This window comes from Ranitomeya imitator, chromosome 5 (assembly GCF_032444005.1).
Source record: "Ranitomeya imitator isolate aRanImi1 chromosome 5, aRanImi1.pri, whole genome shotgun sequence".
Classification (NCBI taxonomy): domain Eukaryota; kingdom Metazoa; phylum Chordata; class Amphibia; order Anura; family Dendrobatidae; genus Ranitomeya; species Ranitomeya imitator.
Genome location: NC_091286.1, coordinates 18202424 through 18482259, shown reverse-complemented (window position 1 = coordinate 18482259; position 279836 = coordinate 18202424). Strand labels below are relative to the sequence as shown.

General features: G+C 45.0%; 7 protein-coding genes, 1 long non-coding RNA gene and 5 other non-coding genes across 18 annotated transcripts in view; 3 read left to right on the top strand and 10 right to left on the bottom strand.

Moving 5' to 3' along the window:
* The window catches only part of CLIP4 (CAP-Gly domain containing linker protein family member 4), a 61893-nt gene extending 11295 nt beyond the window's left edge, over positions 1 to 50598 (bottom strand). Inside the window, exons 1-14 of one of the 3 annotated variants that reach the window (XM_069768362.1) lie at positions 50489 to 50598; positions 41078 to 41231; positions 40343 to 40482; positions 39151 to 39244; positions 38243 to 38404; positions 37769 to 37887; positions 35883 to 36119; positions 11572 to 11707; positions 11341 to 11481; positions 6680 to 6757; positions 5510 to 5647; positions 3110 to 3233; positions 2882 to 2946; positions 984 to 1059 (exon numbers count right to left, since the gene is read on the bottom strand). In XM_069768362.1, the coding sequence (XP_069624463.1) occupies positions 984 to 1059; positions 2882 to 2946; positions 3110 to 3233; positions 5510 to 5647; positions 6680 to 6757; positions 11341 to 11481; positions 11572 to 11707; positions 35883 to 36119; positions 37769 to 37887; positions 38243 to 38404; positions 39151 to 39244; positions 40343 to 40482; positions 41078 to 41216 (1649 nt within the window). In that variant the 5' untranslated portion in view covers positions 41217 to 41231; positions 50489 to 50598. Of the gene's footprint in view, positions 1 to 983; positions 1060 to 2881; positions 2947 to 3109; positions 3234 to 5509; positions 5659 to 6678; positions 6758 to 11340; positions 11482 to 11571; positions 11708 to 35882; positions 36120 to 37768; positions 37888 to 38242; positions 38405 to 39038; positions 39245 to 40342; positions 40483 to 41077; positions 41232 to 50488 lie in introns of all 3 variants that reach the window. The other 2 variants (XM_069768361.1, XM_069768363.1) reach the window with 2 other exon arrangements.
* Positions 41465 to 42653, top strand: LOC138637645 (microtubule-actin cross-linking factor 1, isoforms 6/7-like). Its single transcript, XM_069726481.1, has 2 exons — positions 41465 to 41474; positions 41551 to 42653. The coding sequence occupies exons 1-2, from the start codon at positions 41465 to 41467 to the stop codon at positions 42651 to 42653; spliced, it is 1113 nt and encodes a 370-aa protein (XP_069582582.1).
* Positions 50599 to 56418: 5820 nt separating the features above from the next.
* LOC138681110 (uncharacterized) lies at positions 56419 to 63137 on the bottom strand. Its single transcript, XR_011321888.1, has 3 exons — positions 63072 to 63137; positions 58334 to 58465; positions 56419 to 57191 (listed from the first exon to the last, which is right to left on the bottom strand). It is a non-coding gene; the product is annotated as an uncharacterized lncRNA (long non-coding RNA).
* Positions 58718 to 62512, top strand: PCARE (photoreceptor cilium actin regulator). The gene has a single exon (XM_069768007.1). It carries the CDS (start codon positions 58718 to 58720, stop codon positions 62510 to 62512), a length of 3795 nt encoding a protein of 1264 aa, XP_069624108.1.
* Positions 63138 to 104837: 41700 nt separating the features above from the next.
* Positions 104838 to 195289, bottom strand: TOGARAM2 (TOG array regulator of axonemal microtubules 2). Of its 4 annotated transcripts, XM_069768360.1 has the most exons (21): positions 195049 to 195143; positions 153780 to 153935; positions 153058 to 153081; positions 148681 to 148815; positions 138017 to 138259; positions 135359 to 135567; positions 133798 to 133979; positions 133146 to 133183; positions 130587 to 130744; positions 126485 to 126617; positions 123010 to 123183; positions 112218 to 112356; positions 112004 to 112109; positions 111382 to 111617; positions 109506 to 109664; positions 109314 to 109431; positions 108951 to 109063; positions 107842 to 108052; positions 106951 to 107167; positions 106571 to 106657; positions 104838 to 106268 (listed from the first exon to the last, which is right to left on the bottom strand). In XM_069768360.1, the coding sequence occupies exons 4-21, from the start codon at positions 148751 to 148753 to the stop codon at positions 106018 to 106020; spliced, it is 2847 nt and encodes a 948-aa protein (XP_069624461.1). In that variant the 5' UTR covers positions 148754 to 148815; positions 153058 to 153081; positions 153780 to 153935; positions 195049 to 195143; the 3' UTR covers positions 104838 to 106017. The 4 variants fall into 4 exon arrangements, with proteins under 4 accessions (XP_069624461.1, XP_069624458.1, XP_069624457.1 ...); XM_069768357.1 differs by lacking the exon at positions 153058 to 153081 and having other exon boundaries at positions 153828 to 153935; positions 195049 to 195289; XM_069768356.1 differs by lacking the exon at positions 153058 to 153081 and having other exon boundaries at positions 195049 to 195194.
* Positions 195290 to 197815: 2526 nt separating this feature from the next.
* On the bottom strand, positions 197816 to 222576 carry WDR43 (WD repeat domain 43). Its single transcript, XM_069768355.1, has 18 exons — positions 222330 to 222576; positions 218016 to 218150; positions 212099 to 212220; positions 211543 to 211663; positions 211189 to 211328; positions 210827 to 210929; positions 209307 to 209371; positions 208792 to 208963; positions 208289 to 208375; positions 207665 to 207799; positions 207100 to 207237; positions 206935 to 207021; positions 204780 to 204811; positions 204058 to 204121; positions 203861 to 203974; positions 199792 to 199858; positions 199133 to 199182; positions 197816 to 198724 (listed from the first exon to the last, which is right to left on the bottom strand). Exons 1-18 carry the CDS (start codon positions 222537 to 222539, stop codon positions 198587 to 198589), a joined length of 1980 nt encoding a protein of 659 aa, XP_069624456.1. The 5' UTR covers positions 222540 to 222576; the 3' UTR covers positions 197816 to 198586.
* Positions 202558 to 202636, bottom strand: LOC138639852 (small nucleolar RNA SNORD53/SNORD92). The gene has a single exon (XR_011313380.1). It is a non-coding gene; the product is annotated as a small nucleolar RNA SNORD53/SNORD92 (small nucleolar RNA).
* On the bottom strand, positions 207337 to 207409 carry LOC138639848 (small nucleolar RNA SNORD53/SNORD92). Its single transcript, XR_011313376.1, has one exon. It is a non-coding gene; the product is annotated as a small nucleolar RNA SNORD53/SNORD92 (small nucleolar RNA).
* LOC138639849 (small nucleolar RNA SNORD53/SNORD92) lies at positions 207986 to 208065 on the bottom strand. Its single transcript, XR_011313377.1, has one exon. It is a non-coding gene; the product is annotated as a small nucleolar RNA SNORD53/SNORD92 (small nucleolar RNA).
* Positions 209054 to 209136, bottom strand: LOC138639850 (small nucleolar RNA SNORD53/SNORD92). Its single transcript, XR_011313378.1, has one exon. It is a non-coding gene; the product is annotated as a small nucleolar RNA SNORD53/SNORD92 (small nucleolar RNA).
* LOC138639851 (small nucleolar RNA SNORD53/SNORD92) lies at positions 211777 to 211854 on the bottom strand. The gene has a single exon (XR_011313379.1). It is a non-coding gene; the product is annotated as a small nucleolar RNA SNORD53/SNORD92 (small nucleolar RNA).
* Positions 222577 to 241595: 19019 nt separating the features above from the next.
* TRMT61B (tRNA methyltransferase 61B) lies at positions 241596 to 251296 on the top strand. The gene is made up of 7 exons (XM_069768353.1): positions 241596 to 242704; positions 244048 to 244150; positions 244430 to 244620; positions 244696 to 244787; positions 246712 to 246926; positions 249552 to 249635; positions 251099 to 251296. Exons 1-7 carry the CDS (start codon positions 241673 to 241675, stop codon positions 251164 to 251166), a joined length of 1785 nt encoding a protein of 594 aa, XP_069624454.1. The 5' UTR covers positions 241596 to 241672; the 3' UTR covers positions 251167 to 251296.
* Positions 251280 to 279472, bottom strand: SPDYA (speedy/RINGO cell cycle regulator family member A). The gene is made up of 6 exons (XM_069768354.1): positions 279265 to 279472; positions 274831 to 274889; positions 270956 to 271041; positions 259457 to 259628; positions 257315 to 257630; positions 251280 to 251411 (listed from the first exon to the last, which is right to left on the bottom strand). The coding sequence occupies exons 1-6, from the start codon at positions 279470 to 279472 to the stop codon at positions 251329 to 251331; spliced, it is 924 nt and encodes a 307-aa protein (XP_069624455.1). The 3' UTR covers positions 251280 to 251328.
* Between the last annotated feature and the right edge of the window lie 364 nt (positions 279473 to 279836).

The following is a 279836-nucleotide window of genomic DNA, read 5'->3' as shown; positions in this document are numbered from 1 at the left end:
AATATACTACGTGACTGGGCAATATACTACGTCACTGGGCAATATACTACGTCACTGGGCAATATACTACGTCACTGGGCAATATACTACGTCACTGGGCAATATACTACGTGGCTGGGCAATATACTACGTGACTGGGCAATATACTACGTGACTGGGCAATATACTACGTGACTGGGCAATATACTACGTCACTGGGCAATATACTACGTCACTGGGCAATATACTACGTCACTGGGCAATATACTACGTCACTGGGCAATATACTACGTCACTGGGCAATATACTACGTCACTGGGCAATATACTACATGACTGGGCAATATACTACGTGGCTGGGCAATATACTACGTTACTGGGCAATATACTACGTCACTGGGCTATATACTACGTAACTGGGCAATATACTACGTGGCTCTGTGCTGTATACTACGTCACTGTGCAATATACTACGTCACTGTGCAATATACTACGTGGCTGGGCAATATACTACGTGGCTGGGCAATATACTACGTGGCTGGGCAATATACTACGTGGCTGGGCAATATACTACGTGGCTGGGCAATATACTACGTGGCTGGGCAATATACTACGTGGCTCTGTGCTGTATACTACGTCACTCGGCTATATACTACGTTACTGGCCAATATACTACGTGGCTGGGCAATATACTACCTTGGCTGTGCAATATACCACGTGGACATGCATATTCTAGAATACCCGATGCGCTAGAATCGGGCCACCATCGTGTGTGTGTGTGTGTGTGTGTGTGTGTGTGTGTGTGTGTGTGTGTGTGTGTGTGTGTGTGTGTATGTATATATATATATATTCACTTCCATCCCCTCAACCTGCAAAAACTGACATTTTAAAGAATAAATGGAAAATCCAAGCTTTTAGTCCCCATTACACAACAAGACCGTCTAATGGTGTTTTCACACGTGGCATTTTTTTACAGCCTTCGGCACACATCGCTTCGTGTCTCACCGGCCGTACGAGTGCCTCCTGATGACGCCTTTCTGTGAAGCCGCTGTGGACGTAGAGCTGAGACTTCTTTTAAACCCTGGATATATAAAAGAAAGAAACGCTCTACTCAGATCGACTTTATAATTAATCTCTGGTATAATTCGTTCCTGGTCGTGATTGGTTCGATCCTCAATGTGCCATATTGTATATGCAATGATTAATAATGAAGCTCTGAAACGCGTTTCCGCATTTTATTGATGGAGCGGTGTTTTTTTCTGAGTGATTTTAAAAAATAAAAATCTTTAAAATGAATTTTAGGGGGATTTTTTGGAGGACGGTTGATCCAAGTACAGGATTCCTTCCGGGTGCGATCAGACATTCATTTTGGGGACTGGTCTAGAATTGGAATTAATTTATTTAACCCCTTAATGACCGCCAATACGTCTTTTAACTGACCTGAGATATAAGAGAATAGCCTCCCCATACAGATGACAATCCAGCATCTGTCGGTTGTACACTATAGCTGACAACTTGCTGTACCAGCCACGATCAGTATTTGCACCATCTAAATCTGTTTAACCCCTTAGATGCTGCTGTCAATAGTGACTACATCATTATAAATGGTTAACAGAGTGTGGGGGCTTCTTCTTTGTCACAATTGGTGCCCTCAGATCATGATTTTGTTGTCCTGATGTTTGCCATGGCAATTCATGGCCAAATAGTGGCCTTAGAGTCTGACGGCTGTAGTAATCTGTTTAGAAGTTAGCAACATTTAGGTGGTAAAAATACACATTTTCATTTCTGTCATACCACTTTGCATTAATTCCTGTAAAACACCTGAAGGGTTAATAAACTACCTGACAGCAGTTTTCAATATGTTTAGGGGTGCTGTTTTTAAAATGGTATCATGTTTGTGGGTTTCCCAATATATGGGACCCCTAAAGTCACTTCAAACATGGATAAGTCCCTAAAAAAAAAATTTTTGTAAATTTCTTTGAAAAAATGAAAAATTGCTGCTACATTTTTAAACCTCCTAAAATGCTAACAAAATAAAATAACATTTTACAAATGGTGCTGATGTAAAGCAGACATGTGGGAAATGTTATTTATTAATGGTTTGCTGTTGTATGACTATCTGGATTAAAGGGATAATCATTCAAATTTGGAAAATTGCTAATTTTTTAACATTTTTCTCAAATTTTTGATATTTTTTATAAATAAACACAAAAAATGTTGAACAAAATTTACCATTATCATAAAGTATAATGTGTCACGAAAAAACAATCTCAAAATCACTGGGATTTGTTGAAGCATCGCAGAGTTATTACCACATAAAGCGACACTGGTCAGATTTCAAAAATTTGGCTCGGTCACTAAGGGGTTAAATAAGTTTATTTTGAGGTCAGATATGTAGAATGGTCCCGGAGTACTTGGATCATGTATCGGGGCATGCAGGGAGTTATCACACAGTCACTACATGTCTGGATGAAGAAATACTTCTATTTTTATATGAATTAATACTTTACATGAGAATATACACAGATTAGATCTCTGCTTGCTATCAATGTATGGAAATATTCTGGTTTACATAAAAAATTAAAAGTCAACACTATCATGCACCGAACATCTTCAGGACTCATTATATAGGTGGGCCGATGTCACATGGCCAAAGACCAGGCACAGGGGTCATTAATACGGTGCGGTAGTGAACTGCAACAAGTCCTGCATCAGGTGTTGGATGGACGTAATCATAACTGCTTACAAAAAACAAAATAAAATTCCATTCACAAACCGCAAGCATGATATTAAGGAATTGAGACACAAAGTATAATCAAAAGTAACAGAATATTCTTTATTTACGTGAAATCTAAAAAAATAAATAACTTTCAAGGATTAGCGTGCGGGCAGATTTCTCGTACCTGGGAACGAATGGTTCAATTTACTTGCTGGAATCTCTGACAACGAATCAAAAGACCCAGAGACCCTGCGAGGAGAAAAAAACAAAAGAAAAATAAACGTTTAGATGGACTGCAGAAAAAATAAATAATACAAATGGTTGTTAAGGGTATAACTCTGAGATATGTCTGCCAGCTCTGCTCGCTTTTAATAAATGTCCCGTGCCTCCTGCTTCTGAGACCCCTGCTCACCTCTGAACTCTTGATGGAGGTGCAAACACGCCGTGTTTTGGGGGGCAAGTGAAATACTGAACTCCAGATATCGAGCCGTCATTTTTACCATGAGGTTTATCCAGCTCGATGCCGCACCAGTTTCCTGCAAAGAGAGACAAATGTATGGGGCACTGCTGGCTACCTCCGGTGGTCCCATAGATTATGAACGAAGACCACATGCAGTCTCCACCTCAACTCCATTCAGATGGGGTCTTCAGAGCGTCAGCATACATAGGGTGCAGGTGTATGGAGCCTGGACAGGGGCTGAGCCCTCGCCATAGTGGGCTGGTGCCAAATTGCCGCTAAACTTAAACTTTTACACCTTCTAATATGTCAGTTCTTTCAGCAGCATTTTTTTTTACCTATTTCATGGTAATGAGAAACTACTTTGGTGAATAAAATTAACTTTATTACCATATATGTACTGTAATACACACCAAAAAAAAATCCCACAGCATATAGCTGCGTTATCAACTCCACGTTTGAACATGGCTTTAATGTGAAACAAGAAGTCATCAGGGGTCGGTGACAGAAGCACTGCCTCAATGAGGATTTGGGTATTGTGATGGAAGCTGGGTGCGAGGCTGCTGTCACTCACCTTGCTTCTATCGCCGCCACCGCTTGGGGACGTCCCCGGGGCAGTGGAGAAACAAACAGAGTGCCAGTGCTTCCGTCACTTCTCCTACAGCTTCTATCAGTTCCATGCATTCAGAACATCTTCAGAGAGTGTCGATGAAAAAAATGCAGTAAGTGAATGCAGCACCGAACCTTGATGACATCCTGTTCAAAGAAGCTGCAGGGAAGAGACTGCAGCCCCAGCCTCCTGTGATCTCCCTCCTGTGACTCCCCTCAAACAAAACTGCTTAGGGTTAAAAATAGATATTTATAAAAGAACAATTTCGGCACCGGACCACGCCATTAATACCCCTGTCTTACATTTGGGTGTCATCGGACTGACCTGAAGATTCATGCTGCGGTACACTGGAAGCCATTAAAACAAAACTAGCGGTTGAATTGCGTTTTCACCTTTTCATCGCACTTGGAATTTTTTCCCTTTTTTTTTTTTTTTAAATCAGTACATGAAGGTGTCTGTATAACTCTGGGGTCTGTGACAGGTAATATTTGCCACAGACACGATTTCTCGTGTTTAGGACATCAAGACTTGACAGTAAGGACTATTTTGCCTGACGCGCTCTGTACGGCGAGGATGAATGAAGTAATGGTACTAAACATCCGTCTCGCTAGGAGCGCCGTATTTTTTATCCTTTGCACATCACGGCGATGGATGAGCACACCGTCCATTCAGCCAGTGACACGGATGATGGGAAGCATAGGCATTTAGCCTGACCACACATAAAACAGCAATACCCTGGGGTATGCAGGACCCTCGCGAGCGCTGATAGTTAATGGTCAAGTGCATGATCATACTGGTCGGCAGCGATGCAGCGTCACCCAGGTGGGTGAGAAAAATCAATATCTAATCCACTTACTCCGGCTTCCATGAAAAGACTGACACCGGCAGTTTTCTATGTGATGGTAAAGCGTTTATCGAGTGTTTGCTCGTATGTTATTAACCTCTTAGTGACCAGCCCACCTCAGCGTGCTATGGGCTGCCGTAGGAAATGTGGCACCGCACGGAACAGGGGTCCTGAGTTGGGAACCAAAGTCCAAATATTCTAACAAGGTTACCGTCTTCAGGATATATAATGGCTTTGATCCCATGTACTCTACTATTTAAGATAGATTGAAATGCTGACCATCCTGCCGGATTGCATTGTACCCATGTGTTTTCAATAACCCTCGTGGCCTAAAAACAACGCTGCTGCACAGAACAGGGACCAGTAATGATAAAGACTAATTACCATCACTTTTTTTTTGTCCGTTGACATCGCCGTATCAGGGTTTGGTTTTTTTTGCGACACAAGTTTTAGTTTTTGAATGGCACCATTCATTTTACCATTCGATTTTTGTTTTCTTTTGCAGGGGGGGGGGTGGAAACACCCTTTGGAGAGCATTTAAAAGCATATCTCCCCTGTAATGAGGCAACATATGAAATTCAGCCTCCTGGCTGCACTGGGGAGCTGGTCTTGGGCTGTTAGGACTCAGCAGCTCCTGCTCTCCCAGCACCTGATGATCACTGGAACAGGGAGGAAGAAGCGCTGTCAGCACCTCCTAACCTGTACACACCACAGTGCTGTGTATACATTGATCAGGAAGGCAGAGATAGTAATAAACCATCTCTGCCTGCTGTGTCTGACAATCTTTTTGCAGCTGCTTACTGTGCAATGACATTTTAGACTATGACGACCGTCTGCCCACATGTTTGAAATCGGGAAGGAATTTGTTAAAATCCAGGAGGAATGTGTCTGTGCCCCTTACCTGGTGCAAAGTTTGTTTTGCCGTAAAATCTGACCATGCCAAGTCTCTGCCCGACCACAAGAACCCGGTCACCAGGATGGAACTCCATCTGTTCTGAGGAAGGGCTTCCCACAGAGGGCGATACCGGGTTCTGATGACCTGCAAAGAGAGTCAATGTAAAAAACAGTGAGCAGGAGAGGGGAAAAGGAGAGAGGAAAATAAGAGAGGAAAAAAGAGAAGAGAGGAGTGCAAGAATGGACCCTGGAACACCGCACTGTGATGGCCATATTCTCTTATTACTGTGCAAGGTCATAAAAATGGATTTGGTGATAAATATCTTAAATTGCAATTCCACAAGAAAATATAATATGTGATCCAGGTGCCGTCTAAGGTGCAAGTAGGGTTTTTGTGCAGGAGGGTGTGATCGCAGGGAGAGACCGGACTCGTAGCATTACCAGTCCTATATGCCGAGGACCGGGGCCGGACCACAGCAGTCTGTGGCAGCCGGGGATGACTGGGGAGGGGCGGCTTGGACACAACAAAGGAGGAGGAGGTTGATGAAAATGAAGATGAAGAAAAGCTGCTGGATCCGTTGCAGGACGCTGAAATTTGGAATTAAACAAATTATGACAGCGAGAACAGAGACAAAGTACGATGCTATGGGGGAGAGAGTCAGCCAACTTCTTACATCCCCTCTAACCATGAAACATAGTAAGATGCTATGGGGGACAGAGCCAGCCCCCTTCTTACATCCCCTCTAACCATGGGACACTAAGTTGCTATGGGGGACAGAGCCAGCCCCCTTCTTACATTCTTTCTAACCATGGGACACAGTAATATGCTATGGGGGACAGGGCCAGCCCCCTTCTTACATCCCCTCTAACCATGAGACACAGTAAGATACTACGGGGGACAGAGCCAGCCCCCTTCTTACATTCTTTCTAACCATAAGACACTGTAAGATGTTATGGGGGACAGAGCCAGCCCCCTTCTTACATCACCTCCATCAATGGAGCAGGGCAGGTAAGTCTGAGTTGATGGAAAGCATCCTGCCCCAGGACGGGGTAGCAGAGGTAGTGCCCGGCTGACACAAGCTTCCCTCTGCTGCATGGATGTCAGACAGAACTACACCCCAACCTCTCCATTATAAGGTAATCTGTCATGCTCTGCGTGACGCCAACGTGCCATCACCTTTCTTAGAGGACGCAGAATTCGAGGTCTCATCATTGCTTTGAATAAACGTGGTGTTTTTCTTAAAAGGAGGCCGACCTATGAGATAAGAAGACGATAACATCAGGTTATACTGGGATTAGGAATGGTCAATAACTGCAATAAATTCTACCTGACAGATTTACTGAAGACGCAAAATTACACTGGCTATGGGAAACCGTCAGAAAGCATGTCATTACATACAATCTTAAGCCAAGATTAGCCAAGAGCTAATAACAGACTGTAAAGTACCTGGTGTAAAATCCCCAGACACTGAAAATGCAATTTCAGCAATGAAGCAGCAGAATAGTGAGTGCAGCTCTGGAGTATGAGGCTGGAGCCACACGAGCATATAACATTGGATGCGATATGCTAATGACACTCGGGCCGGCTCTGCTGTGAGCGTGATCCAAGTGTCAGTGCCCTGTGCTCCGAACCTCTCGCATGCAAGAATCGCAGCACATGTGCGGAGGAGACAGAGAAAGTAATTTCTGAATCTCCTCCACTGCCTGAGTCGGCGTATATCGGACTGCACTGGGGTGACATCTGAGTGCAGTCCGTGTTTCGAATGTATCCATAGCCTTGTAAGGCTGCGTGTGAGCCGAGTCTCGCTGACAATCGCAGAATGCTGCCGAACTGTCAAGAGAAAAATAATCGCTGGTGTGATCTATCCCAAAGAATAACACTAAGCCGGGCTATACAGCAGTGAGACCGAGCCCCAATACAGGAGCTAACTCAGGATCAGTAATGTAATGTATGTACACAGTGACTGCACCAGCAGAATAGTGAGTGCAGCTCTGGGGTATAATACAGGATGTAACTCAGGATCAGTAATGTAATGTATGTACACAGTGACTGCACCAGCAGAATAGTGAGTGCAGCTCTGGGGTATAATACAGGATGTAACTCAGGATCAGTAATGTAATGTATGTACACAGTGACTGCACCAGCAGAATAATGAGTGCAGCTCTGGAGTATAATACAGGATGTAACTCAGGATCAGTAATGTAATGTATGTACACAGTGACTGCACCAGCAGAATAGTGAGTGCAGCTCTGGGGTATAACACAGGATGTAACTCAGGATCAGTAATGTAATGTATGTACACAGTGACTGCACCAGCAGAATAGTAAGTGCAGCTCTGGAGTATAATACAGGATGTAACTCAGGATCAGTAATGTATGTACACAGTGACTGCACCAGCAGAATAGTGAGTGCTGCTCTGGAGTATAATACAGGATGTAACTCAGGATCGGTAATGTCATGTATGTACACAGTGACTGCACCAGCAGAATAGTGAGTGCTGCTCTGGAGTATAATACAGGATGTAACTCAGGATCAGTAATGTAATGTATGTACACAGTGACTGTTGTGAATTCTGTGGTCAAGCTCCCTCCTGTGGTCATGAGTGGTACTTCGGCTGGTTCTGTCTATGAGCTTCCTCTGGTAGATGTGAGTGGGGCTGCGGCTTCTGAGTTTCCTTCCTCAGGTGACGAGGTTAAGTCGTTAGGTGCTGCTCTATTTAACTCCACCTAGTTCTTTGTTCCTGGCCTCCAGTCAATGTTCCAGTATTGGTCTTGCTCTCTCCTGGATCGTTCTTGTGGCCTGTCTGCACTGCATAAGCTAAGTTCTGCTTGTGTTACTTTTGTTTGCTATTTTTTCTGTCCAGCTTGCTATATTGGTTTGTCTTGCTTGCTGGAAGCTCTGGGACGCAGAGGAAGCACCTCCGTACCGTTAGTCGGTGCGGAGGGTGTTTTTGCGCCCTCTGCGTGGTTGTTTGTAGGTTTTTGTGCTGACCGCAAAGCTATCTTTCCTATCCTCGGTCTATTCAGTAAGTCGGGCCTCACTTTGCTAAAATCTATTTCATCTCTGGGTTTGTGTTTTCATCTTTGCTCAGTCATTATATGTGGGGGGCTGCCTTTTCCTTTGGGGAAATTTCTCTGAGGCAAGGTAGGCTTATTTTTCTATCTTCAGGGCTAGCTAGTTTCTCAGGCTGTGCCCGAGGCGCCTAAGGTCTGGTCAGGAGCGCTCCACGGCTACCTCTAGTGTGGTGTGATAGGATTAGGGATTGTGGTCAGCAGAGTTCCCACGTCTCAGAGCTCGTCCTATGTGATTAGCAACTATCAGGTCATTTTCTGTGCTCGTAACCACCAGGTCCATTGTGGCTCTGAATCACCTGCTCATAACAGACTGCACCAGCAGAATAGTGAGTGCAGCTCTGGAGTATAATACAGGATGTAACTCAGGATCAGTAATGTAATATATGTACACAGTGACTGCACCAGCAGAATAATGAGTGCAGCTCTGGAGTATTGGTAACTCAGGATCAGTAATGTATGTACACAGTGACTGCACCAGCAGAATAGTGAGTGCAGCTCTGGGGTATAATACAGGAGGTAACTCAGGATCAGTAACGTAATGTATCTACACAGTGACTGCACCAGCAAAATAGTGAGTGCAGCTCTGGGGTATAATACAGGATGTAACTCAGGATAAGTAATGTAATGTATGTACACAGTGACTGCACCAGCAGAATAGTGAGTGCAGCTCTGGGGTATAATACAGGAGGTAACTCAGGATCAGTAATGTATGTACACAGTGACTGCACCAACAGAATAGTGAGTGCAGCTCTGGGGTATAATACAGGAGGTAACTCAGGATCAGTAATGTAATGTATCTACACAGTGACTGCACCAGCAGAATAGTGAGTGCAGCTCTGGGGTATAATACAGGATGCAACGCAGGATCAGTAATGTATTTACACAGTGACTGCACCAGCAGAATAGTGAGTGCAGCTCTGGAGTATAATACAGGATGTAACTCGGAATCAGTAATGTAACGTATTTGCACAGTGACTGCACCAGCAGAATAGTGAGTGCAGCTCTGGGGTATAATACAGGATGTAACTCAGGATCAGTAATGTAATGCATGTACACAGTGACTGCACCAGCAGAATAGTGAGTGCAGCTCTGGGGTATAATACAGGATGTAACTCAGGATCAGTAATGTAATATATGTACACAGTGACTGCACCAGCAGAATAGTGAGTGCAGCTCTGGGTTATAATACAGGATGTAACTCAGGATCAGTAATGTAATGTATGTACACAGTGACTGCACCAGCAGAATAGTGAGTGCAGCTCTGGGGTATAATACAGGATGTAACTCAGGATCAGTAATGTAATATATGTACACAGTAACTCCACCAGCAGAATAGTGAGCGCAGCTCTGGAGAATAATACAGGATGTAACTCAGGATCACATTCACCCAGGCATACAGACATTAGCCTTCGGTAAGTGTTCACATTTGGACAGGGAGGTCAGGGACCCATCAGTTTAATGAGACCACCTTGGCGATGGTTGATGGGCTCACACTATTTGGCCAAATCCTGCGCAAAGCGTCTCTCAAATATTTTTCCTGTCGGCAACTTCCGTCACGGAAATGCCGCTCACTGATTGGTCTCGCCAGCTGCCTGTCATGGCTGCCGTGACCAATCAGCGACGGGCAGTGTCCAATTAGTCCCTCCCTACTCCCCTGCAGTCAGTGCCCGGCGCCCGCATACTTCCCTCCACTCACACAGGGTTAATGCCAGCGGTAACGGGCCGTGGGTACCGCACTTCGTAACCGCTGCTATTAACCGTGTAACCAAGTTTTTAATATTGATGCTGCGTATGCAGCATCAATAGTAAAAAGATCTAAAATGTTACAAAAAAAACAAAAAACATTATTCTCACCCTCCGACGTGGCGCTGTCCTTGGCAGTGCAAGCGCCAGGTTCCGGTGCTAACGATGCTATGCGAGATGGACCTGCCATGACGTCATCACAGGTTCTGCGCTCATACCAACCCTGGGACCGGAAGCTGCACCGCACACAAGCGCCAGGACTACAAGGTGCCCCTCGGAAGGTGAGTATATGTTTATTTTTTATTTTAAGTCTTTTTTAACCTGTTACATACGTGGCTGGGCAATATACTACGTGACTGGGCAATATACTACACGGACATGCATATTCTAGAATACCCGATGTGTTAGAATCGGGCCACCATCTAGTGTATTTCATATTAGACAATGCTTTGGCACGATAGAGTGCAACCTTTTCTTGTATATTGTATATGGAGGTAGCTGCTCCTGGTATGCACCTATTCACACTAGTTTGGATGTGCCAGTCTTTTTTCTGTCATAACTCAGGATCAGTAATGTATGTACACAGTGACTGCACCAGCAGAATAGTGAGTGCAGCTCTGGGGTATAATACAAGATGTAACTCGGGATCAGTAATGTAATGTATGTACACAGTGACTGCACCAGCAGAATAGTGAGTGCAGCTCTGGAGTATAATGCAGGATGTAACTCAGGATCAGTAATGTAATGTATGCACACAGTGACTGCACCAGCAGAATAGTGAGTGCAGCTCTGGAGTATAATACAGGATGTAACTCAGGATCAGTAATGTAATGTATGTACACAGTGACTGCACCAGCAGAATAGTGAGTGCAGCTCTGGGGTATAATACAGGAGGTAACTCACAATCAGTACAGGATAAGATGATAAGTAATGTGATGATTTATGTAGATTATGTCTATATTTTCACAGTAAAATGCTGGTACTATATTCCATGCAGATCCCAATATTATCAGCGGTTACCCGTGTTGATTTTTGAAGTAACATGGCTCAGGTCGATCTTCGTAGATTTGATAGGACCCGTCGTCTTGTTAGAGGAGCTTTTGATAAAGGTCTTCATTGGCTCAATTGCTCGTCTTATCTTGGATAGAGGCGCAAATATTCCTGATTGGAGATTATATGTTAATATTCTTTCTTATCAGGGAATGTGATAAGTTAAAAATCGGTATAACATTATATAAAACACATTTGTACCGTGTTTGGGCAAACACTTAAAATACTGGACTCCGCTCACACTGCCATCGTTCTTCCCATCCGCGTCAGCCATCTCTATCCCGGCCCACTGGCCCGTAGCGAACTGAGTGGGTCCAAAATACCGCAGCGTGCCGACCTACAAAGAGAAAGAAGCCGATCGTGAGGATTTCAGCTTAGAAACACGATGTATCCAACCATAAAAACTAAGGTCTGCGCCAATGAATGGAGTACAGGATTCAGAAGTTACCGTAATTTAACTTCTCCTGAAAACAACGAGTCCATTTCAGCACCACAATTATTTATTTTTTTTACTTACTTAGCAGTATGAGGCTTTGTTTTATGCAGACGACATGGTTTTATTTATTAACTTCTTTTCTTTTTGGCGTATCGCATACATTACAGTAAAATTTATATTTATTCTCTTGTGATGTAAATATAGAAAATAAACTTCACATTTCACTGATTAATAAATTCTTAGCTTATTATGATCACATGGATGCACTATATATATATGGCTGTTTTTTTGTGATGTTGTGCTGCTCTCAGTTGTGGTGGGGGCGTGTTCTTCTTCCCCCTCTATGTTATTGCCTGCTTATGATTGGTCAACATCACACAAGGGAAGAAGTACACACCCCCCAGTGAAAACATCCATTTTGTCTTAATGAAAATTAACTTCTCACGTGTTAAATACTTTGATTGCTAATATCTCTGACGCAGAGAGGCAAAACAAGCAAAATACAAAAAAAAGGCTTTGTATTCTGCTCTGCAGCCATGATTACATCATGTGTCCAGTTCATCATGAAAATCTAGGAGACAGGTCCACTCTAAATTTTTTATTTTTTTAACCTTTTAATGACCAGGCTTATTTCAGTGCTGAGGCATAACGAGGCACTGATAATGTGCCTGCCTACCGTACACGAGTAGGGTGTATTGCTGATTTACCGGTCCTGTATGAAATACTATGCCATGCCAACTCATCAAGACCCTTCGAACACCTTAAGCAGGAATCTAAACCACTTAGATGCTGAGGTTGCTTTGACTGTAACTGGAGGTGGATCCAGTATCTGAATTTATAGTCAGGAACTATGGCAACACAAAAAAATTTTTTTAACAAACTTTAGATTTTTCTTTTAAGAAAAAAAAATAAAAAAACAAGATACTCATTTAGTATTGGCTTAATTGTAGTGACTAGAGTTGAGCGACCTTGACCTTTTTAGAGTCGAGCCGGGTTTCGCGAAACCCGACTATCTCAAAAGTCGGGTCGAGTGATATCGGCCGATTATGACGTAAAGTCGGGATCGACCGAAACACGAAACCCAATGCAAGTCAATGGGGCAGCATAGTCGGCAGTGAGTGGGGGCCAGGAAAACACCTAGAGTGCCCATTTTAATGTCAAAACCATCCATTCTTCTTAATGAAGCTTGTCAAGCGTAATTTACCTTATAATAATTGGAAGGCATTTGAAATTGGGGGTCATTTGGCTAAAGTTGTGTGGGGTAGGGCTGGTTCAAGTAATTAGTGGGCCCAGGAAATCTGGACCACGTCACGGCAGTGGAGCAGGGAGAGGTAATTATTTCAACTTTGCAAGTGCTGTGATCCTGAGCAAGCAGGGGGGGCCCACTTGTTGGCATTGGCACTGGCACAGGGCCCCTCAAAGTACAGCGGTGTGTTTGCACGGCGGGGGCGCCTCCCACCGGCAGCAACACTTTTGCGTACTATGAGAGGCCCTGTGCCAGTGACGTCGCCAACTAGTATTCCTCCCCCCACCTGATGAAGGAACCTGCACTTTCATCTGCACCTTCCTGTTTGTCCCCGTGTAAGGTGGTATGGTATGCGGGAAGAGGAACCTGACTTTCAGCAGGGTCACAATCTTGCTGTGTAGCGTGCACGGGGAATGTTGCATTATGGGTCAATGTACCAGCAGACTCATCTATCACTGGCTGGGCAATGGGCAGGATGAGGAGGAAACACAGATATAGGCCCAAAGAATAAAGTGGGCTAAATGCAGTTCAAAATTGGTAACACAGGAATAACCAGGGGGCATTGCAGTGGAGGACAACTGGAATGAGAGGCTGACACAGAGAGTAGGGCCAAATCAGTAAGTAGTCGAAATGCAGTTCAAAATTGGCAACCGTAGTAAACAGGCGGCACAGCTTTGTTCAGTGGAGGAGAACAGCAAGGAGTGGCAGACACCGATAGTAGGCCCCAACCCAACTAGTAGGCCAAATGCAGTCTAACATTAACAACTACTCAACGAGAGCCTGAAAATGGAATTTCAGGACAGGAAACCAGGAGAACAGCAAGGAGTGGCAGACACCGATAGTAGGCCCCAAACCAACTAGTACGCCAAATGCAGTTGTTCCATTTAACCACAATTTAATGAGAGCCTGAAGATAGAAGCTCAGGAAAGGCAACCTGGGGAACACCTTGGAGTGTAACACACCATCTCTCTCCACCCCATACCCATTTTGTAGGCCTAATGCAGTGTACTTTTCTACAACTACTAAACGAGAGTCGGAAGACCGAAGCAATGGCAAGGAAACCTGGGGAACACCTTGGAGTGTAACACACCATCTCTCTCCACCCCATACCCAATTTGTAGGCCTAATGCAGTGTAGTTTCCAAGAACTACTAAACGAGAGCCGGAAGATCGAAGCTCAGGAAAGGCAACCTGGGGAACACCTTGGAGTGTAACACACCCTCTCTCTACACCCCATACCCAATTTGTAGGCCTAATGCAGCGTAGTTTCCGACAACTACTAAACGAGAGCATGAAGATCGAAGCTCAGGAAAGGCAACCTGGGGAACACCTTGGAGTGTAACACACCCTCTCTCTACACCCCATACCCAATTTGAAGGCCTAATGCAGTGTAGTTTCCAAGAACTACTAAACGAGAGCCGGAAGATCGAAGCTCAGGAAAGGCAACCTGGGGAACACCTTGGAGTGTAACACACCATCTCTCTACACCCCATACCCAATTTGTAGGCCTAATGCAGCGTAGTTTCCAACAACTACTAAACGAGAGCCGGAAGATCGAAGCTCAGGAAAGGCAACCTGGGGAACACCTTGGAGTGTAACACAACGTCTCTCTACACCACGGAAGGGCTGATTCTTAGGAAGGAAGGCTGTTGGAAAGAAGCAGGGCGCGTCCGAGGGTGATTATATTCTTATTAGGTATATACTCACCCTCGGACGCGCCCTGCTTCTTTATTTGGAATGAATGTTTATTTGCAATGTGGTGTTGACTTTCTCTATTATTTTGGTAATTAATGATTTTATTATTTTCATTGTTTTGCATCTTCTCGGCAATAATATAAAGAAGACGCGACAGGACAACACTCGGTGGATGCCATATCTGTGTTTTCAATTTAAAAAACCTTTCAGTTAACTACTTGCAGGAGAAAGTAATTGTAGCTGGTGGCCATTTTTAGTACTGTACCAGATTTTAGTTGTGTGTTTGTTTTTAATGTTAAAATGTCTGCATTTGATATCTCTCCAGTATTTTCTTTTTTGTAAGCAAAATACTTATTTTTATATTTTCTGATGTTGGTTCCAGGGGTACACGGGCAGCAGTGCCCTGGTCAGTGTAGTAGTAGTTGAAAGAATGGACCGCAGACAGGCATCGAAGGCCTAAAATAATAACACATGGCTGTAGGCAATTTTAAATTGGTTCCAGGGGTACACGGGCAGCAGTGGTGTGGTCAGTGGAGGCCTAGTGGAAGGAGTGACCGCAGACAGGCATCGAAGGCCTAAAATAATAACACATGGCTGTAGGCAATTTTAAATTGGTTCCAGGGGTACACGGGCAGCAGTGGTGTGGTCAGTGGAGGCCTAGTGGAAGGAGTGACCGCAGACAGGCATCGAAGGCCTAACATAACAAAAATGTCAATACAATGGTATTGTCAGTGGCAGGCATTGAAGGATGTCAGCGCATAGACTAAACATTGGTGGAGCTGTGAGATAATTTTGCAAGTGGTAGAGCACTGTTTGAGCTGGGGTGGGGGGAAACTGTCTTGTGGCCGGCGGTACAGGCCCAGGGCCCCTCATATTACAACGGTGTGTCTGACGTTGGGTGCGCACCACCACCGCCAGAGACACTTTATTGTACTAGGAGGGACCCAGTGGCAGTGCCGTCGACCAAAAGCGGGCTCACCCACCTCTTCAGACAAACTGCACTCTCACGGGTGCTGTCGCCAAGTGTCGATACCACGGCCCCGTGTGGGGAGTTTGGCCATTTAGTGAGGTGTAAACATGTCGTATGCTGGACAATCAGGTGCAGAAAATTACGAGATTGGAAAAGGCATTCAGAATAGTCCACAGGCAAGACCTTTTCATAGGAAAGCTAGGTGTCGGCCGGGCAAGGTGGGGCAAAAGATTTCGAAATCCAGTTGTGGTTCATTTTAATGAAGGTTAGATCATCTACATTTTGGGTAGCCAGACGAGTCCTTTTTTCTGTTAGTATTGAACCTGCAGCACTGAATACTCTTTCTGATAGGACACTAGCTGCCGGGCAAGCAAGCTCCTGCAATGCATATTCTGCCAATTCTGGCCAGGTGTCTAATTTTGATGCCCAGTAATCAAATGGGAATGACGGTTGAGGGAGAACATCGATAAGGGATGAAAAATAGTTTGTAACCATACTGGACAAATGTTGTCTCCTGTCACTTTGAATTGATGCTGCAGTACCTGTCCTGTCTGCGGTCATAGCAAAATCACTCCACAACCTGGTCAGAAAACCCCTCTGGCCAACGCCACTTCTGATTTCTGCCCCTCTAACTCCTCTGGTCTGCTGGCCCCTGCAGCTCGTGTGAGAACGATCACGGGCGCTGTGTGCAGGGAATGCCAGAAGCAAACGGTCAACAAGAGTTGATTGTTTGGTTGCTAATATTAGTTCCAAGTTCTCATGTGGCATTATATTTTGCAATTTGCCTTTATAACGAGGATCAAGGAGGCAGGCCAACCAGTAATCGTCATCATTCATCATTTTAGTTATGCGTGTGTCCCTTTTGAGGATACGTAAGGCATAATCCGCCATGTGGGCCAAAGTTCCAGTTCTCAAATCTGCGGTTGTGCTTGGTTGAGGGGCAGTTTCAGGCAAATCCACGTCACTTGTGTCCCTCAAAAAACCAGAACCCGGCCTTGCCGCGCCACCAATTTCCAGTGGCCCCGGAAAAGCTTCCTCATTAAAAATATAATCATCCCCATCATCCTCCTCGTCCTCCTCCTCCTCTTCGCCCGCTACCTCGTCCTGTACACTGCCCTGGCCAGACAATGGCTGACTGTCATCAAGGCTTTCCTCTTCCTCAGCTGCAGACGCCTGATCCTTTATGTGCGTCAAACTTTGCATCAGCAGACGCATTAGGGGGATGCTCATGCTTATTATGGCGTTGTCTGCACTAACCAGCCGTGTGCATTCCTCAAAACACTGAAGGACTTGACACATGTCTTGAATCTTCGACCACTGCACACCTGACAACTCCATGTCTGCCATCCTACTGCCTGCCCGTGTATGTGTATCCTCCCACAAAAACATAACAGCCCGCCTCTGTTCACACAGTCTCTGAAGCATGTGCAGTGTTGAGTTCCACCTTGTTGCAACGTCTATGATTAGGCGATGCTGGGGAAGGTTCAAAGAACGCTGATAGGTCTGCATACGGCTGGAGTGTACGGGCGAACGGCGGATATGTGAGCAAAGTCCACGCACTTTGAGGAGCAGGTCGGATAACCCCGGATAACTTTTCAGGAAGCACTGCACCACCAGGTTTAAGGTGTGAGCCAGGCAAGGAATGTGTTTCAGTTGGTAAAGGGAGATGGCAGCCATGAAATTCCTTCCGTTATCACTCACTACCTTGCCTGCCTCAAGATCTACAGTGCCCAGCCACGACTGCGTTTCTTTCTGCAAGAACTCGGACAGAACTTCCGCGGTGTGTCTGTTGTCGCCCAAACACTTCATAGCCAATACAGCCTGCTGACGTTTGCCAGTAGCTGCCCCATAATGGGAGACCTGGTGTGCAACAGTGGCAGCTGCGGATGGAGTGGTTGTGCGACTGCGGTCTGTGGACGAGCTCTCGCTTCTGCAGGAGGACGAAGAGGAGGAGGAGGGGGTGCGAACGGCTACAGCCAACTGTTTCCTAGACCGTGGGCTAGGCAGAACTGTCCCAAACTTGCTGTCCCCTGTGGACCCTGCATCCACCACATTCACCCAGTGTGCCGTGATGGACACGTAACGTCCCTGGCCATGCCTACTGGTCCATGCATCTGTTGTCAGGTGCACCTTTGTGCTCACAGATTGCCTGAGTGCATGGACGATGCGCTCTTTAACATGCTGGTGGAGGGCTGGGATGGCTTTTCTGGAAAAAAAGTGTCGACTGGGTAGCTCGTAGCGTGGTACAGCGTAGTCCATCAGGGCTTTGAAAGCTTCGCTTTCAACTAACCGGTAGGGCATCATCTCTAACGAGATTAGTCTAGCTATGTGTGCGTTCAAACCCTGTGTACGCGGATGCGAGGCTAAGTACTTCCTTTTTCTAACCATAGTCTCATGTAGGGTGAGCTGGACTGGAGAGCTGGAGATCGTGGAACTAGCGGGGGTGCCGGTGGACATGGCAGACTGAGAGACGGTGGGAGATGGTATTGTTGCCACCGGTGCCCTAGATGCAGTGTTTCCTACTATGAAACTGGTGATTCCCTGACCCTGACGGCTTTGGCCTGGCAAAGAAACCTGCACAGATACTGCAGGTGGTGCGGAAAATGGTGGCCCTACACTGCCGGAAGGGATGTTGCGTTGCTGACTAGCTTCATTGGCCGAGGGTGCTACAACCTTAAGGGACGTTTGGTAGTTAGTCCAGGCTTGCAAATGCATGGTGGTTAAATGTCTATGCATGCAACTTGTATTGAGACTTTTCAGATTCTGTCCTCTGCTTAAGGTAGTTGAACATTTTTGACAGATGACTTTGCGCTGATCAATTGGATGTTGTTTAAAAAAATGCCAGACTGCACTCTTTCTAGCATCGGATACCTTTTCAGGCATTGCAGACTGAGCTTTAACCGGATGGCCACGCTGTCCTCCAACAGGTTTTAGCTTTGCCACGCATTTTGGGCAAGATACGGGCCCGGCAGATGGAACCTGTTGCGATGTTGATGCCTGCTGCGGCCCCTCCTCCTCCGCTTCAGAACTGCTGCCGCCTGCACCCTGTTCCCCCAATGGCTGCCAATCGGGGTCAAGAACTGGGTCATCTATTACCTCTTCTTGTAGCTCGTGTGCAACTTCGTCTGTGTCACCGTGTCGGTCGGTGGTATAGCGTTCTTGATGGGGCAACATAGTCTCATCAGGGTCTGATTCTTGATCAGCACCCTGCGATGGCAATGTTGTGGTCTGAGTCAAAGGACCAGGATAGTAGTCTGGCTGTGGCTGTGCATCAGTGCACTCCATGTCAGATTCAACTTGTAATGGGCATGGACTGTTAACTGCTTCACTTTCTAAGCCAGGGACGGTATGTGTAAAGAGCTCCATGGAGTAACCCGTTGTGTCGCCTGCTGCATTCTTCTCTGTTGTTGTTTTTGCTGAAGAGGACAAGGAAGCGACTTGTCCCTGACCGTGAACATCCACTAACGACGCGCTGCTTTGACATTTACCAGTTTCACGAGAGGAGGCAAAAGAGCTAGAGGCTGAGTCAGCAAGATAAGCCAAAACTTGCTCTTGCTGCTCCGGCTTTAAAAGCGGTTTTCCTACTCCCAGAAAAGGGAGCGTTCGAGGCCTTGTGTAGCCAGACGACGAACCTGGCTCCATAGCTCCAGACTTAGGTGCAATATTTTTTTTCCCACGACCAGCTGATGCTCCACCACTACCACTACCCTCATTACCAGCTGACAATGAACGCCCCCGGCCACGACCTCTTCCACCAGACTTCCTCATTGTTTTAAAAACGTTAACAAACGAACGGTATTTGTTGCTGTCACACAACTTACACGGTGAGCTATAACTTCAGTATGATTTAGCTACCCCTTTACAGGTGGGTGAGACCACAACGAAAATCAGCCACAATGTTACACACTCTGTTGTTGTTGGCAACAAATGAGATGGCACACACGCAGGACTGTCACTGAAGCGCAAATGTAAATATTTATCTCCCACTGATTTGTGTTTGTTTTTTTTAAAAGGGAGACTTCAGAAAAAAAAAAAATTAAAAAAAAATGATTTTTTTCAGGAATAATTTAGAAACCAAAGAAAATAAAATGATTGTTTCAGGGAGAATTTAGAAAACAAATAAAACAAAAAATAGGCTTTCTAGGGCCCACTGAGTGACGGATGACGCACACAGGAGTCAGGAGTGGCACACAAGCCCAGAGGCCAATATTAATCTCCCACTGATTGATTTAGTGATTTTTTTTTGGTAGATTTTGGAACCCAAATCAAGCAAAAAAATTAATAGGCTTTCTATGGCCCACTATTTGTGAGAGAGATGGCACGCTCAGGACTGGCACACAAGCCCAGAGGCCAATATTAATCTCCCATTTTTTTTTTTGTTCCAGGGAAAATTTATAAACCCAATAAAAAAAATAATAATAAATAGGCTTTCTATGGCCCACTATCTGAGAGAGAGAGATGGCACGCTTAGGACTGGCACACAAGCCCAAAGGCCAATATTAATCTCCCACTGATTGATTTATTGATTTTTTCAGGTAGAATTTAGAACCCAAATCAAGCAAAAAAATTAATAGGCTTTCTATGGCCCACTGAGTGAGAGATGGCACACACAGGAGTAAGGAGTGGCACACAAGCCCTGAGGCCAATATTTTTCTCCCACTGATTGATGTTGTGATTTTTTCTGGTAGATTTTGGAACCCAAATCAAGCAAAAAAATAAATAGGCTTTCTATGGCCCACTGAGTGAGAGATGACACAGACAGAGATGGCACTCTAGCAGAAATGTCAATCTTAATCTCCCACAAAAAAAAAAAAAAAAAGGAACGGTCCTTCAATTACTATCTCCCTGCAGTAATCTCAGCCAGGTATGGCAGGCAGCAATAAGGAGTGGACTGATGCACAAATTAAATAAAAAGTGTGTACAAACCAAAAAGATAGCTGTGCAGAAAGGAAGGAACAAGAGGATTTGTGCTTTGAAAAAAGCAGTTGGTTTGCACAGCGGCGTACACACAGCAATGCAGCTATCAGGGAGCCTTCTAGGGCAGCCCAATGAGCTACAGCGCTGAGGAAAAAAAAAAAAAATGTAGCTTCCACTGTCCCTGCACACCGAAGGTGGTGTTGGGCAGTGGAAATCGCTACAGCACAAGCGGTTTGGTGGTTAATGGACCCTGCCTAATGCTATCCCTGCTTCTGATGAAGCGGCAGCAACCTCTCCCTAAGCTCAGATCAGCAGCAGTAACATAGCGGTCGGCGGGAACGCCCCTTTATAGCCCCTGTGACGCCGCGGACAGCAAGCCAATCACTGCAATGCCCTTCTCTAAGATGGTGGGGACCAGGACCTATGTCATCACGCTGCCCACACTCTGCGTTTACCTTCATTGGCTGAGAAATGGCGCTTTTCGCGTAATTGAAACGCGACTTTGGCGCGAAAGTCGCGTACCGCATGGCCGACCACGCACAGGGGTCGGATCGGGTTTCATGAAACTCGACTTCGCCAAAAGTCGGCGACTTTTGAAAATGTTCGACCCGTTTCGCTCAACCCTAGTAGTGACCTCTAAAATCATGTCACCAGGTTATTTTTACAGTTTATTAAATGATGCAAAAACAATCATGGAATTTTTTTGCGTTTTCTTCGCCATTTCACCTCACTCATTTTGTTTTCCCCTGTTTTTCAGTACATAGTATGGTAAAAATGAATGGAGCCAATCAAAACGCCAACTCGTCCTGCAAGAGATAAGAAGCCCTCGTGTGGCGATGGGGACGGAAAAATGAAAAAATAAAAAAAAAGTTCTACCACTTTGAAAAAGGGAGGAAAAAAAATACAATGAAAAATAAATAAAAATTATGTTTATATCTTTGTCTTTTTAGCCTTTTAGGGACTTATGTAGCGTAAACCCGCCTTTTATCACCACCGAGAAGATTTCTGAAGATTAAGAAAACAATTAAAATCCAGTAGCAGATAAAGAAAACGGAAAAATTGACTTATTATAAGAAGTGAGCGGCGTTCGTTTCCCAGCGGGTAATTACACCCTGCTACCCCCATTGTCCCAGAAAACAAGGACAGCTGGCACCGGCTGCACAGCGCCAGCCGCTGATTGTTTGGTAGAAGGAGAAATCGGAGCCATATGGAAAGTACGGGCTGTGCCGCCATCGCACATATGGAGGGACCAGAGCTGTCAATTGGTCGTATTATCGAGGTCGGGGTTATTAAAGCTGAATAAACCCATGTAGCAAAATGAGACACAGATGCTTCGTTATATGTTAATGGGGTTGGCCGGAATCGTGAGGCGAGGGTCACTGGTGACATCGCGTCTACACATACCTGCCAGGATGCACACGCCCTACAGACCCGTGCGTGTACCGCCACCTCTATGTTCCTCCGGTCACAGCTGGAATTATGTAGACAAGTGTCGTAGACAGGACGCCCCTTTAAAGAAGCGTTTCTCCTCCTCCTATCCCGGTTTTTATCATCTTAATATACTGCAATCATATTACACAGCACTGTGCACTTACAATTGTACATTTTACCTTTCTTCTCCTTCTAATTCTTTTTTTCCATTAGGTCTATGATATCACGTCATTAAAAACTGACGAGCTGAATCCTTCTACGCTCTATGTAGAAACAGGAGGTCAATTTTCCCTGCACGAATCATAAGTCACTGCAAAAGTCCTTGGCAGCAGGGGGAGAAGGCAGCAGCTGGGTCAGGAGGTGAAGTGGGGAATGATTTCTACAAGGCACCAGAGACTTCCTGTTTCCACATAGAGCAGAGAAAAGAAGAATTATCTGGGTAGAAAGGAAAAATGAGCAATTGTAAGTCTACGATGCTGTATAATATAATGATTGCAATATATAAACGGGGATAAATGCTTTGGTGGGAGGAGGAGTAAAAGGGTTGTTTTAAACAGGACGTTTCTGCAGCATATTTTATTAGAACTAGGAGAGGAGGAGGGGTTTGTCTCTATGTAAAGTCTTGTCTAAAGTCCACTTTAAGGGAGGATATTAGCGAAGGGAATGAGGATGTCGAGTCCATATGGGTTGAAATTCATGGAGGGAAAAATGGTAACAAAATTCTCATTGGGGTCTGTTACAAACCCCCAAATATAACAGAAAGCATGGAAAGTCTACTTCTAAAGCAGATAGATGAAGCTGCAACCCATAATGAGGTCCTGGTTATGGGGGACTTTAACTACCCGGATATTAACTGGGAAACAGAAACCTGTGAAACCCATAAAGGCAACAGGTTTCTGCTAATAACCAAGAAAAATTATCTTTCACAATTGGTGCAGAATCCAACCAGAGGAGCAGCACTTTTAGACCTAATACTATCTAATAGACCTGACAGAATAACAAATCTGCAGGTGGTCGGGCATTTAGGAAATAGCGACCACAATATTGTGCAGTTTCACCTGTCTTTCACTAGGGGGACTTGTCAGGGAGTCACAAAAACATTGAACTTTAGGAAGGCAAAGTTTGAACAGCTTAGAGATGCCCTTAATCTGGTAGACTGGGACAATATCCTCAGAAATAAGAATACAGATAATAAATGGGAAATGTTTAAGAACATCCTAAATAGGCAGTGTAAGCGGTTTATACCTTGTGGGAATAAAAGGACTAGAAATAGGAAAAACCCAATGTGGCTAAACAAAGAAGTAAGACAGGCAATTAACAGTAAAAAGAAAGCATTTGCACTACTAAAGCAGGATGGCACCATTGAAGCTCTAAAAAACTATAGGGAGAAAAATACTTTATCTAAAAAACTAATTAAAGCTGCCAAAAAGGAAACAGAGAAGCACATTGCTAAGGAGAGTAAAACTAATCCCAAACTGTTCTTCAACTATATCAATAGTAAAAGAATAAAAACTGAAAATGTAGGCCCCTTAAAAAATAGTGAGGAAAGAATGGTTGTAGATGACGAGGAAAAAGCGAACATATTAAACACCTTCTTCTCCACGGTATTCACGGTGGAAAATGAAATGCTAGGTGAAATCCCAAGAAACAATGAAAACCCTATATTAAGGGTCACCAATCTAACCCAAGAAGAGGTGCGAAACCGGCTAAATAAGATTAAAATAGATAAATCTCCGGGTCCGGATGGCATACACCCACGAGTACTAAGAGAACTAAGTAATGTAATAGATAAACCATTATTTCTTATTTTTAGTGACTCTATAGCGACAGGGTCTGTTCCGCAGGACTGGCGCATAGCAAATGTGGTGCCAATATTCAAAAAGGGCTCTAAAAGTGAACCTGGAAATTATAGGCCAGTAAGTCTAACCTCTATTGTTGGTAAAATATTTGAAGGGTTTCTGAGGGATGTTATTCTGGATTATCTCAATGAGAATAACTGTTTAACTCCATATCAGCATGGGTTTATGAGAAATCGCTCCTGTCAAACCAATCTAATCAGTTTTTATGAAGAGGTAAGCTATAGACTGGACCACGGTGAGTCATTGGACGTGGTATATCTCGATTTTTCCAAAGCGTTTGATACCGTGCCGCACAAGAGGTTGGTACACAAAATGAGAATGCTTGGTCTGGGGGAAAATGTGTGTAAATGGGTTAGTAACTGGCTTAGTGATAGAAAGCAGAGGGTGGTTATAAATGGTATAGTCTCTAACTGGGTTACTGTGACCAGTGGGGTACCGCAGGGGTCAGTATTGGGACCTGTTCTCTTCAACATATTCATTAATGATCTGGTAGAAGGTTTACACAGTAAAATATCGATATTTGCAGATGATACAAAACTATGTAAAGCAGTTAATACAAGAGAAGATAGTATTCTGCTACAGATGGATCTGGATAAGTTGGAAACTTGGGCTGAAAGGTGGCAGATGAGGTTTAACAATGATAAATGTAAGGTTATACACATGGGAAGAGGGAATCAATATCACCATTACACACTGAACGGGAAACCACTGGGTAAGTCTGACAGGGAGAAGGACTTGGGGATCCTAGTTAATGATAAACTTACCTGGAGCAGCCAGTGCCAGGCAGCAGCTGCCAAGGCAAACAGGATCATGGGGTGCATTAAAAGAGGTCTGGATACACATGATGAGAGCATTATACTGCCTCTGTACAAATCCCTAGTTAGACCGCACATGGAGTACTGTGTCCAGTTTTGGGCACCGGTGCTCAGGAAGGATATAATGGAACTAGAGAGAGTACAAAGGAGGGCAACAAAATTAATAAAGGGGATGGGAGAACTACAATACCCAGATAGATTAGCGAAATTAGGATTATTTAGTCTAGAAAAAAGACGACTGAGGGGCGATCTAATAACCATGTATAAGTATATAAGGGGACAATACAAATATCTCGCTGAGGATCTGTTTATACCAAGGAAGGTGACGGGCACAAGGGGGCATTCTTTGTGTCTGGAGGAGAGAAGGTTTTTCCACCAACATAGAAGAGGATTCTTTACTGTTAGGGCAGTGAGAATCTGGAATTGCTTGCCTGAGGAGGTGGTGATGGCGAACTCAGTCGAGGGGTTCAAGAGAGGCCTGGATGTCTTCCTGGAGCAGAACAATATTGTATCATACAATTATTAGGTTCTGTAGAAGGACATAGATCTGGGTACTTATTATGATGGAATATAGGCTGAACTGGATGGACAAATGTCTTTTTTCGGCCTTACTAACTATGTTACTATGTTAGAACTGTGCCGTTCCTCTGTTATTCCTCCTGAAAATATAGGAATCAACTGTTTGTAGAGTCACATAAGCAACGGGAATACCCAGAAGTAATTTTTTCCATATATTTCCGGCACAAAATTTTACATTAGGAAGAAAAAAAAATTGACATGTGAAATGTCAGTAAAAATGAAGAAAACCTAAAAAACTAAATGCTGCAGAACTCCAGATCCACACTAGTAAACATGACGAGGGAGCCCCCTGGTGGCCACGTCACCCTGCAACACAAATTGTGTGTGGCGCTTACTGGACCAATTAATCTGGCTTCAATCATCCTCCGCTCTAATTGCACCTACAAATGCTGTGCGGCTACATATCATAAAGCCCCAAAATATCCGGCTGTAATCTCCTCGTCACATTCTGACATGTTAATTGCTCAGAGATTGGGAAAACACATCACTCACCAAGAAGTGAATCGTAAAGTGCAATGGATGCACGGGGAAATCAAAAGCAAAGCAGAGAGCCATAAATATGCCTCTTCTTCACACCCTCCTCTGCTGCCACTAACGAGCAAAAGGACAGAAGGGGAACTCGGCGTCTACGCTCCCGGGGATAATTATGGACATGAAGACAATCAGGTGGGCAGCAAGGCGCATCAGCAATACCCCAGTGATTCCCCCTCAGTCTCTGCATTTTTTCATCCCCATTTAGTTCCAAATTACAATAAAAACTGAGAAGGATATAAAGAAATCCCCTCAGTCTTCGCTCAGCAATGTCCCAACTGGCTGCAGCAGGATCCTCTCCCCTCTGCCCTGCCTACTCCATTGCTCAACCCCTTTCTAAAGGTACCGTCACATTTAGCGACGCTGCAGCGATATAGACAACGATGCCGATCGCTGCAGCGTCGCTGTTTAGGTCGTTGTGTGGTCGCTGGAGAGCTGTCACACAGACAGCTCTCCAGTGACCAACGATGCCGGTAACCAGGGTAAACATCGGGTTACTAAGCGCAGGGCCGCGCTTAGTAACCCGATGTTTACCCTGGTTACCATTGTAGAAGTAAAAAAAAAAAAAAAAAAAAAAACAGTACATACTTACATTCCGGTGTCTGTCTCCCGGCGTCAGCTTCCCTGCACTGGGTCAGCGTCGGCCGGCCGTAAAGCAGAGCACAGCGGTGACGTGATGGTTGGCCGGCGCTGACAGTACAGGGAAGCTGATGCCGGGGGACAGACACTGGAATGTAAGTATGTAGTGTTTTTTTTTTTTTTTTTACTTTTACAATGGTAACCAGGGTAAACATCGGGTTACTAAGCGCGGCCCTGCGCTTAGTAACCCGATGTTTACCTTGGTTACCAGTGAACACATCGCTGGATCGTTGGTGAGGCAGCAGCTCGGGCGGTTGGCGACGCGGCGGCAGCTCGGGCGGTTGTGAGGATTGAATATTACATGATAATGGGTATTAGACCTACTGGTAATTCGGTTTCCAGGAGTCCATCCTGACAACACCCTGGAGGACATCCTCATCCTCCTTGCAGGGACAGGAAACAACACACGAGAGATTAAAAGGTCCCACTCCGCCCCCTTTCCTTTAGTGTTTGGACAAGTACCACACCATGGATAGATGCAATTTGAATTCTTTTAATTAACCAAATCATATTACAGCATATGAAATAGTATACACGGGGGGGGGGAAGTAACGGTGCTGTCAGGATGGACTCCTGGAAACAGAATTACTGGTAGATCTAATACCCATTTTCCAGGACGTCCCCCTGACAGCACCCTGGAGAATACCAAAGAAAACTCCCTTAGGGTGGGATTACTGCTTGGAGAACCATTCTCAGAAATGACGTTTGCTGACCTGCTACCACATCAAGTTTATAATGTTTACAGAATGTATTCACAATGCCCCAGGTCACGGCTTTGCATATCTGTTCTAATGAGGCTCCTGCACGTTCAGCCCATGATGCTGACATGGCCCTAGTAGAATGCGCTTTTATCCCTACTGGGCAGTCTACCCCTTCAGATGAATAGGCTTTAGAAATTACTGTTGTGATCATCTAGCTATAGATGCTTTGGAAGCTTTTTTACCCCTATTTTTACCCGCAAAAAGGATAGATTAGGTTCCTTCCTCCAGGTACCAGTGGCCTCTAGATAATCTATTACAGCTCGTCTAACATCCAAGGAATGTAAAGACTGCTCCTTTGCATTTGAGGCGTTTTCGAAAAAAGGAGGGTAAAATTATTTCCTGGTTCCGATTTTGCACTGATGCTATCTTTGGGATAAAAGATGGGTCTAGCCTTAAAATTATGTGGTCATCGCGGATCTGTAGGTACGGGTCTCTAATAGATAGAGCCTGAATCTCCCCCACTCTTAGCTGTTGTAATGGCCACTAGGAAGGCTGTCTTCCAGGTGCGAAAAGAGATGGGCATATTTTCATCAAGGGTAAAAGGCTCTTTACAAAGAGCCCTAAAGACTACGTTTAAGTCCCTGAGGGGAGACAACTGCCTAATAGTGGGGCGCAATCTCTGGATGGCTTTAACAAACCTAATTACCCAAGGGTGAGAGGCCAAAGGGGAGTTCAAGTAAGTGCTGAGGGCCGAAATCTGTACCTTAAGGGTACTAGGCCCAAGACCCATGTTGAACCCTGCCTGAAGAAAATCCAGGACTCTAGGGACATCAGGGATCTCTGCTACAACGGTGGACCTGCCACCCTCCATGCAGTAGTTTTTCCAGATCTTGTAGATCGCTAAAGTCACTGGTTTCCTACTAGCTTGTATAGTGGAAATGACTGGATCCGATAAACCTTGGACTTTCAAGATGTCCCTTTCAGGATCCATGCTGAGAGGTGTAATCTTCCCGGGTTCTGATGTAAGACCGGACCCTGATGGATGATGTCCTTCCACAGAGGAAGCTTGATTGGGTTCTCTAAAGCCATGGATCCCAGCACCGGGAACCAGCTTCTTTTCGGCCAGAATGGAACAATTAACAAGACTCTTGCTTTGTCTTCCTGGCTTTTTCTGAGTAACACCGGAATAACAGCTATCGGGGGAAAGGCGTAGGAGAGAGGTTCGTCCCATGTCTGGCTTAGGGCGTCGACTGCTTCTGGCATGTCTGAAGGATTCAGAGAATAAAATCTGGGCACCTTTGAATTTTTCCTTGTGGCAAACAAATCTATTCTGGGAGTTCCCCAATGGTGGCACAATAGTTGGAAAACTTCCTGATTTAGTTCCCACTCTGTCGAACAGATTTCTCTTCTGCTTAGATAGTCGGCCAAGACGTTTTGTGATCCTTCCAGGTGCACCGCTGTTATGGAAAGAACCGTATTCTCTGCCCATAGAAATATTTTGTGTGCTAAATCTTGTAGCTCTCTGTGTCTGGGACCTCCCTGGTGTCTCCGAAATGATACTTCCGTCATGCTGTCCGTCAGAACTTTCACATGCTTGTTTTTTTTTTTTTTTAAATCGGGAACGATTTTGCAGCGCCCCAGAGTCCTGGTCGTTGCAGTAATGTCGCTCTGCCACTAAGGGGAGTGATGTTATGTCTGATTGCACTAAAGTAGTTCACCTGACCAGGTATCACAGTCACACACTACACTTCACACTCCGGCCACCAGGGGGAGCAAAAGGCCGGGATAGGAAGTTAGAGAGAACGCAGCCTGGGAGAGCTCCAGGGAGGTCCTGTCAGGGGTGGGTTCCTGGCAGGTACCTAGCAGAAATGACAGATCGTTACGGAGCCGCGCCTGCACTACCTTGCGGCGGCATCCTAAGGAAGGACACGAAGTGAAGGATATTGTGGAGAAGTGAGAAACGAAATCGCAGCACAAGGAGATAACCAGTAGGAGTCGTGTCCCGAGAACGGCAACATCCTACTGAGGCGCGTAGCCGGAACGCCGAGGAAGTAACAGACTTCAAGCATTACTTCAAACAGCGGCAGGACAGTTGATTATAGGTTGGCTGTCTACCTTACATCACCTAAGCAGACATAGGGGGCAAACGTGGAGAGGGGCGTCTTTAGGGTCCCAGAATAGCTCCGAGCCTTACCGTCAAACGGGTGCATCCTAGCCAGATAAACTTGGGGGACGGAGAGAAAGAGAAAGAACAGATACGAAAGTTGTGAGGACTATCCTGAATGCTCAGCAGGGTAGCACTACAACACACAGGTGCTAGTTGGTAGGCACTGATCTCCACCTGCAAAGGGAACTCTGGATGTGCCGGTCTCAGACAGCCCTGTTAACAGTGCTCTGGATTGCGGATCCCGAAGTCTTCAGTAAAAAGGTAAAGAGACTGCAACCCTGCGTCCTTGTTATTAACTGCGCCTCACATCATCGCCACCTACACTACTGGGAAGCCCTGGGGATATACTTCACCTGTGGGAAGGTATACCATCTAGCTGCCATTCCATCACCCCAGCGGACCCCTAAGCAGCGTCGGTCACCCTGACCGAACACCACAGGTGGCGTCACGAACCCTTGACAAACTTTCATCACCCCTTTTATTGGACGCCCCTTAGCAGGGTCACGGACCGGGTCCAGCCACCGTGACAACCCCAGCACCGAGACAGAGAGGACCGGTACAGAGTTCCCCGCGGCCCTGCGTCTGGGGGCGATCCAACTTCCCCTTAAGGTTTCCCAGACTGCATAAAGTTCCCTGAAGTTTGATGACTTGTAGCTGATGTCTTCGGGCCACCTGCCCTGAAAGAAGTTTCCCTCTATATGCGCTCCCCATCCCTACTGGCTGGCGTCTGTGGTGATTACCACACAAGGGGACGGAATCCACAAGACACCTGTTCTTAGGTTGCTGAATTGGGTCCACCATAGTAACGATCATCTCACTCCTGTTTAACGTCGCATTGATCTGTCTAAAGACATCCGCTGACGATCCCATACTGAGAGTACTTGTCTCTGTAATGGTCTTGAGAGGGCTTGGGCCCACCTGACACAGGTGATACATGCTGTCATTATTCCTAGAATTTTCATGGCTGATCTTATGGTAACCCGATGCTTCAGAAACTCTGTAACCATCTTCCTTACTGATTCCTGCTTTTCTCTTGGTAGAAAAGATTGTTTGCAAGGCGAGTCCAGAAGTACTTCCAGGAATACTTTTCGAAACTCGGGCTTCAGGTGTGACTTCTTCCGGTTGACCACGCAGCCAAGGTGTTCCATCACCGTAATGGTTCGATCTCTGTGTAGGATTAAAGTGTCTGCAGATCGGGCCACCAGAAGAAAATTGTCCAAATAAGGAATTATTGTAATGAAATTGGAGGTGGCAGGTGCGGTCTGGTAGGCTTATGCCGGGATCACACATGCGAGAAACACGTCCGTGTCTCGCATGTGATAATCCAAGCTCTGGCGCCGGCACTCCACAGCAGAGCGTGCGGCTCCATGTGTTGCTATGCGGCCGCACGTTCCACTCCACAGTGCCGGCGCCAGAGCTTGGATTTCACATGCGAGACACGGACGTGTTTCTCGCATGTGTGATCCCAGCCTTACAGAGAATCTCAGAAGTTCCTGAGAAGTTGGATGGATCGGAACCTGATAGTAAGCACTCTTCAGGTCGAGAGTGCACATTACTGAGTTTTTGTTTATGAGGTGGATGGTTGATCTTATGGATTCCATCCTAAACCTCTTGTATTTGACCCAAAAATTTAACGGTTTTAGATTTAGGATTGTGCGCGATTCCCCTGACAGTTTTGGGATTGAAAATAGGGATGAGTAGTGACCTCTGCCTCTTTCTGATGAGGGAACCCATACTATAACTTTGGAGCAGACTAGCTCCTGAAGGTCCGCCAACATTGAGGAGTCGGCCGTAACGATGGTAGGTGAGATATATCTTTGAGGCGGGGGAAAGACAAGTTCTATTTTGCAGCCTTCTGATATTATATTTAAGACATTCGTTTTCGGTGATATATCTCCAGTTGTTTACAAAACAACTGAGTCTGCCCCCTATACCTATGGCGTCATTGCCTTCTAGATCTGGAGCTAGATCCAAAAAGGAAATTTTTCCCCCTTCTGCTCTGAGTATAGGAACTCCTATAGGTATCTATTGGATTTCCATTGTTCTCTATAAGCAGGTTGTTTGCGAGGCGGCGGCCTCCTCCGAAAAAGTGTAAGAGGGTGGTGCTGTTATGGACAGTAAGGAACACGCTGTCACTTTAAGAGGCTACACCCCCTTGTCTGGCGTGATGGAATGTTCTGCTTCTCCCCTGCAATAATGGTTGTAATGAACTACTCTGCAGAGTGCAGGTGTGGAGCTGGAGCAGCGTGTGTGAGCTGAGGGTGCTGCAGAGAGGACTTCTTGTGCTGATAGCTGAAAGAGAAAAAGTGTGTCCTGATATAGCTGCAAGAGAGCCACGAAGATACAGAGAAAGGGATTTACAGTTTCAAGGAGCATCCCTAGGATCCAGAAGCAAGGAGAAGACCACGTTTCACAGAGCCGACAGAAAGCCGTGCACACCACCATATTAGACTGCTGGGGGCCCCCCTGGGACTGGACCTGATTCTCCAACATTACCGTGAGTCTGGTCCTGTTTGATGCACCTGTTAGGGCCTAGTGTAGGCTTCAGTCTGTTATACAGTAGCTGGAGCACCGTGCTATTTTACGGAAAAGAAAGTTTATTGCTCTTGTAAATTGTCTTTTGCCATTGTATACCCCTGCTTGCATCTTCCTCATTCCCTTCATTCCTTGCCTTCCAATAAATCTACCCTTTGTTGCTTGCACCTCATCTTGTGTACAGTAGTCTTCCTGCACCGTGGTGGTCCCCCGGCCATCGCTTCAAAGGCAGAAAAAAATTTCGGTTTCTCCTCAGGAAACCCTTTCTTACTATCAGACGCAAACTGTAGGAGGTCATCTAAAGCCTGGCCAAATACCCTGGACCCTGAGAAGGGTATGGCGCACAATTTATTTTTGGAGGCATTATCCCCCTACCAGGATTTAAGCCAAATAGCTCTACGAGTTGCATTAGACAAAGAGCTGTTCCTGGCAGCAAATCGCACAGATGCAGCCGAAGTATCAGCCAGGAAGGCGGTGGCAGATTTTATAATAGGAAGAGAAGAAATTATTTCAGCCCACGGGGCCTTATTCACTAAATGTTCTTCTAACTGCACCATCCACAGGAACATGGATCTGGCCACCAAAGTGGCCGCTATATTAGTCCGTATCAGGGCTGCTGATGCTTCCCAAGCTCGGCGCAGGAGAATATCCTCCTTCTGGTCCATAGCATCTCTTAGACTTGAGTCCTCGAAAGGAATGGATGTCTTTTTTGTAACCTTAGCTACAGATACATCAACCATAGGGATTTCATCCCATGTCTTGATATCGTCTGGGTCGAATAGTAGACGGCCTTTAAACTCCCGAGACATCACTAATCTCCGCTCTGCCTCCTTCCATTCTTGTAATATCATGAGACGGATATGTTCGCTTACAGGGAACACTATAATGACTGTCTGCCTCTGAGATGTAAGACCTCCGAACATTAAATCCTGCCTGGACTGTGGACGCGGAACCTCCATCATCTGCATACTGCCGGTACCAGGTCTTCCGTATCCTCCAGCGGAAAAAGATACTTTCTGCTCTGATCCTGATCCTCTAATGAAAGTTCACCTTCCTCTTGGTCAGAGTCCTTAAAATCTGACTCTCCTCCTCTGAAGATAGATCCAGATCTCTCTGCTCCGGGTCCCATCTAGGTCTTTTACGTCTCAGGCCTGGACTGGAAGGGCGCTGCTGTGATATAGATGCTAAGGAAGCTTGCACTTCCTCGTTGATTAAGCTCCTCATTTCAGACAGGAGGGATGGTTGTTCCTCTTGTACGACCTTGGAAATGCAGGAGCTGCAGAGGGCTTTTTTTGTAGGCATCTGGCAGTTTTACATGGCATATGGAGCAACGGTTAGACTTTGCCGAGGCCTTGCCTGGCTTTTTAGCTGTTCGAGAGGGTGCCTGTGAGATATCCTTATCCTAGACGACACAAGAATAGGGATAGTCAGGGCTATGCTGAGTGTCTAAGTGCGTGTCCCGGTGCATCTGCGCTATGTGCACTTACCCCTGTGTCCTCACTCCTGTTCTCCATATCTTCTTTTGTTTCAGGCATCCGGACCCTGCAGGGCGGACTGTGCTGCGTTGTCTGCAAGTCTGATGTCAGCGACGCTCACCCTCAGAGTGCTCTCTACCATGGGGAATCTGCGCCGGATCGATCGCTCACGATACCGACAGTAGCGCTGCAGATACTTCCGCGTTATCATATGAAGACGGCGACCGGATGTAGGTGCTGACGTCACCGGAAGTGACGCTTTACTGCTTCCGCCGGCCCCTCCGCGTCTCTGCAGGGAACGCAAGATTCCGGGCGCCTCTTCTCTCCGGACATGGCGCCTGAGCCGAGAGCCTCCCACCGGGAGGAGCGGCTCTTACCCAGGAGCCTGTCAGCTCACTGGTCTCTGGAGCAGAGGGACTCCCCACCGGGAAGTTTCGGCCAAAAGGCCACTTGGCAGAGGGAAGGGTATTGGACCAGCCGCACAATCCCCCTGAGCCCTCAGGTAAGCTGCTCGCTGCGCTCTCGTGTGTCCCTCCAAGCAGGGACAGGAAAAACATTAAGGAAAGGGGGCGGAGTGGGACCTTTTAATCTCTCGTGTGTTGTTTCCAGTCCCTTCAAGGAGGAGGAGGACATCCTCCAGGGTGCTGTCAGCGGGACGTCCTGGAAAGTGGGAGATTAGGTCAGAGATATAGGGAGGGGACAGGTTGTGGATGGCTTTGTAGTTCAGTGTTAGTAGTTTGAACTGGATTCGTTGGGGAATTGGGAGCCAGTGGAGGAATTTGCAGAGGGGAGAAGCAGGGGATGAGAGAGGTGGATTAGCCGGGCAGCAGAGTTGAGGACAGACTGGAGCGGTGCAAGAGAGTTAACGGGGAGGCCACAGAGGAGGGTGTTGCAGTAATCGAGGCGGGAGATGATGAGAGCATGCACAAGAGTTTTGGTAGATTGTGGGCTGAGGAAGGGACAGATTCTGGCAATATTTTTGAGTTGGAGGTGACAGGAGGTGGCAAGAGTTTGGACGTGAAGTTTGAAGGACAGGGCAGAGTCGAGAGTTACCCCGAGGCAGCGGATTTCAGGTGCGGGAGAGAGCATGATGCCATTTACCGTGATAGATCAGGTAGGCACTGATATTAGCGCATTTTACAGCACAATTGGTGGTCTTGTATTTATTTCTATGTAGCTACATAGTGGGCCCTAAGAATGATTTTCTCTGGTGGGCCCAAGGTGCTCCAGTCCGACACTGATGGGACGTCTCACTCAGCGGACACAAACAGTCTACTGGTCACCACTGACAGCCGGCGGCACCACTGGCAGCCATCAGATACCATGGACAGCAGGCGGTCACCCCAGACAGCAGGCAGTCATCACAGACAGCCGGTGGGCGCCACAGACAGCCATCAGATACCACAGACAGCAGGCGGTCACCACGGACAGCGGGCGGTCACCACGGACAGCCAGCAGACACCACGGACAGCGGGCAGGCATGGCTGGAGGGTATCCCCCCCCAAATGATGCATCTAGAATTTCAATGCCTGAGGTTTTGTTTTAAGACAGTGGCGACATTTTTCTCTTCTCTTTCCCAAATGTAAACATATGAACGCTCGGCTGAGTCGAGCATCACACAGCTGAGGGTTTGAGACAATTGTATCCTGTGTAGACAATACTCTGTCTATCCCGGATACATTTTCAGCCTATCCCGGATACATTTTCAGCCTACCCCGGATACATTTTCAGCCTACCCCGGATACATTTTCAGCCTACCCCGGATACATTTTCAGCCTACCCCGGATACATTTTCAGCCTACCCCGGATACATTTTCAGCCTACCCCGGATACATTTTCAGCCTACCCCGGATACATTTTCAGCCTACCCCGGATACATTTTCAGCCTACCCCGGATACATTTTCAGCCTACCCCGGATACATTTTCAGCCTACCCCGGATACATTTTCAGCCTACCCCGGATACATTTTCAGCCTACCCCGGATACATTTTCAGCCTACCCCGGATACATTTTCAGCCTACCCCGGATACATTTTCAGCCTACCCCGGATACATTTTCAGTCTTAGGTCTGCACAGGATAAACAACAATCTTCTCATTCACTGTCGGCAAGCAGAGATCTTAGCACACTTTTATATACATAAAAACAGCAGGTACTCACCCTCCCGGACTCCCTGCTGCTGCTCTGCTCTCAGTGTTTTGGTTGCAGCTGTAACATCACTTCACAGCTGCAGCCGATCAATGTGGAGGGCAGTAATTGGCTGCAGTCAAACATTTGGGGTCCACTTTTCTTAAAAAGTGTAAAACCCCTTTAAAAAAAAGGATAAGGAACTGAAACGATCTCTATTAGAAAGTTGCATTTTTCATTCTACAATGCTTTTCTAACTATCTGGGTTGAAGCTGGAATATGTTTAATATCCTGGCCATGAAGAGGTTAATGTTTCGGATCAGGGGCTGACAGCTGTGTGACTGTACGTGCTGGCATCCGTGGCCATCAATCACACAGGGAGGTAGTTACCTTCTGCCCGGCTATCAGCACCCGGTCTCCCAGCTTCAGACCGGACGACTGGAGCGACGTGTTTCCCGGCAGGTTGTCATATTTGGGGAGGGAGATTTCTGAGAGATCACACAGCAAGGGCATGGCATCCAGCAGGATCTGTTTGATCTCTTTTGCTACGGCAGCTGCGTCCGCCATCTCCAGTGGCATGTCCACGGGGTCAGGAACCACATCCGCTGGGACACGGCCTTGGTCGTCCTGTAGAGAAACAAAGAGCTGAGTGACTGGGAAGTCCTGGATAAAACATGCTCCAGGAGGAAGGAGTCTTCTCAATGCACAGTGTCCTCAGTATTCATGAGCGGTGAGCAAACCCGCCCACGCCGGCTGATTGATTCCTTCCCGTGCACAGGAATAAAGGGAAAGCTGTCAATCAGTGGCAGCAGGGTGGAGCCAAGCAGCTCATGAATACAAGACAGTGCTGCATCTGATAAAGTATCTCACTGAAATCTGACAGATTCTCTTTAAACGGCTTTATCAATGTCAATAAACTTTGATCACCACATAAAAAAAAAAAAAAGTTTTGAGACCTTGTTATATACTTTGACTTGTAAGATAATATCATTTGTAATGTCCCTGCTTGCTGTCCGAATAAAATATTAAAAATTCAGGGGCCAAAAATTTGTCCCGACTTAAAGGGGTTGTTCAATCAGAATATATTGAAGATGTATCCTTGGGATGGAGGATTCAATAACAGATCTGTGTGACACCCCCCCCCCCCCCCGATCAGCTGCACAACAGCTTTTGACTCCCACCGATCTGATACTGACTTCTTATCCTACGGATAAGCTTGCGTTTATTACTCGTATTCAGAGTCTGAGACCCCATGCTGGCGCAGATCTACTTTCATACAGCTGAGGGTCTGTCACCTTGTATCAGTCAGGCAGGTCCAAAACGCGCGTCGGGGTGGACACACATGCTGTTGTGCTGTTTGCTCTGTGGTGTCTCTATCAGGTATGCACTAATTAATCCAATGCCTGTATACTAATTGTGCCTTTCTGCACTCACATGGCCTAGCTATATTACTGGCTTGGACCACCCGCAATCAGACCCTATCACTTGGTACTGACTCTGGACTCCTAAAACAGAATGTTCCGACAATCGCCTCATTAGGAGGATGTGACTTAGCATGAGCAACAATCGGCATTTGGATCATTAGGAGGACAGAACTGAGTGTGACCACAGGCATTCGGCTCATTAGGAGGATGTGACTGAGCATGTGCTCCGCAGGCACTCGGCTCATTAGAAGGATGTGCACATTGCTATACTCTCAACACCAGGTGGCGCTATACTAATGTATGTCAACTTTTAAGTGAATGGCAATTATTATTCCTGTTTTATTATCTATTCAATAATTCTGATAATTATTGGTGGGACGACCCCATTCATAGAGGTTTTTTCATGCTTTTGTACACCAAAATGGAGGGGTTGGTGTTATATATTTTAAATTAGATAAAATAATCTTACAAATTAAAAGAAAAAAAAAAAAAAAAAAAAGAACAAACACAATAGTGACAAGTGTTAGAAGTCATAGGCACAGAAATAAAGTGTCATTTCCTGTGCAGAGCATTTCCATCCCACACATGAGAAGATCTGATGACTGCACAATAGGACAGAATAACTAGAATTAACCCTGCAGTGACTGGGGATATTCCCAGGGCATGAGAGTTGCGCTGATGCTGGACCCCACCGGTCTCCTATCTGTTGTTCTAAGGCATTAGCTCGGTTTCAGTATAGTATCGGATTAAAGGAACCTTTATTGTGCACTGCAGAGCATAGACTGTATAATGATGCACTAATATGTATTGGAGCGGAGGGGCTTGTGCTGGCCCACGCTCTCCTCCTCTTACCCGGAAGGCAGGATTGGCTCTGTATTCCAGCAGGGCTTTCACGGCTCCCAAGCACAGGTTTGAAGCGGCGATGTGCAGCGCCGTGCCGAAATCAAAGTCACTACAGGTGGCATCGACATCTGAAAGAAATAAAACGGTTACAGCGGGCGGCAGAGACACACGACTGGAGGAAATGTCACTTATCTCTGCAGACAGGAAAAAAAAACACAACATTAGATTCATGTAATAAATCACAGAGGGAGGCAGAAATGCTCCACAGCGGCCGTCCACATGGAGCTGTCCTCCATGAAAAGCCGTCATGCCGAGGCCAACGCCGAAAATAAACCACCTGTGGCGGTACTAAATCTGAAGGTGAGGTGGGGTACAGACAGTGTAAGCTGATGATGGTGGCCATGTCCCTGCAGCATTCCCACTGGTCCATGGATTTCAGGGCTCTTTTCGGACTTGGACCCCGGTATTTGCCAAACTTCCTACCTCTCGGCTTTGAAGCCTTCAGGATAAGATGAATCAACTCAGGAACATCGAAATAGGCGGCGTAATGTAGAGCGTTCATATTAGTCCAGCGGCTCCGTAAGCTCACGTCTGCCCCCACGTCAATAAGGTACGAGGCGAATTTTGCAGCGGTCTCTGCGTCTCCTGTGAGATAAATCGCACGTACCTTTAAGAAGTAACCATTGCTGGAGGTGACGAAGACAAAGCTCTCAATGTCAGATCTCTCATTGCCCTTCATTGTTTTGCTTTCAAAATTATTTTTTTTTGCACTTCGACTGACAGAATAGAGGGAAGATAAAGAGAGGGCTGTGCACACAACACAGAGTGGGACACTTTATTTCTCAATACAATCATACATGGAAACTGATCAACTGCAAAAAGTTTTAAAGGTGTATGAAAAAAAAAAAATATTATCAGAATCCTCCACATTTGAAGGTTGAGTGGCGTTATACAACGCGTGTCCCATTTAATAGAATAGACCTTGTGCAAGGAACCTGCTGGCTCCGGCCACATCCGCGCAGGCACCAGTCGAAGCAATGTCATCAAAGCAGATTACCTACCCATGCAGAAATGAGCGGCACCAGAGAAAACCCTTTAACAAGTCGAAGGCAGTATATAAAAATGTGGAGATACTGTCATGTGCCGCTGACTGCTGCATTGGAGGCGAGTGCGGATGACGTTACGACCCTCACAATTGGCGGGTGTCCAGCTCTACTGAATAGGCCACATCAGCATCTGGACAGGTACGTGGGGTCCTAACATCATTGGCATCGCTCACCTCCGATATGGAAGGGAGAGGAGTCAGGCAGCCCCATTTAAGACCAAATAGTATTTTTGTAGCCATCTGGGGCCTTGCATGTAGCAGAAGTCCACTTTTGCACAGCTCTCACCGATGCCCTGCGCTCCAGATTTACAAGTGTAATGCAGCAGTGTCATATCCGTCAGCCCATCCCGGTCGTTGACATTACATCCTCGCTTCAAAATCTGCACACAAAAAAAATAATTAAAAAAATGTTAGTTACATAAAAAATGACCTTGGGATAAAATCATACATTCTCTGGAATATCTGAGGCAGGTGATTTATTCATCCACACAGGATCCAACACATAGGATCTGCCATAAAGATTTGATCAGTGGAAGTCAAAGGGGCTGCTCACAGGGGTCTCATGTCCCCATCTGGGGACATTCCAGACAACCAACATTTAACTTCTTTGCACATCCTGATGTTCCCATTATAACCTTCCATCGCCTCCGCATAGTTTCAGTTTTTTTAGCGTGTGGATAAGTCTACCAAAAGCCCCCGTAGCTGCCATCTTGGTCCTCCCATTTAGCCCAGTCTGACAGACATAATACTTTTTTATATATAAACTGCAATATTGTATATATAAAAATGTTTGTTTTTTGTTTGTTTTTTTATTAAATCTTTTTTCCTATTTTAAAAGTAAAGAAAAAAACCCACATTAAAAAAAAAAAAAAAAAAAAAAAAAAAAAAAAAAAAAAATCGCCACATTCGTGGAAGTCTGATTTATCAAAATATACAAACAATTAATCAAAAAGATAAATAAACCGTGGCCCTGCAGTCACTTCCCGTCAGGAACAAGACTCCATCACGGGTCATCGCTGCAGTCACTTCCGGCACAGTTTCTTTTATTACCGCACTCAGCCAGGGCTGCGCTTCATAGGAGCACAAAGATGGCTGCGGCATCAGCCTTCAGCAGCCCCTGACTGCCAGAGTAACTCATTACCAACCCACAATTGTAGCATTTCAATAGTTTTAAATAGCGCAAATTGCGATTGATAGCGACATCTAAAATACCTAAACAGCAGCGATCGGAGTTTGCATTAGTGGCTGATGTTATAGGCAGGTGCTGACTGTATAACACAGCAGGCACCCATCTACGGAAGCGGTTAAAGACATCCAGTTGTGGGTCGGAGACATCCACATATGTAGCACTCAGATGTTGAATACGGGCCTTACGTAAAAGACATAATAAATGTGGCCAAGCCCGGTCATTTGTATTAACCAAAACTAGTGATCGACTGTCCTCCACCTCGTTTAGTCCACTCGTGTCGTGGACCCACCTCATTCCCGATGACGTCCATGTTCTGCTGGACTTGGGGGACCCATTGTCTTAGGATAGCAAACAGCTCAGAAACCGAGGTGTCTGGATCAAACAGAATATCCTGGCAGGAAGCATCATTAGGGTCAAAAAAGGAGAATTCTGCAAAAAAAAGTAAATAGTAATTACACAGGGAGCAGCCTATATCTGAGGGGTCCTGCGGCCCTAGACCCGTTAGACTGAGCTCAAACATGTTAGTTATAGGGGTTGTATGGCACAGCTCATTTCCTTTTGTCATATTTGCGATGCCTGCCGGGAATCTAATGGTTTGTGCCTCTAAATGTGAATATGACAGCTGCTGCACAACCCCTTTATAAGGAGAAGCAGTTTATTTGCCCACTCTGCAGGGCGTCATGCATAATGGAAACCTCAGAATCTGTGTGCCGGAAGATCCCTGCACAAACATCACTATATGGGTCTCATACAGAGGCCGACATAGATCTGCACACAATCTGTAACATGCCCAGCACGGACAGCCACACAGTAATATAATCAGGACATCGATCTTCTCATCCCTATTGAAATGAACAATCAGGGTCCAGAGCAGAGGAAAAAATTGCCATCAGTGTCTCCACACCAGAACTCGGGGGCACTGCCTGCATCCTGATGGATTTTGGGGGGGCTCCTGAGTGACACTCACCTGGGTAGTGATTCCTATATATAATGCTTGGGTCATTCTCACATGTCTCGTACTCACCACAGTCAGACGGCATCGGAGCTGCAGCCACGGAGAAGGTGACAGGTTGGCAGGAGTCAGGATAGTACGGCTGGAAGCGGTGGAAAATGGATAGAGCGTGTCCTTCGAGGTACCCGAGAGTCAGGTCCTCAATGGTCATTTTCTAGAAAACCACCTGGCGATTAGGAAAATAGAAAGGAGGGAGGACATTAGAGAAAAGCCACAAAATGAGTGGACAATCCAATAACAAGTGCCAGGAATAAACCTCTCACAACAAAGCCCCTCCCGGACCCCGCTCCGGCCGCAGCTGTGCCGCCCGCTTGTCATCAGATGCATTATATTTCAGAGGCTGCCTGACCCTGGGTCCCACTCTTCCTTTTCACCGTCCTACTTACATTTTTCACCTTTATGATCCTAAGTTCAGGATGGAACATTGCAAACAAAGAATTACAAGCACTCACCATGAGAACTAACAAGCCCCGCTGCGTTATCAGAGGCCCGTCAGGGACCGACGAGCCCCGCTGCGTTATCAGAGGCCCGTCAGGGACCGACGAGCCCCGCTGCGTTATCAGAGGCCCGTCAGGGACCGACGAGCCCCGCTGCGTTATCAGAGGCCCATCAGGGACCGACGAGACCTGCTGCGTTATCAGAGGCCAGTCAGGGAACGACGAGCCCCGCTGCGTTATCAGAGGCCCCTCAAGAACCGACGAGCCCCGCTGCGTTATCAGAGGCCCGTCAGGGACAGACGAGCCCCGCTGCGTTATCAGAGGCCCGTCAGGGACCGACGAGCCCCGCTGCGTTATCAGAGGCCCGTCAGGGACCGACGAGCCCCGCTGCGTTATCAGAGGCCCGTCAGGGACCGACGAGCCCCGCTGCGTTATCAGAGGCCCGTCAGGGACCGACGAGCCCCGCTGCGTTATCAGAGGCCCGTCAGGGACCGACGAGCCCCGCTGCGTTATCAGAGGCCCGTCAGGGACCGACGAGCCCCGCTGCGTTATCAGAGGCCCGTCAGGGACCGACGAGCCCCGCTGCGTTATCAGAGGCCCGTCAGGGACCGACGAGCCCCGCTGCGTTATCAGAGGCCCGTCAGGGACCGACGAGCCCCGCTGCGTTATCAGAGGCCCGTCAGGGACCGACGAGCCCCGCTGCGTTATCAGAGGCCCGTCAGGGACCGACGAGCCCCGCTGCGTTATCAGAGGCCCGTCAGGGACCGACGAGCCCCGCTGCGTTATCAGAGGCCCGTCAGGGACCGACGAGCCCCGCTGCGTTATCAGAGGCCCGTCAGGGACCGACGAGCCCCGCTGCGTTATCAGAGGCCCGTCAGGGACCGACGAGCCCCGCTGCGTTATCAGAGGCCCGTCAGGGACCGACGAGCCCCGCTGCGTTATCAGAGGCCCGTCAGGGACCGACGAGCCCCGCTGCGTTATCAGAGGCCCGTCAGGGACCGACGAGCCCCGCTGCGTTATCAGAGGCCCGTCAAGAACCGACGAGCGCCGCTGCGTTATCAGAGGCCCGTCCGGGACAGACGAGCCCCGCTGCGTTATCAGAGGCCCGTCAGGGACCGATGAGCCATGCAGTGTTATCAGGGTCTAACTAGCCCCGTAGCATTATCAGAGGCCCGCCAGGGACAGACAAGCCTGTTGCGTTATCAGAAATCTGCCAGGGACCAACGAGCTCCATAGCGTTATCAGAGGCCTGACAGGGACAGACATGCCCCGCTGCGTTATTAGGAACCCGCCAGGGACCGATGAACCCTTATTAGAATAAAAAGATAAAAAACAAGATGAAATGGATCTAACATGATCAGCAACATGCACCCCTATTATTCAAGACGTGAACAGTTTTGATAAACAGTGTAACCACAATATTCCTAAATTTCCTACATCCATAAACTGAACCCCGCTCCTGACCATTTCCGGGTGACACAGGGGCACTCGTTGGTACAACCTATCATGATGCTGTGTTGAATGTATGGACGGCAGCCGACTGACAGCACTGACTGGTAACCGCTGTACCCATGTGTCACTTAGCTTGAAACAGAGACTGTTGTGCACACCGCTGCAGCGCGAGGTGCTGGCGGAAGGGAGTGGCGAACTCCACGAATCACCATGTTTGAGAAATTTTCACAGCACACTCAAAGGTTAAAGTGCAAATGTTTTTAATTTTTAGTAATTGCTCAAAAATAAAGTTCAAGTGGCGGACAAGGCAAAGATATATACGGTAGAAGCAACTTAGCGCTTCGACCCCATCCCGGGCCGTGATGACATAGTCGCTCTGGAGGGGGAGGGGAACTAATATATACACAATAATATTACAATATTTACAGTATGCAAAAGAAAACAGATTCCAGGTGGGAAAATATGAAAACAATGTAGTCCATTTGTCACTTAGTTTGTTCACTATATTTTACGTATATTTTGTATGTAACCCCTTTTCCTATGTACAGCACCATAGAATCAATCCGGATTTAATAATAATAATAATAATAATAATAATAATAATAATAAGGTCCATCAGGTCCTAATGCGGTGGCCATACACAACATGCCCTTCTGTGAGCCCGGATCCATGAATTATAATATCTGCCATTATTATCGTGATTGTGTGTGAACTATATATTACATGTATCGCCTCCGATGGGTCTCCACCCAATGTCCCTGGCCGGGATCCACCACGAATTCCTAGAACCATCCGCAGCGTGATACAACATGTTTATGGGGTTTAGACAGTTTGTGTCAGAGCTTTTGATCCATGAAGAGCTCCTTATATTCACTCCCTTCTTAAAACATGTCACTCATACATGGCATCAATAATATTGTGAGGGAGAGGGGGTCTAACCTGTGGGATAGGCATCGATCCTGAAAACGAAGGGGGTTACAGATCTGATTTAGTGCCATGTCCCCTTCTAAGTTTTGCTTCAGGAAACAAAGTGCTAAAATCAGCTCTATAGCCCTGTTCTTCTCAGTAATAATGGGAGTCCCAGAAAGAAGTCAGACCTCTACCCATGTCAGCAATACGCTATCACAGTATGGCACCAGAAAGGCGTCCATAACAAAACATGTGCTATGCTCATTACTTCTTGGCACATATACCCTGCACTCTCTCCCTTATATCTGTGAGGCCCTATGAAGTTTTGGGTAATCCATGGCCAATGGGAATGTTGTAAATCTAGTGCAATCCCCCGTACCCACAAAGTGTTCACTACATTAATTGCAAATTCAAAATCTGATCAGAGGACGCAGAAGCCAATCTAGAGTTACAGTAAAGAAGTGTCAGCTCTGCAGACAAGCAGGTCCCGAACTGGGAGCTTATATAATGGGAGTAAGGGGATGTAAGGACCTTGATTATCTGCTTAAGACCTATTGTGATGTCAGTAAAAAAATAAATAAAATAGTCCCAACCTCCTGTGTTTGTTACAATTGTATCCAGTCTAGACAACATGGGAATCACAAATCTTTCTCCTGTTTGTTACAATGTCTTTGTTACTGCAAACAAAGGCAAAAATCATACGTGCAGACTGTGCAGGAATATATGGTCCACCACAAAGTAAAAGCACCTATGACTGCACTAATTATCAGATTTCTTTATTTTTATCAGTAGGGGGGAAGGGGATATATCATTTGGGTATGTAACCACCATGACTGGTAAAGGTCTGACCTCCCGGACCGCCAGCAATCCTGAGAATAGCAGGGCTGTAAAGATCACTATCCCCCCTCTGGCTCCACATTGTACTTGGAGCAGCCCAATGCTCGGCCAGACCTGCCTTATATTTCGCCGGACTATCAGGTCCCGGGAGGGAAGGCATCCGTTCCATCAGATCCGTAACTTTTCTGAGCACAGCCTGAAGGGCATTAATGTCTATACTGTGAAGCTACCGAGAACTAGAGATGAACCTGACAAGTATCCTGCAGCTGTAGTACAGGGCAGCCCCCGGTGCCCCCTGACCTCAGATATTGCACGATCGCCTCTGAATTAAAATTTAATAACGATTCCCCGGACTGCAGTGCAGCAAGTGAACAACAGATGGGTGATAATGGGATTCTGCCTGCGGTCGTGAGATCATCTGAGCGGAGGGCGGGAAGATTAATCATCACCATCCTGATATAGCTTATTACAGCATCAACCAGCAGAGCACTGCGGCTGCAGAGCATCGCGCCCAAACAATGCACACCTCACACTCACAAGCTGCGCCCGGCACAAACGACTCCGATTGTAACATAACCATTGCTGAAGATTTGTATTAACCACTACTGCGTCCTTTGGGTGAAAAGTTTTGCAGCCATTTCAGAAAATTGTGGCAAAAACGCAGAAATCAACCCTTAGGTCCCATTCAGACCTCAGTGATTTTCTTGTCTGAACGAGTTTCATAACTTTTTTTCATCAGCGTTTCACCAGTCTTTACCAACTGTCCGAGATTCATCAGTTTTGCTTGGATGAGAAATTAAAAAAAAAAAAAAAAAAAAAAAGGAGTAGTATTTCCTATCTTGCAGTCTGTGAAAACCAAATAGCACATGGATGGCATCTGGGATCTGTCTGATTTTTTTTTCACGGACCCGTTGACTTGCATTGCCAATTCTAATCAATATCAGACATGTATCCGTGAATTTTCAAGGACCACTCAAGTCTGCGAAAGATCAACGATGTGTGAACATAACTCATTCACGACAATAGCTACGAGTGCCATGTGTGCAAAACACGTACAGCACTCTTTAAAAAAAAATGGACACGTGAACGAGCTCTTAGGGTGTATTTTGACGACTATATAAATTGGACGGAGACTGGACTAAGAGTGCACAGAGTAACGGTATGGTTTGGGAGACCTGTCCACCACTCTGTGCATTCTGATTTATTCTGTCGTCTGACTGCGCCCTTAGAAAAAGCGCACATTGAATGGAACAATCCACTGCAAATCCTCAGGCAGATAGTGGTGCAAATCAGCGGCAAACTCTGCACGTGTAACACCTAGAACAGCCCTCTACATTTAGGCCATGTGCAAACGTTGCAGATTTCCTGCGGATCCGCAGCGTGTATTTCTGCGCAGAAACGCAAGTGATTTACAGTACAATGTAAATCAATGGAAAAAAAAATGGTGTGCTAATAGTGCGGAAAATTCCGCACGGAAAACGCAGCGGATTAAAAAAAAAGGAGCATGTAATTTCTTTGTGAGGATCTGCAGCGTTTCTGCACCCATTTCATAATGGAAATCGTCAGGGGTAAAAACGCATGAAATCTGCAACAAAAACACACAAAAAAACGCACAGATTTTGACCTGTGTTTTCTGCCAAAGATGCAGAATCCGCACAGAAAATCCACAACGTGTGCACATACCCTAAATAAAAATTCTTCTATACAGTGGGGGAAATAAGTATTTGATCCCTTGTTGATTTTGTGAGTTTGCCCACTGACAAAAGACATGAACAGTCTATAATATTAAGGGAAGGTTAATTTTCACATTGAGAGATATAATATCAAAAATAAAATCCAGTAGGGAAACTCACAAAATCAGCAAGGGATCAAATAATTATTTCCCCCACTGTAAATCCTCATGCAGATTTTGGTATAACACCCCCTCTACATTAAAAAAAAAAAGGGGGTGAAGGAGACAGTCAAAATGTGAAAGTGACAAATTGAGCATTTTAATACTTTAATCCACTTGGCTGGCACTATAATCCGTGGTGGAATTTTCTTTGTGAGAATCCGCAGCATGTCCATCCCATGTGGACAGACACACAAGTGCGAGTACACGCTGATTTTGGAGCATCTTTCATGCTGACAGTCAATCCACCAATAATCCGCACTCGGTGTGAATGGAGCTTCCTCGGCCCTGGTTACACGCAACGGAAAATTTGGTGCCGCTGCAGGAAGAGTAGCAGGTTACTTATCGTGGTCAAATTACAAAATTACAGATTGAAGCCGAGGATGACACCTGTGAACTAACAATAGGGCCGATCCCTGTACAGCTCTGCGCCTGATCAGACTACAAATCTGCAGAGAATCTGAGCTCAGCCTCTGCTGTTTGCTGCAGAAATATCGGCGGGTTAGCAATTTTTTTTCGTGTGCATTCGGTGATTTGGTTAAAAGAGGAAATCAGGTTCCCCGTGTTCAAGCTTCACAGAAGTAAATGGTGCGCAGGTCCTATCGATATACCCATACCACAAGCCCCATATAATGACTACTCTGGCAAACGACAAGAGGCTCCTGCTTACATGCAATTCCCCAGCATTCCCGTAAGAGGCGCTATCACGCTGCACTCACAGATCAGCATTGCAGCCAATGAGTATTTCTCCAGTGGAAGCCGGAGCCTAAAAATGGAATTATCTGCGTCCTGTGAATGACGCCAACGAGTAAGACATAGGGAGGAAAGTCTGATAATCTGGTATCTGGTGAACCAATGAGTCCGAACCATCAGACGTGTGTACTCCTCAATCAACCCTTACCATGAGTGACAGCAGCTCTCACCATCAGTGTCGCCCCTCACACCATCACTGGCAGCTCAACCCTCAGTGACAGCACCCACGCTCCCCCCTCAGTGACAGCACCCCCGTCTCTCCCCCTCAGTGACAGCACCCCCGTCTCTCCCCCTCAGTGACAGCACCCCCCCTCAGTGACAGCACCGTCTCTCCCCCTTCAGTGACAGCACCCCCCTCAGTGACAGCACCCCCCTCTCTCCCCCTTCAGTGACAGCACCCCCCTCAGTGACAGCACCCCTGTCTCTCCCCCTCAGTGACAGCACCCCCCTCTCTCCCTCTTCAGTGACAGCACCCCCCTCAGTGACAGCATCCCCGTCTCTCCCCCTCAGTGACAGCACCCACGCTCCCCCCTCAGTGACAGCACCCCCCTCAGTGACAGCACCCCTGTCTCTCCCCCTCAGTGACAGCACCCCCCCTCTCTCCCTCTTCAGTGACAGCACCCCCCTCAGTGACAGCATCCCCGTCTCTCCCCCTCAGTGACAGCACCCCCCTCTCTCCCCCTTCAGTGACAGCACCCCCCTCAGTGACAGCACCCCTGTCTCTCCCCCTCAGTGACAGCACCCCCCCTCTCTCCCTCTTCAGTGACAGCACCCCCCTCAGTGACAGCATCCCCGTCTCTCCCCCTCAGTGACAGCACCCACGCTCCCCCCTCAGTGACAGCACCCCCCTCTCTCCCCCTTCAGTGATAGCACCCCCCCTCTCTCCCCCTTCAGTGATAGCACCCCCCCTCTCTCCCCCTTCAGTGATAGCACCCCCCCTCTCTCCCCCTTCAGTGACAGCACCCCCCTCAGTGACAGCACCCCCGTCTCTCCCCCTCAGTGACAGCACACACGCTCCCCCCTCAGTGACAGCACCCCCCTCTCTCCCCCTTCAGTGACAGCACCCCCCTCAGTGACAGCACCCCCGTCTCTCCCCCTCAGTGACAGCACACACGCTCCCCCCTCAGTGACAGCACCCCCCTCTCTCCCCCTTCAGTGACAGCATCCCCGTCTCTCCCCCTCAGTGACAGCACACACGCTCCCCCCCTCAGTGACAGCTCCCCCCTCTCTCCCCCTTCAGTGACAGCACCCCCCTCAGTGACAGCACCCCCCCTCTCTCCCCCTTCAGTGACAGCACCCCCCCCTCTCTCCCCCTTCAGTGACAGCACCCCCCTCTCTCCCCCTTCAGTGACAGCACCCCCCTCTCTCCCCCTTCAGTGACAGCATCCCCCTCAGTGACAGCACCCCCCCTCTCTCCCCCTTCAGTGACAGCACCCCCTCTCTCCCCCTTCAGTGACAGCACCCCCCTCTCTCCCCCTTCAGTGACAGCACCCCCCTCAGTGACAGCACCCCCCCTCTCTCCCCCTTCAGTGACAGCACCCCCCTCTCTCCCCCTTCAGTGACAGCACCCCCCTCTCTCCCCCTTCAGTGACAGCATCCCCCTCAGTGACAGCTCCCCCCTCTCTCCCCCCTCAGTGACAGCACCCCCCCTCTCCCCCTTCAGTGACAGCACCCCCCTCTCTCCCCCTTCAGTGACAGCTCCCACCGCCTTCCCCCTCAGTGACAGCACCCCCCTCAGTGACAGCACCCCCCCTCTCTCCCCCTTCAGTGACAGCACCCCCCTCTCTCCCCCTTCAGTGACAGCACCCCCCTCTCTCCCCCTTCAGTGACAGCATCCCCCTCAGTGACAGCTCCCCCCTCTCTCCCCCCTCAGTGACAGCACCCCCCTCTCTCCCCCTTCAGTGACAGCACCCCCCTCTCTCCCCCTTCAGTGACAGCACCCCCCTCTCTCCCCCTTCAGTGACAGCATCCCCCTCAGTGACAGCTCCCCCCTCTCTCCCCCCTCAGTGACAGCACCCCCCCTCTCTCCCCCTTCAGTGACAGCACCCCCCTCTCTCCCCCTTCAGTGACAGCACCCCCCTCTCTCCCCCTTCAGTGACAGCATCCCCCTCAGTGACAGCTCCCCCCTCTCTCCCCCCTCTCCCCCCTCAGTGACAGCACCCCCCCTCTCTCCCCCTTCAGTGACAGCACCCCCCTCTCTCCCCCTTCAGTGACAGCTCCCACCGTCTTCCCCCTCAGTGACAGCACCCCCCCTCTCTCCCCCTTCAGTGACAGCACCCCCCTCTCTCCCCCTTCAGTGACAGCACCCCCCTCAGTGACAGCTCCCCCCTCTCTCCCCCCTCAGTGACAGCACCCCCCTCAGTGACAGCTCCCCCCTCTCTCCCCCCTCAGTGACAGCACCCCCCTCTCTCCCCCTTCAGTGACAGCACCCCCCTCAGTGACAGCACCCCCCTCTCTCCCCCTTCAGTGACAGCACCCCCCTCAGTGACAGCTCCCCCCTCTCTCCCCCCTCAGTGACAGCACCCCCCTCTCTCCCCCTTCAGTGACAGCACCCCCCTCTCTCCCCCTTCAGTGACAGCACCCCCCTCTCTCCCCCTTCAGTGACAGCATCCCCCTCAGTGACAGCTCCCCCCTCTCTCCCCCCTCTCTCCCCCCTCAGTGACAGCACCCCCCCTCTCTCCCCCTTCAGTGACAGCACCCCCCTCTCCCCCTTCAGTGACAGCTCCCCCCTCTCTCCCCCTTCAGTGACAGCACCCCCCTCTCTCCCCCTTCAGTGACAGCACCCCCCTCTCTCCCCCTTCAGTGACAGCATCCCCCTCAGTGACAGCTCCCCCCTCTCTCCACCCTCAGTGACAGCACCCCCCCTCTCTCCCCCTTCAGTGACAGCACCCCCGTCTCTCCCCCTCAGTGACAGCACCCTCGTCTCTCCCCATCAGTGACAGCTCCCACCGTCTTCCCCCTCAGTGACAGCACCCCCCTCTCTCCCCCTTCAGTGACAGCTCCCCCCTCTCTCCCCCCTCTCTCCCCCCTCAGTGACAGCACCCCCCTCTCTCCCCCTTCAGTGACAGCACCCCCCTCAGTGACAGCACCCTCGTCTCTCCCCATCAGTGACAGCTCCCCCGTCAGTGTCGCCCCCCTCATTACCGTCGCACGATGACCCTCATCAGCTTCTCCTCATCCATCCAGCGAGCAGCGCTCCGAACTGCGACTCCGCCCCCTGATCTACGTCACTTGGGAGGCGCCAACGTCGTGACGTCACCGAGCAGCTGCTTCTCTATTTTGAGAATGGGCGGGAAAGTTCTATGAGGCGACAATATATATAGTGTGTGACACTGCGCGTGCGTGCGGCGCTCTCCTCTATCAGTGCGGAAGGCTCCGGGAGTGCGGCGCTCTCCTCTATCAGTGCGGGGGCTCCGGGAGTGCGGCGCTCTCCTCTATCAGTGCGGGGGCTCCGGGAGTGCGGCGCTCTCCATCAGTATGGGGGCTCCGGGAGTGCGGCGCTCTCCTCTATCAGTGCGGGGTCTCCGGGAGTGCGGCGCTCTCTATCAGTATGGGGGGCTCCGGGAGTGCGGCGCTCTCCATCAGTATGGGGGCTCCGGGAGTGCGGCGCTCTCCTCTATCAGTGCGGGGTCTCCGGGAGTGCGGCGCTCTCTATCAGTATGGGGGGCTCCGGGAGTGCGGCGCTCTCCTCTATCAGTGCGGGGTCTCCGGGAGTGCGGCGCTCTCTATCAGTATGGGGGGCTCCGGGAGTGCGGCGCTCTCCTCTATCAGTGCGGGGTCTCCGGGAGTGCGGCGCTCTCTATCAGTATGGGGGGCTCCGGGAGTGCGGCGCTCTCCATCAGTATGGGGGGCTCCGGGAGTGCGGCGCTCTCCTCTATCAGTGCGGGGTCTCCGGGAGTGCGGCGCTCTCTATCAGTATGGGGGGCTCCGGGAGTGCGGCGCTCTCCTCTATCAGTGCGGGGTCTCCGGGAGTGCGGCGCTCTCTATCAGTATGGGGGGCTCCGGGAGTGCGGCGCTCTCCATCAGTATGGGGGCTCCGGGAGTGCGGCGCTCTCCTCTATCAGTGCGGGGTCTCCGGGAGTGCGGCGCTCTCTATCAGTATGGGGGGCTCCGGGAGTGCGGCGCTCTCCTCTATCAGTGCGGGGTCTCCGGGAGTGCGGCGCTCTCCTCTATCAGTGCGGGGGCTCCGGGAGTGCGGCGCTCTCTATCAGTATTGGGGGCTCCGGGAGTGCGGCGCTCTCTATCAGTATGGGGGGCTCCGGGGGTGCGGTGCTCTCTATCAGTATGGGGGGCTCCGGGAGTGCGGCGCTCTCCTCTATCAGTGCGGGGTCTCCGGGAGTGCGGCGCTCTCTATCAGTATGGGGGGCTCCGGGGGTGCGGTGCTCTCTATCAGTATGGGGGGCTCCGGGAGTGCGGCGCTCTCCTCTATCAGTGCGGGGCTCCGGGGGTGCGGCGCTCTCCTCTATCAGTATGGGGGGCTCCGGGAGTGCGGCGCTTTCTATCAGTATGGTGGGCTCCGGGGGTGCGGCACTCTCCTCTATCAGTATGGTGGGCTCCGGGGGTGCGGCGCTCTCCTCCAGTATGGGGGGCTCCGGGGGTGCGGCGCTCTCCTCCATCAGTGCGGGGGGCTCCGGGAGTGCGGCGCTCTCTATCAGTATGGGGGGGTGCGGTGCTCTCCTCTATCAGTATGGGGGGCTCCGGGGGTGCGGTGCTCTCCTTTATCAGTATGGGGGGTGCGGTGCTCCCCTCTATCAGTATGGGGGGCTCCGGGAGTGCGGCGCTCTCCTCTATCAGTATGGGGGTCTCCGGGGGTGCGGCGCTCTCCTCTATCAGTATGGGGGGCTCCGGGAGTGCGGCGCTCTCCTCCATCAATGCGGGGGGCTCCGGGAGTGCGGCGCTCTCCTCTATCAGTATGGGGGGGGGTGCGGTGCTCTCCTCTATCAGTATGGGGGGCTCCGGGGGTGCGGTGCTCTCCTCTATCAGTATGGGGGGCTCCGGGGGTGCGGTGCTCTCCTTTATCAGTATGGGGGGCTCCGGGGGTGCGGTGCTCTCCTCTCAGTATGGGGGGCTCCGGGAGTGCGGCGCTCTCCTCTATCAGTATGGGGGGCTCCGGGGGTGTGGCGCTCTCCTCTATCAGTATGGGGGGCTCCGGGAGTGCGGCGCTCTCTATCAGTATGGGGGGGTGCGGTGCTCTCCTCTATCAGTATGGGGGGCTCCGGGGGTGCGGTGCTCTCCTTTATCAGTATGGGGGGTGCGGTGCTCTCCTCTATCAGTATGGGGGGCTCCGGGAGTGCGGCGCTCTCCTCTATCAGTATGGGGGGCTCCGGGGGTGCGCCGCACCCCCGATCAGTATGGGGGGCTCCGGGAGTGCGGCGCTCTCCTCCATCAATGCGGGGGGCTCCGGGAGTGCGGCGCTCTCCTCTATCAGTATGGGGGGGGTGCGGTGCTCTCCTCTATCAGTATGGGGGGGGTGCGGTGCTCTCCTCTATCAGTATGGGGGGCTCCGGGGGTGCGGTGCTCTCCTTTATCAGTATGGGGGGCTCCGGGGGTGCGGTGCTCTCCTCTCAGTATGGGGGGCTCCGGGAGTGCGGCGCTCTCCTCTATCAGTATGGGGGGCTCCGGGGGTGTGGCGCTCTCCTCTATCAGTATGGGGGGCTCCGGGAGTGCGGCGCTCTCTTCTATCAGTGCGGGGGGCTCCGGGAGTGCGGCGCTCTCCTCTATCAGTGCGGGGGGCTCCGGGAGTGCGGCGCTCGGGGGCTCCGGGAGTGCGCCGCTCTCTATCAGTGCGGGGGGCTCCAGGAGTGTGGTGCTCTCCTCTATCAGTGCCTGCTCTAGGAGTGCGGCGCTCTCCTCTATCCGTGCGGGCTCCAGAGATCTCTGGTTACCATTGTCTGAAGTAGTGTTTTTTTTCTCTAGTCAAGTAAATGTCAGTCACGTTTTCAGTTTTAAAACCACGCGTTGTCCTTAGGGTCTGTGCACATGGCAGGAATTGGCTGCGCTTTGGACGCAGCACATGTCCGTTGCCGTCTATTGAATGCAGATGACTCCTCTGTGTTCACAGAACCGTGCGGATTCACAGCATCCTATACATTGTACTGGGACATTTATCTTGCAGAGGCTGAGCATCTCCACAATGTAGACATGCTGCAGTCTGGAGAGACGTGCCACATGTCAGTCTCGATAGGTGAGCGGCGGGCGTCTGTTTCTTGAAATCCCATCCACTGTGCTGTAACATCTGGATGCTGCACAAGTACGGAGCGTCCAATCGCAGCGATTACTGACCGTCGGCTTTCCCCCTCTGGCGCAGAAAATTGCACGGGAGCCCACGCCATTTTTTTTAGCTTTTTTGTTTTGTTTTTTATTAAACATTCATTAATAAACATTGGTTGCTATTATATATCTATGGATAATCTATCTATAGATACAGTATATCTATAGGGTATGTGTCCACGGGCCAGATTCCCGGCGCTTTGGACGGAGCGGAAAACTCGCTCTGCCCAAAGCGCCGCCCCCTTCTGAACACGCGGTGATTCTGGATGTATTCATTGCACACATCCGTAATCACTGCACCCCATACATAGGGCCCTGTGATTTACCTTGCGGCGACGGAGCGTCGCTGCAAGGTAAACAGACATGCTGTGTTCTAAAAAGACGCGCCGCATGTCCGTAAACGCAGGGTCGCCGGAGGCATGTTCGCACGCATAGTGGAGATGGGATTTCATAAAATCCCCTCCACTATGCTATAACATCTGGACGCAGCATCCAATCCGCAGCTAATCCGGATGTAATCCTGAACGTGGACATGCACCCTACGCAATCTATACATCTATCAATAGATATATCTATCCATCTCATTCCTTCTATGTATAGATCTATCTATCTGTGCGTGTAATGGAGTGTGGGTTGGACAATAATGACATCACAAATTTTTTTTTTGTGCAATAATACATCTTTATTTAATTTTCAAAAACGCATACAAAACCGCACAAAAACTGCATCAAAAAACCCGCAAAAAATGCATCAAAACGCATCAAAAACACAGCTGCGTTTTCTGCCAGGAGATGCAAATTTTGTGCAGAAAATTCTGCACCCAAATCTGCAACGTGTGCACATAGCCATAAGCCCATAAGGATGAATATGTAAGCAGAGCAGCACGTAAAGCCCCGAAGCACAAGAATCTCATTAACTGAAAACTACAAGTTAATAGTAAACAACAACCACATATTATATGTATATTATACGTACACAGCAATATAGACGCAAAGGAGCAAAATAAAAGTTTAACCCCTTAACGTCCAAAGACAGTTGATTTGATCAGCTGACATGTGCCCGAAACAGCTGCAGGTGGAATCATGATTCACTCATTCACCCTAGCAACCAGGCGACCCCCACATGTACTCAGGCTGTCTAGCAGCCGTAAATCATTCAGCTGCGTCAACAAAAACTAAATCCCCGAGCAGTCATAAATACTCAGAGATCACCCGAGCGTGCTCTGGAAAACCCGAGCAACGAGTACACTCGCTCATCACTAATCAATATATAAAAATAATCAAATCAGTAAAGCGGCATAGCGAGACAAAAAATTGTAACGCCTGAATTATATTTATTGGTCGCTGCAACATTGCAATAAAATGCAATAACGAGCGATCAAAAGATTACATCTGCACAAAAATGGTATCATTAAAAACATCAGATCGGCACGCAAAAAATAAGCCCAAACCCAACCCGAGATCCTGAAAAGTGGAGACTAGGCTAGAGCGAAACGGATCGTACAAATTCGAAAGTCGCTGACTTTTGGCAAAGTCGGGTTTCATGAAACCCGACCCGATCCTAGTGTGGGATCGGCCATTCGGTCGGCGATCTTCGCGCCAAAATCGCGTTTCGTATGACGCGTTTGGCGCCATTTTTTCAGCCAATGAAGGCAGAGTGATGACATAGGTCTTAGGGGCGTGGACGCCTATCGCCATCTTGTCGCTTGTGCGCTGTAACGATTTGCAATGTGTAACACCAGCTTTTCTGTTCAGGGACGGAGGGGAGAGAGAGAGGGAAAAAAAAGAAAGATTTCCCATTGACTTTGCATTGGGTTTCGTGTTTCGGTCGATCCCCGACTTTTCGCCATAATCGGCCGATTTCACTCGACTCGACTTTTGAGACCCTAAAAAACTAAAAGTCGCTCAACCCTAGTGGAGACGCTACAGGTCTCGGAAACTGGCAACTTCTTTTTTTTTTTTAACAAATTTTGGATTTTTTTTTCACCACTTAGATAAAAAAGAACCTAGACATGTTTGGTGTCTATGAACTCGTAGTGACCTGGAGAATCATAATGGTAGGTCGTTTTTAGCATTTAGTGAACCTAGTGAAAAAGCCAAATAAAAAAACAAGTGTGGGATTGCACTTTTTTTTGCAATTTCACCGCACTTGGAATTTTTTTCCCTTTTTCTAGTACATTACAAACCAATGTTGTCACTCAAAAGTACAACTCGTCCCTCAAAAAATAAGCCCTCACATGGCCATATTGATGGAAAAATAAAAAAGTTAAGGCTCTGGGAAGAAGGGGAGCAAAAAATGAAGATGCAAAGCCAAAAATACCCCTGGTCATTAAGTGGTTAAAGGGATGAAAGATATAGAGTGGAAATGGTCAATAATGAAAAGGGGGGTAGGAAAAACGGTTTATTAAAAAAAAAGAAGAAATTAAAGGGATAGAAGGAAATTATTGATCTTAGGCAAAGGAAAGGGGTTACAAGACACATATAAGATACCTTATATATAAAACATTTAAGAGGTAGGAGGAGAAGAAAAGGGAAAGCAAGAACACCTGTAAACAGGTGGAGAGATGAGAGCATAGATAAATATTTAACTTTTAACTAATGAAAAATACTGTTTGATGAATTCTAATAGCCGGCGCAGTTCAGTGGCATCTTTAGACCTCAGGGGGCGCAGTTTTCATGAAATTACACCCACTTTGCTTGGACAGTTAAACCCAGCAGAATTTTTATGCAAAAAAAATGCAGCAGAAAATATGCAGCATGAAATCTTTGCCCTCTGTGGTCTTGTGACGCTGCTGAGTTCTGCGGTTTTGGTGCATTTTTTCTCTATAGGCTTCTTCTGAAAAAAAAAAAACACATGAAGAAAAAAAACGCCAGCACATGGTCGGTTTACAGACACGGTAGGCCAATGTGACCTGCGTTTTGTACTACTACCGCCAGGAGGGGTTTTGCCTGAAGAGCTGGTGGTACTGCTGCTAGCGGCTTCTAATTGTTTTGCTGTGGTAACGGAACACAGTGACCAAGAAGCAACAGTCCGAACGGAACACGGTGGCACAACATGGTTCAAAGTAGAGCGAGGCGTCAGACGGCATCCTGTCACCATTTCTTATCAAATTATATGTATAAGCTATTTTCAGGAAGGCTGGACTTGCCGAAAAAGACGGAATCAAAATTGCTGGGCGAATCGTCAACAATCTTAAATATGAAAATGATACAACATTGATAGTAAAAAGCGTAGATGAAATGAAGGACTTATTATGGAATTTTAAGATGGAAAGCTTGAAGATAGGACTCCTATTCAATGCAAAGAAGACAAAGATAATGACTACTGCCAGGTACGACCTGGACACATTTGAGATGGACGGTGACAAACTGAAAGTTGTAAAGGACTTCAACCTACTCGAATCCATGACCACTCAAGACGCAGCGACGACACCGGAAGTCAATAGTAGAATCGTTATGGGCAAATCATGAATGAAGTCACTGGACAAGGTCTTCAAATCAAAGAACAGTTCACTGGCGATGAAAACACTACTCGCACATAGTCTGGTCTTTTCTGTAGCAACTTATGGATGCGAAACCTGGACGATACAAAAACAAGACAGAAGATGAATCAATGCTGGAGAAGGATGTTATCAATACAGTAGATGGCATGAAGAACAAACAAATCAATTATAGAAATATTAAAGCCAGACCTGTCACTGTCATCAGAGATCACCAAGCTACAACTTACCTACTTTCTACCGTACGAAGAGAGCAAGCAAGTTTATTAAAACTGCATAAACTGCTCTGGATAGAAAAACAAACGAACAGCCTTTTCCGGAACAAAGTGAAAACAAACAGGAAAAAATAGTCCATATGGCATTGTGCCCGCTCAGGTCATAGACTGAAGGTGAACACAAACTGCAAGTAAAGAGTCCATATAGCACTGCGGGTCCGCCCGCTCAGGTCAGTGTCTTTGACAACACTCTGGAGGTCTCCACACCTCCAGCCACCGCCACTGAATGAGAGACTCGGCCTCCATTTTATCTGCCAGACTATGCCCCTGGGGCTGGGAATATGTGAGTGGTCATTCCCACCCATCTCATGACCACTCGTAAAACCCGGCCCTGGAGCGGCCCAAACAATTCTCTCAGCACTATATGTGTGGGAGCATACTTCCGAGCTCACATCACCGCAGCTAGCAGCCACTGTTACACATATCTCCCCTCCAGCGGCCATCTTGCACTATATACAGTATATATATATATATAATTTTTTTTTTTTCGATTTCACTGCATGAGATGATATATTTTCTTTTCTACATATATTTGATTTATAAGTAAATTTTAGTATTGGACATCTCATCTCGCAAAAAAATAAACCCTCATGTTGAATGAAAAAGGAGTTTTTGCTCTTGAACGACAAGAAAGCGAAAGAAATGACTGCATCAGGAAGGGTAGGAGTACCATCTAGCTGCGGCATAAAAAGCTACAAAACACTGTGTGCATCAGCCCTGCAGTGAGTCCAAAGGTAGAGCTGGCAACCAAAAAGCTACCTTTAAAAAATGGTAAAGCTATCCTTAAAAAGCTACCTTGAGCTGTACAGTAAATACTTTGCATTTATAGGAATTTTGCATTAAATTGGATGCAGTCTCTCAGTTGCCCAAGAAGATGCTGAAAAGAATCTTTTATTCTTTGAGATTCGGAATTAGTCTGGTTTAATTTCTTATGGTAAAACTTACCTCTGCAGAAAATGTAGAAGACGACATTGAAATAATGTAATTGTTGTGTTGTTTCTTCCGAAGAAAGATAGTTGCTCGTCAGATAAAGTATGTTTAATCCAGTAAGCTCCAAATCCTATTTGCACTTGACATCTGTCAATGGAAAGAGTGGAGAAACACAGAGAGACGTCTATCTATAGCCACCGGAGCTGTTCTGCTGGTTTGCAGCTGCTGAGAAGCGTATTGCATTACTATTTATTTTCTATTTTGAAACCAATACAAAGGAGACTATTTTTTCATCTTTGAGAAAATGGAGCCTCATCTTGGAGCATCAGATTCTAGGACCAAGCCTAAATGTAAGGACTATTTATTTATTTGCTGAACTTATACATATAAAATTACAGAATGGGCTGTTCACCTTCTCATAATGGAATCATTTATAACCTTGCAAAAAGTGCCACCAAGCCAATCGATAAAAACAAGGCCCTTCTTCCTCCTGAATATGAAATCAATGGAATTACAGTCCCCAGTTTGGACATTAAAAATGAAGAAATCAAGCAGAAAGAGGGGTTGCAAAAAGAGACTCGTCAGCAGGAGAAAATTGTTTCCGATTGCTTATCTGAACTTTCTCATAATGGATCCTTTACTGATCATGAAAAACTTGGCACCGCTGATGAATCAATGGTTAATTTAAAATACCAGAAAAGGAAAACTCTCCGAAAACATAGTTCAACTGGTTCAGAGCAAGAAACCCCGGGAACAGTGCAACCAGGTGGAAATTCAAGAAGAAATAGGAAGTCAAGAAGCCAAAGGGTTGGTAAACATAGTCGACGTGCAAAAACAGACCAAGCAGTTTATGTTGACGTAGAAAAAAAGGTTGATTTCCCAGAAGAGCTCGTTAAGGCTCACCAGGATGCGTATGCATTCCTCAACCCTAATCTCTCAAAATATGAAGCTGTGATTTCTATGGCAAACCAAGTGACCCAGACTCAACTTATCATGCAGCAGATGATTAGCTTCATGGCCCTGAGATACGATGATATCAATCAATGCTTGCAAGAAATCGCAGAAGATGGAGAAAAACTTTTAAAAGCTGTAGGGGGCGACCTCACTTGGCCTGTAGGAAAAGGAGACCCTGCAGAAAAGCCAGATTTACTGCAACAATTGCTGCAATATACAATTAATAAAATGCAATCCCTAAATGGTACAGTATCTTCTCTGACAACCGTAGCCTTCCAGGATACCTGCAATTTATTTCAATCAGGTATGGACAAATTTCAGGAAAAGTTGAATCATAAGGAACACTGTGATGAGCGCCTCCTAAAGATGATCAAATCTCTGGAAGATTCAGCAACAGGACCTACACAGCGGCTTCCAAATGATTCAACTCTTTATTCTGAAGACAGTGGAATTGGTGGTGATTCGGAATCGATGAGAGGATATAGATCCCCTGATAAGATGGGAAGAAAGTCAAGCATTGATTCAAGTGAAATTCTAATACCACAAGTCTCAACCGATAAATACAAGATTTCTGACCTTGATCTTAATCTGAAGAGCACATCTGCCCAAAAAGAAAATACTTATCACTCAACTGGGACGCAAAAAAACAGTTATGGTATTTCAGTGCAAACTAGTATGTCAAGAAGCCCTTCATTGACCTCACTAGCAACCACTGCTACTTTAGGAGAAGATAGCACACTTGATCCCGAATCTGAGGAAGCAACTAGCAGTGATGATAGTTGTGATGAAAGTGAAGATAATATAAGTTTATCAAGCCAGGTCACCTTAACACCAAGACCCTTAACTTCTCCAGCAGGTATGGTTCTTTATAAATCACCATCCAAATGGTTAGAGAACCCAAAAAATGAAGAGATGACGTTGAAAATGAAAGAAGCCATTAGTGAAAAGATCAAGTTTGTTCCTGGTAATTCGGTATGCGATGTTTGGACCAGAGAAGAAGTGAATACTGACATTGTGAGGCCCCGTACTGCAGATGGAAGTAACAGAAGAACCTCTAATCACAGAAGGTCTCGATCGGCAGAATCACTTAGAAGTCAAGCTGAGGATCCCACACTATTAGAACTTCAAAGAACACAGAAGGAACTCAGCAAAAAGTTAGAACAACTATACTCAACTTCAAAAATCACACACAAAACCCAAAACTCAACTATTAAGTCTTTTTCACATGCTGGTTGCATAATCTCTAGCAATAATTTATCCACCAACAAACTAAAGGCCTGCCTTGCTAAAAGTTTTAATATCTTGCCAAGTCAAGAACAAGTTGCCATAAGAAAAATTGACATGAATACAGCAGGGGACTCAAATATTGAACCAATAACTCAGGTATTAGAAACTTCAAATACACAAGATGCCGAGGCAGAAGAAAAGTTTCCTTTGGCAGAGAGAAAGCTGGACATCGTAAATGCATCTCCACGGAAGTCTGTTCGAAAACTTATCCAAACATTTAGCCCAGTGGATGATGACACCATAAAAAACACAAATGTGAAAACTCTGGGACCTCTTAGATGTGTTAGAAAATTTGGAATTCCTGTCTTTCCTCCCACAATTTTGGCTTATAAAAGATTACAACCTTTGGATATCACAGCAAGAGAAATGAATCCAAATGAATGCGTTACAACTGATTCATTCTTATCTTCAAAACTTTATGATTCTGCCAGAGATGATACAAATGAATCTGGAACTGAAGACTTTGAGAATTTGCCACCTCCTCCCCTCGAAATACTTATGGATGATTCCTTCAACATGCTCTCGGCTAATGAGCTGGAGAAAAATGCATGTTTCCCTTGCCCAATGAAGCCATCCATGTCTCAAAAAATGAAGACCTCAGTGAATATAAAAAATGTGTTACCAAGCAAAAATATTACCAATATATACTTGTCAAAAGATGGGGCTGTTAATGGAATTAGAAAATACTCTTTACAATCTGATCAAATTTCTAACAATAAGAAAGTATGTATGGACCTTCAGAAAAAGCATGAAACAGAACAGACTGCTGACTTGTATAAACAATCGCATAAAATAATTCATTTGCAGAATCCTGGTGATGGTGAAGGTGTAAACCCTGACAAAGATAATAGTGAGACATGTACTGTTGCATCCATGGTTAAATCAAAACAATTTTCTACTACCTTACAGAGAAGTGAAGTCGTAAGAAAACGTTCTCCTACAAGACCTGCGGCTTCATCTCTACCAACTGATAGAAAACTAACAAGTCCACCAACTATCAGGAATGTTCTCCAGAAAACGTCCAACACAAATGTTCCAAAAGAATCAAGTCCTTCTAATGAGAAGTTGCTAGCTAACCCCCCATCCCAACGTAAGCTATCAAGTCAACCTCAAGTAAGAAGACAGCAGAGTCCACCAGGCCAACATACCCTACAAAGCCCCCCTCAAATACGAAAACCACAAAGTCCACCAGCCCAACGTTGTCTGCAAAGCCCTCAAATACAAAGAAAACAGAGTCCACCAAGCAAACGCTGCCTACCAAGTCCCCCTCAAATACAAAGAAAACAGAGTCCACCAAGCCAACGTAGACTACCAAGTCCCCCTCAATTACAAAGACAACAGAGTCCATCAATCCAACAAAGGCAATCAAGTCCTCCCCACATAGCAAGACAACAGAGTCCATCAAGCCAATTTATACAACCAAGCCCCCCTCAAATACGAAAGCTACAGAGTCCACCAAGTCAACGTAAGCTACCAACTCCCCCTCAAATACGAAGCCAACAAAGCCCTCCAAGTCATCGGAGGTTACCAAGCCCTCCACAAACTCATCAGCAGTCTAGCTCCCCTTCTCATTCTACACCCTCTCCTCCAGTTTCTCCATCCCCTACAGGATTAAGACGCAATTCTGAGGACACACAAGTTTCTTCAAAAATGGTTGGCAATGCACAGTCAATATTTTGCCCATCATCTTCTAACTTATTTGAAGCCAAGTCTTCATCTAATTCAGCCACTGTTTTGGATCAAGTTGAGAGTCCTGTTTTGAGGCACACTTTCTCTCTTCGACAGAACAATGACCCACAGAGAAGAGTGTCAATGAGTGCAGCAAACCCTCAACCTTTTGTTCGGAGGTCGTATTCTGACCGAAGACCAAGAGTTCAAAGAGTTCAGCTACGACTTCCAACATCCATCTCTGCTAATGCAGTTAGTGAACTCACTTTTCAGCAAAACAGGTAAGACATAAATTTAATATATTAGTGGTACAAACCTACAATAGGATGTCTCTGTAATGTCTTCCTTAAAGGGAACCTGTCAGCTGATTAATGCTACCCAAACCATGGATTAAGGCATGGCTGCATGATTGCAGCCAAGTATATCTGAAATATTTCAGAGAAAAAATATGCAGAAAATGCAGCTGAGAACCATAGAGAGAGATTAGATTTGGAATTTCCAGGTAATTAATAGGTCTCTCACTATGGGGAGAGATCTGTCAATCGCTTGGCGTGAAGCTGAAAGAAGCTGGTTAGTGACGGGCTCCCTTTAAACTGTCTATGACATGATACATAAGTATATATATATACAAAAAAGGTTGCACTCTATCGTGCAAAAGCATGTCTAATATGAAATATATGAAATATGAATAGCAAAATGGCTTTTGAACATTAGGAAAATATTTAAGAGACGCTTTGCACAGAATTTGATATAATCGAATAGTGTGAGCCCATCAACCAATCGTCAAGGTGGTCTCATAAAACTGATGGGTCCCTGATCTCCCTGTCCAAATGTGATCACTTACCGAAGGCCAATGTCTGTATGCCTGGGTAAATGTGGACACCTCTGTTCAGCAAAGCCTACATATGGGTTGACCGGGACCAAGTGTGATGAGATGCAATTAAAAACCACATGGTGATGGGAGGAGTGCGCAGTCATAGACAACTATGTGGTTGTCATAACACCTCATGCTCATGGCCATAATATGGCTCTACCTTGTGCAGAACCACAAAGTTGTGCAAATCCACAAAGTTGTATTTGGCAAGCCTCCATTTAGGGAAAAAAAATAGTTTTTACAGTTGGATTTATAAAGATGCAACATACAAATTCACGAAGGGTTTCTGAGGGATGTTATTCTGGATTATCTCAATGAGAATAACTGTTTAACTCCATATCAGCATGGGTTTATGAGAAATCGCTCCTGTCAAACCAATCTAATCAGTTTTTATGAAGAGGTAAGCTATAGACTGGACCACGGTGAGTCATTGGACGTGGTATATCTCGATTTTTCCAAAGCGTTGATACCGTGCCGCACAAGAGGTTGGTACACAAAATGAGAATGCTTGGTCTGGGGGAAAATGTGTGTAAATGGGTTAGTAACTGGCTTAGTGATAGAAAGCAGAGGGTGGTTATAAATGGTATAGTCTCTAACTGGGTCGCTGTGACCAGTGGGGTACCGCAGGGGTCAGTATTGGGACCTGTTCTCTTCAACATATTCATTAATGATCTGGTAGAAGGTTTACACAGTAAAATATCGATATTTGCAGATGATACAAAACTATGTAAAGCAGTTAATACAAGAGAAGATAGTATTCTGCTACAGATGGATCTGGATAAGTTGGAAACTTGGGCTGAAAGGTGGCAGATGAGGTTTAACAATGATAAATGTAAGGTTATACACATGGGAAGAGGGAATCAATATCACCATTACACACTGAACGGGAAACCACTGGGTAAATCTGACAGGGAGAAGGACTTGGGGATCCTAGTTAATGATAAACTTACCTGGAGCAGCCAGTGCCAGGCAGCAGCTGCCAAGGCAAACAGGATCATGGGGTGCATTAAAAGAGGTCTGGATACACATGATGAGAGCATTATACTGCCTCTGTACAAATCCCTAGTTAGACCGCACATGGAGTACTGTGTCCAGTTTTGGGCACCGGTGCTCAGGAAGGATATAATGGAACTAGAGAGAGTACAAAGGAGGGCAACAAAATTAATAAAGGGGATGGGAGAACTACAATACCCAGATAGATTAGCAAAATTAGGATTATTTAGTCTAGAAAAAAGACGACTGAGGGGCGATCTAATAACCATGTATAAGTATATAAGGGGACAATACAAATATCTCGCTGAGGATCTGTTTATACCAAGGAAGGTGACTGGCACAAGGGGGCATTCTTTGCGTCTGGAGGAGAGAAGGTTTTTCCACCAACATAGAAGAGGATTCTTTACTGTTAGGGCAGTGAGAATCTGGAATTGCTTGCCTGAGGAGGTGGTGATGGCGAACTCAGTCGAGGGGTTCAAGAGAGGCCTGGATGTCTTCCTGGAGCAGAACAATATTGTATCATACAATTATTAGGTTCTGTAGAAGGACGTAGATCTGGGTATTTATTATGATGGAATATAGGCTGAACTGGATGGACAAATGTCTTTTTTCGGCCTTACTAACTATGTTACTATGTTACTTCTTTATAGGGTTTCATATCTACTTTGTAGAGCACAATCTAGCCTAAATCACCTGACTGTAGGTCTCAGGCTTCCAGCATCCATTCTAAACATTACACCTCTCCAGGCTGTAGGTCTTAGGCTTCCAGCATCCATTCTCCTCATTACACCTCTCTTGACTGTAGGTCTCAGGCTTCCACCATCCATTCTCCACATTACACCACGCTTGGCTGTAGGTCTCAGGCTTCCACCATCCATTCTCCACATTACACCTCTCCTGACTGTAGGTCTCAGGCTTCCACCATCCATTCTCCTCATTACACCACTCCTGGCTGTAGGTCTCCGGCTTCCAGCATCCATTCTAAACATTACACCACTCCTGGCTGTAGGTCTCAGGCTTCCAGCATACATTCTAAACATTACACCTCTCCAGGCTGTAGGTCTTAGGCTTCCACCATCCATTCTCCACATTACACCTCTCCTGTCTGTAGGTCTCTGGCTTCCACCATCCATTCTCCACATTACACCACTCCAGGCTGTAGGTCTTAGGCTTCCAGCATCCATTCTCCTCATTACACCTCTCCTGACTGTAGGTCTCAGGCTTCCACCATCCATTCTCCACATTACACCACGCTTGGCTGTAGGTCTCAGGCTTCCACCATCCATTCTCCACATTACACCTCTCCTGACTGTAGGTCTCAGGCTTCCACCATCCATTCTCCTCATTACACCACTCCTGGCTGTAGGTCTCCGGCTTCCAGCATCCATTCTAAACATTACACCACTCCTGGCTGTAGGTCTCAGGCTTCCAGCATCCATTCTCCACATTACACCACTCCTGGCTGTAGGTCTCCGGCTTCCAGCCTCCATTCTCCACATTACACCTCTCCAGGCTGTAGGTCTCAGGCTTCCAGCATCCATTTTCCACATTACACCTCTCCAGGCTGTAGGTCTCAGGCTTCCAGCCTCCATTCTCCTCATTACACCACACCTGGCTGTAGGTCTCAGGCTTCCAGCAGCCATTCTCCACATTACACCACTCCTGGCTATAGGTCTCCGGCTTCCAGCCTCCATTCTCCACATTACACATCTCCAGGTTGTAGGTCTCAAGCTTCCAGCCTCCATTCTCCACATTACACCTCTCCTGACTGTAGGTCTCAGGATTCCAGCATCCATTCTCCACATTACACCACTCCTGGCTGTAGGTCTCAGGCTTCCAGCCTCCATTCTCCACATTACACCTCTCCTGGCTGTAGGTCTCAGGCTTCCAGCCTCCATTCTCCACATTACACCTCTCCTGGCTGTAGGTCTCAGGCTTCCAGCATCCATTCTCCACATTACACCACTCCTGGCTGTAGGTCTCAGGCTTCCACCATCCATTCTCCATATTACACCACTCCTGGCTGTAGGTCTCAGGCTTCCAGCCTCCATTCTCCACATTACACCTCTACTTGCTGTAGGTCTCATGCTTCCAGCATCCATTCTCCACATTACACCTCTCCTGGCTGTAGGTCTCAGGCTTCCAGCCTCCATTCTCCTCATTACACCTCTCCCGACTGTAAGTCTCAAGCTTCCAGCCTCAATTCTCCTCATTACACCTCTCCTGGCTGTAGGTCTCAGGCTTCCAGCCTCCATTCTCCACATTACACCTCTCCTGGCTGTAGGTCTCAGGCTTCCAGCATCCATTCTCCACATTACACCACTCCTGGCTGTAGGTCTCAGGCTTCCACCATCCATTCTCCATATTACACCACTCCTGGCTGTAGGTCTCAGGCTTCCAGCCTCCATTCTCCACATTACACCTCTACTTGCTGTAGGTCTCAGGCTTCCAGCCTCCATTCTCCTCATTACACCTCTCCCGACTGTAAGTCTCAAGCTTCCAGCCTCAATTCTCCTCATTACACCTCTCCTGGCTGTAGGTCTCAAGCTTCCAGCCTCCATTCTCCTCATTACACCTCTCCTGGCTGTAGGTCTCAGGCTTCCAGCCTCCATTCTCCTCATTACACCTCCCCTGACTGTAGGTCTCAGGCTTCCAGCCTCCATTCTCCTCATTACACCTCCCCTGACTGTAGGTCTCAAGCTTCCAGCCTCCATTCTCCTCATTACACCTCTTCTTGCTGTAGGTCTCAGGCTTCCACCATCCATTCTCCACATTACACCTCTCCAGGCTGTAGGTCTTAGGCTTCCAGCATCCATTCTCCTCATTACACCTCTCCTGACTGTAGGTCTCAGGCTTCCACCATCCATTCTCCACATTACACCTCTCCTGACTGTAGGTCTCAGGCTTCCACCATCCATTCTCCTCATTACACCACGCTTGGCTATAGGTCTCAGGCTTCCACCATTCAATCTCCACATTACACCACTCCTGGCTGTAGGTCTTAGGCTTCCAGCATCCATTCTCCACATTACACCTCTCCTGGCTGTAGGTCTCATGCTTCCAGCATCCATTCTCCACATTACACCTCTCCTGGCTGTAGGTCTCAGGCTTCCAGCATCCATTCTCCACATTACACCTCTCCTGGCTGTAGGTCTCAGGCTTCCAGCCTCCATTCTCCTCATTACACCTCTCCCGACTGTAGGTCTCAGGCTTCCAGCCTCCATTCTCCTCATTACACCTCTCCCGGCTGTAGGTCTCAAGCTTCCAGCCTCCATTCTCCTCATTACACCTCTCCTGGCTGTAGGTCTCAGGCTTCCAGCCTCCATTCTCCTCATTACACCTCTCCTGGCTGTAGGTCTCAGGCTTCCAGCCTCCATTCTCCTCATTACACCTCCCCTGACTGTAGGTCTCAGGCTTCCAGCCTCCATTCTCCTCATTACACCTCTCCTGGCTGTAGGTCTCAGGCTTCCAGCCTCCATTCTCCTCATTACACCTCCCCTGACTGTAGGTCTCAAGCTTCCAGCATCCATTCTCCACATTACACCACTCCAGGCTGTAGGTCTTAGGCTTCCAGCCTCCATTCTCCTCATTACACCACTCCAGGCTGTAGGTCTCAGGCTTCCAGCCTCCATTCTCCTCATTACACCTCTCCTGACTGTAGGTCTCAGGCTTCCAGCCTCCATTCTCCACATTACACCCCTCCTGGCTGTAGGTCTTATTCTTCCACCATCCATTCTCCACATTACACCTCTCCTGGCTGTAGGTCTTAGGCTTCCACCATCCATTCTCCACATTACACCTCTCCTGGCTGTAGGTCTCAGGCTTCCACCATCCATTCTCCACATTACACCTCTCCTGGCTGTAGGTCTCAGGCTTCCAGCCTCCATTCTCCACATTACACCTCTCCTGGCTGTAGGTCTCAGGCTTCCACCATCCATTCTCCACATTACACCTCTCCTGGCTGTAGGTCTCAGGCTTCCAGCATCCATTCTCCACTTTACACCTCTCCTGGCTGTAGGTCTCAGGCTTCCAGCCTCCATTCTCCACATTACACCTCTCCTGGCTGTAGGTCTCAGGCTTCCAGCCTCCATTCTCCACATTGCACCTCTCCTGGCTGTAGGTCTCAGGCTTCCACCATCCATTCTCCACATTACACCTCTCCTGGCTGTAGGTCTCAGGCTTCCACCATCCATTCTCCACATTACACCTCTCCTGGCTGTAGGTCTCAGGCTTCCACCATCCATTCTCCACATTACACCTCTCCTGGCTGTAGGTCTCAGGCTTCCAGCATCCATTCTCCACATTACACCTCTCCTGGCTGTAGGTTTCAGGCTTCCAGCATCCATTCTCCACTTTACACCACTCCTGGCTGTAGGTCTCAGGCTTCCAGCCTCCATTCTCCACATTACACCTCTCCTGGCTGTAGGTCTCAGGCTTCCAGCCTCCATTCTCCACATTACACCTCTCCTGGCTGTAGGTCTCAGGATTCCAGCCTCCATTCTCCACATTACACCTCTCCTGGCTGTAGGTCTCAGGCTTCCACCATCCATTCTCCACATTACACCTCTCCTGGCTGTAGGTCTCAGGCTTCCACCATCCATTCTCCACATTACACCTCTCCTGGCTGTAGGTCTCAGGCTTCCACCATCCATTCTCCACATTACACCTCTCCTGGCTGTAGGTCTCAGGCTTCCAGCATCCATTCTCCACATTACACCTCTCCTGGCTGTAGGTTTCAGGCTTCCAGCATCCATTCTCCACTTTACACCACTCCTGGCTGTAGGTCTCAGGCTTCCAGCCTCCATTCTCCACATTACACCTCTCCTGGCTGTAGGTCTCAGGCTTCCACCATCCATTCTGTAGTCTGCATTATGAATAGCTAATCAGAACACCACATGAAGACCCCCACAGCCCGGCCTGAAGCACGAGCATATCATTAACTCAAAACTGAAAATAAAGATTAAGCAACAATGGATTTCATCACCAGGTATCATTGTAATCAGTATAACGGCAGTGACCTGACACTGTGTGTAGCAGGGCTGTAGAGTCGGAGTCGGAACCCATTTTGGTGGAGTCTGAGTCGGTGTCACGGAAATTGAGGAGTTGGAGGTTTGGCTTACTGACTCCACAGCCCTGGTGTGTAGGTTACTGCTGACAGGTTCCCTTTAAAGGGGTTACCCCAACTTTGGACGTTATCACCTATCCACTATGAAAACGTCTTGCTCGCTGGGGGTTTACCCTCTGTTTTCCCCAACAATCAAGGGGAAAAAAGCTCTAAAATGTTTCATTCATTGTTTATGGGACTGTCAGGAGCAGAGGAGCACGTTTCAGAGGCCTGTTCTCTGGATTAGCAAAAGTGCCAGTGGTCGGACCTGCACCATCAGTAAATTATCACCTACCCTGTGTGTAAAAAGAAAAAAGTCCGCTCACCACCATGTTCTGTCTTCGGATCTCACTTGCATCCCGACACTTCGCAAGGACGAGGGCCACAGCAAATCCAAAAATATATTAGGTGTCCGGACTAAGACTTCATGTCGAAACGCGTCGATCTATCTAGGCTGAGCCAGTGTGTATGATGTGCAGGATATCAGTTGTATGGCTTTTTTAATACTTTGAATTAAAAGTAAATTTTTACCCTTCGCTGCCCGCTGGACACTTTCTATATTTTTGGATACCCTGTGTGTAGGTGAAAATCTGTTACTGTGACATTTTATTTAGGAATTGCTATTTTATAAGTTGCTGCATATATTCTTTATAGCAAGTCTGCTTTACAATATTATTTGTACAAAAAGAACCTTTCTGTCTATACACTGAGGGAGGTCATCTCCACGCCCGGCTCTCTCCAGCGCTGCCGCCATCGTTTGCCAAAATAAAAGATTTTGAGCATAGATCAATGATAGGTCAGGGGAAGGAAATGTGTAGACGTGACGCCTGCTAATCCTTTTACCAGGCTTACTTCATCCCATCTCCCAGAGTGCTATAATTAAAAGAATTGATGTCATGACAAGAAGTCGGGGTTATTAATGGTCGACCAAGGAGATGATTATTTTCAATCACATCGAAAAGAAAGCGAAAGGTCCTGAGAATAAGTGGGCTCCTCGGTTTGCTTAGGAGTCGGAATAGACATGACTGATTATTCACAATTATTTATATGTCATTATTTGTGACACTGCTCCATAGCGGGAGCCGGAGCTCATTTTTTAAGGGTCACCAATATTTGTGATATATCTTCCCCCTGTGTAGCTGTATTATGCAGATCCGCTCATTTGCATCCTCTTTTTGACAGTACAGTTTTAGTAGGTTTCTGAATCAAAGCATTGGGCAATGACAAACTTTATACCCCGGGGGGCGACTACATTGTAAAAGTGAGCGACAACTTTACGACTTTGCTAATTTTTCCTCAAAGTTAATCAGGAGAATGGAGGACGAGGGCGCAGGAGGGGGTTGGGCGATGGTCGACTGATTTAATGATGTCTCAACTTCAGTTGTTACACGGCCGCATTTATGATTAGCAAAATACTGTGTAATGATATGACGTAGATTACACCTGGAATCTGATGCTGGACACGGAGTCTGGAGGTTGTTTGGTGGGTCCAGCATTTCCACTACTATCATCAGGACTGACGTTCAGAATTTTTGCTCCTAACAGATTCTTAAAGTGTTTGTGCAAGGTTTGATACAGGAAAGATATATCTTGGCACCGTGTTAGCCAGTAGATAGAAAAATACTTAGATTTGAGAGTCCTCAGTGGTTGATACCTTTTACTGGCCAACTGAAAAGATGGTAACAAATTGCAAGCTTTCGAGACTACTGATGAAGAGACCTGTGTAGTCTCGAAAGCTTGCAATTTGTTACCATCTTTTCAGTTAGCCATTAAAAGGTATCAACCACTGACGACTCTCAATTCCCAATATTTTTCTGTGCAAGGTTTAGCAGTTATCTCATATCCATGTGATAGGGAATAACTTCCTAATTGCTAGAGATCCAATTGATGGGACCCCTACAGGACTCGAGAATGGGCGCTGCAGAACCTCTTCTGAATGGAGCAGAGTTTGAGAATGGGCATCTCCTCTCCGTGTATTGTGTATGGAACTGCAGGAGATTAGGATAGAGAACCATTGAGTGGACGTTCTCATGATCGACCTCCATTCAGATGAGGATCACTGCAGTCAGACCGACAGCGATTCAGAAGTTTGGGGTTAACGTCAACCCTTGCAAAACAACTAAAACCTTTTAAGTTAGTCTAAGAAGTGAAAGCATAACACCGATCAGCCGGCAAGTGAGCAAAACGCTCATTCACCGACAGCTTGGATGGTTTACGCACTCCCTGAATTCATCATTGTCACCAGCACATCACTCTGCACGCCGGGGATGTTCTGCGGGCAATACGCACGCTTTTAGAGGACTGAACTATTGCATCAACCTTCATAGTCCTTAAACAAAATTGCATGGATCTATGCGGGGCGCAGGTGCAACCAGCCACTCCGTTCAATCTGTGAGGATGGGGCATCTAATTTGGGCAATTGTTGGTAAACCCACACTGATGCAACAGTTATCACTTGTAAGGGGGATAGGTGATGATTGTTACAAGCTATTGAATTAGGGAATTACCATTTTAAGCATTTTGCTTATATTTACCCCAAACATGCGCACCGAAGCTCTAATCTAAAAATGTTCAGCGCATTGGTAGAAAGGGACGACTGCCGGTCCGGTGTGAATGTGACCACTAGATGTAGACGAGACACATGGCATCCTACTAACAATACACGATCTTAATCCCGGGACATGGAGCCTTCACTACAATAGAGGGTTAGCTGCAGACTGACGGGCGGAGGCTTCTCCCATGTTTATTTGTTATTCTCGATGAAAAGCTGAGACTAATCCTGGTGAGACTCCGGTTCTGGTTGTTGCAGCGTCTTTCATCTTGTGTTCTGTCTACCACTCCCCGTTTATATGGAAACTTGTTGAAACACGGGGAGGATAATTAATGCTGTCCATTGCCAAAGAAAAGAAGGCAACACCCATATTGGTATGAAATATGTATATATATATAATGTGTGTATATATGTATATATATATGCAGCGTCCAAATTAATTGTAGCAGATTTGTATACGATTTTTTTTTTTTCAAAATGTTAGTGAATGAATACAGATGTTCTTTAAAGGGTTAATCCTTGTCAAAAACTGATCACCTGTTTCACCGGATAGTAGTCCCCTATAATTTACGTAACAGTATTATCAATTATATGGTAGCAAAACTTTACCAATAAAGCTCCACTTTTAATGAGACAGTGAGAAAAAAAATTCTTCTTGAAAGCCCAGTAGTCGTCAACTCTATTTGCATTTGACAACTGGTTCTTAAAAAGACAAAATGTGAAAAAAAAAATTATAGAAAACAATAGTGAACGATAAAAGCAATATAGATGAGATCAATAACGTACCAACGCGTTTTATCAGGGAACCATGAACCACGTGTTAGACCCTCGGTGACAGCATTGTAGCCGGAGGAGATGACAAATATGACAAATGTGATAACTGTTGTGTAGATAGCCACTGATACAATATCTGGGTCTAGAAATAAATGATTTAGTTTGCGTCTCCCATCTGGTAACAGGTGTACACAGTTCCTGGATGTCACAATGGCAAAGGGACCAATTCAGATAAACATCTCCTCCTGGTTATTAGACAGGGGCCGCAGCCATGGTGTAATCTACATCACTTGCAGATTGCGGTATTTTGCACACAGGCGTTATAACTATCTAATGTGCTGAGAATGGACCTTAAATGCCTCCAACTCCTTGGATTATAGAAGAAAAATTGCAAGTTTGAGATGAGTGAATCAAAGCAAATCAAAATCACCTTGAATCCTACAAAAAATTTGAATTCGCCGAAGGGGTTTAAAAAATTATTCTCACCTTTCCTTGCTCCTGACCTACGATTGACTCTTCTGTCTACTGTTGTTTTCACACCTGTCCCAGGTCTCCCAGGCTCTATTTCCTTCCCCAGGTCTGTTGCCTTCTGTGCTCCACACACCTGTCCCGGGTATCTCAAACTCCATTTCCTTCCCTCAGGTCCTTGCCCTCTGCTGTGCTCCACACATCTGCCCTGGTTATCCCAGGCTCCATTTCCTTTCTCAAGGGCTGTTGCCCTCTGCTATGCTCTACACACCTGTCCTGGGTGTCCCAGGCTCCGTTTCCTTCTCCCAGGTCCATTGCCCTCTGCTGTGCTCCAAACACCTGTCCCAAGTATCCCAGGCTCTGTTTCCTTCCCTCAGGTCTGTTGCCCTCTGTTGCTCTCCACACACCTTTTCCGGGTCTCACAGACTCCATTTCCTTTCACCAAGTCCGTTGCCCTCTGCTGTGCTCCACACACCCCTCCTGGGTATCCCTGGTTCTGTTTCTTTCCCCCAGGTCTGTTGCCCTCTGCTGTGCTCTACCCACCTGTTCTGGGTATCCCGGGCTCCACTTCCTTACCCCAGGTCTGTTTTTCTCTGCAGTGCTACACACACCTGTCCCGGGTTTCCCAGGCTCCATTTCCTTCTCCCACGTCCGATGCCCTATGCTGGGCTCCACACACCTGTCCCAGGTATCTCTGGCTCCATTTCCTTCCCCCAGGTCCGATGCCCTCTGCTGTGCTGCACGTCGGGTTTTGCAGGTTACCCAGAGTGGCCCATTTAGACACACACCTGTTTCTTGGGATTGAGACTCTTGTCCTTTGTTTGTTGTGCGCCACCATCTGCGCATTGGAACCTTGTTAATGTCATCTATATTGCTCTCCCTCAATCAAAATGTTTTCTATAATTGTTTTTCTTAACCAGTTGAGAAATATTTCAGTATATTACCTGCTATTGTGTACTTTACAGTCACTAGTTTAAAGAAAGCACATTTTAGTCTTCTTGTATTTTTGTATATATTTTTTTTAGATAGTTTGGTTCTTGACCCCTTCACGTGATACTGTTCATTTTATCACATAATGTATCGGGAAAACGTGAATAAAATTCCAAGTGAGAAGAAATTGTGGAAAAAAAAAGCAAATCTGTCTTTGTTTCTTGGGAATTCTTTTTACGGCGTCAATTTTGTAGTAAAAATGACCTCAGAATTTGATTCTGCTCATCAGTACAATTACAGCAACAACAAATATGTCCAGGTTTTTTTGTTATTTTAGTGGTGAAAAAAAATGAGGATCTTCAAGAAAAAAAATGTTTTTTGGGTTGTGTTACCATTTTCCGAGAAACGTAACGTTTTGATTTTTCAGTTGAAGGAGCTGCGTGATGGATTATTTTTGCGGAACGAGACAATGTTTTTATTGATGCCAGTTTTGGATAGATGTAAGGTTTTGATCGCTTGTTACAGCAGCATATTTTGTGGTATTGCAGCCATAAAAAAAAACGTAATTTTGACATTCTTTAATTTTTTTCTGTTTAAGGTGTTTACTGATCGGGTTAATTTTTTTTTTTTTTCATTTTGATATTGATATTTTGTATATATTTTAATGGTGTAAAACGGAAGCAATTTTAATTTATTTTTTAAATATTTTTTTAAATGTTTTATTTACTTTTCACTGTATTTATTAGTCCCCTTAGGGGACTTGAAGCTGTGATTGTTTGATTTATTGTGTTATATGCAGCGCTGGGATGCTAAACCTGTCCGGATACACAGATCCGAGCTGCTTCAGAGCAGTGCTGGGAAGCTCTATAGAAATCAACTGAACTAGAATATAGCACTGGCGCTTACCACCGTAGGGTAGGGAAACTGGTTCAGAAGCCGCTGGTGATTAGGACAGGTTCTGTGTATATACCTGTTGGAAAGACGGGTATGCTGTAAAAATGGTGTATAATCGCCGCGCTAACTGAACTGTAGTGAGGATGCACCGAAAGTGAATTAAAATAAGGTTTGCTTAGTACTCACTTGTTTCTGCTGGCTGGTGCAACTGTTAAAAAGGTTATAGCAATTATACTGTTTCTGTGATTAACTTGAGGTGTTCGTTAGTTATATCAAGTATATACGGAATACTAGGATTGTAAATGTTGAAGTGTACTTACTAGTGATCTCGTGGGTGGTATAGCGTGCACTACAGGACCTGTGCAGGGCAGGACCTGTGCAGGGCAGGACCTGTGCAGGGGGTAGTGGATAGGCAGTATTAAGTTGCTGTGCCGGCTTTGGAAATACTGTCAATGAGGAGAAATATTACCGCGTTTTAGCAGTGAAAAGAGGAGCCTTTGCTGTGCACAGATCAGAGTGTCTTTATAGTGCAGTTTAATCTATATAAAGTAAGTCAGGTATATATGCAAACTAATGCGGTGCACTAAATACAGAGATCCACTTACTTGTGGTACAGTTAGCGGTACAGCGTGCACTGCAGAACTCGAGGGGTGGTAAGTAGGCACTAACAGACTAACAAACATCCAAATCCAGGTAGATTACCATTCCCCACCTATAGCCAAACAGTAGCCAATAACCACAAAAAGGCTCTATACAAAACTACAGGTGGAACAGGTACCACAGCCGAAAGCAACAATAAAAAAGTAATACTGTAGGTTCTAAAATCCATACATCCATCAACAAAAAAAAAATTTCGGGTACAAACCGCAAAACCAAAAGAGGTAAGAGGGGTGGGTCATTCACCAAAAAGAAAATAACATCTGAATCCGTAACCACTAAGAATCCACAAAAAAATCTTTAACCTCAGTTCCCACCAACTATCCCATAACGGGGAACTTTTGCTTCAAAAAGGTCTAAAATTTGCACCCACCACCATAGCCAAACCCTTCAATTTATACATTAGCATTAAAAAAATTTCTACGGAATTTATCTCTAAAAAAAAAAAATGCTTCCTAAAGAAAGGTGGACCCCATCAGTGTACCACTTATACGGCCCAAAATTTAGCACCACCTGAATATATTCATACAAACCTCTCTCAACCGTCCGCCTTTAACCCCCTGAATGAGTATTCCAACTCATTCAGAGCCTTTGACACTCTAGTAACCACAGACATCAAAAAAGCATAAAAGGTCAAGGTATACCCCACACAAGTTAAGTCATGGTGAAAAAAGTGCTATAATCCAACTCCAAGAAAATAATATTATCATCCGCCCAGCCGATAAGGGGGGTGGTATTGTGGTACTTGACCGTAGTACATACCACAACGAGTCCATGCGATTCTGATCTGTACACAGCAAAGGCTCCTCTTTTCACTGCTAAAACGCGGTAATATTTCTCCTCATTGACAGTATTTCCTAAGCCGGCACAGCAACATAAAACTGCCTATCCACTACCCCCTGCACAGGTCCTGCCCTGCACAGGTCCTGCCCTGCACAGGTCCTGCCCTGCACAGGTCCTGTAGTGCACGCTATACCACCAACGAGATCACTAGTAAGTACACTTCAACATTTACAATCCTAGTATTCCATATATAGTTGATATAACTAACGAATACCTCAAGTTAATCACAGAAACAGTATAATTGCTATAACCTTTTTAACAGTTGCACCAGCCAGCACAAATCCCTGATTGACCTACACATTTTCATGCCACTTATACAAGCGAGTACTAAGCAAACCTTATTTTAATTCAGTTTCGGTACTAATCACTTTCGGTGCATCCTCACTACTGTTCAGTTAGCGCGGTGATTATACACCATCTCTATAGAAATCAGCTTGTAAGCGCTGCCCTTCTTGCCTAGGAGACCAGCCACCTCTGAGAAACTGCGGAGGTGGTCAGTAACCTCGCCAAGAAGAAGTAAACCATAATATATAAAATCCTTCCGCCCTGGGGAACAGAGAAACGTTTTAATAAGAAGTAAATTACAAAGTTGCTTGTTTTTATAATGAGATGATGAGAGAACGCCTTTAACTGTCTCTTGATGATAAGAGAAGTTTTATTGATACTATTTTGCTATTATAGATCTGATTATTATGTAAATGATCGGGAACTCGTATGTGGAGCAGTAACATAGTAGCTCCTGTCTATATTGTACCAGACACATAATTCTGGAAGTCAGTGAAGTTTTCTATCCACAAGATATGTAGTAAATGTATAATCACTGTGGACCACAGCACTGGGACCCCAATGATCAGTAGAATGGAAGTCTTGCGCCCCCATTTCATGCGCCCTGCCACACTATGTATTATCCACAGGAGGCTCATAGACTCTAGGGAGCAGCGCGCCGGCATAAGCACTACGACATTCACTCCCCTCCGTAAAATAGACTTGGGCCGCTTAGAGATTCTCAACCTTGATTTTACATTTATCACCTATCCTGTGGGTAAAAGGGAAGAACATTGCATTTGAAACTGCCTCTTTAAATGGACTAGTGAGCTTGACCAGTCTCCGCCACATTATATCAGAACAGAGGTTTGTATGCTGCCCCGTGGCTCAGGAGGGACATCCATCATCAATATCTGGTGATCGCCCATCTCCTCCATCATCAGTATCTGGTGATCGCCCATCTCCTCCATCATCAATATCTGGTGACCGCCCATCACCTCCATCATCAGTATCTGGTGACTGCCCATCTCCTCCATCATCAGTATCTGGTGATCACCCGAGTCATCCATCATCAGTATCTGGTGACCGCCTATCGCCTCCTTCATCAGTATCTGGTGATTGCCCATCTCCTCCATCATCAATATCTGGTGATTGCCCATCTCCTCCATCATCAGTATCTGGTGATCGCCCATCTCCTCCATCATCAATATCTGGTGATTGCCCATCTCCTCCATCATCAGTATCTGGTGATCGCCCATATCCTCCATCATCAATATCTGGTGATTGCCCATCTCCTCCATCATCAGTATCTGGTGATCACCCGAGTCATCCATCATCAGTATCTGGTGACCGCCTATCGCCTCCTTCATCAGTATCTGGTGAATACCCATCTTCTTGATCATCAATATCTTTTGATTGCCCGTCGCCTCCATCATCAGTATCTGGTGATTGTCTTTCTCTTCCATCATCAGCATCTGGTGACCGCCCGTCACCTCCGTCATCAGTATCTGATGACCGCCCGTCACCTCCATCACTTCTTCTCGTCACTTGTGCACAGGTTATGGAGGATCTCGGCAGGAGTTGGTGCCAAACATCTTGGAGACCTGACCCCAGATCTTTTGTGTATGAGGCTTGTGCGGATCCTTCTTTGATCCCAGACAGACAGGATGATGTGAGATCAGGGATCTGTGGGGCCGGATCATCACCCCCAGGACTCCTTGTTCTTCATGACATTTGCTGGATGTTGGGGGTCGTTGTGCGGATGCAGAATACATTTGGAAACAATCAGACGCCTCCTGATGATATTACGTGATGGATAAGCGTCTGCTTGGATTTCTCACAGAAGATCTGGAGTCAGTCCCCCAAGATGTTTGGCACAACCTCCTGCTGAGCTTTTCCATAACCTGTGTATAAGTGACAAGAAGAAGGGATAAAGGAAAAGTGCAGTCACACCAAATATTGCTTCGATTCAGATTTCTCTTTTGTTCATTCACTTTTCATTATGTTAGCTAATAAAAATAAACTATTGACTCTTTTTTATTTTTGGAAGTTTCTTACTCTGCAGCATTTGTTCCACACCTGCCTGAAACGTGTGCAGAGCCCTGTGTGTCGTAAACCCTTCATTTTATAAGGCCGTGCTCGCATAACTCGTTCTTGTGTTTGTCACTGAGGAGCATTTTCCAGTAATCAGTAAAACATGTTGTGTAAATTTTGCAGCCGCGGGATTATGCTGGTCCCAGTATGAGTGTAATAATGCGATTACCGCCATGCGCTTAACATAATAACGTCATCTCTTGTTAATGTCTCAGCAATAAGCCTCTTTTCTCATTTCAGGGCTGAGGAATTCGTTCAGAAAGACAGCGAGCCTGCAACCAGCCAGGGCTTCACGGATCCCAGAGCCGCCGGCCAGATGTCAGCACAACCTGAGCTGTGCGTCGTGGGACAGGGACTTCAGAAGGAATGAATCGGCCATCTCGCCCCTCAATGACACCCTCATCTACAAGCTACAATGAGGGCTCTGAAGATGAGGGGTCATCCTTATGACGTGCTTTATTTAGTGTATATACTTATATGTACACTATGGTGATAGCCTGTGATTGGTGGAGCAGGCTGCCGTGATGACATCCGTCAGGGAATTCATGGAATACCAAACACATGCCTAGCAAATGAGGCATCCCAAAACGTGTTCTAGGCAAGACCTGCAACCCAAAATGTGTTCTGGGCAAGACCTGCAACCCAAAATGTGTTCTGGGCAAGACCTGCAACCCAAAACGTGTTCTGGGCAAGACCTGCAACCCAAAACATGTTCTAGGCAAGACCTGCAACCCAAAATGTGTGATTTAAGCAAAGACCTGCAACCCAAAATATGTGATCTAGGCAAGACCTACAACCCAAAATGTGTGATCTAGGCAAAGACCTACAACCCAAAATGTGTGATCTAAGCAAAGACCTGCAACCCAAAATGTGTTCTAGGCAAGACCTACAACCCACAATGTGTGATCTAGGCAAAGACCTACAACCCAAAATATGTGATCTAGGCAAGACCTACAACCCAAAATGTGTTCTGGGCAAGACCTACAACCCAAAATGTGTGTCCAAGGCAAGACCTACAACCCAAAATGTGTGATCTAAGCAAGACCTACAACCCAAAACGTGTGATCTAGGCAAAGACCTACAACCCACAATGCGTGATCTAGGCAAAGACCTACAACCCAAAATGTGTGATCTAAGCAAAGACCTGCAACCCAAAATGTGTGATCTAAGCAAAGACCTGCAACCCAAAATGTGTGATCTAAGCAAAGACCTACAACCCAAAATGTGTGTCCAAGGCAAGACCTACAACCTGCAATGTGTGATCTAGGCAAAGACCTACAACCCAAAATGTGTGATCTAAGCAAAGACCTACAACCCACAATATGTGATCTAGGCAAGACCTACAACCCAAAATGTGTGATCTAGGCAAAGACCTACAACCCAAAATGTGTGATCTAGGCAAAGACCTACAACCCACAATGTGTGATCTAGGCAAGACCTACAACCCAAAATGTGTGATCTAGGCAAAGACCTACAACCCACAATGTGTGATCTAGGCAAGACCTACAACCCACAATGTGTGATCTAGGCAAGACCTACAACCCAAAATGTGCTCTGGGCAAGACCTGCAACCCAAAATGTGTGATCTAGGCAAGACCTACAACCCAAAATGTGTGATCTAAACAAAGACCTACAACCCACAATGTGTGATCTAGGCAAGACCTACAACCCAAAATGTGCTCTGGGCAAGACCTGCAACCCAAAATGTGTGATCTAGGCAAGACCTACAACCCAAAATGTGTGATCTAAACAAAGACCTACAACCCAAAATGTGTGATCTAGGCAAGACCTACAACCCAAAATGTGTGATCTAAACAAAGACCTACAACCCAAAATGTGTGATCTAGGCAAGACCTACAACCCAAAATGTGTGATCTAAACAAAGACCTACAACCCACAATGTGTGATCTAGGCAAGACCTACAACCCAAAATGCATATGCCTTGCAACTCGGGTTACAAGATGAAGCCTGAAAAACACACATCAGGCAGATCCTGTGACCTAAAACACGTGTGCCAGGTAAAGTGTGCAAACTACAAGTTTCAGTTTGTCAATTTTTTTTCATTGCCTTCAAATCATTGGTTGCATCTTCCTTGGCACACACTTTATGGATTGCACGAGTTTCAAGACATAGCTAAGAGTTTGTTACAGTTAGGCCGGGGTCAAACTTGCGTGTGTAATGCAAGAAACTCACATGAGTCTCTCGCCTCAATACCCGGCTGCATAGAAATACATGTAGCTGACCGCTCCAGTCCCGAGTGCCGGCGGCAGTGCCGGGTATTGATGCGAGAGACTCGTGCGAGTTTCTTGCAATACACACGCAAGTGTGACCCCGGCCCTATAGCTAGTCTAGACTACAAAACATCTAAACTAGGTCCTATCAATATTCCTGATTCTGTCCAGTGACCCTGTGAAACTACTACGGATCCCCAATGTGCACATCCAGATGTCGGCTTTTCTATTTACCCTATGTCACATAGGATAGTCTAATTGTCATTAGGCCCCATTCACATGTCTGAGTTTCTTATGCTTTTCTTTTGCAGATAGAACATGTACCCAGTTTAGTCTCTGCACCCTTTAACGTGCTTCTTTTTTGGGGGGGGGACCAATGCTCTGATTCTGAGCCAATAAATTTGGTTGTGAATTTTAACAATGTATCCAATCCAAACAGCTTGAATTCCAAACTGATACATTTTACCTACAATAATGCTTTGTAGCAAACTATATGTATGTATATACATGTACAATATACTGTATATGCTGGAGATGTGTTTAGATTAGATATATTTGCAAGGATCAGATCTGTTCAGCTTTTCAGCTTGCGACTGTTACAATAATGTTCTAATTCATCGAAATCAAGCAGAGACTTTTTATCGCTGCATTCCAGGAGTCATATGTAGCCGACATAAACAAATTACAATTATACAAAATCTATATGGTTATTTTTATGTTTTACTACTTTTACAAAATGAAAAAAAATAAATACATTGAAATAAAAAATTTGGATGTTGCTGAATTCCAAGACCCAGAATATTATTATTAATTTATTAACATGGACTGTGCAGACATTTACTGTATGGTTTTTTTTACATGGACGAAAACAGGAGAACAACAGGGGTAACCTTCGACCACTATTCCACATACCGAATAAATATATATATATATATATATATAAAATCACATACACACGCTGAATATAAAAATATTAGCTTGCAATTTTCACACTTGGGCTTATTTAGGCACATTCTTCCCGTCCTTTCAGTCAGAACTTTCAGCAGACTCATTATCGTCGGAGGCAGGATTACTTTGACTGATAACCCCTCTATACACAACTGATGTCACAGGATCCACCAATCACAATAGTCGATGTCACAGCTCACCTTCTCCTCCCTTCATAATGATCTTTGCACATGCTCATTTGATGCTTCAATACAAACGCTGGGGGTCAGAATTTGATAATTGCTGGTAATATATGTGTGGATTTCCTGAAATAAAAGGAAGTTAGAGACAGACTAAAAAATCCCCAGTGGCCGGTGTGAGAATTTGCAAGATTTCTATTTATTATTTTTGTTACAAATCGTGATAAGAAAAAAAAAAAAGAAAACAGCAAAAAAAATAACCAGACACTTAAAAATAAAGTCCGTCAATATGGCCATGTGAGGGCTTATTTTTTGCGAAACAAGTGGTACTTGTTCAAAACAGCTGACATGTCCCGGCTTTGATGCGGGCTCACCGCCGGAGCCCAGATCAGAGCAGGGATCTGACCTCGGACGTACTATCCCGTCCGAGGTCAGAAAGAGGTTAAGTGTGTGACAGCAGCCAAACATAAAAACCCGATAAAAATCTGGCATCGCTGTAATCGCACCGACCATAAGAATAAAGTCATCTAATCACTTATACAGCACAGTACAACGTACTGGTCACTACAATGTACTGGTCACTACAATGTACTGGTCACTACAACGTACTGGTCACTACAACGTACTGGTCACTACAGCGTACTGGTCACTACAACATACTGGTCACTACAGCGTACTGGTCACTACAACGTACTGGTCACTACAATGTACTGGTCACTACAACATACTGGTCACTACAACGTACTGGTCACTACAGCGTACTGGTCACTACAACGTACTGGTCACTACAACGTACTGGTCACTACAATGTACTGGTCACTACAACGTACTGGTCACTACAACGTACTGGTCACTACAGCGTACTGGTCACTACAACGTACTGGTCACTACAATGTACTGGGCACTACAGCGTACTGGTCACTACAACGTACTGGTCACTACAATGTACTGGTCACTACAACGTACTGGTCACTACAATGTACTGGTCACTACAACATACTGGTCACTACAATGTACTGGTCACTACAATGGCAGTTTGCAATTTTCACTGCTGCAGAATCTAATATAAATGAGAAGATGTGTATTTCAGTCAGTGATTGACGTATCACACTCCCTCCTCTATGAGGTTTTGCAGCAGCTGGGGTTTTCTACAGGTAGTAACCTTCCCATTTGTACAGGAGTCACTGGGAGCTGCGGGTGCAGCACAGGTCTCGGACTTCTCTGTGACTTCCATCATTCCAGTATGGAGCGTATACTCCCCGTAACTTGTCACTGTACGCGGCCGCCTGTACTGGGGGGTACAGGAGCATTAGTAATCATCAGGGTGGGGTGTAATTACATGCTCAGCGCGGGGGCAGCTCTCTGCTCTATTAATAGTCAGCTGTGCTGTGTATACAGGACAAATGTATTATTCCCCATGAAGACCCTAGTGAGGACACAGTGGGTGTAAAACTCTGGGGTCTCAAAATAACAAATGTAACACTGACGAAATAATGTACCGAGCATAGTAGTATCTGCCCCGACTCCCCCCACGCTCCATCAGAGTAGAATCTCGCCCCCTGCAGGACGGTGCCTGGAAACACATCACTGATAACAGGAGCAGAACGTCTATCACCTACATACACTCTTATCCTATGGTTTATTTTAGGCGATCCAACACCACGACCTTCCTAGTGGAAACACCTTCCGGAAATGGTTCTTCTTTTGGGAAGTTTTTTTGAGGATTTTTTCATTTTCTAAAGCAGTGTTGAAGAGTTTTTCAAGTGTTATATGATATGAACACACAGAGTTTTCTAGGTTTTGAAGCAGAAACTGAAAGAAAGTCTCCAAATCCTCATAAACTTGGAGTTTCTGCTCAGTCTTTACTACAACAACCTAAGCAGAAAGACTCAGTACTGTATATACCCTTAGGCTAAGTTCCCATCATGAGCTTTCGGTGAGTTTTCGATGTTGCAGATTTTCTGCCCCCCATTAAGTAAAATAGGTTACTTGCATTTTTTTAAAAATGTGCAGCGTTAAAAAAAAATCACCAAAAACTCATAACGGGCATGTAGCCTTGTAGTAATCGCTTGCAGTCACCAAAAGCTGACTTCTGTCAAAACCAAGCGAGCGATCTGGGCCCTGTGCAATAATGGGCACCCAGAACAATAATGGGCACACAAAGACACAAAAGTGCATAGTAAAACCAAAACACTCAGTTTCAAAAAATCACAGTAATCCACAAGTGCTAGTAAAAAGATGTAAAAAACAGGGTATTTGGTTGATACGTTTTTTGCAAAAAATGTATACTAAGCTGCTCCACCAAATGTCAAGGTATACCCATATAGAACAGTCCTAACTGATGTATGCTATTTGGTTTTACTATGCTCTTTTGTGTCTTGAATGTAATGTATGTACACAGTGACTGCACCAGCAGAATAGTGAGTGCAGCTCTGGAGTATAATACAGGAGGTAACTCAGGATCAGTAATGTAATGTATGTACACAGTGACTGCACCAGCAGAATAGTGAGTGCAGCTCTGGGGTATAATACAGGAGGTAACTCAGGGTCAGTAATGTAATGTATGTACACAGTGACTGCACCAGCAGAATAGTGAGTGCAGCTCTGGAGTATAATACAGGAGGTAACTCAGGGTCAGTAATGCAATGTATGTACACAGTGACTGCACCAGCAGAATAGTGAGTGCAGCTCTGGAGTATAATACAGGAGGTAACTCAGGATCAGTAATGTAATGTATGTACACAGTGACTGCACCAGCAGAATAGTGAGTGCAGCTCTGGGGTATAATACAGGATGTAACTCAGGATCAGTAATGTAATGTATGTACACAGTGACTGCACCAGCAGAATAGTGAGTACAGCTCTGGAGTATAATACAGGAGGTAACTCAGGATCAGTAATGTAATGTATGTACACAGTGACTGCACCAGCAGAATAGTGAGTGCAGCTCTGGGGTATAATACAGGAGGTAACTCAGGGTCAGTAATGTAATGTATGTACACAGTGACTGCACCAGCAGAATAGTGAGTGCAGCTCTGGAGTATAATACAGGATGTAACTCAGGATCAGTAATGTAATGTATGTACACAGTGACTGCACCAGCAGAATAGTGAGTGCAGCTCTGGAGTATAATACAGGAGGTAACTCAGGATCAGTAATGTAATGTATGTACACAGTGACTGCACCAGCAGAATAGTGAGTGCAGCTCTGGGGTATAATACAGGATGTAACTCAGGATCAGTAATGTATGTACACAGTGACTGCACCAGCAGAATAGTGAGTGCAGCTCTGGAGCATAATACAGGATGTAACTCAGGATCAGTAATGTAATGTATGTACACAGTGACTGCACCAGCAGAATAGTGAGGGCAGCTCTGGAGTATAATACAGGATGTAACTCAGGATCAGTAATGTAATGTATGTACACAGTGACTGCACCAGCAGACTAGTGAGTGCAGCTCTGGAATATAATACAGGAGGTAACTCAGGATCAGTAATGTAAGGTATGTACACAGTGACTGCACCAGCAGAATAGTGAGTGCAGCTCTGGAGGTGACTGGAGGACAGGTGCCCACAATCAGCCACACCCTGCTAGGAGCAGCACCTGCCTTGTGAGCTCCAGCACTTCCAGCAGGAGGCCCAGAGTCGGCCTCTCTTCTCCCCAGGGAGAGGCAGGCTTCCTGGGAGGCCGGCATGGCTTCCCAGGCTTCTGTTCCCCGGTCTGTGCCGGCGGGGGACAGAGAGCAGCAGCAGCAACCGGCCCAAGAGGGACTGAGGAGGTCGGGACGGGTGAGAAGAACCATACCCACCTACACCAACCCTGAGACGGCTCATCGTCCGCCCAGAGAGGGAGACAGGGGCATCCCAGGCCCCAGGAAGGAGAGCCCAGGAACATCCTGGGGGGAGACGAGCTCCGGCGAGTCCTCGAGTACCTTCTCCTCCCGAGTGGTCGCCATGCTACGTGAGTACGAGGACGCCGGCAAAGCACTGACCGGGCTGAAGGAGAAGCTGCGGGTGGCTCGGGTCCTGAACACCCAAGCCTCTAGCAAAGAGAAACCCGTGACCTCCCAGAGGTTCAGAGCCCTCAAAGATGAGATGGTCCGGTCAGTGCTCCTCCGGGAGGGGATTGAGAAAAGCGCAGGTCCCTTCCTGGAGAGGTTTAAGAATCAGCGGCGGTTCTCAGAAATGAAGGGGTTAAATACCTCAGGAGAGCCGCCAGCCGGCGTCCTAAGCGACGAGGAGGAGGAGGAGGACGACGTGGCTGTGACTGGAGTCCTACAAGCTGAAACCAGCCGGGAGAGTGAGTCGCAGAGCCGACAACAGGGAAGCGGCCTCCCGGCACGGCAGAGGACTCCGACAGCACAGGCTGGAGTGTCAGCGGAGGAAGAGGAGGAGGGCGGTCTGCTAGAGGAGATCCGACAGCTGGAGTCTCCAGTGAACCTGGACCGCTTTTCCTTTGGTGAGGACGAACCAGCAGAGGAATCCAAGAAGAGGAAGAAGACAAGGAAGGAGACCGCACGGGAGGTGGTGGGTTACAGATATGTACTGATGGATGATGTTACACCTACCGCCTCCTGTGTAAACACCACCAGACCTAAAGGCATGGGCTCTGCAGTGGGTCCGGGGCATAGGCAAGGTGGGGAGAGGAGGAGGACGTCCGGCGGTGCTGCCGTCTGTGCGGGGAACAGTGCAGGGGGCGAGGCTGTGGTGGTACTCACGGCGCCGGACATAGGGGACCCCGAGGAGTTTTCCTCACTGCCCTCTGCGGCTAAGCCGGTTCTCACCGGGGCTGAGGGGGGGCGAGGGGGATGTCCATGCTGTTGCGAAAGGGGGACGGTGTGGGCAGACTCCATCCCTGCTCACTACGGCTGAGCCGGCCGACGCCGGGGCTGTGGGGGGCAGGTCCGAGAGACTTGGTGCGGCGAAAGGGGGGCGCACTGTTGTGACAGGGGCGCAGTGCGCCTCAGCAGAGGAGAGGCATGCGGCTGCGACAGGGGAGCAGCGAGTCCAAAAAGGAAAAAAAAAGCAGGAAAAATCATCTGCAGGGAACACTGGGCGCCCTGCAGTGACAGGAGGACAGAGTGCTCCAGCGCCCAAACGTGACACCAGGACCCCGAAGTCTGTGGCTGCGGGGCAGGCGGCGCCCCCCAACAAGCAGCAGGCCCAGGATAATAAAATACAAACTGCTGCAGTGGGGGGGCAAGGAGCTCCAGAGACACAACACAGCACCAATCAAGGGAAACCGGGTGTGGTGCTGCACCCCTCCCCCGGTCCAGCAGGTGTGAGTGCAGAGAAGCCAGACACAAGTGAGGAAGGAATGGATGTGACTGTGGAAGGTGCAGAGAACACTGGGAAAAATGGTGGTGACACTACTGGTAATAAAGTGACGGGAAGTGGTGGCAACAATGGTAAGGGGAATGATGGGAGTAGTAGTGGAGTGAATGGTGGGAGTAGTGGTGGAGTGAATGATGGGAGTAGTGGTGGAGTGAATGATGGGAGTAGTGGTGGAGTGAATGATGGGAGTAGTGGTGGAGTGAATGATGGGAGTAGTGGTGGAGTGAATGATGGGAGTAGTGGTGGAGTGAATGATGGGAGTAGTGGTGTTGCAAATGATGGGAGTAGTGGTGGAGTGAATGAGGAGAGCATTATTGGTGTTGGTGGAGGGGAAGCAGGTAGTGGTCCCGCTGCCCCCCCAGCGGTGGCGGGGGCTTCAGCCCTAAGCTATTCAGGAGCTGTCACTGCTGGGGGTAGTAGTGCGCCCTTGTCTGGTGACCCTGAGGATGGTGACTTGCAGCAGCGCTTCCTGGACGCCCTGAGGAGAGGGGAGAGTTCCATCAATGTAGAGGGGAGGGAGGTTGATCTGTCTTTCTGGATAGAGAGACACGGTCTTTCCGCCTTTCGAGATAGAGGGGCAGAGACTGTCTGGTCTCTGCCGACACCGGGGCAGAGGAGTAACCGTAGGAATGTGGCCCGTCTCCAGTGGGTAAGCAAGGATGCCTGTCCTGATTGGTCAAAGGTTGCTGAGCTCCTGCTGGGGATGGGCTTTGCGGCATATGACATCTTTGCCTTGATCCATCCCTATGGGACCTCCTACTTCGATGTCAGCTTCGTGAGACCGGAGGGCCTTGAGCTTTTCTGGTCTCGCCATGAGCTGGCTCGGTGTTTCCCCGAATGGCGGGGTTTCCTCGCTGTAGCAATATCCCGCCAGAACTCAGTCAGGAAGGTGACCGTTTTGACCAGTAATGAGTCACTTTCCTGTGTCGACATCTCTACCTGGGTTGGACGATACGGCGACATCGTCGGTATTCCCGAGAAGACCCTCGATGAGCATGGTATCTGGTCAGGAGCCTGGACCTTCATGATGAAATTGAAGGTTTCAGGAAACACTGTTACCCATATCCCTTCCTCAACATTTTTGGGGAGGGACAGGATCTTGATTTTCTACCGGGGGCAGCCTAAGGTCTGTCACAGGTGCGGCAGCCCCACACACTTCAGTGCGCAGTGTACCACCCAGAAATGCACACTGTGTGAGGACCTCGGCCATCTTGCTGCTACCTGTGGCAGGATTAGGTGTAACCTGTGTGGTGACCTCGGTCACCCGTTCAGTCGCTGTCCGCGTTCCTTTGCCAATGCGGTCCTAAAAGCGGCGAGTGCGGGACAGGCGAAAGCCGGGACTAATCTCGCCGGTGAAGGGACCAGTAGGGGCAGAGGAGGCAGGGAATCAATGAGGAGCAGTCTGCCGCCATCCAATATCAGGCGGCAGGAGCAGCGCCATGGGAACAGGGGGCAGGGAGTAATGACCCTAAACTCTGACACGGGTGCTTCACTTGCAGCTGAGGATCCTAAAGACAGCGAATTGAGCGAGGAAGTCAAGAGACTTGAAAGGGAGGAGCAAAAGGACGCCATGTCTGCCCAGGAACCTTCATCCGGTGACAGTCTGGATGAGGGAGAGGGCGAGTGGTCACAGCAAAAGAAAAAGGGTAACAGGAAAACAACTAAGGATAAGAGGGGGTCCGGGCCTCGAGCCTCCTCCTTAGAGTGCGACCCCTCTGACTCTGTAGCCCTGATCCAGGTGCCATTGGAAGGTCCAGCCGCCCCCCTCTGGTGGATCTCTCTAACCGGTTTCGGGCCCTCCAGGACTCCCCTCCAGAGGGGGGCGATGGGGACCCGGGGCCGGAGGTTGCGGACAAGGTTGTTGGGGCTCAGGAGGTCACTGGGTCTTCTTCTCAGGGGGCAAACACAAAGCCTTCTGAGGGGGGGACTACCTCGGGACCACCAGACAAGGGCCAGAGTTTATGTAAGGAGAGAATGGATGAGTCTGTTTGTCTTAAGCGCACTAAAAACTCATCAATGTCAGAGGAAGAGGGTGAAACTGTTGGGGGTGGGAAGAAAAAGGCTATCTAATTCAATCAATCATGATGGCGGCACCCACCCCGTTGACGCTGGCAACCATTAATGTTTCCAGCATAAAGTCAGAAGCGGCAAGGTACATGGCCTTTCATTTTCTCGGCCAACTTGATGCCGACATTTTGTTTTTGCAGGAGACCAGGTTGACCGACCTATCAACCATGCATAAGGCAAGGCGGGAGTGGAGGCACGGGCCCTCCTACTGGTCTCTTGCGGCCGAGCCGTATAGCGGGGTGGCGGTCCTTTTTAAGATCGCAGCGGTTGAATGCAGACGATTGATCGAGTTAGAAATGGGGAGATGCTTGATCCTAGATGTCTCCATGGGGGGACAGGAGCTTCGGCTCATTAACATCTACGGTCCCCAGTCCAAGTGGGACCGCAAGTGTCTCTTCATGAAGATCAAACCTTTCTTATTTTCGAGCCGGCAGGTGGTCTTTGGAGGGGATTTCAACAACGTCACGAGACCCTGTGATAGAGGAGGTTCCGGAGACCGGCTGGCTTACGATTGCGTCGCGCTAAATAGGATAGTAAGTGAGGCACGCCTGGTGGATGTCCACATCCGGCACAACACAGGCCACGCGGGGTTCACCTTTTTTAGAGGTAGTCAGTGCAGGTCTAGGATAGACAGGTTTTATTTGAAGGAGGAGGCCGTCTCCTCGCCGTTGTCGGTTGTGGAGGTGGAATTCTCCGATCACTGTTTGATTATGTTTTCTCTGAGCGTTACAGAGACTCCTCGGATGGGAAGAGGTTATTGGAAGCTGAATTCGTCACTCCTTGAGGAAGAAGCTGTAAGACGGTCCTTTGAGGAATTTCTTCAGAGCCAGGTACCGCTGCTGGGCCTAAGTAACACTAAGTCTGAGTGGTGGGAGATGTTCAAACATCGGGTGGCGAGATTCTTCCGGCAACTCTCGAACCTCAGAAGCCTGAACAGGGATCGCCTGTATCAGAGCCTGAGGAGGAAACTCGAGCATCTTGTCTCGACTGGGGGTAGCCGCGAGGCGATCTCCAGTGTGAAATCCTTGCTAAAGAGGTGTCAGTACGATAGGCACGCATCTTTGGTTTTTGAGAGGGACTATGGGAAGTACTACTCACCCGACCCTTGCAGAAGCTGCAAGATGTCAGTGAATAGTAAGATAGTGACAGGGCTGATGGACAGTACGGGATCCCTGAGAAGGTCCAGATCAGGAATCTTGGAGGTCGTCAGTTCATACTACTCGCACCTCTTGGGAAGGAAGGAACTGGATCGTGACAGGATGTCGGCTTTCCTGGCTGAAGCTGTTCCAGAGACAGGGGCTGACCTCTCGCTGGGCGGTTTGACAGAAGCGATCAAAGAAGAGGAAGTGAGACTGGCGATCGATGGGCTTCGGCCAAAAAAATCGCCAGGTCCGGATGGCTTAACATCCGAGTTCTTTAAGACCTTTAGGGACTCCTTGGTCCCCCTCTTGACTCAGGTGTTTAATGAGTGTCTCTCCTCGGGCACTCTGCCGAGATCATTAAGGAGGTCGGCTTTGATCATTTTGTCAAAGGGTAAGGATCCGTCACGCATTGAGAATTGGCGTCCCATATCACTTCTCAATGTGGACAGGAAGGTTTTGGCTAAGATACTCTTCAACAGGCTGGTGAAGTTTGCGCCACGGCTCCTTTCGGAGGCCCAGCACTGTTGCGTTCCTGGCCGTAGCACTTTCAGTGCTTTTCTGGGTGTCCGAGAGGCCATGGAGCGGGGCAGGGCAGGCCTTTGGAAGGGGTTCTTGCTGACCCTGGATCAGGCAAAAGCCTTTGATCGGGTCGACCACGAGTACCTCTGGTCCACTCTTTTGAGGTATGGTCTGCCTGGAGGGTTTGTGGACTGGCTTAAGACCTTATACGCAGGGGCTGAGACATTCCCTCTGGTAAACGGGTGGATTGGACAACCTTTCGGGGTGGGATCTGGTGTCCGCCAGGGCTGCCCTCTTAGCCCTTTGCTTTACGCGTTTGCGATCGATCCCTTTCTCAGAAGGGTTGATTGTGGACCGTTGGCGGGGGTGGGGATGGGCGGGTTGGCGCCAGAGGCTATCCTGAGGGTAGTGGCCTACGCCGACGACGTTACCGTCTTTGTTTCTTCGCAAGAGGAGGCGATGGTGGTGATGTCAGAAGTGGAGAGCTACTCGGAGGCATCCGGGTCCAAGGTCAACCAGGACAAGTGTGAGAGTCTCTGGCTGGGAGGCGGGGATCCCACGTTTGATCGTCCGGACACCCTCCCCGAACCCCAAGAACATGCCAAAGTCCTAGGCATCGAATTTGGCCAGGGTGATTACCCCACGAAAAACTGGGAAGGCAGAATCAAAGGTGTCGCCCAAAGAGTGGACCAATGGAAGGGTTGGTCTTTGACCCTGAGGGAAAGGGTTGACCTGTGCAAAGCTTTCCTGCTCCCCTTGCTAATCTACCTGGGCAGCGTCTGTGTCTTGCCGGAGCCTCTCTGGACACGGGTCTACAGTCTGTTTTTCCAGATGTTATGGGGGAATAGACTAAACCTAGTCAAACGGGAGGTCACTTATCGCACGAGGAGACTAGGGGGGTTGAATATGGTGAATCCCGTGGTGTTTCTAGTGAACACCTTTTTGAAAGTTAACGTGGCAAACCTCTGGAAAGAGAGGGCTCCTCCATGGGTATTCTCCTGCAAAGGATGGTTTCAGCCTTTCTTCCAGGAATGGGAGACAGGGGGAAGATTGAAGGATCTTCGCACACCCCACGGGCATCTCCCGGCTTATGTTACCCCGGGTTCTGAAAATGATGCGCCGGTGGGGTCTGGGAATGTGGGAGGTGAGGTCCCTCCCGAGGAAACTCCTCGATATGCGGGTCTTGCTTTCGCATTTTCAGAGACCATTGGTCCTCAAGGACTGCCCGAGTCGGGATCTAGAGGTTGGGTTGAGTTTGTTAAATTCTAGCAGGATCCTGTTGTGAATTCTGTGGCAGAGCTCCCTCCTGTGGTCACAAGTGGTACTTCGGCTGATTCTCTCTGTGAGCTTCCGTTGGTGGAGGAAAGTGGTACTGCGGCTTCTGAGTTTCCTTCCTCAGGTGTAGTGGTGAAGTCGTTAGGTGCTGCTCTATTTAACTCCACCTAGTGCTTTGATCCTGGCCTCCTGTCAATGTTCTAGTATTGGACCTGTTTCCTCCTGGATCGTTCCTGTGGCCTGCTGCTCTGCATAGCTAAGTTCCACTTGCTATTTTGTTTGCTGTTTTTTTCTGTCCAGCTTGTCTATTTGTTTTTTTCTGCTTGTTGGAAGCTCTGGGACGCAGAGGGTGTACCTCCGTGCCGTTAGTTCGGTACGGAGGGTCTTTTTGCCCCCTTTGCGTGGTTTTTGTAGGGTTTTGTGTTGACCGCAAAGTTACCTTTCCTATCCTCGCTCTGTTCAGAAAGTCGGGCCTCACTTTGCTAAATCTATTTCATCTCTACGTTTGTCTTTTCATCTTAACTCACAGTCATTATATGTGGGGGCTGCCTTTTCCTTTGGGGTATTTCTCTGAGGCAAGGTAGGCTTATTTTCTATCTTCAGGCAAGCTAGTTTCTCAGGCTGTGCCGAGTTGCATAGGGAGCGTTAGGCGCAATCCACGGCTCCCTCTAGTGTGGTTGGAGAGGATTAGGGATTGCGGTCAGCAGAGTTCCCACGTCTCAGAGCTCGTTCAATGTTTTTGGGTTATTGTCAGGTCACTGTATGTGCTCTGACCTCTATGTCCATTGTGGTACTGAATTACCTTATCATAACAGTACTGGAGGCCCAAAGTACTAATGATTCTCAATAGAGGGAAAAAAGAAGTTCTGAGACCATTTTTTTTCCTCTGCACTGTGTTTTGCCTTTTTTTCCCCTAGACATTTGGGTGGTTCAGGACACAGGTGTAGCGATGGACATTAAAGGTCTGTCTTCATGTGTGGATCAGCTCACGGCAAGAGTACAAAATATTCAAGACTTTGTGGTTCAGAATTCTATGTTTGAACCGAGAATTCCTATTCCTGATTTGTTTTTTGGAGATAGAACTAAATTTCTGAGTTTCAAAAATAATTGTAAACTATTTCTGGCTTTGAAACCTCGCTCCTCTGGTGACCCAGTTCAACAAGTTAGGATCATTATTTCTTTTTTACGTGGCGACCCTCAGGACTGGGCATTTTCTCTTGCGTCAGGAGATCCTGCATTAAGTAATATCGATGCGTTTTTCCTGGCGCTCGGATTGCTGTACGATGAACCTAATTCAGTGGATCAGGCAGAGAAGAATTTGCTGGCTCTGTGTCAGGGTCAGGATGAGATAGAGGTATATTGTCAGAAATTTAGAAAGTGGTCCGTACTCACTCAATGGAATGAAGGTGCGCTCGCAGCTATTTTCAGAAAGGGTCTCTCTGAAGCCCTTAAGGATGTCATGGTGGGATTTCCTATGCCTGCTGGTCTGAATGAGTCTATGTCTTTGGCCATTCAGATCGGTCGACGCTTGCGTGAGCGTAAATCTGTGCACCATTTGGCGGTATTACCTGAGCTTAAACCTGAGCCTATGCAGTGCGATAGGACTTTGACCAGAGTTGAACGGCAAGAACACAGACGTCTGAATGGGCTGTGTTTCTACTGTGGTGATTCCACTCATGCTATCTCTGATTGTCCTAAGCGCACTAAGCGGTTCGCTAGGTCTGCCACCATTGGTACGGTACAGTCAAAATTTCTTCTGTCCGTTACCTTGATCTGCTCTTTGTCATCGTATTCTGTCATGGCATTTGTGGATTCAGGCGCTGCCCTGAATTTGATGGACTTGGAGTATGCTAGGCGTTGTGGGTTTTTCTTGGAGCCCTTGCAGTGTCCTATTCCATTGAGAGGAATTGATGCTACGCCTTTGGCCAAGAATAAGCCTCAGTACTGGACCCAGCTGACCATGTGCATGGCTCCTGCACATCAGGAGGTTATTCGCTTTCTGGTGTTGCATAATCTGCATGATGTGGTCGTGTTGGGGTTGCCATGGGTACAAGTCCATAATCCAGTATTAGATTGGAAATCCATGTCTGTGTCCAGCTGGGGTTGTCAGGGGGTACATGGTGATGTCCCATTTTTTACTATTTCGTCATCCACCCCTTCTGAGGTTCCAGAGTTCTTGTCTGATTTCCGGGATGTATTTGATGAGCCCAAGTCCGATACCCTACCTCCGCATAGGGATTGTGATTGTGCTATCGATTTGATTCCTTGTAGTAAATTCCCAAAAGGTCGACTGTTTAATTTATCTGTGCCTGAGCACGCCGCTATGCGGAGTTATGTGAAGGAGTCCTTGGAGAAGGGGCATATTCGCCCGTCATCGTCGCCATTAGGAGCAGGGTTCTTTTTTGTAGCCAAGAAGGATGGTTTGCTGAGACCTTGTATAGATTACCGCCTTCTAAATAAGATCACGGTTAAATTTCAGTACCCCTTGCAGCTGCTGTCTGATTTGTTTGCTCAGATTAAGGGGGCTAGTTGGTTCACCAAGATAGATCTTCGTGGTGCGTATAATCTTGTGCGAATTAAGCGAGGCGATGAATGGAAAACTGCATTTAATACGCCCGAGGGCCATTTTGAGTATCTAGTAATGCCATTCGGACTTGCCAATGCTCCATCAGTGTTTCAGTCCTTTATGCATGACATCTTCCGAGAGTACCTGGATAAATTCCTGATTGTGTACTTGGATGACATTTTGATCTTCTCGGATGATTGGGAGTCTCATGTGAAGCAGGTCAGAACGGTGTTTCAGGTCCTGCGTGCTAATTCTTTGTTTGTGAAGGGATCAAAGTGTCTCTTTGGTGTTCAGAAGGTTTCATTTTTGGGGTTCATCTTTTCCCCTTCTACTATCGAGATGGACCCTGTTAAGGTCCAAGCCATTCAGGAAAACATACTCAGATGGGAGGTATGAACATTTCTAAAACAATCCACAGCGAGGAGATTGGAACAAAACAAAATCCTCTAAACTGCATGCTCGCAAACGCCAGAAGCCTGACAAACAAGATGGAAGAACTAGAAGCAGAAATATCTACAGGTAACTTTGACATAGTGGGAATAACCGAGACATGGTTAGATGAAAGCTATGACTGGGCAGTTAACTTACAGGGTTACAGTCTGTTTAGAAAGGATCGTAAAAATCGGAGAGGAGGAGGGGTTTGTCTCTATGTAAAGTCTTGTCTAAAGTCCACTTTAAGGGAGGAAATGAGGATGTCGAGTCCATATGGGTCGAAATTCATGGAGGGAAAAATGGTAACAAAATTCTTATTGGGGTCTGTTACAAACCCCCAAATATAACAGAAACCATGGAAAGTCTACTTCTAAAGCAGATAGATGAAGCTGCAACCCATAATGAGGTCCTGGTTATGGGGGACTTTAACTACCCGGATATTAACTGGGAAACAGAAACCTGTGAAACCCATAAAGGCAACAGGTTTCTGCTAATAACCAAGAAAAATTATCTTTCACAATTGGTGCAGAATCCAACCAGAGGAGCAGCACTTTTAGACCTAATACTATCTAATAGACCTGACAGAATAACAAATCTGCAGGTGGTTGGGCATCTAGGAAATAGCGACCACAATATTGTGCAGTTTCACCTGTCTTTCACTAGGGGGACTTGTCAGGGAGTCACAAAAACACTGAACTTTAGGAAGGCAAAGTTTGACCAGCTTAGAGATGCCCTTAATCTGGTAGACTGGGACAATATCCTCAGAAATAAGAATACAGATAATAAATGGGAAATGTTTAAGAACATCCTAAATAGGCAGTGTAAGCGGTTTATACCTTGTGGGAATAAAAGGACCAGAAATAGGAAAAACCCAATGTGGCTAAACAAAGAAGTAAGACAGGCAATTAACAGTAAAAAGAAAGCATTTGCACTACTAAAGCAGGATGGCACCATTGAAGCTCTAAAAAACTATAGGGAGAAAAATACTTTATCTAAAAAACTAATTAAAGCTGCCAAAAAGGAAACAGAGAAGCACATTGCTAAGGAGAGTAAAACTAATCCCAAACTGTTCTTCAACTATATCAATAGTAAAAGAATAAAAACTGAAAATGTAGGCCCCTTAAAAAATAGTGAGGAAAGAATGGTTGTAGATGACGAGGAAAAAGCTAACATATTAAACACCTTCTTCTCCACGGTATTCACGGTGGAAAATGAAATGCTAGGTGAAATCCAAAGAAACAATGAAAACCCTATATTAAGGGTCACCAATCTAACCCAAGAAGAGGTGCGAAACCGGCTAAATAAGATTAAAATAGATAAATCTCCGGGTCCGGATGGCATACACCCACGAGTACTAAGAGAACTAAGTAATGTAATAGATAAACCATTATTTCTTATTTTTAGGGACTCTATAGCGACAGGGTCTGTTCCGCAGGACTGGCGCATAGCAAATGTGGTGCCAATATTCAAAAAGGGCTCTAAAAGTGAACCTGGAAATTATAGGCCAGTAAGTCTAACCTCTATTGTTGGTAAAATATTTGAAGGGTTTCTGAGGGATGTTATTCTGGATTATCTCAATGAGAATAACTGTTTAACTCCATATCAGCATGGGTTTATGAGAAATCGCTCCTGTCAAACCAATCTAATCAGTTTTTATGAAGAGGTAAGCTATAGGCTGGACCACGGTGAGTCATTGGACGTGGTATATCTCGATTTTTCCAAAGCGTTTGATACCGTGCCGCACAAGAGGTTGGTACACAAAATGAGAATGCTTGGTCTGGGGGAAAATGTGTGTAAATGGGTTAGTAACTGGCTTAGTGATAGAAAGCAGAGGGTGGTTATAAATGGTATAGTCTCTAACTGGGTCGCTGTGACCAGTGGGGTACCGCAGGGGTCGGTATTGGGACCTGTTCTCTTCAACATATTCATTAATGATCTGGTAGAAGGTTTACACAGTAAAATATCGATATTTGCAGATGATACAAAACTATGTAAAGCAGTTAATACAAGAGAAGATAGTATTCTGCTACAGATGGATCTGGATAAGTTGGAAACTTAGGCTGAAAGGTGGCAGATGAGGTTTAACAATGATAAATGTAAGGTTATACACATGGGAAGAAGGAATCAATATCACCATTACACACTGAACGGGAAACCACTGGGTAAATCTGACAGGGAGAAGGACTTGGGGATCCTAGTTAATGATAAACTTACCTGGAGCAGCCAGTGCCAGGCAGCAGCTGCCAAGGCAAACAGGATCATGGGGTGCATTAAAAGAGGTCTGGATACACATGATGAGAGCATTATACTGCCTCTGTACAAATCCCTAGTTAGACCGCACATGGAGTACTGTGTCCAGTTTTGGGCACCGGTGCTCAGGAAGGATATAATGGAACTAGAGAGAGTACAAAGGAGGGCAACAAAATTAATAAAGGGGATGGGAGAACTACAATACCCAGATAGATTAGCGAAATTAGGATTATTTAGTCTAGAAAAAAGACGACTGAGGGGCGATCTAATAACCATGTATAAGTATATAAGGGGACAATACAAATATCTCGCTGAGGATCTGTTTATACCAAGGAAGGAGACGTGCACAAGGGGGCATTCTTTGCGTCTGGAGGAGAGAAGGTTTTTCCACCAACATAGAAGAGGATTCTTTACTGTTAGGGCAGTGAGAATCTGGAATTGCTTGCCTGAGGAGGTGGTGATGGCGAACTCAGTCGAGGGGTTCAAGAGAGGCCTGGATGTCTTCCTGGAGCAGAACAAAATTGTATCATACAATTATTAGGTTCTGTAGAAGGACGTAGATCTGGGGATTTATTATGATGGAATATAGGCTGAACTGGATGGACAAATGTCTTTTTTCGGCCTTACTAACTATGTTACTATGTTACTATGTTCATGATTGAACTCAGCCGACATCTCTGAAAAGTCTGCAAAAGTTCCTGGGCTTTGCTAATTTTTATCCTCGCTTCATCTGCAATTTTTCTAGTATTGCTAAACCATTGACCGATTTGACCAAGAAGGGTGCTGATGTGGTCAATTGGTCTTCTGCTGCTGTGGAAGCTTTTCAAGAGTTGAAGCGTCGTTTTTCTTCTGCCCCTGTGTTGTGTCAACCAGATGTTTCGCTTCCATTCCAGGTCGAGGTTGATGCTTCTGAGATTGGAGCAGGGGCTGTTTTGTCGCAGAGAAGTTCTGATTGCTCGGTGATGAAACCATGCGCCTTCTTTTCCAGGAAGTTTTCGCCTGCTGAGCGAAATTATGATGTGGGCAATCGAGAGTTGCTGGCCATGAAGTGGGCATTCGAGGAGTGGCGTCATTGGCTTGAAGGAGCTAAGCATCGCGTGGTAGTCTTGACTGATCATAAGAACTTGACTTATCTCGAGTCTGCCAAGCGGCTGAATCCTAGACAGGCTCGTTGGTCGCTGTTTTTTGCCCGTTTTGACTTTGTGATTTCGTACCTTCCGGGCTCTAAAAATGTAAAGGCGGATGCTCTGTCTAGGAGTTTTGTGCCCGACTCTCCGGGTTTATCTGAGCCGGCGGGTATCCTCAAAGAGGGAGTAATTGTGTCTGCCATCTCCCCTGATTTGCGGCGAGTGCTGCAAAAATTTCAGGCTAATAAACCTGATCGTTGCCCAGCGGAGAAACTGTTTGTCCCTGAGTGGTGGACGAATAAAGTTATCTCTGAGGTTCATTGTTCGGTCTTGGCTGGTCATCCTGGAATCTTTGGTACCAGAGAGTTAGTGGCTAGATCCTTTTGGTGGCCATCTCTGTCGCGGGATGTGCGTTCTTTTGTGCAGTCCTGTGGGATTTGTGCTCGGGCTAAGCCCTGCTGTTCTCGTGCCAGTGGGTTGCTTTTGCCCTTGCCGGTCCCGAAGAGGCCTTGGACACATATCTCTATGGATTTTATTTCAGATCTTCCCGTCTCTCAAAAGATGTCAGTCATTTGGGTGGTCTGTGATCGCTTCTCTAAGATGGTCCATTTGGTACCCTTGTCTAAATTACCTTCCTCCTCTGATTTGGTGCCATTGTTCTTCCAGCATGTGGTTCGTTTACATGGCATTCCAGAGAATATCGTTTCTGACAGAGGTTCCCAGTTTGTTTCGAGGTTTTGGCGAGCCTTTTGTGGTAGGATGGGCATTGACTTGTCTTTTTCCTCGGCTTTCCATCCTCAGACTAATGGCCAGACCGAACGAACCAATCAGACCTTGGAAACATATCTGAGATGCTTTGTTTCTTCTGATCAGGATGACTGGGTGTCCTTTTTGCCTTTGGCTGAGTTTGCCCTTAATAATCGGGCCAGCTCGGCTACCTTGGTTTTCGCCATTTTTCTGCAATTCTGGGTTCCATCCTCGTTTCTCTTCAGGGCAGGTTGAGTCTTCGGACTGTCCTGGTGTGGATACTGTGGTGGACAGGTTGCAGCAGATTTGGACTCATGTAGTGGACAATTTGACCTTGTCCCAGGAGAAGGCTCAACGTTTCGCTAATCGCAGACGTTGTGTGGGTCCCCGACTTCGTGTTGGGGATTTGGTTTGGTTATCTTCTCGTCATATTCCTATGAAGGTTTCCTCTCCTAAGTTTAAACCTCGTTTCATTGGTCCGTATAGGATTTCTGAGGTTCTTAATCCTGTGTCTTTTCGTCTGACCCTTCCAGATTCTTTTTCCATACATAACGTATTCCATAGGTCATTGTTGCGGAGATACGTGGCACCTATGGTTCCATCTGTTGATCCTCCTGCCCCGGTTTTGGTAGAGGGGGAGTTGGAGTATATTGTGGAGAAGATTTTGGATTCTCGTGTTTCAAGACGGAAACTCCAGTATCTGGTTAAGTGGAAGGGTTATGCTCAGGAAGATAATTCCTGGGTCTTTGCCTTTGATGTCCACGCTCCCGATCTTGTTCGTGCCTTTCATGTGGCTCATCCTGGTCGTCCTGGGGGCTCTGGTGAGGGTTCGGTGACCCCTCCTCAAGGGGGGGTACTGTTGTGAATTCTGTGGCAGAGCTCCCTCCTGTGGTCACAAGTGGTACTTCGGCTGATTCTCTCTGTGAGCTTCCGTTGGTGGAGGAAAGTGGTACTGCGGCTTCTGAGTTTCCTTCCTCAGGTGTAGTGGTGAAGTCGTTAGGTGCTGCTCTATTTAACTCCACCTAGTGCGTTGATCCTGGCCTCCAGTCAATGTTCTAGTATTGGACCTGTTTCCTCCTGGATCGTTCCTGTGGCCTGCTGCTCTGCATAGCTAAGTTCCACTTGCTATTTTGTTTGCTGTTTTTTTCTGTCCAGCTTGTCTATTTGTTTTTTCCTGCTTGCTGGAAGCTCTGGGACGCAGAGGGTGTACCTCCGTGCCGTTAGTTCGGTACGGAGGGTCTTTTTGCCCCCTTTGCGTGGTTTTTGTAGGGTTTTGTGTTGACCGCAAAGTTACCTTTCCTATCCTCGCTCTGTTCAGAAAGTCGGGCCTCACTTTGCTAAATCTATTTCATCTCTACGTTTGTCTTTTCATCTTAACTCACAGTCATTATATGTGGGGGGCTGCCTTTTCCTTTGGGGTATTTCTCTGAGGCAAGGTAGGCTTATTTTCTATCTTCAGGCTAGCTAGTTTCTCAGGCTGTGCCGAGTTGCATAGGGAGCGTTAAGCGCAATCCACGGCTGCCTCTAGTGTGGTTGGAGAGGATTAGGGATTGCGGTCAGCAGAGTTCCCACGTCTCAGAGCTCGTTCAATGTTTTTGGGTTATTGTCAGGTCACTGTATGTGCTCTGACCTCTATGTCCATTGTGGTACTGAATTACCTTATCATAACAGGATCCCTAAGAAGTATTGGGACTTGACTTGGCGCTGCTTCCAAGGTAAGTTGTATGTGAGGGACAATTTGAAGCACAGGAGCTCCGTGGACAGGAATTGTCCCCGTGAGGCTTGCGCTACCATGCTGGAAAGCATGGAGCACTTCCTGCTTCATTGTCCCTTTAATACAGAGGTGTACAACAGGGTGGGCGCTTCCATTGGTTGGCCGCGGCTGGCTACTCTGTCCTATGCCGAGTGGGCCTATGGAGCGTTCAGAGACCTCGGGAGAAGGGACCGAGCCACTTTATTCTTAGTCAGCGCAGTGGTCAGGTATTTCACGTGGAACGCACGAGTTTTTGTTTCGACGCAGAGTAAAATCCTCCATGTAGATGAAGTTTGTAGCAGCATCCTAGGTGCCCTGGTGAAGGTGCGTTCTCTGGAGTGCGAAAGACTGGGTGCCCGGAGGGCAGGCCATCCCTGGAGGGGTTTCTCCTTCAGGGTGCCTTAGTCCATTAGCGCTCCTATATCCTGGTGGTGGGCTGATGTCTTTACACCCTAGATTCTTGTTTTGTATTTCTATTCCTTGAATAGAAGGTTTGCAGGCATCGAACTTGAGCCTCGGGTGGTGAGAATGTAGGTTGTGTTCTGTGATGTTGGTTTATGTATATATTGTATATAGTGTATTGTATATATTGTATATAGTGTGTTTAATAGAGGGTCTTAGTTAGGTTGGGTGGGGGGATTGGGGGGTTCAACGGCGGTGATAAGAGACTGATCTGGCCTGGCCCAGGCCCCATCTGGGGAAAAACTTTGGGGCCTAATCCTAGCTCGGATGATTCCTGAACTTTGTGGCCAGAGCTGGACCAGGGGTGGCGGGATAGTTAGAGTAGGTGTGTGTATATATATTTAAAAAAAAAATAAATAAAAATAAATAAAAATAATAATAAAAAAAAAAAAATTAAAAATAATAATAATAAAAACAAACAAAAAAAAAATGTTAATGTTGTACACTGTATTGTATTTAGGTTTGTTGTAGGGTGAATGTGGTGGTGTAAGGGGGGCTGTAAGGTGAGGCAGTGGGACCATAGAGTTTTGTTGTGTTTGCGGTGTTGTATAGTGTTTGGTTTAGTATAATGTGTTTATAGTGTATATATTGTATATAATATTGTATATAGGACGGTGTGAATGTAGTTGGGGTTGTATATAGTAGTATGAATGAAGCTGGGCCGGGGGTCTTACATGATTTTATACTATTTATTATTTATAATTTTTTACAGGTATTCACGTAAGTTATGAGTATTTTGTTTGTTGTCTTTTAGTTTTGTTTTTTTTATGTTATTGGAATTTTTCTTTCTCGTCCCTGATTTGTAGGTCATGAACTTTCTCCATTTTTGTTCCATTTCCGGTTTATTACTTTGTGGCTTTTGTCGTTTGTTGTCGTCTGATGGGAGCTTTGTTCTTATGTTCTGTTCTGTTGTGTTTTATTTTGTAATGTATCACAGTTATTGTCATGTAAAGTATTTCATTTTATTTAATAAAAGACCTACAGGATGTAACTCAGGATCAGTAATGTAATATGTGTACACAGTGACTGCACCAGCAGAATAGTGAGTGCAGCTCTGGGGTATAATACAGGAGGTAACTCAGGATCAGTAATGTAATGTATGTACACAGTGACTGCACCAGCAGAATAGTGAGTGCAGCTCTGGAGTATAATACACGAGGTAACTCAGGATCAGTAATGTAATGTATGTCCACAGTGACTGCACCAGCAGAATAGTGAGTGCAGCTCTGGAGTATAATACAGGATGTAACTCAGGATCAGTAATGTATGTACACAGTGACTGCACCAGCAGAACAGTGAGTGCAGCTCTGGAATATAATACAGGATGTAACTCAGGATCAGTAATGTAATGTATGTACACAGTGACTGCACCAGCAGAATAGTGAGTGCAGCTCTGGAGTATAATACAGGAGGTAACTCAGGATCAGTAATGTAATGTATGTACACAGTGACTGCACCAGCAGAATAGTGAGTGCAGCTCTGGAGTATAATACAGGATGTAACTCAGGATCAGTAATATATGTACACAGTGACTGCACCAGCAGAATAGTGAGTGCAGCTCTGGAATATAATACAGGATGTAACTCAGGATCAGTAATGTAATGTATGTACACAGTGACTGCACCAGCAGAATAGTGAGTGCAGCTCTGAAGCATAATAATGGATGTAACTCAGGATCAGTAATGTAATGTATGTACACAGTAAATGCACCAGCAGAATAGTGAGTGCAGCTCTGGAGAATAATACAGGATGTAACTCAGGATCAGTAATGTAATGTATGTACACAGTGACTGCACCAGCAGAATAGTGAGTGCAGCTCTGGAGTATAATACAGGATGTAACTCAGGATCAGTAATGTAATGTATGTACACAGTGACTGCACCAGCAGAATAGTGAGTGCAGCTCTGGAGTATAATACAGGATGTAACTCAGGATCAGTAATGTAATGTATGTACACAGTGACTGCACCAGCAGAATAGTGAGTGCAGCTCTGGGGTATAATACAGGATGTAACTCAGGATCAGTAATGTAATGTATGTACACAGTGACTGCACCAGCAGAATAGTGAGTGCAGCTCTGGAATATAATACAGGATGTAACTCAGGATCAGTAATGTAATGTATGTACACAGTGACTGCACCAGCAGAATAGTGAGTGCAGCTCTGAAGCATAATAATGGATGTAACTCAGGATCAGTAATGTAATGTATGTACACAGTAAATGCACCAGCAGAATAGTGAGTGCAGCTCTGGAGAATAATACAGGATGTAACTCAGGATCAGTAATGTAATGTATGTACACAGTGACTGCACCAGCAGAATAGTGAGTGCAGCTCTGGAGTATAATACAGGATGTAACTCAGGATCAGTAATGTAATGTATGTACACAGTGACTGCACCAGCAGAATAGTGAGTGCAGCTCTGGAGTAGAATACAGGATGTAACTCAGGATCAGTAATGTAATGTATGTACAAAGTGACTGCACCAGCAGAATAGTGAGTGCAGCTCTAGAGTATAATACAGGATGTAACTCAGGATCAGTAATGTATGTACATACTGACTGCACCAGCAGAATAGTGAGTGCAGCTGTGGATAATAATACATTACTAGTCCTGAGTCCTTTGGTTCCAAAGTCAGTGAAGTTAGGTGCATTGTACAGGATAATGATACACATACACAGCACGCAGACATGGGAGAATCCTGTTCGCTTGTATCTATGTATCACATGTCCATAAGCAGCAGCATAGAGAATATCATACAGAAGTACTGAGCAGTGTAGCTGTGAATACAGCTCTAGGGTAAGATAAAACACTAGAAAGCAATGGTATTTAGGACAGCATAAAGCAATAGTGTGTAGATGTGAATTCCACACCTGGGTGAGATAGGACACTTACTATAAAGCTGCAGCATGGAGGACAGTATACAGAAGTCCTTAGTGACTTGGAAGTCTTTCTTCACTTGAGAATTATGTATTTTAGCAGTTTTTTTTAGAGGGAACGGTGATTTCAGGAGGCAGGGGAAGTAAGATATGTTACAAAGTTTCTTATATTTGTTTGTGCTATTGATTTTTGCAAAGTTGGTGGAAACAATGGAGACCATCTAGAACAATGGAAACACTCAGCACAGATCAAACCTAAGGTAGAAAAATATCCTTTAATGCTAAGGCACATGATACAGTATGTACATAGAGAGCGACGCACAGGGGTCTTCACAGGTTATAGCCCACGTCAGAGTGAGAAATCAGCTGCACAATGCAACGCGTGTAATGTGCACCGAGGAATAACAATGGCGTCTACAGATCTGCAGAATCAATGTCCAGAAGAGGGAAGGGGAACTAATCTGAGTTATCTCTGCTGGCGGAGGTCTCCACAGCATGGCTAGCCCACCAGGGGGCAGCAGAGAGGCATCAAGTCTGGAAACTCAAAGGAAGCAAGCAGAATTATGAATGCAGCTCTGGATGCAAATGTTATATAAGAAATTATGTCACCTAGGCTCAGTACAGGATACATGATGACAAATCTGTAAAGCTACTGAACATTAAATGCAATATTTACCAGCTTGCAAAGGTTTTGCTAAGATTACGGAAGTTGACTGACCGAAAACGGATCAAGCAGAAATAAATAAAAAAAATATGACTTCCCCCCCCTTCCCAGAGATACAATGCATTCTTCTGCTGTAGCAAATTATCAATCCTAAAAGTAAGGAATATTTTATGACCCGACCCTTCCGGCAGGTAACACCCTGAAGACAAACCTCCCCTTTAATGCAGATTAGCAGGCGTGCTGCGGTGCCGTTCGCAGAGTGTTCCCGCGGGTCTACAGGGAAAGGTTTACAGCCAAAGGCAGAGTATCATTCCACATAATAATTAGTTCATCAAAAAGTGGCAGCTGGCGGGAATCATGAAATAAAATCCTCCCCATAAAAAAAAATTTGGATTTGTTCATTTTTGAGGGTAAATTTGTAGCAAATCAAATTGTTAGATAATTTTGTAGCGAGGCTTTTATGTCAAACTCCTGTGCAAAAATAAAAGCTGCGCTGTTACAAGTTTCTAGGGGGCAAAGAGGCCCAAATGTTACATGACTTATGTAACTAACTTCTACCCAACCTACGATGGGGTGTCATTTATGCCCGTACGCCCCAATCTGGGCGTTTCAGCTTCTTGCGTGGATTGGAGGGGATGGTGCTTGAATCCGCAGCGCAGATGGGGATTCACGGTTCAGTCCTGACGGATGAGCCCCAATGGGTGCAGACCGCAGACCGTCTCCCGTCCGCCCTCTCGGGGGTCACATAGTTCCTGACAATGAATCTGTGTGTTCATTTGGTGCCCAGAATGTCGGCCAGCATCTTCACGGCGTACTGCGACTGCCCGCCGGCGTATTCCTCCAGGCTGGGACCCATCACTCGGCTCAGGCTTCTCGTCAGTCTGGTGACCACGTCCTTGAAGTTCCCGTTTCGTCCCGGCAGCACTCCGTTCCCGGTGATGTTGGACAGGAAATACCACAGCACTGGTAAGACGTGGCGCTCCACGGCCTGTGGCTTCCGGGGGTACACAGCGCCCACCAGGCCTGTAACGGTGACAGTAAGAAGTGATCAGTAGATTAAGGGTCGTGGCTAAGGGGAAGCAGCCACGGAATCGATAACAGAAGTGTGGAAGTGGCCATGGCACCGGAGCGAAACATTGTCAGAAACATTGTATCATTAGTGCCATCTGTATAGTTATGTCCACCACCAGTGTTGGACCGGCATGCCAGGACACCGGACAATCCCCCGGTGGGCCCCAGACACCCCAGCCCAACCCTCTGTACCATGGATGGAAACATGAAGCTCCCAATATGTCCGAAAATATACAGAAAATGTTTTGTCTCACCTGATAATCGATCCGTCACATCATTCAAAGCACGACCGCTAAGAAAACGCACCCGACCAGCCAATGGCTGAAGCAGCCACAAATTATCTGTCATAGGAAAGGTCAACATTAATATGGGGACACTGTGGATATCACTGTTATTATGGGGGCACTGTGGATATCGCTGCTATAATGGGGCACTGTGGATATCACTGTTATTATGGGGGCACTGTGGATATCAGTGTTATTATGGGGGCACTGTGGATAATACTGTTATTATGGGGCATTGTGGATATTATGGGGGCACTGTGGATATTATGGGGGCACTGTGGATATTATGGGGGCACTGTGGCATGCTGGATTACACTGATCACATAACTGTGCACATTCTCGCTCACTACCTATGCTGGAGATCAGCGTGTCGAGGACTCTGACCGCAGCCGTGTAGATACCGGCGTGCTTGGAGTTCAGATTGTCTGTAATGACGGTCACCATAGGGACTAAGACGTGGTGCAGACTGTCCTTTAGACTAGGGATCATGGTTGCGGCTGACTCCAGTGCGAACTGATTCACCTTCTTGTTGGCATCCTGCATCCTTGGGTTAAATGCATCAAAAATCTGCATAAATCGTAAAATTGTAGATTAATTAGGTGACATCTGCACAACACAGGAGAATATTACATGACGCATACAGTGCCTGCACAAGTATTCACCTCTGCAGGTTAGCAGAGCTCCTTTAATACTGGGGGAGGGGGACAATTAGTTTTCGGTACATCTTTGACGGGTACATAGATGACGTTTTATTTTTACTGTTCAAGGATACAGTACCCCAGATGCTGACACTCCGTATTGCACACAGAAAATATAACAATTTAATAAAAGAAAAAAAAGATTATCAATCAGCCTTTGCAAAGTTATGAATCTTTATAATCTATACCAAGCAGAAAGTGCTGGTTTACCTGCCTCTCTCATGCTCTTTTATAGCCGCTTTGAACTTCTGCTCTAGCAGGGATCCATACTCAGACACTATTCACACACAATCTCCACATGTGAGCTCCTCTCCTTCCCTCCCCCATGCTCAGTCTTTGTAAACTGCGTCTGAGCACGGATCCCTGCTAGAGCAGCAGTACAAAGCGGCTATAAAAGAGAATGAGCAAGTCAGTTAAATGAATGAAGCAAAATAAGGCAATAGAGAGAGTATATTACAAAAATGTATAACTTTGCAAAGGCTGATTGATAATTAAGAAAAAAAAGGAATTTTTGTTTCTTTTTAAAGATTTTCGGCAACTAACCTGGGTAATGTTCGAAGTGACAAATTTGATGTTATTCCTGCAGTGCTCCGTCAGAAGCTTCACCCCATCCATTTTGCTCTGATATTCCTTGGCTGTCAGTAGTTTTGTGAGCTCCTTTAATTGCTCTGTCACCTCCGCTGCACGGACAAGTTGCCGCCGTGGGGCCGGGGATTCTTGTGGTTCGGAGTCCACTACGGGGGGTTGGTTTAGGCTAAAGGAATATTCATACAATGGTTCATAGATACAATGTAGCATTAATATCAGCGTTCGCTCAGTGTTTCTGCGATTTACTTTGCATTTAAAGTAACATATTATTTTATTCTATGGGACATAGAAAATATTGGGACACTAAATATGTATAGCTTTTATTCTATGGGACAGTGGGAATTTCAGGAAACCAAGTGCACATAGATTTGTTTTGTTACATAAAAAAAAAAAATCATGCTTTTGAAAAAAAAAAATGTTTTGCTGCATCTCGAACACTTTTTTATTTTTTCCATCTCTGTAGCCGAGTGTTGGGTTTATATTTGCAGAACCAGTTAAAGATTTTATTGGTGCTATTTTGGTGTTTTGATTACTTTCTATTACAGTTAAAAATGAACATGAGTGTGATGATATTGTGGGAGGTCAATGACTATCACTTGCAAAGTTGAAAGGGCTAAGACACCCAGCAGCACAAAGTATTTCAGGAGGGGAGTGTGTTAATTTTTCCAGGAGGTTACATACTGGGAGAAGCTGAGTCACCAAGCAGCACAAAGTATTTCAAGACAGGAGTGTTCTGATTTTGTGGGAGGTTACATGGTGGGAGAAGTTGAGATGTCCAGCAGCACAGAGTATTTCAGGAGAGGGGTATGATGATCTTGTGGGCGATCATTGAGTATTTTACATAGTTGTGCAGGCTTAAACTAAGACACCAAGCAGCACAGAGTATTTCAGGAGAGGATATTCCGTGATATTATGGAAGATCACTGACTACTGGTTACATAGTGGAAGGAGCAGGATCTCCCAACAGCACAGAGTATTTCAGTACAGGAGTGTGCTGGAAGATTTGAACAGGTATAAATCTTAGACAAATCCTTTTAGTAAATAAAACAAAGCTTTTCTCCAACCTGGGGTCTGCATCCGGAGTGTCCTGGGGTCTCGCACTCACGACCGTGCTGCTCTTCTGGACCGGCCGCTGACTCTTGGCTGATGGAACGTCTGAGACAATGTCGTTCGCTTCCTATGAGAAGTAACATTTTCATTAAAGTGGATTCTCGTCCAAAATCGCTTGACAGACAGGATTCTGCCGCCGTAGTCGACCATTGTGGGGGCTATGGAGATCTGCCTTCGGTCACCCGTCCACAAACGCGTTATGTCATTCCTTCTCTCTCTTCTCTCTATGCTTCATACAATACACTGCCAGTGACCGGCCACATGACAGCCCACATCCACCCAGGGAGTACAATAAGAAAGGCAATATTCCTACATACTTTTTGTTTAACAGTAGCGATAAGTTCCCGCAGGTCGTGTGATGGAATCAAGCGCTCCATCTGCTGTTGAAATTTTGGGTGAGTCATGACCAAGCTGAACATCCGCCGTCCGTAGAACCTGGGACAGCAGAAGACGAGGATAAGCCCCCAGTATAACGATGCCATAGTATAATTATAGTCCGTGACGGGTACCTGGTGTCCTGCTGCCCGTCCTGCACCAACTTTACGAGAGTCCTGAGGAAGGTGTCTGTGCTCTCCCGAGGCCCTGACAGCAGTCTGTCCACCGCCAGCTGCTCCACCACAGCCAGGAGATACTTTGCCGCGCACTTTCTCACTGAGCTGTTCCTATGGCTGCAGAAGAGAACAAAGCAAAAGATAAGAAAGAAAATATTTTACAGCAAGTTCTAAATTATTATGCAGATTGGATTTAAGTGTCATAAAGTTGTATTTTTTTTTGTTTTTCCCAACACATGGGCTGTTTATGTCTTGACGTCTTTAGATGAGTAATCTAATCGGGCCTCATCTGGCAACTAGTTATCACGTGATCACAGTGATAACTAGTTGCCAGATGAGGCCCAATTAGAGGAAAACTCCTTATGAATGATGCTGCACATTATTGAGCAGCGACAGGTTTCAAGCAACATGGGAAAGAAAAAGGATCTCTCTGCTGCTGAAAAGCATCACATAGTGCAATGTCTCGGACAAAGTATTAAAACATTAGATAGATCACAAAGACTTAAGCGTGATCATTGTGCTGTGCAGAGATTTGTGGCTGATACAGAGCACAGTGGGGTTTGGGCAGAAAAAGGCATAATGAGGAAGGTTTCTGCAGATAAAGGAATAATAAGGAAGGTTTCTGCAGATAAAGGAATAATAAGGAAGGTTCCTGCAGATAAAGGCATAATAAGGAAGGTTTATGCAGAGAAAGGCATAATGAGGAAGGTTTCTGCAGAGAAAGGCATAACGAGGAAGGTTTCTGCCAGATAAATTCACTGGATTAATAAAGTATCTGCTAAAGTACCATTACAAAGCAGCAGAGAGGTATCTGAAGCTGCTGGTTCCTCTAGAGTCTGCAAACCTCAAGCTGTAGGATCTTCCAGAGGCTGCAAACCTATGATTTTTCTGGCACCAAACAGCGCTCAGAAGCGGTTGCAGTGGCTCAGACATACATGTAGACTAAATATAAAAAGTCTTCAGTACTGATGATGCTGTGCAACCCTGGATGGAGTAGTGGATGGTTGGTGGATGGCCATCATGTCCCAACAAGGCTGCGACATCAACAAGCAGGTGGAGGAATCACGTTTTGGGCTGGAATTTTGAGGAGAGAGCTGGTAGCCCCTTTAAGGTCCCTGAAAGTTTAAGGATATGTAGTTTCTAATTGATCACTTTATTCCATGGTACAAACAGAAGAACTGCGTCGTCCGTAACAAAATCATCTCATGCTGCAAAGAAAACCTTCGAGTTATTGGCTGCTATGTGCTTAAAAGGAGAAAAACACCACCCTCCCCTGACCTCAGACCTATTGAAAACCTTTGGGGCATCCTCCACCAGAAGATCTATGAGGGTGGGCGGCTGATCACATCAGAACAGCAGCTCTGGAAGCGATTCTGACATCTTGCAAAGAAATGCAAGCAGAAACTCTCCAAAAACTCCGAAGATCAATGGAGGCAGAATAATGGAAGGTGAAATCACAGCAGCTCCGATGTTTCATGGACTCGGCCGGGTAAGATGTCGTTGAATGAAAAAGCTTCTGATCTCAGTAAATGTGATGTTTTAAGGCTGCAAGTTCCACAAATGACCATTTTCACGTTTGAAATATTTGGACATTTGTTGTGCAGAATTTGCTGCATTTTGAGTTTTCTAGTTTTGTAAAAAAAAAAAAAATCCAGTTCTCATTGGGAAGTTTCCGATACAATGTGGTTGATGATTTGCGCATTATATGGACTCATCCACCATTTAGGAAAATCAGAGGAAAATAGAATTTGTGTAATAATTGGGAAAGCGGTGTAACCGAGAACTACAAACATTTTTGTCACATCCATCGGACCCCCATAGGCACTTCACCCACCTGATGCCCCCGGCAATCAGCGCCGCGAGGACTTTTGACGGGCTGACGTATTCCACCATGACCCCCAAAGACTTATCCGACTCGTCACGAATGAAGTCGTTGGAGTCCCCGATCTTGTGCAGCAGAACCCGGCTGATCTCCTCCACCTCTTGGTCCATATTTCTTCGGAGGGCTTTGCACAGGTCGGCCAAGGTCCTGATGGCGTGGCGGGAAACTTTAGACCGCAGATTGTTGACCTGACGGTGAACACAGCGCTTTCTTTATTATATATTTAGAGAAACACAATATTGGCTCAATTTGGTCATTTTATATCACATTTCTAGGAAAAAAAATGCTGCAGAAACCCATCTACAAATAACTTAAAAAAAAAAAAAGTTTTAAAGTTGTTCTTTTAAAGAGGACAAGTCATGTCCATCATTTCAATGAGTAATGTGTAATACCTACTTTCCACTCTTTATACCAGAATCCCTGAAATCTACATCTGATCACTGAGGATCACAGCAGTAAGAGACCTATGATCAGCTTATCACTGGGGAATCGATTGTCCAAAGCAGACCACCCACTACGTGAGATTTGTAGCATTTTCATTTACTCCATTAGTTATTGCCACCGTTCATCTTACCTCTCTGGTAACCGCTATACTGACATCATGAAGCCTGGAGAATAGGACCTCCGGATGCCAGGACGCCAGACATCTCACGCTGAGAAGACCCTTCTCCTTCTGCTCCCTGCAGGATAAAGACAATTGGAATATGAGGCTTTATATACATTATATATGGCATCGACAAGTGATGAGGAGCAAACAGGTAACTGGTAAAAGATGGGGAAAAGCTCACCAGTCCTTGTTATTGAGCCACTTCAGAGCCTCCAACAATCCCTGCTCTGGATGAGACATCGGACCCATCCCAAGACCCCCATTCTCAGAGTCGGAGTCCCAGTCAAAACAATCCAAAAAGTTGGCAGGTAAAGAATATGCTGCAATAGAAAAAATGACATTGCGACATAAATATATCTACCTGACTGATACTGAAATAATGATCCTATATACAGTGGGGCAAAAAAGTATTTAGTCAGTCAGCAATAGTGCAAGTTCCACCACTTAAAAAGATGAGAGGCGTCTGTAATTTACATCATAGGTAGACCTCAACTATGGGAGACAAACTGAGGAAAAAAAATCCAGAAAATCACATTGTCTGTTTTTTTTAACATTTTATTTGCATATTATGGTGGAAAATAAGTATTTGGTCAGAAACAAAATTTCATCTCAATACTTTGTAATATATCCTTTGTTGGCAATGACAGAAGTCAAACGTTTTCTGTAAGTCTTCACAAGGTTGCCACACACTGTTGTTGGTATGTTGGCCCATTCCTCCATGCAGATCTCCTCTAGAGCAGTGATGTTTTTGGCTTTTCGCTTGGCAACACGGACTTTCAACTCCCTCCAAAGGTTTTCTATAGGGTTGAGATCTGGAGACTGGCTAGGCCACTCCAGGACCTTGAAATGCTTCTTACGAAGCCACTCCTTCGTTGCCCTGGCGGTGTGCTTTGGATCATTGTCATGTTGAAAGACCCAGCCACGTTTCATCTTCAATGCCCTTGCTGATGGAAGGAGGTTTGCACTCAAAATCTCACGATACATGGCCCCATTCATTCTTTCATGTACCCGGATCAGTCGTCCTGGCCCCATTGCAGAGAAACAGCCCCAAAGCATGATGTTTCCACCACCATGCTTTACAGTAGGTATGGTGTTTGATGGATGCAACTCAGTATTCTTTTTCCTCCAAACACGACAAGTTGTGTTTCTACCAAACAGTTCCAGTTTGGTTTCATCAGACCATAGGACATTCTCCCAAAACTCCTCTGGATCATCCAAATGCTCTCTAGCAAACTTCAGACGGGCCCGGACATGTACTGGCTTAAGCAGTGGGACACGTCTGGCACTGCAGGATCTGAGTCCATGGTGGCGTAGTGTGTTACTTATGGTAGGCCTTGTTACATTGGTCCCAGCTCTCTGCAGTTCATTCACTAGGTCCCCCCGCGTGGTTCTGGGATTTTTGCTCACCGTTCTTGTGATAATTTTGACCCCACGGGGTGGGATTTTGCGTGGAGCCCCAGATCGAGGGAGATTATCAGTGGTCTTGTATGTCTTCCATTTTCTAATTATTGCTCCCACTGTTGATTTCTTCACTCCAAGCTGGTTGGCTATTGCAGATTCAGTCTTCCCAGCCTGGTGCAGGGCTACAATTTTGTTTCTGGTGTCCTTTGACAGCTCTTTGGTCTTCACCATAGTGGAGTTTGGAGTCAGACTGTTTGAGGGTGTGCACAGGTGTCTTTTTATACTGATAACAAGTTTAAACAGGTGCCATTACTACAGGTAATGAGTGGAGGAAAGAGGAGACTCTTAAAGAAGAAGTTACAGGTCTGTGAGAGCCAGAAATCTTGATTGTTTGTTTCTGACCAAATACTTATTTTCCACCATAATATGCAAATAAATTGTTAAAAAAACAGACAATGTGATTTTCTGGATTTTTTTTTCTCAGTTTGTCTCCCATAGTTGAGATCTACCTATGATGTAAATTACAGACGCCTCTCATCTTTTTAAGTGGTGGAACTTGCACTATTGCTGACTGACTAAATACTTTTTTGCCCCACTGTACTTCAATACTGCCCCTATGTGCAAGAAGATAACTACTATAATACTGTCCCCTATATACAAGAATATAACTATAATACATCTATAATACATAATATAATATATCTAGAATACTGCTCCTATGTACAAGAATATAACTACTATAATATTGCTCCTATGTACAAGAATATAACTAAAATAATACTGCTCCTATGTACAAGAATATAACTACTATAATACTGCTCCTATGTACAAGAATATAACTACTATAATACTACTCCTATGTACAAGAATATAACTACTATAATACTGTCCCTATGTACAAGAATATAACTACTATAATACTACTCCTATGTACAAGAATATAACTACTATAATACTACTATGTACAAGAATATAACTACTATAATACTGTCCCTATGTACAAGAATATAACTACTATAATACTGTCCCTATGTACAAGAATATAACTACTATAATACTGCCACTATGTACAAGAATATAACTGCTATAATACTGCCCTATGTACAAGGATATAACTACTATAATACTGCCCCTATGTACAAGAATATAACTACTATAATACTGCCCCTATGTACAAGAATATAACTACCATAATACTGCCCCTATGTACAAGAATATAACTACTATAATACTGCCCCTATGTACAAGAATATAACTACTATAATACTGCTCCTATGTACAAGAATATAACTACTATAATACTGCCCCTATGTACAAGAATATAACTACTATAATACTGCCCCTATGTACAAGAATATAACTACTATAATACTGCCCCTATGTACAAGAATATAACTACTATAATACTGCTCCTATGTACAAGAATATAACTACTATAATACTGCTCCTATGTACAAGAATATAACTACTATAATACTGCTCCTATGTACAAGAATATAACTACTATAATACTGCCCCTATGTACAAGAATATAACTACTATAATACTGCCCTGTGTACAAGAATATAACTACTGTAATACTGCCCCTATGTACAAGAATATAACTACTATAATACTGCCCCTATGTACAAGAATATAACTACTATAATACTGCCCTGTGTACAAGAATATAACTACTATAATACTGCTCCTATGTACAAGAATATAACTACTATAATACTGATCATATGTACAAGAATATAACTACTATAATACTGCCTCTATGTATATGACTATAACTATTATAATACTGCCCCTATGTACAAGAATATAACTACTATAATACTGCTCCTATGTACAAGAATATAACTACTATAATACTGCTCCTATGTACAAGATTGTAACTACTATAATACTGCTCCTATGTACAAGAATATAACTACTATAATACTATCCCTATATACAAGAATATAACTACTATAATACTGCTCCTATGTACAAGAATATAACTACTATAATACTGATCCTATGTACAAGAATATAACTACTATAATACTGCTCCTATGTATATGAATATAACTATTATAATACTGCCCCTATGTACAAGAATATAACTACTATAATACTGCTCCTATGTACAAGAATATAACTATTATAATACTGCCCCTATGTACAAGAATATAACTACTATAATACTGCTCCTATGTACAAGAATATAACTACTATAATACTGCCCCTATGTACAAGAATATACCTACTATAATACTGCCCCCTATGTACAAGAATATAACTACTATAATACTGCTCCTATGTACAAGAATATAACTACTATAATACTGCCCCTATGTACAAGAATATAACTACTATAATACTGCTCCTATGTACAAGAATATAACTATTATAATACTGCCCCTATGTACAAGAATATAACTACTATAATACTGCTCCTATGTACAAGAATATAACTACTATAATACTGCCCCTATGTACAAGAATATAACTACTATAATACTGCCCCTATGTACAAAGAATATAACTACTATAATACTGCCCCTATGTACAAGAATATAACTACTATAATACTGCTCCTATGTACAAGAATATAACTACTATAATACTGCTCCTATGTACAAGAATATAACTACTATAATACTGCCCCTATGTACAAGAATATAACTACTATAATACTGCCCCTATGTACAAGAATATAACTACTATAATACTGCCCCTATGTACAAGAATATAACTACTATAATACTGCTCCTATGTACAAGAATATAACTACTATAATACTGATCCTATGTACAAGAATATAACTACTATAATACTGCCCCTATGTATATGAATATAACTATTATAATACTGCCCCTATGTACAAGAATATAACTACTATAATACTGCTCCTATGTACAAGAATATAACTACTATAATACTGCTCCTATGTACAAGAATATAACTACTATAATACTGCTCCTATGTACAAGAATATAACTGCTATAATACTGCTCCTATGTACAAGAATATAACTACTATAATACTGCTCCCTATATACATGAATATAACTGCTATAATACTGCTCCTATGTACAAGAATATAACTACTATAATACTATCCCTATATACAAGAATATAACTACTATAATACTGCTCCTATGTACAAGAATGTAACTACTATAATACTGCTCCTATGTACAAGAATATAACTACTATAATACTGCTCCTATGTACAAGAATATAACTACTATAATACTGCTCCTATGTACAAGAATATAACTACTATAATACTGATCCTATGTACAAGAATATAACTACTATAATACTATCCCTATATACAAGAATATAACTACTATAATACTGCTCCTATGTACAAGACTATAACTACTATAATACTGCTCCTATGTACAAGAATATAACTACTATAATACTGATCCTATGTACAAGAATATAACTACTATAATACTGCTCCTATGTACAAGAATATAACTATTATAATACTGCCCCTATGTACAAGAATATAACTACTATAATACTGCTCCTATGTACAAGAATATAACTATTATAATACTGCCCCTATGTACAAGAATATAACTACTATAATACTGCTCCTATGTACAAGAATATAACTACTATAATACTGCCCCTATGTACAAGAATATAACTACTATAATACTGCCCCCTATGTACAAGAATATAACTACTATAATACTTCTCCTATGTACAAGAATATAACTACTATAATACTGCCCCTATGTACAAGAATATAACTACTATAATACTGCTCCTATGTACAAGAATATAACTACTATAGTACTGCCCCTATGTACAAGAATATAACTACTATAATACTGCCCCCTATGTACAAGAATATAACTACTATAATACTGCTCCTATGTATATGAATATAACTATTATAATACTGCCCCTATGTACAAGAATATAACTACTATAATACTGCTCCTATGTACAAGAATATAACTATTATAATACTGCCCCTATGTACAAGAATATAACTACTATAATACTATCCCTATATACAAGAATATAACTACTATAATACTGCTCCTATGTACAAGAATATAACTACTATAATACTGATCCTATGTACAAGAATATAACTACTATAATACTGCTCCTATTTATATGAATATAACTATTATAATACTGCCCCTATGTACAAGAATATAACTACTATAATACTGCTCCTATGTACAAGAATATAACTATTATAATACTGCCCCTATGTACAAGAATATAACTACTATAATACTGCTCCTATGTACAAGAATATAACTACTATAATACTGCCCCTATGTACAAGAATATAACTACTATAATACTGCCCCCTATGTACAAGAATATAACTACTATAATACTTCTCCTATGTACAAGAATATAACTACTATAATACTGCCCCTATGTACAAGAATATAACTACTATAATACTGCTCCTATGTACAAGAATATAACTACTATAGTACTGCCCCTATGTACAAGAATATAACTACTATAATACTGCTCCTATGTACAAGAATATAACTACTATAATACTGCTCCTATGTACAAGAATATAACTACTATAATACTACCCCAATGTACAAGAATATAACTACTATAATACTGCTCCTATGTACAAGAATATAATTACTATAATACTACCCCAATGTACAAGAATATAACTACTATAATACTGCTCTTATGTACAAGAATATAACTACTATAATACTGCCACTATGTACAAGAATATAACTACTATAATACTGCTCCTATGTACAAGAATATAACTACTATAATACTGCCCCTATGTACAAGAATATAACTACTATAATACTGCCTACTATGTACAAGAATATAACTACTATAATACTTCTCCTATGTACAAGAATATAACTACTATAATACTGCCCCTATGTACAAGAATATAACTACTATAATACTGCTCCTATGTACAAGAATATAACTACTATAGTACTGCCCCTATGTACAAGAATATAACTACTATAATACTGCTCCTATGTACAAGAATATAATTACTATAATACTACCCCAATGTACAAGAATATAACTACTATAATACTGCTCCTATGTACAAGAATATAACTACTATAATACTGCCACTATGTACAAGAATATAACTACTATAATACTGCTCCTATGTAGAAGAATATAACTACTATAATTCTGCCACTATGTACAAGAATATAACTACTATAATACTGCCCCTATGTACAAGAATATAACTACTATAATACTGCCACTATGTACAAGAATATAACTACTATAATACTGCCCCTATGTACAAGAATATAGCTACTATAATACTGCCCTATGTACAAGAATGTAACTACTATAATACTGCCCCTATGTAGAAGAATATAACTACTATAATACTGCCACTATGTACAAGAATATAACTACTATAATACTGCCCCTATGTACAAGAATATAACTACTATAATACTGCTCCTATGTACTAGAATATAACTACTATAATACTGCCCCTATGTACAAGAATATAACTACTATAATACTGCCTACTATGTACAAGAATATAACTACTATAATACTTCTCCTATGTACAAGAATATAACTACTATAATACTGCCCCTATGTACAAGAATATAATTACTATAATACTACCCCAATGTACAAGAATATAACTACTATAATACTGCTCCTATGTACAAGAATATAACTACTATAATACTGCCACTATGTACAAGAATATAACTACTATAATACTGCTCCTATGTAGAAGAATATAACTACTATAATTCTGCCACTATGTACAAGAATATAACTACTATAATACTGCCCCTATGTACAAGAATATAACTACTATAATACTGCCACTATGTACAAGAATATAACTACTATAATACTGCCCCTATGTACAAGAATATAGCTACTATAATACTGCCCTATGTACAAGAATATAACTACTATAATACTGCCCCTATGTAGAAGAATATAACTACTATAATACTGCCACTATGTACAAGAATATAACTACTATAATACTGCCCCTATGTACAAGAATATAACTACTATAATACTGCTCCTATGTACTAGAATATAGCTACTATAATACTGCCCCTATATACAAGAATATAACTACTATAATACTGCTCCTATGTACAAGAATATAACTACTATAATACTGCTCCTATGTACTAGAATATAACTACTATAATACTGCCCCTATGTACAAGAATATAAATACTATAATACTGCCTCTATGTACAAGAATATAACTACTATAATACTGCTCCTATGTACAAGAATATAACTACTATAATACTTCTCCTATGTACAAGAATATAACTACTATAATACTGCCCCTATGTACAAGAATATAACTACTATAATACTGCTCCTATGTACAAGAATATAACTACTATAGTACTGCCCCTATGTACAAGAATATAACTACTATAATACTGCTCCTATGTACAAGAATATAATTACTATAATACTACCCCAATGTACAAGAATATAACTACTATAATACTGCTCCTATGTACAAGAATATAACTACTATAATACTGCCACTATGTACAAGAATATAACTACTATAATACTGCTCCTATGTAGAAGAATATAACTACTATAATTCTGCCACTATGTACAAGAATTTAACTACTATAATACTGCCCCTATGTACAAGAATATAACTACTATAACACTGCCACTATGTACAAGAATATAACTACTATAATACTGCCCCTATGTACAAGAATATAGCTACTATAATACTGCCCTATGTACAAGAATATAACTACTATAATACTGCCCCTATGTAGAAGAATATAACTACTATAATACTGCCACTATGTACAAGAATATAATTACTATAATACTGCCCCTATGTACAAGAATATAACTACTATAATACTGCTCCTATGTACTAGAATATAGCTACTATAATACTGCCCCTATATACAAGAATATAACTACTATAATACTGCTCCTATGTACAAGAATATAACTACTATAATACTGCTCCTATGTACTAGAATATAACTACTATAATACTGCCCCTATGTACAAGAATATAAATACTATAATACTGCCTCTATGTACAAGAATATAACTACTATAATACTGCTCCTATGTACAAGAATATAACTACTATAATACTGCTCCTATGTATAAGAATATAACTACTATAATACTGCCCCTATGTACAAGAATATAACTACTATAATACTGCTCCTATGTATAAGAATATAACTACTATAATACTGCCCCTATGTACAAGAATATAGCTACTATAATACTGCCCCTATGTAGAAGAATATAACTACTATAATACTGCCACTATGTACAAGAATATAACTACTATAATACTGCCCCTATGTAGAAGAATATAACTACTATAATACTGCCACTATGTACAAGAATATACAGTGAGGCAAAAAAGTATTTAGTCAGTCAGCAATAGTGCAAGTTCCACCACTTAAAAAGATGAGAGGCGTCTGTAATTTACATCATAGGTAGACCTCAACTATGGGAGACAAACTGAGAAAAAAAAATCCAGAAAATCACATTGTCTGTTTTTTTAACAATTTATTTGCATATTATGGTGGAAAATAAGTATTTGGTCAGAAACAAACAATCAAGATTTCTGGCTCTCACAGACCTGTAACTTCTTCTTTAAGAGTCTCCTCTTTCCTCCACTCATTACCTGTAGTAATGGCACCTGTTTAAACTTGTTATCAGTATAAAAAGACACCTGTGCACACCCTCAAACAGTCTGACTCCAAACTCCACTATGGTGAAGACCAAAGAGCTGTCAAAGGACACCAGAAACAAAATTGTAGCCCTGCACCAGGCTGGGAAGACTGAATCTGCAATAGCCAACCAGCTTGGAGTGAAGAAATCATCAGTGGGAGCAATAATTAGAAAATGGAAGACATACAAGGCCACTGATAATCTCCCTCGATCTGGGGCTCCACGCAAAATCCCACCCCGTGTGGTCAGAATGATCACAAGAACGGTGAGCAAAAATCCCAGAACCACGCGGGGGGACCTAGTGAATGAACTGCAGAGAGCTGGGACCAATGTAACAAGGCCTACCATAAGTAACACACTACGCCACCATGGACTCAGATCCTGCAGTGCCAGACGTGTCCCACTGCTTAAGCCAGTACATGTCCGGGCCCGTCTGAAGTTTGCTAGAGAGCATTTGGATGATCCAGAGGAGTTTTGGGAGAATGTCCTATGGTCTGATGAAACCAAACTGGAACTGTTTGGTAGAAACACAACTTGTCGTGTTTGGAGGAAAAAGAATACTGAGTTGCATCCATCAAACACCATACCTACTGTAAAGCATGGTGGTGGAAACATCATGCTTTGGGGCTGTTTCTCTGCAAAGGGGCCAGGACGACTGATCCGGGTACATGAAAGAATGAATGGGGCCATGTATCGTGAGATTTTGAGTGCAAACCTCCTTCCATCAGCAAGGGCATTGAAGATGAAACGTGGCTGGGTCTTTCAACATGACAATGATCCAAAGCACACTGCCAGGGCAACGAAGGAGTGGCTTCGTAAGAAGCATTTCAAGGTCCTGGAGTGGCCTAGCCAGTCTCCAGATCTCAACCCTATAGAAAACCTTTGGAGGGAGTTGAAAGTCCATGTTGCCAAGCGAAAAGCCAAAAACATCACTGCTCTAGAGGAGATCTGCATGGAGGAATGGGCCAACATACCAACAACAGTGTGTGGCAACCTTGTGAAGACTTACAGAAAACGTTTGACCTCTGTCATTGCCAACAAAGGATATATTACAAAGTATTGAGATGAAATTTTGTTTCTGACCAAATACTTATTTTCCACCATAATATGCAAATAAATTGTTAAAAAAACAGACAATGTTTTTTTCTGGATTTTTTTTTTCTCAGTTTGTCTCCCATAGTTGAGGTCTACCTATGATGTAAATTACAGACGCCTCTCATCTTTTTAAGTGGTGGAACTTGCACTATTGCTGACTGACTAAATACTTTTTTGCCCCACTGTAACTAGTATAATACTGCCCCCTATGTACAAGAATATAACTACTATAATACTGCCCCCTATGTACAAGAATATAACTACTATAATACTGCCCCTATATACAAGAATATAACTACTATAATACTGCCCCTATATACAAGAATATAACTACTATAATACTGCTCCTATGTACAAGAATATAACTACTATAATACTCCCCTATGTACATGAATATAACTACTATAATACTGCCCCCTATGTACAAGAATATAACTACTATAATACTGCCCCCTATGTACAAGAATATAACTACTATAATACTGCCCCTATATACAAGAATATAACTACTATAATACTGCTCCTATGTACAAGAATATAACTACTATAATACTGCCCCCTATGTACAAGAATATAACTACTATAATACTGCCCCTATGTACAAGAATATAACTACTATAATACTGCCCCTATGTACAAGAATATAACTACTATAATACTGCTCCTATGTACAAGAATATAACTACTATAATACTGCTCCTATGTACTAGAATATAAATACTATAATACTGCCCCTATGTACATGAATATAACTACTATAATAGGTACCAGATGAGTGTCGTAAATCACTGTTGGCTTCGTCCTGCTTCACAGTGGGGATGCTGGGTAATGATGGGCGGCTCACCCATTTATTTAAACTTATATTCTGTGCTCGCCGTTGTTCTGAGCTGAGAGGAACTGCGCCAACTCCACTTAGACTGAATGAGGTAATGTTACCCAACTCTGTGAAACATTAAATACACATTTATCACAATATACAAGAAGATGCATAACCTGAAGCAGCTGTATATATAGAATGATTGTAGCAGTGCTGGGTAGGCTAGGGCCACATTCTAGCTCTGCAGGCTCGGATTAGGTGCACCTGGCTGGCTCTGCATATATACAGGCTAGGCGTTCATCTAAGTCACTGTGCTGGGGAAGCTGACCAGACTGGATGTGTCTTGGAGCCAAAGAGAGAGACCAGCTGGAATCTCTCTGAGAAGAGTCTGCACAGGCCGTAGGCACCAAACCGCAAGTATCAGTGGCTGCTGTGGGCGACAGGAGTTCTTTTTGCCTGAACTGAATCTAGCGCAGCCGTGTATGAAGTCGCCACTCGCCAGGGTCTGATCTGTTCAGTTATCACCTGGACAAAGCCGGGATTTACCGTATGTTTATCATTCCCTCTATAATTTGTAAAGCACTGCGGAATATGTTTGCACTATATAAATAAAATTATTATTATTATTACTATGGTGCTGTGCAACCTGTGGAAATTATTCTGTCCATGGCACCAAAACTCTGTGATTGTGTGAACGCCACCGACTACCAGAGAGAGTGAATCCTTACATTATATACAGGAGATGCCCAGGTTATACCGGCTGTACGTATATAATTATATACAGAAGATGCCCAGGTTATAACATCTGTACGTATATAATTGTATACAGGAGATGCCCAGGTTATACCAGCTGTACATATATAATTATATACAGGAGATACCCAGGTTATACCAGCTGTACATATATAATTATATACAGGAGATACCCAGGTTATACCGGCTGTACATATATAATTATATACAGGAGATACCCAGGTTATACCGGCTGTACATATATAATTATATACAGGAGATGCCCAGGTTATACCAGCTGTACATATATAATTATATACAGGAGATGCCCAGGTTATACCAGCTGTACATATATAATTATATACAGGAGATACCCAGGTTATACCGGCTGTACATATATAATTATATACAGGAGATACCCAGGTTATACCGGCTGTACATATATAATTATATACAGGAGATGCCCAGGTTATACCAGCTGTACATATAGAATTATATACAGGAGATGCCCAGGTTATACCAGCTGTACATTTATAATTATATACAGGAGATGCCCAGATTATACCACCTGTATATATATAATTATATACAGGCGATGCCCAGGTTATACCAGCTGTACATATATAATTATATACAGGAGATGCCCAGGTTATACCAGCTGTACATATATAATTATATACAGGAGATGCCCAGGTTATACCGGCTGTACATATATAATTATATACAGGAGATGCCCAGGTTATACCGGCTGTAAGTATATAATTATATATAGGAGATGCCCAGGTGATACCAGCTGTACATATATAATTATATACAGGAGATACCCAGGTTATACCAGCTGTACATATATAATTATATGCAGGAAATACCCAGGTTATACCAGCTGTACATATATAATTATATACAAGAGAGGCCCAGGTTATACCAGCTGTACATATATAATTATATACAGGAGATGCCCAGGTTATACCAGCTGTACATATATAATTATATACAGGAGATGCCCAGGTTATACCAGCTGTACATATATAATTACATACAGGAGATGCCCAGGTTATACCAGCTGTACATATATAATTATATACAGGAGATGCCCAGGTTATACCAGCTGTGCATATGTAATTATATACAGAAAATACCCAGGTTATACCAGCTGTACATATATAATTATATACAGGAGATGCCCAGGTTATACCAGCTGTACATATATAATTATATAGAGGAGATGCCCAGGTTATACCGGCTGTACATATATAATTATATACAGGAGATACCCAGGTTATACCAGCTGTACATATATAATTATATACAGGAGATCCCCAGGTTATACCGGCTGTACATATATAATTATATACAGGAGATGCCCAGGTTATACCGGCTGTACATATGTAATTATATACAGGAGATGCCCAGGTTATAGCAGCTGTACATATATAATTATATACAGGAGAGGCCCAGGTTATACCGGCTGTACATATATAATTATGTACAGGAGATCCCCAGGTTATACCAGCTGTACATATATAACTATATACAGGAGATCCCCAGGTTATACCGGCTGTACATATATAATTATATACAGGAGATGTCCAGGTTATACCAGCTGTACATATATAATTATATACAGGAGATGCCCAGGTTATACCAGCTGTACATATATAATTATATACAGGAGATGCCCAGGTTATACCGGCTGTACATATATAATTATATACAGGAGATGCCCAGGTTATACCGGCTGTACATATATAATTATATACAGGAGATGCCCAGGTTATACCGGCTGTACATATATAATTATATACAGGAGATGCCCAGGTTATACCGGCTGTACTTATATAATTATATACAGGAGATGCCCAGGTTATACCAGCTGTACATATATAATTATATACAGGAGATCCCCAGGTTATACCGGCTGTACATATATAATTATATACAGAAGATGCCCAGGTTATACCGGCTGTAGATATATAATTATATACAGGAGATGCCCAGGTTATGCCGGCTGTACATATATAATTATATACAGGAGATGCCCAGGTTATACCAGCTGTACATATATAATTATATACAGAAGATGTCCAGATTATACCGGCTGTACATATATAATTATATACAGGAGATCCCCAGGTTATACAGGCTGTACATATATAATTATATATAGGAGATGCCCAGGTTGTACCGGCTGTACATATATAATTATATACAGGAGATCCCCAGGTTATACCGGCTGTACATATATAATTATATATAGGAGATGCCCAGATTATACCGGCTGTACATATATAATTATATACAGGAGATCCCCAGGTTATACCGGCTGTACATATATAATTATATACAGGAGATCCCCAGGTTATAGCAGCTGTACATATATAATTATATACAGGAGATGCCCAGGTTATACCGGCTGTACATATATAATTATATATAGGAGATGCCCAGATTATACCGGCTGTACATATATAATTATATACAGGAGATCCCCAGGTTATACCGGCTGTACATATATAATTATATACAGGAGATCCCCAGGTTATACCAGCTGTACATATATAATTATATACAGGAGATCCCCAGGTTATAGCAGCTGTACATATATAATTATATACAGGAGATGCCCAGGTTATACCGGCATGCTCCTTATCACCGTGCACAGTAAGATGTATGATTTCTCCTCCTGGTTCTGACCTCCAAAATCGGCTCCTTGTACTTTGTCCCATAATTGCTGTTGGCTTCGCCTTTTTTCATTTCGGATGTTTTCTATCTCCTGCTGTTTTTGTCTCATCTTGTCTTGCGCAGACTTTGATATAGTGAAGATAATCTGTGGAGATAATTCTCTATGAATATAAAAATGTCTGAAAACATCGCATTTAAAAACAGAAATAAAAAAAAGTTAAAAAATTTAAATATTGTATTTTTAATAAATATATGTTCCAACTTTTTAAAATCCTGCTGTTTTCTTCCAGAAGCAGTGCCACCCCTGTGCACAGGTAGTCTGTGGTACTGCAGCTCAGCCCTATTCACTGCAATACAAGATGTAACCCATGGACACATATATCGGGCTAACCTGGAAAAAAAAAAGCTCCCTCTAGTGGTGGCTGCAGGAAGACTGATTTTTATATTTGCCACTACTTATGCAGGTTTTGCAACTTTGTATCAGGGAAACTGATCCCAGACCTCTGTAGAGATGTATTCTATACACAGGTTATACTGTCAATCTGATTATTAGGTTATACATAATGTATCAGTACAGAGGGCCATATAGAGTTAGCGCCTCTATTGGTCGTATGTGGTACTGCGGAATCACGAAAGTTCTATGCAATAGGTATACCTTGGGTGTGTATATGAGTAATTATATGAGTAATTCCAATACATTTTGTCACGGGGTCTTTCTCCGGTATCACACAATCAACAGAGCCAGCGAAGAGTGAACAATCCCAAGACCTTTATTTAGGCAAAAATACGAAAGGTCCATATACGATCCACCACACAAAGGATAAAAATAATGAAAATAAGTAAAATATAAATATACACAAAATGATACCTACATAGCATATCCCACCATCACAACCTCTCCCCCCTCATGATAAGTGAGCACGCTATGAGGTCTACACAGACCTCTGGCCTGCTCACTTTAGTCCACATTGCTCAATAGTTCCTTGTACAGTGTCAGGGGTTGCAATAATCATGAGCACTTGTCCATACATTCCCAGGTCCTGGCTTTATGGTCATACCAGGCTTTTTGACTGGACTGGACCATTCGCTCATGTTCATTAGCTAAGGTAGCTAGCTGGGCGAGACGGTCTCTGAACTCTAGAATGTAGGGAATGATGGGCGTTCCGGTATCTGTGATACCTCCCTCCAATTGTTCTTTCAGAAGAGCGAGAGGTCCACGGACCTTCTGCCCCCACAAAATGACTTTGTAACTCCCCAATGTCATTTCCAAGGAGGATATCTGCAGGAAGTCCTCCCATAACTCCGATCCAACACAGTTTTTCTCCAAAACCATAATCCAAACGTACCAAAGCTTGCTGTATATATTTGCGGACACCCCCCGCCAGGACAATGGGATATCCCGGGCCCTGGTGAATTGCCTTGGGTCGGACCACACGGGGGTCAGCGATAGTCAGGAATGCCCCCGTGTCTCTAAATCACGACACTTTGTATTCATCAATTAAGACATCCTGCAGGTGGCAATGCCGTTGCTCTGTATTTCTGATGGACAAATGCTGGAGTCCGTACACTCCAGGAGGGGTCCGTGGTCAGTCGTCCACTCTGGTGGCGGTGGTGGTACGTGGTAACTCTTCCTCAGGCGGGATGGAGTGCACAAGATGTACTGGATGAGGTGGGGCTGCGTGGGGCTACCTCCGAATCGAGGGACAGCCAGACTGCAAATGTTCAGGTCGCCCACACCCATAACATCTCCTCTCTGTGATACCCCCAGTTCGTGGTCGGAACTGTTGGGGCCCAGGATTGTGAGGCGTGATTGTCATCGGCTTGCGACTAGGTGGAAGAGCAGATATAATCGGAGCAGGACGGGGTGCGAGAGAAGGCCGTGGTTCATTGTCCAGAAACCTCCTCCATTGCGGTCGGATAGTAAGTGCTTCATCGGGCAGGGCTGCAGCTCTATCCATGGTGCACGGCGTGCGCTCCCAGACCCATTCCCGTACCTCTGCGGGGCACTTGGCAAGAAATTGTTCTATAAGGAACGCCTGTATAACATCTTCCACAGTAAAGGCGTTTTCTGCTTCCAGCCATCTCCGACATGCCTGGGACATCTTATATGTGCATACATCCTAAACGATCCCCCCGTAGTGTATGGGAGGTCTCGGAACTTGGCCGTATATGAGTCTGGGGTGATAGCATGGTACGCCAGAATAGTCTGCTTTACAATGTTATAATCCCGATTCCGCTGTGAGTCAATGGTTCGGTAACCTCCGCCAGGCTACCGTTCAGGAGTCCCACTAACAAACGCATCCAGCCAGAGTGGGGCACCTCCATCACAGCACACTGCTGCTCAAAGTCCTTGAAGAACCCCTCCACATCTCCGGAAGCCTCATCAAATGGCTTAAACTCTGTCCGGGTGATCCGTATCGGCTCCCGGATCGTTGGGTTTACACTCCACATTGCGTTACTCCCTCTTTCAAGCTCCATTGCTTCTTGTCTCCGCTGTGCCCGGCGGGCAGCCTCCTCCTCGTACTCCTGAGAGACGCCTGGGCCCAGAACCGCCATCTCTTCTTCGTACCACACCACCCACTGGCTTTTTGGGGTGGGGGTCCTCGTCTCCAGTGCTTGTCATTCAGACAACTGGGAGGAGGTGGCCGGGCTGGCACCCACCAGTAGGTCAATTAAGGCCTCTTTAGTCAGTCCCTGGTAGTTCAGGCCCAGGTCTCTGGCTCTCTCCTGTAAACTGGATACAGTCCAATTTCTGTACTCACACTGTGGGTGGTTCTCCATTAGGTTACGCTCTGTTGGTCCCACTGCTGCCACCAGTTGTCACGGGGTCCTTCTCGGGTATCACACAATCAACAGAGCAAGAGAAGAGTGAACAATCCCAAGACCTTTATTTAGGCAAAATTACGAAAGGTCCATATACGATCCACCACACAAAGGATAATATAGTCCAGAACACGAATGCAGTTCAGTAACAGGATAAATGTCCAACAATCCAGCAGACAGAGGATAGCACAGTCCATATACTCTTCTTTCTCTCTGAGGTGCTGTGAACACATCATCATTCCACACAGGATCTGATCTGTGTCTCACCACCCTGATATTTTAAGTCCCCCTCCTCATTCACAGGTCAGGAGGGGGAAGGTCTCAGGGGCTCATTGTTTCAACAAGCTAGGTCAATATGTCATTAGCATACTATCAAACAATACTGTGGGGCTGATATCAGATGCCAGCAACAGCCATTCATCAATTAGCAAATAACTCCTTCTACAAGAGAACACCATGAAAATAAGTAAAATAGAAATATGCACAAAAATGATACCCACATAGCATATCACACCATCACACTTTTATTAATTCTACCCTATAATTATACTGTATGTATTAATTCTGTATATATGAATAATACACTATAATAATTCTGTATATATAAATTATACCGTATTATAATTCTGTATATATTATTCTGCCCTATAAGAGTACAATATATATTCATACTACCCTATAATAATTCTGTACATATTCATCCAATCCTATAATAATTCTGTATTTATTTCTCCTACCCTATAATAATTTTGTATATATTATTCTACCCTATAATAGTACAGGATATATTCATACTACCATATAATAATTCTGTATATATTATTCTGCCCTATAATAGTACAGGATATATTAATAATACCCTACAATAATTCTTTATATATTATTCTGCCCTATAATGGTACAGGATTTATCCATCCTACCCTATAATATTTCTGTATATATTATTCTACCCTATAATAGTACAGGATATATTCATATTACCCTATAATAATTCTGTATATATTCATACTACCCTATAATAATTCTGTATATATTCATACTACCCTATAATAATTCTGTATATATTATTCTGCCCTATAATACTACAGGATATATTAATAATACCCTATAATAATTCTTTAGTACAGGGTATATTCATCCTACACTAAAATAATTTGCAAACTAAAAAAAAGCTAATTGACGGTGCGCCTCTTGTGGTCACGTTTTGTACTGCAGCCATCCTGCACTTTTTTTATCACATGATGAATGACTACTCCATTCTTGACTTTGCACTGTAGAATATCTCGCCTACCCGTGCATTGTTTTCCTTCCCTTCCTCTTCGTCTTTGAGTATCAGGGGTAGTGGTGGGTCGTCGGTATCTTTGGCTGCAGGTGGTAGGATCGTTTTTGAAGGGATCAGTTCCAATGGGTCCATAAGATTCGTGGCACAAGTGTCTGTGTGATCAGCGTCTGCCGGGAGATACAAAATGCCTTATTGTAAGCAGACGTCCCCGCCCCTGCGGACCCCTCTGTCCATCCATTTCTAGCAGATAATGAGTATAATACGGCCTATAAGAATGAGACTTGGGGACGATCAAACTTACAATCCATTCAGTTATGTGTTTTGCTCCAGATAAGCGGGGCGTGATGTGTTTTACAACCGCTTATCTCCCTCCATAGAGAAAAGAGGAGACGAGGAAATCCCAAATCAATCAGCCGACAACTACATTATGTCTATGGCCAAACTGACTCCCTTCCTGACCGGGATAATTTTAGTTTTCGCGCTTTCATTTTTTCTTCCCCTTCTTCCAAAAAGTCACAAGTTTTTTTTATTTTTCCATATAAAAGAAAGCAGATTGGCACATACCGTCCCGTGCAACAAAATCCTTTATTGTGGCATCGTCATACCAAAAAGCAAGCAGATAATACAGACGATGATCGTTTCACACTTATATTGCGCTTCAGCAGCAACTTATGACCTGTTGAAGCGCAATGTAAGCGTGAAACGATCGCTCCACTGTTTTATCTGCCTGGTGTTGGTATGATGATGCCACAATAAAGGATTTTGTTGCACGGGACGGTATGTGCCAATCCGCTTTCTTTTATATGGACGTACAGAATCTTTTTCTTTTGGAAGTGGCACCCGTAATCAATCCCTGGTGCGTGTGCAGCTTCATCAACCCGAGGTCATACAGCTGTGCCTTTGTCCTGCTTCTCTTCTATGGTATTTTTTATTTTTCCGTCGGCACGGCCCGTATGAGGGTCTGTTTTTTTTTTTTGTGGGACGAGTTGCAGTTTTGATTGACATCACTCATATTACAGTACAGTGTAAAAAAGTAATCCAAGGGGGGTAAAATGGTAAAAATAATAACACTATTGTTACATTGTTTATATGTTTTTCCTAAATATATATATATTTTTTTTAAATTCTTCAGGGACTTGCGATTTCCTGATTGTCTGTGTCACAATACACTGTAATACTGTGGTATTGCAGTGCGTCACGTAGCTAATCTCCTATTAAGTCCCTCCACATGGCAGACACGGGGGTCTTCAGACGCTCCCAGCAGCCATGACAGCCAATCAGCACCCTGCGACCATGTCGCGTGGGTACATTCAAGATCTTCACGTGTCCAGCAGCTATTACTGCCGATATGTTGTTACATTAGTGTCCAGCTAAAAGAACAATGATACGTTTTAGAACAGATCTGATGCACCGGTCATTAAAAAAATCTATTGAAGAAACCATATGCAAATTAGCCTGGAGGTGTGATGGGGGCGTGCCAGTGCACTATAAGTGCTCGGACACGCCCCCAGAGCACTTCCAGCCTGATGTGCACATATATTCTTGGCTAGATTTCTCAAGACTTGGACATTGCATCTCTAGAAAAACAAAAGATATATTTGTTATTTTGGAATAATGTGCTGTCATGCTTTTACTTTTATGTATAAAAATGTGTCGAGAGGATCACTGAAATCTTTTTTTTAGCAGGACGAGCTTGATGATGCCAGCCCCATGGATTGCTAAAGTAACAATGTGTTTCTTTTATGGCGGTAACTGAATCTCCTTTCTGGACACATGATCCCTGCGCCATTGTGCGCCCGGCGGCTCATCGGACAGGTTTCCCGCTTATTATCTCATTATGTTGGTTACGGAGGATGTCGCCACTTTGTGTCACTGTAATCAATGTCACACTTCTTCCCCAGCTCAGGCGTAACCTGTCATTACCCAGATACCGATCACATACACTTTCCAGGGTCAGGATGACAAAATACCATCCATTGCAGCCCGTCAGAGCCTGCTGGGAGTTGTAGTTTCATTACAGCTGGAGAGCCACAGGTTCAGTACCAGTGATTAGCCATTTCCAAGCAAGGTGATCTGGCCACATCTTCACATGTGGTGCCAGGGTATGGAATCATACAACATGGGGTTTTTTTTTTTTATATTTTTTTTCCAATTTGGGGATCATTACATGAGATAAATATTTATAGATTCTATTTATTTTATTATTTATTTTCATTACACACTTGATAATACCAAATCTGTTATTTTATTTTTTTTTTGTGCATTTTGCTATTTATATTATTGGGGGAAAAAGGAGATATATATTTTTTCTAAATATGCGTAATTTTTTTTTATATAGACCTCATTTGATTTCATGTCACTGTTGATAAATGATGCAGTGTAATTGCATTATCCCTTAACCTGCACAGACATTAAACAATCTCTATATAATAGATTCTATTACCAGATCGATTTTTCCTATAGATCGTTCGTTCGTCCATCAAGTCGCCGGGACTTGAGATTTAGCAGAAAGCCGTAAAATAAAATAAAATACAATAAATCTATATGTATATATAGTGACCCACTCACCTAAGGAGCTGGTGGACGTTCCATTGTTCTCCACAATACTGCGGTAAAGGAGATGAGATCGGTGTTAATCTGGGTCGCACAGTGAACCCCTCGGTACCCCAACGTTAATTTGTATGAACACACAATTTTATGCCCCTTATGGACATTTCATGGAAAGATTGAGGCCACTTACCCCCTTTATAAGAAGGACCCCGTGGCAGATATTAGGGCGTCTACATATAGGGGTCCTCAATAGGAAGGTCAATTATAATAAATCCCAATTTTAAAGGAGCCACAAAGGTGAGGGCCCCAAGCCTGATAATAGTGCGGGGGCCGCAGAGGTGAAATACCCCAACATTTTGCAAAACTGCCTTCGTTTCTGTGCTCAGCTGATGCCGCCATAGCTGCAATGTCGCGTAACTCACTGCCGAGCCAAGTCCCCCTCTCTACTACTATACGTCTTCCCAAGACTCGGACCACCCTTGTTTAGTGTTACAGGATGGTTTCTACACCTACAGGTGTCATCACTCTCATATATTCTTTTTATGACACAGCAGCTGTCTGGTAAAAGAAATGAAGTCCCAGCAGAGATCCATCCATTAAAGACTGTGACATTATGGGATGTTTGCGTGCGTTCCTGCACTACGCCCTCCTGTGCGCGGCAGATGGTCACCTTCTCGGCTGGGCTCCTGCTCTGGGGACCGGTGAGGATCTCCTCAGTTGACCATTAGCAGTGGTTTGAGAAACACCATTCCGTTCTGCTGGAACGCCAGATGATTTATTTATTGGAGGAATCACCACCCCGCCGAGAGGCTTACGATTCTTATCCTCGCCAGAGCGCATGTGTTGTTGAGACTGCAAGTATAAAGCAGTGGGAAGGAGAGATATTAAGAGATTGATTAGACAAGGAGGCAGTACTATCTGTGCCGACAACATTTACAGGAAGAGACAGGGAGGCAGTACTATCTGTGCCAATAGCATTTACAGGAAGAGACAGGGAGGCAGTACTATCTGTGCCTACATCATTAACAGGAAGAAACAGGGAGGCAGTACTATCTGTGCCTACATCATTAACAGGAAGAAACAGGGAGGCAGTACTATCTGTGCCTACATCATTAACAGGAAGAGACAGGGAGGCAGTACTATCTGTGCCGACATCATTTACAGGAAGAGACAGGGAGGCAGTACTATCTGTGCCAATAGCATTTACAGGAAGAGACAGGGAGGCAGTACTATCTGTGCCTGCATCATTTACAGGAAGAGACAAGGAGGCAGTACTATGTGTGCCTACATCATTAACAGGAAGAGACAGGGAGGCAGTACTATCTGTGCCTACATCATTAACAGGAAGAGGCAGGGAGACAGTACTATCTGTGCCTACATCGTTAACAGGAAGAGACAGGGAGGCAGTACTATCTGTGCCTACATCGTTAACAGGAAGAGACAGGGAGGCAGTACTATTGCTGCCAATTTACATACAGATACAGAGAGGCAGTACTATCTGTGCCTTTATTATTTACTCAGATTAACAGTGCGATAGTCGTATCTTTACATCTACATAGGTAGGCCAGAGGCAGTACATACTAAATATGCAGGAAATACCAGTACAGTAGTCAGGTAGGCAGTACTATCTGTACCTACATCATTTACAGGAAGAGACAGGGAGTAAGAGATAAACATTCGAGATTTAGATGGATAATAGATCGATTGATAATAGATAGTTAGATAATAGATAGATAATAGAGAGATAAATAGATACATAGATAAGATAGATAATAGAGATAGAGATAGATAGATAATAAATAGATGATTGATAGATAAATGATAGAAAATAGATAACAGATAGATAATAGATAAATGATAGATAGATAGATGATTGATAGATAGATGATAGATAATAGATAGATGATAGAGAATAGATAGATAATAAAATAGATGATAGATAATAGATAGATGATAGATAAATAATAGATATATAATATATAATAGATAGATAATAGATAGATGATAGATAATAGATAGATAATAGATAGATGATAGATAATAGATAGATAGATAATAGATGATAGATAATAGATAGATGATAGATAATATATAGATAGATAATAGATGATAGATAGATAATATATAGATAGATAATAGATGATAGATAGATAATATATAGATAGATAATAGATGATAGATAGCTATAGATATGATCTTCTGCCCTTCTTGTATCACTCTCCTCTTGGTACCTCTATACATGATGTGTTTTCTCCTCTTTTTCCATTCCCCTTCTCTGCTTCGTTCCTCTCTGTGCCGCACTCTTCTTCTGTGTTATTGGGGGTCGGACTCCTCTGTATAGGGGGTACAGGCCTCGTCATATTCAGTAACCTCTGGGAGGCGCTCCTGGGCACTGCAGGCTTCAGAGGTGCGTACTGTAAGCTTATAAGTTCAGATGGAGCTGTAATGGAGATTGTGGAAACATTCATGGGGTTATGCTGCTTTAACCCTTTTTTGTCTACTGGTGATATATACAATACTGTGCAAAAGTTTTAGTCAGGTTTGGAAAAAATGCTGCAATGTAAGAAGCTTCCAAAAATAGAAGAGTCAATAGTTTATTTTTATTAATTAACAGAATGCCATCTATTGCCTCCATCATCAGTATCTGGCGACCGCCTGTTGTCTCCATCATCAGTATCTGGCCACCGCCTGTTGTCTCCATCATCAGTATCTGGTGACCGCCTGTTGCCTCCATCATCAGTATCTGGTGACCACCTGTTGTCTCCATCATCAGTATCTGGCGACCGCCTGTTGTATCCATCATCAGTATCTGGCAACCGCCTGTTGTCTCCATCATCAGTATCTGGCCATCGCCTGTTGTCTCCATCAACAGTATCTGGCGACCGCCTGTTGCCTCCACCATCAGTATCTGGCAACCGCCTGTTGCCTCCACCATCAGTATCTGGCGACCGCCTGTTGTCTCCATCATCAGTATCTGGCGACCATCTGTTGCCTCCATCATCAGTATCTGGCGACCACCTGTTGCCTCCACCATCAGTATCTGGTGACCGCCTGTTGTCTCCATCATCAGTATCTGGCGACCAACTGTTGCCTCCATCATCATTATTTGGCGACCACCTGTTGTCTCCATCATCAGTATCTGGTGACCGCCCTTTGTCTCCATCATCAGTATCTGGCGACCATCTGTTGCCTCCACCATCAGTATCTGGTGACCACCTGTTGTCTCCATCATCAGTATCTGGTGACCACCTGTTGTCTCCATCATCAGTATCTGGCGACAGCCCATTGCCTCCATCATCATTATCTGGCGACCACCTGTTGCCTCCATCATCAGTATCTGGTGACTGCCTGTTGCCTCCATCATCATTATCTGGTGACCACCTGTCGCCTCCATCATCAGTATCTGGTGACCGCCTGTTGCCTCCATCATCATTATCTGGTGACCGCCCGTCGCCTCCATCATCAGAATCTAGTGACCGCCTGTCTCCTCCATCATCAGTATCTGGTGACCACCTCTTGTCTCCTTCATCAGTATCTGGTGACCACCCGTCACCTCCATCACTTCTTCTCATCACTTGTACACAGGTTATCTTGGCAGGAGGTTGTGCCAAACATCTTGGAGACCTGACCCCAGATCTTCTGTGTATGAGGCCTGTGCGGATCCTTCATGTGATCCCAGAGAGACGATATGATGTGAGATCAGGGATCTGTGGGGCCGGATCATCACCCCCAGGACTCCTCCTTATTAATGACATTAGCTGGATGTTGGGGGTCGTTGTCCGACTGTAGAATAAATCTGGAGCCGATCTATCTTCTCCCTGATGATATTACATGATGGAGAAGTATCTCCAGGGTTTCTCAGCATTGAGGACAACATTAATCCTGACCAAATCCTCAACTCCATTGGCTGAAATGCAGCCACAAACTTACAGGACCCTCCACGGTGCATCACTGCTCCTGCAGACCCCCATTATAGCGCCGCTCTCCTGCGTTTCAGAGGACAAACTGCTTCTCTTATAGCCAAATATTTCACATTGTGACTCCTCAGTCCAGAGACCTGCTGACATTTCTCTGCACCCCAGCTCCTATGTTTTCATACATAGGTATTTTGCCTTGTCTCCATGTTGAAGGTATGAGTTATGGCCACTTCTGGCCATACTTCTTCGAACAGTAGATGGGCCTGGCTGAGGTCCTCTGGTTGCTGTCAGTTCTGAGCTGATGGCACTGCTGGAAATCTTTCATTTTCGAAAGGTGGTAAATATGATGAGTCTTCAATCTGCAGCGCTAAGTTTCCTTGGAAGATCACTGTGTCTACAATCTTCAACGTTGCCCATTTTTGATACTTCTTTCGATCCTCAAATCTTAAGACCCCAGTTTGCTTTGACATCTTTCCCTGGTAGAGGCCTCGCTGATGCACTATAACTACCTGGTGTCTTGTTGCTGTTCTCAGTCTTGTCATGGTGTATGACCTGTGGCGTGAAACCATCTTCCACAACCTCACCTTTGTAGCAAAGTTTGGCTGTTCCTCACCTGGTTTTAAGCCTCCTTTAAAGCTGTTACTGTTTCAGTTAATGATTTTTAACCTATATATGAAAATGATGATGATGATCACCTGTTTGGTATAATTGGTTGTTCACACCTGACCATGTTTCCCAGAAATTCTGCAAGTGTATCTAGAAGAATTGATTCGGCCATCAAATATTGATCTGATTTACAATTATCTTTCATTCGTTCACATCTAAATTAATAAAAATAAACTATTGACACTTCCACTTTTTTCCAAGAAGCATTCTTACTCTTATTCTTACTTTTGCAGAGTCCTGTATATATTAAGGAGTTTCCTCCTTCCATCTTATTACCAATATACATCTTAAAAAGGCCTCGCTTACCCCCACGGGCAGTTGACCCTTCAGACATTTTCCTCTTGAGCTTGTCCTTCAGCCTGGCGGTCTCCAGAGCTGCACTGTCCACCTCCTCCTCCCTCGGGGTTGTGGGATTGGGCATTTTAATTTGAAAGGATTCATTTTTCCATTCATTATCCAGTCTCGATGGCAGAATCTCAGGCTGCAGATCGTCTGCCCCCCACATGTACGACCTCCTCACCTGCAGGCCTATTGTAGACTGGAGGGCAGCTGAGGGGAACAGAAAGCGTCAGAAACCTTCTTGTACATAGGGGCAGTATTATAGTAGTTATATTCTTATACATAGGAGCAGTATTATAGTAGTTATATTCTTGTACATAGGGGGCAGTATTATAGTAGTTATATTCTTGTACATAGGGGCAGTATTATAGTAGTTATATTCTTGTACATAGGAGCAGTATTATAGTAGTTATATTTTTGTACATAGGTGCAGTATTATAGTAGTTATATTCTTGTACATAGGAGCAGTATTATAGTTGTTATATTCTTGTACATAGGTGCAGTATTATAGTAGTTATATTTTTGTACATAGGAGCAGAATTATAGTAGTTATATTCTTGTACATAGGAGCAGTATTATAGTAGTTATATTCTTGTACATAGGAGCAGTATTATAGTAGTTATATTCTTGTACATAGTAGCAGTATTATAGTAGTTGTATTCTTGTACATAGGGGCAGTATTATAGTAGTTATATTCTTGTACATAGGAGCAGTATTATAGTAGTTATATTTTTGTACATAGGAGCAGTATTATAGTAGTTATATTCTTGTACATAGTAGCAGTATTATAGTAGTTGTATTCTTGTACATAGGGGCAGTATTATAGTAGTTATATTCTTGTACATAGGAGCAGTATTATAGTAGTTATATTCTTGTACATAGGAGCAGTATTATAGTAGTTATATTCTTGTACATAGGGGCAGTATTATAGTAGTTATATTCTTGTACATAGGAGCAGTATTATAGTAGTTATATTCTTGTACATAGGGGCAGTATTATAGTAGTTATATTCTTGCACATAGGAGCAGTATTATAGTAGTTATATTCTTGTACATAGGAGCAGTATTATAGTAGTTATATTCTTGCACATAGGAGCAGTATTATAGTAGTTATATTCTTGTACATAGGAGCAGTATTATAGTAGTTGTATTCTTGTACATAGGAGCAGTATTATAGTAGTTATATTCCTGTACATAGGAGCAGTATTATAGTAGTTATATTCTTGTACATAGGGGCAATATTATAGTAGTTATATTCTTCAACATAGGAGCAGTATTATAGTAGTTGTATTCTTGTACATAGGAGCAGTATTATAGTAGTTATATTCTTGTACATAGGAGCAGTATTATAGTAGTTATATTCTTGTACATAGGGGCAGTATTATAGTAGTTATATTTTTGTACATAGGAGCAGTATTATAGTAGTTATAGTCTTGTACATAGTAGCAGTATTATAGTAGTTGTATTCTTGTACATAGGGGCAGTATTATAGTAGTTATATTCTTGTACATAGGAGCAGTATAATAGTAGTTTGTTGTGAATTCTGTGGCAGAGCTCCCTCCTGTGGTCACAAGTGGTACTTCGGCTGATTCTCTCTGGGAGCTTCCGTTTGTGGAGGAAAGTGGTACTGCGGCTTCTGAGTTTCCTCCCTCAGGTGATCTGGTGAGGTCGTTAGGTGCTTCTCTACTTAACTCCACCTAATGCTTTGATCCATGCTTCCTGTCAATGTTCCAGTGTTGGACTTGTTTTTCCCTGGATCATTCCTGTGGCCTGCTGCTCTGCATAGCTAAGTTCTTCTTTGCTATTTGTTTGCTATTTTTTTCTGTCCAGCTTGTCTAATTGTTTTGCTGGAAGCTCTGGGACGCAAAGGGTGTACCTCCGTGCCGTTAGTTCGGTACGGAGGGTCTTTTTGCCCCCTTTGCGTGGTTTTCTTTAGGGTTTTGTGTTGACCGCAAAGTTATCTTTCCTATCCTCGCTCTGTTAAGAAAGTCGGGCCTCACTTTGCTGAATCTATTTCATCCCTACGTTTGTCTTTTCTTCTTAACTCACAGTCATTATATGTGGGGGGCTGCCTTTTCTTTTGGGGTATTTCTCTGAGGCAAGGTAGGCTTATTTTCTATCTTCAGGCTAGTTAGTTTCTCAGGCTGTGTCGAGTTGCATAGGCAGAGTTAGGCGCAATCCACGGCTGCCTCTAGTGTTGTTTGGAGAGGATTAGGGATTGCGGTCTGCAGAGTTCCCACGTCTCAGAGCTCGTTCTATGTTTTTGGGTTATTGCCAGGTCACTGTATGTGCTCTGACCGCTATGTCCATTGTGATACTGAATTGCCTATCATAACAGTACAGGAAGCCAAAAGTGCTAATGATTCTCAATAGAGGGAAAAAAGAAGTTCTGAGACCATTTTTTTTTCTTTGCACTGTGTTTTGCCTTTTTTTTCCCCTAGACATTTGGGTGCTTCAGGACACAGGTGTAGCAATGGACATTAAAGGTCTGTCTTCATGTGTGGATCAGCTCACGGCAAGAGTTCAAAATATTCAAGATTTTGTGGTTCAGAATTCTTTGTTAGAACCGAGAATTCCTATTCCTGATTTGTTTTTTGGAGATAGAACTAAATTTCTGAGTTTCAAAAATAACTGTAAACTATTTCTGGCTTTGAAACCTCGCTCCTCTGGTGACCCAGTTCAACAGGTTAGGATCGTCATTTCTTTTTTGCGTGGCGACCCTCAGGACTGGGCATTTTCTCTTGCGTCAGGAGATCCTGCATTAAGTAATATCGATGCGTTTTTCCTGGCGCTTGGATTGCTGTACGATGAGCCTAATTCAGTGGATCAGGCAGAGAAAAATTTGCTGGCTCTTTGTCAGGCTCAGGATGAGATAGAGGTATACTGTCAGAAATTTAGAAAGTGGTCCGTACTCACTCAATGGAATGAATCTGCGCTGGCAGCTATATTCAGAACGGGTCTCTCTGAAGCCCTTAAGGAAGTCATGGTGGGATTTCCTATGCCTGCTGGTTTGAATGAGTCTATGTCTTTGGCCATTCAGATCGGTCGACGCTTGCGTGAGCGTAAATCTGTGCACCATTTGGCGGTATTACCTGAGATTAAACCTGAGCCTATGCAGTGCGATAGGACTATGACCAGAGTTGAACGGCAAGAACACAGACGTCTGAATGGGCTGTGTTTCTACTGTGGTGATTCCACTCATGCTATCTCTGATTGTCCTAAGCACACTAAGCGGTTCGCTAGGTCTGCCACCATTGGTACGGTACAGTCAAAATTTCTTCTGTCCGTTACCTTGATCTGCTCTTTGTCATCGTATTCTGTCATGGCGTTTGTGGATTCAGGTGCTGCCCTGAATTTGATGGACTTGGAATATGCTAAGCGTTGTGGGTTTTTCTTGGAGCCCTTACAGTGTCCTATTCCATTGAGAGGAATTGATGCTACGCCTTTGGCCAAGAATAAGCCTCAATACTGGACCCAGCTGACCATGTGCATGGCTCCTGCACATCAGGAGGTTATTCGCTTTCTGGTGTTGCATAATCTGCATGATGTGGTCGTGTTGGGGTTGCCATGGCTACAAGCCCATAATCCAGTATTGGATTGGAAATCCATGTCGGTGTCCAGCTGGGGTTGTCAGGGGGTACATGGTGATGTTCCATTTCTGTCAATTTCGTCATCCACCCCTTCTGAGGTTCCAGAGTTCTTGTCTGATTACCGGGATGTATTTGATGAGCCCAAGTCCGATGCCCTACCTCCGCATAGGGATTGTGATTGTGCTATCAATTTGATTCCTGGTAGTAAATTCCAAAAAGGTCGACTGTTTAATTTATCCGTGCCTGAGCACGACGCTATGCGCAGTTATGTGAAGGAATCCCTGGAGAAGGGGCATATTCGCCCGTCATCGTCGCCATTAGGAGCAGGGTTCTTTTTTTGTAGCCAAGAAGGATGGTTCGCTGAGACCTTGTATAGATTACCGCCTTCTTAATAAGATCACTGTTAAATTTCAGTACCCCTTGCCATTGTTATCTGATTTGTTTGCTCGGATTAAGGGGGCTAGTTGGTTCACCAAGATAGATCTTCGTGGTGCGTATAATCTGGTGCGAATCAGGCGAGGCGATGAATGGAAAACTGCATTTAATACGCCCGAGGGTCATTTTGAGTATCTAGTGATGCCGTTCGGACTTGCTAATGCTCCATCAGTGTTTCAGTCCTTTATGCATGACATCTTCCGAGAGTACCTGGATAAATTCCTGATTGTGTACTTGGATGACATTTTGATCTTCTCGGATGATTGGGAGTCTCATGTGAAGCAGGTCAGAACGGTGTTTCAGGTCCTGCGTGCTAATTCTTTGTTTGTGAAGGGATCAAAGTGTCTCTTTGGTGTGCAGAAGGTTTCATTTTTGGGGTTCATCTTTTCCCCTTCTACTATCGAGATGGATCCTGTTAAGGTCCAAGCCATCCATAATTGGACTCAGCCGACATCTCTGAAAAGTCTGCAAAAGTTCCTGGGCTTTGCTAATTTTTATCCTCGCTTCATCTGCAATTTTTCTAGTATTGCCAAACCATTGACCGATTTGACCAAGAAGGGTGCTGATTTGGTCAATTGGTCTTCTGCTGCTGTGGAAGCTTTTCAAGAGTTGAAGCGTCGTTTTTCTTCTGCCCCTGTGTTGTGTCAACCAGATGTTTCTCTTCCGTTCCAGGTCGAGGTTGATGCTTCTGAGATTGGAGCAGGGGCTGTTTTGTCGCAGAGAGGTTCTGATTGCTCAGTGATGAAACCATGCGCTTTTTTTTCCAGGAAGTTTTCGCCTGCTGAGCGAAATTATGATGTGGGCAACCGAGAGTTGCTGGCCATGAAGTGGGCATTCGAGGAGTGGCGTCATTGGCTTGAAGGAGCTAAGCATCGCGTGGTGGTATTGACTGATCATAAGAACTTGACTTATCTCGAGTCTGCTAAGCGTTTGAATCCTAGACAGGCTCGTTGGTCGCTGTTTTTTGCCCGTTTTGACTTTGTGATTTCGTACCTTCCGGGCTCTAAAAATGTGAAGGCGGATGCTCTGTCTAGGAGTTTTGTGCCCGACTCTCCGGGTTTATCTGAGCCGGCGGGTATCCTCAAGGAAGGAGTAATTGTGTCTGCCATCTCCCCTGATTTGCGGCGGGTGCTGCAAAAATTTCAGGCTAATAAACCTGATCGTTGTCCAGCGGAGAAACTGTTTGTACCGGATAGGCGGACGAATAAAGTTATCTCTGAGGTTCATTGTTCGGTGTTGGCTGGTCATCCTGGAATCTTTGGTACCAGAGAGTTAGTGGCTAGATCCTTTTGGTGGCCATCTCTGTCGCGGGATGTGCGTACTTTTGTGTAGTCCTGTGGGATTTGTGCTCGGGCTAAGCCCTGCTGTTCTCGTGCCAGTGGGTTGCTTTTGCCCTTGCCGGTCCCGAAGAGGCCTTGGACACATATCTCTATGGATTTTATTTCAGATCTTCCCGTTTCTCAAAAGATGTCAGTCATTTGGGTGGTCTGTGATCGCTTTTCTAAGATGGTCCATCTGGTACCCTTGTCTAAATTGCCTTCCTCCTCTGATTTGGTGCCATTGTTCTTCCAGCATGTGGTTTGTTTGCATGGCATTCCAGAGAATATCGTTTCTGACAGAGGTTCCCAATTTGTTTCGAGGTTTTGGCGAGCCTTTTGTGGTAGGATGGGCATTGACTTGTCTTTTTCCTCGGCTTTCCATCCTCAGACTAATGGCCAGACCGAACGAACCAATCAGACTTTGGAAACCTATCTGAGATGCTTTGTTTCTGCCGATCAGGATGACTGGGTGTCCTTTTTGCCTTTGGCTGAGTTCGCCCTTAATAATCGGGCCAGCTCAGCTACCTTGGTTTCGCCATTTTTCTGCAATTCTGGGTTCCATCCTCGTTTCTCTTCAGGACAGGTTGAGTCTTCTGACTGTCCTGGTGTGGATACTGTGGTGGACAGGTTGCAGCAGATTTGGACTCATGTAGTGGACAATTTGACCTTGTCCCAGGAGAAGGCTCAACGTTTCGCTAATCGCAGACGCCGTGTGGGTCCCCGACTTCGTATTGGGGATCTGGTTTGGTTATCTTCTCGTCATATTCCTATGAAGGTTTCCTCTCCTAAGTTTAAACCTCGTTTTATTGGTCCGTATAGGATTTCTGAGGTTCTTAATCCTGTGTCTTTTCGTCTGACCCTCCCAGATTCTTTTTCCATACATAACGTATTCCATAGGTCATTGTTGCGGAGATACGTGGCACCTATGGTTCCTTCTGTTGACCCTCCTGCCCCGGTTTTGGTGGAGGGGGAATTGGAGTATATTGTGGAGAAGATTTTGGATTCTCGTGTTTCAAGACGGAAACTCCAGTATCTGGTTAAATGGAAGGGTTATGCTCAGGAAGATAATTCCTGGGTTTTTGCCTCTGATGTCCATGCTCCCGATCTTGTTCGTGCCTTTCATGTGGCTCATCCTGGTCGGCCTCGGGGCTCTGGTGAGGGTTCAGTGACCCCTCCTCAAGGGGGGGTGGGGTACTGTTGTGAATTCTGTGGCAGAGCTCCCTCCTGTGGTCACAAGTGGTACTTCGGCTGATTCTCTCTGGGAGCTTCCGTTTGTGGAGGAAAGTGGTACTGCGGCTTCTGAGTTTCCTCCCTCAGGTGATCTGGTGAGGTCGTTAGGTGCTTCTCTACTTAACTCCACCTAATGCTTTGATCCATGCTTCCTGTCAATGTTCCAGTGTTGGACTTGTTTTTCCCTGGATCATTCCTGTGGCCTGCTGCTCTGCATAGCTAAGTTCTTCTTTGCTATTTGTTTGCTATTTTTTCTGTCCAGCTTGTCTAATTGTTTTGCTGGAAGCTCTGGGACGCAAAGGGTGTACCTCCGTGCCGTTAGTTCGGTACGGAGGGTCTTTTTGCCCCCTTTGCGTGGTTTTATTTAGGGTTTTGTGTAGACCGCAAAGTTATCTTTCCTATCCTCGCTCTGTTAAGAAAGTCGGGCCTCACTTTGCTGAATCTATTTCATCCCTACGTTTGTCTTTTCTTCTTAACTCACAGTCATTATATGTGGGGGGCTGCCTTTTCCTTTGGGGTATTTCTCTGAGGCAAGGTAGGCTTATTTTCTATCTTCAGGCTAGTTAGTTTCTCAGGCTGTGTCGAGTTGCATAGGCAGAGTTAGGCGCAATCCACGGCTGCCTCTAGTGTAGTCTAGTAGTTATATTCTTGTACATAGGAGCAGTATTATAGTAGTTATATTCTTGTACATAGGAGCAGTATTATAGTAGTTATATTCTTGTACATAGGGGCAGTATTATAGTAGTTATATTCTTGTACATAGGAGCAGTATTATAGTAGTTATATTCTTGTACATAGGGGCAGTATTATAGTAGTTATATTCTTGTAGATAGGAGCAGTATTATAGTAGTTATATTCTTGTACATAGGAGCAGTATTATAGTAGTTATATTCTTGTACATAGGAGCAGTATTATAGTAGTTGTATTCTTGTACATAGGAGCAGTATTATAGTAGTTATATTCCTGTACATAGGAGCAGTATTATAGTAGTTATATTCTTGTACATAGGGGCAGTATTATAGTAGTTATATTCTTGTACATAGGGGCAATATTATAGTAGTTATATTCTTGTACATAGGGGCAGTATTATAGTAGTTATATTCTTGTACATAGGGGCAGTATTATATATAGTAGTTATATTCTTGCACATAGGGGCAGTATTATAGTAGTTATATTCTTGTACATAGGAGCAGTATTATAGTAGTTATATTCTTGTACATAGGAGCAGTATTATAGTAGTTATATTCTTGTACATAGGGGCAGTATTATAGTAGTTATATTCTTGTACATAGGGGCAGTAATATAGTAGTTATATTCTTGTACATAGGAGCAGTATTATAGTAGTTTTATTCTTGTACATAGGGGCAATATTATAGTAGTTATATTCTTGTACATAGGAGCAGTATTATAGTAGTTATATTCTTGTACATAGGAGCAGTATTATAGTAGTTATATTCTTGTACATAGGAGCAGTATTATAGTAGTTATATTCTTGTACATAGGAGCAGTATTATAGTAGTTGTATTCTTGTACATAGGGGCAATATTATAGTAGTTATATTCTTGTACATAGGGGCAGTATTATAGTAGTTATATTCTTGTACATAGGAGCAGTATTATAGTAGTTGTATTCTTGTACATAGGGGACAGTATTATAGTAGTTATATTCTTGTACATAGGAGCAGTATTATAGTAGTTATATTCTTGTACATAGGAGCAGTATTATAGTAGTTGTATTCTTGTACATAGGGGCAATATTATAGTAGTTATATTCTTGTACATAGGGGCAGTATTATAGTAGTTATATTCTTGTACATAGGGGCAGTATTATAGTAGTTATATTCTTGTACATAGGGGCAGTATTATAGTAGTTATATTCTTGTACATAGGAGCAGTATTATAGTAGTTATATTCTTGTACATAGGAGCAGTATTTGTTGTGAATTCTGTTGTCGAGCTCCCTCCTGTGGTCATGAGTGGTACTTCGGCTGGTTCTGTCCATGGGCTTCCTCTGGTGGTTGTGAGTGGGGCTGCGGCTTCTGAGTTTCCTTCCACAGGTGACGAGGTTAATTCGTTAGCTGGCTGCTCTATGTCACTCCACTTAGATCATTGCTCCATGCCACCTGTCAATGTTCCAGTATTGGTCTAGTTCACTCCTGGATCGTTCTTGTGACCTGTCTTCCCAGCAGAAGCTAAGTTCCTGCTTGTTTTTCTCTGTTTGCTATTTTTCTGTCCAGCTTGCTATTTTGATTTTTGTCTTGCTTGCTGGAAGCTCTGGGACGCAGAGGGAGCGCCTCCGCACCGTGAGTCGGTGCGGAGGGTCTTTTTGCGCCCTCTGCGTGGTCTTTTTGTAGTTTTTTGTGCTGACCGCAAAGTTACCTTTCCTATCCTCAGTCTGTTCAGTAAGTCGGGCCTCACTTTGCTAAATCTATTTCATCTCTGTGTTTGTAATTTTCATCTTTACTCACAGTCATTATATGTGGGGGGCTGCCTTTTCCTTTGGGGAATTTCTCTGAGGCAAGGTAGGCTTTATATTTCTATCTTTAGGGCTAGCTAGTTTCTTAGGCTGTGTCAAGTTGCATAGGGAGCGTTAGGAGCAATCCACGGCTATTTCTAGTGTGTGATAGGATTAGGGATTGCGGTCAGCAGAGTTCCCACGTCTCAGAGCTCGTCCTATATTATTAGTAACTATCAGGTCATTCCGTGTGCTCTTAACCACCAGGTCCATTATTGTCCTAACCACCAGGTCATAACAAGTATTATAGTAGTTATATTCTTGTACATAGGAGCAGTATTATAGTAGTTATATTCTTGTACATAGGGGCAGTATTATAGTAGTTATATTCTTGTACATAGGAGCAGTATTATAGTAGTTATATTCTTGTACATAGGGGCAGTATTATAGTAGTTATATTCTTGTACATAGGAGCAGTATTATAGTAGTTATATTCTTGTACATAGGGGCAGTATTATAGTAGTTATATTCTTCTGGCTAGAGGGGACCAGCGGTGACCTCATTGAGGTCACTACATTTCATCGTCCTGGCTCACAGTGAACTGCTCGTGAGAACGCAGCTTCAGTGACCAGCAGTAACCTATACGACGTCACCGCTCGTCACTTAACCTTCGCAGCACATTGTGAACAGTCGCATCATGGCGCCATTCATTTTGAAAATCAAATGCCAAAGGAATGGATTACACCATGGGACAGTATGAATTATCTTCATGTCGGACAGTTGTTTATTATTTTGTTTTTTTTTTACAGGGGACATGGGCTTCAATGGATTAGGCGTAAAGGTATTACTTTGCTTTCTTATTTTTATTTCAAATAACAGACTTCATTCTGGCTGTGTTTCTATTTCAAAACTTACTATGTGGTTAGTAATGGAGGTGTCTTATAGACGCCTCTCCATTACTAACCCGTAGGCGTGATATTACCTGACAATACAAAGGTGACATCAACTTCACAAATATCACGCCACCTGCCACCTGCACCAGGGCAAATAGGAAAAGTGAGGCCAAGAGCCTGATTTGGTGCGTCTTATGGATCCTCTCTTTCTGGGGCGGTTGAGGGTTGATGTTGCTATCTTGGGGGGTAATATCTTTGGCCCCTTCCCAGGCTATTAATATCAACCCACATCTGTCTGTTTAGCCTTTGCTGGTATGGTTTTTTGCTGGTTTGTGCACCACCATTTAATACAAAGGATGTGCGTGTGTCTGAACACAAAAACGGATGTGTGAATGGGGCCTTAACCATAGTCCACTATATCTGCGAGAGGTGGTGAGTTCTCCTTCAATGGAAGACTTCACACAGAGGCTGGACAGACATCTGTCTGAGATGGTTTAGTGACTCCCTCATTGAGCCGGGGGTTGGACACGATGACCCCGGAGGTCTCTTCCATCTCTGACATTCTAGGATTCTATGATGTCAGTTGTATTTTGCCTTTATGTTCAGCGTTACAGTAATTAGTGATTTTGCAGTGATGATTTTCAGTTTATTGATTTATTATAACATATTAATAACTGACTTGGTGAATACAGATAACGTTTCATGCACAGACCTGTGTCAGCCGGGCCCCATCGGTTTCCGCACAGCTGAAGGTTGGTGTCGATATTTCCATTGCGGAGTGACATGTACCCGGGCTTCGTTTTGGGAACGCTGCCACAATAAACAGCAACGGAGGCTCTGAAGTTGGCTGCAATTATAAAATGACCAAAGAGAGTATTTATTCAGGGCCGATCTTTCACCGTCTGGGGACATTCCTAATTATCGCCCCATTGTCTAATCCATTAGAACAGCTATTACACAAGACATCCCAGTGACGGAAGCACGCTTAGCTTTGTCCCCGTCATGTAGTATAGATCATGTTACAGTTTTTGGACCGCATTGTCTGAATGATGGGGGTCTAAGGCAGAATTGTGTACCTATTATTGAGTGATGTATGATATGAATAGGTTCAATATTCTTTCTATGGTTAAAAGCCCCATTTTTTGCTTCCTTTTACATGGTGATAAGTAACACGATAAAATTCTGTCTACCAGCAGCTGCCAGTAGGGGGAGCTCACAGCAGAGGAATGTATGCAGTTCCACATGCACTGCAATCCCCCTAGTGGCGGCTCTAAGAATTGTTACCTTTAACTTTTTATTAATCCAGATAGTTATATAATCTAACTAGTTCTCAACAAAGTGGTTCCACGCATAATGTATAGTGTTTCCTTTCAACAAGAAGCCAAACCTAACCAGGTGTCCTCCATTGGGGCAATATGAGTGCAGGAATAAGGTGGTCAGAAAAAAATATTAAAACTGTTTATAGTGACAGCCCAACAGCATCTGCTGGCAAAAATAGGGATCAGTGAGGTTGTATTTCAGCTCATCTAGTCCTATTGTTTTCCCTGAGGTAAGCGCTGCCTTACGTGTCAATATTAGACCTCTGACATCCTCATTCCCACACTCTTCATATAGGCAGTTTGGCCACTGATCAGGGCAGACAAGACCTTGCGTGCTAAAGCTGCTTACAGTCACGATTCCTTCTCTCAGTGTGTCTCGGACGCTGTGAGTGACAGCTCAGTCCTCCAATCTGGGGCAGGGGCGTGCTGAGCTGTCGGTATTTTGATTGACAGCTCGGCCCTCCAATCTGAGACAGGAAGGTGCTGATCTTCCTTCAGGTGTTCCCTGTTCTAAGTAATTACCCAGCTACTTAGCTAAGCTGTCAGTGCCAGATCTCTGCCAGTCGTAGCATTTGCTCGGTGCATGTTTGCCTTGTATTCCTGTGCTCTGTTGATCTATTGCTGCCTGACCTTGTTCTGACCACTTGTCTGCCTAGCCCCTTTGCTCTAATCCTCTATCTTCCTGGTATTCTGACCTTGGACCATGACCTGACTACCCCTTTGTCTTTCCCCCTTAGTTTACGATGTTCTCTCATTTCGTATCTGACTCCAGAATGTTTGACTATCCTGCCTCACGACTTGTCCATGAGTAGTGACTAGTATCACATATACTTTTTTTTTCTCCCACCAATGGATCCAGTTTGTACACTCTGTAATCAGGTGGCGAATCTGACACATATGGTCCGGGATCTGACCAGGAAGCCCCAGAAGCTAGAATCCTCACAGCCCCAGTTGCAGGGTCAGTTTTCTAGCACTATGGGTGCTTTCCAAAGCTCTCCGCTACCGTCTGTAGCTATTACTTTTGCAGTCGGTCTCTGCGGAACCAGTAGTGGCACTTCCTGAAAACTTTCGGAGGGGAGAAAGGCCAGTTTATTGTACTCATGGTGAGCTGTAGACTATTTTTTTTTCCTTCTGACCCCTGTCTTCAGGGGATGAGTCCCAGTGGGTGTGAAGAATCATGTCCCTACTCCAGGGGGTCCTCAGACTTGGGGATTTTCTTTGTCCCCGCTAGCCAGAGAATAGTCTTCTGTTGATGCCTTTCTTGACGACTCTGAGGTCCTGTGGAATGATGCAGCCCTCAGGTGCCAGCTCCATAGAGGCACTTCAGATACTTTTAAGGACACTTTGGCTCTACATACCACACCTTGTTCCCTCAGGACATTCAAATGGATTGAGAAATTCAGGAGAAACGTGATAAGCGACAGGGAGGTTTCGGTCATTCTTCCCGAGTCCGTCCACCTACCTGAGGAGGAACCAGTGGAGGTTGGAGCTGTCAGCTCTCGGGCTGTTGAGAGGAGACATTGGCACGATCTGAGACTCTGCGTCTCTTGTGGTTGCACTGGACATTTCCAAGAGGACGGCTCAGCACGTCCTCAAGCCAGGAAAGCAATGTGAAATGCCTAAGTCTGGGCGATTGTCGAGGAGGTCACCCAGACTCCCAGGTACTTTTACCAGGAAATTGTATTGGCTAAAGGGTTTAAGACGTATCCTGGGAAGGTGCAGGCCAAAATTGTTTGGGCTCAACCTCGTCACTTTGAAGCATTGCAACTTTCCCTAGGATTCACCAAGTACTTCAGAAAGTTTATTAGGGTTTTATTCACAGATTATTAAACCTCTCACTGATCTCACACGTAAGGCGGTGGAGGATCTTAAGTTTTGTTCGTCAGATGTTATTGGGACATTTAATAAATTAAAAGAGTGTTTCATGTCCGCTATAGTTTTAATCCAGCCTAATCACCAGAAACCATTAATTGTGTGTGGATACTTCAGAAGTTGGGGTAGCGGCTGTATTATCTCAAGGTCTCGAAACTCTGACCAACTTACGGCCATGTGCATTTTTCTCTAGGAAATTTTTTTAGCCACAGAGAAATAATGATTCGCTGGGAGAAATTTGGTTTTGTAAGGAACTGGGGATTGATTTGTCGCTCTCCTCTGCTTACCCCCCTGAAACCAACACTCAGACAGAAAGTTGTTCAGACAATTGTTGGAACAAATGTTAAGATGTTTCGCTGCGGCTCAGCCGGAGGACCGGTCCTCAATTTTTCCTCTTGTTGAGTTTACCAGTCAAGTCAACCACTCCACTTGAACCTCGCCTTTTTTTTTTGCAATTATGGATTTCATTCCCATTTTGGTGAATTCTCTAGGATGAGTCCTGGAGTAGAGGTTGCTATACAGAAACTTGGGGATGTCTGGAGGGAAGTTCAGAACTTCATCAAACTCCGAAGGCTGATAGAAAAAGTTTGGCGGCTCCAGTCTTCAAAGTAGGAGATAAGGTTTGGTTTTCTTCCCCAAAAATTAAACTGAAAGTACAACGGTCGAATTTAGGTCCTAAATCTATCTGCCAGTACAAGATTCTAGAGATTGTCAATCTGGTTGTTCCACAGATCCCTGTTAAAAGAGCTTGTCCCTTCGGTGTTGTCTGTGTCGCCCCCGCTTCCTCCCGTTTCCTTTGACGGAGGTTTAGAGTACGAGGCGCCTCCGCCCGCACGATCGTGGATTCTCGGAGGGTCCGAAATTCCCTCCAAAAGTTTGTTCATTGGAGGGGATATGGACTTGAGGAGAGATCCTGGGTTCTGGCTCATCATTGTGAAGGACGATCGTTTGGTCAGGGCCTTCCATCTTAGGTTTCATGGGATACCCAGTGGTCTGGTGGCCCCCCGTGGAAGAGGGAATACTGTCACGATTCCTCTGCTCAGTGTGTCTTGGACGCAGTGTGTGACAGCTCAGTCGTCCAATCTGGGGCAGGGGCGTGCTGAGCTGTCAGTATTTTGATTGACAGCTCGGCCGTCCAATCTGAGACTGGGAGGTGCTGAACTTCCTTCAGGTGTTCTAAGTGATTGCCCAGTTTCTTAGCTAAGGCTACGTTCACATTAGCGTCTTGCTGTGGTGCGTCGGGCGCCACCGCGGTGACGCATGCGTCATGCGTCCCTATATTTAACATGGGGGCGCATGGACATGCGTTTGCATGCGTTTTGTGATGCATGCGTCTTTTTTGCCGCAAGCATTAGGGCGCAAAGGACTCAGCAAGATGCATTTTTTTTGCGTCCAAAATCCGGCAAAAAAAGGATGCATGCGTCGCACAACTATGCGTTTTGCATGCGTTCTTGTTTGCGTTGTGCGTTGCGTCGCCGACGCAGCAGCGCACAACGCAAATGTGAACGTAGCCTAAGCTGTCAGTGCCAGATCTCTGCCAGGCATAACATTTGCTCGGTGGTGCACGTGGCCTTGTATTCCTCTGCTCTGTTTGTTGATTTATTGCTGCCTGACCTTGGACCTCGTTCTGACCATCCCTTTGCCTAGCCCTGATCTGCTATATTCCTGGTATTATGACCTCGGACCGTGACCTGAATCCACCATTGTCTTTGCCTTTGAGCTCATGATGTGCTCTCTTGGTATCTGTCCCTGGAACGTATGACTATCCTGCCTCAAGGCTTGTCCGTGAGTAGTGACCAGCGTCACACCTACTATCTCCTGTGAATATAACTCGGAACAATACTGAGAAAATAAGAGACGCTGAAGTGTAAAGTATTTCATTTTTTTTTTTAACTTACCAGTTGTCAGTTAAAAGATGACAACTTTAACCATTTGCAATCCAGCATAGAAAGATGAAAGCAGGAAGAAAGATAAATAACAAAAAATGAGAATTTACAGGGATGTACATATTGATGCATGTTATCGTAAAAGGAACATTAGAATAATGAATCAGTCTATTTAACAAATTATTAAGAAAACTGCAAATGCTCTGTAGGATAGAAGTATTCATCACGTTTTACTGTGTTCACACCCAAAGCTGCATTAAAAAGGATGCATCTCAGTGCTGCCCCCTGCTGGCTCAGCGAAGAGCATCGTTACATCAATTTGTATAACTTTTTTTTTTTTTAGCTTACAGCAGGCTCTGCTCACGCCAGGAACGTTTACTTTACGCTGGTGCCAAATATACCCCGTAACAATGTCCAGACACAATAGCAGTGCCAAACGCCACCATTGTGCACTCCATGAAGAATTACTCAGCTGGGCTAATAAAACACTCACTTAGTTGTGCCCACTTAAAAGTTATTGATATCACATTGCCAATGCAAAAATGCCTGGCGCTGCATCCCTACAATCAGGGCCATGTTCCTTCTCTCCACTAACAGGAAGATTCCAGCAGCAGAATTTTGAATGCAGCTCTGAATGTGGCGAGAGTATAGTTGTATATATATATATATATATATATATATATATATATATATATAATGTAGTTGTAGAACTATTTGAATACAATGTTTCTCACCTATTACTAGTCGTAGCGGACCGCCTGCCCAGCCCCCATGCTTCATACCTGCTGGAAAATCATTGTGGGTCATGGTGTCACCAGCGATTTTGTGGTTTTCCGCCAAAGAACGACTTGCGCAGGACGCCTCTTGTCATTGTGAACTTGCAGAAACACCTAAAAGAAATGAGGGGAAAATCTGTGAGAACGATCAGACCCCATAGACCTCACCGTAATCAGATCTGTGCTACTAAAGTGATTGACAGTCACCAAGGAGACGAGAAGATACAAATGTAGCAACGGACGGGAATGACATTTGCAATAGATGGAAAACAGAATGGACTCAAAACTGAAACATTTTACCTAAATTGATACTTTGTAACAAGCTTGAAAGCTATGGACATCTTTTTTTTTTTTACTTAATTGTTTGTATTTTAGGCTAAAAATCAGACTCTAGCTGGATCCAAATAACCTTCAGCAATGACAAATGTTGGGAGATAGGACGGGTTTCCAGTCTCTGGATGTAGTGAATGTTGTTCTCGGTGACAGCAAACCGATATTTTGAAAATTAGAGAAAATTAAAAACAGAAACTATTTAAAAAGTTGCAAAACTCTTATTTATTTGCAGGGGCTGTATTCCTGGAGATCACAGGAGATGCTTGGATATGGAGTGCTGTATGTTATGGCTTTGTCCGCCTGTAAACATTGACAGAGCGACGTGCACTAAGGAAACGGCGCAGCACTTTCTACACCGCACAATGAGCTTCCCGGCACTCGAAGGGTGTTGTTTTTTTCCATTGCAGAACTTAAAGACACAGTCATCTAATTTTTCAAAACTTTCCCATCAGAATCCTTTAGTCCAGATTTCTGGAGTATAAAACGCCATATAAATGGCTCTCTTCACATCTGTCTCTGCTCTGAAGGCAATCACTCAAAACTCTCCCTATTTCTATCTCTACTCGCTGTTTTCTTTCTGTGTCAGCCAATTAGACTCCTCTCATTAAAAAATCCAGAAAGTAGCTATGGTTTAATAGCAATGTGTCACAGCTATAGGAAATTATTTTGTCAGAGGCACATGAGCTTCATAGAAATGCATAATGCACAGTATCTGCATGAATATTTTCATTTTTTTTATTATATAGTACAAGTCCAACCTAAAGTTTTTTTTCTTGTAACTTTGTGTTGTTTCATCTACTTCTTCATCTCTGTTCATTGAGCTTCGCAGAGCGGAATAGGTGCTCCGATTCCTACCTGCTAAATCTGCATATCTCGCAGCACCCTGCTCCTCCTCGGTGCTGCAGCTCCCTCCTTCTCCTTTTCTGTGTTCTCCCTGGTAGACATAAATCTCTATATGAGAAATATTTATTTATATGGATTTATATGGCCATTGATAGTTTTGGATGTACTGAATGTGACTCCTTATTTGACCAGTGTTCATTACTATTCACAAATTTAATTGGTGGTTCATGGGGATCTTCAGAGCATGATCATGCTTTCTCCAGCATAGAACTGAGCATAGAACAGCTGAGCTGTGCTATAACAGGGCTGTCAGGGCAATGAGGGTGCTGTGATGGGGTCTGGTCTGGGAGATGTTTTATTAGATAGGGTGATAGGTGCATCTGCAGCTGGCATCTTCAGCATATCTGAGCTGTGCTTACAACCCGACAGATGTTCTTTTAGGCAGAGTCTTTAAGAACATCTGAGCATCGTCGACCGACAGCATTAAACAAATGGAGAATGGATCCAGTGGAAACGCAGGCTAAAGAGAGAATTTATGGGTCATTGTTGGGTGGGGGTTGATAAATGCAAATCAATACAGATTGCAAAAATAGTTGGTATTGGCGCAGTATGTACAGAAAGCTGAGACCACATCATGATTTTGGAAATAACCTTTTAAAGGGTCTCAAAAACTAGAAAGAAGAACATTAAACAGAAAGCAAAGAAGTACAAGTCTATAATTTTATATAAGAAACTAAGGCAGGCGGCGGTAATTGACCTGACGACGCGCACTAAAGACTATGTCCTCCACGTTCAGTCTGGGACCAACGAAGGTGGAAAACTGGACAAACACTGATTCTAAAATCCCTGGAATTCTAGGAGCAAATTAAAACCTCAGCATATTACGTAGCCGGTATGGTGGTATTATTTGAGAATTATATTGCAGTATTATATGGGAAATGAATAGCAGTATAATAATGGAAATGTAGCTCGATTTTATGCCAGCTGACAAGGGAGTGTTATTCGGATGCTACGTATTAGTTTGGGTACTGTGAAATGGTGTTATCTGGGCGGTATGTAGCAGCACAATGATCTTTTTTCTTCTGTGACCATATGGTCTTATAGTTTGTGACAACCACAGAGCCATAAATGAACTCAACGCAGTTGTCAGATCCTTTCTATGCTCCTCTTGACTGGTTTTACACAATATATTACACAACAGGGGGCGACAGTGAGATGTAGGCTCCTTTCTTAATCATGGTGGTGACATTCAACTGAAACTAGCGATTTAGGCTAGTTTCACATTTGCGTTTAAAAACGCAGCGTTTTAAACGCAAATGCAGGTGGTGAAAAAAACGCATGTAAACGCGTGCAAACGCTGCGGTTTTTAGACGCATGCGTTTTTGCATGTGGTAAAAAAACGCGGCATTTTGACACGTTTACATGCGTTTTTTCATGCGTTTGCATTTTTGAAACGCATGATGAGAAGTGTGTGACAGCTGCCAATCATCAAAATCAACTAGAAAACCCACTATAAACAGAAATAGCTAGTTTTAGGGTTAGGATCCCTAGGGTTAGGGTTAGGATCCCTAGGGTTAGGGTTAGGATCCCTAGGGTTAGGATCCCTAGGGTTAGGGTTAGGGTCCCTAGGGTTAGGGTTAAGATCCCTAGGGTTAGGGTTAGGATCCCTAGGGTTAGGGTTAGGGTTAAGATCCCTAGGGTTAGGATCCCTAGGGTTAGGATCCCTAGGGTTAGGGTTAGGGTTAAGATCCCTAGGGTTAGGGTTAGGATCCCTAGGGTTAGGGTTAGGGTCCTTAGGGTTAGGGTTAGGGTCCCTAGGGTTAGGGTTAAGATCCCTTGGGTTAGGGTTAGGATCCCTAGGGTTAGGGTTAGGATCCCTAGGGTTAGGATCCCTAGGGTTAGGGTTAGGATCCCTAGGGTTAGGATCCCTAGGGTTAGGGTTAGGATCCCTAGGGTTAGGATCCCTAGGGTTAGGGTTAGGGTTAAGATCCCTAGGGTTAGGGTTAGGATCCCTAGGGTTAGGGTTAGGATCCCTAGGGTTAGGGTTAGGATCCCTAGGGTTAGGGTTAGGGTTAAGATCCCTAGGGTTAGGGTTAGGATCCCTAGGGTTAGGGTCCCTAGGGTTAGGGTTAAGATCCCTAGGGTTAGGGTTAGGATCCCTAGGGTTAGGGTTAGGATCCCTAGGGTTAGGGTTAGGATCCCTAGGGTTAGGGTTAGGGTCCCTAGGGTTAGGGTTAGGGTTAAGATCCCTAGGGTTAGGGTTAGGATCCCTAGGGTTAGGGTTAGGATCCCTAGGGTTAGGGTTAGGATCCCTAGGGTTAGGATCCCTAGGGTTAGGATCCCTAGGGTTAGGGTTAGGGTTAAGATCCCTAGGGTTAGGGTTAGGATCCCTAGGGTTAGGGTCCCTAGGGTTAGGGTTAGGATCCCTAGGGTTAGGGTTAGGATCCCTAGGGTTAGGGTTAGGATCCCTAGGGTTAGGGTCCCTAGGGTTAGGGTTAGGGTTTGGATCCCTTTATCATCTTTATGGGTTAGGGTTGGCTTATCAGTGTGTATTCTTGTTTTTTTCTATTGAAACGCATGGGTTTAAAAACGCAAGCAAACGCTTGTGCTTAAAAACGCATGCGTTTACATAGACAGCAATACGATTTTTTCGGCAAAAAAAAACGCATGCGTTTTTTTTCGGCAAAAAAACCCACTAGAAATTACTACATGTTGCATTTCAGCAACAAAACGCAAGCATAGAAACAACGCATGCGTCGTCAAACACGACAAAATGCATGCAAAAAAAAAAACCGCATGCGTTTTTAATGTTAAGTATAGGAAAAAAAAGCATGCGTTTTTTTTCCGCTAAAATGCAGCGGCAAAAAACGCAAGTGTGAAACCAGCCTTAGCTAAACCCAATGTACAAAATATCTTGACCTTGAATAGTGGCTGGTGCGGCCCTTAAAGCCTTTATCTTTAATTTGACCCTTTAAACTTTAATGTTATAAATGCCTGACGTCAATCCTGACAGGGATGATCCTCACTGACCCGGATTCCTCCGTCATATTGTTCGGTCCCCGTCCTTCACTATGGCCGTCACTGTAAGGGAACATTCACTCTGTCATGTCGGGACAAATCCCCTCCAACACTAATCAATGTTATACAAGCGATTGCCTGGTGTCCCGGCCTCCGTGGCAGCGTTCCCCCTTGCACATGATGCCCGGTGTTTTGGCTAGCACTCGCCCTCCCGGGAGTTGGCATGAGATCTTCATTAGCAGAACAAACAGACGTATGGCGGCAGCACCTGCTCTGGGCTTATGCGTCACCCGGGTGTGCGATATTCATCCCTCCGGAACACAATAAACAATTATTCCAGCCGCAGTAAATAAAACCAACGTTACGGATAAATTTAGACCGGTTATTAGTCAAATGGGGAGGATTGTCCGAGACGGGCAACAAATAAACAGAAATAAGCCAGAGTCACTTACAGGAAAGTTCCCGACACTTTATAGCCCGACTCGAGGCGAAACCCTTACGTCATACAGCAAAAAAAAGTCATTTTATAACAATCCGTGCGGTCAATGGAAAAGCAGCAAAATGTGACTTATTTGTACTTTCTGTAATGAGTTTCAATTTCTCACCGTTTTCAAGATTGTTACTTGTTAGAAGTGAATGGAAACATATTATTTACACCCAGAGACTGAAAACCAAAACAATGTAACACAGGTCATCAGTAGATCCGTCCGGATTAGAATCATTGGGAAGTGTTGTAATAGAGGAGCGTCTCACAAAATCAGAATATCATCAAAAAGTGAATTTATTTCAGTTCTTCAATCCAAAAAGTGAATCTCATATATTATAGAGTCATTACAGAGTGATGTATTTCACGTGTTTATTTCTGTTAATGTTGATGATTATGGCTTACAACCAATGAGAACCCAAACGTCATTATCTCAGTAAATTAGAATACTTTATAACACCAGCTTGAAAAAATGATTATAACATCCGAAATGTCGTCCTACTGAAATGTATGATCAGTAAATGCACTCAATACTTGGCTGCGGCTCCTTTGCATCAATTACTGCATCAATGCGGCGTGGCATGGAGGCGATCAGCCTGTGGCGCTGCTGAGGGGTTATGGAAGCCCAGATTGCTTTGATAGCAGCCTTCAGCTCGTCTGGTGTCTCATCTTCCTCTTGACAACACTCTATAGATTCTCTATGTGGTTAGTTCAGGGGAGTTTGCAGCCAATCAGGCCCAGTGATACTGTTGTTTTTACACCAGGTTTTGGTACTTTTGGCCGTGTGGACAGGGGCCAAGTCCTGCTGGAGAATTACATTTCCATCTCCAAAAAGCTTGTTGGCAGAGGGAAGCATGAAGTGCTGTAAAATCTACTGGTAGACGGCTGCGCTGACTTTGGTCTTGATAAAACACAGTGGATCTACCCCAGCAGATGACATGGCTCCCCAAACCATCACTGATTGTGGAGACTTCACACTAGACCTCCAGCAGCTTGGATTGTGGCCTCCACTCTTCCTCCAGACTCTGGGACCTGGATTTTCAAATTAATTCCATAATTTACTTTCATCTGAATACAACCCCTTGGACCACTGACAACAGTCTGGTTCTTCTTCTCCTTGGCCCAGGTAAGACGCTTCTGGCGTTGTCTATTGGTCATGAGTGGCTGACACAAGGAATGTGACACTTGTAGCCCATGTCCTGGAGACGTCTGTGTGTGGTGAAGCAATGACTCCAGCAGCAGTCCGCTCCTTGTGAGTCTCCCCCACATTACTGAATGGCCTTTTCTTAACAATCCTTTCAAGGCTGCGGTTATCCCGGTTGCTTGTGCACCTTTTTCTACCACACTTTTTTCTTCCACTTTCCATTAATATGCTTGGATCCAGCACTCTGTGAACAGCCGGCTTCTTTAGTAATGACTTTTTGTGTCTTCCCCTCCTTGTGTCAGTGATGCCTTCTGGACATCTGTCAGGTCAGCAGTCTTCCCCATGATTGTGGAGCTACTGAAACAGACTAAGGACCTTTATAAACACTTAGGAGCCTTTGCAGGTGTTTCTGTTAATTATTTTAATTTACTGAGATAATGAGTTTTGGGTTTTCATTGGCTGGAAGCCATAATCATCAACATTAACAGAAATAAACACGTGAGATAGATCACTCTGTGTGTAATGACTATATACAATATATGATTGTCAATTTTTGTATTGAAGAACTGAAATAAATGAACTTTTGGATAATATTCTAATTTTGTAAGAAGCACCTGAATATAGAACAGGTGTTAAAATACGGGCAGCTGATCTGTGACACGGTACAAGCAAAAAATACTAAACAACATATCTGAAATTGAAAGATGTGTAACAATCAGATCATAAAAAGGTGTCTGGTGAAGTTATGGGGCACTGTGGATATCACTGTTATTATGGGGGCACTGTGGATATCACTGTTATTATGGGGCACTGTGGATATCACTGTTATTATGGGGGCACTGTGGATATCACTGTTATTATGGGGGCACTGTGGATATCACTGTTATTATGGGGCACTGTGGATATCACTGTTATTATGGGGCACTGTGGATATCACTGTTATTATGGGGGCACTGTGGATATCACTGTTATTATGGGGCACTGTGGATATCACTGTTATTATGGGGGCACTGTGGATATCACTGTTATTATGGGGCACTGTGGATATCACTGTTATTATGGGGGCACTGTGGATATCACTGTTATTATGGGGGCACTGTGGATATCACTGTTATTATGGGGCACTGTGGATATCACTGTTATTATGGGGCACTGTGGATATCACTGTTATTATGGGGCACTGTGGATATCACTGTTATTATGGGGGCACTGTGGATATCACTGTTATTATGGGGGCACTGTGGATATCACTGTTATTATGGGGGCACTGTGGATATCGCTGTTATTATGGGGGCACTGTGGATATCACTGTTATTATGGGGCACTGTGGATATCACTGTTATTATGGGGCACTGTGGATATATCACTGTTATCATGGGGCACTGTGGATATCACTGTTATTATGGGGCACTGTGGATATCACTGTTATTATGGGGCACTGTGGATATCACTGTTATTATGGGGCACTGTGGATATCACTGTTATTATGGGGGCACTGTGGATATCACTGTTATTATGGGGGCACTGTGGATATCGCTGTTATTATGGGGACACTGTGGATATCACTGTTATTATGGGGCACTGTGGATATCACTGTTATTATGGGGCACTGTGGATATATCACTGTTATCATGGGGCACTGTGGATATCACTGTTATTATGGGGCACTGTGGATATCACTGTTATTATGGGGCACTGTGGATATCACTGTTATTATGGGGCACTGTGGATATCACTGTTATTATGGGGGCACTGTGGATATCACTGTTATTATGGGGACACTGTGGATATCACTGTTATTATGGGGGCACTGTGGATATCACTGTTATTATGGGGGCACTGTGGATATCACTGTTATTATGGGGACACTGTGGATATCACTGTTATTATGGGGCACTGTGGATATCACTGTTATTATGGGGGCACTGTGGATATCACTGTTATTATGGGGACACTGTGGATATCACTGTTATTATGGGGCACTGTGGATATCACTGTTATTATGGGGGCACTGTGGATATCACTGTTATTATGGGGACACTGTGGATATCACTGTTATTATGGGGCACTGTGGATATCACTGTTATTATGGGGGCACTGTGGATATCACTGTTATTATGGGGACACTGTGGATATCACTGTTATTATGGGGACACTGTGGATATCACTGTTATTATGGGGACACTGTGGATATCACTGTTATTATGGGGCACTGTGGATATCGCTGTTATTATGGGGGCACTGTGGATATCACTGTTATTATGGGGACACTGTGGATATCACTGTTATTATGGGGCACTGTGGATATCGCTGTTATTATGGGGGCACTGTGGATATCACTGTTATTATGGGGCACTGTGGATATCACTGTTATTATGGGGACACTGTGGATATCACTGTTATTATGGGGACACTGTGGATATCACTGTTATTATGGGGGCACTGTGGATATCACTGTTATTATGGGGACACTGTGGATATCACTGTTATTATGGGGGCACTGTGGATATCACTGTTATTATGGGGACACTGTGGATATCACTGTTATTATGGGGACACTGTGGATATCACTGTTATTATGGGGACACTGTGGATATCACTGTTATTATGGGGCACTGTGGATATCACTGTTATTATGGGGCACTGTGGATATCACTGTTATTATGGGGCACTGTGGATATCACTGTTATTATGGGGCACTGTGGATATCACTGTTATTATGGGGCACTGTGGATATCACTGTTATTATGGGGACACTGTGGATATCACTGTTATTATGGGGACACTGTGGATATCACTGTTATTATGGGGGCACTGTGGATATCACTGTTATTATGGGGACACTGTGGATATCACTGTTATTATGGGGCACTGTGGATATCACTGTTATTATGGGGCACTGTGGATATCACTGTTATTATGGGGCACTGTGGATATCACTGTTATTATGGGGCACTGTGGATATCACTGTTATTATGGGGCACTGTGGATATATCACTGTTATCATGGGGCACTGTGGATATCACTGTTATTATGGGGCACTGTGGATATCACTGTTATTATGGGGACACTGTGGATATCACTGTTATTATGGGGACACTGTGGATATCACTGTTATTATGGGGGCACTGTGGATATCACTGTTATTATGGGGGCACTGTGGATATCACTGTTATTATGGGGGCACTGTGGATATCACTGTTATTATGGGGCACTGTGGATATCGCTGTTATTATGGGGACACTGTGGATATCACTGTTATTATGGGACACTGTGGATATCACTGTTATTATGGGGGCACTGTGGATATCGCTGTTATTATGGGGGCACTGTGGATATCGCTGTTATTATGGGGGCACTGTGGATATCACTGTTATTATGGGGCACTGTGGATATCGCTGTTATTATGGGGCACTGTGGATATCACTGTTATTATGGGGCACTGTGGATATCACTGTTATTATGGGGGCACTGTGGATATCACTGTTATTATGGGGCACTGTGGATATCACTGTTATTATGGGACACTGTGGATATCACTGTTATTATGGGGGCACTGTGGATATCACTGTTATTATGGGGACACTGTGGATATCGCTGTTATTATGGGACACTGTGGATATCACTGTTATTATGGGGCACTGTGGATATCACTGTTATTATGGGGGCACTGTGGATATCACTGTTATTATGGGGCACTGTGGATATCACTGTTATTATGGGGGCACTGTGGATATCACTGTTATTATGGGGCACTGTGGATATCACTGTTATTATGGGGCACTGTGGATATCACTGTTATTATGGGGGCACTGTGGATATCACTGTTATTATGGGACACTGTGGATATCACTGTTATTATGGGGGCACTGTGGATATCACTGTTATTATGGGGCACTGTGGATATCACTGTTATTATGGGGGCACTGTGGATATCACTGTTATTATGGGGCACTGTGGATATCACTGTTATTATGGGGACACTGTGGATATCACTGTTATTATGGGGACACTGTGGATATCACTGTTATTATGGGGGCACTGTGGATATCACTGTTATTATGGGGCACTGTGGATATCACTGTTATTATGGGGGCACTGTGGATATCACTGTTATTATGGGGGCACTGTGGATATCACTGTTATTATGGGACACTGTGGATATCACTGTTATTATGGGGCACTGTGGATATCACTGTTATTATGAGGACACTGTGGATATCACTGTTATTATGGGGCACTGTGGATATCACTGTTATTATGGGACACTGTGGATATCACTGTTATTATGGGGGCACTGTGGATATCACTGTTATTATGGGGCACTGTGGATATCACTGTTATTATGGGGGCACTGTGGATATCACTGTTATGGGGACACTGTGGATATCACTGTTATTATGGGACACTGTGGATATCACTGTTATTATGGGACACTGTGGATATCACTGTTATTATGGGGGCACTGTGGATATCACTGTTATTATGGGACACTGTGGATATCACTGTTATTATGGGGGCACTGTGGATATCGCTGTTATTATGGGGGCACTGTGGATATCACTGTTATTATGGGGACACTGTGGATATCACTGTTATTATGGGGGCACTGTGGATATCACTGTTATTATGGGGCACTGTGGATATCACTGTTATTATGGGGACACTGTGGATATCACTGTTATTATGGGGGCACTGTGGATATCACTGTTATTATGGGGGCACTGTGGATATCACTGTTATTATGGGGGCACTGTGGATATCGCTGTTATTATGGGGCACTGTGGATATCACTGTGATTATGGGGACACTGTGGATATCACTGTTATTATGGGGCACTGTGGGTATCACTGTTATTATGGGGCACTCTGGATATCGCTGTTATTATGGGGCACTGTGGATATCACTGTTATTATGGGGACACTGTGGATATCACTGTTATTATGGGGCACTGTGGATATCACTGTTATTATGGGGCACTGTGGATATCACTGTTATTATGGGGACACTGTGGATATCACTGTTATTATGGGGGCACTGTGGATATCACTGTTATTATGGGGGCACTGTGGATATCACTGTTATTATGGGGGCACTGTGGATATCGCTGTTATTATGGGGCACTGTGGATATCGCTGTTATTATGGGGCACTGTGGATATCACTGTTATTATGGGGGCACTGTGGATATCGCTGTTATTATGGGGGCACTGTGGATATCACTGTTATTATGGGGGCACTGTGGATATCACTGTTATTATGGGGGCACTGTGGATATCGCTGTTATTATGGGGCACTGTGGATATCACTGTTATTATGGGGGCACTGTGGATATCACTGTTATTATGGGGGCACTGTGGATATCGCTGTTATTATGGGGCACTGTGGATATCGCTGTTATTATGGAACACTGTGGATATCACTGTTATTATGGGGGCACTGTGGATATCACTGTTATTATGGGGGCACTGTGGATATCGCTGTTATTATGGGGCACTGTGGATATCACTGTTATTATGGGGGCACTGTGGATATCACTGTTATTATGGGGGCACTGTGGATATCGCTGTTATTATGGGGCACTGTGGATATCACTGTTATTATGGAACACTGTGGATATCACTGTTATTATGGGGACACTGTGGATATCGCTGTTATTATGGGGGCACTGTGGATATCGCTGTTATTATGGGGCACTGTGGATATCGCTGTTATTATGGGGGCACTGTGGATATCACTGTTATTATGGGGCACTGTGGATATCGCTGTTATTATGGGGGCACTGTGGATATCACTGTTATTATGGGGCACTGTGGATATCACTGTTATTATGGGGCACTGTGGATATCACTGTAATTATGGGGGCACTGTGGATATCACTGTAATTATGGGACACTGTGGATATCACTGTTATTATGGGGCACTGTGGATATCACTGTAATTATGGGGGCACTGTGGATATTGCTGTTATTATGGGGGCACTGTGGATATCACTGTTATTATGGGGCACTGTGGATATTGCTGTTATTATGGGGGCACTGTGGTTGTCGCTGTGGTTGTCGCTGTGGTTGTTACTATGAGGGCACTGTGACACTTGGGATTATGGGACACTGTGGTTGTCACTGTGCTGTGGTTACCGTGACTGCAGTAATGGGGGGACATGAGGTGCGTGTGGGCCTGTTATTTATTCCGCAGTTACCCTGGGTATGTTCTTTCTCCCCGGCCGTTTCTTAGAAGGACACAGTGGCTCCTCGTTAGCGCCATTGTGTTGTGGCGCGGCAGTAAACATGTCATTAAGTCATTACTGATAATTATACCAATGGCCTCGGCCATTACCTGTAACCTAGATCTCATTTCCCAAGTATGGAGAGGCTATGGAAATTCCCGGCTATAATAACCCGCGATTACAGTATGAGCGTGTGTTGTAATGCCGTCATACCACGAACTGCCCGAGGATTCCCTGTGGCGGGCACAAAACCCTTCATTATCGAGAAATAAGACACCGCGAGCTAAAGATCTATTTCTATGGAAGTATGTGGACGGTAAAGGCGTTTTCTATGAAGCCATTAGTTATTTCTGTGTCTGGAATATCCAAAATGGCCGCCATTGTAACGGCCAGAAGGCTGTGGGACACGTAGCAGCCTCATACCTTCCCTAATAAGCTATTATAGTATGTGGGGCAGCTTTTTTAAGTAAATGGACAGATTAAGCAAATATGTCTTTACATTAAACCTGCCTTTATTACCCATAGCAACAACAGCGCAGTGTTTATTTTACCAGGGCAACCAATCAGAGCTCAGTTTTCATGTTACCAGAGCAGTTTAAGAAATGAATACTGCTCTGTGATTGGTTGCCATTGGAGACAAAGACGGTCTTTCATTCAGACAGTTTTGAGGCCCAAGGATTCATCGATCGAGTGATTCCAAGATTCCTACTAGAATCACGTGATGCGTAATGCAGGTTTCTATGCAGTTTTCAGTCGTGACACTTTCTTTTTTTAATATATATCCTTATTAACAACCTCCCATTGATGATAACTCCATCCGACATCAGACATAACATTATGCCTTAGGGTGAGGGTGTATGGAGCGGGCTGAAGAGTTGGGTCCCAACTGGGTGTATATACAGTGGGTACGTAAAGTATTCAGACCCATTTACATTTTACACTTTTTGTTTCATTGCAGCCATTTGGTAAATTCAAAAAAGTTCATTTTTTTCTCATTAAGGTACACTCTGCACCCCATCTTGACTGAAAAACCCCCAGAAATGTAGAAATTTTTGCAAATTTATTTAAAAAGAAAAACTGACCTATCCCATGCTCATAAAGTCTTCAGCCCCTTTGCTCAGTATGGAGTAGAAGCCCCTTTTGAGCTAGTACAGCCATGAGTCTTCTTGGGAATGATGCCACAAGTTTTTCACCCCTGGATTTGGGGATCCTCCGCCATTCTTCCTTGCAGATCCTCTCCAGTTCCATCAGGTTGGATGGTGAACGTTGGTGGACGCCATTTTCAGGTCTCTCCAGAGATGCTCCATTGGGTTTAGGTCAGGGCTCTGGCTGGGCCGGTCAAGAATGGTCACGGAATTGTTCTGAAGCCGCTCCTTTGTTATTTTAGCTGTGTGCTTGGGGTCATTGTCTTGTTGGAAGGTGAACCTTCGTCCATGTCTGAGGTCCAGAGCACTCTGGAAGAGGTTTTCATCCAGGATGTCTCTGTACTTGGCCGCATTCATATTTCCTTCAATGGCAACCTGCTGTCTTGTCCCTGTAGCTGAAAAACACCTCCATAGCATGATGCTGCCTCCACCATGTTTCACTGTTGGGATTGTATTGGGCAGGTGATGAGCAGTACCTGGTTTTCTCCACACATACCACTTAGAATTATCACCAAAAAGGTCTATCTTCATCTCATCAGAACAGAGAATCTTATTTCTCATAGTCTGTGAGTCCTTCATGTGTTTTTTAGCAAACTCTATGCTGCTTTCATATGTCTTGCACTGAGGAGAGGCTTCCGTTGGGCCACTCTGCCATAAAGGCCTGACTGGTGGAGGCTGCAGTGATAGGTGACTTTGTGGAACTTTCTCCCATCTCCCTACTGCATCTCTGGAGCTCAGCCACAGTGATCTTGGGGTTCTTCTTTACCTCTCTCACCAAGGCTCTTCTCACATGATTGCTCAATTTGGCTGGACGGCCAGGTCTAGGAAGACTTCTGGTGGTCCCAAACTTCTTCCATTTTAAGGATTATGGAGGCCACTGTGCTCTTCGGAACCTTGAGTACTGCAGAAATTCTGCTGTAACCTTGGCCAGATCTGTGCCTTGCCACAATCCTGTCTCTGAGCTCCTTGGCCAGTTCCTTTGACCTCATGATTCTCATTTGGTCTGACATGCACTGTGAGCTGTGAGGTCTTATATAGAAGGTGTGCGCCTTCCCAAATCAACTCCTATCAGTTTAATTACACACAGCTGGACTCCAAGGAAGGAGTAGAACCATCTCAAGGAGGATCACAAGGAAATGGACAGCATGTGACTTACATATGAGTGTCTGAGCAAAGGGTCTGAATACTTATGAGTATTGCAAAACAATGGGGAGACAAAGAGCGCAATAGGGTCTTATCCACGTTACACAGAGGAGAATATACACCAAATTTGCTCACCTGGTTAAAATGAGATTAGAGCATATAGATAGCGGCTGCTGCAGATCCACAGGTCTTCACCGACCAGAAAATAATGTCTTCAAAGGGAGATTCGTAGTTAAAATTCTGCGCTGCCGCTGAGATGAATTTCAGGAGAGTATAGTTGATTCACAGTGGTTTTATTCAACGCGTTTCAGGGGTCTTATGCCCCCTTCATCAGGAAATACCAGCTGTGGTATTCATCTCAGCGGCAGCGCAGAATTTTAACTACGAATCTCCCTTTGAAGACATTACTTATGACTATGTGATATTTAAGTTTTTCTTTTTTTATTATATTTGCAAAAATTTCTACATTTCAGTTTTTTTTTCAGTCAAGATGGGGTGCAGAGTGAACATTAATGTGAAAAAATGAACTTTTTTGAATTTACCAAATGGCTGCAATGAAACAAAGACTGAAAGATGTAAAGGGGTCTGAATACTTTCCGTACCCACTGTATATATATATATATATATATACTGTATAACACCATAAATACCAGTGTCATAAAGTGCACAAATAAAATCATCAGAGTGCCTAATAGCAACATAAATACCAGTATCATAAGGTGCACAAATAATATCGCCACTGTGAGATAGCGCTCACAGCATGTGTTGGGGGACACTCGCTTGGCGACGGGATAAATGCACATGGGCACGGTTTTTAACACAAAACAGTCTATCCAGTTTATTCCTGTATCATAAACCGCAACCACAAACAGTTCATTACATCACTTCATATACGGCTTCATCTCACAGACACTAAACATGCTGGACCTTACTTTGTCCAGTTGCCATGGGTGACCACATGCCGCACAATTCATTAGTTCATGGAACACAATAAGCACCAACAGTCTGTGGAGGTACCTTACCGGAGCTCCTGCTCCACCCGCTGACTCCTTGTCAGTTCTATCTATCCTCTGGAAAGCTGCCTTAGAGGGATCACCAACTTGCCTGGCAGGCACACTCAAGTCAGTCCAGACCCACCGAGGGTCTGCACCGGCCCTGCAGATCAATGGCCACACCTTGTGCTCTTTAGGGATCCAGTCCACACTCTGGACCTCCCAACACCCAGGGCTTCAGCTCCACGGCCTCTCGGTGCGCTATTCAGGGATCCAAACCTACTCCCAGGATCTCCCAACACACAAGCCTTCAGTGCCAATGCCCCACCACGTGCTATTCAGGGTGATATCACTCCCAACACATAGGCTTCCAGGACCTTGCACATGGACCAAACAGATCCATACACTCAGAACCATGTGACCACACCATGGTCACATTATAAACCAGTAACCCCACCCCCTGAGTGGGAGGTGTGTGTAGTTATCCAGTCTCGCCCAGCTCTCAGACTAACCTGGCAAGCCTCCCTATTATAAACAAACACAAATACTTGTGGGACTACAGGTCCCAGAACAACCTTACTTCAGGCTTAGAGCACAGACTCCTTTTGCGACACATACCGGCCATTAACAATCCTGCCGGTCACTGTTTTACCATCATAATCACAGATACGCCTCAATGCATATCCCGAGGAGACCATGCAGCGCCCCCTACCTGTAACAGGGGTCACTGCATCACACCACACAGTGCCCAATAACAAAACCATAAATACTGGCGTCATAAGGAGCACAAATAATATCGCCACACAGTGCCCAATAACAACATAACTACCAGTCTCATAAAGTGCACAAATAATATCTACAAAGGTGATGTGAAGGGGGCACATACTTTTCTCCCTACCTGTAAGTGCAGAGGAGGCCATGTCTAATAAGAGGAGAAATATCTCCATAAGGCCGGTTTCACATTTGTGCTGGTGTCCGCAGCGTTTCGGCCGCATACATCCGCATGCGTCGTGTTTTCCTATCTTTAACGTTGTGGACGCAGGTACATGCGTTTGTATGCTTTCGGCCGCGTTTGACTACGCATGCGTCGTTTCGGCTTGTGCGGCTGGGCGCGGCTAACGCAACATGTTGCAAATTTGGAGGCAGCAAACTTCCGTCAAATATGCGCAGGCATGCGCATGCGGATGAGTGCGTTTAAAAAAAACGCATTACTGCCTATGGAAACGCATGCGTACGCATGTCTTTGCGTACGCATGCGTTCGATGCACTTGCGTACTTAGGACTGTGCATGTCCAGGAACTGATAAAGACACACCCTCCTGGAAATATCAAACGCATGCGCAGGAAAAGCGCACACGAATGTAAAAACGCATACAAACGTTGCATTTTTTTTGCCGTCATGCGTAAGCTGATGCGGATAAAAAGCATTGCGTTATCATGCGTTTTTCCATGTGTTTGTGGTTGCGGACGATAACCGCAAATGTGAAACCAGCCTTAGGACACCGATTAGACATGGCCTCGCTCCTGTGTTCTCTATGAGAGCCATTGGCAGGCGGCAGCTTATCTCTGGGGGAACAGTGGGAGCAGACCCAAATTTAAACATGTCAGATCCTTATCTCTCGACAATCAATTGTCCGGGGATCCCATACACATTAGACGTTGGGCTGAACACGTCATTATTGGCAATCATTATTCTATTGTGTAGGGGGGACATCACATTAGATCCCCCTCTGTGGTGACTTTGGTTATTGGATATTATTTTTGGATATTCCCCATTACCCTGTAGACTGTAAGCTCATGAGGGTCTTCTCCCCCTGTACCAGTCTGTCACTGATTGCTACTGAATTTTATATATATATTATATGTACCGGTACGTAACCCTCCTCACATCAGCCCCATGGAATTAACAGGGCTTTAATCATCATCATCATCATCATCATGTATCTTATTCTGGAGGCCAGAGATTTTGTAAAAACTCAATTATTGAATAATAAAAAGTTCTACAATTCTCGGATTTACTTCTTGCTTCTATTCTCTCTAATTTCTTGGTTTCCAGGGGTTAAATAAAGTATAATAATACTATGATAATAGTTGCAGCTGAGGGTTTGTTACAATTGTGTAGAGTCCAGACAATCTTCCATGAGATTATCATCAGGACTCCAGACTGATACATTTCACTTTCACTGATACATTGTAACAAACTATCAAATTATGCAAACTGTTAGAAGGTATAAGGATCCGGAGACATATAACACAGTAAGATGTTTAAAGGGATCCTATAAAGGGGTCCTGTGGATTTAGAACCCCAGTGCCCTGGTATCAAACTGGTCATGGGGGGGTGACCTTATTGCAGCAGAGACCCTCATTACTAGCCTGACAAACCTGCCGTCCACTATTGTTAGACAAGGCTCTTACTTCCAGATATGAGGGGGCTCATAAGTGACCCCCAGACACAAGGCAGCCTAACATTGGGGGTCGTACCTGTCGGAGGTCACGCTCAGGGCTGGACACTGGCTCAGGATCCCGGGATCAGTGTCAGGCTCACACGCTCAGGTGTGTTCTGCATGCCACAGGTGAAGCTGCACATACCGCAGGTAAACAGGGCTGCTAGGTAACCGAAGTGTCACTCCTGGGGCCACGCACCATTGTTATGTTAATACCACTTGGGTGTCCTTGACAGCATGGGACACAGCCGGGGAGCCAAGATTAACCCTCCCCGCACCACGTCTACCTGAGTGCACGTGCTGCAGGTGTATCAGAGCACGCCATGTGCAATACTATCTGCTGAGCTGCTGTATCTAAGCTCATAAAGTACCATACTGTGGGCTAAGCTATCGTGTGATACCATCTTATGAGCTGAAATATTTAAGCCCCTCCTACGTGACACTGTTGGATAACCTTTGTATCTACTGTTTAATAAGAAGGTGCATGTACAGGGGCTTCTCACAAAATTGGAATATCGTCAAAAAGTGAATTTATTTCAGTTCTTCAATACAAAAAATGAATCTCATATATTCTATAGAGTCATTACACAGAGTGATCTATTTCACATGTTTATTTCTGTTAATGTTGATTATTATGGCTCACAGCCAATGAAAACCCAAAAGTCATTATCTCAGTGAATTAGAATACTTTATAACACCAGCTTGAAAAATGATTTTTAACATCCGGAATGTTGTGCTACTGAAATGTATGTTCAGTAAATGCTCTCAGTACTTGGTCAGGCTCCTTTGGCATCAATTACTGCATCAATGCGGCGTGGCATGGAGGCGATCAGCCTGTGGTGCTGCTGAGGGGTTATGGAAGCCCAGGTTGCTTTGATAGCAGCCTTCAGCTCGTCTGCATTGTTGGGTCTGGTGTCTCATCTTCCTCTTGACAATACTCCATAGATTCTCTATGGGGTTAAGGTCAGGCGAGTTTGCTGTTGTTTTTACACCAGGTATTGGTACTTTTGGCAGTGTGGACAGGGGCCAATTCCTGCTGGAGAATGACATTTCCACCTCCATAAAGCTTGATGGCAGTGGGAAGCATGAAGTGCTCTACAATGTCCTGGTAGACGGCTGCGCTGACTTTGGTCTTGATAAAGCACAGTGGACCTACACCAGCAGATGACATGGCTCCCCCAAACCATCACTGATTGTGGACACTTCACACCAGACCTCCAGCAGCTTGGATTGTGGCCTCCACTCTTCCTCCAGACTCTGGGACCTCGATTTCCAAATGAAAAGCAAAATTTTTTTTCATCTGAACACAACACCTTGGACCACTGACAACAGTCCGGTTCTTCTTCTTCTTGGTCCAGGTAAGACGCATCTGGCGTTGTCTATCGGTCATGAGTGGCTGACACAAGGAATGTGACACTTTTAGCCCATGTCCTGGAGACATCTGTGTGTGGTGAAGCAATGACTCCGGCAGCAGTCCGCTCCTTGTGAGTCTCCCCCACATTACTGAATGGCCTTTTCTTAACAATCCTTTCCAGGCTGCGGTTATCCCGGTTGCTTGTGCACCTTTTTCTACCACACTTTTTCCTCCCACTCCACCTTCCATTAATCTGCTTGGATACAGTGCTCTGTGAGCAGCCGGCTTCTTTAGCAATGACCTTTTGTGGCTTCCCCTCCTTGTGGAGCGTGTCAGTAACTGCCTTCTGGACATCTGTCAGGTCAGCAGTCTTCCCCATGATTGTGGAGCTACTAAAACAGAAGGGGTTTTCTTTGGCCGTAAGTCAAAATCCTCAACATTAACAGAAATAAACACATGAAATAGATCACTCTGTGTGTAATAATCTATATTATATATGAGTTTCACTTTTTGTATTGAGGAACTGAAATAAATTAACTTTTTGAAGCACTTGTAGTACTTATACCTGTCTCTCACTGCAATACTGAAGGCACAGGTAGTGCTGCCTCTTTATGTTAGTAATGTAGGGACAGATAGTGCTACCTCCTTTTCTCTTTCTCCAAAAGATGGGAAGATAGGAGATCATACACAACTGCCTCCTTGCCTCTTCCTGTAAGTGATGTAGGCACAGAGAGTACTGCCTCCTGTTTCTTCTTCTAAGCTATATACACACAGACAGTACTGTTTCCTTGCCCTGCCTTGTAAATGTTTACAACATAGATAGAATTTAATGAAAATAACGTGTCGAGAGTCTCTGAGGGCCTTTCTGTGCGATACTATGTATTTTTGCCCATATTGCCTTTTCTTCTATTTATCTATTTTTGTATAATTTTGAGATATTATCATGGATTGTGATGAATACAATTATACTCTTTAGGATATTTGTATCGTTCTTGGTGTTTTCCTCTTTCAGTAGGTTTTTCAACAGATTTTTTTGCTTTGTTGAATGCAGTGGAATTCCTTTTTTATTTTACAGTGTGTATTGGTTGTCCTCTTACAGACTCCATGCCTCCTAAGTCCCTGATTGGGCAGGAAAACTACTTTTCGTGTATTTTGAGATTTGAGTCTCTTCTTGATATATGGCACAAAGTATCAAAATGTTTATCCCCTACAGTAGCTGGCAAAAAAATAAAAAGGGCCTCATAGCAAAGATCAAAATGGACCATTATGATAATGAGCTTTATCGTTCACCATTTCCATGACCCCTGGGCCAAGTCCTTGCCCCTTGTTAACAATTCAGTTTCTCTGGAAAAAAGAGTCATGTACAGGAGTTATCAGCTGAAAGAAAAAGGGTTGGGACCAAACAGGATTAGCCACCAGTGGTGTAACTAGGGTCTGATGAGCCCCCATTCAAGATTTGGACTGTGCCCCCTAAATCCTGAATACAATATATAATATATGCGCCCTCTATTCTGGTATACATGTCCCTCATCCTGGCCCAATCCTGGCATATATATCCCCCATCTTGGTACAAGTCCCCCATTCTGCCAGTGTTCTTTAATGTATAGAAAAAATATATACTCATCAGGAGCGAACATGGAAGTCATGGGGCCCCATAGTAGAAGTATAATGCACCCCCCATAGTTCTCCATATAGTATAATTCACCCCCATAGCCATCTATAAGGTATAATGCACCCCATAGTTCTCCATATAGTATAATGCACCACCCATAGCCATCTATAAAGTATAATGTACCCCCCATAGCCATCTATACAGTTTAATGCACCCCATAGTTCTCCATATAGTATAATGCACCACCCATAGCCATCTATACAGTTTAATGCACCCCATAGTTCTCCATATAGTATAATGCACCCCCCATAGCCATCTATACAGTTTAATGCACCCCATAGTTCTCCATATAGTATAATGCACCACCCATAGCCATCTATAAAGTATAATGCACCCCATAGTTCTCCATATAGTATAATGCACCCCCCATAGCCATCTATAAAGTATAATGCACCCCATAGTTCTCCATATAGTATAATGCACCCCCATAGCCATCTATACAGTTTAATGCACCCCATAGTTCTCCATATAGTATAATGCACCCCCAATAGCCATCTATACAGTTTAATGCACCCCATAGTTCTCCATATAGTATAACGCACCACCCATAGCCATCTATAAAGTATAATGCACCCCATAGTTCTCCATATAGTATAATGCACCCCCCATAGCCATCTATAAAGTATAATGCACCCCATAGTTCTCCATATAGTATAATGCACCCCCATAGCCATCTATACAGTTTAATGCACCCCATAGTTCTCCATATAGTATAATGCACCCCCCATAGCCATCTATACAGTTTAATGCACCCCATAGTTCTCCATATAGTATAATGCACCACCCATAGCCATCTATAAAGTATAATGCACCCCATAGTTCTCCATATAGTATAATGCACCCCCCATAGCCATCTATAAAGTATAATGCACCCCATAGTTCTCCATATAGTATAATGCACCCCCATAGCCATCTATACAGTTTAATGCACCCCATAGTTCTCCATATAGTATAATGCACCCCCCATAGCCATCTATAAAGTATAATGCACCCCATAGTTCTCCATATAGTATAATGCACCCCCATAGCCATCTATACAGTTTAATGCACCCCATAGTTCTCCATATAGTATAATGCACCCCCCATAGCCATCTATACAGTTTAATGCACCCCATAGTTCTCCATATTGTATAATGCACCACCCATAGCCATCTATAAAGTATAATGCACCCCATAGTTCTCCATATAGTGTAATGCACCCCCCATAGCCATCTATAAAGTATAATGCACCCCATAGTTCTTCATATAGTATAATGCACCCCCCATAGCCATCTATACAGTTTAATGCACCCCATAGTTCTCCATATAGTATAATGCACCACCCATAGCCATCTATAAAGTATAATGCACCCCATAGTTCTCCATATAGTATAATTCACCCCCATAGTCATCCATAAAGAATAATGCACCACCCATAGTAATCCATAAAGAATAATGCACCACCCATAGTCATCCATAAAGAATAATGCACCCCATAGTCACTACACTAGTACAGCCACTGATTTTTTTTTAACTAATAAATACTCACCTTCCCTTTGATCCCCGCCGCTCGTGGCCTCTAGTGAAGCCGACAGCTGACGTCACTGCCATGCAGTCCGTCACGTGCACGCCGACATCAACTGCAGACCTCTGATTGCCAGCAGCGTGTAATGTGGCGCAGAGACACGATGTGTCTGTGCGATGCAATACACTTTAACTGGATGTGGGTCCGAGTACGCACATTCAGTTGAAGTTTCAGCTGGCGTAGCCGAGCCCTTGACCCGCTATGCCCAGTCACTGTGGCCACCTCTCTCTAAGGGCCTTATAACTGAAAGGCAAAAACCTCCCTGAGACTAATGACTGAGTGCCTCATAATAGGGAAATTTTTATTTTCTGACTCCCGATATGGCACTTAGAATAAATCATTGGATCAATGTCCCATCACAGAGTCCGTAACCTATCATATTATATTTTTTAGAACAGAGTCCAGGTCCTTCTAGAACTTGTGCAATGAATCAATGATCACATCATGTGACAGAGAGTCCCATAGTCTCACTGCTCTTACAGTAAGGAATCTATAATGTCACTGCTCCGAAACTAAGGAATCCATAGTGTCATTGCTCATACAGTAAATAATCCATAGTGTCACTGCTCGTACAGTAATTAATTGTCTCACAGCTCTTACAGTAAAGAATCCATAGTCTCATTTCTTTTACATTAAGAAATCTATAGTATCGTGTCACAGCTTTTGCAGTAAAGAATCCATAGTGTCACTGCTCGTACAGTAATTAATTAATTGTCTCACAGCTCTTACAGTAAGGAATCCATAGCCTCAATGCTCTTACAGGAAAGAATCCATAGTTTCACTGCTCATACAGTAAATAATCCATAGTCTCTCTGCTCTTACAGTAAAGAATACATAGCATCACTGCTCTTACAGCAAAGAATCCATAGCCTCACTGCTCTTACAGTAAGGAATCCATAGCCTCACTGCTCTTACAGTAAAGAATACATAGCCTCACTGCTCTTTCAGTAAATAATTCATAGTCTCACTGCTCTTACAGTAAAGAATCCATAGCCTCACTGCTCTTAGGGTACCGTCACACTATACGATTTACCTATGATCACGACCAGCGATATGACCTGGCCGTGATCGTAGGTAAATCGTAGTGTGGTCGCTGGAGAGCTGTCACACAGACAGCTCTCCAGCGACCAACGATGCCGAGGTCCCCGGGTAACCAGGGTAAACATCGGGTTACTAAGCGCAGGACCGCGCTTAGTAACCCGATGTTTACCCTGGTTACCAGCGTGAAAAAACAAACAGCACATACTTACATTCTGGTGTCCGTCAGGTCCCTTGCCGTCTGCTTCCCGCACTCAGTGACTGCCGGCCGTAAAGTGAAAGTGAAAGCACAGCACAGCGGTGACGTCACCGCTGTGCTCTGCTTTCACTTTACGGCCGGCAGTCACAGTGCGGGAAGCAGACGGCAAGGGACCTGACGGACACCAGAATGTAAGTATGTGCTGTTTGTTTTTTTTTAGTTTTACGCTTGTAACCAGGGTAAACATCGGGTTACTAAGCGCAGCCCTGCGCTTAGTAACCCGATGTTTACCCTGGTTAGAAGCGAACGCATCGCTAGATCGCATCGCTAGATCGGTGTCACACACACCGATCTAGCGATGACAGCGGGAGATCCAGCGACGAAAGAAAGTTCTAAACGATCTGCTACGACGTACAATTCTCAGCAGGATCCCTGATCGCTGCTGCGTGTCAGACACAGCGATATCGTAACGATATCGCTGGAACGTCACGAATCGTACTATCGTAGCGATTGAAATGGCAGTGTGTGACGGTACCCTTACAGTAAAGAATCCATAGTCTCACTGCTCTTACAGTAAAGAATCCATAGTTTCACTGCTCATACAGTAAAGAATCCATAGTCTCTCTGCTCTTACAGTAAAGAATCCATAGCATCACTGCTCTTACAGTAAAGAATTCATAGTATCACTGCTCTTACAGTAAAGAATACATAGCATCACTGCTCTTACAGTAAAGAATTCATAGTATCACTGCTCTTACAGTAAAGAATACATAGCATCACTGCTCTTACAGTAAAGAATCCATAGTTTCACTGCTCATACAGTAAAGAATCCATAGTCTCTCTGCTCTTACAGTAAAGAATCCATAGCATCACTGCTCTTACAGTAAAGAATTCATAGTATCACTGCTCTTACAGTAAAGAATTCATAGTATCACTGCTCTTACAGTAAAGAATACATAGCATCACTGCTCTTACAGTAAGCAATGCATTCTCTAACTGCTCTCACATTAGAATCACCATCTGTGATGATGAAGTAACCTTTTTAATCTCTAGATCTCTTATTTAAGTGTGGCCGCGCTAGTGACTTTTATAGAGCCATAACTATGTTCTTGTCATGTCGATGCACCCCATGATTTTATTTGCCTTTGCAGCAGCTGCCTGGCACTGATCGCCAGTTCACTTCACCACTGCCCCTCAGTCGTTCCCAGCGGCAGCTTCACCCAGCACATTACTATTTCGTACATATCTGGACATTTTGGAAACCTCGATGGTCACTTCTCTGCCTCCAGTTTCTCCAAATCTCCGAGCAGTAACTTGGGGGTAACAGAACTCGCGGATTCACCGTCATCTGGTTCACACTAGGACCTTTCTCCTGATGTGGATTTTCACTGTAGATTGTCCTCAATCGCATTCACAAAACAAGTCACGCCGCAAGAAAGAAAACCCTAATCCGTCTGACCACGGACCCCGCCATGACAATGCTGCCAGGATCCCCGCTATGGCCCGGACCTATAGATCCTATAGGTGTGATCTCCGCCGTGCCGCACTCACCTGACATCTCGGTCAGGGCTCGCTCCACGCACTTAGTGTTGGCTCAGAGCCAGCAAGGAACACAAGCCGCATTCATCCGCGGCCTCATAATCCGAGGACTGCTCCCTACAACATTCCGAAAATTCAGGACATTTACTGCATGACACCAAAACACAACCTGACACACCGGACAAGTGCCCCACTCTGCTCCCCGGCATCTGATCTGCAAGATACGGTCCATGGCTACCACATTCTTACAGGACGTCATCCTGTGCAATTAGCATGCCACAGAGACACCGCCACGGGCCGGGAAGAGTCGGCAGAGGCCCCAAAGGCCCGACTCTGTTCCACAGGACAATGAGAAGCTACAGGATGTGCTACATAGTAACAAAGGAAAGACGACATAGGAACATCCACTGACAACCAGACGCACCACAAAGTCATTGGATTAGGATATTGTACAGTTTCACCTGTCTTTCACTAGGGGGACTTGTCAGGGAGTCACAAAAACACTGAACTTTAGGAAGGCAAAGTTTGACCAGCTTAGAGATGCCCTTAATCTGGTAGACTGGGACAATATCCTCAGAAATAAGAATACAGATAATAAATGGGAAATGTTTAAGAACATCCTAAATAGGCAGTGTAAGCGGTTTATACCTTGTGGGAATAAAAGGACTAGAAATAGGAAAAACCCAATGTGGCTAAACAAAGAAGTAAGACAGGCAATTAACAGTAAAAAGAAAGCATTTGCACTACTAAAGCAGGATGGCACCATTGAAGCTCTAAAAAACTATAGGGAGAAAAATACTTTATCTAAAAAACTAATTACAGCTGCCAAAAAGGAAACAGAGAAGCACATTGCTAAGGAGAGTAAAACTAATCCCAAACTGTTCTTCAACTATATCAATAGTAAAAGAATAAAAACTGAAAATGTAGGCCCCTTAAAAAATAGTGAGGAAAGAATGGTTGTAGATGACGAGGAAAAAGCTAATATATTAAACACCTTCTTCTCCACGGTATTCACGGTGGAAAATGAAATGCTAGGTGAAATCCCAAGAAACAATGAAAACCCTATATTAAGGGTCACCAATCTAACCCAAGAAGAGGTGCGAAACCGGCTAAATAAGATTAAAATAGATAAATCTCCGGGTCCGGATGGCATACACCCACGAGTACTAAGAGAACTAAGTAATGTAATAGATAAACCATTATTTCTTATTTTTAGGGACTCTATAGCGACAGGATCTGTTCCGCAGGACTGGCGCATAGCAAATGTGGTGCCAATATTCAAAAAGGGCTCTAAAAGTGAACCTGGAAATTATAGGCCAGTAAGTCTAACCTCTATTGTTGGTAAAATATTTGAAGGGTTTCTGAGGGATGTTATTCTGGATTATCTCAATGAGAATAACTGTTTAACTCCATATCAGCATGGGTTTATGAGAAATCGCTCCTGTCAAACCAATCTAATCAGTTTTTATGAAGAGGTAAGCTATAGGCTGGACCACGGTGAGTCATTGGACGTGGTATATCTCGATTTTTCCAAAGCGTTTGATACCGTGCCGCACAAGAGGTTGGTACACAAAATGAGAATGCTTGGTCTGGGGGAAAATGTGTGTAAATGGGTTAGTAACTGGCTTAGTGATAGAAAGCAGAGGGTGGTTATAAATGGTATAGTCTCTAACTGGGTCGCTGTGACCAGTGGGGTACCGCAGGGGTCAGTATTGGGACCTGTTCTCTTCAACATATTCATTAATGATCTGGTAGAAGGTTTACACAGTAAAATATCGATATTTGCAGATGATACAAAACTATGTAAAGCCGTTAATACAAGAGAAGATAGTATTCTGCTACAGATGGATCTGGATAGGTTGGAAACTTGGGCTGAAAGGTGGCAGATGAGGTTTAACAATGATAAATGTAAGGTTATACACATGGGAAGAAGGAATCAATATCACCATTACACACTGAACGGGAAACCACTGGGTAAATCTGACAGGGAGAAGGACTTGGGGATCCTAGTTAATGATAAACTTACCTGGAGCAGCCAGTGCCAGGCAGCAGCTGCCAAGGCAAACAGGATCATGGGGTGCATTAAAAGAGGTCTGGATACACATGATGAGAGCATTATACTGCCTCTGTACAAATCCCTAGTTAGACCGCACATGGAGTACTGTGTCCAGTTTTGGGCACCGGTGCTCAGGAAGGATATAATGGAACTAGAGAGAGTACAAGGGAGGGCAACAAAATTAATAAAGGGGATGGGAGAACTACAATACCTAGATAGATTAGCGAAATTAGGATTATTTAGTCTAGAAAAAAACGACTGAGGGTCGATCTAATAACCATGTATAAGTATATAAGGGGACAATACAAATATCTCGCTGAGGATCTGTTTATACCAAGGAAGGTGACGGGCACAAGGGGGCATTCTTTGCGTCTGGAGGAGAAAAGGTTTTTCCACCAACATAGAAGAGGATTCTTTACTGTTAGGGCAGTGAGAATCTGGAATTGCTTGCCTGAGGAGGTGGTGATGGCGAACTCAGTCGAGGGGTTCAAGAGAGGCCTGGATGTCTTCCTGGAGCAGAACAATATTGTATCATACAATTATTAGGTTCTGTAGAAGGACGTAGATCTGGGGATTTATTATGATGGAATATAGGCTGAACTGGATGGACAAATGTCTTTTTTTCGGCCTTACTAACTATGTTACTATGTTACTATGATTTATATACGACGGCAGTATTATAGCAGCTATATTGTTATACATTGGGGCAGTACTATAGCAGTTATATTCTTGTACATAGGGACAGTATTATAGTAGTTATATTCTTGTACATAGGGGCAGTATTATAGTAGTTATATTCTTGTACATAGGGGCAGTATTATAGTAGTTATATTCTTGTACATAGGAGCAGTATTATAGTAGTTATATTCTTATACATTGGGGCAGTATTATAGTAGTTATATTCTTATACATTGGGGCAGTATTATAGTAGTTATATTCTTGCACATAGGGGTAGTATTATAGTAGTTATGTTCTTGTACATAGGGGCAGTATTATAGTAGTTATATTCTTATACATTGGGGCAGTACTATAGCAGTTATATTCTTGTACATAGGGGCAGTATTATAGCAGTTATATTCTTGTACATAGGACCAGTATTATAGTAGTTATATTCTTGTACATAGGGGCAGTATTATAGTAGTTATATTCTTGTACATAGGAGCAGTATTATAGCAGTTATATTCTTGTACATAGGGGCAGTATTATAGTAGTTATATTCTTATACATTGGGGCAGTATTATAGTAGTTATATTCTTATACATAGGATCAGTATTATAGTAGTTATATTCTTATACATTGGGGCAGTATTATAGTAGTTATATTCTTGTACATAGGAGCAGTATTATAGTAGTTATATTCTTGTACATAGGAGCAGTATTATAGCAGTTATATTCTTGTACATAGGAGCAGTATTATAGCAGTTATATTCTTGTACATAGGGGCAGTATTATAGTAGTTATATTCTTGTACATAGGGGCAGTATTATAGTAGTTATATTCTTGTACATAGGAGCAGTATTATAGCAGTTATATTCTTGTACATAGGGGCAGTATTATAGTAGTTATATTCTTATACATTGGGGCAGTATTATAGTAGTTATGTTCTTGTACATAGGGGCAGTATTATAGTAGTTATATTCTTATACATTGGGGCAGTACTATAGCAGTTATATTCTTGTACATAGGGGCAGTATTATAGAAGTTATATTCTTGTACATAGGACCAGTATTATAGTAGTTATATTCTTGTACATAGGGGCAGTATTATAGTAGTTATATTCTTGTACATAGGAGCAGTATTATAGCAGTTATATTCTTGTACATAGGAGCAGTATTATAGTAGTTATATTCTTATACATTGGGGCAGTATTATAGTAGTTATATTCTTATACATAGGATCAGTATTATAGCAGTTATATTCTTATACATTGGGGCAGTATTATAGTAGTTATGTTCTTGTACATAGGGGCAGTATTATAGTAGTTATATTCTTGTACATAGGGGGCAGTATTATAGTAGTTATATTCTTGTACATAGGGGCAGTATTATAGCAGTTATATTCTTGTACATAGGGGCAGTATTATAGTAGTTATATTCTTGTACATTGGGGCAGTATTATAGTAGTAATATTCTTGTACATAGGGGCAGTATTATAGTAGTTATATTCTTGTACATAGGGGCAGTATTATAGTAGTTATATTCTTGTACATAGGAGCAGTATTATAGTAGTTATATTCTTGTATATAAGAGCAGTATTATAGTAGTTATATTCTTGTACATAGGGGCAGTATTATAGTAGTTATATTGTTGTACATAGGGGGCAGCATTATAGTAGTTATATTCTTGTACATAGGAGCAGTATTATAGTAGTTATATTCTTGTACATAGGAGCAGTATTATAGTAGTTATATTCTTGTATATAGGAGCAGTATTATAGTAGTTATATTCTTGTACATAGGGGGCAGTATAATAGTAGATATATTTATGTGCACAGTGACAAGCTGCAGTGAATGATCAGTGTATTCGGTTTCGCTGCGGACTCCTCTGCCTGTGGCTTTGGCTTCGGCCTGGAGTGACAGCAGCACATTAGTGCTAATCATCACCAGGTCTCAGTTTGCTCTTAGTGAATGACATGTGAGCTGACTGCACTGACTGATATCTGTTCCTCACCCCATCACCTGCTCCCAGCGCGCTGATCATGGGCAGCTGTTCAAGTGACTTCAGCTGAAAATGTAATTGAATGGTTGAGTTTCGATGTTTACAAGAGCAAACTGTCCTGCAATTCCAGCGACCCGACAATGTCCTAAGGCCGAGGTCATCAGCACCAGAGCTAGTCAGTGATCATAGTTTTCTCGTAAATGCTCCTGAACTCCATTCTAAAGGACTGGAAATCTAAAGATATTTTTTGTTTGTAGGTAAAATCAATGTAGTGTTCCCTGTTACCAACCATTGGAGATGCAGCTGCTTTCTACATTTGCATCTGGAGCCATCTAGTGTTCAGGCTGTGATATTACATCTAGTTATTAGAAATTACAGCAGACCTTCTTCTCTTCCCCAGTAGTCACAGCAAGCCCTCTTCTCTTCCCCAGTAGTCACAGCAGGCCCTCTTCCCTTCCCCAGTAATCACAGCAGGCCCTCTTCCCTTCCCCAGTAATCACAGCAGGCCCTCTTCACTTCCCCAGTAATCACAGCAGGCCCTCTTCTCTTCCCCAGTAGTCACAGCAGGCCCTCTTCCCTTCCCCAGTAATCACAGCAGGCCCTCTTCCCTTCCCCAGTAATCACAGCAGGCCCTCTTCCCTTCCCCATTAGTCACAGCAGACTCTCTACCCTTCCCCATTAGTCACAGCAGACTCTCTACCCTTCCCCATTAGTCACAGCAGACTCTCTACCCTTCCCCATTAGTCACAGCATACTCTCTACCCTTCCCCATTAGTCACAGCAGACTCTCTACCCTTCCCCATTAGTCACAGCAGACTCTCTACCCTTCCCCATTAGTCACAGCAGACTCTCTACCCTTCCCCATTAGTCACAGCAGACTCTCTACCATTCCTCATTAGTCACAGCAGACTCTCTACCCTTCCCCATTAGTCACAGCATACTCTCTACCCTTCCCCATTAGTCACAGCAGACTCTCTACCCTTCCCCATTAGTCACAGCAGACTCTCTACCCTTCCCCATTAGTCACAGCAGACTCTCTACCCTTCCCCATTAGTCACAGCAGACTCTCTACCCTTCCCCATTAGTCACAGCAGACTCTCTACCCTTTCCCATTAGTCACAGCAGACTCTCTACCCTTCCCCATTAGTCACAGCAAACTCTCTACCATTCCCCATTAGTCACAGCAGACTCTCTATCCTTCCCCATTAGTCACAGCAGACTCTCTATCCTTCCCCATTAGTCACAACAGGCTTTTTACCTTTCCCTAGTAGTCACAGCAGACTCTCTACCCTTCCCCATTAGTCACAGCATACTCTCTACCCTTCCCCATTAGTCACAGCAGACTCTCTACCCTTCGCCATTAGTCACAGCAGACTCTCTACCCTTCGCCATTAGTCACAGCAGACTCTCTACCCTTCCCCATTAGTCACAGCAGACTCTTTACCCTTCCCCATTAGTCACAGCAGACTCTCTACCCTTCCCCATTAGTCACAGCAAACTCTCTACCATTCCCCATTAGTCACAGCAGACTCTCTACCCTTCCCCATTAGTCACAACAGGCTTTCTACCTTTCCCTAGTAGTCACAGCAGACTCTCTACCTCCCTAGTATTCACAACAAGCAGATCCCACCTTCCCGTGTAATAATAGCAAACCCTCGGCCTCTTCAATAATTAGTTCCTGCCCCAGTAGTGACATCTGGCCTCCTCATTTCATCTGGTGACAGGGGCCGGGTCACTGTCCACCTTCCGCAGCAGGGAATCACAACAGAACTACCCCCCAAAGTATCAGTTAGAAATGAAAATCCCCAAAACATTCCCATGTAATCCACCAAAGGTGTAGAGATTGCTAAACTTTGGACTCCAAATATTAGTTCAGTCACCGGAGACTCCTCTCTCCCCATCATGTCATCCAGTAATAGTGACCGAAGCTGATGTAAGTAATCAAGAATTAATTATCGGAAGACTGAAGCAAAGTCGCCGTGCAGATCGTCCCCAGCACTTAAAGAGTTAATATTAAGCAAATTACAAAGAGAGAAACCAATACACCAGCTGTACATACTGTGTCTTGAAAAAGTCTTCATACCCCATGAACTTTTCCGCATTTTTTCACGTTCCACCCACAAATTTAAATGTGTTTTATTGAGACTTTCTTTGACCCCAACACAAAGTATCAACTATTGGTGACGTGTAAAGGAAATGACACAATATTTTCTAAATATAATTAAAAAAATAAATCTCGCTCAGTGAGATTGGATCTAGACGTCTGTGATCAGCAATATTCATGTCTCGTCACCGATTCTCTGGGATTCGGTCTGGACGGTGAAGTTCACACACAGGAATATGCTCTTCTATAAACCCTCCACTGTAGCTCTAGCAGGATGATTAGGGTTGTTGTCCTGCCGGAAGGTGAACCTACATGCCAGTATCAAGACTTTTGCAGCCTCTAACAAGTTTTCCACCATGATTGTGCTTGTATTTAGCTCCATCTATCTTCCCATACTCTCTGACCAGCTTGCCGGCCCCTGCTGAAGAAAAGTCTCCCCACAGCAGGATGCTGCCACCTCCATGTGTGACGGTGGGGATGGTGTTTTCAGGGTGATCTTCAGTGTTGGTTTTCTGCCACACATAGCGCTTTTCATTTAGTCCAGAATGTTCCCCGTTGGTCTCATCTGACAAGAGCACCTTCTTCCACCTGCTCGCTGTGTCCCTCACATGGCTTGTTACAAACTGAAAACAGGACTTCTTATGACTTTCAAAAAAATGTTTCTCTTCTTGCTGCTCCTCCATGAAGACCAGATACTACTAACAGTTTTCCTGTGGACATACTCTCCCCACGGAGCTGTGCATTTCTGCAGCTCCTCCAGTGACCATGGGCCTCTTGGCTGCTTCTCCGATTAGTGCTCTCCTCTCTTGGGATGTCAGTGCAGGTGGACGGCCAGGTCTTGGTAGGTCTGCAGTTGTGCCATACTCCTTCCATTTTTGGATGATGGATTGAACTGAACTCCGTGAGATTTTCAGAGCTTGGGCTATTTTTTTTTTTTTTTTTTAGAACCTAACCCTGCTTTACTCTTCTCCAACACTTTATCCCTGACCTGTCTGGTGGGCTCCTTGGTTTTCATGATGCTATTTGATCTATAATGTCCTCCCACAAACCTCTGAGGCCTTCAAAGAACAGCTGTAGTTATACTGAGAAGAAATCACAACCAGGTGGACTCAATGTGCTGATTATGTGATTTCTGCAGGAAACCGGTCACTCAGGATTTTATTTAGGGGTATCAGACATCAGGGGGCCGAATACAAATGCACCTCACAATTCTCAGCCTTATATTCTTAAAATAATTAGAAAACTGTGTATCATTTACTTTACTCTGCACAAATATTTGCTGCTTTTTGTTGGTATCATATAAAATCCCAATAAAATACAATTAAGTTTGTGGGTGTGACATGACAAAGTTCAGGGAGTATGAATACTTTTCCTAGGCGTTGTATACAATTATATACAGAAGATGCTCAGGTTATATCACTAAGGTGTAAGGTACGTGCTACTTCATGCGCATCACAGGTAATAGGTCACTGAGCTAGTCAGTCCCAGAAGACAAACAATTACTTGGAAACAGAATAGTTCAGTCAGAAAGTGCAGACACTGATCAATGACTTGTAAAACACAATAATCAACAAAAGGTGCAAATATGATCATCAGTCACCAGCAAAACTCTGCAGATCACGAGAGGTCACAGTGAGAATGGTTGTACTAGATTAACGTGCAGACTTATCAAGGCTACATCTGTCATATTCTGGTACTCAAGGGCAGTATTATAGTAGTTATATTCTTGTATATAGGGGCAGTATTATAGTAGTTATATTCTTGTACATAGGGGCAGTATTATAGTAGTTATATTCTTGTACATAGGGGCAGTATTATAGTAGTTATATTCTTGTACATAGGAGCAGTATTATAGTAGTTATATTCTTGTACATAGGGGCAGTATTATAGTAGTTATATTCTTGTATATAGGGGCAGTATTATAGTAGTTATATTCTTGTATATAGGGGCAGTATTATAGTAGTTATATTCTTGTACATAGGGGCAGTATTATAGTAGTTATATTCTTGTACATAGGGGCAGTATTATAGTAGTTATATTCTTGTACATAGGGGCAGTATTATAGTAGTTATATTCTTGTACATAGGAGCAGTATTATAGTAGTTATATTCTTGTATATAGGGGGCAGTATTATAGTAGTTATATTCTTGTACATAGGAGCAGTATTATAGTAGTTATATTCTTGTACATAGGAGCAGTATTATAGTAGTTATATTCTTGTACATAGGAGCAGTATTATAGTAGTTATATTCTTGTATATAGGGGCAGTATTATAGTAGTTATATTCTTGTATATAGGGGGCAGTATTATAGTAGTTATATTCTTGTACATAGGAGCAGTATTATAGTAGTTATATTCTTGTACATAGGAGCAGTATTATAGTAGTTATATTCTTGTATATAGGGGGCAGTATTATAGTAGTTATATTCTTGTATATAGGGGCAGTATTATAGTAGTTATATTCTTGTACATAGGGGCAGTATTATAGTAGTTATATTCTTGTACATAAGGGCAGTATTATAGCAGTTATATTCTTGTACATAGGGGCAGTATTATAGTAGTTATATTCTTGTACATAGGAGCAGTATTATAGTAGTTATATTCTTGTATATAGGGGGCAGTATTATAGTAGTTATATTCTTGTACATAGGAGCAGTATTATAGTAGTTATATTCTTGTACATAGGAGCAGTATTATAGTAGTTATATTCTTGTATATAGGGGCAGTATTATAGTAGTTATATTCTTGTATATAGGGGCAGTATTATAGTAGTTATATTCTTGTACATAGGGGCAGTATTATAGTAGTTATATTCTTGTACATAGGAGCAGTATTATAGTAGTTATATTCTTGTACATAGGGGCAGTATTATAGTAGTTATATTCTTGTACATAGGAGCAGTATTATAGTAGTTATATTCTTGTATATAGGGGCAGTATTATAGTAGTTATATTCTTGTACATAGGAGCAGTATTATAGTAGTTATATTCTTGTACATAGGAGCAGTATTATAGTGGTTATATTATTGTACATAGGAGCAGTATTATAATAGTTATATTCTTGTATATAAGGGCAGTATTATAGTAGTTATATTCTTGTACATAGGAGCAGTATTATAGTAGTAGTTATATTCTTGTACATAGGAGCAGTATTATAGTAGTTATAGTCTTGTATATAGGGGCAGTATTATAGTAGTTATATTCTTGTACATAAGAGCAGTAGTATAGTAGTTATATTCTTGTACATAGAGGCAGTATTACAGTAGTTATATTCTTGTATATAGGAGCAGTATTATAGAAGTTATATTCTTCTACATAGGAGCAGTATTATAGTAGTTATATTCTTCTACATAGGAGCAGTATTATAGTAGTTATATTCTTGTACATAGGGGCAGTATTATAGTAGATATATTCTTGTACATAGGGGCAGTATTATAGTAGTTATATTCTTGTACATAGGAGCAGTATTATAGTAGTTATATTCTTGTACATAGGGGCAGTATTATAGTAGTTATAGTCTTGTATATAGGGGCAGTATTATAGTAGTTATATTCTTGTACATAAGAGCAGTAGTATAGTAGTTATATTCTTGTACATAGAGGCAGTATTATAGTAGTTATATTCTTGTATATAAGGGCAGTATTATAGTAGATATATTCTTGTACATAGGAACAGTATTATTGTAGTTATATTCTTGTACATAGGGGCAGTATTATAGTAGTTATATTCTTGTACATAGCAGTAGTATAGTAGTTATATTCTTGTACATAGGAGCAGTATTATAGTAGTTATATTCTTGTACATAGGGGCAGTATTATAGTAGTTATATTCTTGTACATAGGGGGCAGTATTATAGTAGTTATACTCTTGTATATAGGGGCAGTATGATAGTAGTTATATTCTTGTACATAGGGACAGTATTATAGTAGTTATATTCTTGTACATAGGGGGCAGTATTATAGTAGTTATACTCTTGTATATAGGGGCAGTATTATAGTAGTTATATTCTTGTACATAGGAGCAGTATTATAGTAGTTATATTCTTGTACATAGGAGCATTATTATAGTAGTTATATTCTTGTACATAGGGGCAGTATTATATTAGTTATATTCTTGTACATAGGAGCAGTATTATAGTAGTTATACTCTTGTACATAGGAGCAGTATTATAGTAGTTATATTCTTGTACATAGTGGCAGTATTATAGTAGTTATATTCTTGTACATAGGGGCAGTATTATAGTAGTTATATTCTTGTACATAGGAGCAGTATTATAGTAGTTATATTCTTGTACATAGGAGCAGTATTATAGTAGTTATATTCTTGTACATAGGAGCAGTATTATAGTAGTTATATTCTTGTACATAGGGGCAGTATTATATTAGTTATATTCTTGTACATAGGAGCAGTATTATAGTAGTTATACTCTTGTACATAGGAGCAGTATTATAGTAGTTATATTCTTGTACATAGGGGCAGTATTATAGTAGTTATATTCTTGTACATAGGGGCAGTATTATAGTAGTTATACTCTTGTACATAGGGCAGTATTATAGTAGTTATATTCTTGTATATAGGAGCAGTATTATAGTAGTTATATTCTTGTACATAGGGGCAGTATTATATTAGTTATATTCTTGTACATAGGGCAGTATTATAGTAGTTATATTCTTGTACATAGGGGCAGTATTATATTAGTTATATTCTTGTACATAGGGGCAGTATTATAGTAGTTATATTCTTGTATATAGGAGCAGTATTATAGTAGTTATATTCTTGTACATAGGAGCAGTATTATAGTAGTTATATTCTTGTACATAGGTGCAGTATTATAGTAGTTATAGTCTTGTACATGAAATGTAACTTCCTCTACATCCTATTGAAATACCATTTATATAAAGTTTCCCAATCCTCTCGAGCAGTAAATCTATGGGTTTTTTTCTATATATGAGCAGTATTATAGTAGTTATATTCTTGTACATAGGGGCAGTATTATATTAGTTATATTCTTGTACATAGGGCAGTATTGTAGTAGTTATATTCTTGTACATAGGGGCAGTATTATAGTAGTTATATTCTTGTACATAGGGGCAGTATTATAGCAGTTATATTCTTGTACATAGGGGCAGTATTATAGTAGTTATATTCCTGCACATAGAGGCAGTATTATAGTAGTTATATTCCTGCACATAGGGGCAGTATTATAGTAGATATATTCTTGTACATAGGGGCAGTATTATAGTAGTTATATTCTTGTACATAGGGGCAGTATTATAGTAGTTATATTCCTGCACATAGGGGCAGTATTATAGCAGTTATATTCTTGTACATAGGGGCAGTATTATAGTAGTTATATTCCTGCACATAGAGGCAGTATTATAGTAGTTATATTCCTGCACATAGGGGCAGTATTATAGTAGATATATTCTTGTACATAGGGGCAGTATTATAGTAGTTATATTCTTGTACATAGGGGCAGTATTATAGTAGTTATATTCTTGTACATAGGGGCAGTATTATAGTAGTTATATTCCTGCACATAGAGGCAGTATTATAGTAGTTATATTCCTGCACATAGGGGCAGTATTATAGTAGATATATTCTTGTACATAGGGGCAGTATTATAGTAGTTATATTCTTGTACATAGAGGCAGTATTATAGTAGTTATATTCTTGTACATAGGAGCAGTATTATAGTAGTTATATTCTTGTACATAGGGGGCAGTATTATAGCAGTTATGTTCTTGTACATAGGAGCAGTATTATAGTAGTTATATTCCTGCACATAGAGGCAGTATTATAGTAGTTATATTCTTGTACATAGGAGCAGTATTATAGTAGTTATATTCTTGTACATAGGAGCAGTATTATAGTAGTTATATTCTTGTACATAGGGGCAGTATTATATTAGTTATATTCTTGTACATAGGGGCAGTATTATAGTAGTTATATTCTTGTACATAGTGGCAGTATTATAGTAGTTATATTCTTGTACATAGGGGTAGTATTATAGTAGTTATATTCTTGTACATAGGGGCAGTATTATAGTAGTTATATTCTTGTACATGGGAGCAGTATTATAGTAGTTATATTCTTGTACATGGGAGCAGTATTATAGTAGTTATATTCTTGTACATGGGAGCAGTATTATAGTAGTTATATTCTTGTACATAGGGGCAGTATTATATTAGTTATATTCTTGTACATAGGAGCAGTATTATAGTAGTTATACTCTTGTACATAGGAGCAGTATTATAGTAGTTATATTCTTGTACATAGGGGCAGTATTATAGTAGTTATATTCTTGTACATAGGGGCAGTATTATAGTAGTTATATTCTTGTACATAGGGGCAGTATTATAGTAGTTATATTCTTGTACATAGGGGCAGTATTATAGTAGTTATATTCTTGTACATAGGGGCAGTATTATAGTAGTTATATTCTTGTACATAGGGGCAGTATTATAGTAGTTATATTCTTGTACATAGGGGCAGTATTATATTAGTTATATTCTTGTACATAGGGGCAGTATTATATTAGTTATATTCTTGTACATAGGGGCAGTATTATATTAGTTATATTCTTGTACATAGGGGCAGTATTATATTAGTTATATTCTTGTACATAGGGGCAGTATTATATTAGTTATATTCTTGTACATAGGGGCAGTATTATAGTAGTTATATTCTTGTATATAGGAGCAGTATTATAGTAGTTATATTCTTGTACATAGGAGCAGTATTATAGTAGTTATATTCTTGTACATGGGGCAGTATTATAGTAGTTATAGTCTTGTACATGAAATGTAACTTCCTCTACATCCTATTGAAATGCCATTTATATAAAGTTTCCCAATCCTCTCGAGCAGTAAATCTATGGGTTTTTTTCTATATATGAGCAGTATTATAGTAGTTATATTCTTGTACATAGGGGCAGTATTATATTAGTTATATTCTTGTACATAGGGCAGTATTGTAGTAGTTATATTCTTGTATATAGGGGCAGTATTATAGTAGTTATATTCTTGTACATAGGAGCAGTATTATAGTAGTTATATTCCTGCACATAGAGGCAGTATTATAGTAGTTATATTCTTGTACATAGGGGCAGTATTATAGTAGTTATATTCCTGCACATAGGGGCAGTATTATAGCAGTTATATTCTTGTACATAGGGGCAGTATTATAGTAGTTATATTCTTGTACATAGGGGGCAGTATTATAGCAGTTATGTTCTTGTACATAGGAGCAGTATTATAGTAGTTATATTCTTGTACATAGGGGCAGTATTATAGTAGTTATATTGTTGTACATAGGGGGCAGTATTATAGTAGTTATATTCTTGTACATAGGAGCAGTATTATAGTAGTTATATTCCTGTACATAGGGGCAGTATTATAGTAGTTATATTCTTGTACATAGGAGCAGTATTATAGTAGTTATATTCCTGCACATAGAGGCAGTATTATAGCAGTTATATTCTTGTACATAGGGGCAGTATTATAGTAGTTATATTCTTGTACATAGGGGCAGTATTATAGTAGTTATATTCCTGCACATAGGGGCAGTATTATAGCAGTTATATTCTTGTACATAGGGGCAGTATTATAGTAGTTATATTCTTGTACATAGGGGGCAGTATTATAGCAGTTATGTTCTTGTACATAGGAGCAGTATTATAGTAGTTATATTCCTGCACATAGAGGCAGTATTATAGTAGTTATATTCTTGTACATAGGAGCAGTATTATAGTAGTTATATTCTTGTACATAGGGGCAGTATTATAGTAGTTATATTCTTGTACATAGGGGCAGTATTATAGTAGTTATACTCTTGTACATAGGAGCAGTATTATAGTAGTTATATTCTTGTACATAGGAGCAGTATTATAGTAGTTATATTCCTGCACATAGAGGCAGTATTATAGTAGTTATGTTCTTGTACATAGGAGCAGTATTATAGTAGTTATATTCTTGTACATAGAGGCAGTATTATAGTAGTTATATTCTTGTACATAGGGCAGTATTATAGTAGTTATATTCTTGTACATAGGGGCAGTATTATAGTAGTTATATTCTTGTACATAGGAGCAGTATTATAGTAGTTATATTCCTGCACATAGAGGCAGTATTATAGTAGTTACATTCTTGTACATAGGAGCTGTATTATAGTAGTTATACTCTTGTACATAGGAGCAGTATTATAGTAGTTATATTCTTGTACATAGGGGGCAGTATTATAGTAGTTATATTCTTGTACATAGGAGCAGTATTATAGTAGTTATATTCCTGCACATAGAGGCAGTATTATAGTAGTTATATTCTTGTACATAGGGGCAGTATTATAGTAGTTATATTCTTGTACATAGGGGCAGTATTATAGTTATATTCTTGTACATAGGGGCAGTATTATAGTAGTTATATTCCTGCACATAGAGGCAGTATTATAGTAGTTATATTCTTGTACATAGGGGCAGTATTATAGTAGTTATATTCTTGTACATAGGGGCAGTATTATAGCAGTTATATTCTTGTACATAGGGGCAGTATTATAGTAGTTATATTCCTGCACATAGAGGCAGTATTATAGTAGTTATATTCCTGCACATAGGGGCAGTATTATAGTAGATATATTCTTGTACATAGGGGCAGTATTATAGTAGTTATATTCTTGTACATAGGGGCAGTATTATAGTAGTTATATTCCTGCACATAGGGGCAGTATTATAGCAGTTATATTCTTGTACATAGGGGCAGTATTATAGTAGTTATATTCCTGCACATAGAGGCAGTATTATAGTAGTTATATTCCTGCACATAGGGGCAGTATTATAGTAGATATATTCTTGTACATAGGGGCAGTATTATAGTAGTTATATTCTTGTACATAGGGGCAGTATTATAGTAGTTATATTCTTGTACATAGGGGCAGTATTATAGTAGTTATACTCTTGTACATAGGAGCAGTATTATAGTAGTTATATTCTTGTACATAGGGGGCAGTATTATAGTAGTTATATTCTTGTACATAGGAGCAGTATTATAGTAGTTATATTCTTGTACATAGGAGCAGTATTATAGTAGTTATATTCTTGTACATGGGGGCAGTATTATAGTAGTTATATTCTTGTACATGAAATGTAACTTCCTCTACATCCTATTGAAATACCATTTATATAAAGTTCCTCGATCCTCTCGAGCAGTAAATCTATGGGGGATTTTTCTTTCTATATATGAGCAGTATTCCCCCCATCTCACGTCTGCAGCGAGCACTGACCTGATTCCCAGCATTGTACGGCAATCACTTGTCGCCGCTCTGGGGTCTCTCGTCGCCCCTGGACCTGATCGCGGCTCCCCCACTTGACCACACTCCGGCACAAGTGCCCCTCTATTCTTTATATGTTACAAACAGGGCATGAATATTCCCATCAGCAGTCCGGGGGTCTATTTATTTCGGTGTTGGCCCTGACAACTGTTCCCATGGCTGTAAATCATCTTTAATCATCTCACGACCCCCCTCGGCCAACAGCAGAGGAGGAAGAATGAGTTGAGCATTAACCAGTTGTATACCAGAACCTGAATGGCACCGCTGATGGGGGCTTTGTGGAGAAGCTGTGGGTGGATGGGATCATCGGTTATTGTCCCGTACAGTCTGTCAATAGTTAATATTCTTTCACATTCCGGTCAGGTAACAGAGCGACAGCCAACAAGAATCCTCAGTATATAAAACTAGGACGCGGTTATTGTTATTTAAATATATATATATTCAGAATTTATCATTTTTACTACATTTGGGAAACAATCAGTGGGTAAAGATGGGAGTCGCGTGTTCTGAGGATTTGGTGGACCATAAAAAGTTAATCATCCTACAAATAAATTCTACAACTTTCTTAATCTCTTCAGGATGATTTTTTTAATTACGTTTTCTCTTTTTTTTCTCTCTAGTTTTTGGCCGATTCGTCAATTGTGACTTCTTAAAGAAAGTCGCAACATTTGGCGCAAATGTATTTAAAGTCTCCCATGAGGCAGATCTCGCTGCTGGTTTGCTACAATGTATCAGTGCAGACAAGGCTCTGTGAGATGAGGCAATCTCGCTGCTGGTTTGCTACAATGTATCAGTGCAGACAATGCTCTGTGAGATGAGGCAGATCTCGCTGCTGGTTTGCTACAATGTATCAGTGCACACAATGCTCTGTGAGATGAAGCAATCAGCAGCCGCTGCACAGATCTCTGCTGGTTTGCTACAATGTGTCAGTGATGGTGCCAGATACAATTGTATCCCCCTTCTCAGCTCAGAGCAGGGTAGATACATACGTGGGCGACACAAAAATGTTGTCATTCACTGACAGCAAGCAGAGCTTTACAACAGAGAAGAGCTGAAGCAAATTCCATTCGAGATCCATAGAGGCGAACATGCGGGGCAGCGAGGACTCGGCCCCAGAACCTAATTAAGGGGGATATAGCCGGTGTCAAAGGTTTATTTTCTCTCCTACATGGATCCACTCATATTCCGATTATCGTCCATTCTTCTCACATGGAGAATAAAAATAAGTTTCTCCCATCCACAACTGCAGAAAAACAGACGGCGGAGTGGCCAAACACGGTGCTCAGATTTGTCAGCCCCATATAGGATGGAGTAGTGGTCTTGGGTGGGCCGCAGTCTGCGACCCCGGTGGACGGACCCCCAAGTTGTCTATTGTGTGTGTGTGAGTGCTAAAGGGGTCCTCCAGGGAGCACAGAATGATACAAGGACTCCTGGGAGTTTTTGTATAGGCCAGATGTGACAGCCAGGCCTCTGCATTAAAGCTTCCGCATGGGGCCTTTTAAAGGAGATGTATTGGGTCTGTCGATGGCGGCCCACCTGTCCATGTCTGAACGAATGCTTACATTGAAGAGGGGGTGCAGGACAGTCCTTCTCCAAGGGATCTTTTAAGCAAATATATTAGACAATTTGGTAAACTATATGTTGCATCTTTTTAACAAAGGAAAGAAAATCTTAGAACAGCAGGGGGCGCCGGTGAAGAGGTAGGAAAGAGGCGGTCAAGCGCGGACCCTCATCTCATGAGGAGCTCAGGTTAAATAAAAAAAAATCAATCTTGGGAGAAAAAAAAACAAAAAACCAACAGACCCAAAACTTGCCCCCGCTGAGTGTTTGTTACTAGTGATGAGCGAAGGTGTCGGAGAATGTCGCGCGCTGGACGACGAACGGCTGATACACAACACAGGAGGGACTCGCACATTTTACTTGAGCGCCCGACGTACTCAGACACCTTCGCTCATCACTACTTGTGACATTTGCATCCGGTCTACACAATCCTTCAGGCATAAATCCCTCCGAGCCCGATATGTTCGTTACAATGTGTCAGTCTGGATTTCAGGTCATTGATCTCACAGAAGATTCTCTGCTACGGTAGTAAAGGCCGAACTGCGAGAAGTCGCTCAGGATGGATTTGCATCTCTGGATGGATCCCAACACTTCTGATTAGTGAACCCGATGCGATGGGACTGTGGCTCCGCATCCATGGACTATAGGATTATAAAGGCCGGAGGGGTCCAGGGCTTCAGACCCCACTAATCACAAGAAAAAAAATAAATACTGCTCTGAAGTGCACTGCTTTTGTATTTGGTGCACGGGGTGAGCAGCGAGTATACATCCGTCCACCGCTCTGCACGACCACCGTATAGGTCATAGCTGGTCCACAGACCCCCAGCGATCGGCAGTGAATTATATATAATCATAGGATAATTACACTGGAAAAGTCCAATTCATTGTCTGTAAGCAGAGATATGGAAAACGGAGGACAGAAATAGAGTCGACTGGACGTTTGCAGAACTTTTCACTATTTCCATCTTCACCAATCTGTTCCATAGGTGATAACTTGCCCTTTGCCGATTGCTGGGACCCCTGAAGAGCCCCCCCGACAGATAGAGGTGTGACGTCACCAGCCCGGACTATCCTCAGCAGCCTTGTTTGCTCTCCTGTCCCTGAGCGTCACCATCTCCGCACTCAGGACCAATAAAAGCAGCACAAGGACCTCAGGGAGTAAAGGAGAACTAGAATTATTTTTTTTATTCACTTTACAAAGGTGGCGATATTAACCTGCCATTAACTTCAGATATAGACAAATATACTGTACATTAGTCCGGAGGTTTCTGGGCGCACTGCAGCCTGAAGAGAACGCAACTTTTTGAAAAAAAATAAAAAAATTTTGCAGTTTTTTTTTTTTGCTTCATTTAAAAGAAAATAAAAAATAAAAATTAAATATTTTAATAGCCAAAAATGATTATATAGCGAAGGTCTCGGCCCGCTGCATATCGGTCATGAACTAAACCATAAAATTGGTTGGCGCAGAGGTGGTCGCCATTTTATTCCCCTCTATATTAGTCCGCTTAGTGATCGATCGATCGCTTTATGAAATGTTTTTTTTCAGCTTTCTTTCATAGACTCGCTGAGTGCTTTGCGTCAAAAATCAGTGGAAAGTATAAAACCGCACACCGCCGCTACCGTGGAACATAGGATTCTCCTTGTCTATTTTGTAAAACCCACAAGGGAGGGGTAAAGAAAAAAATAAAAAGATATGGAAGGTGACCATGTAGTCCAGAACGTAGAGCATCTGTGGACGTTGTGTGGCTAGTTATTGAGAAGACCCCGGAGAACAGGGAGGGCGGGTGGGATTCTCAAAAAGGCAGACACGGTTATAGGAACATTCAGTTTGCTTGCGCTCGGTCCCGGTCCTGACGCTGCCGCCGTTTTCCCACAGTCTGCACAGTGACAGACGGGCACCTTTAAGCAATCGTCCACCATATGGGATAAGTTATTCTTCTTCACTTTCATTCCCAAGGTCGACATCTGAATCTCCATCTGCTTTGTCCACATTTATCTCTTCTTCTGAATCCTCCTCTTCAGATTCTTCTCCTGTCTCCGCTTCCTCGTCACTTTCTTCCCAATTCTCCTAAAGAAGAAAAAAATAACATGGGTTAAACTTCATTTACATAGTAACTGAACAGAAAACTGCACTAACACAGTTCACCACCAGGTGTCACTGCTGCAACAAACTGGACTCTAGCACAACATCGCCACCCAGTGGTTAAATATAGAACTGAACAATACAGATTTCACCTAGAAAATCAAAATGTCCACACAAAACTTAGTTGAACTCCTTAATGTTACATTTGTTGAATCTTAAAGGGTTATTGCATAACGTTTATTATAAGTCCTCTCCGTTAAAGATCAATCATTGCCTGATATCAGAGGACATTGGGAGCGATCTGTAAACACACGTAAAGTGACAGACGTAGTCAAGGTCTCCTGGGTGTTGTAGTTTTCTGCATAAAGTTAGAGATCAATGTCTGGTACTTACATCAGAGTCCATGTTGTGATCCTCATCACCGGCCTCATCGTCTGACGATTCTGCAAGAAAAAAAAAACTTAATACTTAATCCCAGAGCAGAAATAGAGGAACATTAGGATTAGAAATGGGACCCTCGCCCCCAAATATACAAGTTCCATAGTGAGGACCCCTTTAATGATGGCTAGCACCATAAAGGCGCCTTTAACTAAAAACAGAAAAATGAAAGTCGTCACACCTAAGTCCGACCAATAATAATCTACAGCCGCCGCCGCCCCGTAGTCCCTAATGTAACGCTGCCGGGAGGGGATCTCTGCGACTAAAGCTTTATTATCAGACGACACAAAGTTCTACAACTTCTAATAAAACTTTGTCCATCTCTGATTGCTGTTTGTGACCATCTTTTATGCCCATCCAGAGGCTGCACAACTGTACAGACCTACGCTGCTCACAGCTGAGGGTTTGTTACAGTCTCTCCACGGTCTGATACTTCGTTACAGTGTATCAGTCTGGAGTGCAGGCCGTTTAGCCATGATGACTGTCCAGGTGAGAAGATTACAGATGTAGCAATACTAAACTTGACACTTAATTTTTTTGCTTAAATGTCACATGTTTATATTAAAGGGGTCCTCTGGTGTGCATGTGTCAGCTAGTAAGTGATTGGTTCCCACCTTCTTCGTACACCACCTTGGCCTCCTGATTGGCTTTTATCCTCTGCGAGATCTCAGCTGCTGACACCTGGTGGAAAGACAAGAGTATTGCAACGTGAGGAAGAGGCGCCTTTGCCGAAATTTATAAAAATTTGGGGGAAGTGTTGATCCCTAAATTGAAGGCGGTCCTGGAGGAGGCTAGGAATGGTGGAAGGCTACCGGCATCTATGCGGGAGGCCACAATAGTGGTGATTCCAAAGGAGGGGAAGGACCCGACACAGCCGGACTCATATCGGCCAATTTCTTTGCTTATTATAGATGTTAAACTCCTGGCTAAGGTGTTGGCGATGAGGTTGACAAGTGTTATTTCTGGCCTGATACACTCAGACCAGTCTGGCTTTATGCCTGATAGGTCAACTGCGATTAATCTACGAAGGCTGTATATGAACTTGCAACTCAGATCCGATAACTGTGGCCAGAGAGTTATTGCATCTTTAGACACTCACAAGGCGTTCGATAGTGTGGAGTGGGGGTATCTCTGGCAGGTGTTGCGAAGAATGGGGTTTGGACCGCAGTTCATATCATGGATTCAATTAATGTACTCGATGCCGATGGCCAGGGTTAGGGTGAACGGGGAGTTGTCACGGACCATACAATTGGCGAGAGGGACGAGACAGGGGTGTCCGCTTTCCCCCCTTTTGTTTGCTCTGGCGGTGGAACCGCTGGCTGCTACGCTTCGACGGTCTGATGAGATGACGGGGTTTAAATATGGGGATTGAAGAAAGGGTGGCGTTGTATGCGGATGACATTTTGTTATTTCTGGCTGACCCGGTTGCATCCTTGGAGGGAGCCATTGGGATTATTGAACGATTCGGATCAGTGTCGGGACTTAGGATAAATTGGAGTAAGTCTGTCTTGTTTAAGGTGGACGATGTGGATGGGGAAGCATTGGAGGACGGGCGACTGGAGGTGACGAGTAAATTTAAGTACCTGGGAATATGGGTATCTATGCCGGTCACTGACTATATACATGAGAATCTGACTCCAATCTTGGGTGCCCTCAAGGCAAAGGCGGATGCATGGCTTAAGCTACATTTGTCTGTGGTAGGCAGGGTGAATCTTATCAAAATGATTCTGATGCCGAAAATACTGTATATTCTTCACAATGCGCCGGTTTGGATACCACGTGGGAAATTTTAGACAGATCAACGCTCTGTTTAGGAATCTGATTTGGGGAGGCAGCATCCGCGTATCAGACTGGAGACACTTCAGCGACCCAAGGATGATGGGGGTCTGGCATTGCCTAACCCTGAGTTGTACTTCCTTGCAGCCCAGAGTCAGCATCTAAGGGGCTGGGCGCATGGGGGGTCATCTGGGGCAGTACAGCGGTTGATGGAGGTGGTGACAAAAAGAAGGCCAGTGGTGCAATGTTTGGAGGATGGATATTTGGAGAGTTTGGGGAAGCTATATCTGACTTTGCTGTTGATACGCAAGCTGTGGAGTAGATTGAGGCACGTACGTGGGATCACGGACTTGACTAGATACTCGCCGCTATGGCATAATAACAATCTGAAAGAATTTGAGGCACTGGGGGTACTGAGAGAGTGGTTGGGCAAAGGGATTCAGTATGTGTATCAAATAATTGAACAAGGTGAACTGAAATCATTTTCCCAATTGCAGGCGGAATTTGGTCTTGGGTCTGCAGGGGAGTATCAATATTTGCGGATGAGGCATGCCTTTGGAGCTCAGAGTAGGAACGGAGGTATTAGGATTCAAAGGGATATAGTACTGGAGTATGTGTGTAATGATGGGACGACTGGAGGAGTCATATCCACTCTGTACAGGGATCTATTGCACACTTTTCTATTGGGGTTTCCAATAATGGCGAGAGCTAAATGGGAAAGGGATTTGGGCCCAATAGATAACGAGACTTGGGAGTCGGTGTTGGAATGGATCCCAAGACTGTCGCTGAGTGAACCGTATAGACTGTCACAGCTCTATGTGATACACAGAGTTTATAGGTCTCCGATGGTGCTATATAAGGCAGGATTGCGTAATGACTCTGAATGTCCGAGGTGTAAGTCTACGGATGCAGACATTTTCCATATGATGTGGACATGTCCGAGGTTGGCTGCCTTCTGGGTGGTAGTTTTGAGTCGTATGGAAGGTGCGTATGGATCCACGGTGCCAAGGGATCCAGTTGTCTGTTTGTTGGGATGCGTGGATGAGATTGGAGTGGATAAACACCTAAAGATAGCTATAGCCAGATTGTTGTATATGGCTAGGAAGGTGATAGCTAGAAACTGGATTAGGGAAGAGCCGCCGTCAAGAGGAGAGTTCCTCCAGTATGTGAAGCAGGGCCTGACACTAGAAAAAGGGATTTATAAGAAGAAAGGGAAAACTGAAACGTTCAATAAAATGTGGTCTCCATGGATTGCTATGGGATAGTAATGTGAAGTGTGGCTTATACGAATGGTTGAGGGATTAGATACTCTATTGTTTTAATGATGGTAGTAACTAGCAAGGTGAGCTGCTTTGTGGGGTGGGAGGGGGGTCTTGGGATTGAAGGGGGCTGCTTGAAGGGGGCTGCTTGAAGGGGGCTGCTTGAAGGGGGCTGCTTGAAGGGGGTGGGGAATTTTGTATTGAAAATGTGAATGTAACATGTTAATTGCCTTGTTATTCTTAATAAAAATCTATTTGAACAAGGAAGAGGCGCCTTGTAGCTGAATCCCAGGGACCCAATAATCCTGTGCCCCCAAATCCTGTACCCCCCACCCGGCGCAGACCATGCTCAGACAGCCAAGAGACCACATCACTGCTCATCAGGAGAGATGCGAAACCGTTCTCTTCATGTCATCACAGGCAGGAGTTCTGCAGAGACGCCCCCCGTAACATGCGGACCCCCAGTTCTCAATCTTTAGCATGTCTACCCTTTTTTATAAAGACCAGACCTATCCATCATTGTCAATGGCTGCTCACTATCCCCAGTCCCACACGCCCGGTGCCTCGGGGTGATCCTCGACTCTGCCCTCTCTTTCAAGCCACATATCCAAGCCCTTGCCTCCTCCTGTCGTCTCAAACTCAAAAATATTTCCCGGATCCGTGCTTTCCTTGACCGCAACACTGCAAAAACGCTAGTGCATGCCCTTATCATCTCCCGCCTCGACTACTGCAACCTCCTACTCTCTGGACTCCCCTCTAGCACTCTGGCACCACTCCAATCCATCCTACACTCTGCTGCCCGACTAATCCACCTGTCCCCCCGCTATTCCCCAGCCTCTCCCCTGTGTCAAGCCCTTCACTGGCTTCCTATCGCCCAGAGACTCCAGTTCAAAACCCTCACACTGACATACAAAGCCATCCACAACCTGTCTCCTCCATACATCTGTGACATGGTCTCCCGGTACCTACCTACACGCGACCTCCGATCCTCCCAAGACCTCCTTCTCGACTCCCGTCTCATCTCTTCTTCCCATAACCGCATCCAAGACTTCTCCCGTGCTTCCCCCATACTCTGGAACTCTCTACCCCAACACATCAGACTCGCGCCTACCATAGAAACCTTCAAAAAGAACCTGAAGACTCATCTCTTCCGACAAGCCTACAGCCTGCAGTGATCCTCAACCTACTGAACAGCCGCACAGCCAGCTCTTCCCTCTCCTAGTGTATCCTCACCCACCCCCTGCCGACTGTGAGCCCTCGCGGGCAGGGTCCTCCCTCCTTATGTACTCGTGTGCCTTGTTATCTGCTCATGTTTAATGTAATTGTCTATATTTGCCCCGTATTCACATGTAAAGCGCCATGGAATAAATGGCGCTATAAAAATGTATAATAATAATAATAATAATAAAGAGCCATAACCTTGTTACTCCTGTCACTAAAACACTCAGGTGCCGGCTGTATGGTGCCCCCACCTCCCCCCCAGCCATGACATCCATCATGGAGCATGAAAGTGGTTAAAAACCTAAGAGACCTGAGAAAGCTATTACTTTCTGTTATCAGCCATTTCAGAGTACACAGTAGTGCCCCTCAGTAAGAGGAGATTCTCCCATAACCCGACCATTGGGGTCCGTGCCCTGGGAGCGCTGACCTGTGTGATGAGCAGGTAAAGCTTCCCGCTCAGACGCGACATCTTGTGCAGGGTCTTCACGCGGGTCTCCATCAGCTGATACAGGGCGCCCAACTGCGGCACCAAATCCGGCAGCTGCAAGAAAGCAGAGAGGTCAGGACCAGCGGGGAAGAGAGAATCATAGAAAGCCAGCGGCCACCAGGGGGCGCCACACTTACAGTGGACAGGTAGGAGGCGTGATGCACCAGGACGGCCTTCAGCCAGCGCACCATCAGGATGGCACTGCGGAGAAAAGAGGACAACGTCAGCAGAGGCAGGAAGAGGGCAGAGCTTCACAGCAGCACAGAGTATTTCAGGAGATGTGTGTGCCGATACGTGTGGATGGAGCAGGGTGATCAGCAGCGCAGAGTATTTCAGGAGAGGTGTGTGCAGATACGTGCGGATGGAGCAGGGTGCTCAGCAGCGCAGAGTATTTCAGGAGAGGTGTGCTGATCGTGTGGATGGAGCAGGGTGCTCAGCAGTGCAGAGTATTTCAGGAGAGGTGTGTGCCGATACGTGCGGATGGAGCAGGGTGCTCAGCAGCGCAGAGTATTTCAGGAGAGGTGTGTGCCGATACGTGCGGATGGAGCAGGGTGCTCAGCAGCGCAGAGTATTTCAGGAGAGGTGTGCTGATCGTGTGGATGGAGCAGGGTGCTCAGCAGCGCAGAGTATTTCAGGAGAGGCGTGCTGATCGTGTGGATGGAGCAGGGTGCTCAGCAGCACAGAGTATTTCAGGAGAGGCGTGCTGATCGTGTGGATGGAGCAGGGAGCTCAGCAGCGCAGAGTATTTCAGGAGAGGCGTGCTGATCGTGTGGATGGAGCAGGGAGCTCAGCAGCAAACAGAAAATGACTTGTTAACTTGAAGTATGGGAAGGGAGGGGGGGGGGGGGGATCTACTCACTTGTTGGGGTGTCCTTGTAATCTTTTTGTGAGCTGAAAACAACAACAAAAATAACCCATTAGAACAATCTGACTCCACTAATTTCCCTGCACTGATAATTTTCTACAATGTATCAGGTACTAGAGCAGGAAGGTCGGCCGCAAATACACAGCAGGACATTAACAGCCCAGACAGATGCAGCAGATACATCCCAGTCCCATGGCTTCCAGTACCACCTTTATGCTGATGACTCTCAGATCTACCTCTCTGGACCAGACGTCACCGCTCTGCTGTCCAGAATCCCGGAGTGTCTATCAGACATATCCTCCTTCTTCTCCTCTCGCTTCCTCAAACTCAATGTGGACAAATCTGAACTCATCATCTTTCCTCCATCCCACAAATCTTCCTTACCTGACCTATCTATAGCAATGAACGGCATCACACTTTCCCCCGTACCGGAGTCCGCTGCCTCGGACTAACCTTAGACTCTGCCCTGTCCTTCAAACCGCACATCCAAGCTCTTTCCACCTCCTGTCGCCTCCAGCTCAAAAATATCTCCAGGATCCGTCCTTTCCTCAACCCTCAATCTTCTAAAATGCTTGTGCATGCCCTCATCATCTCCCGCCTTGACTACTGCAACATCCTTTTCTGCGGCCTCCCTGCTAACACCCTTGCACCTCTCCAGCCCATCCTTAACTCTGCTGCCCGACTAATTCATCTCTCTTCTCGCTACTCCTCCGCTTCCCCCCTCTGCAAATCTCTTCACTGGCTCCCATTCCCTCAGCGTATCCAGTTCACATTACTAATACTGACCTACAAAGCCATCCACAACCTGTCTCCTCCATATATCTCTGAACTAATCTCCCGATATTTTCCCTCTTGTGATCTCCGGTCCTCCCAGACCTCCTACTCTCATCCACACTTATCCGCTCCTCCCCCAACCGCCTCCAAGACTTCTCCCGAATATCCCCATCCTCTGGAACTCTCTGCCCCAACACGTCCGACTATCAACCACATTCAGATCCTTCAGACAGAACCTGAAAACCCATCTCTTCAGGAAAGCCTACAGCCTGCACTGACCCCGCTGCCTCCTCACCAACACCGGAGCTACCGCCTCCCCAACACCGAAGCCACCGCCTCCCCAACACCGGAGCCACCGCCTCACCAACACCGGAGCCGCCGCCTCCCCAACACCGGAGCCGCCGCCTCCCCAACACCGGAGCCCCCGCCTCCCCAACACCGGAGCCGCCGCCTCCCCAACACCGGAGCCCCCGCCTCCCCAACACCGGAGCCGCCGCCTCCCCAACACCGGAGCCGCCGCCTCCCCAACACCGGAGCCGCCGCCTCCCCAACACCGGAGCCCTCGCCTCCCCAACACCGGAGCCACCGCCTCCCCAACACCGGAGCCACCGCCTCCCCAACACCGGAGCCACCGCCTCCCCAACACCGGAGCCACCGCCTCCCCAACACCGGAGCCACCGCCTCCCCAACACCGGAGCCACCGCCTCCCCAACACCGGAGCCACCGCCTCACCAACACCGGAGCCACCGCCTCACCAACACCGGAGCCACCGCCTCACCAACACCGGAGATACCGCCTCACCAACACCGGAGCTACCGCCTCACCAACACCACAGTTCCTGCAACCCCCAACTTACTGTCTACTTCCCCATAATCCTGTAGAATGTAAGCCCGCGGGGGCAGGGTCCTCGCCCCTCTGTATCAGTCCGTCATTGTTAGTTTACTGTAAGTGATATCTGTAACTTATATGTAACCCATTCTCATATACAGCACCATGGAATCAATGGTGCTAGAGAAATAAATAATAATAATAATAATAATAATAATAATAATAATAAATAAGTATATTTATAACGGAAATTCTGCGTCGCTGATTGGTCGTGCCAGCTGCACACGACCAATCAGCGACAGGCACAATCCGGCCTCGAATTGGCCGGGATTTAAACCACGCTTTGCTGATTGGTCGAGGACGGCTGGGCACAACCAATCATCAATATTGGTGAGCAATTTACAATCCCCAGGGAAGGGGAGGAAAAGCGCAAACAGAAAATCAGCTGGAGATGCGGGGATGGAGCCAGAGATCTGCTGCCGACCAGCGACCGTTGCCCATGCCTGGCATTGCAGCATCACAAGAGTCTGAGCATCGCGGTCCTCACCTCATGCACCAGAGGGATGATGGCGTACATTGGGATCCTGGCCACCGTCTTCTTGATCATAGAGTCGTTCTTCGTCTGGAAAACTTTCTGTGAACACAAAGAAGGAAGGACATAAGCGCCTGTGCAGATGAGAAGTCACCCAGCTGCGCTCTGCCCCATCCTTACATTTAAGATGTTGCAGTCGTTGCTCTCCAAACCCTGGACGAGGAGCACCGAGAAGCTGTCCGTCTGCGGGAGGCCACTCTTGGCAGGGACTTTAGGAAGGTCGATGTCCATAGCACCAAGTCTGTCCTCAATGCTAATCTGCAAGAAACAAGGCGAAGGGTAAGGAAAATTCCTCCCAAGATGCAGGACTGGTGAGGACCGAATCCTGGAGACCGCTGCACACAAACATCCACAGCTCTGCTCAGACAGCCAAGAGAAGCGTCGTCACGAATCCGACAGAAGCGAAACCAGACTGAGATCATCACAGCGAGAGCAGGAATGTGCAGGAGAAACTGACTGCACCAGCAGAATAGTGAGTGCAGCTCTGGAGTATAGAAGGATGGATGCAACTACACATGATGTATTACTGTAAATCAAACATGGCGTTCAGTAGTGGACACATTTATGGGGGACTCAGTGCAGTGGGCTTGTGAGCACATACAGTCAGGGGTGATCCAATGGGTGTAGTAGTACAATGTCATCATAAGACTTTCGCAGATTAACGAGTCCTTATGAAGCAGCTCACCTCCTTGTCACCAGGTTTCCTTTTTCCTTCCCGCCTGTCAGATTTGGAAGCAACGGCCGTCGCGCTGGCGCTGTGTCCTGGAATTCCAGGGACGAGGACGGTGGTCTCTGCTGGTTTGACAACTGGAGTTTTGACCTGTTAAGAGCAGATCACTATGTAATGCGGGGTCGTCACCCCAGAGGACACATAGTATGCGAAACATGCACAACCTGCGAGCTTCATCACTAAAGTGGCCATGAGTCTTCCCGACTCTGCCTTGCCAGCCTCAACCCAAGTTTGAGGTGGACTACAAGTGCCAGAAGCCTGTTACCAATGCAGACTAAGCTCAGACAGCCAAGAGAGGACACATCACTGCAATTCAGGTAAGATGCGAAACCGTTCTCTATAGATCATCACAGCCAGTCTGTACAGAGCAGCATCTCAGGAGGTGTAGAAGCCCTGAAATTCAAGCTAGTGCTCTTTGTTATCAGCCACTCCAAGCAGAAGGTGTAATCTACTGAGGCGAAGAGCTAGTCTGGATTCACAGATCGGAGTACAGACCACGATGCAGGGCCCGGACGGGGGTCTCCTGTATGAACGCAGCCATCATGTATCTCGAGACATGGGACGGCGTCACCCTCTCACCTTGGTCACAGTCATCTCTTTCCGGAGCGTCAGAGTCTTCTGGATGTCTCGGACTAAACATACGTGCGGCTCGTCCGTCTTGAGAACCTTAATAAAACGAAAAAATAAAGGAAAATGTTACAGCAGACAGATCAGGAGGCGATAACCGGCACGGCGCAGAATTATCGGGGGTCCGACCTCAGTGGCCGCCCACCTGGGCCATAACGTCAATTAATCCTAGTTACAATCAGTTGCTTGTTACAATGTATCAGTTCCATAAAATTGGAGATAATTCCACTTCTTCCGCCTGGTCTGGCGTTAGGCGAATCTACCTTTTTTTTCACCACTTATTACTTTGTGCGCCAAATTTTGGTACTTTCTCCCATATAAATCCCCCCTTGTCGCTCCATTCACTGACAGCAAGACACAAAGCATTTGTTACAACTTTGTAGAAAATTGCTGAAATTTCCGCTACTCAACGATGAGGAACTAGACGGGTTTCTTTAAGCCCCTGCGTGACGTACCACTTTCTCAATCAGCGGCTGCATGGTGCTGCCATAATAGAGCACCACAGACTGCCGGTCCGGGCAGAAGCCGGCGGCGTGGATGGGCACCGGCTTTGGCGTGGATTCCTCGTCACTGCCCGGCGTCGCTATCTGTACTGTACAAGTGGGGGCGAGGGGCTTCTTGTGGGTCCTGGAAAGGGGGATAAAGAAAACCATGCTTATAAAAAACACAACAAAACTCTAAGGGGAACCCCCACTAGGTACAGAGGAGGGACGGGCAGCGCTCAGACACAGCCAAGGAAATGTCGTCTTCACATAAGACTCAGCCAATGGAAACCACATATTGGAGCATCATCACTGCAGCCGCCAGAGAAAGTACAGGAAGGGGGGGAAACAGCCGAATCCGAGGGGCAAGAGGCTGACGGGTAACATTCAACCTCCCCCCGATGCTTCCAACCAGCAGGAAAGGCTCAGGATGAAGAGGGGACGTCACCGACGAGAAAAGCGGCAAAAGCAACAAATACTTCACTCACCCATTCAATGTGTGTTCAAATAAGTGCAACTGTCCATCCCGGGAAACAACGGCCAACTTCACAGGCTGCAACAAGACGAGCAAGCACATGAGATACACCAGAGAAATCCGGAGGGGGCAGTATTATAGCAGTTATATTGTTATACATAGGAGCAGTATTATAGTAGCTATATTCTTGTACATAGGAGCAGTATTATAGTAGCTATATTCTTGTACATAGGAGCAGTATTATAGTAGTTATATTCTTGTACATAGGAGCAGTATTATAGTAGTTATATTCTTGTACATAGGTGGCAGTATTATAGTAGTTATATTCTTGTACATAGGTGCAGTATTATAGTAGTTATATTCTTGTACATAGGAGCAGTATTATAGTAGTTATATTCTTGTACATAGGAGCAGTATTATAGTAGTTATATTCTTGTACATAGGAGCAGTATTATAGTAGTTATATTCTTGTACATAGGTGGCAGTATTATAGTAGTTATATTCTTGTACATAGGTGGCAGTATTATAGTAGTTATACTCTTGTACATAGGAGCAGTATTATAGTAGTTATATTCTTGTACATAGGTGGCAGTATTATAGTAGTTATACTCTTGTACATAGGAGCAGTATTATAGTAGTTATATTCTTGTACATAGGTGGCAGTATTATAGTAGTTATTTTCTTGTACATAGGAGCAGTATTATAGTAGCTATATTCTTGTATATATGAGCAGTATTATAGTAGTTATATTCTTGTACATAGGAGCAGTATTATAGTAGTTATATTCTTGTACATAGGGGCAGTATTATAGTAGTTATATTCTTGTACATAGGTGGCAGTATTATAGTAGTTATATTCTTGTACATAGGAGCAGTATTATAGTAGTTATATTCTTGTACATAGGAGCAGTATTATAGTAGTTATATTCTTGTACATAGGAGGCAGTATTATAGTAGTTATATTCTTGTACATAGGAGCAGTATTATAGTAGTTATATTCTTGTACATAGGAGCAGTATTATAGTAGTTATATTCTTGTATATATGAGCAGTATTATAGTAGTTATATTCTTGTATATATGAGCAGTATTATAGTAGTTATATTCTTGTACATAGGAGCAGTATTATAGTAGTTATATTCTTGTACATAGGGGCAGTATTATAGTAGTTATATTCTTGTACATAGGTGGCAGTATTATAGTAGTTATATTCTTGTACATAGGAGCAGTATTATAGTAGTTATATTCTTGTACATAGGAGCAGTATTATAGTAGTTATATTCTTGTACATAGGGGCAGTATTATAGTAGTTATATTCTTGTACATAGGAGCAGTATTATAGTAGTTATATTCTTGTACATAGGAGCAGTATTATAGTAGTTATATTCTTGTACATAGGGGCAGTATTATAGTAGTTATATTCTTGTACATAGGGGCAGTATTATAGTAGTTATATTCTTGTACATAGGAGCAGTATTATAGTAGTTATATTCTTGTACATAGGGGCAGTATTATAGCATGAAGCAGAGCTCCTACCATTTCTTTGCTGTTGGATGGTGCTAGGTCTACAGAGACAGGAGATTCTGTGAGTGTGAAGGAGAGGACCGCACTCTTCTCCCTCTTTTCGGTCCTGACTTGCCTAAAAGACAATTGGAAAAAATGATAATAGGACCGAACAGACATGGAGCATTTCTAGTTACATATCTCTGCTTGCTGTGAAGGAATGTGAACCTTCTTGAGTCTCAGCCTTGTTTGCTATAATTACATGTAGGAGAGACATCAGGAGGGGCGTCCTCTGCCTCTGCGCTGCCTTGTTTGCTGCAATGTATCAGTGCAGTACGGGCTTTCATTCACTGACAGCAAATAAAGATCTTGAAACAGTCAAGCACAAAACTTACCATACACTTATTAACCGGTCGTGAACGGAACCGGACAAGAAGTAGAGGCCAGTGGTGTCGGGTGGAGCCTGAGGGTCTGCCGATGTTCGGACCGGTATGAACATGAGTGAGGTGACCGCTGCAGAATGACCCGTAAATTGCTGAAAAGAAGAAACGCATTAGACAAGGACCAGACCGCAGCGCCGAGGTTTTTATGGCGCAGTAAGATGATCGTAACATGGTGATTGCAGGAGACGGCTTGTTTGGCCACGGCCGTATTGTGCTTTTTAGCTCACATAACCATTACCGGTAGCGGCCACCATCGCGTGTCTGCCGAGCCCCGTCCCCCCCACCATCCCTGACGCAGACACGTACCCTGGTGATTTCTTTGGTTTCCAAATCCCACAGTTTGATCGTCCGGCCTGCAGACAGCAACATTTTCCCGTCTGGGCTGATACACAAGCTGCTGACGCTGCCGTTGTCGCCTTTCCATTTGCTTTGGATGGTGGGTAAAGAAGAAATGAGAGATCGGTCAGTGAATCCCGCTGTACGGATCGTGGCGGCGCGCAGCAGGTGGTGGCGGTAGAGACGGCGGCAGGTGAGGTGAACTCGCTCAGACAGCCAAGAGGATGTAGCTTCATTTCTATTCAGAATACAGCGAAACCATTGTTGGTGTCATCACGGGAAGCTCTGCCCATAGCGCCGGGTTATCGTGTGCTGGGATTTATGGTGCGTCCCATACGACACGGGGAGGGGAGCACGAGTCACCTCGCTTTAAGTGCATATACCACGGTGCCCGTCCATGGAAGACCATGCCCACGGAAACATCCCAGAAATCCTGTAAACACCTGAGGTGGATTGTTGGATGCGGTAACGGGCCATCATGGCGGTGGCGGGCCGTGTGCGCCCCACTATCCCGAGTCTCGCTCACCAGTTTACTTTGTAGGTCTGTGTGCTCCATTCCACAATGTGTTTGTCTTCTGAACAACTGTACAAGCAACCGTTCTCCTGATGCCACCGGATGCAGTTCACTCTCCTGTCATGGCCGCCCACCTGCAAACCAGGAGAGACAGGGTTAATCAAATTTTAGGAAGTGTTTTGGGAGCCATATTTTTCAGGCGAGCGTTCAGCAGCACAGACGACAAGTGCTTTCAAAGCAGACCGGTCAGAGACGATGTCCAGCAGAGGACGGCACCTAGTACACGCACGTGACAGAAGATTGCGCCTTGTACGCACAACAGAGGATGGCGCCTTGTACACGCACGACAGGATGGCGCCTTGTACACGCACGACAGGATGGCGCCTTGTACACGCACGCACGACAGAGGATGGCTCCTTGTACACACGCACGACAGAGGATGGCGCCTTGTACACACGCACGACAGAGGATGGCGCCTTGTACACACGCACACGACAGATGATGGCGCCTTGTACACACGCACACGACAGATGATGGCGCCTTGTACACACGCACACGACAGATGATGGCGCCTTGTACACACGCACACGACATGATGGCGCCTTGTACACACGCACACGACAGATGATGGCGCCTTGTACACACGCACACGACAGATGATGGCGCCTTGTACACACGCACACGACAGATGATGGCGCCTTGTACACACGCACACGACAGATGATGGCGCCTTGTACACACGCACACGACAGATGATGGCGCCTTGTACACACGACAGATGATGGCGCCTTGTACACACGCGACAGATGATGGCGCCTGGTACAGTTGTGCTCAATTTTTCATAGCCCGGCACAATTTGCTTTCTTGGCTTTTTTTTTTTTTTAAGAGAATATGAATGATAACACCAACACTCTCCCTCCACTCATGGTTAGTGGTTGGGTGAAGCCATTTATTGTCAGACTGTTGTGTTTTCTCTTTTTTAAATCATAATGACACCCAAAAAATCCAAATGAACCAGATAAAAAGTTCACATACCCTGGTGATTTTGGCCTGATAACATGCACAGAAGCTGATACAAATGGGTGTGAATGGCTACTAAAGGTAACATCCTCGCCTGTGACCTGTTTGCTTGTAATCCGTGTGTGCATAAAAGCGGAGTGAGTTTCTGGGATCCAGACATTTCTGGATTGTAAGTCATGGGGAAAGCAAAAGAATTGTCAACGGATCTACGGGAAAAGGTAGTTGAACTGTATAAAACAGGAAAGGGATACAAAAAGATATCCAAGGAATTGATAATGCCAGTCAGCAGCGTTCACACTGATTAATTAACAAAAGGAAAGTCAGGGGCTCTGTAAAAACAAGACCACGGTCAGGTAGACTAACAAAAATGTCATCCACAACTGCCAGGAAAATTGTTTGGGATACAAAGTATAACCCACAACATCATCAGCTGAAATACAGGACTCTGAAAACTAGCGGTGCGGCTATTACAGGATGCACTTGAAGAAAAATGGGCTGCATGGTCACCAGAAGACAGGACATTACTGCTCAAATGTCCCAGAGTATCTCGCCTACAATACACAAAACAGCACAGAGACAAGCCGCAAAACCTCTGGAACAAGGTAACTTGGAGTGATGAGACCAAAAATTGAACTTTTTGGTCACAACCATAAACGTTACAGGGTCATTCCATATCAAGTGATCCAAATATGAATTTTTTTTACCTTATATCTAGATTTTTTTTTTATTTTTATGAAGTACAACTTTAGTTCATTACAAATTAAAAGTTTTGAATTTTTCTTCTTCAGTTAATCTTTTACAGATTTAAGTTTTTAAAAAGCACGGATTTTGGCCTGGTATGGCTTTACATTTTTTTTTATCATATCTCGGGCTAGAATTAAGATAAAGAGGTGGGAGAGGCATCATTGTTCTCAGAACGGGACCGGCTTTCATTTGATATGTCACAAGACTGTTTCTTCATATTTTGTTTTGGAGAAATCAAATTCAAAATTTTGATGCGTAATTGTGAAAAAAACCCGTATGTTTTAAAATTGTGAAAACATGCATGTGTGTTACATGTGTTCTTGATTATATTTGTACAGGGATTCAACTTGGGACCTATCAAATTTGTATTTTTTTTTAAGCCTTGAATCATCTGATTTTATGTTTGTGTGAGTTCATTACAACTTATTGAATTCAACATTTATATGTAACAATAAAGAAACAAAAAAACAAATACAAAGTGCCAGAATAAATCCATCTTAATCATAATATAGTAACATAGTAACATAGTTAGTAAGGCCGAATAAAGACATTTGTCCATCCAGTTCAGCCTATATTCCATCATAATAAATCCCCAGATCTACGTCCTTCTACAGAACCTAATAATTGTATGATACAATATTGTTCTGCTCCAGGAAGACATCCAGGCCTCTCTTGAACCCCTCGACTGAGTTCGCCATCACCACCTCCTCAGGCAAGCAATTCCAGATTCTCACTGCCCTAACAGTAAAGAATCCTCTTCTATGTTGGTGGAAAAACCTTCTCTCCTCCAGACGCAAAGAATGCCCCCTTGTGCCCGTCACCTTCCTTGGTATAAACAGATCCTCAGCGAGATATTTGTATTGTCCCCTTATATACTTATACATGGTTATTAGATCGCCCCTCAGTCGTCTTTTTTCTAGACTAAATAATCCTAATTTCGCTAATCTGGGTATTGTAGTTCTCCCATCCCCTTTATTAATTTTGTTGCCCTCCTTTGTACTCTCTCTCGTTCCATTATATCCTTCATGAGCACCGGTGCCCAAAACTGGACACAGTACTCCATGTGCGGTCTAACTAGGGATTTGTACAGAGGCAGTATAATGCTCTCATCATGTGTATCCAGACCTCTTTTAATGCACCCCATGATCCTGTTTGCCTTGGCAGCTGCTGCCTGGCACTGGCTGCTCCAGGTAAGTTTATCATTAACTAGGATCCCCAAGTCCTTCTCCCTGTCAGATTTACCCAGTGGTTTCCCGTTCAGTGTGTAATGGTGATATTGATTCCATCTTCCCATGTGTATAACCTTACATTTATCATTGTTAAACCTCATCTGCCACCTTTCAGCCCAAGTTTCCAACTAATCCAGATCCATCTGTAGCAGATAACACAACTTGCTCAGCATTTTCAACCTGAATTCATTGAACAAGCCAAAACATAAAAGGTGATTACATCCCCCAAGTCTGATTTTCCAAATAGTCTCATCCTAATTATATGTTACAAACAAGATTAAAAGAACCAATATTTTTACCACCTATTTATACATGGAACAATTTTTCTACTATATCACTAAACATGTCATTTATGAAGTGTTTTAGAATAGTACAGTAGTTAAATCCTCGTTCTATAAAGTATGAACTAATCAAACAATTAATGGTAGGTTTTTACACTGGTCTGTTATCAGTGTGTCCCTTCTAGTGGGTGAAATGTCATCTTGTCCATAAGGGCTCACTAGCAATTGCCGTTTCCTTCTGTGTCAGAGTATGTGCGGCCAGTCATGGTGCTCGGCTCCACCTTTGTCAATATCTGATTTTTGTTCACTTTTTTTTTTTTACAATGTCTGGTTTTCTTGGATGCACAGAGGACGGCGCTGGACCAGAAGCTGCAGAAAAGTCCTTTCTACGTCTTCATTTTCACAATTTTTGGAGAGTCCAGTAGCCGCCACCAGCGCCGATCATATTCACAGGTCACATCGCCAGTTATGTCATCCATTACCGATCTTGTGCCGCCTTCTAAGACGTCATGGTTGTCACTGTCTATTTCCACTACATGGGATGACAGTGCGGTACTGCCGATTCCCTGTGATGGGTTCTGCTTCCTGTAACCGATATGTTAACATTCTCTCCTCCTCCTCTTCGTAGTCCTGGTTTGTACAATACATGAACTGGATGTTAAGAATCTTTTTCTCCTTCCATTTGAGGACTTTCCTGGGTGTTAAGATTTGGTGTGAATACGGTCTGTGGAGGCGCGAGCTGCCGGCCGGTCATCTGCTCTGCATTTTTACTGTCTACCCCTGATCATTCTCAGCCCTAATAAAGCTTCTCCTCTGCCCTCTCCTGCTTCTAAGCTGTAACATAAAATACAGTAATATCTAACAATCATGGATTATTTGGTAAATACAGACCCCGCACTCTTAGACCACAGGCTGAACAGATCTGAATTCAAGATTTTCGAATTGAGACTAATAGTTTTATTTTTTAAAATATGATCCCATCACGATCCCAGCTTGTGTTTTTAGTACAGATGTGGCTAGGAGCACAGCAGGCACATGTGCAGTTTTTGAAGTTTTGAAATTAAACGCTTTTTTCGGAAATGTGTTTTAAATTTTTTGCATCCGCATGGGTAAAATATCAAACATACTCTTGTGACATATCTGGTGAAAGCCTGCACAGTTCTGAGTAGAATGGTGTTTATTTTGTTTCTCTTATCTTTTTTCTAGCCTGAGTTATGAGGAAAAATGTAAAGGCAGGCAACACCGAAATTCGCACTTTTTCCAAACTTTGAAAATCAAAAGAAAAAAAAAAAAAAAAAAAAAAAAGTACAAAATTCTCTAGAATTTTTTTTTTTTTTTTTTTTTTCACATTTTGCATTCTCTGTCACCCCATTACCAAATAAAATCTCAAAAGAATTAAAAATATAGAGGTAAAAATCGTTGGTTCACTTGACCTGGAATGACCCTACATTTGGTCAACAAGACCTATGATGAAAGGAATACCATTCCTACTGTAAAGCACGGAGGTGGATCACGGATGTTTTGGAGTATGTGAGAGCTACAAAGGCACAGGAAACGAAGTTGAAGGTAAGATGAATGCAGCACGTTATCAGCAAATACTGGAGGCAAATTTGCACTCATCAGCCCAGAAGCTGCACATGGGACGTACTTGGATGTTCCAACATGAGAACTATACAAAACACAAGGCCAAGTCGACCTGTCATTGGCTACAGCAGAGCAAAGTGAAAGTTCTGGAGTGGCCATCTCAGTCTCCTGACCTCAATATCATTGAGCCACTCTGGGGAGATCACAAGTGCGCAGTTCATGCTAGAGAGCCCAGGAATTTACAGGAACTGGAGGCTTTGTGCCAAGAAGAGTGGGCAGCGTTACCATCCGAGAAAATAAAGAACCTCATCCACAACTACCACAAAAGACTTCAAGCTGTCATTGATGTTAGAGGGGGCAATACACAGTATTAAGAAATGGGGTATGTGAACTTCTGATCAGGGTCATTTGGATGTTTTGCGTTGTCATTATGATTTAATAAGCAAAAACACAGTAGTTTGACAATAAATGGCTTCACCCAACTACTAACCATGAGTGGAGGAAAAGTGTTGGTGTTATCATTCATATTCTGAAAAAAAGCCATGAAAGCAAAAATCTTGCCGGGGTATGTAAACTTTTGAGCACAACTGTATATAAAAACACAGACACCAGTCAAAGACAGAGGATGGCGCCTTGTACAGACACACCGGTCAAAGACAGAGGATGGCGCCTTGTACAGACACACCGGTCAAAGACAGAGGATGGCGCCTTGTACAGACACACCGGTCAGACCGAGGATGGCGCCTTGTACAGACACACGGGTCAGACAGAGGATGGCGCCTTGTACAGACACACCGGTCAGACCGAGGATGGCGCCTTGTATACATACACCAGTCAGACAGAGGATGGCGCCTTGAATACACACACCGGACAGAGGATGGCGCCTGGTATACACACACACCGGACAGAGGATGGCGCCTTGTATACACACACACCGGACAGAGGATGGCGCCTTGCATACACACACACACCGGACAGAGACCGAGGATGGCGCCTTGCATACACACACAGGTCAGATCCTGTATACGCAGGCGGCGCTGCTCTGCGGCATTACTTATACGATGCACTCACCAGTTTGCTCTGTAATTCCCCTTTGACGATACTGTATAATAAGATGGTGCCGGTGGCTGTGCCGATGGTGAGGAGGTCGTACTGTACATCTTTATCTACCGCTTCTGATTTCCTTCGCTTTTTCTGATGCGCTTCCTGGGAAGAAATAAAAACCCCAAAACATCAGCCATGTAAAAATGTAATACCGGAGCGGCCACTGCCCCGAGGGCCATCAGCGAGTTCATACACAACCTGCCGTGCACGTCGCCCCCTACATAACACACGGCCTCTCTGTGCCCGTCACATCCTTCCAAGAGAGACCGGTGGAGTGGCTGATCAGCACTATTGGCGCAGTGTTAGGAGGTCACCATGACAAGTCATAGCGTTGTGGGCTCAGCAGTCTACCTTGGAGTCACACTGAGCTCAGAGATTGGCTGCAGCGGTCACACATCTTACACGTGACATCACCAGAGCAGCGGGGAGCAGAGGGATAGACCGCCGCATGGTCTTATTTTTATAAGAAGGTGTTGCCACTTAACGACTGTATGATACACTGTCTGGTCCGCTGGGACGGTGACGGCCTCCAGGAACACGGGGATTTCATGCACAATTGGCTGTCTAGTCTTTATAGAGTTCAGCAGCTTCCTAGTAGATGTGTTCCACTTCTGCGTAAGATCTCTGCTTGCTGTCAGTGATGGGAGAAAACCTCGTTTCCATCAGGAGGCCAAGAATCTGGACGAGACGCAATACTGTCACTGACAAGAGGGACAACGGCTGCAGCAGGAGCCGCCACTAGTTACCACATTGTTACTGCACGATGGCCCCTTCCTGAATGTGCGGACCCCAATATGATACTTACCCCACATTGCCACCCCAGTCACCCTCCCAGACATTATGCCCCTAGTGCTACCCATGTCCATTCCCTCACTCTACAATCACTACCCATCACCCAGCAGTGTCCCCCATTACTGATCAGCCAGTGTCACCTTCCTGGCGCTGATGCACTTTGGGACATTTCCATGCAGATTGTGACAGCTCCATCATGACAGAGGCCAGTAACCAACATCCAGGACAGTCCTACAGGAGCAGCAGCGCACCCCCACCCCGGTAGGAGCAGCAGCGCACCCCCACCCCACGGCACTACAAGGATTTTTCCCATTTTTAGACAGATCTACAGAACGGGATAAGTTGCTGATCTGCAGGGGTCCGACCTCTGATCCCACACTGGACACGTGAACCCCCCACTCTTACCGCCAGTCCTATAAAGGAGGAACAGAGCGGTGGACGGCACGTTGTCCTTGGGAGAGACCCCGTCATAAGATCAGTGGGGAGACCTATTCGGATGAAGTTAACCCCAATCCCATGGAGGGCTGACCAGGTCTACAGATTATCCCTTCAGTCATGGAGTGCACTGTGGCCCCACATACGCCCTGCTCCGACATCTTACCGGAAAGATCTCACTATTTTTTGTTTTAAAGACTTAAAAAGTTATAAATCTTCGATCATTAGTTCCCATAACAAACAGTCAAAGGCGAAAGAAACCGGCCGCCCGGCCATCAATACCAGCACAGCGCCCCTAGAACAAGATTCTCAGGTGGTCACTGCCGTTACACACAAGTGAGCGGGGCTGGCTGTATGTCGCCCCAGTGCCCACCAGTAACCGGGGCTGGCTGTATGTCGCCGCCGTACCCCATCAGTAACCGGGGCTGGCTGTATGCCACCCCAGTGCCCCCCATAACCAGGGCTGGATGTCCCCTCAGTGCCCCCCCAGTAACCAGGGCTGGATGCCTGTCACCCCAGTGCCCCCCATAACCAGGGCTGGATGTCCCCTCAGTGCCCCCCCAGTAACCAGGGCTGGATGCCACCGCTGTGCCCCCCAATAACCAGGGGCTGGATGCCCCCTCGGTACCCCCCCAGTTACCCGGGGCTGGATGCCCCCCAATAACCGGGGCTGGATGTCCCCTCGGTGCCCCCCAATAACCAGAGCTGGGTGCCCTCCCCCCAATAACCGGGGCTGGATGTCCCCTCAGTGACCCCCAGTAACCGGGGCTGGATGTCCCCTCAGTGACCCCCAGTAACCAGAGCTGGGTGCCCCCCCAGTAACCGGGGGCTGGATGCCCCCTCGGTACCCCCCCAGTTACCCGGGGCTGGATGCCCCCTCGGTACCCCCCCCCAGTTACCCGGGGCTGGATGCCCCCTCGGTACCCCCCCAATAACCGGGGCTGGATGTCCCCTCGGTGCCCCCCAATAACCAGAGCTGGGTGCCCTCCCCCCAATAACCGGGGCTGGATGTCCCCTCAGTGACCCCCAGTAACCGGGGCTGGATGTCCCCTCAGTGACCCCCAGTAACCAGAGCTGGGTGCCCCCCCAGTAACCGGGGGCTGGATGCCCCCTCGGTACCCCCCCAGTTACCCGGGGCTGGATGCCCCCTCGGTGCACCCCAGGAACCAGGGCTGGATGCCACCGCTGTGCCCCCAGTAACCAGAGCTGGGTGCCCCCCCAGTAACCGGGGGCTGGATGCCCCCTCGGTGCCCCCCAGTAACCAGGGCTGGATGCCCCCCCAGTAACCAGGGCTGGGTGTCCCCCAGTTACCCGGGCTGGATGCCCCCTCGGTGCCCCCCAATAACCAGGGCTGGATGCCCCCTCGGTGCCCCCCAGTAACCAGGGCTGGATGTCCCCTCAGTGCCCCCCAGTAACCAGGGCTGGATGTCCCCTCAGTGCCCCCCCAGTAACCAGGGCTGGATGTCCCCTCAGTGCCCCCCCAGTAACCAGGGCTGGATGTCCCCTCAGTGCCCCCCCAGTAACCAGGGCTGGATGTCCCCTCAGTGCCCCCCCAGTAACCAGGGCTGGATGTCCCCTCAGTGCCCCCCAGTAACCAGGGCTGGATGCCCCCCAGTTACCCAGGCTGGATGCCCCCTCGGTGCCCCCCAATAACCAGGGCTGGATGTCCCCTCGGTGCCCCCCAGTAACCAGGGCTGGATGCCCCCCCAGTAACCAGGGCTGGATGCCCCCTCTGTGCCCCCCAGTAACCGGGGCTGGATGCCCCCTCGGTGCCCCCCAGTAACCGGGGCTGGATGCCCCCTCGGTGCCCCCCAGTAACCGGGGCTGGATGCCCCCTCGGTGCCCCCCAGTAACCGGGGCTGGATGCCCCCTCGATGCCCCCCAGTAACCGGGGCTGGATGCCCCCTCGGTGCCCCCCAGTAACCGGGGCTGGATGCCCCCTCGGTGCCCCCCAGTAACCAGAGCTGGATGCCCCCTCGGTGCCCCCCAGTAACCAGAGCTGGATGCCCCCTCGGTGCCCCCCAGTAACCAGAGCTGGATGCCCCCTCGGTGCCCCCCAGTAACCAGAGCTGGATGCCCCCTCGGTGCCCCCCAGTAACCAGGGCTGGATGCCCCCTCGGTGCCCCCCAGTAACCAGAGCTGGATGCCCCCTCGGTGCCCCCCAGTAACCAGAGCTGGATGCCCCCTCGGTGCCCCCCAGTAACCAGGGCTGGATGCCCCCTCGGTGCCCCCCCAGTAACCGGGGCTGGGTGTCCCCTCAGTGCCCCCCAGTAACCAGAGCTGGATGCCCCCTCGGTGCCCCCCAGTAACCAGAGCTGGATGCCCCCTCTGTGCCCCCCAGTAACCGGGGCTGGATGCCCCCTCGGTGCCCCCCAGTAACCGGGGCTGGATGCCCCCTCGGTGCCCCCCAGTAACCGGGGCTGGATGCCCCCTCGGTGCCCCCCAGTAACCGGGGCTGGATGCCCCCTCGATGCCCCCCAGTAACCGGGGCTGGATGCCCCCTCGGTGCCCCCCAGTAACCGGGGCTGGATGCCCCCTCGGTGCCCCCCAGTAACCAGAGCTGGATGCCCCCTCGGTGCCCCCCAGTAACCAGAGCTGGATGCCCCCTCGGTGCCCCCCAGTAACCAGAGCTGGATGCCCCCTCGGTGCCCCCCAGTAACCAGAGCTGGATGCCCCCTCGGTGCCCCCCAGTAACCAGGGCTGGATGCCCCCTCGGTGCCCCCCAGTAACCAGAGCTGGATGCCCCCTCGGTGCCCCCCAGTAACCAGAGCTGGATGCCCCCTCGGTGCCCCCCAGTAACCAGGGCTGGATGCCCCCTCGGTGCCCCCCAGTAACCGGGGCTGGGTGTCCCCTCAGTGCCCCCCAGTGACCAGAGCTGGATGCCCCCTCGGTGCCCCCCACACGCACACAGGACTCGGTACAAGTGACAGAACGTCGCCCACGTGACTCGTCCACCGGCCGCAGCCCACGTGTGTCCCGGTCCCCGCACGGATACCGCGTGTTCCACACATGTCCGCACCGGATCCCCCCGCTGCCTCAGTCGCGGCTCCTCACCTGGATCCCCCGGCTCGGCGCCCAGGCCAGACACGTACAGGTCGCACTGAGGTGCGCGGAGGGCACGTACTCTCTCCTCAGCCCTGCCCCCCGGGTGTCCCACACCTGTATCCGCCCGTCCACACCGGAGAGAGCGAGCAGGTCCCGGCTCCCGGGGGAGAAGGCGCACGGAGGGGGGAGCGGCTCGTACACGCCGCCTGCTGCCGCCATTGCTCCGCTCCGCTCGAAGCCACGTGTTTAAGGACGGAGCATGCGCACTGCCAACGAAGGAGGAGCTCCCGAGCAGGCCGCGCCTCCGGCGTGCAGTAAAGACGTCACATTAGACGTTCGTCCAGACGCACGTAGCGTAAGAGCGCAAACACTATAGTGACATCCTGTCCAAGGCTGAGGAGGCGGCCATATTCCCAGAGACCTGTCCATTAACATTACTATGCTGAGGGCTCCAAGAAAATGACGACACTCAACAGAGCACGCCGTGATATCCCCTGTGACCGCCTGGAATGAGGAAATGCTTCTCTAGCACGCTGCCTCCACCTCTGCTCACTGGGGGAAAGGTGGAGATGGCTATGGGAACTACAAGTCCCAGCAGTTGTTCTCTTTGACCAAACATATATTTTTATTGTGTCAGATAAAATAAATAAACGTCGTTTTTGCCTCCATTTTCTGACTTTTCTTCCCCTGGTTGGAGCAGGGTGTCACCGGCAGCAATGTACTGGGACCATTCTGGGTTCACGCGACGCCTTCATTCTGGCGTTTCGATTATTTTTTCTCTGTGGGATATTTTATTAGTTTGGGTGATTACGCTCCCGGAAATACAAACATGAGATTAATTTTCGTACATCTCATTGGCTTTGGGGGCAAAGGAAACATTTTTTTGGGGGGGAATTAGATTTATAAAAACATATTTGTAATGTTTTGTCCATTTTTAATCAGCCTCTTACGAGGACTTCAGCCGGTCGCCACTTGGGCGCCAGATCCAAGCCATCAGCACCCAGGACCACGAGCGACGGAACTGGAGACATGAGCGCCGTTCGCTGACATTTAACCATTTATGTGCCACTGTCAGGATCTGACCCCGGTATTTAAATGAGTGTTCACCCACAGGCTCAGCCGGGGGCCAGCTGAAGACCCCCGTAACCGCCACCTCAGCCCCCAATGAAGCTCAGCCACGGGCCGCCTTCACACCGTGCTTTCCTTTTACACTGCAGCATATAGTGTGAGACTGAGCGATCGCAGGTTCAACTTCTTTGAAGGATCTAATAATTAAAAATAAATGCTAAAACGTTAAATAACACCCCCTTTGTCTACTTTCAAAAAGAAAAAGTATTTGAAAAAAAAAGTCCGATCAAAAGTTATTTAGAAGCCAAAAATGAAAAAAAAAATTGTAACACCAAAAATTGCCATTTTTTTTTGTTTCCGAACCTTTCCACGAAATGGAATAATAAGTGATCAAAATATGTGTAAATGTAGCCCAAAATGGTAACTTAGGGCACAAAAAAACACAAGGGCCCTCTCACAGCTTCATCCATGGAAAAAATACACTTTTATTTATTTTACAAATTTCTGTTTTTTTTTACTACTGAAATAATAAAAAATAACTGAACAAGTTCAGTATCGCTGTAATCTGACCAATCCAGAGAATTCTATTATCAGGTCCAGGGGTGGATTAAGGGTAGCCAGAGCCCCGGGCTGTTCAAACACTGTGGGCCCCCCCCCCGGTCATGTGACGGGGTCATCATATACCTGAACCAGATTATTCCAGAAAAATAGTTGCTGTGTGAAACTATAACCTGTCAAACATCCATTGATCTAGTCAATTTACCCTTCAGTTCAGTATATAGTATACAGTGTATAGTGTCCGTGTATAGGTAACACTGACTGACCAGTGACGTCTCTAGGTGAAGTCCTTCATCTTTCATCCAGCACAGACCGCCATTACTTCATCCAGCCAGGACTTGTCTCTACAGGAAATAACACAGTTATCTCGAGCTCCGCTTGTAGAACACATTACTTAATTTTTCCCAACTTCTACATTACACCACATAAAGAAAAAGAGGCGACATAGTGTCACTCTATGCACAGTAACAGGACCGCCCCTACATTTAAAAGTGTCCTCAAAAAATAAAATAATTACATCACTGCAGTAATAATATCCCTTAATTAGCCCCTATGGTAATAATAATATCCCCCATCCTGGCCCCGTGTATCTCATTCCTGTCTCCAGCCATTTGTTCTCCCATCCTGCCCTCATGAGTATCCATTCTGCCCCATATGATCTCCCCATCCTGCTCCATCTGTCTCCATCGTATCCATCCTGCCCCATGATCCAATCCTGCCCCATGTCTTTCATTCTGCCCCGTGTCTCCAATCATGCCCCGTATCTACATTCTGCCCAGTGTCTCCAGTATCTCTGCCCCCAGTGTCCAGCATTCTGCCCCAGTGTCCAGCATCTCTGCCCCCAGTTTCCAGCATCTCTGCCCCCAGTGTCCAGCATCTCTGCCCCCAATGTGACCAGCATCCTGTGTTGTGAATTCTGCTCTTGGGCTCCCTCCGGTGGCTATGAGTGGTAGTGCTACTGTCTTTGGATCACAGCATTTATCAGGTGTGTCCACTTATTGCAATTTGGACTGGGCTATTTAGTCTTGCCTGATCCTTTAGTCAGTGCCAGTTGTCCATTGTTTTTGGAGGATTCACATCCATACCTGGTCTCTCCTGTTTTGCTGTTCTTTTCAACAAAGATAAGTTCTGGCTTTGTTTTTGCTGTCCACATGCTGTGGGCCTTATAGTTCTGTGCATTTTCATGTTTTGTCTTGTCCAGCTTTGTCTGTGTAAGGATTTTTTGCAGCCAAGCTGTGTCTCTGGAGATGCAGATATACCCTCCATGTCTTTAGTCAGATGTGGTGATTCGTATTTTCTGTGGTGGATGTTTTCTAGTGTTTTAATACTGACCGCATAGTACTCTGTTCTATTCTTTTTTTTTAGCTAGAAAGGCCTCCTTTGCTAAATCCTGATTTCAGTCTGCGTATGTCATTTCCCTCTCCTCTCACAGTCAATATTTGTGGGGGGCTGTCTACCCTTTGGGGATTTTCTCTGAGGCAAGATAGTTTTCCCGTTTCAATCTTTAGGGGTAGTTAGTCCTTAGGCTGTGTCGAGGGGTCTAGGAAGTGTTAGGTACATCCCACGGCTACTTCTAGTTGCGGTGCTAAGTTAAGGGTCTGCGGTCAGTACAGGTACCACCTTTTCCAGAGTACGTCTCATGCTGCTCCTAGGCCACCAGATCATAACAATCCTGCCCCCAATGTGTCCAGCAATCTTCCCCAGTGTCTCCAACATATTGCCCCCAGTGTGTCCAGCAATCTTCCCCAGTGTCTCCAACATATTGCCCCCAGTGTGTCCAGCAATCTGCCCCATTGTCTCCAGCATATTGCCCCCAGTGTGTCCAGCATTCTGCCCCCAGTGTGTCCAGCATTCTGCCCCAGTGTGTCCAGCATATTGCCCCCAGTGTGTCCAGCATATTGCCCCCAGTGTGTCCAGCATATTTCCCCCAGTGTGTCCAGCATATTGCCCCAAGTGTCTCCAGCATATTGCCCCAGTGTGTCCAGCATATTGCCCCCAGTGTGTCCAGCAATCTGCCCCAGTGTGTCCAGCATATTGCCCCCAGTGTGTCCAGCATATTTCCCCCAGTGTGTCCAGCATATTTCCCCCAGTGTCCAGCCTATTTCCCCCAGTGTGTTCAGCATATTTCCCCCAGTGTCCAGCATATTGCCCCAGTGTGTCCAGCATATTGCCCCCAGTGTGTCCAGCATATTGCCCCCAGTGTGTCCAGCATATTTCCCCCAGTGTGTCCAGTATATTTCCCCCAGTGTCCAGCATATTGCCCCAGTGTGTCCAGCATATTGCCCCCAGTGTGTCCAGCATTTTGCCCCCAGTGTGTCCAGCATATTGCCCCCAGTGTGTCCAGCATATTGCCCCTAGTGTGTCCACCATATTGCTCCAGTGTGTCCAGCATATTGCCCCCAGTGTGTCCAGCATTTTGCCCCCAGTGTGTCGAGCATATTGCCCCCAGTGTGTCCAGCAATCTGCCCCATTGTCTCCAGCATATTGCCCCTAGTGTTTCCAGCATATTGCCCCCAGTGTGTCCAGCATATTGCCCCCAGTGTGTCCAGCAATCTGCCCCCAGTGTGTCCAGCATATTGCCCCCAGTGTGTCCAGCATCCTGCCCCCGGTATGTCCAACATATTGCCCCCAGTGTCTCCAGCATATTGCCCCCAGTGTGTCCAGCATATTGCCCCCAGTGTGTCCAGCATATTGCCCCCAGTGTGTCCAGCATCCTGCCCCCAGTGTGTCCAGCATCCTGCCCCATTGTCTCCAGCATTCTGCCCCCAGTGTATCCAGCATATTGCCCTCAGTTTGTCCAGCATATTGCCCCCAGTGTGTCCAGCATATTGCCCCCAGTGTGTCCAGCATATTGCCCCCAGTATGTCCAGCATCTCTGCCCCCAGTGTCTCCAGCATCTCTGCCCCCAGTGTCTCCAGCATATTGCCCCCAGTGTGTCCAGCATATTGCCCCCAGTGTCTCCAGCATCCTGCCCCCAGTGTCCCCAGCATATTGCCCCCAGTGTGTCCAGCATATTGCCCCCAGTGTGTCCAGCAATCTGCCCCATTGTCTCCAGCATATTGCCCCCAGTGTGTCCAGCATATTGCCCCCAGGGTGTCCAGCATTCTACCCCCGTGTGTCCAGCATTCTGCCCCAGTGTGTCCAGCATATTGCCCCCAGTGTGTCCAGCATTCTGCCCCAGTGTGTCCAGCATATTGCCCCCAGTGTGTCCAGCATCTCTGCCCCCAGTGTCTCCAGCATATTGCCCCCAGTGTCTCCAGCATCCTGCCCCCAGCATATTGCCCCCAGTGTCTCCAGCATATTGCCCCCAGTGTGTCCAGCATATTGCCCCCAGTGTGTCCAGCAATCTGCCCCATTGTCTCCAGCATATTGCCCCCAGTGTGTCCAGCATATTGCCCCCAGTGTTTCCAGCATATTGCCCCCAGTGTGTCCAGCATTCTACCCCCGTGTGTCCAGCATTCTGCCCCAGTGTGTCCAGCATATTGCCCCCAGTGTGTCCAGCATTCTGCCCCAGTGTGTCCAGCATATTGCCCCCAGTGTGTCCAGCATCTCTGCCCCCAGTGTATCCAGCATATTGCCCCCAGTGTCTCCAGCATCCTGCCCCCAGCATATTGCCCCCAGTGTGTCCAGCATATTGCCCCCAGTGTGTCCAGCATATTGCCCCCAGTGTCTCCAGCATATTGCCCCCAGTGTGTCCAGCATATTGCCCCCAGTGTCTCCAGCATATTGCCCCCAGTGTGTCCAGCATTCTGCCCCCAGTGTCTCCAGCATCCTGCCCCCAGTGTGTCCTGCATATTGCCCCCAGTGTCTCCAGCATATTGCCCCCAGTGTCTCCAGCATATTGCCCCCAGTGTGTCCAGCATATTGCCCCCAGTGTCTCCAGCATATTGCCCCCAGTGTCTCCAGCATATTGCCCCCAGTGTCTCCAGCATCCTGCCCCCAGTGTCCCCAGCATACTGCCCCCAGTGTGTCCAGCATATTGCCCCCAGTGTGTCCAGCATATTGCCCCCAGTGTCTCCAGCATATTGCCCCCAGTGTGTCCAGCATATTGCCCCCAGTGTCTCCAGCATATTGCCCCCAGTGTGTCCAGCATTCTGCCCCCAGTGTCTCCAGCATCCTGCCCCCAGTGTGTCCAGCATATTGCCCCCAGTGTCTCCAGCATATTGCCCCCAGTGTCTCCAGCATATTGCCCCCAGTGTGTCCAGTATATTGCCCCCAGTGTGTCCAGCATTCTGCCCCCAGTGTCTCCAGCATCCTGCCCCCAGTGTGTCCAGCATATTGCCCCCAGTGTCTCCAGCATCCTACCCCCAGTGTGTCCAGCATATTGCCCCCAGTGTCTCCAGCATATTGCCCCCAGTGTGTCCAGCATTCTGCCCCCAGTGTCTCCAGCATCCTGCCCCCAGTGTGTCCAGCATATTGCCCCCAGTGTCTCCAGCATATTGCCCCCAGTGTGTCCAGCATTCTGCCCCCAGTGTCTCCAGCATCCTGCCCCCAGTGTGTCCAGCATATTGCCCCCAGTGTCTCCAGCATCCTACCCCCAGTGTCTCCAGCATATTGCCCCCAGTGTCCAGCATACTGGCCCGGGCCCCCCGGATTGCTGTTTGCAATAAAGAAAAAAAAAAGTTCTCCTCACCTGACCGCGCTCCTTCGGCGAAGCTCTCTCCTCGCAGCTGAAGCGCGCACTCGCCGGCGACTGATAATGACATCAGACGCCAGCCTCTGATTGGCTGGCGGCTGTTAACTATTGACGTGCGGGCGCGCGCCCGCACATCAATAGCGTTTAACTGCTGCAGCGCCGATTGGGGCCCAGTGAGATGACGGGCCCATACGCCAGTCAGGGCAGTAATGCCCTGATGGCAGCGGGCAATCTGAGTGGTAGCCCAGGGACCCCCACACCACTGGGCCCTGGGCTACCACCCAGATTGACCCCATTATAATCCGCCCCTGATCAGGTCATCTCACTGCACAATATAGTCTGTAAGGTCTCGTTCACACAGTCAGTATTTTACATCAGTATTTGTAGCCAAAATCAGGAGTGGGTGACAAATAATAATCTTTATTGATATAGCGCCAACATATTCTGCAGCGCTTTACAGTGTAAGGCTATGTGCCCACGTTGTGTTTTTTAGGCGTTTTTGACGCAATTTTCCACTGCGGAAACGCTTACAAACAGAATCACATTATTTTCTAATGCATTCTGCAATTTATGTGCCCATGATGCGTTTCTTTCCGAGGCGGAAACACATTGCAGTAAAAAACCGCAGCATGTTCATTATTTTTGCGGAATCGCGGCAATTCCGCAACCATAGACATGTATTAGAAAATCGCTTGAAAAATGCATGAAAACGCGTCAAAAACGGATTAGTGCAGAGCGCAGCGATTGGCCAAGCCGATAGACAGAAATGAGGGAGGAGATGTAAGGGGGGCCGCACTGTGGAGAGCTTTGTGGGTGAGAACAAGAATTGGATCCTGTAATGAATGGGTAGCCAGTGTAACGACTGGCGAAGAGTGGACGTGTCCGAGTAACGATTAGCCAGATGGACGACCCTGGCTGCTGCATTAAGGATGGACTTGGAGAGGGGAACGTCGCGTGAGGGGGAGGCCAATTAGTAGAGCGTTACAGTAGTCCAGGCGGGAGTGGATCAGGGCGACAGTGAGGGTTTTTTCATGGTGAGAAAAGGGCGGATTCTAGAGATGTTCTTTAGGTGTAAGCGGCAAGAGATTGTATATGGGAGGTGAAGACGTGAAGTGTTGACGTGTTTCTATTATACTTTTACTCTGATTGTTCCTCTCCTGGTTTTGGCTACAGATACTGATGTAAAATACTGACCTTACCGAATACTGAACGTGTGAACGTAGCCTAAATAAAAAAACAATGGCAGAATATCTTGGATTCTATTTACGATTTCACTGTGCTGTTAAATACCATTCTATTAGTCGCTGCCCATTGTTCAAGCTTATCTAGATCCTTCTGAATCCTTTCTATGTTCTCTAGGGTCAGTTATCCCTTCAAGATTGACATCGTCTACAAATTTGATTAGTTTACCTTCAGTTCCCTTATCTTGATCATTTATCAAAATGTTGAACGACACTGCGGCCAGTACAGAGCCTTTTGGTACCCCACTGGAAACACTCTTCCCATTGGATGTGCAACTATTTATTACCACTCCTTGAGTACGATCACTAAGCCAGTTATGAATCCACCTAAGGCCTGTCCCACACGTCCAGATAATTCCGGTACCGGAAAAATCGGTACCAGAATTATCCGTGTCCGTGTGCTCACGTGGCACATCAGTGTGGCACACGTGCGGCATCCGTGTGCCGCCTGAGGACCACACGGACCGTGCAGGAGAGACAGCGCTACACTAAGCGCTGTCCCCCCTGCGTGGTGCTGAAGCCGACATTCATCTCTTCTCCCCCGCAGGAGAGAAGAGATGAAAGATCAAGTTTTTGTAATTTTTTGTTAAAAATAAAGTTTGCTGGTGAGCTCCCGCCTCCCATCCCCCGTGCGCCGCCCGGCCCCTTGCATAGAAATACTCACCTAGCTCCCGCGATGTCTCCTCTCAGCGCTGGCAGCTTCTCCTGCATGAGCGGTCACGTGGTGCCGCTTATTACAGTGATGAATATGCGGCTCCACCCCTATGGGAGGTGGAGTCGCATATTCATCACTGTAATGTGCGGCACCACGTGACCGCTCATACAGGAAGAGCTGCGACGCTGAGAGGATGGAAGCGCCGAGTGAGCTGGGTAAGTATTTTAATGCCAGCAGGCGGGCGCACAGGGGGTGGGAGGAAGGAGATTACCGGGAACTTTATTTTAAAAACAAAAAAAAATTAAAAAAAAAGATTTTTCATTCCTTCTCTCCAGCGAACGCTGCTCGAGAGAAGAAATGAATGGGGCTTCAGCACTACAAGCTGGGGGGACAGCGCTTACAGTAGCGCTGTCTCCTGCACGGCACACGGACTGCACACGGACAGCATCCGTGTGCGGTACGTGTTTTACACAGACCCACTGACTTTAATGGGTCCGTGTGATCCGTGCGTTCCCACAAACACTGACATGTCTCCGTGTTTTCCAAACGGACACACGGTCCGTGAAAACACGCTGACATGTGCAGTGACACATTGATTTTAATGTGTCTACGTGAGTCAGTGTCTCCGGTACGTGAGGAAACTGTCACCTCACGTACCGGAGCCACTGACGTGTGAAACCGGCCTAACAGGTGCCTTATCAATCCCATACTTGGCCATCTACTATATAATTGTCTAAGGGTCACATCCGTCTTTCTCTCTGTCCTTCTGTCTGTCACGGATATTCATTGGTCGCAGCCTCTGTATGTCATGGAAATCCACGTCGCTGATTGGTCGTGGCAAAACAACCACGACCAATCAGCGACGGGCACAGTCCGGAAAAAAATGGCCGCTCCTCCCTCCTCGCAGGCAGTGCCCAGTGCCCGCATACTCCCCTCCGGTCACCGCTCACACAGGGTTAATGCCGGCGGTAACGGACCGCGTTATGCCGCGGGTAACTCACTCCGTTACCGCCGCTATTAACCCTGTGTGACCAACTTTTTACTATTGATGCTGCCTATGCAGCGTCAATAGTAAAAAAATGTAATGTTAAAAATAATAAAAAAACAAAAAACCTGCTATTCTCACCCTCCGTTGTCCGCAGAGCCGCGCGCGGCCTCTGCCATCTTCCGTTCCCATAGATGCATTGCGAAATTACCCAGAATACTTAGCGGTCTCGCGAGACCGGTAAGTCATCTGGGTAATTTCGCAATGCATCCTGGGAACGGAAGACGGCGGCAGCCATGCGCGTATCGCTGGAGCTTCGGTGGATCTCAGGAGGTGAGTATATAACTATTTTTTATTTTAATTATTTTTTTAACAGGGATATGATGCCCACACTGCTGTATACTACGTGGGCTGTGTTACATACCGCGTGGCTCTGTGCTGTATACTACATAGGCAGTGTTATATACTATGTGGGCTGTGTGATATATTCCGTGGGCTGTGCTATATACTGCGTGGCCAGTGTTATATACTGCGTGGCTGGGCAATATACTATGTGACTGGGCAATATACAACATGTCTTTGCTGTATACTACGTGGCTCTGTGCTGTATACTACGTCGCTGGGCAATATACTACGTGGCCTGTGCAATATACTACGTGTTTGTGCTGTATACTACGTCACTGGGCAATATACTATGTGACTGGGCAATATACTACGTGGCTGGGCAATATACTACGTGGCTGGGCAATATACTATGTGACTGGGCAATATACTACGTGGCTGGGCAATATACTACGTGGCTGGGCAATATACTACGTAGCTGGGCAATATACTACGTGTCTGGGCAATATACTACGTGGCTGGGCAATATACTACGTAGCTGGGCAATATACTACGTAGCTGGGCAATATACTACGTGTCTGGGCAATATACTACGTGGCTGGGCAATATACTACGTGACTGGGCAATATACTACGTAGCTAGGCAATATACTACGTGGCTGGGCAATATACTACGTAGCTGGACAATATACTACGTGACTGGGCAATATACTACGTGTCTGGGCAATATACTACGTGACTGGGCAATATACTACGTAGCTAGGCAATATACTACGTGTCTGGGCAATATACTACGTGGCTGGGCAATATACTACGTAGCTGGGCAATATATTACGTAGCTGGGCAATATACTACGTGACTGGGCAATATACTATGTCACTGGGCAATATATTACGTAGCTGGGCAATATACTACGTGACTGGGCAATATACTACGTGGCAGGGCAATATACGTGGCTGGGCAATATACTACGTGACTGGGCAATATACTACGTGGCTGGGCAATATACTACGTGGCTGGCCAATATACTACGTGACTGGGCAATATACTACGTAGCTGGGCAATATACTACGTGGCTGGGCAATATACTACGTGACTGGGCAATATACTACGTGACTGGCCAATATACTACGTAGCTGGGCAATATACTACGTGGCTGGGCAATATACTACGTGACTGGGCAATATACTACGTGACTGGGCAATATACTACGTGACTGGCCAATATACTACGTGGCTGGGCAAAATACTAGGTGGCTGGGCTATGTACTACGTGGCTGGGCAATATACTACGTGGCTGGGCAATATACTATGTGGCTGGGCAATATATTACGTAGCTGGGCAATATACTACGTGACTGGGCAATATACTATGTCACTGGGCAATATATTACGTAGCTGGGCAATATACTACGTGACTGGCCAATATACTACGTGGCTGGGCAAAATACTAGGTGGCTGGGCTATGTACTACGTGGCTGGGCAATATACTACGTGGCTGGGCAATATACTACGTGGCTGGGCAATATACTATGTGGCTGGGCAATATATTACGTAGCTGGGCAATATATTACGTGACTGGGCAATATACTATGTCACTGGGCAATATATTACGTAGCTGGGCAATATACTACGTGACTGGGCAATATACTACGTGGCAGGGCAATATACGTGGCTGGGCAATATACTACGTGACTGGGCAATATACTACGTGGCTGGGCAATATACTACGTGGCTGGCCAATATACTACGTGACTGGGCAATATACTACGTAGCTGGGCAATATACTACGTAGCTGGGCAATATACTACGTGGCTGGGCAATATACTACGTGACTGGGCAATATACTACGTGACTGGGCAATATACTACGTGACTGGCCAATATACTACGTGGCTGGGCAATATACTACGTGGCTGGGCTATGTACTACGTGGCTGGGCAATATACTACGTGGCTGGGCAATATACTACGTGGCTGGGCAATATACTATGTGGCTGGGCAATATACTACGTGGCTGGGCAATATACGTCACTGGGCAATATACTACGTGACTGGGCAATATACTAAGTGGCGCTGTGCTGTATACTACGTAGCTGGGCAATATACTACGTCAATGGGCAATATTCTACGTCACTGGGCAATATACTACGTCAATGGGCAATATACTACGTCACTGGGCAATATACTACGTCAATGTGCAATATACTACGTGGCTGCGCAATATACTACGTCACTGAGCAATATACTACGTGGCTGCGCAATATACTACGTGGCTGGGCAATATACTACATCACTGGGCAATATACTACGTGGCTGCGCAATATACTATGTGGCTGGGCACTATACCACGTGGCTGGGCAATATACTACGTGGCTGGGCAATATACTACTTCACCGGGCAATATACTACGTGACTGGGCAATATACTACGTGACTGGGCAATATACTACGTGGCTGCGCAATATACGTGGCTGGGCAATATACTATGTGGCTGTGTAATATACTACATGGCTGCGCAATATACTACTTCACTGGGCAATATACTACGTGGACATGCATATTCTAGAATACCCGATGCGTTCGAATCGGGCCACCATCTAGTTTTTCCAATAAGGATTGTATGAGATACTTTTTTCAAATGCTTTGTTAAGTAGAGATATACTATATACAGTTGTGGCCAAAAGTATTGACACCCCTGCAATTCTGTCAGATAATACTCAGTTTCTTCCTGAAAATGATTGCAATCACAAATTCTTTGGTATTATTATCTTCATTTAATTTGTCTTAAATGAAAAAGCACAAAAGAGAATGAAGCAAAAAGCAAAACATTGATCATTTCACACAAAACTCCAAAAATGGTCCAGACAAAAGTATTGGCACCCTCAGCCTAATACTTGGTGGCACAACCTTTAGCCAAAATAACTGCGACCAACCGCTTCCGGTAACCATCAATGAGTTTCTTACAAAGCTCTGCTGGAATTTTAGACCATTCTTCTTTGGCAAACTGCTCCAGGTCCCTGATATTTGAAGGGCGCCTTCTCCAAACTGCCATTTTTAGATCTCTCCACAGGTGTTCTATGGGATTCAGGTCTGGACTCATTGCTGGCCACCTTAGAAGTCTCCAGTGCTTTCTCTCAAGCCATTTTCTAGTGCTTTTTGAAGTGTGTTTTCGGTCATTGTCCTGCTGGAAGACCCATGACCTCTGAGGGAGACCCAGCTTTCTCACACTGGGCCCTACATTATGCTGCAAAATTTGTTGGTAGTCTTCAGACTTCATAATGCCATGCACACGGTCAAGCAGTCCAGTGCCAGAGGCAGCAAAGCAACCCCAAAACATCAGGGAACCTCCGCCATGTTTGACTGTAGGGACCGTGTTCTTTTCTTTGAATGCCTCTTTTTTTTCTCCTGTAAACTCTATGTTGATGCCTTTGCCCAAAAAGCTCTACTTTTGTCTCATCTGACAAGAGAACATTCTTCCAAAACGTTTTACGCTTTTTCCGGTAAGTTTTGGCCAAATCCAGCCTGGCTTTTTTATGTCTCGGGGTAAGAAGTGGGGTCTTCCTAGGTCTCCTACCATACAGTCCCTTTTCATTCAGACGCCGACGGATAGTACGGGTTGCCACTGTTGCACCCTCGGACTGCAGGGCAGCTTGAACTTGTTTGGATGTTAGTCGAGGTTCTTTATCCAACATCCGCACAATCTTGCGTTGAAATCTCTTGTCAGTTTTTCTTTTCCGTCCACATCTAGGGAGGTTAGCCACAGTGCCATGGGCTTTACACTTCTTGATGACACTGCGCACGGTAGACACAGGAACATTCAGGTCTTTGGAGATGGACTTGTAGCCTTCAGATTGCTCATGCTTCCTCACAATTTGGTTTCTCCAGTCCTCAGACAGTTCTTTGGTCTTCCTTCTTTTCTCCATGCTCAATGTGGTGCACACAAGGACACAGGACAGAGGTGGAGTCAACTTTAATCCATGTCAACTGGCTGCAAGTGTGATTTAGTTATTGCCAACACCTGTTAGGTGCCACAGGTAAGTTACAGGTGCTGTTAATTACACTAATTAGAGAAGCATCACATGATTTTTCGAACAGTACCAATACTTTTGTCCACCCCCTTTTTATGTTTGTTGTGGAATTATATCCAATTTGGCTTTAGGACAATTCTTTTTGTGTTTTTTCATTTAAGACAAATTAAATGAAGATAATAACAAAGAATTTGTGTTTGCAATCATTTTCAGGAAGAAACTGAGTATTATCTGACAGAATTGCAGGGGTGTCAATACTTTTGGCCACAACTGTATCTACCACATTTCCCTGATCCACGCAGCCAGTGATTCCATCATAGAAGGAAATTAGATTAGTCTGGCATGACTTGTTTGCTACAAACCCATGCTGGCTCTGGTTAATTACAGTATTCTTATATATAGTTTAATAATTTGTTCAAAGATCTTCCCTGGTATAGAAGTAAGGCTCACTGGAATGTAATTTCATGGCTCCGTCTTCTTTCCTTTTTTTGAAGATCTGGACATTTGCCCATCTCCAATCTTCTGGGATTTCTCCTGTTCTCCAGGATTTTTCAAAGATTCTGGCTAGTGGTTTTGCAATTTCCTCTGCTATTTCGTGCAGTACCCTAGGATGTAATTCACTGGGCCAGGATATATAAATTCATGCAAATTAGCCAAGTATTCCCTCACCATCTCTCTGTTTATAGATTGTGTGGATTATTTTATTCCTTCTATGGCATCGTGAAGATCAGTTGATGTTACATTTGAATTCTTAGAAACCCAGATGCAAAATAGGAGTTTAAAAGTTCGGCCTTCTCAACATTATTTTTAACCACTTCCGGCAATTAGCAACTTCAGAGGAGCGTTGCAAAACACCTTTATTGCAATCAACAGGAGCCACCAGCTGCACCTCTTGTCAATGCGGCAGCCTCCTATCTCTGCAGCAGCTGCACCTCATCAGTGTGGCAGCCTCCTATCCTTGCAGCAGCTGTACCTCGTCAATGTGGCAGCCTCCTATCCTTGCAGCAGATGAACCTCATCAATGTGGCAGCCTCCTATCCTTGCAGCAGCTGTACCTCATCAATGTGGCAGCCTCCTATCCTTGCAGCAGCCTTCTATCCCTGAAGCTCCTTTAGCCTATGTGACAGCCTCCTCTCCCTGCAGCTGCTGCAGCCTCCTCTCTTCACATCTTCCATTTCCTTCCACAACCTCCTCTCCCTGCAGCTGCTGCAGCCTCCTCTCCCTTCAGATCTTCCATTTCCTTTCACAACCTCCTCTCCCTGCAGCTGCTGCAGCCTCCTCTCTTCACAGCAGCCTCCTCTCTCTCCAGATCTTCCTTTTTCTTCCACAACCTCCTCTCCCTGCAGCTGCTGCAGCCTCCTCTCTCCAGATCTTCCATTTCCTTCCACAACCTCCTCTCCCTGCAGCTGCTGCAGCCTCCTCTCCCGTCAGATCTTCCATTTCCTTCCACAACCTCCTCTCCCTGCAGCTGCTGCAGCCTCCTCTCTTCACAGCAGCCTCCTCTCCCTCCAGATCTTCCTTTTCCTTCCACAACCTCCTCTCTTCACAGCAGCCTCCTCTCCCTCCAGATCTTCCTTTTCCTTCCACAACCTCCTCTCTTCACAGCAGCCTCCTCTCTCTCCAGATCTTCCTTTTCCTTCCACAACCTCCTCTCTTCACAGCAGCCTCCTCTCTCTCCAGATCTTCCTTTTCCTTCCACAACCTCCTCTCTTCACAGCAGCCTCCTCTCTCTCCAGATCTTCCTTTTCCTTCCACAACCTCCTCTCTTCACAGCAGCCTCCTCTCTCTCCAGATCTTCCTTTTCCTTCCACAACCTCCTCTCCCTGCAGCTGCTGCAGCCTCCTCTCTCCAGATCTTCCATTTCCTTCCACAACCTCCTCTCCCTGCAGCTGCTGCAGCCTCCTCTCCCGTCAGATCTTCCATTTCCTTCCACAACCTCCTCTCCCTGCAGCTGCTGCAGCCTCCTCTCTTCACAGCAGCCTCCTCTCCCTCCAGATCTTCCTTTTCCTTCCACAACCTCCTCTCTTCACAGCAGCCTCCTCTCCCTCCAGATCTTCCTTTTCCTTTCACAACCTCCTCTCCCTGCAGCTGCTGCAGCCTCCTCTCTTCACAGCAGCCTCCTCTCTCTCCAGATCTTCCTTTTTCTTCCACAACCTCCTCTCCCTGCAGCTGCTGCAGCCTCCTCTCTCCAGATCTTCCATTTCCTTCCACAACCTCCTCTCCCTGCAGCTGCTGCAGCCTCCTCTCTTCACAGCAGCCTCCTCTCTCTCCAGATCTTCCTTTTTCTTCCACAACCTCCTCTCCCTGCAGCTGCTGCAGCCTCCTCTCTCCAGATCTTCCATTTCCTTTCACAACCTCCTCTCCCTGCAGCTGCTGCAGCCTCCTCTCCCTTCTGATCTTCCATTTCCTTTCACAACCTCCTCTCCCTGCAGCTGCTGCAGCCTCCTCTCTTCACAGCAGCCTCCTCTCTCTCCAGATCTTCCTTTTTCTTCCACAACCTCCTCTCCCTGCAGCTGCTGCAGCCTCCTCTCTCCAGATCTTCCATTTCCTTCCACAACCTCCTCTCCCTGCAGCTGCTGCAGCCTCCTCTCCCGTCAGATCTTCCATTTCCTTCCACAACCTCCTCTCCCTGCAGCTGCTGCAGCCTCCTCTCTTCACAGCAGCCTCCTCTCCCTCCAGATCTTCCTTTTCCTTCCACAACCTCCTCTCTTCACAGCAGCCTCCTCTCCCTCCAGATCTTCCTTTTCCTTCCACAACCTCCTCTCTTCACAGCAGCCTCCTCTCTCTCCAGATCTTCCTTTTCCTTCCACAACCTCCTCTCTTCACAGCAGCCTCCTCTCTCTCCAGATCTTCCTTTTCCTTCCACAACCTCCTCTCTTCACAGCAGCCTCCTCTCTCTCCAGATCTTCCTTTTCCTTCCACAACCTCCTCTCTTCACAGCAGCCTCCTCTCTCTCCAGATCTTCCTTTTCCTTCCACAACCTCCTCTCCCTGCAGTTGCTGCAGCCTCCTCTCTCCAGATCTTCCATTTCCTTCCACAACCTCCTCTCCCTGCAGCTGCTGCAGCCTCCTCTCCCGTCAGATCTTCCATTTCCTTCCACAACCTCCTCTCCCTGCAACTGCTGCAGCCTCCTCTCTTCACAGCAGCCTCCTCTCCCTCCAGATCTTCCTTTTCCTTCCACAACCTCCTCTCCCTGCAGCTGCTGCAGCCTCCTCTCTTCACAGCAGCCTCCTCTCCCTCCAGATCTTCCTTTTCCTTCCACAACCTCCTCTCTTCACAGCAGCCTCCTCTCCCTCCAGATCTTCCTTTTCCTTCCACAACCTCCTCTCTTCACAGCAGCCTCCTCTCCCTCCAGATCTTCCTTTTCCTTCCACAACCTCCTCTCTTCACAGCAGCCTCCTCTCCCTCCAGATCTTCCTTTTCCTTCCACAACCTCCTCTCTTCACAGCAGCCTCCTCTCCCTCCAATCTTCATTTTCCTTCCACAACCTCCTCTCTTCACAGCAGCCTCCTCTCCCTCCAGATCTTCCTTTTCCTTCCACAACCTCCTCTCTTCACAGCAGCCTCCTCTCCCTCCAGATCTTCCTTTTCCTTCCACAACCTCCTCTCTTCACAGCAGCCTCCTCTCCCTCCAGATCTTCCTTTTCCTTCCACAACCTCCTCTCTTCACAGCAGCCTCCTCTCCCTCCAGATCTTCCTTTTCCTTCCACAACCTCCTCTCTTCACAGCAGCCTCCTCTCCCTCCAGATCTTCCTTTTCCTTCCACAACCTCCTCTCTTCACAGCAGCCTCCTCTCTCTCCAGATCTTCCTTTTCCTTCCACAACCTCCTCTCCCTGCAGCTGCTGCAGCCTCCTCTCTTCACAGCAGCCTCCTCTCCCTCCAGATCTTCCTTTTCCTTCCAAAACCTCTCCCTGCAGCTGCTGCAGCCTCCTCTCTTCACAGCAGCCTCCTCTCCCTCCAGATCTTCCTTTTCCTTCCACAACCTCCTCTCTTCACAGCAGCCTCCTCTCTCTCCAGATCTTCATTTTCCTTCCACAACCTCCTCTCTTCACAGCAGCCTCCTCTCTCTCCAGATCTTCCTTTTCCTTCCACAACCTCCTCTCTTCACAGCAGCCTCCTCTCTCTCCAGATCTTCCTTTTCCTTCCACAACCTCCTCTCTTCACAGCAGCCTCCTCTCTCTCCAGATCTTCCTTTTCCTTCCACAACCTCCTCTCTTCACAGCAGCCTCCTCTCTCTCCAGATCTTCCTTTTCCTTCCACAACCTCCTCTCTTCACAGCAGCCTCCTCTCTCTCCAGATCTTCCTTTTCCTTCCACAACCTCCTCTCTTCACAGCAGCCTCCTCTCTCTCCAGATCTTCCTTTTCCTTCCACAACCTCCTCTCTTCACAGCAGCCTCCTCTCTCTCCAGATCTTCCTTTTCCTTCCACAACCTCCTCTCCCTGCAGCTGCTGCAGCCTCCTCTCTTCACAGCAGCCTCCTCTCCCTCCAGATCTTCCTTTTCCTTCCAAAACCTCCTCTCCCTGCAGCTGCTGCAGCCTCCTCTCTTCACAGCAGCCTCCTCTCCCTCCAGATCTTCCTTTTCCTTCCACAACCTCCTCTCTTCACAGCAGCCTCCTCTCTCTCCAGATCTTCCTTTTCCTTCCACAACCTCCTCTCTTCACAGCAGCCTCCTCTCTCTCCAGATCTTCCTTTTCCTTCCACAACCTCCTCTCTTCACAGCAGCCTCCTCTCTCTCCAGATATTCCTTTTCCTTCCACAACCTCCTCTCTTCACAGCAGCCTCCTCTCTCTCCAGATCTTCCTTTTCCTTCCACAACCTCCTCTCTTCACAGCAGCCTCCTCTCTCTCCAGATCTTCCTTTTCCTTCCACAACCTCCTCTCTTCACAGCAGCCTCCTCTCTCTCCAGATCTTCCTTTTCCTTCCACAACCTCCTCTCCCTGCAGCTGCTGCAGCCTCCTCTCTTCACAGCAGCCTCCTCTCCCTCCAGATCTTCCTTTTCCTTCCAAAACCACCTCTCCCTGCAGCTGCTGCAGCCTCCTCTCTTCACAGCAGCCTCCTCTCCCTCCAGATCTTCCTTTTCCTTCCACAACCTCCTCTCTTCACAGCAGCCTCCTCTCTCTCCAGATCTTCCTTTTCCTTCCACAACCTCCTCTCTTCACAGCAGCCTCCTCTCTCTCCAGATCTTCCTTTTCCTTCCACAACCTCCTCTCTTCACAGCAGCCTCCTCTCTCTCCAGATATTCCTTTTCCTTCCACAACCTCCTCTCTTCACAGCAGCCTCCTCTCTCTCCAGATCTTCCTTTTCCTTCCACAACCTCCTCTCTTCACAGCAGCCTCCTCTCTCTCCAGATCTTCCTTTTCCTTCCACAACCTCCTCTCTTCACAGCAGCCTCCTCTCTCTCCAGATCTTCCTTTTCCTTCCACAACCTCCTCTCCCTGCAGCTGCTGCAGCCTCCTCTCTTCACAGCAGCCTCCTCTCCCTCCAGATCTTCCTTTTCCTTCCACAACCTCCTCTCCCTGCAGCTGCTGCAGCCTCCTCTCTTCACAGCAGCCTCCTCTCCCTCCAGATCTTCCTTTTCCTTCCACAACCTCCTCTCCCTGCAGCTGCTGCAGCCTCCTCTCTTCACAGCAGCCTCCTCTCCCTCCAGATCTTCCTTTTCCTTCCACAGCCTCCTCTCCCTGCCGCCTCCTGTCCCCGCAGCACGTGTAGCTCCTCTCACGGCCGGAAGCACTGGCCTTTTCCCCACGTGTGCGCTCTGCGCCGCCGCTTCCTTCCTTCTCGTCCCCGGATGATGACGCGCTGATCGCTGATCTGGGGAGATTCTCCGCCGCTGCCCCCGGGATGTCAGCGCTGTGTGCGGGGAGAAGGCTGTGCTCTGCTGCACTCTGGTGTTGGGCGCCCTCTGCTGGCCGTGCGAGGAATCTGCAGACGCGGAAACTCGGGGGGCAGCTGCAACATTGTATCACTTTCTGCTCAGCTTCACAGGGAGGTCATGATGCTGAGGGGCAGCCCGAATCCCCCCAACCTACCAGTCCCCTAGGTATAAGGACGTGGAGGAGGAGGTCCCTGTCTCCCCTGGATAGACTGAGTAGCATCATCCCTCCAGAATTTATCTCCCAGGAGATCAGAGATCTGCAAAGTCCAGAGCAGCTGAGCACACCAGGACCCCCATCTTCCTCCCAAGACAAACCAGAGCAGCTCAGACCCCCATCATCCTCCCAAGACCACCCAGAGCAGCTCAGACCCCCATCATCCTCCCAAGACCACCCAGAGCAGCTCAGACCCCCATCATCCTCCCAAGACCACCCAGAGCAGCTCAGACCCCCATCATCCTCCCAAGACCACCCAGAGCAGCTCAGACCCCCATCATCCTCCCAAGACCACGCAGAGCAGCTCAGACCCCCATCATCCTCCCAAGACCACGCAGAGCAGCTCAGACTCCCATCATCCTCCCAAGACCACCCAGAGCAGCTCAGACCCCCATCATCCCCCCAAGACAGTGGACCTCATGGTATTTCTGAGCAGCTTCCTACCCAAGAACCTTCAACATCCCACCAAGAGAAACTATGCTGCCCCCCAAATTCATCAGCCCAAGACTTTGCCCCTTTCCAGGGTGTCCCCTTGCAGTCTGGAGATCTGCTCCTAGCAGAGTACAAGAGAAGGCACTACTCCATGTTCAGGAAGATGTTTGTGCTGAAAGACTCCGGAAAGCTGGACAGTAACTGGGGGGCCATCAACTACACGGACTTACTGGGCAAACTGTCCGGGGAGAAAGTCAGGACTTCCACCGGGCACCAGTTCTTCCTGAGAAGACCCTCGCTGGATGAATATGTCTTGTACATGAAGAGGGGGCCCACCATCTCCTATCCAAAGGTCCGTGTCCCCCTGTGATGTGGCGTGGCCTCTTGTGCTATGCTTGGTGATTATCGTCTTGTCCCTTTATGATCAATGCACCAGTTGGGTCGAGCAAGACGGAGCGGGTGCAGAGCTCGGTATAACAGAGCGGATACATGGTAGATCCAGCTGATCGACACGGGCTCTTAGGTGGAGAGATTTGCCCTTAGAGCTCATGGTTCTTGCATTATCCATTTCCTTTATCGGTATCCTCTCCCATCCCTCGGGTCATCCTTTTTTTTTCAAAACCGTGCTAACTGTAACTGTGCAGCTGCATGAGGCCGGTGTTGTCCGTGCAGAGGCACAATGACTGGAGTAATGATGTTATTCCAGTAATAGGGGATCGTCACAAAGTGCAGGCAGTTCTGTACAGACTACACCCACTGCCCACACTAACACGACCACAGGCTCGTCTGGTGACAAGGGGCTGATGCACAGCGTTTTCCTTGACGTCTCCAACATCGTTGGCGGCCATGATTTCTGCTCAGCGTAAATTGTCTTTCATCCGTGAACAGCGCTGAGGCCACTGGTCCCTCATCCAGCGTAGATGCCCCCCGGGCTATGGTGGTGAGGTCCGGTACCTTGCAGGGTGTCTAGTACGCAGACCACGCTGATGTAAATGGTTTTGAATGGTCTGACGTGACACTTGGTCGCCTCTCACCTCCTCCAGATGTGCCTGAGTTGGGGGGCATTCATCATCCGGTCCTGAAGGGCATTGTGCACAGTGAAGGGTCCTCAGTGTGGGATGTGGCAGATGACGTCCACTTCTCTGCCGTTCTGTGACTCTTCAGTCTCTGTCATCTTCTCATGTCTCTGTGACACTGAGCTCAGTGGCCTCCTCCGTCACATCCTCCCTGAAGCCTCACCATGGCGAGGTCCTGGTCCTCACTTTTTAGGGGTCGTCTTGGCCTCATGATGAGGGGGACGGTTTAATACCAATTCTAATTGAACCCAGACATTCAGCTCCTTGTTAGAGAACAGAAAGTTGTGCGAAAAGTCCTGAGACATTGAACAGTGGGACGTGGGCATCCGAAAGTCTACAGACGTCACATTGAGTTCACCGGAAAAGGTCACAAGGCATTTTAGGATCGTCCTGAAACTTCACCCAAAAGACCAATATCCCTAACGTTTTCTGAGTGGTGTATGTAGAAGCCGGGGCCGCAGCGCCTCCAGTGATGTGGAGGTCAGAAACATGACACCAGTGTGAACAGATCCTATCAAGCCTCCATGTCTCATGTTCTGGACCACAGTGAATGGTCTGTGATATACAGAAATATACTTTTTTTTTTTTTCTTCAACACTGACTGTCCTGTCACTTCCAGGACATTGCCTCCATATTGATGATGATGGACATCAGTCCCGGAGATATGATCCTAGAAGCTGGGTCCGGCTCTGGCGCTCTGAGTCTCTTCTTGTCACGTGCTGGTGAGTTTGTCATTTGTTTAGTGTGATGTGAAGGAGAACGCAGCATAAGCCGCTGCGATGGAGAAAAAAAAAAATCTCATGATTTTGCAGAAAATTTTGTAGATTGCAGAGATGATTATGGGGTCATAAATCACATGTTTTCCCCTGCTAAACAAACTCCCTCGAGTGTGTCCCCCTGTTACATCCAGAGCTGAACTCATAATTCAGACCGCAGGAGAACAGATGCTTAGTTTATGACATCCGTTGTGCAGGTTGTCACATTTCTTTTCTCCATTCCAGTGGGGCCATCGGGTTGTGTCCATAGCATTGAATTACGTTCTGACCATCACCGAGTATCCAAGAGAAACTTCTCAAAGTGGAAGACGGCGTGGGAAATTCGGAGCGGACGAAGTTGGCCGGATAATGTGAATTTTATCAACAAGGACATCCGGGATGCTATGTGTGACCTCCGGTCGGTGGGATTCGATGCAGTGAGTAACAGGTGGACAGGTCTACAGTAGCGGCCATCCCCCGTCACATTCACTCATCGTGTCTCTGATTTCCAGGTGGCCTTGGATATGCTGAACCCACAAGTTGCATTGCCAGCAATAATCGGGAATCTGAAGCAGGGAGGCGTATGTGCCGTCTACATCGCCAAGTAAGTCGGCTGCTGCTGCAACCAATGCCGGGAACTGCACCAAAACACATGATGCACTTGTTCTGCTGAGGGGTATATCGGTATGTGCCATACATAATACTTAGAAAAAGTCTCTCAAGGCGTCATGTTATATCTGCACTGTCTTCCACCCATGTACACAGACCCCATGGCGCACAGTCTACTCCCTTCCCTATAGACAGTCCCACCCCTAGTCTCCTCCCTTCCATGTAGACAGTCCCACCCCCTCCCCGGCGCACAGTCTACTCCCTTCCCTATAGACAGTCCCACCCCCCATTCTCCTCCCTTCCATGTAGACAGTCCCAACCCCTCCCCGGCGCACAGTCTGCTCCCTTCTCTGTATACAGTCCCACCCTTTCCCGGAGCACATTCTCCTCCCCGGCGCACAGTCTCCTCCCTTCTCTGTATACTGTCCCACCTCTTCCCCGTGCACATTCTCCTCCCTGGCGCACAGTCTCCTCCCTTCTCTGTATACTGTCCCACCTCTTCCCTGTGCACATTCTCCTCCCTGGCGCACAGTCTCCTTCCTTCTCTGTATACTGTCCCACCTCTTCCCTGTGCACAGTCTCCTCCCTTCCCTGCAGACAGTCCCACCCCCCCCCAGAGCACATTCTCCTCCCTTCCCTGCGGACAGTCCTACCCCCCCAGCGCACATTCTCCCTTCCCTGTGGACAGTCCCACCCCCTCCCCAGCGCACATTCTCCTCCCTTCCCTGCGGACAGTCCCACCCCTCCCTCGGCACACCGTCTCCTCCCTTCCCTGCGGACAGTCCTACTCCCCAGCGCACATTCTCCCTTCCCTGTGGACAGTCCCACCCCCTCCCCGGCGCACAGTCTGCTCCCTTCTCTGTATACAGTCCCACCCTTTCCCGGAGCACATTCTCCTCCCCGGCGCACAGTCTCCTTCCTTCTCTGTATACTGTCCCACCTCTTCCCCGTGCACATTCTCCTCCCCGGCGCACAGTCTCCTCCCTTCTCTGTATACTGTCCCACCTCTTCCCCGTGCACAGTCTCCTCCCTTCCCTGCAGACAGTCCCACCCTCCCCAGAGCACATTCTCCTCCCTTCCCTGCAGACAGTCCCACCCTCCCCAGAGCACATTCTCCTCCCTTCCCTGTGGACAGTCCCACCCCCTCCCCAGCGCACATTCTCCTCCCTCCCTGCGGACAGTCCCACCCCCCGGCGTACAGTCTCCTCCCTTCCCTGCAGACAGTCCCCTTCGCAGAGTTGCACAGTTGTCTTCCTTTTCAACCCCCAGTGCACAGTCTACCCCACCCGACGCACAGTCTACCCCTCCTGTGTGGCACAGCCTTCAATGCTGCATTACAAGAGCCATAACTTTATCTTTCTGTCCGTGTGGTCATATTAGGTCTTGTGACGAGTTATATTTTTTGTTGGTTATATTCTGAGCATATGATGAAAAAGTTTTGTTACATTTTTGATGGGGCGATGAATAACCCCCCAGAAAGGTTGCCGTCACTTTTTTTCTTTGGGGTTGTGTTTTTATGGTATTATTTTATTCTCTTGGTTGATCTGATTATTGCAATATAAATTTTATATAGTGCATTTTTTGTCAACAGAGCTGTGAGAAAGAGGAGTACAGTACTTTTTAATTAGTATTGTTTTTTTTATAGTTGACTTTTTGACCATTATTTAGTCAAATATATTTTTGAGGTGTAGGAAGACCAAAATAATAGTAATTCTGCCATTGTGTTTTAAGGGTTATTTTTCTACCAGATAAATAACATGTGATTACGATGTTTGTAGATCATTCACGATCCTAGACTATATGTAGCGTGTTTGTACCGTGGTCCGTCACCGTCGAGCCACTCAGCGTGATCTATCGCTACTTGTCTTCTGCCGACTGTAGATAACACAAGCCTCTTCTTTATTCTTTACCTTCTGCAGCATCACGCAGGTGATTGATCTCCTTGAGGGCATTCGATCTTGTGAACTTCCCCTATTGTGTGACAATATTATGGAGGTCAGCATTACCGACTGGCTGGTAGCCCCCTCCCTACGTAAAGATGGCAGCGTCTCCAAGAGAGTAGATCCCCAGTGGAACTGGACTTCTGAAACCCAAACTCCAGAAAAAGGAGATGAAGACGACAGTCGGACAGACGGTAAGACGATTTACATTAAAAATGGCCGTACACTAGTAGATGACTGCCTGGTTGGATTTTTTTTCCCGTCATTCTAGGATGCTATGATTTAAAAATTGATGTTAAACGACCAATCTGCATCCTATCAATCAGGTGACGTAGACACAGAGCTGTGATTTGTAATTTTATTTTATTGTATTATCCAGGCCACTGGATCAGGTATACATATGCATTGCTGTATAGTGGTTATTACTCTGTATGTATACATCGGACTTCCTGTTTATATTGTTTACTAGATGGTGGCCTCATTCTAACGCATCGGGTATTCTAGAATATGTATAGTAGTATATAGCACAGCCCACGCAGTATATAACACAGCCCACGTAGTTTATAACACAGGCCACGTAGTATACAACACAGGCCACGTAGTATATAACACAGCCACGTAGTATATTGCCCAGCCACGTAGTATATAGCACAGCCCACGCAGTATATAACACAGGCCACGTAGTATATTGCATAGCCACGTAGTATATAGCACAGGCCACATAGTATATAGCACAGGCCATGTAGTATATAGCACAGAGACGTAGCATATAACACAGCCACGTAGTATATAGCACAGAGACGTAGTATATAACACAGTCCACGCAGTATATAACACAGGCCACGCAGTATCTAACACAGCAACGTAGTATATAGCACAGCCCACATAGTATATAGCACAGCCCACGTAGTATATAACACAGCCCACGTAGTGTATAACACAGCCCACGTAGTGTATAACACAGCCCACGTAGTGTATAACACAGCCCACGTAGTATATAACACAGCCTACGTAGTATATAGGAATGTGGGCACCATATCCCTGTTAAAAAAAGAATTAAAATAAAAAATAGTAATATACTCACCTTCCGATGCCCCCCGGATCCAGCCCAGGCGTTTAGCGATGCTTCTCGCGACGCTCCCGTCCCAAGAGTGCATTGCGGCAATAACATAACTCTGCGGCAATAACTCTGTGGCCTCCCCTCGAACACTCTCGCACCCCTCCAATCTATTCTAAACTCTGCTGCCCGACTAATCCACCTGTCCCCCCGCTATTCCCCGGCCTCTCGCCTCTGTCAATCCCTTCACTGGCTCCCCATTGACCAGAGACTCCAGTACAAAAGCCTAACCATGACGTACAAAGCCGTCCACAACCTGTCTCCTCCATACATCTGTGACCTCGTCTCCCGGTACTTACCTACACGCAACCTCCGATCCTCACAAGATCTCCTTTTCTACTCCCCTCTTATCTCCTCTTCCCACAATCGTATACAAGATTTCTCTCGCGTATCACCCCTACTCTGGAACCCTCTACCACAACACATCAGACTCTCGCCTACCATCGAAACCTTCAAAAAGAACCTGAAGACCTACCTCTTCCGACAAGCCTACAACCTGCAGTAACCACCGATCGACCAAACCGCTGCACGGCCAGCTCTACCCTCACCTACTGTATCCTCACCCATCCCTTGTAGATTGTGAGCCCTCGCGGGCAGGGTCCTCTCTCCTCCTGTACCAGTTATGACTTGTATTGTTTGATTATTGTACTTGTTTTTATTATGTATACCCCTCCTCACATGTAAAGTGCCATGGAATAAATGGCGCTATAACAATAAATAATAATAACATGTGATGATGTAGCGGTCTCGCGAGACCTCTGTCATCATCTCGCAAGACCGCTGCGTCATGTCCGGGCATTGCCGCAATGCATTCTTGGGACCGGAGCGTCGCGAGGAGCGGGAAATGCGCCGGAAGGTGAGAATAATGATTTTTTTTTTATTATTTGTAACATTAGATCTTTTTACTATTGATGCTGCATAGGCAGCTTCAATAGTAGAAAGTTGGTCACTCAGGGTTAATAGCAGCGTTAACAGACTGCGTTACACTGCGTTATGCCGCGGTGTAACGCAGTCCATCTAACGGACTGCTAAACCGCTATGGGGGCACTGACTGGGGAGTAGGGAGGGGGCACTGACTAGAGGAGAGTAGGGAAGGGCGAATTCGCAGCCGGACTGTGCCCGTCGCTGATTGGTCGCGACCAATCAGCGACGCGGGATTTCCGTTACAGACAGACAAACAGACGGAAGTACCCCTTAGACAATTACATATATAGATGAAGCCTATTGGGAATGTGCAATGCATTTGGGCTACATGATATAACGTTACCCCATAAGCCCTGTTAGCCTGTGTGCCCACACTCTGAATGTGCATGTTGTGATTCCTTCCCCTGTTTTCCATGTACCTGTTTTGTACAACAAAGGTTATCTTTTTGATAAAATACTACTTTTGGAATTTTAGGATCGCTCAATCTTTCCTTAGTCATATTCAACAGAACTAAACAGACTTGATGGAAAAGAAGTAATATGCCCATTCTTCGGGTGGCTTATTTTGGATGCTGCTCGCTTTTTATAGGAAAAAGATGCCGGCAGTGGAGTCTCACAAAACTGGCAGCAAAGCCCCTTCAGGAAAAGATTTCCGGTTTTCTCCGGAAATGGTGTCGTATTGGAAAACCTCAGCGGCTCCACTGTCAGAATTAAGACCCCGTGTGCACATCTCTTGATGTTTGTATATAGATCACTGACATTTCCTCTTTTTTTTCAGATGGAGATTATGTCAACGGAGCTCATCCTTTTGGACAGGTGCCTTACATTGCCCGGCCGATGCCCTGGCAGATAGGACATACAGGTAAACATGATTTCTTCTTTCTTGTTTACCGAACTGGCACCAAATATGACACATTATAAGTTGTGGGTAAACCCCCAGCGAATCCGCAGGAATCTACAGGAACGGGGAACATTTGCCTTCATGTTTTGTGTTTTGGAGGGTTGCTGGGGGGTTCTTATGTTTTGGTGTTATAGAGGTTTCGGGCCACAGACCGACAGATATATATATATATATATATATATATATATATATATATATATATATATATATATTTAGGCTGCTTACTTCTTCCACATTAAAATTCTTTTTTAGCAGCTAGATCCTTATGTTTCCTGGGTCTTCTGAAAAGGAACCTGACAGCGGATTTATGCTATCTCTGATGACGAGTGCAAGCAGCAGGTCCCTGGCTGACTTAGCCCAACCCTATGTGTGTGCATAGGTACAGACCTGTCCATCTAGAGAAGCTGGGCGGGGAGAAGCCACTGGGGTCCTGCCTCATGGACTCGTCATCGGAGTAGTATTGTCCTTGGCCGGCTTTGAATGAACACACAGGTGCAATCTCACAGCTGGTGTCAGTAGTTCAGGCAGGATGAATCTGCTCTCGGGGTCCCTTTCTGATGAACACTTGTTTATTTGGCCAGTACGTTCTCCACACTTGCCACAATGCTCATGCGTTCTTGCTTTGGACGAGTTTGCGACTGTTTACATCGGGCAGAGGACAGAAAACTGTAGCCGGATGTCTCTGTCAGCAGCTGCTATTCATTCCCCTGAGAGCAAAAGGATCAGACGTCGTTGGGGGTGAGATGGTAATATCTTTTGGTGGACAGTTGTCACCCCCATAAACAAAAAAAGTTTGTAATTCCCCCACAACTGGCAGATTGGGTGGACTTTGCTCTCAGATGGATGGTGCATCAGACTCTGACACTGGTGCACGTTCCCCTCTGTGCTGACAAGTAGGACAGCTGTCTGAAGTCATGTCGGCATTTACAGGGAACCTGTCAGTCGATTTATGCTGGCGTTTCCATTTTTTCTTCTAACAGCATTTACCGATTAGGTGAATTAATTTTACATTTCAACAACACTGACTTTTCCTGACATGGACATACCACATGTTTATTTTTTAATTTTTATAGATTTTTAAAATCATATTTTCTTTTTTTTTACTTTACTACTCTCTTAGGGGACTTAAATCTGTGATAGCCCAATCTCTTGTACTATACACAGCAATACTACAGTATATAGTACAAATCACAGTCTCCTATGAGCACCAGCCACAGGCCGGTCTTCACGGGAGCGCCACCATGACCGGTACGGGGCCTATCTTCAAGTTTTCTGCTCTTACTAACAACCTTTATTTTAAAAATGTTTAAATCACTGTGCAATTATTTTCCAACTTTTTTTTATCAATAGGAATACAATGTTTTCCAGTGCTGGCTTGTTGTAAAATTCCGATTTATCAAATGTTTATTTTGCTACTTTTTTAGCTTTTCTTGTGAAACTGAGAAAATTTAAAGCAGCGGCAGAACAGACAGAACCAGGGAGCACCACCTGATGCCAACGACCAAACAGATAATATCTATATGATTAAGTAATACTACACATATTGATTTAAATCATGCAAAACATTTTCTTTTTTTCTACAATGTTTGACTTGCTGGAATAAAACTCTTGTGACTCTTTGATGCACCTGCGTCTTCGTGCAGATGGACTGACATTAATCCTCGTTGCTCGCGAACCATTCCATGGATTTGTCTTGGAATCGGAGGTTTTGTCTTGTCTTGCCATTTGTTCGGTTCTCTGAAGGAGGCAGAAAGAGAAATCAGTATTTTATTATTGTTTCACATGTACATTTAGATGAAACATCAGAAATCGGTTTATTTTTCGATGCATAGCAGATACAGATGCTCAGATTACAACTTTAAAACAATTAGATTCAGATATGAAAATCTCAAAAGTTGTAGGTGTAAAAGAAATTATGAACGGTTGTGGAACCTTATAGGGATCCAAAAGATGAAGTCAAGTCACCAGTTTGCACCATAAATCTGGGATAAAACAGTTTTCACAAACATTTCACAAAACTCTTAGTTGTAATTTTGTGACTTTCGATGACTTTACACCAGTTCTGGCAACTTTTTGAAACGTGAGCAAAGCTCAGCAGGATACCAGCACTAATTCATCATGATTTAAGCCACAAAAGTGGCATTTACTTCAGACATATATGTACACCGGTCCATGACTGTACTATGTTTCTAAAGCGGACAACAAATTAGTTATGAGGTGCACGTCTCTTAATGAATCTGGCGCATCTTACTCCGCAGCACTATGGATCAAGACTAACATACTACCGCACTGAAGGAATAAACTGGGATCCAAGTTTTCTCAAATTGGAGATTTATTACAAGACCGCTTCTGTTACTGATCTTGTGGGGGCATTGATATCCAGCCATAACGAACGTTTTTGTCTTTGGGTAGCAAGAGATCATCCAAACCAGAGGATGAGTGAAATGCCTTTGATTGGGGTATCTGGTTTTGCTGATATCCCCAGTCATATTGAATGGTGCTTGAATGGGTCAAACATTGATTATCAGGGTAGTTTCTTCTCAAGCAGAACTGATTTATATGTTTTCTCAGAACACATTACCTTTAAAACTCCCAAAATATGATGGAAATCCACAATGCGAACCAGTATCTTCTAAAACCTGCCCAAAATGAAGAAGTGTTTCTGGTGCCTGTCTCACACCTGTGTCCTAGTTATGTGATGATCACACAGGTACGTGTCTCATTATATAGATATAGGAGGCTGTGTCTTGTAACAAAAAAAAATAAATCTCTTGTAACTTAGTGAGTAGTAAAAAAAAGCCCAACAGCAAGCAGAGATTGTGAAAATCCACAGGAATTGGTAAAGAACAGGGTGGGCCATGTATATGGACACACCTAAATAAAATGGGAATAATTGGTAATATCAACTTCCTGATTGTGGCACATTAGTATATGAGAGGGGGAAAACTTTTCAAGATGGGTGGTGACCATGGCGGCCATTTTGAAGTCGGCCATTTGGGATCCAACTTTATTTTCTCCAATGGGAAAAGGGTCATGTGACACATCAAACTTATTGAGAATTTCAATAGAAAAGCAATGGTGTGCTTGGTTTTAACGTAACTTTATTCTTTCATGAGTTATTTACAAGTTTCTCTTTGTTTACAGCCATTGATGTGTCGTAGAGGTTAACACGTGAGGAGCGGATAGAAATTGTGTTGATGTCTGGTGAACGCAGTACCCGGGTCATTGAAGCAGATTTCAATACAACACACCCTACGCAAGAAAACGGTCACCATTCCCATGTTATTTAGGTGTATCTATATAAATGGGCCACCCAAAAAAGTTTGCCTCTCCTCATGTGTTAACCTCTGCGACATGTCACTGGCTGTAAACAAAGAGAAACTTGGAAATAACTCATGAAAGAATGAAGTTCTATTAAAACCAAGCACACCATTGCTTTTCTTGTGAAATTCTCAATAAGTTTGATTTGTCACATGACCCTCTTCCCATTGGAAAAAAAAAAAGTTGGATCCAAAGTGGCCGACTTCAAAATGGCCGCCATGGTCACCACCCATCTTGAAAAGTTTTCCCCCTCCCATATACTTATATGCCACAAACAGGAAATAGATATCACCAACCATTCCCATTTTATTTAGGTGTATCCATGGCCCACCCAGTATATTGGAGAACTAAACAATAAATCTAATATATAAAGCTGAATGTGTGTATGTATGTCCGGGATTGGCATCTGCACCGTCGCAGCTACAGCCACAAAATTTTGCACAGTCGCACGTCTGGACCCCGAGAGCGTCATAGGCTATGTTGTGAGGCGAAATTTTAACCCCGCGCGTTCCAATTCACCAAACAATTTTGCCCCTATCTACATAATGGGGAAAAAAGTGAAAGGAAGTGTTGGAGGCCTCGCAGCTACAGCCACAAAATTTTGCACAGTCACACGTCTGGACCCTGAGAGCGTCATAGGCTATGTTGTGAGGTGAAATTTTAACCCCATGCTTTCCAATTCACCAAACAATTTTGCCCCTATCTACATAATGGGGAAAAAGTGAAAGGAAAAGTGTTGGAGGCGTCGCAGCTACAGCCAAAAAATTTTGCACAGTCACACGTCTGGAACCCGAGAGCAATATAAAGTGACTAGCACACTCCAGGGTGTTGTGATGCAAAAAAGTGGGGATTTATTACATACAGTAAATCACAAACGTTTCGGTCGATACTGGACCTTCATCAGTGTGCTAGGTATAATTGTATACTTGTATGGCCCCAAAAACAATAGACTACTCGGATTTGCATCAATCAGACATGCTGGAAAAAAAGCAACAAGCCGGGAAGAAACAGAACCAGGCTGGTCAACTGACGGTGAGTCAGAATAATGGGTGGCGCTGAGGCTCAAAAGAGCTGTCAGTACGCCAGGACACTAGGGATAAATGCGGTATCCACCGCTAATAGAGTGTATCCACTCTATTAGCGGTGGATACCGCATTTATCCCTAGTGTCCTGGCGTACTGACAGCTCTTTTGAGCCTCAGCGCCACCCATTATTCTGACTCACCGTCAGTTGACCAGCCTGGTTCTGTTTCTTCCCGGCTTGTTGCTTTTTTTCCAGCATGTCTGATTGATGCAAATCCGAGTAGTCTATTGTTTTTGGGGCCATACAAGTATACAATTATACCTAGCACACTGATGAAGGTCCAGTATCGACCGAAACGTTTGTGATTTACTGTATGTAATAAATCCCCACTTTTTTGCATCACAACACCCTGGAGTGTGCTAGTCACTTTATATTGTATACGTTCAGGTTTGGGCACCTATGACTGTGCACCTCCCCTATTTAGGCTGTGCTTAGCATCTTCTATATCATGGAACCCGAGAGCGTCATAGGCTATGTTGTGAGGTGAAATTTTAACCCCGCGCTTTCCAATTCACCAAACAATTTTGCCCCTATCTACATAATGGAGAAAAAATGAAAGGAAAAGTGTTGGAGGCAAATTGACAGCTGCCAGATGTGAACAAGGGGGACTTAAAGAGTGAGAGCGATGGCGCCAAAGAGTATATACCGTACAGTTGCTAAGGTGGGGCCCCGACATGGGATACTCACCACACATGGGGATATGAACACACACACAAAATGCGCCACACACTACCACGTGCTCGAACACATATTACCCTCAGCACACATTTCACCACAAATACACCAACCTCGCCACATAAAAGTCGAAACACAAAAGTCGCAACTCAAAACTCGCCACGCGCAGAACTCGCCACATGCAAAAACTAGGCTCTTGCAAAACTCGCCACAAGTGCAAAACTCACCTCATGGAAAACTCGCCAAACGCAAAACTTGCACACGCTGAAAAATTGCCACATGCACAAAAGTTGCAACACATGCAAAAGTTGCCTCACACAAAACTTGCACATACTCAAAAGGCACCACACATAAAACTCGCCACGCGCAAAATTCGCCATGCGCAAAACTTGCTGCACACAACTTGCTACACGAACCTGTCACATGCAACTCGACACACAAAAAGTTGCTACACGCATGTCGCCACACAAAACTCATCTCACAAAAGTCGCTACATGCATGTCGCCACATGCAACTCAACACACACAACTTGACAAACGAAACTCGCCCTAAAACACACACAAGTCTGTTATTATCCTTCAAAAATAAAAATCTGATTAATAAGCAGACAAACTACAACAAATGTACCATATAGGAAATACGACAGCTGTCAGTCACATGACCTGTCTATTATGTGTATGTGTGAGCTAATATATACTGCCAGGGGGAGGGCTTCCTGTTGGCTGGGGATTTATCAGGCTGCCAATTTAGCTTACAAATACTGAGGTAAAAATACTGAGCAAATAACGTGTGAACGAGGTCTAATACAGGAGGAGATGACACACAGGTATATACTATATACAGGGGAGATGACACAGATATATACTATATACAGGAGAGATGACACACAGGTATATACTATATAGAGGAGGAGATGACATACAGGTACATATATATACAGGAGGAGATGACATACATTTATATACTATATAGAGGAGGAGATGACACACAGGTATATACTATATACAGGAGCAGATGACCTACAGGTATATACTATATACAGGAGGAGATGACATACAGGTATATGCTATATATAGAAGATGACATGCAGGTATATACTATATACAGGAGGAGATGACACAAATATATACTATATACAGGGGAGATGACACACAGGTATATACTATATACAGGAGGAGATGGCATACAGGTATATACTATATATAGGGAAGATGACACACAGCAGGTATATACTATATACAGGGGAGATGACATACAGGTATATACTATATACAGAAGATGACATACAGATGTATACTATATATAAGGGAGATGACAAACATGTATATACTGAGGTGATGAGGTGAAAATGAGAGGTGTGAGGTGAAAATGAAAAGGTGTGAGTGCAAAATGAGAGAAGTGAGGAAAAATAGTGGAGTGATCAGAAAATGACAGATGTGAGGTTGAAATGACAAGTGTTAGGGGGGAATGAGAGGAGTGAGTGAGAAAATGAGAGGTATGAGGGAGAAAATGAGAGGTGTAAGGGAGAAAATGAAAGATGTGATTGGGAAAATGAGAGACGTGATGGGAAAATAAGAGAAGTGAGGTGCTATAACTAACCACAGATATTTACTATGCCCAGGCAACGCCGGGCTCTTCAGCTAGTGAGCTATAAATGCTGAAGCCATAACACCTTTTAGTCCGATTTTGTACGTTTTGTTTTGTAAGCCTCTTCCAAGACTATAAAGCAATGAATCTCCTGCTGTCTATGTGCATACACTTCCCTAGTCCCCCTTTAGTCTTTGTTTACCTGTCATAAGGTATTACATGATGTGTTAACAAGTGACCACTGCTGCCAATCACTGTCTGCAGTCACCGCAGCGGCTAGTGGTTGGCACCAATGGTCACGTCATAGCAAAGCAACGATGCTGGGGCCGCTGTGTAATGAGACCCCATCGGGGGAACCAGGAAAGAGATAGCATGGGATTGGTAGGCTTATGTATAAGTTATTACTAGTTTTTGTTACTTGAGACCATCATAACCTGTCTGTTGAATCTTCCATGGGGTTGGCCAACGTATTTAATTTAGAAAACTAATCTGTCCAACAAGTATGGAACTGCAAAGGATGTTTTCTTGTCTCACTAATAAAGATGAGAAACGATTTGTGTGCCCAGTTCCAATCTCTGCTCCAGTTTTCTATTGCAGCTGGGCTTCACTTCTAAGGCCGACAGCCCCAGTCCGACATCTCATGGGCGTCTGTCGCTTCCTAGGCCATGCAACATCACAGGCTCCTCTGTCGGTCCTATGCCGTGCAATGTCCTGGGCATCTGTGGTTTTTTATTCCCCACGATGAACCTGAGCTCCTTTATTACTTCCTAGGCCCTGTGACATTATGACATTGCCCATGTCCTAGAAAGCACAAAGCTTCCGGGCAGAGGACACTGGCCACAGAAGTGATGTCCAGCAGCCACAGAGGACAAGACCAGAGCTTGGTCTTGGGTTCTGCACTTTTTTTTGCTAATTTCTATTCACTATCATAAAATATAGAAGTCTCACCCTCACACGGTTTTACAGAAACATACCTTGGTGGTAATGATAACACTGTGGAGGATCAATCAGCATTTTGTCTGATGGAGAGTCCAGAATTTTGTGTTGTGCTCTGCGCTCATCCACTGACAATGTCGTATCGGATAAAGACGATGAAGAGGATGACGATGAAGAGTCACATAATCCCACACCGACGAGCTGTCCTTTCTTACCACAGAGGGAACAGTCCTGTGGTGTGGCACAGGGGCCACGGGGGATTCTGAATTCATCACTGTAAGTTCTCAGAGCGCCGCTGTGGTGTTCAGATCGATCTCGCTGCCAAATGTTGTGTGTCGGTGCGATCGCCATGACCTGCAAATAAAGCACTGTTTATTCTACAATACAACATAGTTCGGAACTGTGAATCATACGGTAACATCTGAATCATTTTTACTAGACCAAATACAGTGTAATAGTCTGAATTCACAGCATCATAAAGATGTACGATATATACAGATATATGCTGCAGTTACTTGCAGACCATTACACTGGCCATTAGGCCGGGATTTAGGGTCTTAATACAGATGATAAAATACATCAGCATTATGGCCCTTCATATAAGGAGCAAGCCAACATATGGTCTGCAATAATTCCAGAGCAAAGTCTGAAGCCCAATTTACTACTACATACACTATGGATTTTTCTGTGGATTAGATACAGATTTCACCCTTTGCTTTAAGGAAAATTAAATTAATTTCCCTACTTTCAGAACATAACATTTATGATTTGCTAATTTCCTTTAATTGGATTCACTACTACTTTTAAAAAAAATCTATGGAATGTCAGCATAGATGGATGAATTACACTTAAGAGTACATACATTACTGATCCTGAGTTATACCCCACAGCTGCACTCACTATTCTGCTGGTGCAGTCACTGTGTACATACATTACTGATCCTGAGTTACATCCTGTATTATACCCCAGAGCTGCACTCACTATTCTGCTGGGGCAGTCACTGTGTACATACATTACATTACTGATCCTGAGTGACATCCTATATTATACCCCAGAGCTGCACTCACTATTCTGCTGGGGCAGTCACTGTGTACATACATTACATTACTGATCTTGAGTTACATCCTGTATTATACTCCAGAGCTGCACTCACTATTCTGCTGGGGCAGTCACTGTGTACATACATTACATTACTGATCCTGAGTTACATCCTGTATTATACCCCAGAGCTGCACTCACTATTCTGCTGGTGCAGTCACTGTGTACATACATTACATTACTGATCCTGAGTTACATCCTGTATTATACCCCAGAGCTGCACTCACTATTCTGCTGGTGCAGTCACTGTGTACATACGTTACATTACTGATCCTGAGTTACATCCTGTATTATACCCCACAGCTGCACTCACTATTCTGCTGGTGCAGTCACTGTGTACATACATTACTGATCCTGAGTTACATCCTGTATTATACCCCAGAGCTGCACTCACTATTCTGCTGGTGCAGTCACTGTGTACATACATTACATTACTGATCCTGAGTGACATCCTGTATTATACCCCAGAGCTGCACTCACTATTCTGCTGGGGCAGTCACTGTGTACATACACTACATTACTGATCCTGAGTTACATCCTGTATTATACTCCAGAGCTGCACTCACTATTCTGCTGGTGCAGTCACTATGTACATACATTACATTACTGATCCTGAGTTACCTCCTGTATTATACTCCAGAGCTGCACTCACTATTCTGCTGGTGCAGTCACTATGTACATACATTACATTACTGATCCTGAGTTACCTCCTGTATTATACCCCAGAGCTGCACTCACTATTCTGCTGGTGCAGTCACTGTGTACATACATTACATTACTGATCCTGAGCTACATCCTGTATTATACTCCAGAGCTGCACTCACTATTCTGCTGGTGCAGTCACTGTGTACATACATTACATTACTGATCCTGAGTTACCTCCTGTATTATACTCCAGAGCTGCACTCACTATTCTGCTGGTGCAGTCACTGTGTACATACACTACATTACTGATCCTGAGTTACATCCTGTATTATACTCCAGTGCTGCGCTCACTATTCTGCTGGTGCAGTCACACATAGTAGTGCACATTTGTGCTGTGATCACAGCCTTATGGAAGGTTTAGTAGAGTAGTCACTGGCCTCATCACAACAGCGTTTGCTCACAGCTGCCCTGTAGTTTATTCTAGACCATAAATGATCTTTTGATGCCAGAAAGCCTGTGAAGTGCTTGCGCCAATTCTTTCCTAAGGCCCACGGAAATATTTCATATTTGGCTTCTTCGTAATCCTCCTCCATTGTGTTTGCTAGATATCTGTAAAGAACACAGTCTGTAAACTATACTGGCAATAAGAAACAGAATCACAAATGTTAAGCTACATAAAGATGCTAAACTGTAAGAAAGCGCTAGTGATGTAGAAACTCCGGACTGAACTGTTTCCTTTTCAAAGTCTAAGTTGAAGTTTTATAAGATATCTTATGTCAAATGGCAAAATCTACGGTTACAGTGGCTCGTGAAAGTATCCACTCCCCTTGACCGTTTACCTACTTTGTTACATTACAACCGTGTGTAAATATTTTTGTGATCCGATTTGTGTGTGATGCATCAGCGCTAAATAGTCTAAGTTGATGAAGTGAGAAAAATTAGGCATAAATAACATTTTTGGGATCATATAACTAAAAATTGGAAAGGGCATATGTATTCACCCCTTTCTCTATCGCCTCATTGGGGGACACAGGAAACCATGGGGTGTATGCTGCTGCCACTAGGAGGCTGACACTATGCAAATAAAAAAAATTAGCTCCTCCGCAGTGTACACCCCATCGACAGGAAGTAGGACATTCAGTTTAGCTTAGGCTACGTTCACATTTGCGTTGTGCGCCGCTGCGTCGGTGACGCAACGCACAACGCAAATAAAAACGCACCAAAACGCATGCAAAAACGCTGCGTTTTGCGACGCATGCGTCGTTTTTTGCCGAAATTTGGACGCAAGAAAAATGCAACTTGTTGCGTTTTCTGCGCCCGACGCTTGCGGCAAAAAAAACGCATGCGTCGCACAACGCAGCACAACGCATGTCCATGCGTCCCCCATGTTAAATATAGGGGCGCATGACGCATGCGTCGCCGCTGCGTCGCCCGACGCAAACACGCAAAACGCTAATGTGAACGTAGCCTTAGTGTCAGTAGGAGGTGGACACGGGTCTTTCATTAGACCCAGATCTACCTCAATGTGCGTCGTTCCTTTTCAGGTACCACGGAGGGATACAGCGTGAACAGTCAAAACTGTACTCCCACAAAGAGACTATGAGTACGGCGTGTACTGCCACCCCGTATCCTCATACGTCTAGTCGGCAGGACCCCAGCCCCTAACACAGAAGCGTGTTGAGGTGATCCGATCATCGGTCCTGTCTCCGTCTCCCACCCACTCGCCCACCAGAGCCTGTCGGTTGGAGGAGACGCGGATGTCCCACAGAATTTTCGGACGTCCGATCTATCCCGGATAAGGAAGTATCTTTTTCTCTCTTTCCTCCCCAGGGACCTCTCCAGGGACCTGTCCAAATCTTCTGATTGTTTGGGCCTACTACTAAGTATCCGTAGGTCAGTTTACAGTGCTGTCTTCAGGCTATCCTCATTATCCAGTGCGTTACTCCTATCATAGATGATTTACCAATCACTGTTTATACCTTCTGGCCGTCTTTTACTGAGTCAGCACTCAGCACCCATATGTATACCATGACTCTTATGACTGTGCACTGTTCTATCCTAGGGGCCTTTGAGCTACCTCAATACCAGAGCTCCCTATCTATTTCTTAGTGCTGAACTCTTCTTTCTTACAGACACTGGATAAAGCCTCGAGCAGCTCCGAATTTGATTTCCGAGAGTGGCGTGAACAGGTTCTCCCACCTTGGACAAGAATTGGACGTTACTCGGCGCACACATCAACCAGTGCGGAAGGCTGCTCCAGGCCTGAATCCAATGAGGAGTTTTGTGATAATACGTTTCTTTCTTCAACAAGATTCGTATCCTTTCCACTGGTATCTTCGGTCATGTGGTATCTTGCGCTTAGGTAAGTGGGTCCACACACTACAATCCTCTCTCTGTTCCAGAGAGTCCAGGACACATAGGGTCTCCAGTGTCATCAGGAAGGATCTTCCTTTCGTCAGGTTTCTTCTGGGGTCTATGTGCTCCTTCCTAGGGCCAAGTTTCCATGGCTTTCGCATACTCCATGTTTTTTTCATGGATTTTCCTCCTTTGCCAGCTCATTTTTTACTGTGTCTCCCAATGTCCGTCTAGATCCTCATCCCTATACGCTTGAGTTTAGCTGCCAAGTCGTCAGTAGTTTATGTTCTACCTGATTAGATGGGCTAACGGTTGTCTTTTCCGATGGTTCTCCTGTTCTGAACCGTTTTTTGTTGTTGGTCGAAATAGAGCCTTCACCATTGTGATGAGATCCAGGGACCACCTTTCAGTGTCTTGCCATCTAGCAGGTTCACAATAGCCTACTCGTAAGTCTTTCCTTGTCAATTCAATTTAATGGTCTTTCCTCATCCTTTTCTCAGAATCCTAGTCCAGCCGCTTCCAAAGAGGGTAGCACCTCGGTATCCTATATCTCATCTTTTGAGCTCACTGCGAATTGAACCAATTCTCCAACTATAGTCCCTCTGGTTTCCAGACTTTCCACCATACGTTCCTCCCTCTCCCAGAAGGTGCATCCCTTGAGGATACCAACGGCGGACTCGGTCATTGACAAGGGCAACCTTGGGCTGCATTGTGTCCTGCCTTTGCTTCCACCTGGGTAGCAAATTTATAGTCGCAGAGGCCGCCCTTGTGGACCAAATTACCTTGGCAGGGAAGTATCCGCCTTCCCCAGATGCCGCTGCAGGTGCTGTTCGGGCATCCAGCAATATTGTGACCTTCCGAAGGCCCATTTGGCTTACAGCGTGGCAGGCGAACTTATCCTCAGAGTCCCTTAACGACTGGCCTGTCCAGGGTTCCCATCAGTTTGGCTCCAAGTTGTTCCACATTATTAAGGTGATCACCGGAGGGTCGAGCACTCTCCTTCCTCTAGCTAAACCTCCTTGTTCTCCTGGGGGCTTTGTTTCCTCAGCGTGTTTCGTCGGAGATCTTAGATTTCTCAACGCAAGGGTTCATCCTTATCTTTTCAGCATGAAATCTCATCGTTCAGTAATTACTTCCTGGGAACCGCATGAGTTTTCCTTTGTCCCATGGAAGCCCTTATCCAGGTCTTGATCTCTCAGGGCATCGGACTTTTCTGCGTTTTGCGGGGGGCGCCCCCTTTGTTCCTTTTTGTAGCTTCCTCTTTAGGGCTCCCAACCACTCTGAGTCTCGCAGAGTGTGTGGCAGCAGTTTGCACATCCTGTGGATCACAGCTTCAGTGCTCGTCACGTATCCCGCCGGTGTTCTCCATGGCCCCATCCATCATTTTTCATTCTTTCGTTCGCCTGGCTCGGACTCTTCCTTCGTAGCTTTTTTATCAGGCTACCTGGCCAGGGCAACATGCGTCTGTCCGGCTAAGGCCGTCCCTCCCCCCCTTTTTTTCAGAACACTGGCTCGGCGTATAGAGGCCCTCTGGCCTCCAGGTCAGCGAATGCTCGCTGAATCCGGTCGACATTGGTAGGTTTACCAGGTCAGATCAGAGCGTCTTCTTCTGGGTTAGGGCACACTCTACCTGGGCAGGGTGCGCTTCCTGGTGGTGCACATAGAGATTCCGCCCTGCACCTCGACAGAGCGATTTGAGAAATCCTTCAGAGTCCATGTCTTTCTTCGGCGGATGCCGGCTTAGCTAGAAAGACCTTGCAGGTGACGGAGGTGAGTTCTCAGACCTGATTGGAGTTATCGGCTGTTCCCTCCCCTTGGGGACTGCTTTGGGACGTCCCATGGTTTCCTGTGTCCCCCAATGAGGCAATAGAGAAAACAGGATTTTTGGTTGCTTACCGTAAAATCTGTTTCTCGGAGCCTTCATTGGGGGACACAGCTCCCTCCCAAGTTGAACAGCTCTGTTGTATTATACTGTTACAGTTACAGTTTGAGTTTCTGTGTAATTTTTCTAATATTTATTGCTTCTCCTACTGTTTTCTCACTAACTGAATATCCTACTTCCTGTCGGTGGGGTGTACACTGCAGAGGAGGAGATAACTTTTTTATTTGAGTAGTGTCAGCCTCCTAGTGGCAGCAGCATACACCTATAGTTCCTGTGTCCCCCAATGAAGGCTCCGAGAAACAGATTTTACGGTAAGCAACCAAAAATCCTGTTTTTTGAAGCCCCTAAAAAAATTCTGGTGCAAGCAATTCCCTTCATTTGTGATAATAGAAAAATGATCAAAATCAGTACACATAATTTGCATCGCAGTGTCCGGAACGACCAGATCTATAAAAGTGGCATGTTATTTATTCTGTTTGGTGAACGACTTAAAAAATAATTATAAAAAGCACGCCAAAAATGTTGCTTTTTCATCATAACAACTCACAAAAGAAGTGAAGAAAATGAGATAAAAAAGTAATATGTAAAAAATGGTATAATTGAAAACACCAACCCGTCCTACGAAAAACAAGCCCTAATATGGCTCATTCGGCAAAAAAAATAACAAAGTGATAGCTCTCAGAATAAGACGATTTTTGTAAACTGCTGTTTTTAGTCTGTAAAAGTGGCAAAACATAAAACAATATAAATCTGTTATCGCCGTAATAGTACTGACACGACAAACAAATCGGTCTTACAACTTTTTAGTGCACAGTGAACAGAGCAAAAAATAAATAAAATAACTGAATTGCTGTTTTTTGTTCATTCTGTGTCTGAAAAATCTGAATAAAAAGCGATCAAAAAATATTATGTACGGTACCCAAAAATGGGACCAAAAACATCTGCAACTTGTCTTGCAAAAAAATGAAGCCCTCATACAGCTGTTTACAAAAAAAAGAAAAAACTTACAGCTCTGAGAATATATGGCAACGAAAAAAACTACTTTTTATAAAAACGCATTTTTACCTGTGATAGCAAAACAAAAAAAAAATCAGATATAAATCTGGTATCGCTGTAATTGCACCGACCTAAAGAATAAATCCTCCTTATCACTTATACTGCACAGTGAACCGCGGAATAATCACTATTCTTGTACTGCTGTCTATTTGTTCATTCCACTTCCCAAAAATCGGAACAAGGCTCGGTTCACAATTATCCTAGCTCTCCGCTGAACGCTTACTTCGGGGTTTCCATTTCAAGCAAAACTCTGAACGGAAACACTCACTTATGAGGCAAATGGAGTCACTTTGGACTGGTCTGTTTTCCTGCGTTGTCCCATCATTTTAGGAGTCTTTTTAGCGCACAAGTGTGGGCGACCAGAGATCTGTGCACGCCTAAAAAGTGGGAGCAGATGCCAAACGGAGTACGAAGTGTCTCCATCTGCCTCATGATGGGTGGTTCCGTTGGGGGCTTCATCTGAATCTCATTTTTGTGGGATTTACACAGAAACCCCCACATAAGTGCTCAGGGTAGAATACAAGAATGTGATCCAGCCTTTTACTGGATTATACACCAAAATGTTACCGATAAAAACCCTAATTTATCCCGCACAAAACCAGACCCCACTCTGGTCCGTCATCTGTCACTGTAACTATAGGGGTTCCCACGTTACTAGTTGAACAAAGTCTCTGGAAAAGTGACATGGCTCCCATCCCCTCAAATAAAATCCAGTGAATTCTGCACTCCCAAATCCCCACTCCTTATGAGCCCCACTGTGCCTAAACCACAGTAAGAGGCCACATGTTTGGCATTATTGTACTGAGGAGAGAGCACTTAAATGGGTTGTACACTGCTAGGACAACTCCTTCATAAACTAAATGTTCAGCCCAGATGAAATAATAAAGTCTATACTCGCCTCCCGAAGTGGCGCCGTTCCCACGGTGTCTGCACTTGTGGTTTGCTTATACACAAAAATTGTAAAGTTTGTTTTGCATTTGCCGAAAGACATGTAGGAGACTTCCCAAATCTATAGAGGAAGGTACTGTGGTCACATGAGACCAAAATCGAACTTTTTGGACACCAAGGTAAATGCTATGTGTGGCGCCAAACCAACACAGCTCATCACCCCAAGAACACCATCCCAACAGTGAAACCTGGTGGTGGCAGCATCACACTGGTGGGATGTTTTTCTGAAACAGGGACAGGGACAATGGTCAGAGTCATGCGGAAAGATGGATGGTGCGAAATACAAAGATATATTTGAGCAAAACCTGCTTCAGTCTTTATTTGCATTTATCAAAAAATTATAACAGCAAATAAAGTGGTGCTTCAGCAGCTAACTATAAGTACCCCATTATTTTCTGTTATCATTTTTGGTATCAGTTGTAGTCTGTATTGGGCTATTTATCTGCTTTAGGTCTCTTACTTTTCCTACACTGCTTTTGGTGGGGCAGCTTTGGGAGACACAAGTCTATTTATCCTAGGGACTCCTAGGGTCAGCTGCCGTGTAGCTGGGGCGCCATATCCGCCGAAAAGTAGGGTGTCAACCTCCGCTGTCAGGTAGGATTGGATTTAGCAGGGAACAGCTCAGTGAGGTACTATAAATGTTTTTTTCTATTATCTATATGCCACCTTATATATGTTGAACTGTTCAATTCTCCATTACAACCCTCCGATATTGGTCTGTCTATATCTTATTCGTAATATAGCACCCTATTGTCCTTATCTCCTGCACCTGAAAGGCTTTTTTGTTTGCTTGACTCACCAGTGAAGGGATATCTAGGACATTTAGGCATAGCCACCAAGGAGCAGGGGTGCCATTACTGGCTTATCTGTTTAGGGTGCCAACCTCCACTGACAGGCAGGCACTGAGTTTAGGGGATTTATTGTAGTGTGAACGTAGTGAGCACGGTATGTACGGTGATTGTAGTTTGTCTTTGGTCCTTTAATTGAACATATTAAAAGTTCAATTTTATCTTTTATATCAATTTTGGGTTTCTTTTTCTAGTTAGTCAATGTTAAAGTCCCAAACAACCCCCTTAAGGAGTAAAAAACAGCACAATGATGGCATTCTTGTACTTTTTTATTTTTTTAAATTTTGATTTGTATCAACAAGTTTAAACTGCGATATGGATAAAAAACAAATGTGTTTCAGGTTTTTTTTTATTTAAGAGAATCGGTTCACAAAAAAACACGGGTATGTTAACAGCTCTATTATTATTATTATTATTATTATTATTTATTGTTATAGCGCCATTTATTCCATGGCGCTTTACATGTGAGGAGGGGTATACATAATGAAAACAAGTACAATAATCTTAAACAATACAAGTCATAACTGGTACAGGAGGAATGAGGACCCTGCCCGCGAGGGCTCACAATCTACAAGGGATGGGTGAGAATACAGTAGGTGAGGGTAGAGATGGTCATGCAGCGGTTTGGTCGATCGGTGGTAGCTGCAGGTTGTAGGCTTGTCTGAAGAGGTGGGTCTTCAGGTTCTTTTTGAAGGTTTCGATGGTAGGCGAGAGTCTGATGTGTTGTGGTAGAGAGTTCCAGAGTAGGGGTGATACGCGAGAGAAATCTTGTATACGATTGTGGGAAGAGGAGATAATAGGGGAGTAGAGAAGGAGATCTTGTGAGGATCGGAGGTTGCGTGTAGGTAAGTACCAGGAGACGAGGTCACAGATGTATGGAGGAGACAGGTTGTGGATGGCTTTGTACGTCATGGTTAGGGTTTTGTAGTGGAGTCTCTGGGCAATGGGGAGCCAGTGAAGGGATTGACAGAGGGGAGAGGCCGGGGAATAGCGGGGGGACAGGTGGATTAGTCGGGCAGCAGAGTTTAGAATAGATTGGAGGGGTGCGAGAGTGTTAGCGGGGAGGCCACAGAGCAGGAGGTTGCAGTAGTCAAGGCGAGAGATGATGAGGGCATGGACTAGGGTTTTTGCAGATTCATGGTTGAGGAATGAACGGATTCGTGAAATATTTTTGAGTTGCAGTCGGCAGGAAGTGGAAAGGGCTTGGATATGTGGTTTGAAGGAGAGATCAGCGTCAAGGATTACCCCGAGGCAGCGAGCTTGTGGGACTGGGGAGAGTGGGCAGCCATTTACTGTAATTGATAGGTTCGTTGGGGGGGTCGCGTGAGATGGGGGAAAGATGATGAATTCTGTTTTGTCCATGTTAAGTTTCAAAAATCTAGCGGAGAAGAAGGATGAAATAGTGGACAGACATTGAGGGATTCTGGTTAGAAGGGAGGTGATATCTGGTCCAGAGATGTAGATCTGTGTGTCGTCAGCATAGAGGTGATACTGAAAGCCATGAGATTCTATGAGCTGTCCCAGGCCAAAGGTGTAAATGGAGAAGAGCAAGGGCCCAAGGACTGAACCTTGTGGGACTCCGACAGATAGAGGGCGAGGTGAGGAGGTGGTGTGTGAGTGGGAGACGCTGAATGTCCGGTCTGTTAGGTATGATGAGATCCAGGATAGGGCCAAGTCTGCGATGCCAAGGGATGAGAGGGTTTGTAATAATAGGGAATGGTCCACTGTGTCAAAGGCAGCCGACAGGTCGAGGAGGAGGAGGACAGAGTAGTGTCGCTTGCTCTATAGACTTTAGTAGCTAAGTGTCCTAACCCTGGAAGAAAAACCCGATCGAACACGTGAAATACAGACATCTGAAGGGGGCTTAAGCTCCAATTTGCTCCTTGTGGGGGTTTTTTTCTCCATCCTTTTTAGCAATACTTTTTACTTTCTTACAGATATATATACAAATATAATATGTGGATCTACTAAAGCATGCAATTTTTCAAGTTCTGTTGGCGTCTATGGAGAAAAAGCAGCCCTCGTAAGGCAGAATGTATGACATATGGATGTACCTACACTTTAGCACCTAAGAATAATTCTGGCTGTGTATTTAGGATCTATTGTATATGGAGAATATACATACTAAGGCCGGCTTCACACTCAGCGTATAAAAATACGGTCCGTATATTACGGCCGTAATACGCTGAAAAGTCCCGAAAATAGTGGTCCGTAGCTCCTCCGTAGGCAGGGTGTTTCAGCGTTTTTTGCGCATGGCATCCTCCGTTTGTAATCCGTATGTCATCCGTACTGCGTGTTTTTATCGCAGGCTTGCAAAACCGACATACGGATATACAAGGGATCCATGTGTTAAAAAAATTATATATATATATATATATATATATATATATATATATATATATATATATATATGTCAGTAGACACATATATGTATATATATTAATATTTCATCCAGCGCGATATAGCAGAAAGCCGGTAATTCAATTACCAGCTTTTGCTTTCTCCTTCCTAAACCCGACATGATATGAGACCTGGTTACATACAGTAAACCATCTCATATCACCATTTTTTTTGCATATTCCACACTACTGTCAGTAGTGTGTATATGCAAAATTTGGCCGTTCTAGCTAGTAAATTAAGGGGTTAAATGGCGGAAAAAATTGGCGTGGGCTCCCGCACAATTTTCTCCGCCAGAGTAGTAAAGCCAGTGACTGAGGGCAGATATTAATAGCCTGGAGAGGGTCCATGGTTATTGGCCCCCCCTGGCTAAAAACATCTGCCCCCAGCCACCCCGGAAAGGGCACATCTGGAAGATGCGCCTATTCTGGCACTTGGCCACTCTCTTCCCATTCCCGTGTAGCGGTGGGATATGGGGTAATGAAGGGTTAATGCCACCTTGCTATTGTAAGGTGACATTAAGCCAAATTAATAATGGAGAGGCGTCAATTATGACACCTATCCATTATTAATCCAATACTAGTAAAGGGTTAAAAAATACACAAACACAATATTAAACATTATTTTAATGAAATAAAAACAAAGGTTGTTTTAATATTTTATTGAACGCCCAATCCAATCACTGAAGACCCTCGTTCTGTAACTAAAAAAAACATAATAAACCAACAATATCCTTACCTTCCGCAGATCTGTAAAGCCCAACGATGTAAATCCATCTGAAGGGGTTAAAATATTTTGCAGCCACGAGCTTTGCTAATGCAACATTCCTCAAATCTGCAAAACCACGGAGAATGTAGGTAAAGTAGGTCATTGACCTATATTTACCTGCATTTGCGGTGAGGCGCCCTCTGCTGGCTGTTCCTAGATCGTGGGAACTTTCCTAGAAAGCTCCCTGGCTCGAGATCATAAGAGGGCGCCCTCTGCTGGTTGTCCTCATATGAACTCGAGCCAGGGAGCTTTCTAGGAAGGTAAGGATATTGTTGGTTTATTATGTTTTTTTAGTTACAGAACGAGGGTCTTCAGTGAATGGATTGGGTGTTCAATAAAATATTACAACAACCTTTGTTTTTATTTCATTAAAATAATGTTTAATATTGTGTTTGTGTATTTTTTTAACCCTTTACTAGTATTGGATTAATAATGGATAGGTGTCATAATTGACGCCTCTCCATTATTAATTTGGCTTAATGTCACCTTACAATAGCAAGGTGGCATTAACCCTTCATTACCCCATATCCCACCGCTACACGGGAATGGGAAGAGAGTGGCCAAGTGCCAGAATAGGCGCATCTTCCAGATGTGCCTTTTCTGGGGTGGCTGGGGGCAGATGTTTTTAGCCGGGGGGGCCAATAACCATGGACCCTCTCCAGGCTATTAATATCTGCCCTCAGTCACTGGCTTTACCACTCTGGCGGAGAAAATTGTGCGGGAGCCCACACCAATTTTTTCCGCCATTTAACCCCTTAATTTACTAGCTAGAACAGCCAAATTTTGCATAGACACACTACTAACATTAGTAGTGTGGAATATGCAAACAAAATGGTGATATGAGATGGATTACTGTATGTAAACCAGGTCTCATATCATGTCGGGTTTAGGAAGGAGAAAGCAAAAGCCGGTAATTGAATTACCGGCTTTAAAGCTGTCTAGCGCTGGAAGAAATATTAATATATATACATATATGTGTCTCACTGACATATATATATACCTATCCTATGTGTACACATTTATTCTACCTATTCTACTGGAAGCTGTCAGTGTAATTTTACTGTACACCGCACTGAATTACCGGCTTTTCTCTCTAACACCGCTGCGTATTTCTCGCAAGTCACACTGCTGGTCCGTGTGTAATCCGTATTTTTGGGGCTTCCATAGACTTTCATTGACGTTTAATTTGCGCAATACGGTGACAAACGCAGCATGCTGCGATTTTCTACGGCCGTAGAAAGCCGTATAATACTGATCAGTTTAATACGGCAGATAGGAGCAGGGGCATAGAGAATAATTGTGCCGTATGTTTTGCGAGTTTTACGGACGTAGTTTCTGCGCTCTTACGTCCGTAAAACTCGCAAGTGTGAAGCCGGCCTAAGGCATTAAGCCACATTCACACAGTCAGTATTTAGTCAGTATTTTCCACCAGCATCTGTAAACCAAAACCAGGAGTGGGTGATAAATACAGAAGTGGTGATGTGTTTCTATTATACTTTTCCTCTGATTGTTCCTCTCCTGATTTTGGCTTATAAATACTGATGAGAAACAGTGACCAAATACTGAATGTGTGACCGTGGCCTTACACTGAAAAAAAAAAATAGACATGACATCACATATGAGAATTCACTTTTCCCTTTATTCTAAACTTAATATGAACAGGATGTATCAGATTTACTCACAAAGCAGCAAAGAAATTGGCTCGGTTGAACTCATCCACACTGAATCCAGCTCTCTTGAAATAAACAAAGGTCATCGCTAATAGATACTGTGCAAATAAAAGACAAATCATCTCTGAATGATCAAATCAATCACACCGTACAATGTAACACTTATCACTGCTGGTATTAATACCTATTGTGAGAAAATCAGTTCCAAAACTCTGTACATACTATACAATGGCATGTAAAAGTTTGGGCAAGGCCTAAAGTTAAAGATGACACATTTCCTTTGTATTTTATGCAAAAAAAATTAGCAGATTTCTCTGATAAGATCTATTACAAAGTTGCTTATTTTCATGGGCACTACTAATTCATGAAATAAAAATTAAAACAAACCTTACTCTTTATTGAGTCCAAGCCTGTATGTACAAAAAGTCTTAAAAAACAGAGGGATGTGGAGGTACAGAGGAGGGTTTGTGCTCACCAGTGGACGCCACATTATGGATCTATGCAAAACAGAACTGTGAACCAAATTGTGCAGGAGCCGTCACGGTGTGTGTGTACAATGCATTTTTCAGGAGGGCAAACCCACTAAGTTTTTCAGGAAGGAAGATGCTTCAGGAAACGTAGCAGTTTTTTTCTTGAAGTGTCTTTTTAGTGTTTTTTTGTTTACTTTCCAGAGGACTTTTTTATGTTTTTGTTGCATTTTTGTACTAATATTTAACTTTAATCTTAATGAAGAAACCGTTAACATTTTTTTCAATCAAAAATGCAGGCAAAATAATGAAAAAACACACCAAGGCGTTGTTTTTTTTTAGCCTTCCCATTGACTAGTATTGTAAAGTATGGGGCGTCTTCAAAGCAAAAAACGCCAGAATCATCAATTAGTAACATAGTTAGTAAGGCCGAAAAAAGACATTTGTCCATCCAGTTCAGCCTATATTCCATCATAATAAATCCCCAGATCTACGTCCTTCTACAGAACCTAATTGTATGATACAATATTGTTCTGCTCCAGGAAGACATCCAGGCCTCTCTTGAACCCCTCGACTGAGTTCGCCATCACCACCTCCTCAGGCAAGCAATTCCAGATTCTCACTGCCCTAACAGTAAAGAATCCTCTTCTATGTTGGTGGAAAAACCTTCTCTCCTCCAGACGCAAAGAATGCCCCCTTGTGCCCGTCACCTTCCTTGGTATAAACAGATCCTCAGCGAGATATTTGTATTGTCCCCTTACATACTTATACATGGTTATTAGATCGCCCCTCAGTCGTCTTTTTTCTAGACTAAATAATCCTAATTTCGCTAATCTATCTGGGTATTGTAGTTCTCCCATCCCCTTTATTAATTTTGTTGCCCTCCTTTGTACTCTCTCTAGTTCCATTATATCCTTCCTGAGCACCGGTGCCCAAAACTGGACACAGTACTCCATGTGCGGTCTAACTAGGGATTTGTACAGAGGCAGTATAATGCTCTCATCATGTGTATCCAGACCTCTTTTAATGCACCCCATGATCCTGTTTGCCTTGGCAGCTGCTGCCTGGCACTGGCTGCTCCAGGTAAGTTTATCATTAACTAGGATCCCCAAGTCCTTCTCCCTGTCAGATTTACCCAGTGGTTTCCCGTTCAGTGTGTAATGGTGATATTGATTCCTTCTTCCCATGTGTATAACCTTACATTTATCATTGTTAAACCTCATCTGCCACCTTTCAGCCCAAGTTTCCAACTTATCCAGATCCATCTGTATAGTAAAATACACTTCTTTTAACCGCTTGGCGTCTTTGGAAATCTGAAGCAGTTACAAAGGACTGAACATATGAACCAGACATTTTTGCCCAGACATACAAATGTTCATTCCACTGTGGGTTTTCTGGACACTTTTTGAGGTGGGTTTCAGAATGGACCCAATGGCCCGTAAAAGACGTCGCGTGTGCATATCCCAAGGGTGTATTCACACGTATGAATTCTCCAAAGCAGTTTTGCAATGAAAATATGAAATTCACATTCATACTGTAGTATTAATTGAAATTCTGTTGATTTTATCCGCAAAGGGGGTTAATTTCCACTATGTCTGGATGAAATTGTTGGTAGGGAGACATTCTAAGGCTATGTGCACACGTTCAGGAAAGTATGCAGAATTTTCCTGAGCAAATCCGGACTTTTTCCACAGGAAATCCGTGTGCCTTTTTTTCACGTTTTTATCGCATTTTCGTTTTTGCGGATTTTTTGCGTTTTTTTCCGGAGCTTCCCAATGCAATAATATAGCAGCAAAACGCAAAAAATCCGCAAAATTAATGAACATGCTGCGTTTTTTTACTGCGATGCGTTATTTTTTTTTGGAAAAAAAAAACGCTGCATGTGCACAAAAATTGCGGAATGCATTAAAAATGATGGGATGCTTATGTAAGCTTTTTTTTTAGCGTTTTACAGCAGAAAAAGCTTATTTGGCTTGGGTCAGTAGATAAATGCTTGGCGAATTTAACGTTTCGGCCAGCCCGTGGCCTTGCTCACAAAATCGCCTAATGGAAATCTGTTGTTTAAAGTAAGGATACCGTATGGCTGATGAGTCAGATAGGAGGACCCAAATGTGTAACCAAACTGATGTGGTATAAACGCTTGCCCGTGTACTACAGCTGTAATTCCAGCCGGAGGGTAAACAATTGCTGTCGTATATATACACTCAGGAGTACAGATCAGGCTGTGTAGATCATGTGCCTTCTGTTTAAAGTAAGGATACTGGGATAGTCCAGAAGGCACATGATCTACACAGCCTGATCTGTACTGCTGAGTGTATATATACGACAGCAATTGTTTACCCTCCGGCTGGAATTACAGCTGTAGTGCACGGGCAAGCGTTTATACCACATCAGTTTGGTTACACATTTGGGTCCTCCTATCTGACTCATCAGCCATACGGTATCCTTACTTTAAACAACAGATTTCCATTAGGCGATTTTGTGAGCAAGGCCACGGGCTGGCCGAAACGTTAAATTCGCCAAGCATTTATCTACTGACCCAAGCCAAATAAACTTTTGATATATGCAACTTGAAACTATACGAGTGCAGTGATTACTTTGACCTTATGACTTGTGGGATTTAGTGTCCCGTTCACTGGCACCGTGAACTATATTGATTGAGTGCTAGCTTTCCAGATTCTCTACAAGTTACAGCAGAAAAAAACATGAAAAACATGCAAAAAATACTGAACGTGTGCACACAGTCTAAGTGACATGATTTCTTCCACAAGGTACCTTTTATTTCTTGTGGCCGTGGCAGTGATATCACACTGCAATGTATGTGACCCTTTAGGGTATGTGCGCACGTTGCGGATTCTCTGCGGATCCGCAGCGTTTTTTGAGGTGCAGAAACGACGCAGATCCGCAATTGATTTACAGTACAATGTAAATCAATGAGAAAAAAAAAGCTGTGCACACTTTGCGGAAAATCCAGTGCGAAAATGCTGCGGATTAAAAGAAGTAGCATGTCACGTCTTTTTTGCGGATCTGGTGCGTTTTTGTACCCATTCCATTATAGAAATCCGCAGGGGTAAAATCCGCAGTAAATCCGCAAAAAATTGCCGCAAAAACACACAAAAAGCGCTGCGTAACCGCACAAAAAAAAACGCAGAGGCAGAATCTGCACCAGAAATTCCTAAGGCTAATCCGCAACGTGTGCACATAGCCTTATTGTTTTCCGACATCACAGATGACATGCTACCACCAGTGAGTGGTTATTTGCCACTTTCCAATAAAAACAAAAGACAAATGTTGGGGGTATGTACACGGACGTAAAGAATTGGAAAACTATTTGTACTTGTAAAATGTTCATTTACCAGCAGTAAACTTTTTAAAGTCTTTATTTCCACACAACAAACTGTAATACTAGAGACCCTTTACCTTATCTGATATTTTACAACAACAATCCATCCACAGGAAGTCTTGAATTAAGTCATCATCTGGAATAAAAATACTTCTAAATGAAAGGTGAACGAGAAATTTAAATACTGTATCTTCATTGAAAATAGAGAGAATTTTGGGATGGGGTGGGTTCTGGGTTACTGTTATTTCCACTGTCCTGTTTGAATTGGAAATGTTTGGTTTGTATTGGAAATGTCAAAAGTTAATAAACAGATTTGAAAAAAAAAAAAAAAAGAAAATAGAGAGAATCTTGGACGATTATGCAAATGACACTAGGCTCAAACTCTGTCAGCACTCGGCAGCAGCGGCTACACATTGAAAGGAGCTGTGCACTGCAGTGTTTATAGCTCGCCTCTGCCGAAGCTTATAACAGGTGACCTGTGGGGGTCCTGAATATCAGACCCCCATCTTCTGATATTGATAATCTATGCTACAGAACAAAATGGACCGTACAGCACACCTTCATTCAATGTGTAGCAGCAGTTGCTGAGTGCAGCAGAGCAGCTATTATTCCTAACCATAGCAGCCGTTCTGTAGTGCCACTGTCAAACCCTCACCAATCTAATATATACAGTCATGGCTGAAATTCTGGTACCCTTGAACTTGTTCCAGAAAATTAAGTATTTCTCCCAGAAAATTGTTGCAATTACAACTATTTTATTATACACCTGTTCTCTTTTTCATTTGTGTATTAGAACAACACAAAAAACAGAGAAAAAAGGAAAATTGAACATAATTTCACACAAATCACCAAAAATGGGTGGGATAAAATCATTGGCACCTTCAACTTAATATTTGGCTGAACACCATTTGGAATAAATAACTGCAATCAATCGTTTCCTATAACCACGTACAAGCTTCTTACACCTCTCAGCTGGGATTATGGACAACTCTTATTTTGCAAACTGCTTGAGGCCACATTTACACGTTGCATTTTGTCCCGCGGGTTTTCCCACAGCGGATTTGATAAATCTGCAGGGCAAACCCGCTGCGGTTATCCCTGCAGATTTATCGCGGTTTGTCCTGCAGGTTCCGCTGCAGGTTCCGCTGCGGGATTTACCCCTACTATTGATGCTGCATATGCAGCAATATGCAGCATCAATAGTAGTGTTAAAAATAATAAAATCATGATATACTCACCCTCTGACGTCCCGATCTCCTTGGCGCTGCAGGCGGCGGTCCGGTTCCAAAGATGCTGTGCGACCAGGACCTTCGGTGACGTCACGGTCATGTGACCGCGACGTCACCGAAGGTCCTGGTCGCATAGCAAACCTGAGACCGGACGGCCGCGTGCAGCGCTGAGACTTCAGAGGTGAGTATAACATGATTTTTTATTTTAATTCTTTTTTTTTAACCCAAATATGGTTCCCGGGGCCTGGAGGAGAGTCTCCTCTCCTCCACCCCGGGTATAACCCGCACATTATCCGCATTACTTCCCGCATGGTGGGCACAGTCCCATGCGGAAAGTAAGCGGATCAATGCATTTCTATGGGTGCAGAATCGCTGCGATTCTGCACAAAGAAGTGACATGGTCCTTCTTTTTTTCCGCAGCAATTCAGAGCGGTTTTTTTCGGGTTTTTCCACATCATGTGCACTGCGGTTTTTGTTTTCCATAGGGTAACATTGTACTGTACCCTGCATGGAAAACAGCTGCGGACCCGCAGCGGCAAAATCGCCGCGGTTCCGCAGTAAAAACCGCATAGTGTGAACATGGCCTTAGGTCTCTCATATGTGAAGGCGACTTCACCCAACAGCAATTTTAAGATTTCTCCACAGGTGATCAATAGGATTTAGATCCGGACTCGTTTCTGGCTACTTCAGAACTCTCCAGCGACTTGCTTCCATCCATTTATGGGGACTTCTTGAAGTATGTTTAGGTACAATGTCCTGCTGGAAGACCGATGACCCAGGACGCAAACCCAGCTTTCTGACACTGGGCACTACATTGCCTCCCAAAATCTATTGGTAATCTTCAGATTTCATGATGCCTTGCACACAGTCAAGGCACCCAGTGCCAGAGGCAGCGAAGCAACCGCAAAACATCTTTGAACCTCCACCATATCTGACTGTAGGTATAGTGTTCTTTTCTTTGTATGCCTCATTCCGTTTTCTGTAAATAGTAGAGTGATATCCTTTACTAAAAATCTCTATCTTGGTCTCATCTGTCCACAAGACACTTTCCCAAGATTTCATGTACATTTTGGCAAACTGCAGTCTAGTTTATTTCTCTGTATCAGCAGTGAGGTTCTTCTGCCATAGCGTTTCAATTAATTAAAATGTTGATGGATAGTTCACACTGACACTGATGCACCCTGAGTCTGCAGGACAGCTGGGATTTCTATGGAGCTTGATTAGGGCTGCTTATCCACCATTCAACCTATTCCATGTTGCAACCTTCCATCAATTTTTTTCTGCCGTCCACATGCAGGGAGATTAGCTACAGTGCCATGGGTTGTGAACTTCTTCATTATGTTGCGCACCATAGACAAAGGAACATCAAGATCTCTGGAGATGGACTTGTAACCTTGAAATTGGTATTTTTCACCAATGTTGGGTCTCAAATCCTCAGACAGTTCTCTTCTCCTATCTCTGTTCTCCATGCTTAGTGAGGCACACACAGACACACAATGCAAAGACTGAGTCAACTTCTCCCCTCTTTATCTGGTTTCAGGTGTGATTTCATATTGCCCACACCTGTTACTTGCCACAGGTGAGTGTGAACGTGCATCACATGCTTGAAACAAAGTTGTTCAACCTCAATTTTGTAAAGGTGTCAACATTTTTTGCCCATTTTGGGGGTTTTGTGTGAAATTACACTATGTAACAAATTTTATTAATTGTTCCTGGGTCCAAATTTCATTGTCCTGATCACAGAAGCAAAGTTTTTGTGTAACAGCACAGCAACTATTTTCTGTTTGTTTTAGGCATAACGGATTAGGAAAACACACTTTGGACCGAGGAACAAAAAATAAATAAAAATTTGTTATAGTGTAATTTTCTTTTTTTTTTTACACAGTACATATGACATTTTTCTGGCCTGTGGTCATAAAATCAAAGTTTGTGCTGAATGAAGTCATTTTTCCATAGTCTTTAAACATAAGCAGTTGAAATATTACACTTGGAAGCCAGGAATGAAAATTTTGTTACATACTGCTATGCCCAATTTGCCTTTTTTTCTTCTGGTTTTTTTTTGTGTTGTTCCAATACACACAAAGAAAATAAACATGTATAACAAAACATGTATAATTGCAATAATTTTCTGGAAGAAATACTTTATTTTCTAGAATAATTTCAAGGGTGCCAACACTTTCAGCCATGACCGTATGTTTTAACTAAATGATCCTTTTAGGGTATGTGCACATGTAGGAAAAGAGGTGCAGAATTTTCTGCACAAAATCCGCATCTCCTGGCAGAATCCGCAGCCGCGGATTTGCCGCGGTTTTTATGTGGATTTTGTGCGGTTTTTATGCGGAATTGATGCAGATTTTTTGCGGATTTTCAGCGGTTTTGGGCCACTGCAGAATTTTAACATGGAGGGGTGCAGAACCGCTGCAGATCCGCACAAAAGAAGTGACATGCACTTCTTTGAAATCCGCAGCAATTCCGCACTGATTGTTCTGCACCATCTGCACAGCTTTTTTTTTTCCATAGACTAAGGCTACTTTCACACTAGCGCTTTCTGGCATACGTTGCAATGCCTCGTTTTGGTGAAAAAAACGCATCCTGCAAATGTGCCTGCAGGATGCGTTTTTCTCCATACACTTGTATTACCGTATAGCCACACGTCGCATCCGTTGTGCGACGGATGCGTTGTGTTTTGGCGGACCGGCGGCACAAAAAACGTTCCATGTAAATTTTTTTTGTGCGTCGAGTCCGCCATTTCCGACCGTGCATGCGCGGCTGAAACTCCGCCCCCTCCTCCCCGGACATTACAATGGGGCAGCGGATGCGTTGTAAAACTGCATCCGCTGCCCCCGTTGTTCATTTTTTTCACAGCTTGCGTCGGTACGTCGGGCCGACGCATGGCGACGGCCCCGTACCGACGCTAGTGTGAAAGTAGCCTTTCATTATACTGTACATCACAGTGCGGATCTGCAGCGTTTCTGAGCAGTAAAATCCGCTGCGGATCCGCAGCAAATCCGCATCGTGTGCACATAGCCTTAAGCTTCTAAATATTTCCATTCACTAATAGATCTTGAAAACAGAGCAAGATGAAAAAACACAAAGGCAAAATCCATGGCAGCAAAATAGTACAGAGTGTTTTTTTTTTGTATTTTGGTAAAATCTGATCCATAATACGGCTACTAGAGTGTGCTGAACAAGCTGCTAATATACAATGGAAAATCCGCAACATGGGAACATACACTCAAGCAAACAATAGTAACATTCTGGTGACAGATCACTGGGACCTACCAAATAACTTGAAGAAAGCTGCCATCTCTTGTCGTCTGATGACCAGACAAGGTCCCTTCAGCCGCTTCGGTGCATGGTTGTCACACACGTTCCCCTTACTAACTGGACGCTTTATCTTAAATTTGTTTTGTTGGAGAGATTTGGAATCGGGCTTCATGTGAGCAGAGACGGTCTTGGGTGTGTGACAATAAGCCTGATTGTGCCTCATACTGTAAAAGAATCATGAATGAGCAAAAAAAAGATCACCAGGAATTAATATCATCTCACTGATTAACAAGAAGAACAATGCCTGATCAACATCTAACATATTTACAATCAGATTGTTAGTGTACTCTGCAACATTTTGTAAAGAGGACCTAGAAGGAACCTGTCAGGAGATTAATTCACAATATTATTCTCTGATATTCTGATACTGACAGCAGCTCCACTCTTCCCAGCGCTGCTACAGGTGACTGACGCGTCTCTCCCTTGAGTGTATATAGTCAATTATCGCATGTACCACTGGGAAGAGCGGACTGGCTGCATGGGAGAGGTCGTGTTTTGATTGGTGGCGCCGGACTAGTCTGGTCTCC

Excerpts from the sequence above, each read along its gene's own strand:
- SPDYA (XM_069768354.1), bottom strand. The coding sequence starts at position 279,472 with ATGAGGCACAATCAGGCTTATTGTCACACACCCAAGACCGTCTCTGCT. Across the intron at positions 271,042-274,830 it reads GTTGTAAAATATCAGATAAG|TATCTATTAGCGATGACCTT; the intron begins GTAAAGGGTCTC and ends TTATTTGCACAG. Across the intron at positions 257,631-259,456 it reads GCAAACGCTGTTGTGATGAG|GTCATGGCGATCGCACCGAC; the intron begins GCCAGTGACTAC and ends CTTTATTTGCAG.
- TOGARAM2 (XM_069768356.1), bottom strand. The coding sequence starts at position 153,852 with ATGACCCACAATGATTTTCCAGCAGGTATGAAGCATGGGGGCTGGGCA. Across the intron at positions 109,432-109,505 it reads GACGGGCAGCAGGACACCAG|GTTCTACGGACGGCGGATGT; the intron begins GTACCCGTCACG and ends CTGCTGTCCCAG. Across the intron at positions 106,658-106,950 it reads CACGCTGATCTCCAGCATAG|ATAATTTGTGGCTGCTTCAG; the intron begins GTAGTGAGCGAG and ends TTCCTATGACAG.
- TRMT61B (XM_069768353.1), top strand. The coding sequence starts at position 241,673 with ATGTCAGCGCTGTGTGCGGGGAGAAGGCTGTGCTCTGCTGCACTCTGG. Across the intron at positions 244,788-246,711 it reads TGTGCCGTCTACATCGCCAA|CATCACGCAGGTGATTGATC; the intron begins GTAAGTCGGCTG and ends TACCTTCTGCAG. Across the intron at positions 249,636-251,098 it reads CTGGCAGATAGGACATACAG|CTTTTCTTGTGAAACTGAGA; the intron begins GTAAACATGATT and ends CTACTTTTTTAG.
- PCARE (XM_069768007.1), top strand. The coding sequence starts at position 58,718 with ATGGGCTGTTCACCTTCTCATAATGGAATCATTTATAACCTTGCAAAA.
- WDR43 (XM_069768355.1), bottom strand. The coding sequence starts at position 222,539 with ATGGCGGCAGCAGGCGGCGTGTACGAGCCGCTCCCCCCTCCGTGCGCC. Across the intron at positions 212,221-218,015 it reads GGGAATTACAGAGCAAACTG|GTGGGCGGCCATGACAGGAG; the intron begins GTGAGTGCATCG and ends CCTGGTTTGCAG. Across the intron at positions 203,975-204,057 it reads ACGCCTCCTACCTGTCCACT|CTGCCGGATTTGGTGCCGCA; the intron begins GTAAGTGTGGCG and ends GCTTTCTTGCAG.